Here is a 268,404-nt window from a genome sequence, read left to right on the forward strand (position 1 = left end):
CTGTCTCACAAATCCTGATTCTCAACCTGTGCTGGGTATCGGCTGTTGTCAAAGTATTAACACAAGATACATCTCGGAATATAAACATTTGTTTATTTCATTCCTTAGGCATGAGGTGTCTTTGAGAAAGATATATCATGACTTTCTCCTCTTTTCAGTATGATATGAGGAGGGGGAAAAAAAGTGTATCCAGCTCCCTGACAAATTGTTTTTATCACTGGGGTGCCTCGCTACAGTGTGACGGAATGTAAACAACTATCACACTGTTAACAGGCCTTTTTTAGACCTTACTTTTCAGCCTTTGCGTGTGGCTGACATGATTGCACATTTACGACCACTCTTGAGTTACATTGCTACTTTTTTCCCCACTCTATGACTTCTTTTCTCCCCTTTCTCTAGCACAGTTAATGCCATTTTGCCTCATTTGTGAGTCACAAACCATAACAGCAGTAAGCATGTCCCAGTGGTGACCATAAATATTTTTTGCTGTCCTATTGATCTAGCCTGTAGTAACCCTTTTGCTTGTCAAAGTAGCTTTTTTTTTTTTTTTTTTTTTTTTTAACTTTTCAGCTGTAATGACCATAGACTGTATATAGAGTGGACAGCGTGGCTCCGTCATTTATCATTGTCAATGAGGAATTCTGGGAGAATCTGAGTGGAGCTTGGTGACAAAAATAATAAATCTATTTTTTTTCGAGAGTCTAATCACTTCCTGACTCTACCTCCTGGCATATTTTACAATCCCCCCAAAAAATACACGAGAACGGCAGCTGTCAATCATCGTAGAACGTAACCTAAAGTCTTGTTTTTAACCTCTTATAACTAATGAAAATGAAAATTTTCAGAAAAAAGAGGACTTGAATACAAGGCAGCCAAATGAAATCTTCAAATCACCACAACAATCAGACGTGAGAAACATTTCTACGAGGTGTAATAATTTTTTCAAGTTTGACCACAGCCCATTTGGAATGGCTGGAAAGCTGTATTTTTTAACCTATACTGCAGCCAGCCACCAGGGGGAGCAGATTTTGGGGAGACCTCACTTCGAGCTGAGCAAGCAGACGTCCATTTTTTTTACAGTCTATGGTAATGACTGTTACATGAAAGCAAATGTATCCAGGTCTAAAAATGTGTATAACACATGTTAATGATTTGCCAGCATATTAAACCATGTGAACCTTTTAGCTAAAGATTGGCGTAAATTGCAAGGCTAGGTAATTTTATTCCAAAATGTTGGCTATGAGGCAAAGTGAGCCAAATGCCTTGGGGCAAATTAAACCAGTGGTTCAACTGGTGTGGACTGGAGTAAACCCAGTCAGATGGTATCGAGCACAAGTTACTGAGACCTTCATATTTAAACTGAGTTTCTCTAAAGTAGGGCTTCGTGATTACAATATGATTCATAAGGTTATTGCTTTCCCATTCTTTCTTATCACAGAATAATTTTTTGGACCATGATAAAGAGACAGATGATCAGATTGGGGTAACAAAATTTAACTCCTGCCTTTAGCTAAATATGAAGGTGTTTCTCCTTGACTTTAATGTATATCTGTGTTCATTCACCCACCAGTGAAACAGAGAATCTTTGAGCTCTCTGTTCTCATCCTATAAAGTTCTGCTGTGGTTCTGCTGTGGTGTTGTTAAGAGCTTACTGAAATCCCAAATTGTTAAGTACTGACACTTAGTCATGTCCCTAGCATTCTATCAGAAAGTGGAGTGGTTTGTTGTTGAGGATGAAAGTTGGCCTAATTGAGAATCGAAACTTAAGCCTCATTCATTTTCCTCAAATTTAATCAAGTTACAGAATTATTTCTATTATTGTCATTTGCAATGCTATGTTAAATCTAAGCTATTTTTTCTTTAATATAGTTCAAAAAGATGCTCAGGTTTGAACTGGAAAAGGTGATTTGGTCAGATTACCCCCAGGTGGCTCAATTTTCCCCCAAAACTGGGGCAGGTTGAGCCACAAGACAACTTTTTTTGGGGAGGTAACATCTTTATTGTCTTTTGTCATGGGGGCATTCTTATCATTTCCACTGAAAGGAAGCATCCTGAAATAAAGGTAGACACTTTTATTTTACTTCTGAATTACACTTCCTTGTCTAGAGGACAGCATAAGTAAAAAAAAAATTATGTTTACCTCACTCTCCCCTATGTTTAATTTCACTGTAAAAATTACATTTATAAGCAGTGCTAGTTGGGATTTCTTAGACCCTACATGCACAAAAATCAGTATTTGCAGCATACACTTGAGATGAGTAGGAGGTAATTATGTGCCCTTATTACAAGTCTCTTCTCCTATCTTTTCTTCTCTTTCTCCTCTCTGTCTGTCTGGTCTGAACTTCTCTCTTTCCATTCATTGCTCACACTCCACCCATTCAAACAAACACTGCCTTGTTACAACATCGGACCAACTTCCCTCATGGAAAAAGTACGTCACACAGCACCCGAGGTGATTCAGTGTCAACCTGAGTGACATGAACAAACGTCTATGTCTGCAAGCGGATACTGTATATAACTGGATAAAACAAACCAAGGTGGGGGTGAAAGATATAAAGAGGGAGAGAAAAGCCAGACTTATTTTTTTCTCCCCCCTCTCTGTTTATCCTGGCACACAAAGCAAACCAATTGCCTTCCAGAGAAATGTCAGGAACCAATCTCCTTAAAGTAATTTGCAATCACAGTGGCTGAAAAAGCTTTTTGCATCAATGAGCCTTCATGAGACATTTCATTTCAAAGCATGGGGGGGAGAAAGCTTTGCTTCAAAGATTTTTGGTCAGATTTTAAGAAGGATGCAGCCTCCTGACACCAGTATTTGGTCTTTATAACTACACACCCAAACAATGTTTTCTTCTCACTTCCTCATTCAACCTTTGCAGAGAAAAAAAAATCTTGTAGTAATGCACTCTTTCTCCAATGGATAACGCTACCTTTATTTTCCGTTTTGAGTAATGTAAATGTTGTTTTCTGCCCAGACAGCCAGTGAGCCGGCACTGTCTGCAGATTATGCAGAGATACAGAATTGAGAAACTGTTATAATGAAACCAGACACACACAAACATCAGTCCCTGTGAGTATAGTTGCTCAATTCAGTGTGATGAAAGTGTTGTAATGTGGAAACTCTCCAGTTCTACTTAGAGAAAATCAGCTGAGTGGCAGCACTGATGGCGCAGTTTTTTCTTTTTTGTGAAGTGTCATTAAAGTTTTAGAAAAGATTCATTTATCAAAACTGGAAAAACAATCTGAGCAAACTCCATATGCTGCCGAACCCTGGGATGTTTCTCAAAGAAGCCAACAAGGATTTTGTCAAAATACTGGAACAGCTAAGCTTTTTTGACACACTTCAGCACTCCTGGTTTTGGATTGAGGTCATTCATATTTTTCTTGTTTACTATTATGTCCATTCAATACCTTCATCCACTATGGAAGCATCCCCCATGGATGAAACCAGTGAATTTAGTGACCCTCACTCTCCCTCAACACCATAATCAAGCTGACATTTTTGGTTCACAGTGGATGTAACAATGAATTATGAATGGAGAGCTATAAAATACGAGAGGGACTTAAGAGGATGGAGAGATATAATGTTTTTTTTTTTTTTAATCAAGTGCCACAAAAAGGTCAAAAGTTGTAGCCTACCTAACATATGAGCTGGATGTGGAAATGTTGGACATTTTCTGATAGTGACTTAAAAAATGAATCTCTAAGCTTGTATATAATACCCAGAGTTAAAGAAGTGAAAACTAATCTGCAAACACAGCAGTGAGACCGATATGAGGTTTTAACAGCTTTGTTGTTGCTACAGTTCATCTGCTAAACATGCTGTTCGGAAATCTAAAGGCAGTATCACGATGGGTGACTTGATAATTTAGTGTGAAAACCCAATTTAAAGGGGCTGTGAGGAGTCTCAACGTGATCTTGAAAAAGTCTCCCCTCTAGATATATGCTTCATCGTAATCCAAGCTTCAAATTGAGACGGCGCCAATATAAGTTATTTCAACATGCTACTTAGTAGCTTCCCGATCAGGTCGATCAGGACTGGATTGATTTACAGCACCTCTAAGTCCCTACGATAACACCACACCAGCTGACAAAGTTTAGTAGTGTGAAGACACATCTGTGTTTTTCTCTACTGAAAATGATTTATGTGATTAATGTTGTAGTGATGGTGGACACGTGAGCCTAACTGTCAGACAGAAAGAGGACAGAAGAGCAGTAGAAAGCTGAACTGGAGAGCGTTACAGCCTGAGCTAAAGGCTAACACAGGGGCTAAACTGTTTGTGCTAATGTTCATTCCAACTTGTGTGCAGCAGTTATTCTGCAGTGGTCTGTTTAAACTTGTGAGTCTATCAATGAAATGAAGAGTGAGGCAAGACATAACCATGATTCACTTACGTTACACATTAATGACATGTCTCACAGCACCGGGCTGCCAGTAGCGCTACTAAACTACTGTCGGAACTGACAGTTTACTTGTCACGTTAGCCTGCGGGTAAATTGTAGCACAAGGCTGCTAGTAATGCTAACTACAGCTGGCTACTGATATACAAACTTGTGTTTGCTTGTTGTCACGTTTTAAACCACAGTGCTATGTAACTGTACTGATAAATATCTTACCTCATCGTGTTGTATCCAGTAAAAAGTTGTCTTGAACGAAGAAAATTTGCTCCAAAAACCAAAAAACATCTGGTCAAAGTCACATCTTTACAACAGTGTGTGCGCGACTCCAGACGAGACCAGGTGAAGCAGTCTTTTTAAAACAGATCCTCCTTCTAGCATCTTTAAATTTAAACTGAGACCTATGGTAGGCCCCAACAGCCACCAGTTACACTAAGACTATAATATGAAGTACACAATGTAACATTATGATTCAAAATAGCTCTTAAATCTGTAATGTAAGCACATTAGCATGCTGGTGTTAGCATTAGGCTTAAAGCTCCATGTGCTGTTTTAAAGCATCACAAATACACTAGAATAATTGTGAACTCATTTGTTTTATCTCCAAACTGATGAGGTAACATTGAACTACAGCAGTGTATAAATAAAACTAAACTGCACATCTCTGTCTACATGTTTCTGTTTTCATTCATAGTATGAAAATAGGGGTTGAGGAGAAAGCTTCAGTGTGTCTTGCAGATTAAGGATATGTTTTTTAACAAAAGAAAATTCAGTAATGAAAATGTCCTCATTGCTGACCTTAACAATCTCAACAGAGATTAATTGAAATAAATAATAATTGAAATAAAACCTTTGGGCCATGAAGGCTCAAAAATAATTTTTAATGAATGAAAAATTTATGATCGGCAGTGACTACATCAGTTCTGGCAGATTAGCAGAAGGGTTGATTGATGCTCTCTGTCCTTGTCACATTAGCCAACAGAGTCCGTATTAAAAGTTACAAAAAAAATGTAATTATGTCACAAAGTGAAGGTCGAAGCTGTATTAATAACCTCTGACAGCCTGTCAACTCTCCAGACCGAAAATAAGAGTTTGGTCATTAAGGTTATGAAGATGGGGCAAACAAACTTCCCTCCTATTAATGTCGGACAGGCCTATGGACACATTAAACTGATGGATGTGAGCTGTCCTCAGTGTATGAATGCAAAGCAGGCGCCTTGAGATCATTCTACACGGCAATCTATTGTTATTCTGTAGCAAGCACTACATCAACAAATGTAATGTGACAGTTCAGAGCACAGAGGCAGGTGACGCAACTACATTACATTAAAGACATAAAACTGTATTATGCAAAATCATATTACTGAGGGTAAGAGCGTATTAGAATCACAAAAAAACAGGTTATAATTTCCAAAAGTAATGTCTGAAAAAAAAACTCATCTCAATTAAGTCACATTATCTTCAATGTGGTGACATAAATTATATTGACAATATATGGAAAGTTTTAAAGTGGGTTTCTGTCGAGCAGCTTTCTGGCGATGTGTGTTTTGAAAATGACCTGGCTTTAATGAGCAGATCTTGTGAGTGAATGATATGGACAGGCTCACGTTTGAGAACGTTAGTGTTTTTTTATGCATTACACTGTTCCTCTGGTGCCTTGTGGTAGCTTTACATAAATTACAGCTAAAACATAATCCCCATTATTTTCACTCTGGCTCTGAAAAAGTACTTACTTAAGCCTCTGCCTGAAACCCCCTCATCTAAGCATTGTCTCTTTAAAGCTCCCCCATCGACAAACTCCTCCCATCCGTCAGAGTGATGGGTAGACCTTGGCGTTCAAGGCCCCCCTCTGTTGAACTAATTAGGTGATCCTTATTGAATGACCTCATCTTTTTTTTTAACCTATTTTGAGCAGTTTTCAGACAAATTCAAGGTACAACATATGAAAACATAATGTTTTGAGAATCAGCACATGTTAAGTCTGAACATTGGACTTGATAAGCATGTTTCAATATTGGTGAAGACTAATTATGCCTCTTTCAATATATTTTTAGTCATTTTTTGCTTAGAGTTGGGAAAGACATGCATCAAATGGTCCTGCCCCTGTGACAAGTACAATCGTTTCTGAGTATTGGACCAATAGAAGCCTTGTTTTTTCCACCATATCTGCAGTTATTTCAATGCATGACAGAATGGTACAAATACTTTTCTACCAACCATGATTTACTCAGTGTTTTCATGAAATAAAATTTATTATTTGATTACATTTATGAAAAACAAAGCAGAACTACAAAGTGCTGTTCGGTAGATGAAAAGGCTGGCTCATAGAGCTGAGCCAAATGATGTGTGTCACATGGGCTCCTATCTTTAATTCATTCTGTCCAAGTCAATTAAAATGATTTGGTGTTGCAAAGAAATTTAAAATTAAGAATTAGACATTGCACGAATTGCAATGTACTGAAACAAGTTGGGTACACAGGATTTATTTTAAAAGAATGTCATTAGATTGTAAAAGATGAACAAAAATTTAAGTGTCATATTTTCTTCACCCTTTTCCTGCTCAGCCATTTAGTACTGAATTTTTTTAGTTGCCATATGTCATTAAAAATGTGTTGAGCAATTGCAGCCTGAGTCTGCACAGTAGAGACGATGAGGGATTCTGGGAGAATCTGAGAGGAGCTGGGTGACAAAAATAATATATGTATTTTTTCTTTCGAGAGTCTTATCACTTCTTGACTCTACCTGCCGACATATTTTACATTCCCGAGAAAAAAATACACAAGAACGGCAGCTGTCAATCATCGTTAAATGTTACGTAAAGCCTCGTTTTTTACCTCGTATAACTAATGAAAACAAAACTTTTCAGAAAAAAGAGAACTTGAATACAAGACAGCCAAATGATATCTCCAAAACACCACAACATTCAGACTTGAGAAACATTTCTAAGAGGAGTATTAATTTTTTAAAGTTTGACCACAGCCCATCTGGAATGGCTGGAAAGCCTGATTTTTTAGCCTATACTGCAGCCAGCCACCAGGGGGAGCAGTTTTTTTGGAGACCTCACTTCCGAGCCAAGCAAGCGGACGTCCATTTTTTTACTCTATGAGTGGAACATTAAAAGATTAAAAACTAGATTGACTTCATATCCCTTGAATTAAAAAAATGGAAAGTTAAATGGTTAAAAAAGGTAAGGTAGATAACAGGTATTTGAGAAAAAAAAACAGCTCAGATTAATGTATTTATCTGATTTTACACTGATGTGACACACTGAGCCTGCTTTAAGAGCCATAACTTCAGAGTTCTTTTATTAACGTCATTCTCACCTATTCTTGAATAAAATACTCGAGACACATATATCTCTTTTTAAAAACATTTATTTTGTTATGACAAAAGTACTATACACAATACAAATTACTACTCAGAGTCTGTAGGACAAAAAATAACAAATATAGTACAAATAACCTCGACTGCTGCACTGAGGCTTAAAAAGAAATCAAAATAAAAAGAAGATAAATTGTTTTCTGTTCACAACCTAACTTCAACCTATTGTTTCCTGATTTAAAACAAAAGTTACTACCATAACCAGTAAACAATAGTTTATTAAACTGCATTATAACGGACAGGCTTAACTCATAAATGTTCTACTTTTGTTCACTTCAAGACAACCTGCTTTGCTTCTTATCCCATTAAACCACTCTGATCATCCTGTATCTGTGAAGATAATAAGTTACTGTAACGTGAACTTTTTTTTCATCAAAGTGTACTTTTTGTCCAAGTGTTGGGACACACACATACGTAGATCAGCTGGAGTCATAATTGTGTATGATTACATCAAAATCTAGCAAATAGCAGGCTAATGGGACAGGTTACAGCCGTGTACTTCTGAACGGAGATGGTCTTCTAGATCTTATGGAGGTTTTTGGTTTTGCTTTTCTCTCTCGCCATCAGGGATCGTCTTTTTCTGCTGGATAAAGCTCCCACAGGTCGGATCTTCATCTCGGTGAAGTCGAGGGAGGTCAGGTGGCCCTTCCACGGCTCCCAGTTCACTCCCTGTGAGCAAGAAAGAGGAGGAAATTGCAAGACAAGAGAAAATTTGATGCAAAGAAAAAGGAAGGAGAAGAATGAGATGAGAAACAGAGGACGAGGCAAGCAGCATGACAGACAGGTGGAATGACAAACACAAATGAATATCAGCCTCTGGCTTCATTTCATGTTAATGCAAACTTGTTTTGACTGTTATTACATTTTGCAGACAAACATTGCAGGAGACATCTGCAGCAGCAATATTATGGATGAAATCTGGACTCGAGCAGAGGTCTCCCCTGGCATTTCCTTCAGCATCAGTCTCCCTTAGACATAATAACTGTTGTTGTTACCCTATCAGCCTGGTAAAAACACACTTATGGTTTATAGCTGGTGTGAGCAATGTGTTTTCTTATCACCACTGATGGATTCAGGCCATTTCTGCCTCACCTCTATAATCCAAAACAAAACAGCATGGAGAGGGCTGGTGTGAAGTTGTCTTTGATTTCTGACCAGGGAACAGCCCCCAGTTAGCCTTTTTTATTTACTGGATATCTGAAAGCATGTTAAAAGTAATCCAAAGAACCAGTGATGTTGGGCACTGTTTAAGCAGACAGGATAAGCTTATTGTGTTTTGTTTTTAATGTGTCTTTTTGTGTTTGTTTCACATTCTGTAAAGTGTCTTTGAGTACTCTGAAAAGTGCTATACAAAATAAATGTATGATTATTATTGAATGACAAAGAAAAACTGGCTAACTCAGTAACTACACTTGAGTGTTAAAACATTCAGTCAGGGCTGAATTGAACAAATGCACTGGATGAATATATAATGTGCCGTATTGACATCTGAAGAAGAACAGGATTTTATAGAAGCCACAGAGAATATAACAGCTTGGAGATCTACTTGCATTTTTATTCACTTCAAGTGTGAAGAATCAATATTGTTTGGACAAAAAGTCTCCAGTGAGGCTTAATTTGATGAAGCAGACTAAAGAACAGAACTTTAAATACAATTGTACTTTTTTTTTAAAAAGTGATAGAAGAGTAGAAAAAGTGACAGTGAGATATATTCTTGTTTTTCATAGACTTTTCCCCCCTCAAGAATCCAAAAACTTGGGCTGTTTTCCAAACCACCTACTTCACCAGCAGTTAATGATTTGGCTAAAATTTAGTATGTATGCGAAAACTTGCAAGATCTGCAGTATGTCTAAAATTCTCAGATGTCCTACTGGTGTGGAAATTTTTTTTGGCATGCAATGGTCCAATTTACCTTGCATACTGTTTCACACAATGCCTGGTGCTAATGCGGCTTGTCTACGCAGGTGGCAATCAGGTAATGGTGAATTACCGCCACCTTCTGAAACAAGTCAACATTACAACTATAATAAAAACAAGCGTTAGATGGTCCGTGAGCAAGAACTGAGGCGATGTGAAACAAACACTGTTAAATCTTGTCACTTCCAGTCTTATAAAAAGTTTTTAATTCTACAAATTCATTAAAGCCCATATAAACACTCATTAACTTTTTTTTTTTTCAAATAGAACTTGGATTATGCAAAAACAGATTTTCCTTCAGTAAAAATATAAAGTCAAACCAGGTTTATTTGCCATTAACAATATAACTTTTGGTGTAAGATTCAAAATCAAACATGAAGATTCTGCTGTAATCTAATTTGATGCCTTTCCACACAGGAACGCTGACACTCCTCCTGGATTTGTTGTTTTTCTAAATTAATTTGAAATATACTTAAACCATTGAAATTAATGAAAGGACCAAAACCCCTGCACACACCCATGTGCGCGCACACACACAAAATACTAATACTCTTAAAAGAACTTCTCACTGAAATAAATTAAGTATTTTCTTCCCTTGCACAATTCTAATCATTTATTTGTATGTATGTATGTATGTGTATATATATATATATATATATATATATATATATATATATATATATATATATATATATATTCCTTTTAATTTACTTATTATATTGTTCATGTTTAATCTTCACTGATTGATCTGATTGATTTATACAAAAGGATCATCTTGAAATTATTTTGCATGTTAATAACTGAAATGTCAACATCTTGTACTCACATACAAAGCCCCCCCCAAAAATCAATTTTCTGAAACTGAAAACCAGCAAAGTATACTGCACTACAGACCCAACATACTACATCCAGAAGTAGTTGACAGTATACAGTGCCTCCTACCTTCCATACTAACATGTAGTGGGTAGACGGCTTGGAAAACAGCCTCAGTCTGGCACAACTTTAAAGGGGCTGTGAGGAGTTTCTAAATGATCTTGAAAAAGTCTTCCTTCTAGCTATATGCCTGATCATAATCCTCACTTTAAAGTTAGATTATCTGCACAATTATTGGGACATTTCGATATTCTTCTTCTTAGCTACCCTATCGGGTCAAGCCGGACCGGATTGATTTGCTGCACCTTTAAGTCTCTACGACAACATCACATCGGCTAACAAAGTTTAGTAGTGTGAATATACATCTGTGTTTTTCTCTGCTGAACTGAAGCTTAACTGGAGAGTGATACGGCTCAAGGCTAAGACAGAGGTTAAGCTGTTAGTGATAATGTTTATTCCAACCCACAGTCAGCAGTTATTCTGCAGTGGTCTGTTCAAACTTGAGAGTCTATCAATAAAATGAAGAGTGAGGTTATGTTAGCTCTGCTTGGTAGATGACTGGCAGGACAAAGCTAACCAAGGTTCACTAACGTTACACATTACAAGCATGTCTTAGAGCACCGTAATACCAGCTGCGCTAAATACAGACGGCTGCTAAACTACAAACTGACAGTGTTTACATGTTGTCGTGTTAGCCTACAGATATGTTGGAGCACAGGGCTGCCGATAGTGCTACATATAGCCAGCTTGACATTTGGTCAATGTCACATTTTAAACTGTAGTGCTATGTAACTGTACTGATAAATACCTTACCTCGACATGTTTTATCCAGTAAAAAGTTGTCTTGAACAAAGAATTTTTTTTTGATCCAATCTACATTCAATTACAAAACAAACACACGCCTTGCCAAAAGGAATTTAGTAATAACAGTGTGCGTGAGACTCCTGGCCACAAGGTGGCGAGGCAGTCCAATTAAAACAGATCCCCCTCAGTGCATCTTTAAGTGACAAAATACTGCGAGTGCCCCCTATATGTGTGAGGGCACACTACACCAAAAGAGTTTGGTAGCACTGTCTGATGTACTTTGAAGACGCTCTGCACAGATTGAGAAGAGATGTTTCTCTGTTAAAGCAGAAACTGAACTTGCTCTCCAAAATGTCAGTGAAGAAAGCTACAAGCATGTACTCATGACTTTTCAGCTGCCACTGTTAAATGATAATTTTCTTGAATATTTTTAGTTTGTATTTGTGAATTATGTCTGTCCCTAACATATAAACCACAAACTAAATTTGAAAAATATATTAAAAAAACATTTTCAGACACAGAACAAGGCAGGTAACATCCTTGAAAACATATCTCTGTAAGCTGCTTCCCTCTCACTCACCATGCTGTGCCTGTTGTCTCCCCACTTTCCATTGAGGTTGGCCAGGTGACAGTTCTTGTACCACCAGGCTCCACGGTGGGTCAGGGCACAGTTACCCAGGGCGATGTCATTATCTGAGTCGATGGTGGTCCAAGGCCGGCCTTGGTGATAGGTCATAGCATCACCTGGGGATAATCAGCGCTGAATGTGAGTACAGTTTGGTAGATAAAAAAGCAAAACGAGCTGTATACTGTTCCTTTATCAGCAGTGTTTTCACAGGCTTTTGCTGCTCAGTGTGTTGTCTTCATGTGCCCCCTGATGGGAGAGCTGTAATGAAATGGCAGAAATAACTACATACAGTATATGTTGCTGCAGCACAGTGTGGTATGTGTAGACACAGCATCCCACTTGCTGTGCATCTGTATCTGTCTGCCTTTAAAGCTCACTTCAGCCCTACCTCCATCAGATGCCCCCTTCCTCATGGAGCTGCTGTCTTTAACTGCCTGAAACAAATATCCCACCTACTGTTGGTGTGTATTTGCTTTCTCAGCACCCCATAGACTTACAGGTAAGATGCCTACTGCACGAAGCCCCCGTACTCCCACTCCTGTCTGTCTCATTCCCACCCTTGCCCACTCTTCTTCTTTTCTATTTGAGTAAAGTGTCAGAGGAAAAAAAAACAGGGAGCCTGAAAAGTTGCTCATGTTGTCTCCTCGGTGTCAGTTCACTGTGTTTTTTGGCAGAATTGTTCCAGCAAAAAGGCTCACCTGCTGTTCCTCTGTACGTGCCAATAGTAAGTTTGAACTTCTGCTTGACCGGTGCAATCTTGAAGTTGTCATAAACAGCGTACGCTCTCTCTGATCCATAGCCCAGGTCAAATCTCAGCTCGTACTGAGTGGGAGTGTTGGTGAGCTCATATATCTTATCCATACCTGGGGGAGCAGCCAAAGAGAGAACAGGTGAACAAGATTAAACATTGAGATATTCCATTGGTGTGCATATGTGCATGCTTCAGTATCTGCAAAAAAAACAAAGAAGCCACAGATCAGTGGAGCCCTCACCGATGAAGAACTCATCTGTCATGTTGCCAAAGCCAGCTATGTACTGCCTCCAGCGTTTCATGAAGTCCAGCTTGCCAGTGGTACGTCGCTGGAGCATCTACAAGCAGCAAGCGCAAGAAGTTCACTGGTGTTTCAAACTACTAGCTTTGAACATGGTTTTTCACGATTTCTAACACCTAATCCCTGTACATGCATGCTTCCTCTCTACTGTCGACAAAGGGAACAAATTTTATTTTAAGTTTGGAGTCAGACAAAAAGGTCATTGGCAGAGATATTTAAAGTTATTTAGCTCCAAAGACTGAACCCTTAAATTTCAAAAGCTTTAGCTTCATGGTGTGTACACATTAAAAAAAGATGAGGACCAAACTTTGGAAAGGCTTCAAGGACATATATGATAAGACAAATAAGATAGTCAGAACGTTTGGAGTCGTCGAGTGTGTGTCATCACCATGAAATTTAAAGGCCCCATATTGTGCAAAAGTCACTTTATTAAGTCTTTCAGTGGAATTTGTGGGTCTTTCCTCCCAGCCCACAAAATGTGATATTTAATGACAAAACCTGTACTCAGTAGTGCTTGTGAATGTAAAATCCTGACCTAAAACTAGCTGTTTGGATTTTGGGGATTTGCCGACATCAGCGATTTCCTTTTTTGACCAATCAGGAGCAAGTCTAACCTGATTGGTCCACCGGAGCAGATACCCCTGCACCCCCTCCCCGCCCACTCCCGCCCGAGAGAATTCCAAAGTTGAAGAGCCATCACTGCTTTGTCTTTGGCTGTAAACAGCCACATAGTTGCATTCACAAGCTTTCCATCTCGAAAGAAGACAAGACTAAGTGGCTAGAGTTCATTTATCAAGGAAATGTGCCAGCTACACTCAGTAAAACTGTGCATGTGTGTGCTAGTAACTTCACAGCCGACTGCTTTTCCAGCTTTGGACAGTACAACAGAGGGCTAGAGAATAGGCTGGTCCTGAAGTTGGAGTTTTTCCTCAGTGTCCCCCCTGTCTCTATGTTAGCTTCAGGATGCTAACTTTAGCTGCGGTTAGCCAGTTGTTTTAGCCTGTAATGTTACTTTGGTAAATGAGCTTCGCTGTTTCTAAACATTGTGCACTCGGAGCTCGTGGCGCCGCTCTCAGTGACGGGGAAGAGCGGGGTGGTAGCAGCGGTGGCTCATTTACATATGAAGGTCACGCCCACTAAATCAGAGCGTTCTGAACAGAGGGGCTATGAGAGCCTGGAAACAATGCTGCTGTGCTTGATTTATTGGCTTTTGGACCAAAACATGTTACTACCATTTCATGAAGACATCAATGATCCATATTAAACAGCAGAGAAGGAGCATAATATGGGACCTTTAAAAGGAAAATGTCAAACTTAAGGGGTGTCAAAGGCTGATATTTGTATTAGTCTGAAGTGTATTAATATGTCTTACAAGCCAGCCGCCTCCATCAGTATCCATATCGCAGAAAACCTCGATAGGTTTGGAGCGATCACTGTTAATATAGACGGTGTAGATACCACTCTGCTTATTGCCGTTCTTCATAATCTGAACACAGTCCATCGGGAAGGGGTACGAGAGGCCAACTAGGGAAAAAGATGCAACAAAACTGTTAATAGTTTTTTAAAAGGATACTTTGGTGAGTTGTATGAAGCAGGAGCACCAGCAGGACAACTAGAAGAGAAACTGATTATCAACTGCTTATGTTGGTGCAAACATACATTCTACTTAAAATATTTACTTTACTGTCAAAAAGTCTAACTAATTTTTAGTGACAAATGTTAATCATTATGCCATCATTGATAGCCCCAGGCCTGTGCTGATTATCTTCTGTTTCTAAAAAAGGGCCTGAGCAATCGGGGATCCCTTCTTGGTTATCCACTTATCTTGACAAACACCTCCCATGACTCCACTTACAAAAACAACTATCCCTTAGATGAGACACATTTCAGAACAGGATAAAGTAAAACAAAACAAAAAAAAAGGAAAAGAGTGACAATCAATTTGTGGATCTGCAGAAGACAGAAGTGACTCTGTGGAGCAGAGAGCGCACTTCAGTGTACACACCTGTTTTAAAGACAGTCTCAACCACCCTGCTCCTCTTGTTCCCCCTGTAGGCTATGATGGTCACGATGTATCTCTTTCCCATCTCCAGACCAGATAGAGAGAATCTGCTCTCTCTGGCTCCAAGCCGCTTTTCAACAGTCTGTCATCAATAAACACCAACAGCAGTTAATCTTACTGAATATTTAAGGAGAAATTGTATTAAAGAAACAGGATATAAGATGTCTGGTTATAACAATACTGTTTTCTACTTAAGTTAAAGACTCAAATAATGCGGGTTCTCCATTCTTACAAAACTTAATAAAAGTTTGAAAAGATCAATCCCCTTTTTATGAGCTCAAAATTACTTTTTTGGGGGGGGGGGTTAAATTTATTTTTCACCACAAGAGGTCAGTGTTCCACAAAGCGTAGACATGACATATCTGCTGTGTACTCAGATTTAATAGCGGGCAGTGATGAATACTTTATTTGTCTCTTGATTTAGTTTGTGAGACAAAGGTTTCAAAAAAGGAAAAAGGCTGTGACTAAACTTACTTTTAGAAAATTTCAGTTGGAAAATGTCTTGTTTGACATGTGCACTACTCACTTTATATTCTTTTTTCACAGTGTTATAAAGTCCTAAATCAACTCTTTAGACTGTTTTTAATATCACGTCCAGTTTCAGTGTATCAAACCTCAAGGCTTAGTACCTCAGTGTCCATCGCCTCGTCTCTGTATGTGAGGATGTACCCCTCTATGTCAGCCAGTGGAGGAATCCAGGTCAGAACAGCAGAGTCCAGCTCCACATCTGTCGCCTTCAGGTCCCTGGGGGAATCAATCTCTGTGGTTGGAGGATAAATCAGAGCCGATTACTGGGTATGGATGTGGTGTCTACTGTACCCAAAGTTTATCTTTACTCAGGGGTCAACTCAAATCTGGATTGGAAAAGCATATGAGTTTGTTGTCGTTTTTTTTTTTTCTTTTTTTTTTTTCATTTAAACAAGCAAACAATAGATTTTTTTTTTCAATTCGTCCTCAAATTTTTTTCTTTCAAACCTGTTCCTCTTTGTTTTACATTTTGTCTGTGCTTCACGCAGCAGAAATATTTCTCTATGTGACTTAGTTTTGTGAAACCCAGATGAATCAACTTAAAGCATGAGAGCACAGTTTTCAACCCTTGTCCCCTTTATCTAACTGAAAAATTAATGTGTCTGACACTTGTGTTTCTGCAGCACACAACTGAGATGACTCCCACCCACATGCTGAGTTACAGTTTGCCTCAGCAGACAAACTGTCTCTTGGTCTCTGCTTTATCTAAATGCTATGTAGGTTTGATCTGCAACAGATGCTAAAATAATTTGTCTGAAATAATTTGTCCTGCTGTAACAGTTGGAGCCTTCACTTGCCATGGCTTACAAAATTAAAGGGAGAGCTTCTCAACAACTATTATACACTCAGGTCTTGAGACAAACTTTAAGGCGTATTGAGCCATTAATGCCATTGGTCATGTGAATAATTATTCTGACAGTTTAGCTATCTGTTTTCATGAGGATGTAATAGTGTGGGCAGTGATGCATGCAGAAGTTCCATCAGCAGACTGTGAACGCTGAGATGCTGGTTTCAGATAGATTTAAACGACATATTGATGGTGCTTGTTACGAGGTCCAGTAAAGTCACAATTGTAATAACATGTGCTTTTATGTATCCCAGATGATATCTTCTAACACAATGGCTTTCCTATCTGAGCTCAGCACCGTGCTGGTCTGCAGCCAGCGATGCTTTCTAATGAGTTACGACGTGACAAGTTTATAATCCAGACCTCGGCCATTTGCTGCCTAATTGAAAAAGATCCAGCTTTCACTTAGAGCTCCCAGGTGATTTTACACATCATCTGGCACACACAAAGATACCTCTGTTGTAACGCATTCACCATGTGCTGAAGCTGCTATTTTTACCCCACTTCAAGCTGCAAGACTTTCACTTTGACCCTGCCTGGTCTGGTCTGTGGGAAACATTTCCCGCCAGATTGGGGCTAACATTATTTCCTGGAAGTTTTTAAGATCAGAAAAAAAGAAAAACCTCGTCAGAGGTTTCGGTTCTGATTATACAAACTGCCGGTAACTGCTGTTCCAACTAGCCCTTCACTCCCATGAATGCCTGTGGATCCAGTATGATGCCAAATAATAATCAAAATAACCCCAAAACCAAAAGTTATTTCAATGCACTTAAAATGTGATATTTTTTCCAGTAGATAATTATTGAGTTTAAAACATTACTTTGAATGCACAAGATAATTAACTTTCACAAAGGATAAAATTGTATCCTCCATTTTTATAAAAATGTCATAAACCATTTGGATACATTATGCATCTCTCATGTTAAGAATATTGTCTTGTGCTTAAAAGTTAATAATAATACTTAAATAAATTACAGGAATTCATGTCTACATCCTCTGAAAAATGTCAGTTTTCCTGCATCCACACATACTGCACCAAGTCACTGTTTCTGAAGAACAAATACTCTCCCAAGCCTTCACCATATGCAGCACATCTAGGCTGAGTGGAAACCCTACGAAACTACAGTCTTTGTTTTAAAGGAGCAGTAACCTGTTTTAATTTGTGTCTGCACAGATACCTGGGACTTGTTATTGGAAAACAGCTCTGTGCAGCACAATGATCTGTTTAAGACAGAGCCACAGCTGTGATGCTCATGGGCCCTACATGGCTTTTTGATGCCTGGTAGGAAACACATTTAAAACGCAATCCTGAGCCTGTCTGCATGACTTTTGGTTTATTTTATTTATATCGCCCATACAAGGGTTCCTTGTCTGATTTCAAGATCTGTTCTAGACTGTGCTATGTGCTTTGATACCTAATTCACATTCCTCTGTGTGTGTACAACAAAGTCTAACAAAAGAAAACTCTGCCTCTTTGCACCTGTCTCTGCATTTGTGGAAATCTTCCTGGTTGATTTGCTTCCTTTGTAAGCCCAGACGTAGACTGCATAGAGGACCCCAGGCCTTAAGCCGGTCAGTGTGTAAGAGGTGCTGTCAGACCCAACTTGGATCTCTTCACTATCTCCCTCAGAAGAGCTGTAGCTTAGCATGTAGCCATCAATGTCAGCCCGGACTGGATCCCAAGACACGATGAAGCTGGACTCTGTTTCATCTCGGGCTAAGAGGTTAGCGGGAGCATCCAGTTCTAGAGGAAGATGTTAGTGAGAGTGGTTAGTGTACCACAAGTGCACATTACAAGATGTGTAGTTTCATTTCACACCCAGAGGCAGCAATGAAAACTTTTCCTCATGCACTAGCTGAATATGACAGTATTATTGTATTATAAAGGTTAATATTGATGATATTATCACATATTGCATGATGAAAGAGGGTCAGTGTTTGAGTATAACGTTTGACCTCTAGGTGACAGCTAGGATAGGCTACAGCCCCTATGCCCTGGAACACGAAATGTGGTATAAATAATACAAAGATGGATTTAATGATAATTCAATCAATTGATCCTTCAACTTCATGTTATCTGACTGTAAAACTGTAGTTAATGTAACAGACAGAAGGCCCCAGTCAGCGAGCTTGTAAGAGACAACATGGGGTCCCAGAGGTGTCTTTGTAGCTGAGCTCTCATCAGAGCAAAGCTGTTTGACTGCACTTTGTCTCACAACACCCCGATGATTGGCCAAGAGATTAGTTCCTATTTTGCAGATGGAGTCACACTTATAGCACAAGCTAGGTGAGTTATGTGATTTCTTTTTTTACTTTCAGAGTTTCAACTTTCAAATTCAAGCTAAAGTGAACGGACATCTGCAAAGAGCAGAGGTCAGAAGGTAGAGAGTGGTTTCATTCTGACATCTCAAGGACCTGCTGGACAGCAGAGATGTCCGACTGAGAAGGGAGGATGTCTTTTGTCCTCTCACAGACAAATACACAGCTGATCTTAAAATCAGGATGGATCGGAAGATTGAGTACATCCAACTAAAGGATTTCAGACATCCCTCTGAAAAAGAGTCAAAGCTCTAAATTTCCTGAGTCTGCAATTTTTTTTATATCCAGTTCACACATGTTAAGTAGGTCTTAACATGTCTCTGAAATAAATTTATTCTTGGATACCAGAAGTTGAAAGGATCAGTCAAGATTTTTTGATCTTAAAAGAATTTTGAAGGCAGCAGCCCTAATCGTCTCTTCTGGTCTTGGGAAAGAATCTCCCTGCAACTTGTTATGCTGCAGGCGTGACTGAGGAGAGACTGCAGGTTAGACTCAGAACATGTTAGAGGTATGACACCTCTGAGCTGGCATGGGGCTGCTTAGAAAAACATGGGGTAGGTTATTTGGAGAAGACGTCTGGGCTGCTTTGCTCACTGGGAACCACATAGGAAGTTGGCGAGTCAGTGGATGAGCTGATGGATGAAAAGGCTGGAAAACTGCTTTAAACAAACAAACTGATTCTGAGTGTTTTACCGTGTGAGAAACACGTGTCTTTTTGGGTTTACTGAAGAGATGTCTGGTCAAAAAGTCTGTCAGGGTTTGAAGCCAAAGGCTCTATTTAAGAATGACTGAGGTGAGCATGACTTTAATTGGACAGAAAGTGGATGATTTAAGACCTGTCTCGGCTTGTGTGGAGATCTTCTGGCTTGCTTTAGGTCCCTTGATGGCCCAGATGTAGATGGTGTAAAGGACTCCGGGCCTCAAACTTGTTAGCATGTGGGACGTGCTGTCAGACCCCAGTGTGATCTCCTCACTAGAACCCTCTGAGGAGTCGTAGGTTAGCATGTAACCGTCTATTGCAGCCTTGACCGGATCCCATGACACCATAAAGCTGGACTCAGTCTCATCTCGAGCTGAGAGGTTAGCAGGAGCATCAAGTTCTAGAGGAGGGTGTTAGTAAAGGATGTTAATGCACTAAAAACTGCACATAAGCTGTCATCAAACTTAGGTCTATGGTTGCAGACCTGCAAGTTGAGACTTGATTTATCATTGCCTGGAAGTAGTTAAGTTATGATCTCACATACATATGTTGATAAGATCAAATCTTGCAGAAAAAAGAAACTAATTTGACAAAAAAAAAAAAAAAAGCAACACTTAGCGTGGCTGAGCATGTCTGCGCTTGTATGTGAGCTCTTAACCCTCACTTTGGCATTAGCTGGTCAGGTAATTATGTGTCCTGGATAGGAGCAGAAAGTCAAAGATGTAAAACCTGTCTCGGCCTGTGTCGAAACCTTCGCACTGGCTTTGCTCCCCTTGATGGCCCAGATGTAGAGCGTATAGAGGACCCCGGGCCTCAGGCCGGTCAGCACATACGAAGAAGTGTCTGACCCAAGCGGGATTTCCTCACTTGAGCCCTCAGAGGAGCGGTAGGTTAACATGTAGCCATCAATTTCAGCCTGGGGTCGATCCCATGACACCCTGAAGCTGGACTCAGTTTCATCTTGGGCCAAGACGTTTGTTGGTGCGTCCAGCTCTGTGTGAGGAGTTATGGTTAGTAAAGACTACTCAAACAAATCACTTCATCCAGTGCAAACATCCCAATAATTACACACAGTGGAATAAGGATCAGAAATGTCAAACCTGGATCACAAATTGGAATAAGTCTTAATCACTATTTGGTCATTTAATGCTGATTAAATATTTTCTCAAGCAACACATTTGAAATGATTTAATCTTCATGAGAAGAATCTAAGAATAGGCCTATGTCTCTGTTTCTTATCTGCTGAAGTTTTGAATCCAAGTTTGACACTCTGTCATATCAGAATGATTAGATATTATGAGCTATGTTATTAAAGGAACATGCACATTAATAATGCAAAGACTAGAACTTGTAAGAACTCTGACCCAGTACGGAAAAAAAATAACCAAAGATGTTTCTGGATTTAGAATCACTAGTTTTGCTTCTGTGTAAATCTTTTTTTTTTTTTTGTATTTGCTACTTCCCCTTTCCAATACGGTATCACCTGTTTCTGTTCCTGGACTGTTCACCTCAAAGGTAATTGAGCTGAAAGCTGCTAGAATACCAGGTATGACAGTAGGCTCACTTCAGATGTGACCTAGTTCACTCCTGCTGGTTGATGTATGAGTAAAGTTCATGGAGCTAGCATGTCTGCTTGCCTTGTCTAAAGGCACCGGAGAAAAATGTGAAAACTGAAGCTACATGGGGAAAAAGAGTGCATAGGTGTAAATAAGAAAAGCAAATGGAAAAAAGACATTCAGTATAAATAAGCAAAAACAGCAACTCAAAGCATTTTGGCAGACTTATAATAAGGGAGAAGTTACTCGTACTGAACACACCAACACACATATAAACAAACCTTGAGCAGCTTTTAAACAAAAAGAGAAATTAAATAGAGTAATGTTGAAAAATGAGTGACAGTCTTTTGCCTTCAGTTTTCTTACTCTGAATGACCAAAAATAAACACCCAAACTGTTTGTTTTCAATAGTTTCAATAACACACTGACAGCTGTCGCTGTTTTAGAACGTCCCAAAAGATTTGAGTCCTTGCTTTTGACTGAATATCTGATGCAGTTTGAAAACCTGCTGATCAACGCTCACCAAAGCTTTCTTCTGCTGCCTTTCTTCAAAGACACAAAAGCAAACAGACAGAAACAGCTGCTAAACCTCACAACAGCAGGGATTAAGAGAAATGACAACACAAGCTCAAGAAAATAACTGGCTCTGTCGAATAAGCAAAATTGGCTCTTCTCAAACATCTTTGAGACATTCAGCCCTGAGCAACACTAAACCTTTAAACGAGGTGTCCAGCCTAATTATGTTTAATAGGCTTTTTCAGTGAGAGTTCAAGTTTCCCTCCTGGCAGTTCTGCAAAAAGTGGTTTAGCCTGCTAAGTGTCTGATGTCCTAATGTGTGATGCTTTTCACTTCTTGTTACGACAAAAAAACACAAGGGAATTTTGCAGGGGCACCAACCCTCGAAAGATCAAAAGGAAACGACTGGTGCATTGTGCAAAATGACTTTTAAAGGAAGGAGCTTGTACAAAGGAGCTTTAGAAAATGAGAGACTTAGAACATTTATCTTTCTGTTCAGTTGGTGGAGGAAAAAAGGAATGAAAGAAAAGAAATCAACTGCAGGGGAACACTTGATGCTTGAGAATTACAGGTCCTGGAACACGCATTTCATGATCTTTAAAAGACTGAAGGAAATGCTTTATTAAATTTGGCATTGCTTCTAAAATACCACTTCTCTAAAACTCTGTTTATTCCAGACCAGGCACCTTTTGAAGTTCATGAGAAAGACAATTAACCTGTGAATCTCTTCAGTCGTAAACCAAAAGAGAAAAAAAAGAAACATCTGGAGCATACCTTTATCATCCCAGGGTACCTCACATTTTTACCTGTTTCAGCCTCTGTTGAACTCTTCCTGCTCACTCTGTCTCCCTTGTAGGCCCAGATGTAGACCGTGTAGAGAACTCCAGGCCTCAAGCCAACCAGCCTGTATGAGGTGAGGTCTCGTCCGACAGGAATGTCTGCACTGGAGCCCTCAGCAGAGGTGTAGCTCAACATGTAGCCATCAATTTCTGCCTGGACCCGATCCCAGGAAACTGTTGCAGTGTCCTCTGTTGCTTCAGTAGTGACCAGGTTGGTAGGGGAATCAATGTCTGCAGAGGAAAAAATGTAAGGTGAAAAAAAAACAGAAAAAAAACAGCAGGGGGCACTGATTTTCCTTTTTTTAATCCAAATCTGAAAGAAATCCATTGACGCATATTCCCACCATTAAAAAACAAACAACAAAAAAAAAAACCAAACACAAAAAACCAACTACCTAATTATTTTTTTAAAGTAAAGACATGATAAAATGATAAAAGTCAAACCTGAATAAAAATGGTCAAATCAAGTAACTATAATTTAATATGCTTAAAACAATATTAAGACTTAGTTTCATAACCATGTCTCACTTATTCAGCACATCAAATCTCGCTCTTGTTAATATGGTATTTTAAAACTTGAATTATAACTCTTTAAAAAGATAAACAAAAAAAAATGGTATCATTTCTTTTGCATTCTTCTTTTCTAAATTTCTCTTGATCATCATAGATTTGACTCACTTTTATTTCTCTCATAAATATGACTAACATCCTGCGATGATGACTTTTTAAACTGCTGTTTTGGGGGGAAAGTTCTCACTTAATGGGCTTCTTTAAAAATCACAACTGAAAAACAACATGAAATATCTTTTTTAACATGACTCTGAAAAAAAAAACACAATTCTGCTAGACTTGTTTAGTGAAATGCTGGTGTTTTGTTTTAAGTGTTTATGCCGTTCTTCTTTGTGGGTAAAATAATAAACACATGAAGATTTAGGGACAATGTGCTCCTGCTTTCAAACAATCAACCAAAACCAGATTACAGCTTTGGCTGTCAGTTGAAAACAGGAAACAAATAGTTGGTTACTCGTTTCAGTCCATTATTTTTCATAAATTTGCCTTACTCTACCAGAATTTCCTCTAAAACAATATCACCTGACTTCTTTTCTTGTCTGAGGACCAGAGACTTTTTAACTTATTTGTTTATGCATGTGGCTTTATTAGAACTTCTTTAACCAGACGGTTTTCACTCAGCAGGGATAACTTTTACTATAATTACATAGGGTATGCTTGATTTATTAAGAAAAATCAAAATGCACAGATTTAGATTTGGTGTGCAACAGCCCCAAATATGCCTAAGATGTGAACACACTGAAGGAAAAGTTGTGATCTGGCTCTGCTCTATAAGAGCATTAGCAGCCCACAGACCAACCTGCAGTCTTTCTCTCATTGAGCTCCACAGGATGAGCTGCAGTAGGAAGAGGACACAGGAGCACAGAGCCAACGTTTTTAGAATCAGTGAGGGCTCATGGGAGATGTAAAGCATTGCAGTTGGTATCGTGCATGTGTGTGAATGAGTCTTAGCCTCTATCAAGGGAATTTCCACGAAAGTAGAGCTAAAGAAGCAACGAAAACAAGGAAGAGAGTCAGAAAATAAAAGAGCCACAGAGGCATAGAGGGAGAGACAGAGGAAGTAAAGGGAATGCAAAAGCAATCATCATTAAGGGTTATTCCTTTGTGGCAGCAGCTCAGTCGAGGTCAGTCGTGTGTCAGTGTACAGTCTGCATCATGAAACCTGATTTATGAAGCGTACATGAGAAGAAAGCAGCTATGCAACTGTCTAACTCCATTCCCCCTGTTTGCCTCTTCTCCTGTTGTCACTTCCTCGTCCTTGTGGCTGGAGAGCTTGACAGTCTGATGCGAGCCAAAGCACGGACAGAATTTATAATAGCTCCATTTTTTATTAGCATTGAGTGCTCCCACCAAGGCCTGAATACGAGGGTCCATTCAGCTGTCTGAGTACCTAAAGCAAGCACAGCCGGAGGAGGATGGAAATTACTGTCTATTACTGAAGCATTCAGACACAAGTTCATTTTTACATGACTGTTCATTGAAAATTTAGTAAAATCTGAAGCTTATAGCATCCAAAAAACATAAATTTCATTTAAAGGTAGGGCTGATCTATTTGATTTTTTACATCTTTATCTGATACATGATAACTGAAGACTGTCAGCAGGATCAAGATCTGACCTACAACTGATTTCTCAACCTTTTTCCCTCTGCAGTGACTGATCCCAATAGCCACATCAGTCACATAATAGCCTGACGCATAGCAGTGCAAGCACAGGGTATCCTGCTAATAAACCCAATGAAGAAGAAAACGTGACCCAGTAAACAAAGAGCAATGATGAAGTTGTCGTCTTTGTGATTTCCATGATTTTCCTTGCTCTTTGTTACAAAGTGCAATTAAGCTTTGTTTCAAAGAAGGCTGTGTGCCACGAGGAGAAATACAGCAGCTGCTGTCGCACAGTAAGTGACGATTCTTTAGACCAATCAACGGTCTACAGTAGCCACTGTTACATGAGGAGTTTTTCGTCTTTCCAAATGGAATCTTTCCGAATGACTTCTCCGAAAACAACAGTATACATGGAAAGGAATATTCAAATCTCTGGTCTACATGCACCGCTATAATCAAACAGAATAGTCAATGGGGCATGCACAGAAAAACGTAAACATCTCGAGATTTATCAAAGCTGGAGGATGACAGTTTGTTTATCACGGTGTTGCAATACTCCGTATTACGAGTTTGTCGTCAGTCCATTCTTGAAATTATGTTAATTTCTCTCAAAGTTTGGATCAAAAACAAACTTTCCCCCAGTGCTGACAGCTCGCCGCCATTTTTAAAACTGAGGAACATGTCTGGTTGCATCTTACAGCATATCTGAGCATGCACTGAAAGAACGCACCCTGACAACTTTCCATTTGAGTGGATATATAGCCGCGTTTCCACCAAGCAGTCCGGGTCAGTTCGTCTCGGTACGGTGCGCTTTTAGCGGCGTTTCCACAGACTCATCCCGGGACGGATCCCTAAAAACCGAGACGAGCCGTCCCACTTTTTTGGGACCCTTTCACATGGGTGCCAGACTGAACCGATCCGCTCTCGGGAGGTGGAGCAACACACTGCAGACCGTTGATTGGTCAAAAGAATCGTCATTTACCCCGACAGCGGCTGCATTTCTCCTGGCGGCTCACAGACTTCTCTGAAACGAAGCTTGATTGCACTTTGTAACAGAGAGTTACATGAAAATCACAGAGAGGACGAAATGCTGCATGTCTTCCATCTGTGCTCTTTGTTTACTGTGTCGCGTTTTCTTCTTTGTTGGATTTAATCGCGGGGTAAGCTGCTACGGCGTCACGCTATTGTTTACCAGCTGTGGCTTCCGGCATGCGGCTTACACGCCGCCCACCACGAGAGAGCACAGTTTGCTGTGGAAACGCAAATGAGATGAGACTTTACTGTCCCAAACCGTCCCAAACCGTACTGAACCGACCCGTACTGCTTGGTGGAAACGCAGCTTAAGATACTTCAATCAGTTCGGGGAAAGGAATATTCCACCTCTGTGAAACCGATTAAATGTCCATTCGAAATGGCATTTTTCTTTCAGAATGAGGTGTATACAAAGGTTAATTTCTTTCCGTTTGAGCGAATAAACCGAATGCAAGCGGAATATTTAGGTCCATGTAAACATGGCTAGTTGTAGCTCCACCTTCTGGGATTGGATCGGTTTAGTCTGGCACCCCAACAGAAGGGTCAAAAAAAGTGGGACAGTTCGTCTCAGTTATTCGGGGATCTTTCCCGAGATTAGTCAGTGGAAACGCCACTAAATGCGTGTTGCCTGAGACAAACTGAACTGAAACGCTTGATGGAAACAGGGCTTTGGAGTATAAGCAGATTGTGTTTCCCTGTTTCTGAAAAGTGGTTTTCACACAAAATTTTGGTGACTTACTTAAAGTGGCACTCACAGATGGTCACGTGTGATAGTCTAAAGGCCAGTATGAGTTTAGGATTGAAATGCACTGTGTTCTGTCCAGATAGCTTAAGAATAAAAAGCTGCAGCGACTCACCACATTTGTAACCTTTAACCTGTTGTACTTCAAGTACAGGGCTCAGACTCCTGATTTCAGGACTTGGTCCTAGACTCAAGCCTTGGCCACATTTAAACCCAAAATATGAAGGACTTCAACTTCTTGACAGAGATACTTTTTGTTTTCACTTTCTTTATCATGGTACAAAAAAACAGAGTGAGTTTAGGGCAAGGACTGTTTGGCAGACACTTGACTCCCTGTTCAGCTACAGATCAGGATGCAAAAAGTTCCTACAGTAAACAGAGTAAGATGGAGATCATGCATTTGAGTAATAGATGTGAGAGTCTGGCTCTAATGGAGCCACAAGTGCTCTTTGTCGTGTGTACCTGGTTAGGAAACACTTGTTCAAAACAGGCTAGCACTTAACTGAAACAATATGAACCTTTTTAACACAATGTGCTCTACTCTGTTTTCAGTCAAAGTGACGTTACTTACAGCTGTTGTCTCAGTGGAAATGCATTAAATAAAAGGTTTACGGTTTTGATTTGTGAGCATCAGAAAGCATTTGACAGTTTACTTTGAGGGTCAGTTATTGCTTTTTATCCCATGCCACATTAACCCAAACTACTATTTGGTTTGTAACTGACAATCAAAGCTTGTACTTAACAACGCTCTGGTCTCCATCATTTTTTTCTTTTTTCTTTTTGCCTGCTGTGAGTTGTTTTCCCTGCAGTTCCTTTTCTTGAGGGCAGTATCGTCACTTTCTGATTGCCTGATATGTTAAATGTGTCATAAGGTCTTTTTCCAAGCACTGCTCCTTTCTTAAAGAGCCCTGCTTTGCTCTATAGCTACACAGTTTGATGGATCAAGTTAGTCCAGGCGTTCTGCTCCACTAGCCGAGCAGCAACAGTGGATACCAGGCTCCAGAACATGAGCTGTGGCCCTAGCCATTTGGAAAACAGCTTATCCATTATGAGCGGCATGTTCAGCTGAAGCATGAACCACAAGGAGCACAGCAACAGGTCGTCTTTCATCATTTACAGCCTCACAGCTTAACAGCCTTACCATACAGGAGAGAGCATACAGAAACAGCACGGCCAGATACAACCTTTTACAAATGTCTGATAGATCATGGTAAACGATACAAATTAAAGATCAAGACGTATGAAAGTTACATCCAACAAAGTCCCAGTCATTCACCATCTACCGCACTTGTTATCAATGCTTTATTGGAACAGCCACACAAATAAAAGCATAGTCAATTCAGCTTCAACCAAATTTCCAAAATGTAATTTGTGCAATTTTTAAGGGCTCCAGATTAGCTAAGCAGAGGAACTATAGTCTATTGGTACTCTGTCATGTCTTTTCCACTCTTTCTACCCAGTTTCTCGCTCTATCAACTGTCTTATTTTCGAAAAAATGTATGAAAAGCCCCCCAAAAGAGCAACACCTTATGATACATACAGAACAACCTGACTCTGATACACCCTGTCCATTATCATATCCTGAAACTAACTTTCAAGGATATGATGCTGCATTATAATATGTATCTAAAAAGTGGTCCTTCTCATATTCTGCTTGACATTTTTCTGGCATGCTGGTTCAGCGCCCACAGTGCTTATGGACTGTATCAGAACCCCCAGTGGACCACATGAGGTGATATAGTGTGTCCAAAAAACCTTAAGACCAAACATTCGACTCCTCTGCCAAAGTCAAACCCATCTGCTTCAGGTTATACTGGTCTTTATTGAATTTGAGTCATCGTCAGTAGCAGCAGTCATGGTATGTTGTGTTTATTCACTTTTATAATCTGTCGGCAGGTTGGCGGCTGTGAAACCTCAACTCAAAGAAGAGAGCTGGTATTTTCCTCAATGTTACTGGATCCTTATACTTGTGAACCATTGACAGTTGAAGGATGTCATGCAGCCACCCATGAACTCATACACACATCCAGACACAGCCCATAAAGCAGATTAAACATATAAACTAAATAAACATACCACAAGCCAAAGGAATGATAGAGCCATGCTTAATGCCCACGCAGAGGTCAGTGATGTGTCATGCTCCAAAGATGCATCTCTAAGAGCTGAAGCTTTTTAGTGAATCAGAAGAGCCAACTCCCATTGAATGACAGATGGCTATCCAACTTTTATCCTTTCGTTGTTCAGCTCTGCTCAAGGCAGAAATTTGAGTGACAGCATAGCGGCCATGCAGCCAATTACATATAAAGATATACGATTATACCATTACGTGACAGCAGAGAGGGGGACACTCACTCAGGTGCAGTGCAAAGGGCAACATCCAGTTAGTAATAATGATGCCTATGCGGAAGTGCTTAAAGTTGTTGTTCATAGAGAATCCACTTAAGGCTGGCAACAGAAAGACCAGAAGCCTCACATCCAGCCATGAAAATGGACTTCTACGGCATTAAAAAGCATATTTACAACCTGGTTTTAAAAAAAAAAAAAAAAACTGCTTGGGTCTAAAACGCTAATTTCATAATCGGTACACCCTGTACGGTGAGTGATTTTTTTTTTTTTTTTGTAAATCAGCAGTTTAGAAGTTATTAGGATTGTCTAATTGTCCAGAGTGTCCAGAGACACAGCTCAGGTCACATGACTGCCAGGCGCCCTGTAGCTGTTAGAAGACAAACTCACAGCCAGCGTCAAAGCAAATGTGGTTGTGCCCACAGATTGGCTTCATTTCACGGTTTCAGGAACAGACTTGTGACGTCACGGAGGCTCCGTCCATGTTTTATACAGTCTATGGTATAGTGGCTTGTCCCTCCTCAATTACGGAGACAGCAGACAGCAATGAGGAGAAGAGTGCGTCTTGTTGCAAAAACACATTAATATGAATGGCATCTGCAAGCACATCTATATATGTAACTTCTGTTCTTCTTTTTTTTTTTTCAACAAAAAGTTTGATTGAAATACCAAACAAACGTAGAGTGTCTGCCTTTGCATCAGAACAAATGCAATAAATGAGGCCATTATGAGGCCTCTAGTGAAAACACAGACTGCAAAAGGGTTTATCAATACACACTTGGGCTAAAACACAAGGCTTTAAATCAGACCAAATTAGGAGCTCTTTGATAGCCAAAATCCTGGCTTTTCTTTAAAAGCTGTGCCACAACAACTGGCTCTCTGGAAAGAGCTGAACTTTGCATTACCAGGACTAACTGGTAAATATCAAATTGTTATTCCATAACTTTATAGTTCCCTTTGGTCTTTGTAAGAGCTGCATTTCACTTTCATAACTTGGAAAATACATTTATGGTTTGCAGTTTGGTTTTGATTTTTTTTTTAGCAGACCAGAGAAAGGATGGAAAAAAGATTTGAGTGTCAAAATACTCAAAAATGAACAGAAATAATTTTTTAGAGGAGGGTGACACTGGTTGTGGAAAAAATGGGCTTTCAAGAACGGAGTCATAAAATAAAAAAATAAATAAAGCAGACATGCTTTATTAATGAGGTCTTATTTTTATGAGAACAAACTTGTAAATTAAAAAGTCATACATTTATGACAATAAAGTCGTAAATTAATGATAATAAACCTTGCAAATTAATGAGATTAAAGTTTTAAATTTATGACTCATTTAATTAAGAGCAGTCAAGCCATTATGAGAATAAAGCTGAAAATTAAAATATAAATCAGATTACAGGATGATGTAATTTCATAAAAATTAAACACTTTTTACGGGAGGAAGATGTGATTTCATGATATGATCATTCTGTAAAACAGCATAAAAAAGGATATCAAAGGAGCTGTGAGCAGCAAAGGTGGACTCAACATCTGAGGACTTACAGAAACAGAATCATGCTGACTTATTCAGGTTAATACACAGGCCAACCAGTAATAACCTTAATTCAGAACTTGTTTGCCTGAAAATCAAAACTTTATTTTCACAAATGCCTGACATGGTACACTGTTGTACAAGGCAGATGGTGAAACTGTGGAAAATATGTAATAACTCCTGTGATGGAAGGAGTCAGCCTCAGCCAATTAAACAGATGCTCTGTTTACAGCCTAACAGTAGCACAGTGCTGCTAAAACAGCCTCTGTGAGACCCATCCTATTTATTTCCAACCTCATTCTTGCACTTTAATTCTCTGTACATATATACCATTTAATTCCTCTTGGGGTTTTAGCACATTATTTCTATCATACCGTCTTTCCCTGATATAACCAAAGCATATCCTTTTTTCTTCCCCTGTTCTTTTTATCTGTCCCTTACTTTGCTCTTTTTATCTGTTACTGCATCCATGCTGCCGGGTGAGATAACGGGTGAGTGTGCTTCACCATGAAACCAACAACTTCTTAGTGGTACACAGAGCCGAGGCCTATCCTCCTCAATCACTGCTAAGCCTTTTCCTGAAACACCTCAAATGAAGGATTGTAGCTACCGAGGTGGAGACAAGCCCCGGGCTGTACAGTGAAGATTAGCACATCTGCACATACACACACATGCAATTACTGCTCAAGCAGGTAGGAATAAAAAAAGTCCAGCAATGACAGGGGCCCTTGAGTATCTGACAGGCTGCAGAAGAAGAGAGGTGAGCCTTGAAAGCACCTAGCTAACACTGATGACTAAAAACCATTAAATTGGCTGCTGCAGGGATTAAATCACAGAAGCTATCAACCAGGAGACTGTTTTAGGCTTTGAAAGCAGGTGAGAGTGAAGGTATACAGAAACGATATGATAGGAGACATAGAGGTAGGATCAAACAAAGCAGAAATCAGCAGAATACAAGGAGTAGTAAACCGGCTGTGTCTTAATAGATCATGTGTTCGTCACTTTAATATCAACTTTAAAGCAATTGAATGTGAAGACCAGCTGTAGAATGAATTCCCCCTCATGTCCTAAAATACCACATAATAAAAACCAACGAACACTGTTGGACTCAGTGCCATGTTGCCACAATCCAACATTACCAGATGGACTGTAAATCACGGACCTTCTCACCTCAGTAGTCAGGGAGCATCTTGCAGTCGTTACACCATTCATATAAAATTTCCCCTTGGTGAACAGGCTCACCACAGCCATTAGGACCTGTCCAGACTATTAGGCTGTAAGTTCCTGCCCTCTATTATTAACCCATAATCATGCTCCTTGCTTGCTGTATTCATTACGCTATTATCGTTGGCTGCGTGTTGAAGGTAATACCAGGTTTTTCATGCAGACTGTGTTTGACGTATGATGTGTTTTTTCTATTAGAGGCTAACCGCCTGTAAAATGTAGGTGGCTTGACAAGAGTTGAAAGCAGTTTTTAATGCTGCACACAAATCAGAACTAAGTAGAATATGAATATCCTTGCTGCCTCTTAATGTTTTTCTCCTCCACAAGTGGCTTATCTATTATTTTCAGTGTTACCGACAGTCTTTGGCAACACAAGGAGGGACTGGAATGGAGTCTCTGAAATGTACATCCAGCTGTAACCCAGTTGAATGAAAATGAGCCCATGTTGTGTCTATTGATAACGCTTTCTGAGGCACTTTTCACAAAATGTTCTTCATCTTTTAAGAAGTAGCTGATTTGGGCCAGCTTGTAAACAGGGTAGGAATAAAAACATCAACATACAAATATTCAACTAGTTCTACAACAGAGCTAACTTCACAAAATTAAGTCCAACAGGTGTGCAGACATTAAGCACACTGACAAATAAATGCAAAAGCAAAAGTAGGGTCAGTTTATATGAGGTGCTTTTAATAATTTAGGTATCATGTTGGTCACAGAGGGGCAGATTAGTTCAAATGGTTCATTAACACTAATGTGTGAACACTGACCTGTGGCTCCAGTGACTGTGGAAACTTTCCCCTCACTGCCTCCTTTGACGGCCTGGACTGAGATCTGGTACTCTGTTCCTGGAAACAGACCTGCAGAAAAAGATCATTTTTAACAATGAAATAAATAAATAAATAAAAACAAATATAATAATAATAATAATAATAATAATAATAATAATAATAATAATAATAATAATAATAATAATAATAATAATAATAATAATAATAATACATTAATTTATAGAGCAATTTTCAAAAACTAAAAAGAAGCCAAAGAAATAAAAATAAAACTGTGAAAACATTCCACATTTCAAAACCTCTTCTTTCTAAAATACAAGCTACTGTCATCCTCACAGGTAGAATTAATCTTTGGTTATCCTAGTGATGAACTGTGTACAGCTTAAGCCACTACTTAAAGTGAAATGAAGCATCTCTAGAACACATTTCTTTGATTGAAGAGCTTATGAGACTAATTTTCCTTCCTCTGCATGTAACTAACACCCAGAGGGTAAAATACAGGGTGTCTTAAGACAACATATTTGAACTAGATATTCAGCCTATATATACATATTTTTTTTACCTATGGCTTCTTTAATCATTTCCTGGCTGTGTTATATATTTGACTTGTAGCCCATTACTCAGAGTTATGGCCTTACAGTTTAAAAGTAGGCCTGGTGGTTTCAAAATGCATTATGTCTGCCTGTTACATCACTTACCCACAATAGTGTGTTTTGTGCGTGCCTCTTGGCTCATCCGTACGCTCTGCTCCTCCTCCTGTCCCATTGGGTCAACATGTGTTAGCCTGAAGTGATCCACCTCCACTGGTGGGTTCCTCCAGTCCACTTGGATCGAATCTTCTGTCTGGCCAAGAACTTGGATATCATCAATGACTGTAATATCTGGAAAGGATACAAGGCAACGACATGAAACCGGTAGAACAGACATGACCCTTGAACTGGAAGCCTTGTGTGAAAAGCTCTGTTGCCCTGCTCTGCTCGCATCATGGCTTTGAGCTGGATGATGAATTACTTCCAGATTGAAGTGTGACCTTCAAGAGGGGGTGTTAGAGTATTTGTGATTACATGGAAGAAAAATTGCAGAACTGAAATTGAAAATGAGTCTATGTAAGGTCTGAAAGAAAAAACTTCTTCTCTGAAACATTGGCAACAACACCCACCTTTTTTTCAAGGTAATTCAGTGATGACATAATCATAATTGCTCTGACATGACAAATACCTGTATCTATGATAAACTAGGTGGGTTGTTGTAGCGAAGTATCATTACTGGTGCATTCTTTCCTGTTTATTTTTCATCATTTTGTATGCTGTTTGTGATTTCATTGAAAAAATCAATGAAAAGACTTGTGAGAGAAAAATACATGATCCTGCACTGCATAACGTAGTAATTTCTTAGACCTGTGCTCCTTTCATACTCGATTGCCTATTTCACGTAAAAGTATCCACTGTTCATCTCAAGCCACATGGTGCCACTTTAAAATTGAAAATGCAAACCAGCACTCAACCTCTTTATTACATGTTAACAAATATTAGAAAAACATCAGTTTCTGCAGCAAATGATGGTTTTATACCATTTAAAAGTATCCTGGAATTTATATCCACCATAGACTGTAAAAAAAATGGATGTCCGCTTGCTCGGCTCGCAGTGAGGTCTCCACAAAAACTGCTCCCCCTGGTGGCTGGCTGAAGTATAGGTTAAAAAATCCGTCTTTCCAGCCATTCCAGATGGGCTGTGGTCAAACTTTAAAAAATTAATACTCCTCATAGAAATGTTTTTCACGACCGATTGTTGTGGTGATTTGAAGATATCATTTGGCTGTCTTGTATTCAAGTCCTCTTTTATGTCACCCAGCTCCACTCAGATTCTCCCAGAATCCCTCATCATCTCTACTGTGCAGACTGTAGCTGCAATTGCTACTATTGGCTGCGCCTGTGACAGGGGTATTTTGGCTTCAAAACGGTACAATGGTAAATGGCGAAGCCACACTGTCCACTCTATGTACAGTCTATGGTATCCACAAGTGCTTGTTATACAACATCTCATGGTGAAAAACCCACTTGCAATGCATAAACTAAACAAATAGTGCATCCATATCTCTGGTTTGCTCCTGCGTTGGGCTCCAGGGTATTTAATAGACAGTTAACGATTTAAAGATGAAAATTTCTAAAACTCATGGATTAGTCAAAAATCTTGTCAAATCATGGTTTTAAGGTATTAAAGAACTTCACATATCTCTGAATATTAAACACATGTAAATGTAAGATAAGGCAGTACTATTTCAAACATTAGCACAGCCATGGAGGGTGACAAAGTTTGTAGCAGATGGTAACACCCTGCAGAACAAAACTATAAAACAAAACAAACGGCACCAAAATAAATGATACAGCAGTTTTTAAATGCGAGCTATTGTGTCCCTCTGTGGGAAAAAAAGAGGAACATTAACATGAGCTTTCTTTTGAAGTAGATCATTGTTTGAAGTTGAAAACTATGCTAAATGTCTGCCTCATGCTGAGTTCTCCTCACAAACCAACAAGCCAGATGATGGCGTGTTTTCCCAGGCCCATATGGGAATACCATGCTGTGTGAGCTTTTCAATCGCTAACCAAGCTAACCACACATTAGAGTCGAGCTCAGTCTTTCCTTGTGTCTGTTGGTCCGTCTCACTTACACCCACCAATCCTGTCTGTTAATATCTTTCTCCTCACATCTGCCTCTACCACATCTGTGAGCGTCTCCATTTCCATTTAACACATCCGTAGAACCATTTCCTTGTAATTACCTTAAAATTTTATAGCTAACTAACCAGATCCAAATGAAACACTTGCTAATGATAGGATTCATCTTTTTCTTAGAAAGCATTTGATTAAAGAAAGATAAATTGATTAAATTTTGGGGAGAAGACTACTTAATGTGCAGAAGGTAGAGCAAACTTGAGTACAGTAGACTGCAAAGACTACTTATGATGAAGATTTCTCATCTCAGATTCATCTCTTCTTCCTCAGATTAAGCATTTAAGCTCTTTACACATTAGTGTTGTGCCTTATCACAGGTGAGGCATGAACTCATCAAACTGACCTTCAACCTCAAATGTGACCGCTTAATCTGCAGAAAATCTGACTAAATCTACCCATACCTGCAGGCCTTACCTGGCCTTCCTGCCACAAGAGTGGTTAATAAGCCACATCTGCTTTTAACCACCAAACCACCGAAGTATTTAAAGGCAACATGCTGCTTCCAGCCACATTCCACTTCACCAGTAATCTGTGTCATTGGCATTCAGTCAAAGGAAGCAAGCATTTAGCCTCTGTTTGGTTTCTAATGCAGGCTGAGCTCACCTGTGGTAGCTTCTATCATGTCTGCTTCACTCTGGATTTCCTTGATGACAGCGAGCACCTCAACGATGTAGGTAACCGCAGGAGAAAGGCCTGTGATGAGGTAAGAGTTCTCTGTGTTGGGAATCCGGACCTGCGATATGGTGGGTTGAAAAAGTCGTTACATCATTAATACAAAACACACTTTTTCATGTCACAGTCGAGTGCTGAGAGAGTGGAACAGCATGTGCGAACATCAGCCAACCACAGTTGTTCTAATCTCATTCATTAATGTTAAAGCCATTTATCTTCACCTGGGTCACACAGGCCATCGAAGCAACTTCCATGAGACTTATACATCAATGCTGAGCATGATGAATGAATGAAAACAGATAAACGTATATAATATTAAACAGCTACGTGTGGACAAACATGAGTAGCTTGCCAATGCATTTAGGAGGGGATCATTTCTAGAAAGAATTTATTGATCGGAGGAAAAACTTAGTCCAAAATCCAAAGCCAGCATAATTCATGGAGATGTCCAAATTGTACATCAAAGCACATATTATGGAAAAGTGAAAACGTGGGCAACAAAAAAAACCTATAGTGTCTCTAAAGATATTTTATACCATGTTTATCATTATTTTAAGCCTTTTAACAGGTTCTTGTATTTGCTGGTGAAGTAGTTTGTGAATGACAAACACAGTTAAAAGCTAAAAGACTGGAGTACCCTTACGCAAAAATGAGAGGTTGAGAAAGTCAAAAGAATTATGAATCATTCAGAACACATCCTCTCTTTTCAGCTCTCTTTAATGCTGTCAGGACAGCAGGACACATTTTCAACTCTTTTGTTCCTCACTTCATCAGGATACTAAACCACGATAACATGAATTGACATATTGACCTGTTCCTGCTAGCTTGAATTTGATAAGGTGTTTCTTTATTCATTTTGGAGCTTTGTGGATAAATCATTTTAAACCCATACAACAGATCTGTTGTCACTGACATGTCTATATGTTACTGTTTGTTGCGTTGACTGTTCTTGAAGCCAATTGTAAAACCCTTTTTGTTGAGAGAATTAGATATTTAAAAAGACAACCTGGCCTCATCATATTCATGCTTATATCCAGTGCAAAAGCACTCCATCACATTTGATAGTGTATACATGCAACAACAATTATAGGACATACCTGAAAATAAGGATTATTATGAAAAGAAAGAAAGAAAGAAAGAAACCTACTTGCTTCATTGTGCCTTTGTCATCCTTATCATAATATGTTAGAATGTAATACTCTGCTCTAGGGACAGACTCCCACTCCACCAAGAGGGACACATCAGTCGCCTGGACCAGGCGCAGACCCTGAGGGCCAAGCACTAAGGGAGACAGACAGAGGGACACAGACAGAGGCAGACAGAGAGAAGGACAAATGTTAGTGGAGCTTAAAGCATATTGTACAAAAACTTTAATTACCTCTTTAACCAAATTTTAGCAAATACAAATGCACTGATCTGTTAATGTTAAAATACTCTAATGCCATGGAGAGCTCCTAAAAACAAGATTTAAGTTAATGTTTTTGCATCTACATTTTATGACTTTGGTAATTTTTGCTTTTGAAGTTTAAAATTAATAATAGTTGAAAAAAAAATTGAGTGTTTTTTCTTTCGATGTCCTCCATTTTTCCATATCCTCTACCTGTACCATTCATCCAATAAAGGGGATATTTAAAGAGGGGAGCCAACATTTTAAGACACAGTAGGTGTTGGCTTGCAAGCTGCTATTACAAACACAGATGAAAAAGAGACTATAAGGGAAACAGAAGATACTGTACATTACTCTGGATAAGAACAATAACAAAACAGTAGCCTGCATGAATGAAGAAGACAGTAAGTCAGCAGTGTTGCAGAGGAAGGCTTACCACCAACAATAAGTACTTTCTCTGGGGATAAATGGTAGATGTTGTTGGTAGATTTACTGAGTACAGCACAGTGCACACAAACTAAGCATATTTCAAGTGGAAAAAATGAAATGAGTGGTGGAGGAGTCCACCATAACTCTGGCAGGCGAGGAATTCACATCAGGCTCAGCTGCTCTTCCACAGAGCAAAGTCAGGAAGTGTAATGTTGTTTTTTCTCAAGTGTAGCAGTTCTTTCCCATCCAGTAGCACTTAATATCCCCCTGTTGCTGCTCTAGGCACGACCATCAACAGTCCTTACCCTAGAATAATACTTCAGAGCAGCTCGGGTGAATAAATTAACATATTAAGTTCGGAAAAAGTGGAAACCAATAATCTCTGTCTCTTGTCTTGTTAAAGATGAGTGAAGTACAATTTACAGGAGGAAAGAACTACTGTAATAACATTACTGGATTTTTTAAAACAAACTAAGTTTTCTTTGAGTCAGGAACCATCTGTGCTAATATTATTAATTGAAACAGAAACTCAGTTTGTTTTGTGTTGCTTCGATTTCCTTTGTTTATGAACATTTATTCTTGGTCTTTAGTGAAGGACAACATTCCTGAGTACAATTATACCCACAATAAACATTTTTTCTCTCTTAAAATCAGACCCATGTGGATAAACAGGGGTTCAGGCAACAAAAATAACTGGATTATTAAATTGAGCTATTACTGATCTCATTAAGTAGATACTAACTTATTTTGATGGTGGAATCACTTGTTCTGTTTTGACATCAGGAGCTGGTGTAGAAAGGACATTACACTGAGTGTGAAGTTATCTTGAGATATACTCCAAGACTCGTGTTGCTGTCATCACCCACAAAGCTGACTGACATCCAGTCAGCTTTGACTGTTTTACCTCTGTGCACGTCTTCTCCTGCTGCTTATTACCCCTGTTATTCCTCACACCTAAAACCAACACCATGTATTTTATTTCCTTACCTCCTACTTTCCCTCCCACCCTGACTCTTCCTCTGACACACTTCCACTGTTGATGTTGGACTTGGCTCAGCAGCACCTCCACACGAAGCTGCAGCCCCGTCTCTAGATATTCTCTGCCCTGGCAGGGCAAAATACTTTGAAGAAACTAAATCACCTGCAAGGGATTGACATAGCTGACCTGCAACTGTGAAGATTCCACTGTTGCAGTTTTAAAGCTGTGCTGCAGGACCTGAGACTGGTTGTGGAGCCTCTTTTAGAGTTTAAGGAGACGAATCAAAAGCAAATGTACAACAAACAAAAAAAATCCCCTGCTGTCAAGTATGTGCCTCTATTCTGGATTGAATGTATGGGCAGACATACCATACACTAGTAAAGACCAACTCTGCCGTCTATATAGTGTTATTTCAAAGCTTCTTCTGGCTTCAAAGTGACTTTTTGAAAACGCTGAGTTTTTGCCTTGGATCTAAATCTTCAAAATCTGCTCAAAATCTGTTCAAAATAACTCTCACAGTATGAACTTAGTGAATCAAACTGTCCATGCCTGACTACTGCTGCAAACCTTTCTGCCTGTCTGCCCTTATATTGCCATAAAATGCAATTTTCTACTCTGCTCCTGAGGCAGTTCAGAAAGAGATTTGGTGAGCAGTGCATTTAGCGGGAGAGGTGACGATTTTGCTTAAGGGTCATGACTGGTGTCCTAAAGGACTGATGGGTTTTCTTGTATCTCTTGTGACAGTCTGTGACTTGAAGTCAGGAGCTGTCTTCAGACCATGGCTGTCAGGAGTCATGGGGTCAGCTCACTGAGAGGGCCCTGTCAGCTGCTCTATCTGAAATAACTGTGCAGGAGGTGCTTTGAATTCCACAGAAGTGGGTCACTCAGGCCTTCATAAGCACTGCTGTAATTTTAGGTCTTGTCAGAAGCACTCATGTCAATGCCATGACCATTTTTTGTGAAATAAGACAGCAATTTGAATGAGATTTTAGTTAACCACTGTGCAAAGAACAGCTAATACCAATTTAAGCTGCAACCAACATCGGAAGAGCCAGAGATGTTTTAGCATGAATCAAGGATGTAATAGCATTGGCTGGCTCAAAAAAGAGGATTGCTGTGAGATCTGAGAACAAATTCTGGTATATATTAGAACGTGTTACTTAATGATACAGCTAGGAAATTCATATGAAGATAAACTGGGCTTTGGGGGACAAGTGTTAAATTTTTAATGGCTCCAAAGCTCCTTGTAACATCTGTGTTTTCCATGAGATAGTAGTTAATATTCACAGCTTAATGTCAGCAGCGCAAAAGAGGTGACTAAATAAAGAGGTGAAATGTGAACGGTAATTCTCTAGAGGAACACTGATCAAATTTAATGTGAGCCAGGGTCGTAAAAAGTTATTATGCCGCACCCCAGATTTATAAATTACCCATAAAAAGAGCATGGCAGGATGTGCTTACTCAGACACCATTCATCTCTAGAGGACACAGTGGAAGTGCTGCTGGTTACTTGAATGCATAATTAGACTGAATGCAGACTCGGTCCACTCAAAGACTTGGCCACACCAAGGCAGAACACAGCAAGATGATTATTTAAATGAAAAATGCAGCAAAAGTCATATTGAAACACATAAACACTAGGTCAGTGTGAATCTCTATGCTAACATATCTGAGAACACTGACACAAACATTTAGACAGATACTTCAAAGAATCAGCAGTCCCCTTGAGTGGTCTTTAAATCGTTAGGCTAGTTTGTTATAGCAAGTTGGGTTTTTAGCAGAGTTCATGTTCAAAACTGTTAGCTGTGTTGCTCTTTTTCTTTGACAAAACACAAGGTCCACTGACACTTTTAACACAGGCCTGAATGTTTGAAAAAAGGCAGCATATAATGTTTATACAGGCAATGTGAAGTATTGTTTTGTCAACTTTTAAGCTAACAAGCTAACTGAGCATAACTAGCTACCAGCAACCTCCCATTTATTTTTTTCTAGTTTTAATTCATCCATAAGTAGTTTAAATTAAACTGTCGAAGAAAAAAGTAAAGGTAAGATTCTTTGTTACTGTGACCAACATCAGTTTTGTCATGTTTCTCTCAGCATCATCAACGTTAGCTTTTAGCCTATTTGTTTCACTACACCACCTAGCTAGCCAAGCCTTCCCCATTTCAAGAGTTTTATACCATAAAAGAACATCCACAGAATTGGGGTCGTTAAACACTGAGGTACCTTACCTAATGAACAGTCTTCTCCATAAAAGCCTTCATCACAGACGCACTGGCCGTCCACACACCGGCCATTACCAATGCAGTCATTGGGACACTTCTGGATGCTGCAGTCCTCGCCAGTGAAGTGTGGGAAACACACACACTTCCCATCCACACATTGGCCTTTGTCATTGCAGTCATCTGGACACATCTGCTGACTGCAATCTTCTCCCGTGAAACCCTGATGGCACACACATCTCCCATCCACACATCGGCCGTTGTCATTGCACTCGTCGGGGCAGGAGGACACTGAGCAGTCTGGGCCTTCCCATCCCGGGTTACAGAGGCAGCTGCAAGTGTCGTGTTGATAGGTACCTTGGCCATTACAGCTTGTGTCCACTCCTTAAGAGGTGCAAATGTGTGATTATTTAAGCAGGTAAAAAAAAAAAAAACAACCTTCTTCTTCAAACTGACAACTGCAACAGAATGACTCATGCTTACCTGCAGCACCACCTTTCCCACAACATCCTTGACTACACTGAGTCTTTAGGTAGTTTACTTCTTCCTCCAGCCCGTTGACTCTGTACAAGAGAGACCTGAAGCTTTCTGACTCTTCACAGTTACATGTTGGTGTCTGAAGCCTGATGTTGTGTCGGAAGATGATGTCATTTTCTCCATTCTTAGTGGTCTCTGTCTGTAGATCTACAAAGCACAAGAATTATTATAATTATCTAATATTTTGAGAGCTATCAGCAGTGGGAGTCACGCACAAAGATGCAAATGTTAAAAAAAGTAGGGAGTCTAACTGGGTACAGAATTAGGTACTTTTTTAGGTACCATCAAAGGTATCATGTTTAGGTACCTAAACGCATCCTTGTAACTGTGAAGGGGTGGAACAATGGGTGAGTTTCCATGCTGGACATGAACACAGCACTGCAAGATTATATGTTGAAGAATGAATATGGTAAATCGAAAAAATATATATTTCATGAGTAAACAATTTGGTATATTTTACAACATAAACACAATAAAGTACCAAAAATTGGTACCGTTGAGTACCGGTACCGATTGCCAGGTACCAGGCATTGGTATAATATCGTTTCAAATGTGAAAGGTACCCATCAATAACTCTAACTGTGCTGTCATTTGTTGAGGCTAATTGTGCAACATGGTAAGCATTCCCGTAATTATTTTCATTTAAGACACACATATAGTCAAAAAAAACTTCAGTGTTAAAATCAAGAAATCTTGCAATGCTTAAAACATTTTCACAGTTTTCAGTGCAGCTAGTGCTTCACAATGTAATCACTGGTTGTGGTCCCCATGTTTGTCTTTCACCTGTATTGCCCTGGGTTGGTGTGCTGTCAATTTTACAACTTGAGCCTCCTGGGACGTCAATTTTATAGACATGGCTGAAGGTGACTCCCTGCTCTGCATCTGGAGGTTGTGGCGGGCTCTCAGAGTAGCAAAGGGGTGACAAGGTGCATAGTACAGCCACCAGGCACAGGGCCCTCCATGGGAGTTGTGTGGTCATGGCTAGAAGGCAAAATGAGATTGTATAGTTAATAAATTTTGTAAATCCTATGACCATCTTTTTATTAAAAAACAAAAAAGTTCAGAACCAAGAAAAATATACAGTTCACACAAGACAACAAAATCTTCACTTTATGTGAAGCCAGGCTTACAGTCCCATAAATCACCCTCCTGTGTACTCTGTAAGTCTTCTACTGTTTGCAGGATCTCCTAACCGGTGCACAACTAAATTTGTGGTTTAAGGTAAAAATTAAATATGGTGAAATTATTAATAAGGCTCAGTTTTTCTGACATTATCAACATTAATGAAAGCCAAAATCTGTCTCACACTCCAATATGTTGATGTAAAAAAAGTTATCTTCCGAGATTCCTAGCATGAGGATGAGAAAATGTTTCCAATGAGAGAGTTATATATTCCATGTTTTTTAATATGTGCTTTTACAATTTATAAAGGTTACATCTGAAGCATGAACTATGCCTGACAGACAGAAGCTGTGTTTGTGGTCATGACTGACTGGACCTTAGTCTCCAGGTTGCATTAGGATCATATTTCTCAGTCATGGTTTTAAAGAGAACTGAGGACAGAGACACCGTCTTGATGATGCATAAGTTACATTACACTCAGTGGGGCACATTGCTGTATATTTTATCTCTGGAAGCCTAAACCATTATGTCACTGTGGTGTGTGTGTGTGTGTGTGTGTGTGTGTGTGTGTGTGTGTGTGTGTGTGTGTGTGTGTGTGTGTGTGTGTGTGTGTGTGTGTGTGTGTGCGTGTGTGTGTGTGTGTGTGTGTGTGTGTGTGTGTGTGTGTGTGTGTGTGGCAGCAGAAAGTGAGCAGTCATCACTTTGCTGGAGATCCGTTTGATCTTAACCATAAATTGTGCTCGGTCAGGCGTTTCGGAGCTTCTGAGAGGGCAGAAACCAGCCCTCAGCAATGATGTCATTGTTTTTAATGAGAGTGATGTCATGTGAACTTTTAGAGGCTTCCCTGGAAAGCCAAATTACATGCTTTCAATAAAAAGCACCCGTTTTAACCTTCAGTGGGTCTTTCTTTGAGACATTGGTCTGAATAAACATATCGGTGCATAGGTTAAACTGTGGCTGCAGGAACTTCTGCTGTGTGCTGAGTGTGTGTGGTCTATGGAAACATAACACTTCTGGAAGAGTGCATAGAAGGTCAGTTATTAAGTACCCGAGAGCAGTAGAAAAGTGCATGGCAATGTGCTCATCCATGGTTCAAATGAAGTTTCACAAGTTATGAAAGAGGACGATTCCTTTCTTCTTGTTAAGACAGAAGACAGGAGGAGTTGTAACTCAGAATTCATTGGCGTGTCACTGTAATTAAAGAACTACCTTCCTTGTTGTTTTTGTAAAATACTTTTTGTGTGTTTGAATTCTGATTTATTCTAATTGCATTTACCTTTAAAGAGGAGAAACTTCACAATTGGAAACCAAAACATTTACTCTGTGACCATCAAAGACTTAAACAGATGGAAAAGTTGGAAAGAATGGGAAACGGATACTTAAAATCCCACTGGACGCCATGTTTGCATTGGCTTGAACATTAAAATGTCAACAAGTGGACCGAGAACCTGCCAATCCTCAAGCCAATTATATCATTATCCGATTAACAGTGATTTAGAAAAGTGAGCCTAAGTAAGTGAGAATACCTGACCTTTGAGTGGTATTTACATTTTTTTTAATTCTAAGAGGGGAAAGCTTCTTCTCTTATGCATTTGATTCATAAAATAAACTTTGGCTGAAAAATCTCTCCTGTAATGGTTTACACAGGATGTAACTCAAGTAGTTCTGTAATTCAAAATCTTCCAGTCCCTTTTTATGGAGACAAATAGCCGTGTAATTACCATGACTACTCTCTAACTTGTCCAAACCCAATACGGCTGACCTTATTTGGTTGTTTCAGCTGGCTATTTGATTGCTGCCAGTCAAAAGCTTGAGGTTACAGACTGATGCCTATGCAAGAAACCCAAGCTATGACATCATTTGGAAATTGCTTATTGGACCCTGTGCGGAGGCCAAAAACTTGAGTAGATGTTTTGTCCATGGTGGAGAATTTAGAGGGAAACCCTGAAGAGGTAATAGAGATACTAATGCTGGGAGATGGAAATAGATTTAGAAGTGAAGGAAATTCAAAGGGGAACTAAAAAACAAAAGTAAGTGAAAGACAGAATGAATAGGTGATAGAGAATGATGGAGGGACTGTGTTTGCATCAATGACAGCCAAGCAGTTAGCCACACTATAAGCAGTAGACCATAACCTTGTGGAACAGAAGTTGGCATTGGCGCACAGATATGCTTAACAAGCATGTTTATAGCTGCCTGTCAAGGTTTTATTTGATGATCAACCCTTTTTTAGGCCCTGTTCTTATTTCTCTTGGAGAAGATGGCACTGTGACCTTCCAAGCAAAGCAGAGAGCTCACCCTGACTGCTAAGAAAGAAAAACTTAGGAGAGGAAAAGAGAGACGAAAAGACGGATTAATAGAGAGACAGAATGGGGAACAGCGAGTGAAGTGAGGTGATTACATTTGAAAACAATCGGTGAAGAGATGGATGGATGAAAAAAGGAAGATGGGGTGCACACTCTGTTGAATGGGTATGGCTGAATGGATAGATTTATAAATGGTAGATTCAATGGGTGGAATTTGGTCCTGCTGAATGGATACTTGAATGTAGGGATAGAAAAATAGATATACAGGTGAATTGGATTAGTGGATGTATATTTTGCTGTTTGAGTGAATGGATTAACTGTGTTGGACGCGTCAAACAATGTAGCACGGCACACACACCCAAAAAAACGTTTGAATGAAAGGATGGGGTGACTCTGAGATGGAAGGTTAAAGGTGTCATGAATGAATGAATGGATAGATAAATACACAAATACATTAACTGTTAGATTTCATATTGATTGACATATCTTAGATGGATGATTGATAAATTGGTTGCAGGTGAACTTAATGGGTTTTAAATTTGGAGAAACACATATGAAACAGGGGTTGACACTTGGTCTTTTGGTAATGATCCACGTCTTAACTCTTTCGCTCAATAATTCAGTTAAAATTAGAGTTTGCAGAATTTTTCTTAAAAATAAAATGTCAACTTCTACAGGAATAGTCCTGCTCAGTTGTCGCTTCTGGGCCTCTTTATACATATGTGTCAGTGTCTCTGTCTGCCTCGAACCCTCTCCTCAGCCTGAATGTTGATGTTTTGGTTATATCGGGACAAAGAGTAAGTGTGGTTACATCACACAATCACAGCCCATCTAGTGGGCAAGTGACTTTGCGTGTCAATTTGCCAGTGGGAAAAGCTAGCAGCTATGATAATGGATGTAGCACAGAGAAAGAAAAATACAATCAAAGTAAAATGAAACGCCGAGCAGATAAAGTTTTTTCCTAAACTGAGAGCAACGCAAGTTGGCTTGCTGCTTACTAGGTTTGCGCCGAACACCAGTGATTAGCTTGTGCGAACATGCCAAGTCAGATGTATGAGTCTGTCTCATGTAGAAATGTAGAAACACAGTTGCTGGGCTGGTGAGAATGTTCACTTAGTCGCGGTGGGAGGCTGTGTATGTACGCTGCCACTGGCACTGATCCAAGGAGGAGGAGACCTGTTTAAATTTATGTTAACTAACAAGTAACAAAAAATCCTGCAGACCCTTGCTTTAAATATTTACCAAAAAAATCATTAAAGAACGTCATGATCATGCTGAAGAGTGAGGGAAAGCAGAATCTTCTTTGTCCAGTGCATGTCCTTACTAAGCGCAAGGTCCATACAGATAGCATTTCAACCTGCTTTTGGAAGCCTCAAGTAAAATTCAACATGTCTGCAAACACAGTTAAAAAAATTCCTTCCTGACGGTAACTTTTCTGTGTCAAAGCAGAGCTATGTCAATGGGCCTGTAAAATGTTTGTGGACTACCTGTGATGTGTGTTCACTCTTTTATAAGGCAGAAAGAAGTGCACATGTGTACAGTATGTGCTTACAGAGCTGCTGTTGTTACCTCAGGAGGCATTCTCCAGCTGGTAACAATGGTAGTTTAATCACCTACAGATAATACTGTCTGGATCCTCAGACACCTTTTACTAGGGGCTTGCAGGGATGTGTGCTTGTGTGTCTTTTTTGAAAGATCTCCCTATTTACCTTAAATGCTCTTTAAAAGCAAATGCAGTAAACATCAGGGTTGACGTAAATCAAGAGGAAGACCACAGCAAACAGCTCCAGCTTTTATACAGGGAACACAGAGAGAGATAGGAAGAAGGAGGAAACTTGGTCAGTCCTCCTCATCCTCTCTAGAGAGACATTTAGCCTCAGACAAAGGCTGACTGTTTCACCAGGTTTCAGCACAAGACACATCTCATTGGGCCAAACCTCCACAGTCTACGGCTGAGGTGATGTGAGGCTCTAAGAAAAAGCAAAACAGGGGGAGCAGAGAGGTCATATCTTTATGTGTGGTTGCAAACTTGTGGACATTCCATTTCCCCTTCCTCTTTTACCCTCATCAGCAGCAGCTCGCACACACCAAAATGAATAAAACAAGCCTGAAAGCAATTATCGTCTGAGAGCACGGCTCATATCTTTATGATTCTGTCTGCCTCCTGCTGCTATGCAGACCACAAGCAGACGTCGATAAGGACTGTAGAGGTTCTATTCCACTTCAGTTTGGCCGTCAAATGAAAAGCTTGCCAAGTGAACAGAAAGGAAAATAACACAACCCCAGCATTAATAACACAGCCTAAGTTCTAGTCTGAGATAAGTTTTTGAAATAACAAAAAAGTGTTTTGAGTGGCTTTTATGTACCCAGGGGTATTTTTAATCAGTAACAGTATATGAAAGAGCAGAGTTGTGAGAAGTGCATGAAAGGAGTCACACTAAGCAATCTGAACACTTATAAGCCACCCACTCAGGGTTATATGGGTGTACATCTCTCCCTCCCTATCGTTTTGCACGGCTGAGGGCCCACATCTGTAGCTCATTTCGGAGGGCTTCTGTGTATTGCTCCCAGCCAGCACAGTAGCATTAAAGGTAAATCAAGTGGATCAACAGCCCGGTGAGAATATCTGTCACCCCAGCACATAGTTATAATAAATATTTATCATCGTGGAAATTAGTGCTGGTAGCTTTGCTGATGGATTGTGGGGCGATGCTTGTGGATATCATCTGGAAACAAGCAGTAAATAACACCTTGAATATGTTTTTTGCAGAAATTAAAGGCTGTCACAGCCCCTCCAGGGAGGTCATAACTTTGCTGAGTTATGCAACAATGTCCAAACATTTATAAATCTGCCAACCAGCTTGTTCAATGTCAGATCATTTTATCATATTTTCCGATGGTTTAGCTGTGATGTATTAATAAGCACTGATCCCCCACTGTTTATGTTTATGAGTTGGGTCTGATTTACGCTGGGAAATACTTTTTTTTGTATCTATTGGACAAATTTTACAATGTACCAAAGAATATTTTGCATAATTTCTGTGAATTAAACTGGTCTTTTGAGCAGTAGGGTAAAAACACAATATTTAATCAGTAAAGACGAGTCCATAATTAGACACATTGATGTCAGAATGCCTTAAATGTATACTCCAGTGCAGAACTTAACTAAGTCTATTTAGTTTTTCATCAAGCACAAGATCCTTCCAAAGCTTTCTATGAATGCAGAAAAGCACGTCAGTCTTAATAAACTGTGCTCCAACACATAATTGGATTCAGTGGGTAAATCTCCTTCACTTGACAATATTATCACAGACCAACAGTTCCACAACTTTTCCACAGACTGCCAAGTGCTGCCATGCAAACCCAAACTAACATAAGCTTCAGTGTCGGGACACTTTATAAATACCAGGTGTCAAGTTAAACTAGGGGACTTCAGATGAATGGAAAGAAAGGAAAGTTGAAGCCAGTACAGCTGAGACCAACTTTTCAGTATGACAAATATTGAATGGCAGAGAAAACAGAGACAAAAAAAGAAAGAAATCAATTTCCATATAACCCCTGAGGCTTAAGAAAATAAAACAAGACAGACAAGACTGCTCTTTTACTTCAAACTGATATCTTTCAAAGAAATATTTTTCATCATAACCTGCAAATGCAGCTTCTGTCAGTCTACATGTGTTTGATTAAGAAAATAAAAAATAGAGTTAAGCTCAATAAACGAGTCAAATAGCAGTGAAATAAAAAAAACTAATAATTTGTAAATCCAGTTCTGTTTCTAAATGACAAAAATAAAGTCATCTTACCCTTGATGGATTTCTCGATCTCTCTCTTCCTCTCTTCTCTTTCTGTCTTTTTTCTCAGAAGGACCTAGCGACACCAAACCTCTCCCTCTGCCACCTGTTGACAGGCCCGGACCAGTGATTCAAAGACCTCTTCAATGCCGCTGACTTTTGCTCTCCCCCTCCCTCTTCAATTGTTAAAATCTCTCCCAAACGTCTATAGGCCAATGGGCAGTTAGTTTGGGAGTGTCTCCTCTCCTCCTCTCCTTAAATGATTGAGTGCAAAGGAAACAGAGGAAGAGGAGGGGGAAGATAATGAGCTGTATTTACCACACTTTTCCCCCTGAGTGAATCACTGTCCACCTATGAACATGCCCCTTACCTTTCTCCTTCATCGCCTTGAAACTTTTGACGCTCTATGATGATTTTTTTTTTTTTCCAACCTGCATGTTAAAGCAGAGAAAACTGGAACTAATCTTTCTAGCAGAAGGAGAAGGTCCTAAAACACCAAAGTAACTGGATAAAGGTTAGATTCAGCAGGGAAATATCAAAGCCAAAACAAATATATGGTCAGCCTAGGAAAGAAGTACCACTGGAAAGATTTTTTTATTCTACTATTACATTTTTTAGAAACCTAAACAGTACCCGATTACAGGGCATATTTAGATTTTAATGACAGGACAACAACAGCAACATACAGATTGCATTAAACTGGAGACAGATAAACACCACATTTTCTGGGGAACAAAAACCTTCTGGGTGTTTTCTGGTTCGTGAAAATGGTGATAATAATCAAAAGAATTCTTTGAAACAATTAAAGTGGGTTGGATGATTGGCAGTCAGACACCAAAATCTTGACTTGATTTTACATTCATGTACAATTCTTTCCACAAGGTCCTGTGAAAACAGGCCACAGGAAGCACACTGTGGAGGCGAATACCAGGCTAACTTCTTCAAGGCGACAGAACAACCACAAGTGTCCCGGTGAAAAGCTTTCACCCTTTGATCGCTTAAAAGCATAAACTAAAAACAATGCCCCGTTTCAGTTTTGTATGTATATATATGTTAGAATTTAAAATAATGCAGGCACCTGAAGGCATGCATACAAACGGGAACAGAACATGCACACCAGCATCGACCACCATGACCAAAGATCCCCAGTGTCAAGGTCGACAATACTTAAAGCTGACAGAGGCTGTTTGTCTCTAAATATATGAGAAGGGTTTCACATTTCTGCAGGGAACACAGAGGAGTCTGGATTGTTAGAGTGAAACTGGAGCTGAAGCCGAGAGACCAAGTGTGATTGTTTGTACAGACACAAACACTGCTTGTAAACTTTACGGTTGAAGAGATTCAACATCTTTAACAACCATCAGTCTTTATTTGTTCCAGTAAAAGTGTGGTTAAGTGATTGATCATTATTACACTGGGTTAATATGTCACCAACATCAGTGGCGCTGGTGGAGTTTTATCCAGGGGGGGCTATGACTACAAAACAAATATATACTAATAAGCAGGCAAATGTATTAGGGTATCACACCTGTGTATTTACATCAATGAAAACAAAATAAAGCAACATTATACTGTTAAGGTCCGCGTTGTTTCACATTCACCTTCTCCTGATACGTTCCCCTCACAAAAGGTAACGCTATGAGCGACTTCACTGTGTTATTTATGTTTTCTCTCTCCATTTTACGCCTCTGTCTGATCGTCTCTTCCTCCTGCGGCTCGACCTGTCAATCAACCGCACTTTATAACAGACGGCTGTGACGTAGGCTCCATAGCGGGAGGGTGGTGGTATGCAAATCCAGCTGCATTCAGCTCTGGGCGCAAGAAAGGTGCACCCCCACATAGTCCTATCTCTTGTATTGAGGAGGAGCCGCTGCGCATGTACAATTTATAACGAGGGTCTATGGCCAAAGATTTTTGCGCCCTGGGGCGGAAACACGTCACCAAACAGATAACGCAGATGAATTTAAAAACTTTTATTTATCGTGAAATATAAAATATTCATCGTGCAAATTTAAATATATCAATATATACATGTAATTCAGGACATTATATTTTATTATTTCTTTTTCTTTTTTTTATGTCCCATTCTTCAAGGTAATGTTGATGGTAATGATGGTGGGGTGGCGCCTTAGCGCCCTCTATTGACCAGTCGCCACTGACCAACATAGACATGTGGACGATAACCTGCATTAAAGGGATAGTTCAGTTTTTTTGAAGTGGGGTCGTATGAGCTCTATGTGACCACTAAAGACATTAGATACAGTAGAAAGTTGTCTCCTCTCCCTCAGTAAGACACAAACTGTAATCGATGGTGACGAGGAAATAGGCGCTAACAGGGAGAGACCGTACCAAATTCAAAGGCTTTTTTCTCTGCCTACAAGAACTAAAATCAAAAAGTAATACCACAGTTTAAGAGTACGCTACATAAAATATTTTTTAAGTGCATTAAGTCTTCAGAAATATAAACATTTATCTGGACCTAACTAACTGGTCATGTGTCCTTCCGCGCAGCGCTAGTGCGCTCCAAGTATCGTAATTCTTTTGTTTGTACTCTAAGGATTGTGAGGCAGTGTAGGAAATTCAAAATGAGTGACTATGACAGCGACAATGAAGTTACATTCACTTTGGAACCAAAAGGATACCTGTATGAACCAGATCACACAGAAGAGGAGCTGCTATAGATGGCGACTGAAAGGAATACAGAGGAAACATCCACTGACGGTACGGTCTGTGGATGTACGGTCTCTCCCTGTTAGCGCCTATTTCCTCGTCACCATCGATTACAGTTTGTGTCTTACTGAGGGAGAGGAGACAACTTTCTACTGTATCTAATGTCCTTAGTGGTCACATAGAGCTCATACAACCCCACTTCAAAAAAACTGAACTATCCCTTTAAGAACCAAAGGCTGGTGGTGCTAGCTCTGCTAACTTTAGCCGCACTCTCTGAAATCAAATTGGCATTGTTTAACAACAGGCTGTTATCACTGTTGGCTGTGTTGACTGAGTTATGCTGAATCTGGACTTTTTTGTGGTTTTTATATTATTTTATTTTATTTTATTTTTTATCTTTAGAATAAATAGTTAATAAGGAAACTAGTGGCTGCAAAACATCCCTGAAACAATCTGACAACACTTTCGAAGCAGACAGATAACAAGAGTGGTTTCACATGACAAAGTTATATACTTAGTACCATATCATGACAAACAAGAAAATACAGAGGAATTATTTGCCACAAAAGAAACAATAAAATCTAACTTTTTCACTACTTTAACTAGCTGACCGCCAACTTTACGGAAGGAAAACAAACTATTGAATGAAAAACAAAATCTCTGGACAACTGCACTGTTGAGTAAAGCCAGAAGATAAATAAAGGTCATACCACTGGGAGGTCACTCACTGGTGTGACAGGGATCACCCTGTGTGGCCAGGGGGTGAAAAATGAGAGGAGCTCTGGGTTGGCTTATATCAGGCTATGGCTGAACAGTGAATGATTCTGTGGCAAATCATTCCCATACAATGAGATTCTGTAGTGTTTTTTTTTGTCACAGCTGATTGGAGATTGTAATTTATGAGACAAGAAAAGCTCTTTTCTCCTCTAGGTACACAGAGCCGTTATGTGACATAAAGGGTGACTTTGCACATGCTTGCCTTTCATCACCATGGCAAACCATAGCCTCTGTTGGGAATATCCGACAACAATCTCCACTCCCATAAACTTTCTGCAACAAAACTGTCAGTGAATGACAAACACCTAGCAAACAGGCAGGCCTGAGAAACGACACTGCTGATACAATAAACAGCAAACAACACTATTCGTCAGTTGTTTGCATGAAGAATCGTAAAAAAAAAAATGCACCAGCAAGACAAGTAGGTGACTGAATTAGCTTAATGAGGTGAAAGTTAGTAGAATTACACTGTACAAATAGCTTCTGCTCATTCATTAATTAGCAACCTAAAGGTAATGTGATAGACTTCTTAAGCTTCAAAAATTCTCATGGCCTCATGGCCCATTCTTAAATGATTATCGATACCATTGCTAATTGTGAGTGCAGTGTCCTGCATATTTCATCATAGATGCCATAGTTATGATGGACATGGCATGTTTCTTTTTGCATAATGTTCAGCTTTTAGGAGGAAGCATCACAAACAAAGATGATATTATTGGCTCTGGGAAGCAACATAACTCCTGACAGATGATATCTGTCATCCTGCAGAGACGGCTCCTGTGTTTTTAGAGGCCAGCTGCTCCTAGGGCCATACAGAAACAACGCTGAATGAATCACCAGATACTTCATGAGGACAAGGTTATTGCAGAGAATTTACACTTCCTATGGAAGTAAACACATCACCTTGGAAAATCATAGCATGGGATCTAAAGCTTTAAACTTGGTCCTTCAGTTGAGCTTTATACACATCTTATTCATTTCTGTTTTCAGAGAGATATGAAAGTAGGACACTTTTAACTTGACTCTGAAGAGGGAACAAAGGCAAAAAAAGATTAAGTTGCCTTGAATTTATTTTATCATGTTGAGAGTCTTATTATGAAGCACAAAGTTCTTAGGGCTTTGTCGTCAGAAGAAGCAATAAGGAGATCTACATCTGGTGTTGTATTAATTAACTCTGACAGAAAGAGATAAGAAGCCTCAAGAATCAGATTTTTTTAAAGGAAAAAAAGAGCGTGAGAAAGGATGATAACAAACACTGATTTAATTTCCTTTCAAATGGGTGAACTCAGTGACATAAAGTATCTTCCCCCACCATATTGGATAGACTTGATAAATGACTGGAGAAGTCTTTTGAAGTGTATTTCATTTTAAAATATTGTTTGCAAATTTTTTTTTCCTTGTTACTTTCTAAATCTAACTTTTTTTTTTCGCCACAGAGAACCAAGTTATAGGAGGAATTGTATGGTTAATGAAATCAGAAGGCTTAATAGTACAGCACTCTTTTTTAAGTTCTTTTTTATTATTATCATTTTACAAGAAGGAAGTAAAAACTTGCAAGACGTTAACAATTTGTGGTAATGAATTTAGCATTTGCTAGGTCACTAAGAGTGGGTTAAGTCGTCAAAAGCAGGGGTCTTTCTGAAGGGTCATTTACCACGTTTCCACCAAGCAGTCTGGTTCGGTTCAGTACGGTTTAGCACGGTTTGGTACAGTTAAGCCTGATCCTGTTTGCGTTTCGACAGCAAACTGTGCCCTCTCGTGGTAGCAGCGCGACACAGTTTACCCCGCTAATAAATCCAACAAAGAAGAAAAATGCGACACAGTGAACAAAGAGCACAGATGGTAGACATGCAGCATTTTGTCCTCACTGTTATTAGCATGTAGCTCTTTGATACAAAGTGCAATCAAGCTTTGTTTCAGAGAAGCCTGTGCCGCCAGGAGAAATGCAGCAGCTGTCAGAGTAAGGGACGATTCTTTTCACCAATCAACAGTCTACAGTGTTGTAACTCCACTTTCCGAGAGCAGATCAGTTCAGTCTGGCACCCATACAAAAGGGTCCCAAAAAGTGTGATGGCTCGTCTCATATCTGTCCCGGGATAAGTCAGCCGCAAAATGCGCGCCGTACCAAGACGAACTGAACCAGTCTGCTTGGGTGAAATACTGCTTCGCTCAGGGGTCTGTTCTGGGGAACCTGACAGAGCCAGTATGAAACATGCTGCCATGTGATTGGCAGAGCAGTGATAGAGGCGGGTCTTCCTCTGTCTTGAGGAGCTGGAAGTGAATGCTGAGTGAACCTGTGGGAAATTTGAAAGAGCTGCCGTGTTGATGAACGTGTTCATTTCTGACTGAAAGATCTTTGGCCTCTGTGTATCCACTGATGTGTTCATTGGCAGTATTGAGTAAAAAATGAAATATTTGGGAATAATGACTTCAAAATAGAAACAATTGCCCAATCAACCAGAAATGCCACAGACCCCTTGAAGTGCTTCCACTGACCCCCTAGAGGCTGCAGACCCCCTGTTGAAGACCTCTGGTCTAAAGGATGACATGCTGTTGTCCTTGGATGACAGCACCCAAATTCCTTGACCATTAAAACAAGTATTTAATTACACCTGAAATACCAGGCGAGTGCTCCAGTGAAAAGCCTCTGTGATAATTTTTTTTTTTTTTAATTGCGTTTCATATTCTTGCTGATTTTATGTTTTTTATGTTTGGTCCTCATGGTCTCTTTTTAGGCTGCATGGTTCTTGTATTGTCTGGGTTTCTATTAAGTACTATAAATTATGGAAAGGACCTTTTCACCCCATGTCCTTTTACACCGTCTTTCACTGTTAGTCTTATTTTAAACTGTGCTTTTTGTTTTTATTTTATTGTGCTCATTGTTTGTTTGTTTGTGTTTTATTTTGTGCTGAATGCTTGTAAAGCACTTTGTAAACTTTGTTTTTAAAAGTGCTATACAAATAATAAAATTATTATAATCATTATTATAATGCTCTATCACCACAATGTAAATACGTGCAGATCACTCTCATCATCTCATCTTCTTAACACTTGGCATTATTCACCTGTTTTTCCATCCCTTTCAACTTCCTTGTATGAACAATATTAGCATACAATAAAAATTTCTTTATTTCAATACTGTCCTTGAATCGTATCATAGGTCTTATTATACTGTATCAACTGTGTTAAAATTAAAGAGAGCGATGTACAACCAATCATGAAGTATCTTGATAACACCTCGCTCTTTGTTTTCTCTGTAATTCTTGTCAGATGAGATAGAATATATTTTATCAATACTTGTATCTCAGTATTAAAGTCAGCATGTCTTTAGCTAATACTTGGGTTTATCGCATTTTTCTTCCAGAGAGTCTTAACGCCTTTCCTAGATAAGACAGCTGAAGGGAGACGGGGAATGCTAGGAATAGAAAGTAGAGGGTTACGTTCACCAAAGGGCCACGGCAGGGAGTTGAACCAACAACGGCTGCAACGTGGGTTGAAGCCTCTGTACATGGGGTGCTTTTAAACCTCTCTGCCAACTGGTGCCCCCATGTCTGTCATGTTTGTTTGCGTGTGCCAACATGTGTGCTTGTTGCTTATCTGAGATCAGCTTTAACTGTTTGGAACCAATTAAAGAACATTTCAAAAACCATTCAACACAGGCCAAGAGGTCTGCAGTCTCTCTCGCACATGCACCCACACACACACACAACCGTAACCACACTTAAAGGAATCATTCAGAAAGATCAGTTGGCAACAATTTTGTCAGAAATGTTCGAGCATAACTTTCTATTACAACCAGCAACCATCAACTTCCTTGTACTGAATTTTGGGAACATTTGAAACATCAAAGGAAATCATCATTCGACATTAGCTTGCTGTGGTTTAAAAACTTTGACCAATCTTTGTGTTGGAAAAACATCCTGCATTCTTGAAACAAGTGTCACTTCTCAGTAATCTGTAAAAGAAAGATATAAATCCTCGCTCACTTAATTTAGAGTCATAAATCCCATCTCTTCATCCTTTATGGTGTCTACAAAAATATTTATCCACAGAAAGTGCTAACATTTGTCAAGAGGGGTTGATCATTCCAAACAATACATTACTTTTCAGGTTGATGCAGCCTCTGATAACCAATGAGAGGAGCAGATTGGGAAGTGTCACCAACAGGATGCTGTATTAGTTCATTTACAGCCCACTAGCATGGCAGCAAACGTAAGCAAAACTGTACCAAAGTCAAGTAGAATCTATAAAAAAGGAGCTTGTGGCATCACTATCCATATTTTTTCCTTGATTTTTGTCGTTTTTAACTGCAACACGCTCCCTGTTTCTTTATCTTCTCGAGTTTGATCAGATGAGCTTCTGTGAGATCTTATGTCAATTGAATCATTGCCACATATGTTAATAGTGTGATCTCAAAGCCTTTTGTGATGGTTCAGTGTGTGTGATCCAAGGACAGTTATGCATAAACTGGTCTAAACTGTCTTTATGTGAGTGGTCTCCCACAACTTTAAAACCTGTCAAAGACTAAAAGACGTCTAGCGTGTGCCTGGCCTAAGTGAAGACTAATCATAATATAGTGAGAATATGAGACTAGCTCATATGACTCCCTTCATTAAGTTATCTCTTGTTCAGACATGCTATAAAGAAGGTGGTGACATTTACACAGCTTCATGCGACAACGCCAATTCCTCCGTGCATGTCATGACATCTCCAGAGAAGTATAACTGTGCCATTGTTCAGGCCTGTAGCTCCCAGACCAGTGCTGGGAAACGTACCCACCAACAGCAGATGTAGCGGAACTCTTCACGGCAGCATGAATTTTATGTTACGTTTACTTGAAAGTGATGCATGTCTCTACTTTTTTTCCTCTTCTTTGGAAAAAAAAAAACTCAGAGCTCTTATTAGAAGTAACCACATACCTCTGAACTTCCCTCCAACCTTTTTCCACCAGAGCAGAAGCTGACTGTAAATCTGATGCTGCTGAGTGTAGGTGTTTCTGGCATCAAACTTCAAACTATGACTACTAAGAAGGGCAACATTTGTACATAATGATCTGTTCCTATTGATTTAGCCTGCGCGTGGTTTATTTTACTGTCTCTTGCTTCCTTGGAGTCCTCATTAAAACAAAGCCAGATGGGACATAATCCTGGATCTGGTTCCTGTAAATCTTCTTCCCTACTGTGGTGCTCTTTCTATTTTAAGCACTTTTTTTCTATAAATATGCAAAAGCATCTCTTCTTATGTTCCATGCCTGGAAAAATGCTTTCTTCCACACTTGCTGTCACATGCAAAATGTAAAATTATTTGAATAAACTTACATTTCCAAAGATTAAAGTGATAATTGATACTGACAGATTTAAAACTCACACATTAAAAGCCATGTCTGGAAATTACTGGTTGGCTGTGGAATAACAAAACCAGATGTGCATGTTCATGTTCGCTTTATTAAAGAGGGAAACACTGCTCCAGACACCACTTTTGCATCTACTTTTCAATTAGGTTTGGAAGATGATTTGGGTTACATTTTTTCTCATGCCCTTTGTCACTTTATTTCATAAGTACAGACCAGATGTAAGCCTCAAAAACAAAGACAAAGAACTTGCTGAAGAAAAAAAAATGTGTCATTTCGTTTTCTTTCATATGTCGTCTCATGGTAAAAGGACAACATCTATTTTTTGGTTTGTTTGTTTGTTTGTTTTTTTGTTTTTACCAGGTGATCAGTCACCTCAGTATAGCCAGTATTTTCACTTAGTGAGTATGAGCTGGACTTATCACCAGTGCTTTGTTTTCTGATCACTGACGAAAGTGCTGATAGTGGGTTTCTTTTTTTTTTTTTTTTTTTTTTGTGGGGGGGGATTGAATTAAAAAAAAGTTTTGTGTGTTTAAAAGGAATTCTTTTAATCCTTAACTCACCATATTCCTGTGAATGAAGCTACAAAACCAGACCACCATCAACAGCTATTGTGAAAGAAAAAACTTGGATATAATTTCACACAAACACTTTGGAACAGCTGAATTTTATCATGTGTGACTGTGAAACAGCACATTGTGTTTAAGTACATGTGTGTTTTGCACATGTATTTTTTTGAATCACTTGTTGTCTTGCACTGTGCAACACAACGATAGACTTTGTCAATGTATGGAAATTATGCAGAGTTTTTGACAGAACTGATGATGCATAAAGCATTTCTGAGATACCTTTGCTTTTATTTTGACAGCTTAATGAGAAAAAAAAACATTTATTATCCACTCCTTTACACCCACTGGAGCTTGTTACCATTACCATGTTATTTTTCTCAGCCAAGATAAACATCAGCTCTCCTGATGCTTATAAATTGGTGGTTCCAGCATACATGAGAACTCACAGTTAATTAATGTCTTGCCATTTCCAACATGTTTCCTAGAATATCAGCAGTTTTGACAAAGATGTGACTAACAATGAAAATGGCTGCAGTGTTTGAACTGAAGATCATTATAAAGTTTGGAAGATTTCATTTTCTCATTTGATTTTCTGTGTTTGTTTGGCAAAGGGATCATTTCTAGGACTTTCCTAAAAAATAAAACGTCAACTTTTACAGGAATAATTCTGCTCAATTGTCACTTCTAGGCCTCTAAACATGCGTGTCAGTGTGTGTTTCTGCCGCAAACCCTCTCCTCAGCCTGTGTGTTGATGTTTTGGTTATATTGGGACAAAGAGTAAGCATAGCTACATCACACAATCACAGCACAACCTGTGCACAAGTGACTTTGTGTGTTGATTAGCAAGTGGAAGAAGCTATTCTGAGCGGCTACGATAGTTGACGTAGCATGGAGCATGAAAAACACAACCAAAGTGAAACAGACAAACAAATAAAGCTTTTTACTCAACAAGGGTGAAGCTTGGCCTGACTTTCACTCGCCTTCAGGCACTTGGGGAGCAGCATGGAACAAAGAGCAACACAAGTTGGGATGTGTCAAATACCCGTGATTAGCTTTTACTAACATGCCAAGTCAGGTGCACAGCTCTTGAGTCTTTCCCACGTAGAAGTGCCATGCCACAGGTGGTTGCTGAGCTAGTGAGCATGTGTGGTAGTCATTGGTGGAGGCTGTAGGTGTGTGCTGCCACTGGCACTGAGCCAAGGAGGGTGTGCTTAGTTTGACTGTTGTGTTTACAAACAAGTAACGGAAATTCCAGCAGACTCTACCTTTAGCAACAGCTAATTCATGGGAACATGTGTGATTGTTTTCAAATACCCAAGATGGACCATGAGGGGGGGCTGAAATATCACGTTTTGGCACTTGTGGGTCCGGAAACAACTTTTTCAGCAATGAGCATCACTTTCTTACTCAGTCTCAGAGCCCACATACAGTGCTTCACAGTGCTTCAGCCTCTGTGCATTGGTTTATCTTAATCCATACAGACAAAAAATGTATACGTTTTCAAATTTTAAATTTGTATTGCATGTAAACACATTAATTTTTCTGACAAGTGGAGTGGCAGTCAACAAAAACAACCAAAAAAATACTTCACAAAAAAAGACCAGTGTTTCTGACCTTATGCTAAGCTAATTGTCTCACAGGTCAGACATTCATGTTTGAAATCCTACAAGAAAGCTAGGATAACTGTTTTATTGCTGTTGCTAGAGTCAAAATGCTGGATATTATCTGGCACCAATTCTGACCTGACACTGAAAAACATGGAACAAGAACAAATCTGAAAATGTATGTTAAAAGCTACAAGTTGCAGTCCTGTGTGTCAACCTGAAGTCATTTTGAAGTTGTTTAACGCTACCTCAACTTGATCTTAAGATTCCGAAGCCTAAGCAATGAGCATTTGAGCATTCGCCCACCAAACATCTTGTTTTCGAGTAACAGCTTGTTAGAATGAAAGAAGACAGACCTTACCTCTCTGTCCATGAAAGATGCTATGTCGTGACAAAGCGACCGCCTGGGATGACCTGGGAACACGTGGTAAATACATTTTGGAGTTACGAGAAATTCATTCTACAGCATGACTAATTGTCCTCTAACAACCGCTCTGGGTAACATAAAGGATAAGAAATTAAACAACACTAAACTGAAATAACCTGTTTCTAAACACTGTGCGCTCTGCCTCTAGCACGGCATGTCAGAACCTGTGTTTGATTGGACTTAAAGCAGTTTGTGGCGCTTGCATTGTTCCCTCACATCTTCACCCTTGCTTGCATTGTACTTATCCTCAGATGTATGCCACTTTGGACAACAGCGACTGCTAAATGGAAATGTAAGATTGTAATTGAAACCTGAACCCCTCAAAGGATCCTTTCAAGTCAATATACAGTACAAACACTAACGGCACTCTTTGAAGTGTATGGTATGTTTAATCACGCACTGGCAAACTGCGTGAAGGGGAGTAAACAGAGCTGATTGTGTGTCCTCATGTATATGGAAGCTGTTGATTAGATTCAAAAGGAAGTGACAGTATTAGGATTCAAGGGTGCAAAATGAGACTTAACAGACAGGTCCAAATAAAAATCAAAGACATCAGCACATAAAAAATGTAACGGACTGAATGTCTGGCTTGTCAGGGGGCTTATTAGGCAAGACAATTTTCCAACACTGTGGAAAGATGTCCTAACATTTAAACCAGGGGCACAATGTTTTGTCGTTTTGATAGAGGTGACATGATCAGGTTAGAAGAAGAAGTCCAAAGCTGGCACTGATGCTGCTTTTTGCATGTTTACACTTGTGAAATATCCTGGGGGCTGTTTTTTTATTTGAACTGGTGTAAACCCAACATGTGTGATTTAGATGGAAAGCAGATCCGATTTGAGCACGCAGTGTAGATAAATCCAAAGAACTCAGTTGGGGAAAACAAACCGTATGGAAGTTTGGTGTATACATCCCTTTTTAGCCCTTCTTGTGGGTTTGGCTTTTTTATGTTTACCATGTTGTGCACCAATTAACAAACTGTGGTTACAAATATACAGTAACATGCTTTTCATCATCCCTAATCTGTTTCCATATTACTGGTTAATGCACGCCACATTTGAGTTTTATGCTTTAGACAATCAAAGTTTTTTAAAGCCAACATATGTGCAGTAGTTTGTGTAGAGGTTGTTATTATCTACTAATGTTGTTTAACTAACGTCACCAGGCCTCAGATTGTTTTTGAAGATTATTTTTAATGTGACTTCTGATTTGTTTGACAGCATGTCAGAGGGTGACAGATAATATCCAATAAAGATATCCAAAGACGTCTGTGGTCTTTATTCAGACTTGTGACGTTTTGTACACATCTGCTTCAGATCACCACTCAAAGAACCCAGAGCTGTTAACCACAAAGCCTTAATACATTTGTTTTCTCTACTTTTTCCGCAAAAGACATAAAACTACAAAAAACAAGGCTCTAAATTAGGCTCCCATGTTTGTTACGATCGACAAATAAAGCCCAAATCTGTGGTCATTCTGGTAATGACTGAGTCTTTGTTTGTTTGCATGCAGACGGTAGAGCAGTTTGACTTATTGGATGAGACAGTTTGAATCGAGCAGCAGCCTGACTGATGAGCTGGTGTCAACAGCTGTTAGAGATGCTTCCTACATAAGCTGGATACCAGTCCTCAAGGTCCTGTCATCTTGTAACGGGACTCCGTGTGGAGATATGACCTCTGCTCCGCTGGCTGACATAACCCAGCGCTTTTGATCTCAAAGACTCACCAAGGTTTTTTTTTGTTTGTTTTCCCTTGCACAAGGGCTACAAGAAGAGATTTCAGCACACCTAGGCTAGATTTTGGACAGAACTGTAAATACGTAATCTCTAGAGGTTTTTTTCCATATAAAACAAGTGTCAGTATTCATTATACCACTTATCTTTTGTTGAGTGAGTGTATTCCTTATGCCTGAAGCTGTCACTCACTCACATGTACGATATCAGAAAGATAATGTGCAAGCAGTATATACCAGTTACCAGAGCCATCATCATCCATTAGACTACAAGTTATTTTTTATCTCACTATTTATTATAAAATTCAATGTCTTTGTCATTTTTGTTGATTACATATGATACATTTATTTTATAAACTCAAGACATGGTCTCAAAAAAACTTTCTCACAATCAAACTTGAAAAGGGAGGGTCCTCCTGCATTCAGGTCAGTACAGTAATGAAAAAACAAATCCAGTCCCAATCTTTGCATATCGACGACCTGTATGTGTATTATGAAATCAATTGTTTGACTTTTATTTAAAAAAGAAAATAATAACTTTAGAATAGCAGTTGAAACAGTCAGGAGAGTCTTTGACTGGCAGGCTGAGACTCACTGGATCCATATGGGTCAAGTAACAAAGAACACATTGTTTGTGTAGTCTTGTTCTCTTATGTGGAGTTAGTGATCATCAATTTCCTGCCTCTGTGAGTCAAACATAAAACAAAATAAAAGCTTATTATAACAGACTAAAATGATAACGTCTGCTTTGTAAAACTGCACCACCAGGAGCTCCACCTGATCCTCCTGGGTCAAGAAAGATTTGTCGTCAAAGCTCGTGGACTACACTTCCTGGTGCCCTGGTGGTCCCCGACTGAGTAAAATCACAGATGTGTTTGCATCTTTCCTTTCTCTGCTACTTTATTCTTCTCATGCCTCCAAAGCAATTGGGCTCATTTGTATTCAGATCCTGTCATCTGCATGCATTCCTGCTTTTCTACTTGACATTTAACTTAACACTTTAAAATAAAGTCAAGCACACATTGTCTTTGTTTAATACGCCTATATCCCCCCCTTATGACTGTCCCTTAAGTTCACACACTACTGTTCTTTCTGTGGAGATGAACATTTGATTTGAAAAGATAAGCGGTTTCTGAATCTGAGAGGAGGAGTTGTGCGCTTTATTTAGTTGAGGGCAAATGAAAAGGGTCGGTCATTCTTACAATATTTAATTTGATAATATTTAGGATTCTTCATATCTCACTCTGCGAGATGATAAAACTGGTCTTATAAATGGTCAGGCCAAAGAGTGACCCCAGCAATATCAGGCGGTTGAAATTATTATTCCCTTTTTTGATGGGCAGTTTTTCAAAGATGTTGAAAATTAAAGAAACTTGAAAAAAAAATATTACTATGAATAAAAGGTGACGAATACACCCAAATATATAAAGCCGCTTTGCCTTTAAGGAATCCACAAAGAGAGTTTTCAGAGATTTTTTTCTCCACATTTTTGGGATTGAATGTCCAAAAGTAACTTCTGATCATGACTTTTAGCTTTAGAAATGTGGTGGTAAAATCTCAACTGCCCACACAATTTCCTTGTATATGTTCAAAAGTGTGTCATTAGATATGTAGTTTAAGTGCAAGTAAAGCATTTCAATCAAATATTCACCTTATACTACAATAATCTCCTACAACCAAAAAAAAAGGAAAAACAGTATTTTGTGCCTAATGGTACATTTTTAAGTGAAATTTAAACTCTTTATGTATCGTTCTTTTGATCCTATTTCTGGAATGAGATGCTCTTTTGCACTCTCAAACCATTGTTGCTGAATGTACATAAGTACAGTAAAGTTTTAATAGGTATGCTTATTCAGGGCTTTTAAATATGTGTGTTCATTGACTAAAATGCACAAGAAAGATATGAGGAGTGGTTAAAAAAACAAAATCAAAAATTTGGACTGTTTCAAAAAAAATAATTAGAGGTAGCTTGTTAACTTTCAAACAGCACAATATTTCACCACTAAAGCCAACTACTATGTGAAATGGAATGAATTAGCATGTTATTTTGTTTATTAAGGACGTGATCACTTAAATCGTCCCCCGACCCCCCACCCCACCCCACCCCTCTCTCTGGGGACTCAAGACATTCCTGAGGTCTGGAAAGCAGAGACCTCTGAGCTCTGAGTCTGCCAGGCCCTGACCTCTCACTAAATGAGCTGTATCTGCTTCAAATGGACACTGATAACTAAACTGAGAAGGAGTTCCCATGCTGACGTGTCACGAAAAACTCGTAACAGGCAGACAGTCAAAGATGATCGTCAGGCTGCTGTTGCTACTCCTCAGCTGAGGCATGGATTGTGTCCTAAATCAAAAACTCAGAGGAGTATATAGGGAGCATTAAAAATATTCTGAACTTGACATGATGTTTAGAGGATGACAACACCAGTCCTATTGCATACATAAAACTTGCATCTAAATGTCAGACATATTATTTTTAAGAATAACAAGTATGATACTGAGTGGTAATATACACTTAAGATGATAGACAAATTTATGTCTAATTTAGTGCTGATATCCAATTATTTGTTCGTTTTGACACAACTTATTCATTTGTGCATATGTTGCCTGACATCATCATGGGGCCTAATTCTACTTTATTTGAAATCTTATGTGAATCAGCTTTATCTCTATGTTCCTTCTTTAGAAGAATTACAACACTGGACTGATCCCCAGTCATATAACTTAACATAGCAATGCATGATGGAATATATTGCTTAGCCAGTGACTGTATTGCACACAACATTTTACAGTGTATTGTAGGAAACAATGAATTCACAATAAAGATTGTAATAATTCTTGTTCAGAATTCAATCAGCGCAACAAAGCACATTTATCAATTTTTTTGTTTGTTTGTTTAAATTTATTTTTTAAATCTTTTTCTGACTGGGCAAAAGCTTTTTGCAAAACAAAACTGGCCAAGAGGCAGCAGAATTTTTCAATACACAACAACTCAAACTACAGTAAATACAAATTAAAAAAGATAAAGACCATTGGCAAGATTAAATTCATTTTTTAGAAGAGCCATAGGCTGATTTGTATTAATAGCAGGGGATTAGATTACATTAGATTAATGAAAAAAAAAAAAAAAGAATTTGTTTCAGTGGCCTCCTTAGTTTAAGGTTTGTTTCACACTTCTTCTCAATACTTACCCACAGTGTTACAACTTTCAGGGCTTTATGAGTTTCCAAGATTAAAAATCCAATGTAAATTGTTCACTTTGTCATGAATTCATTAAAGCATTGGAAATTACTTCAGCATATGCTTAGTTCTTCTTTATTGGCTAAATCTGTTATATGAGACATCCATAATGAAATAAAACTCCAGTTGTAGGCCTAGAAGTTGTGGTTCTGCTTGTGAAATTTACACCATCTTGAGATGAGAGATTCATTCATTTTACCAAGGCAGAGAAATACAGGAAGTATGTCACTATTACTCTTTTCCTTTTTTCACAAACATCAGGTAGTGTGCTCCTATGATTGTGGTTTCAGTGTAGAGGATGAGAATTTCAAATGCACTGCAATCATATTTGTGAAGACCAGGCTTTCTAACACTTGCCTGACTTTACAGTAAGTGGCTGTACTGTGTTTGAAAAAGGTGAAAATAGAAAGAATAAAGTCACAAGAAGTCCATGTACTCTTATAAAAGACTACATGAGACTGACAGTTGTTGCTTGCAGACAGAGCACAAGAAGACTGAATTATGTGTTTCTTTCGCTGTGTATTAAAGTTCATGTATCTCTCTCCTCTCATTTTATTGTCTTGTTTATCATTTTCAACAAAGAGCAAAAATGATAAACAGGAATTGAACTTTAACTTTTTGTAGCTCTTAAAACTGAAGTAAGTAGTCCCAACCAGTAAACAAAAGTTTAGAAAATGTATAGAAATAATGTGCTAAAAAGAAAACACTGTTTCATGTTTATGAGAGAAAAAGACATGTGCTTGTATTTAAAACCATTAATGGCCTTTACAACTTTTGGAACAGCTAGATAATTTCCAGTCTGCCCAGACAGGACAGACTCTTTTCCAAAGAGGACTGACACCTCTATTTCTTCTTCCAAATTCCATCACATTATGGCCCCATATAATATAATATTATGTTATACAAAACTATGGTACATTATGTTTTGGCAGCTGGAAATGACTACTCTCCAAACTGGTTTCAAATATTTGAAACACCAGAGGAGTTCACACTGAGATGTGGTACCATGCTCTGATCCTGACCTCAGCTAAAATCACATTTTTTCCAAGACGCCAAAGTTAAGCTTAGTTAAGTTTTATAATAAAGACATACATCACTATTATTTGGCTCCTGTCTAGTGCTCTCTGACTAGGTGGACTGTGTTTGATTTATTCCAAAAGGATGATGAGTTTAGTCTAGCTGCTCTTGATGGTAGTGTATCTTGGCCTGCATTTTTCTCATATATTTGAAACAAAGGAGTTCAAGAAAAAAAAGCAAGGATATTGACACTTCCTCTCCCTCTGAAATCAGTGGTTCTTTCTGAATCCAGCACCCCCAAACAACCTCATTTTCATCTCCATGTGGCCTGCTGGAGAACAGCCAAATGTTTGTTTAGCCAGAAGTTCATTGTTTACTATAATCACCTTGTTTGGGGCATTATGAAAGCAAACCTGCTATAGCAGAATGTGGAGTTGATTAATACCAGAAAGGTCGGCTGGTCGCCGATGGCTGTCTGTCTGGGGTTTATTAAAGGAAACAGAGGGCTTTCTTTTAGTTTCACTGTCACATGAGGGAACCAAGCCTCGCTCCAGAGTTTCATAAAAGGCACTACATCTGTTTCACAGTGAAGCAATGGGTGGTTTTTATATACTTTGAATGGTTTATGTATGGATCTTTGCAAATGGAACAGACTATCCATGTTCATGGGTATTTTGATGACACCAAGATGACCACACATAAAAATGTGTGTGTTTGGATGGGTTTGGAATTGGTACTTCTATTTTCAAGTTACAGCCTTCAGGAGTCTCAGCCTCAGGTAACCCATTTGACCATTTTCACTGTGCTTGTGTCATTTTTATGGATGAGGCCACCTGTCTTCTGTGACAAAAAGTAATCTCACAGTATCTCAGTCACATCAGTTTTATATTGCCAAGCTTTGTTCTCAAATCTCCAAAGTCTGTGCTGTGATCCAGTCTGAGGTCTTGATCCCCTTTAAAGCACACAGCTACACTGCTGTAAGGGCACCTGTCTACATAACACTTTGATACTCAGTTTATCCGTTGATACCAGCTGACAAGAGACTGTAGAGTTGTTCTACTCTCACTGAAAACTCAAATTTAAGATCATTCTCACTTTTGGTCCCTTGGCTCAAAACACTCAGAGTCACACAAAGCAGCTACGATATATCTGATTGTGGTTGTCTGTACATTATGTATGAGCCACAGCCAATCTCATATTAGCCCTTTTATATGGCAACTGATCAAGCTGTCGCTCAAATAGCATGGTTTGAAATTATTTGATTTTACCTACTTACAGTTCTCACCTTTTTAAAATAATGTCCCGGTGGCTAATTATATATATCTGGGGTTTTTTTTGTTTTTGTTTTTTTCAAATTTCCAATGTAAAACTTTTTTAATGCAGAAACAGTTATAGTAAACCATCAAATGGGTCATAATGGCTGATCTACACAGAGCCATACCCTAACAAGATCAAATGAAACACTTTTTTCTCCCCAAGTGTGCAACTAAATGTGGCAGCCTGACTTTTATGATATGACACGTTAGATTATTTCTAGGTCCTCTCAAGCCCGTGACACCTCCACACTATGGAGATAAAAGAATTGGGAGGGCAGATGATTTTCCCTGCCAGGTTTAAAGAATGAATCAAAACAAACTTTGGGCCATAAAGTCAACTATGATAAACTGCTGCTGTTAAATGACAAAGTGGTATTTCTTTTCCTAGTGGATAACTGCAGGTTTTAAAACTACTGTGATTTGTCAAGATTTGTTGCTTGCTATTGCTAATCTAGAAAAAAGAAATAAAGAAAAAAAGGATGTGCAATGTTTTGACCTTGAGAAAGAAACTACATGTATCCCATTACCAGAAACACACCTCAACACTAAATTATAGTGTTGTGACTGCTTTGCCTTTGGCTGCCAATGCTTAAAATATCAGTTTTACTAATAGAACGTCCTGAAAACTAAATATATGCACTTAATCACTTATCATCTGGTTTAATGGTTAAAAAGTCATAACAACTAGATGTTTCACAATGTTGCTCTTTAAAAAGAACTCCCTGTAGTTTTATGTGTTGATATTTACCCAACACACAGTTCTTTAGTGCACAATAGAGGGTATTGTTAGAATTTGTGGTTGTTAATTTCATGCATAAATGTATAAAAAGTGCTTGTAGGACAGTGTCCTGCTGAACTACATAAGAGTGCAGACCACAGTGTGTTGTTTTTATATGTGTGGTTCCCTCCAAACACAAGCTCCATTGTTTCAGGATTTAGCATTGAGAAGATGTGTCTGGGCTTCAGGAGATTTGACAAGAGGACTTCAGTCAGACATCGGGTTTAGATTTAGTATGTGGAGGAACCCCTGTCGATGGGTGGTGAGACAAAAGGGTTATTATTCTCATAGCGTATCACCACCGCCACCTAATGGTCTTTTAGCTGCACTGCAAGTGTCCTAAAAACTAAGCCTCCAAGCCCGTGTAATCAATGGAAATACAGCACCAAAATATCACTGCTAATTTGTCGTTATCAAATTTTTAGTATCATTTTTACATGTCAGAGTGATGGCAAACAGGGATGAAAGTGATAAACACCTTTCGTTTTACATTCCCTGTCGACGGGGGGCGATATTCTCTGTTTTTCATTCTTACTCGGCGGTTTGAACAACGGTTATTCAACATGGCGGCCCACAGGCTCGCATGTTTAGGGTTAAATGCCCTTTATTCGTCTGTTTGCGCCCCAAAGCAGGTAACTGGCTTGACTAGTGTTTTATTTTGTGCTTTGAAAATCTCATCAAAACTGTTACCATGTTACGTGGGGGTAACGGGAAACAGTGCTATAAGAGTAAGCCTACCAGCTTCCTGACGTTAACTTCTCAGCTAATGCTAACTAGCCTGCCAAACGGGTACAAGAAGTCAGGCTACATGTTTATTCCCACACAATGAATTATTTGAGTAGAATAAGCATTAACTCACCGTTGGCAGGGATTACTTGTCTATGACAGCTCATGTCAGGTGTAATTTCTCTGAAGCTGACGGCTGTGTTTCACCACCGACTCTCCATCACGATCTGTCCTTGTCATATTCGTGTTTTGCGGGCCAGGAGAAGACACCACGAAGTTATAAAACTCGCATGTTTTTTCTTCATTCAGAGACTGGCATGTACGCAGGACATAGCCTAGTTCCTGGGGGTGTACAATCACTGACAAATGTTTGACCACTGTGTGCAGGCCATGAGAAACTGCTGGGGGATGGTGGAGCAGGTGAGGAGTTACTATGTGGACTGGAGGATGCTGAGAGACCTCAAGCGAAGGCAAATGGCCTTTGAGTATGCAGATGAAAGGTTACGAATCAACGCACTTAGGAAGAATGCCATCCTCCCCAAGGAACTTCAGGTACAATAACATATTTAACCGTATCTTTACAGTACCAATGATTTTATATCTTTTATACCATTTACCCTTAGGTGAAAGAAAACTTTATCTTAAAGATATTTCCTTGTAAATGTAAAGTAATGTGTCATGTAGTCCACCTACTTTGCTTGGCCTTGTTGTTAAAATTATATGAAAAACCAGTGATCAACTCAAGAATCTCTGCAGGAGGTAGCGGATAAAGAAATTGCTGCACTACCACGGGACAGCTGCCCTGTCAGAATACGCAACAGGTGTATGATGACTTCAAGACCTCGAGGAGTGAAGCGTAGGTGGCGACTGAGCAGGATCGTCTTCCGCCACTTGGCTGACCACAGCCAGATGTCTGGGATTCAAAGAGCAAGATGGTGATCCATTAAACTACAGCTGGACTGGATGATGAAAAAAATGTACTTGGAAGATATCTTCTTTCATACATATATATATAGGTCTTTTGATGTCTGGAGTCTTTCAAGGTTTTGATGATGAGGTGATACAACAGTTCCACTAAGACCTACAAGAGCAAGGAAGATTTCTTTGTTCTGATTACATCCTTTCATCATTTGATGTTTTTTTCTTTTCTTTTTTCTATTCTTGCTCTTCCTTTTGGTCGTGTAAAAACATCCCAATTCATATTTAAAGTGTAAATGATACCGCTACAGAAGCAAATGTTCATGAGTATTGTTGCATTCAGAAATGTGTGAATAAATACTATTATATATCAAAACTTTGTTTTGTTTATTGTAGAAGTCCACACAAAGACCAATAGGTGTCCTACTTTTATTATAAGTTTGGAAATACTATTTTTTTTATGTTGGCAGGATATAAGTCAGCCTTTTAAAGGTTTAAATGTCCTTTTTGAAGGAAAGTTTTTGAGTGTGCTGTTTGCAGCATTTATCCTGGCTTTGGTACGTGTCTTAAATTAAGTTTCAATCATTTGAATGTATTTTCTGGTTGTGTTTGATTTTTTAAATCACCTAATCATAACCCTCTGGATTCATAATGGGGCACAGTCTCTTTACTGAAATAAAACTGATGCTGAGTTTTTAAAAATACAATTGAATTTGTCACTTACTTAAATCCCAGACTTCAGAGTTTTAAAATACCTTCCTGTATTTTTCAGAATGTATGGGGAAAAAAAGTGTATTAAAGTTGAGGACTAGTTCACTAAAGCTTTGCATCTGTTCAGTGTATTGTTAATTCCAGTGTGTCAGCGAGACCAGAAAAGCCTCAAAACTTAAATACATTTAAGAGAAGAAATTTGTGTATTTCATCATATTCGCCAGTAGGTGGCAGTTGTGCGCATTGGGCCTCGTTAACCAACCAACAAAGAAGAAGAAATGAGACATTTTGACTGCGGCGTGAGATCGTTGAACTCAAGTCAGCGCAGTGCAGACAAGAGGACATACATCACCCAAAGTTAGAAAACTTAACTGTTTCAGGAAAGTAAAAATGGATCTAACAGAGCAGGTATATGGCATTTTATTCATTTGGTGTACGCCGATTGTAAACATGATAAAAGCTGAGTCACACTTAATGATTCTATTGATAAACAAAGCTATGCTAGCTACCATCAGTCAGCTTAGACAGTAAGAGAGCTGTTGATAAGTCGCACAGTGGTATTACATCAGGTTATCAAAGTCACTTAATATCTGCATTGAAACCAACCTAAACCACGGTTTAATACATAAAGTAATGCTGGTATCTTAAAGGTGTGATTGTATGTGGCTAGGTATGTAGCTAGCTTGCTGTGGGATAACTGTGGCTGGAGATGAATGGAACATTCTAGTAGTAATGATTCTCTAAGGTTTGGAGGTTGAAATGTAAGCGCAGAGGCTCAACCCGCCACTTGCCTGACATCTAAGACGTGAAAGCCATCATCTCGCTTTCGTTTAGTATGCATTAGGAACAATAGGCAATCTGTCAATGTGAGTGGACCTGACTTGACAGTCGATTACGGCCGATTGCTGAAGCCGCGCCAAGTCTTTCGCTTGTGTCTGTAGACTTTCCTCCCTCTGTGCTGTCTTCAGCCAAGGTATCAGAGGAAGGCGATAGAGCGGACTGTGACTGAGTATTGCCGCCCTCTGATTCAAAAGCCATTGCCTGACATCAGCTCTCAGTAGATTTTAAAAAAAGTCACATTTAGGGGTTGTTTTGCTGCCTTCGTTGGAGTCTTAGGGATCGAGAATGATATCCCAGACTGTGAGGAAGGCAGGGGGAATCAGCCCTTCAATCCCAGAGGAGATACTGAACCTAAAGACGCAGACGAAGGAATAACTGTTATTTTGGGATGACCATGTTCATGAATTTACTTAGTTCCTGGTGGACAAGCACCTGCACGTGGCTTGGTAAATGATATGTATTGTGAAACCTGGGCAGGGGAATGCCCTGACCTCAGAAGTCACCGAATAAGTCAAATTATCTCACAAATACACTTAAGTTTAAGTAAATGATTGAGTCATATTCACCTTTATGCCACTCCAAACAGTACAAAACATAGCAGCTAGATTAATTAGTAGACTCGTGTCTATGATAAATGTTAAATTATAATGTTTCCTATTTTCTATATTTTAATTTTTATTTCTGTTCATCTGTTTTTCCCCCAAAACAGATCAATCAGTTGGAGGCAGATTTACAGGAGTTGGGGTCACTCCTAGAGAAGGCTGAGAGGAAACGAGTGAAGGAAGTGTTGCAGCAGGAGCAGAAGAAGATAGAGAAAGAGCTTGCCGTCAAACGACAACAGAGGGAGCAGCAAGCCAGGAGAGAGGCAGACCCTTCTCGAGCAACATACACAGTCAAGATCACCAACTATGGTATGGTGACTTTCTTTATTCTGACTATCTGTACTTCAGAGCAACAACGGCCTTTTAAGAACTTAAGAGTGTTAAAAATTGCCTGCATTTCTGTGTCTTCTCTACAGCGTGGGACCAGTCAGAAAAGTTTGTCAAAATTTATCTCACTCTGAAGGATGTGCACAAAATTCCACAGGAAAATGTGGAGGTCAAGTTTACAGATAGGTAAGGTGAAAATCAACTTACAAGACAGTATGCAGACTTTAAGGTTTAAAAAGATGATATCCTTTTAGTAACCACAGAAATGTATTAATCTCTCTGTCATGTGCAGCTCCTTTTCCGTTCTGGTGAAAGAGCTTGATGGAAAAAATCATCAGATGACAATCCTTAACCTTTTATGTCCAATCGATGAAAAGGACAGCTATAAAAAGGTGAGTTATCAAGTGATGAATTCAGCAACAAACTTTATTCATGTACAGTGGTTTCTGGATGTGTGTTTGAGAACATGCAGTAATTTCTGAATCATGTTTTTTTTAATCCTGTGTTCACAAGATCACAGCTCATCAAGCATCAACTGTTGTTTTTTCTTCCTTTGTACAGCACCATTTCCTGCCTCTGTTAATGTGTGTACTTTGGATGATACTCAAAAAAATCATTCTGAAACTATTTCCTCAGCCAGTCTCTGATAAGTCTTCACCTATCTTTACTCTTGAGACTCTGCCATCTTGGAGTTCTCAACCTTTTACAAGTTAGTTAGCCCCTGTTCCAACTGTTTTAATGAAACATATAACAGGCATCAAATCTAAAATGAGCAGATGTTTTGTAGAAACAGTATTTTTTAGTTTCACAGTTTATGTTTTTGCACTATTTTTGCTTAAATATAAACTTTAGAGTATTTGCAACCAACAAATTCTGTTTGTGTATGAACATTTTACACAGTATCCCAACTCCTATGACTTTGGGCTTGTACATCATATTCTAATGGTTATCTTGAAATCATTACTGGACAGAAAGAAGACTACAAAAAAAAGCTCATAGCATCAGGGCTGGTTTGCTGCTGATGTCATCAATAGGCTTTTTGTATAGCAGTTCCTTGTTATTTCTTCCACTCTTACAGCAGTAGAATACATGGGTTTCCACAAGTCTCAACATTCCCCCTACTTTGCCTGTCGCTGAATTTAGACACAAAAGTCATTCTCATTCATGAACTGTACAATTGAGAACCATAAGATGACTGGAAATCATGTTTTCTTTTTTAAACGTCTTATAATGTCCATCTCAACTTTTTAACAGATAAAAACAGATATGGTCCTCATCATGTGCAAGAAGCAGGCAACAAAGAAGTGGGATTGCCTAACAAAGGTGGAGAAGCAGTCGAAAGACAAAGAGTAAGTAGTGAAATTTTCACTGGAAGTGGTTTGTAGGAAATTGAATGGCATACTTCTCTCTAATTCAATGAGCTAATTCAAACAAGGCATTGTGCAAAATCTGTCATAATAACATTTAATGACTACCACTTACTACGAAACAGTTGATGTCAGTGGTTTGTCATTAACCCATGACTTAAGGGTGTTAGCAGCTGTATGTGATACTAATGCATTAGTTTTAAAATCTTGCCAGTATTCTTAGACACACCTGGGAATTAAATTTAAACAGCAGATAAGTGAAAGGTCAGATAGGATTGTTTTGTTTCAGGTTATCAAGGCTTTATTACACCATTACTCGTAACGAACTGTAGTAATACGCAATTAACTACAATATTTCAGAATGAGATTTCCTTGAAAAAAAAAGTCCAAATTGACCACATGTTAAAGTTTCTCCAAAGTAGTTCATATTTCATGCCATTATGTGTGACCACTGTTGTCCAGATTGTTAAGATAACTGTTGTAGCCACACTGCTATGGAGCCAAAACGATGACTTTAATGCTTGGTATTGAAAAAAGGTAATGGCATTGATAACGTTGTGCTGAAGTTTAAAACACAGACATGTAATGTTATATATTTTGTTTTTTATAAATCTTCATTCTGATTTTTTTTTTATTTAAATCACATTTTATTTATTTGATATCACTGTTTTATCAATGGAAGTTTTATAATTTCAATGTTGTTTTTTCTTTTTTGATCACCCTTTTTTTTTTCTTGTCTTCTGTCTTTTTTCAATTTCAACTTATTGTCACTCTTCTGGGGTGGAGGGTTTGGGTTTGTGGGGGGTGGGGTGCTGAGAGGGCGCGATTTGCGTATTATTTTCATATTGACAGCTAATAACACAGCACCCAGCTGGACGCCAGGGACTTACAAGAGTATGACATCTACAGTTCACCTGGAGCTTCAAAGCCACAAGTTAGTCTTTTATTCTGCTCTTATGGTAGGGTGAGAATTACTATATCATTTTAGAACTATCTTTAATCTATTCCACTTCTTGATAAACAACAACAAAAAAACAGGCTTTTTTTGTTTTTTGTTTTGGAGCTTCAGGTAAACTTGTGGGTGTCTAAAGCTTTAGGGTCTCGTAAGTCCTGTGTAGAATACAGTCATCATTCAAATTTTAAACTGTTATTCATAAAACAGTGATATAAAAAAAAACTATGATTTGAATTCAAAAACATTAAAATGCAAAAGTTTATAAAAGTGAAATAGTATAAAGCTTTTCATGACAACTTCAGAAAACTTTTATCAATGCCATTACCTGTTTTGATGTCAATATATTTTTTTTCTTCAATGCAAATTTTTTGTATTTCAGTTTCAGGATAGGTTTTTCAATGCCAAATTTTATTTTCCGTACCAAACATCAAAGTCACTGTTCTGGCTCCGTACATTGCAGTCTGATCTCTGCAGTGCAGTACTGCATCTGTGTGCCAGGTGTCACTGTTTACGGAGCAGCTAAGGTGAATGCAAGTACAATGGGAATAAGAATCAACCACTATACTAACTGTTGTCCATTTACAGTAAACCCAGCACTGATGATGCTGCAGACCCCAGTGAAGGTTTAATGAACATGCTGAAGAAGATTTACTCGGAGGGTGACGATGAGATGAAGAGAACCATCAACAAAGCCTGGTCAGAGTCACAAGAGAAGAAAATACGTGGGGAAGCAGGAGACATGATGGACTTCTGAAAGGCATACGCTGTCATCCACTGAGCGTGGCCAGGGATCAACTGTCATGACTTGAATATAATATGTGTTCCAGCTTGAAGTCCTGTATTTAAAACTCAATCCCACAACAAAATAAGTTAACATGGTGTTTGGATTAAAAATAACCCCCCTGCTGGCTTTAAGTTGGTCCTGCTTGGAAAATCAAACAACCTGTGTTCTTATATTCATCATTTATGGTGGAAAAACCTGGGTGTTAAAGCTTTTACAGTTAAGGAGGCTGACCAGCAGGGGGCAACCTCCCCATAACAAAAATGCCCACATATCAAACCCTTATTTTCATATAATCCAATCTGATTTGCCAGTGGTTCACAATGCAGTTGTTTTTAATGAAGTAAAAGTCTCTCAATACTAGCAGTCTAAATTGAAAAAATAGAAAAGCAATATTTTAGACAGACCCTACATACATTGTACCTGTTCAGCTTTACTGAGCTGACATTCCTGGTGTTTTCCACTGTTCATGTGCCAAAGACATGATTTATTTAAATACATCAGAACGTTCAGTCTTGTTCCCTGACATTCCTCTTCTACAATGCACTAAAAACTTTCATTGTAATTCCATTTGTAAGTCTTTGTAAAAGGATGTATGTGGTTTCCATAGAACACTTGTGGATATGTAAAACTCTTGTTTTGAATGTTCCTTATTTGACCTTCATTCTGTCATATCCTACATATGTGTTGTTGTCCATTCTCAGGCTTCTTGTGAATTTATTTGAAATATAGGTCTGAAGTCCTATTTGCCCTTTGCTTGTCTCCTTATTTTGTGTTCTCAAAGATTTATTTTTCAACAGGAACTTTTGAGTTTCACCCAACAAATTCATTAGACATCTGCCTCTGAACAGGCCACAAGACATTAACTCAGGCTAAGCCTTCAAAAAAATCAAAATTAGTCCGACTCAGTTTTGAATGACACATTGCACTCACACTAAACAAAGTGGCTTTTTGGTGACTAGATCGCGGATTATGTACATTTTCGCCACCAGGTGGCGCTAGCTATTAGCAGTTCTTATCTCATCTCATGGGGATTTCGTCGGGGCATTACACAGGCATGCCGGGGAAGTCATCTGTACTTTCATCGTGTAAACTGAAGAGTGTCCAGACATTTTGGTGGTATAATAATTCCTCCACCTGCGATTATGCAAATTATTCTTGAGTTAATTATGCTGCATGATATGTAAGGTGATAGTCTATATAATTTATTGGCCAAATAACACTTTTTTTTGACAGAGCTAGACAACTGCAGTGTTTTTATATTTGTCTGCTGGGTGAATAGTATGTAGATTTTATAGATCCAGGTGCAGGATGTATGCTTACCCCCAAACGTTGCATGATGACTTGTAAATGTGTACCTTTATTTCTCAGCAGAAAAACACGATTAAAAGAAGCTGAGTCCTTGGATTAGAAATGACAAAGAGAAACCCCCTGCCAGGCCTTCAGCAGCTCCAAGACATGAGTTACATCAACGTGAGCAAGACTTTACCCCCTTTTCATGAGCTGTTTCATTCACGTTTTCACACACTCCAGCTGCATTTTTCGATTGAAAGTCAGTCTGAACAAATCGTCTGGACTTTCTCCGCCACTGCGCCTCCTCTTTACGCCCCCTGCTCCGTGACGTCGCTGCTGGTTTATAAAGGCGCAGCGAGCTGAGCGCAGACACGCCAGATGGATACAGTTGGACTAGCCGGATACACCCGTACGCATCAGACCAACTGCTGAGAAAACAAGCGACAGGGATATTTATTTGTATACTCAAAGATCGATTATTACACCGCTGTGTCCGATGGAGACCGGTTGTTTCACCGCAGCGCAGCGTGTTACGTGCCACAACATGAACGGGGATTTATTCAAGCCTGTTCCGGAGCGTGGACCCCAACAGTCCTCAGCCCCGGCGAAAACCAACAGGAATAAAACCGATCAAACCAAACCAGAGCTGGCCCAGGTGGTGACAGACTCAAAGACAGGAAGATCCTACAGCAAAGGGAAGCTGCTTGGGAAGGTAAGATTGAATTTTACTTGTTACGTCTGTTTCGACAGCCCAGCAGTAGATGTGTTGTAATCGTCACATTTGAGGAGAATGATGTAAAGTATCGAGTCTGAGTTTGGGTTAAGCTGTCGATGATTAGAATTCATCACCAGCCATGTTTCAGGTGTGTTACTAATGCGGGAATAGGGAACGACCTCGTGGTGATGTGACCAATCTCACCCCTGCCGTTTCCGTCAGCGTTGAATGAATCAGGCGTAAGGTGTGACCAGCCCCTTGGGCGCACACATGACGGCCAAAAACCTCACATGAACCAAAAAAATGATCATCAGCGAGAATCATCTATCTATCATTCTAAAGGCTCGGTCCTGACAGCTTCCCCGATACCCCACGACCTCTCTCCTCCAGTTTATCTGCTGTGATCTTTTTTGACACAGTATGTGCCATGTATGAATGGAGCGGCTGTATCAACATGTTGCTCGTCATCGATACGCTGCGTCGGGCAGCCAGCCAACTCTCCTTTTCCTCTCCTTTCTTGCTGCCTGCCGCAGAGCTGGAAATGTCTCCGTCAATTTCACGGTTAATGAATGCAGCAACTCGGTCTGCCTCATCCCTCACGTCCTCAAGCTCTCATAATCCTAACTGTATTCAGAAATGTACAGGAAGGAGCCGCTGCAAACACAATATGAGGGGTTTATCGTCGGTTTGGGAAGCACATGAGAGCATCTGAGGCTGCACAAGAGGCTGTGCAGCTGATTATAAAATAATGCAGCTAGTTAACCCTTCAGATGGCAAACTGGATTGATTCTTTTTTTCCTCTAATTCATATGCCCTCCAAACCAGTATGTCAGGATTAGCTAAATGACTGTCCAAACAATTCATCTGCACACTTATTGATCCTGTTTCAAAGAGCTGCCATTGAGGCAGATAATTTATGGCCATTGCAGGTTTTCAACCTGCTGCTTTTGTTAACTGATCATCCTGTTTGTCTCCCCCAAGGGCGGCTTTGCTCGATGCTACGAGATGACAGACCTCTCTAACAACAAAATGTATGCTGTGAAGGTGATTCCACAGAGCAGGGTGTCCAAACCGCACCAGAGGGACAAGGTACATGATTGTGCTTGTTTACATTCTGCAGCAAGAACCATGCAGTATGCTGAATCAAATATCTGGATTTTGTCATATGGAATTGACAGATTATTCTCTTTTAACAGATTACAAATGAGATTGAGCTGCACAAAACCCTGTCACACAAGCATGTGGTGAAATTCTCGCATCATTTTGAAGACCAAGAAAACATCTATATTTTCCTCGAGCTCTGCAGTCGGAAGGTGAGACTTGAGAAATTTCTAGAACAGGCTGCTCAGCTTGCTTGTGCTCTGCTTGCACGCGCACAGCTTATTCCACAGTGGCACAATAGAAACTCGACAGACACTAATGCCTGCAGGTTTTTGAATCTAGTCTGGAGTGTGAACCCAATGATTTAATCATAATTATTACGTCAACTGCAGCATCTAATATCTTTGCTAGTGTGGCAGTGTGTGTGATGTGTGTGCAGCAGTGTTGCACAATCAAAGTGACTGATGTGGGGTTGACGGTTCATTCGCTGCTCTGTCTCTGCAGTCTTTGGCACACATTTGGAAGGCAAGGCACACGCTCACAGAGCCAGAAGTGCGTTATTACCTCCGGCAAATCATATCCGGCCTCAAGTACCTCCACAGCAGAGGAATCCTGCACAGAGACCTCAAACTAGGTATGTGAGCTGAAACCCGGCACACACACACAGAAGCATCCCAGGAATCTGCTGTGACTCTGAGCAGGCACATGTTTCGTGTGGAATGCTGACTGGACAAATGTTTTTGTCTCTTTCAGGCAACTTCTTTGTCAACGAGAACATGGAGCTGCGGCTGGGAGACTTTGGCCTTGCTGCCAAACTAGAGACAGTTGAGAAGAGAAAAAAGTTAGTGTTTTTCTACCATTTAACCCCCTGAAGGTACCTTTTTAATAAGCAATCGGCCATAAACCTAGACAGTGCAGAGGTAGACTGTTAGTGTTGGTGAATGTAATTTCACGTTATCTCCCTAATTTGATTTTCGAACAACCTTGCACTGCCTCTGAGGGAGTGAATACTTCACACAAACACAACCTTCAAATACCTCAGAGTTCGCCCATAACAGTTTTCTAGGTCTTCACAGTACTCCTGAATCTAATACCATTACGTTGGTTGCTAAACACACACTTCCTCCCACTACTTTCCCCCAGTAAGTCCCTAACTAAACCAGTTTCCAAGTGTCGGTTAAATGTAATGCGCACAGAACAGTTTCACTACCTGTTTGACGCTTTCCTGGTGAATACCACAAGAGTGAGTGTAACAGGAAAAAATAATGCTTTGACAATTACTTCCTTGTGTGCATGATGCAACGACAAGCTAGCAAACGATTAGAATAGGAAAGGTATTCAAGTAATCCTGTTCTTTTTTTTTTCCCCCAGAACAATCTGTGGCACACCCAACTACTTGGCTCCTGAGGTGCTCAACAGGCAGGGCCACGGCACAGAGTCTGATGTTTGGTCGCTTGGATGTGTAATGTGAGTAGCTTTTGTCCAGTATTGTGTGCAGTGTGTAATGTAGTGGAGCAGGTTTTGGTTTGATCTTGCTCTTGTCTTGTTAAGAAAATGACCATTTTACCTTTTTAAAAAAATTAACAATGTAACAATTCCCTTGATGTATCCCCTTCAGGTATACCCTCATGTGTGGAAACCCTCCATTTGAGACTCTGGACCTAAAGGAGACCTACAAGTGTATAAAGGAAGTTCGGTACAACTTGCCATCCTCGCTGTCCCCCGCTGCGCAGAAACTCATCTCAGGCATCCTGCAGAAAAACCCCAGCGACAGACTTTCACTAGATCAAATCCTCAACCACGAATTCTTCACCAAAGTATGCAAAAATTATGCTAATTTGCTTGTTAAAATGTGCTGACAGCATTTATGCTTTTGAATCATCAGTTATAGAAGATGTACAGTTTTGAGAAGGGAAATTGTGCCTGAAACTAGAGCAGAAAAAAGGCTTGCCAGCACTTGATTTGCTTTTTTTTTTTTTTTTTTTTTTTGCCCGTAATGAGCTGTGTGCCATCTCCATCCCTCTTGCATCTTCCTCACCCTCTCGTCTGCTTGCTCTCTGCCTTTGTCTCCTCTCCTCTAGGGTTTCACTCCTGATAAGCTTCCTCCCAGCAGCTGTGTGATGGTGCCAGAGCTCCATCCCCCCAGCCCTGCCAAGAAATTCTTCACTAAAATGGCCAAGAGCCTCTTCGGGAAGAAGAAAGCAAAAGGTGAGTGGCAGCAGTTCAGCTGACAGGCGACTGGCACTGTGGAAGATGAGGTCATCCTTTAAATAAATCAGCTGTTACTTACATATTTGTCCTTCCCTGAGAGTAATGACGTAGCACCTCTTATCCTGTTAATCGGTTTAGTCTCACGAGGAATGGTATTTAATTATGATCTCACAGAAGAGCAGCCTAAGTTTTCTTTTAAGCATTTTAAAATGGTGTAAAAACTGCTGTGCTTAAACATATGCCTTAACAGCAATACATGAATCTTGTTTTAACAGTGGAGAAAATTCCATGTGAGGAGAAAGATGACAAAGATATTTCCAAGCTGGTGTCGGGCATCGTGAAGTGTTCCATCAACCGGCAGATCAGCTACAAGACAGTGGGACCCAATGAGGTACATCTTTCATCTCTTCTGTGTCCTATTTCTGCAGGACAAACTAAACGATGCCATGTTTACTGCAGATAAAAATCAAGCCCCTTCCGTTACTAATAAGTGGTGTTCAAATCATCAGTCCTTGTTTGCTACTTGGTTAGATTTTGTAAAGACGGCATCCCTGTGTCTGATAATTGCTTATGTAACGCACTCTTTGAATAATGCATTATGCTTTTAATTATACAAAGGAATCATCCTTCCCGAATAGAAATGTGTTTGTGTTTGTGCTGCTTCTTTGTTTCACTGAGACTGTAGTGAGAGCTTCTGTCTCATCCCAGATGTCCTTCATCTTGTCAGCAGAGGGGAGACATTTTTTTCTTGTTTGTGGACAGTTTTCTTCTTGCGTTTTAGAAAATCCCCAAAACTTGATCGAATCTGTCCATCCTTTCACTTGAACTATGATTTTAAGCTTCCCTTAGATTATGTAATTCTGGGTGGCTGGATGTGGAATGGGGTCTGAGACAACATGACACTTAAGCAAAAAGCTTTGTTGGCCAATCCCTGATCAGCATGATCTAGCTGCTATTTATAGAGCCCAAAAGGAGCCACATTGTTTGCTCCTCAGTTTGAATACTTCACTGTCAGCTTCATTATGAGCCTGTGCTTGAGAAACCAGGCCGTTGTCAAGAAGTAAAAACCACATTTTTTGTTCCAAAGCTAATTTTGACATCTACTGTCTTTTGACAGTTTCTTTTTTGTGGCCTTGCTAGCAGGGAAACAAAACAGGTCAACAAAAAGATTACTATCAGGTTCTATAAAAAGACTGCTGTTCAAACACACGTTAGAAACCACTGTGATATTTGCTGCGTGTGAAAACAGCAAGAAAGGAAACCAGGGTTTCTAAAAGTAGTTTTGCATTTGTACAGATGCCGTACCAGTGTATGATGCCAGTTTGAGCTGTAACCAAATATAGAAAAAAAAACTTTTGCAGGCGGGGTCTTTTTTTAGATCTACAAAGGTGAGGCAGCTGTGCAAACATTTATAGAACGCAAAGTGTCACGCAGCTCTCCTTAATCCTGTGGTTACTTTTTTCTTCAGTCTGCTTTTAATGTCTCTCTGCCTGATTTTCTCAATAATTGTTCCATTTTTCTTTCTCATTGTTGTTGCTCAGGCCCCCTCTCCCAATGGTCAGCTGGTCAGCTCTGTACCTCTGGAACAGACTCCTGCTGAGGAGGAATCCAGGAAGTCCATCTCTCGTTCCTTCAAGGGCACCATGGCCAGCAGCACTGAACGTAAGGCACATCACTTTTCCCTCTCGTATACGTATTTCAGTGCGTGTCTTTTGGCATCACTGGTTAACTTTTTTTTCTTTTTTTTGTCTCCAGCGTGTGAGGACGTCCTGACCCCTGCAGCTGTTGCTGAATCAGCCATGAAAGTTCTCAACAGCTGCCTGGCCACCATGCCTGCAGGTAGGAGAGCACAAATAATGCTGAGTTACAAAGGCTGCGAGAGCATTTATGGGCCACAGCGTAGTAAAGAAATAACACAGCTTGTTTATCGCCAGACAATAAGTGGGAATACTCAGTACAATCTGTTTTATTTTCTTTGGCATTTGGCTGAAAAACAAGTTAAATGCAGCTACCCCCATGAACATGAACCAACCTTTTTCATTAAGGTTATATAACAGATTATGCAGTATCATTCAATTTTAATCAAATGGCACTTCCCTTGTCCCAGCTATTTCTTTATATTCTCCAAAATTTGCTGACTCATATAACCCAGAGCACCTTTTTTTTAAAAAAGAAACTTAGGGCTTTCTTTACATTGATGGCAACTTTTCCAGTGTGAAATGAAAGCATACCAACTTTTTTCTTTAATTACTGATGTTGAATATTTTTACATGTTATAATTCTATTCTTATCTCATTCTCAGCTACAAGAAATCCACCCTGTTTGTCCAGGCCTCAGTCCTTCCTGTGGGTCACTAAATGGGTGGACTACTCAAATAAATATGGCTTTGGCTATCAGCTGTCCAACCAAAGCATTGGTGTGCTCTTCAATGAGGGGACACATCTCAGTCTGTGTAACCAGCGCAAGTAAGTACCTGGAGTGCTAGAGTATTTACTGAAGGTGTCATGTCAATATTTGCAGTGAGTTTAACGCTCATGCTGAACTTAAGTCACCTACTTGGCTGTCTTTCAAATTTACCAGCACCCATATCAGCCATCTCTACCATCCTTTAATATAAATATAAACAAACCTACTTTTTTTTTTCTTCTCACAAACAGGTCAGTCCACTACTGTTTGACCAACAACAAACACTTCACCTTCTCTACCAACTCTCTGCCGGAGCAGCTTCGCAGCCAGAAACAAATAGTTGAGCTCATGGCAAACTACATGGAGCAAAACCTTATGGAGGTATGAGCACAGTGGTTCATCAAATTCTCTCTGGCAGTGTGCATTGAGTTTCAAATCAATGCATTTTTGTGACTCTGGATGGACTTAACATTTTCTGTCTCTATCAGGGTGGTGACCTGCAATGTGAGGAGCAAGTCACAGGTCCTCCTCCTCTGCTGCTCCAGTGGGTGAAGACAGACCACGCTCTTGTTATGCTCTTCAACAATGGCACTCTACAGGTGAGAACAAACCTGAACTATTTTCCTAAAGTAAAGGAAATGGTGTGATGACGTAAAAAGAAAATAGATGTTTGTTTTTATTATTTTACAACTCTTCTGTTTACAACTCTTCCAGGTGAACTTCTACACAGACCACACCAAGATCATCCTGTGCAAGTCATCGGACGACACGTACCTTCTCACCTACATCAGCCGGGAGCGCGTCTCGTGCACTTACCTTCTCAGCATGCTGGCTGAGATGGGCTGCACCTCAGAGCTGAGACACCGACTGCGATATGTGGTTCAGCTGCTCCAACACCATGCCGATGCCTGAAAGCACCGCTCAGTGCCTCCCAGGCTGCCTGAGTGGCAGATGCCTTCGAGGCAACCTGACTGGTTAACACCTCCTCTTAGGCAGCCTGACTGTTTGATAATATTCCTCAAGGCGGTGCCGGGAGGAGCCGACAGATGGATGGATGCTCGGAGGAGTTGAGCAAATATTCATGTCTGGACTGGTGCTCGGGCAGCTGTTTATCACATGGCTTGACCTTGATTGACATCAAGCAGTCAGGAAGTTGCCCTCATGCAGCATCTGCCTCAAGGATTAGTGCCTGTCCAGCTTATGCCTCAAAGGTGTCCACCTGGAAGGTATTGATGCCTAAAATAAGAGACTCCTACTTGGCTTGAAATGATGGATCCCTCACAGGCAGATGCCTAAATGAACACAACTCCCATTCACCTTCCCTACACTCAAAACCACTGCTCCTCAACTGGACCTTTCAAAGCCACCGCCAAACCTTGCAACTCCCACCCCTTTGATACAGCCGATAACCCTGGCATGGTCCCCAAAAAGGTATCTAAACACTAAAGTTGTCCTTTTTTGCTTGCAACAGAACAAGGACAATCTTGTAGCTGAAATGCTTTTTGGCTCATTTTCCAAAAGTGTTTTAGAAGCAAGGTCACTTACGGCGTTGACTTGCACTGGAACTGTGGTCTTACAGCAGAGAAGCTTTGGGAAGAGCTGGGGTTTGGGTGAAGAAAGAAAAGGATCTCCTGCCCTCAGTTGGTTTCTGGCCTATTTGGACTATGGTGCACCATTTTCTGTCCTTTTTTCATTTTAAAGAATAAAAAGAAACATTGAGCCAGCTATAGGATCACACCAAGATCTTGACCTCACATGCACAAATAACATTCCTGGCCTTATTTGATGTTGGTGATACGAAGGTATGCTGCTTCTGCTCCAATATCACTTTTGTGTTTTGTTGGTTATCAGAAACAAATTTTCACAGATGTGGTACACAGCATGATACGGGGGCTAGGGGAGCAACACAAATTTGCACTCTTGTTTTTTTGTAAATTCATCAGGAAAGTGAAACTTTTAGGACCACTTCTTTTATTTTATTTGTTTTTAACTCCATACCGTGAGGCATTTTCTTTGTTGGTTTTTAAACTGATTCAGTTTTAAATTCACATGTAGTTGGGCGAGTGTGTGCCACATGTGGGCTGGTAAGCAAACTGTTGGTTGGAAAAGGAGGACGGGGAGGGGGGATAAAAGTGCCTTTTTGAGGGATGTCTGAATAGTGCAATAACAACCCTTTGTGAATGTCAAGCTGGATACAAACAGAAGTGGGTTTTTTGAAGGTATTTACTTTTTTACTTTGAGCCAAGTTGGAAAGTAAGTCCGATAGCACTACACTCTCACTACCTGGTATAAGCTTTTAGAATAACTGGTATCCTAAATATATAACCCAGTAATATCTATAAAAGATAAAAGAAAACATTGTACGCTGTTGTACTGTACTGTAATCCTTATCGGTTTACATTGCTTTCTCGACCCAGAGTTGTATCCTAAAAACTGTGACCTGGAATGCAAGTATTACGTACATGTGTTTTCAAAAAACCCAACATTGTGAAAGCCATCTGCCAATTAAGAAGAGTCTTTATTTTTTGGCACATAATGTCCTGTTTATTTATTTTTTATTTATACATGTTTTTTTATTTATTGTTGTGTAAATGTTATGGTCTTGACACGAGGGAATGTTCAATTCCGATCACCTTTTCTATGTAACATGTTTGGGGGAAGTGGGACAAAAATAAAGTTTATTGAAAATTACTTTAGTTTCCACTTAATGAGTATATTGACTTTATAAAACTGACAACTGTAGTTTAAATTTGGGATCCTCTTCTACTTCACCTTATGTGAGGTTTAAGCCTCTGACGGTGACTGCGGTGCTTCAGACACACTGAAAGTCTTAAAATAAGGCTTTATGCTGATGATGTACTCTTTGTAGAAGCTGACATGATTGGCTGCTGGTCTTCATTGCTGGAGAACAACTGGAAGAAAAACTTAACTTCTGTAGATATCTTGATAATAAGCTTAAAATATTATTGCATGTTTTGTATGACTGCATGATCTTCTAACATCCTCAGAAGTGAAGAGTTTTAACTGCGCAATGATTTCCATGTTAATTGTTGGTATGCCAAAAATGTTAAGGTTTACCATACCTTGAGTCCCATTACTCCTTTTGTGAAGATAAAGTTGTTGGGACCGACCTCCTAAATTAGTACAAGTGACCCAGGCTTTACCACCTTGTTTTGGAACAGTTTTGATCCCAACAAATGGGGATACACTGTGATTTTGGAACTTAACACTAGAATTACATTAGTGATCTAGCTTCTTTTGAAGCCACAGTCAAATACCAGTCATGATATCCCAGCTACTGTGTCTCAACGACTGCCCCATGCCTTAACCTTATCTGTGCTCTTGTAAACTATTGTAAGCCACTTCAATCATGTCTCATCATGTTTTATGCGACACAGTTGAGTCCAAAACTGGATCTACTGGTTGACTTTACACAAACACGCTTGTTCTTGTTTGCTGTTCAACTCTTAACAAGTTCCTAACCAAATCATCTTCCCCTCAGCACAAAAAACTAAAACTTCTTTCACTGAACAGTTGATGGAGTCTAATGAATATGGTCTTATAACCATAGCTTAGCTTTGGTACAGACATGAGAAATATATGGCTGTAAATACATTTCCTTGGATAACAGCACAGTTACAAACTGAAGTGTCAGTACACTCCAGTGTCACTGGATCACATCATAGCTCTTTAAGTGATGCATATAAAGTGTCAGGAAACGGAACACACCACAATTTAAACCTTTTGCTCTCCTCCTCTTTTATTCTCAGATTTACACATTTGGCACCCCTTCCTCCCAAACCACCAGCAGTGAGAAGTTAAACATTAAATTCAGTATCTGTACCAGTGAATTCCCTGCAGTCACACACTGCAGTACAGTGCATTTTTATTATGAAAATTAGTAAACATTTATGCATCAAATTAGGCAGGAGTCTGCCTTACAAGGTCACAGCATCATCATGATTTTTGTCTAACACAAGCTCATAAAACGTTGCACTAAACCAAATATAACAGAAAAAAACTCTGATAGTAAAAATTAAACTATGAAGTATTTAATTCAGCTTTAATGGTGAAAATCTGATCTAATTCTTACTAAAAAGAAAGAAAAAAGAAAAAAATAAATTATACACCTTAGTAAAACAGTTGTACACTTGAATACAGATGGGAGAGCCCATCACCAGATAAGGTAAAAACAGCTCAGAGGTATGATATGAGTTAAAGACTTCAAACATTTCTTCAACTCGTCAGACCACATACCCATGGTATTTGAGCATGTACATGGAAGGGGTTCATTTTTCTGTGATGATCTCAACAATAGCTTGCATAGCTGTAATACCTCGCAATTACAAGTGCTGATAAAGACGAGGTGAACGTTGTGTGGAGGCACTTGCACAGCACCTTCTTGTTGAATCCCTGGCTCTGGGTTTGTTACCCTGCAGTTCTCATCCACTACAGGACTTTTTTTTTGTACATTTTTGTCATCTCTAATGAGCCAGACAACTGACATGTGAATCTAACATTTTGAAAATTTTGCATATCAGCTTTACTGTGATGGGGGAGGCAAAAGAAAAAGAAAAAAAAAACTGAACATGTGCGTAAAACAGAGGTTGATTGGAGTGCTTTATCATTGTTTTCATAGCCACAGGCAGATTTCTTAGGAAGCAAGAAGGCTGAAATACGAGGAAGTAAAGGCACAACACTTTGCAGAAATGAGGGTATACACACATTTGGCATTTGGACACAAGAATACCCACACATAATACACACGTGATCAGCAGACATTACTGTTTTTCAGGCAAATGTTCACTCATACAGCCTGGCTCTCTGCCACCCTCTCAGCTGTTATGATGCAGCAGTGCTTTTCTCCAGCCCTGAACACACTCAGAGAGGCAATGAGAGCCAAAGCAGCCCTGTTAGAGTGTGCCTGTGTTTATACAGAAGCAAACGTCCGACAGATAGACAGGGCTTTCTTGGCAGCAACTCTATAAAACCCCATAGAGACTGAGAGAAAGACAGAGAGCGAAAGACAGAGTGAAATGTCATCAAACTAACCTCCTGATTGCATGCTGGAAACTGGGGCAGCAGCGTGAGATCAAAAGGCTGCTTCGCTCTAAAGGCCAAAATGTGCTGATTGCACATCTTTAATTGCAGCGCGAGACATTCACTTCAGCCGGTAAGTAACCTCAGAGGTGTAAGTAATAAGCTCTGTCTGAGGTCTTTTCTATTTTGCTGCATAAGGTCTACAAATATATAACGTTAAAAAAAGGGCTTCTGAATTAAAGAACACTTGTGTCATGTTTTATGCAAATACTCCTGCTGTGACTGTTGGATCTGGAAAGAGTTGTCTTCCTTGATTTAATGATGCAATTTAGACCAACACCATGACAAACATAATAAAAAAACAAGGTCAGGAAATTTATCAACTGTATAACAAATTCACAAAACAAGGAAACCTATACACCAGGTTTTCTATAAGTAACAAAAAAAAAACATGAAAATACAGCAGAAATTGGATAAAGAAAGGGCCATATGTTTGTTCCCGTGTTAAAACTGAGATGTGAAGTAGAGAATAGAGAAGTGAGGCTAGCTGTGTTCTTAATTATTCACAGGTCTGCGTCATTATCCTCTTTTGAACTTTCAGGCCTAACCATGTGGCTCTTGGATGCCAAAGCAAAGCAAAATCTTTCTGATTTCTGATGATTAATTACCAAACACAGGTCTTAATAATAACTCAGTAATAACTAAACCTTCAAAGTTATTGAGATCTGAATTTTTTGTTGCATTAAAAGATGGAGAAAACAACAAACATTGAGGTCATCACCCTGATTGTAAACAAACAATCGAAGCAGGTTTATGCCTCAAGTCACTTTGAAGTCAAAACTGAAGGTAAATGCACTCAGATTATTTTAAATTATAACCTCACTCTTATCTTCCAGGAAAACCAAGCCGCACATTTATGGTCAGAGGAGTGTGTCAGAGTTAGCTGAGGACATGTGGTCTGTAAACTCCCGGGCATGTTTACAACAGACAGTATGAGTCACAATTTTATTGTTCATTTTTGTTTTGTATCCAATAAGTTCTGCTCACCCGAGGGGTTGTAAAACCTAGGACTGCTTGTGCTTCATCCATTTATAATATAAATTGCTCTTGGACTGGTCACCAGTCTGTCACAGTGCCTGTCTGTAGAGACAAACACCCATAAACACTCACATCTATAGACATTTTAAAGCGACAGATTAACCAAACAAGCAATTATTATTATTGTCTTTTCTCTTTTGGACTGTGGGAGGAAAGCAGAACACCACGGGAAAACCAAAGCATGCTCAGGGAGAACATGTAAACTCTACACAGAAACACCCTGCTAGGAGTTTGAAGTAAGTTAGCTATTAAAATAAAAAGAAGTGCAATAAAATCAAATTAGATCCTGTTTGCAATATCTTATATATCCTTTAACAAGATAGAGGTTGTAAGTGTGCAATGTCAGAATTTCTGCACAATTGACAGTATTAGCTTTCCTATTTTTTTCATGTTTTGTTTGATTTTTTTATGCTTTTATTTTGAAGGTGGGATTTTAATCATTCCTGCTGCAAAACAGGATATAAAAAATGACAATATGCTGGAATTGGATCATCATGCAGGTGCCAAAAGGTATGAGCCTTATGAAGAAAAGTAACATAGGGATTATTGGTGCTTTGTCTAATGTAAAAGGTGCTCTTGTGTGTTAAAATGCCATGTTGCTAATTACATGGCTAATGGTAGCGGCTAGGCTTGTGTTGTAGAGGTGTCTTTAATATATTCTGGTCATTTTTGTTTACTTATTTCACAATACCTTTTGCCTCCAAGGTCTGCAATGCTACCAGCTTTAATATCATAAATGGCAGAGAGCAAGATATTTGAAATAGTCAGTGATGTGTAACGACGTAATTCTTGAATTATTATTATATTTTTAGTATTGTTATAATTAAAATGTCACAATACTGACATATTGTTGCCCATTGTATAAAATTAACCATTTTTGAATAATTGTAAATGTATTGATGATGGTATTTTGTGTGTAACGCATGTTAGTCCAGGAGAATGCACAATCCCTTAAACGTATAGTCTACAAGACTGTATTTTGAAAAATAAGAAATAGTTTTCTAGGAATAATCCGGCTCAATCTTCACTTCTGGGCCTCTTTACATGTGTGTGCCTTCAATCTTCCCCTCTGCCTATATGTTGATGTTTTTGCTGTAACGGGGCGTTTCTGGGCAGAGAGGGTGGTTACATCAGCCAATCACAGTGCGCCCAGCGCGCGCGTGACTTTGCGGGTTGATAACAAGCTAGTGGAAGAAGCTATCCCGAGCGTCATCAGTAGTGGACGTATCACGTAGAAAGGAGGACACAACTAAAGTAAAAAGAAACGTCAAACAGATAAAGCTCAACAAATCGAGGGTGATGCTTGGTTCAACATTCACTCGCTTTCAAGAACTTGGTGAGCAGCTTGGGACAAAGAGCAACGTGAGTTGGCTTTCTGCTAACTAGATGTGTGTCAGATACCCATGATTAGCTTGTGCTAACATGCCAAGTCAGTTGCACAGCTATCTCCCACGTAGAAATATAAATCATATTTTAATTTAGTTACTTTTGTAATGAAATATTACTATCTATGATTGTGTGCATGCCAAAGAAGGACATTATTATTATTTTTTTAAGAAAAGCACATCAATCATCAGTTTGATATACATGAACACTTCTTCAGATGCGGATGCAACACATTCATTACCAATACAATGAGTATTGAATCTGTGAAAGGTCATATTTGTGGTCAGTCATGAAAATCTGGTGATTTTCAGGAAGTGAGGCCTTTCTGGCAACAAAACAGTTGTTTGGTGTAAACAAAAGATCTCAGTTTGATGGAGTGTCCAAAACAACAAAAAAAGCAAAATAAATAAATAAAAACCAAAATGATAATACTCAACATGAATTCAAAGATACTATAGCTTGGTGTGTCTGCAGTTGATTTCCAGGGAACAGTTATCACTGCTGTTAATATTAGAAATCCCAAGAGCATCATACAGTGTCCATAAAGTGAATTTGCTTTATGTGCCATTTCTTCCCTCACAATTTCCATTATCTATTAAAACACAAGACAATAAAAATGTAAAATGAATAGTTCTTCAGTTTTTATGTTAAATTGTGGCTTAGATAATAATTAAGGATGTAAGAAGGAGATTTACTGCATCACCTCCACAGCACACACAGCATTAGTAAGCTCTATAGAAACTGCACAGCTATTTCAGCACTCTATCATTCCCCTGGCAGCACGCTTACTGAACCTAAATGGCAATGTGCCAGTTCACTTTCTGTAGCCAAGTCTTCTCCTTTCTGTCTCTATTATTTTGTTGAAAATGGTTATCTCGGCTGTTAATTCTTTATGACAATACATGAACGTGCCATTGGTTTTTAAAAATTCAAGATAAGAACTCAGTATCTTAAATTTATTCATGTAAGATCTATGACCTTGCTCATGAGGTCACCATGTCTTTAAATAAACTATATTGCAGTTTGACTGGAGTAAGACATCCCAACTGCACTGAATTCTTTCATATTTAGGGGCTTCTATTCCTGGTCATTCTTTTTTATTCCAATTTTATTCTTGTCAGCATAGTGAGCTATGTTACCAATCTCTGTATGATTTTAGAACAGGGATTCATATAAATCCCTTTACATGAGGGTAATGACTGTACTTAAGTTAAATGCTGAACTGATGACTTTAATAGCTTTTAGCTCTGTTAGCATGCTACCAATTCCTTGTGTCCTTTTGCTACAGCTAAAGCAGCTGTTAAAAGTCAAGTTACATTCCCCGTAAAGATTGCTTACTTTGTGGCATTATTTTTTCCTCACATTTATGAGGGAATAAAAGTAACCACTACTGCTGGGATCCATTAAATCTTTGGAGAAGGGACTTTTTTGCAAGGCCAAGTGGGTGGTAAGGAAAAGAAGTCAGAGGAGGGGACATCCCTCCCTTCCTCTGCGACTGTTTCCCTGACCCTCGGCCACATCTTTTCCCGGCTCTGATGTGTGTGAGTGAGTGTTTGTGTTGGCTGTGGCTTATCCCTCATGCAGGATCCTGCTGCTGATGTCACATTCCTGTTTCTGTTAAGGCTACAACAGACAGGGTGTACGTCACACACCAGTCCTACAGGAAATGTGTGTTTCCTTCGACAATTCACCCACTGTTTTCCATTAAAAGCACAAAGGGGAAAGTCATCCACTCTTTTATGACGGGACTGAAATTTTCTCCCCACATTTTACTGAATCATTCAGCACCACAGCACAAAATTTAGATTTTATCTTCTCATTTTTAATATTTTATCAAGAAGGCAGTTATTTTCAGAGCTTTATACACAAGCTCAAAGCCCCCGTCAACTCATTTTTCTCTTTTAGTTGACTGAACATATTTTGCTCATAGACTATATAAAACATGAGTGTAGTCTGTGGCTTCAGTTCCTGAGACCAGAGGTTACCTCTTGCTGAACATAAAGACCAAAGAAAACATTTTTAACATTTTTAAGAGACTGCTGAAATTTTATGGGGTGAAACAACTTCTGATCAAGTTTGGCTGTACTTAGACTTTAGCTAGCATTGGCTAATGCAATATCAAGCATGTCACTTGATTTTGTGTGTTGTGTTTTGTGTCACATGATGCAGTGATTTGGTTTAGAAATGCAATAAGATTTGAGAATCTTCTCTCTGACTTTGAAACAGACTCAGAGACACAAGGAAGTAAGGATAATATAGAACTCTTTGCTTTACATTTATGGCTCACTTAGCCGCAGTGCTTTTAGCAGACAAACAGAAGTTCTAGGTCTAGCTGTTGAGTGCTTCTTTCAGCAGCACCGGTTTGTTTCTAATATTGTGAACTACCAAAGAAGATAATGTTGCAAGTTAGAAATGTCCCAGGTAACATATGCTACATGCTAACATTGTTGGTTTTGTGCTAGTTTACCACACTTCATAACATTTGCTGCTTAAAATCATGGCAGGTAGAATTTTAGATTTTTCTACAGGTATGTTTCTAATCTTGTTTTGACCTCTTATAATAATATCGTATGTGATTTTGTTTTTTTAACAGTTGTAAGTTTAGTACTGCGGATGGTAAGCCAGACAAGCTAGCTTTTATGGCTCAGTAGACAAATTTGCAATAAAAAAAGTCTTCTTAATCTTTTTTGGTTTATTTTGGTTTATTACATTTAACAGTTCTTTATTGCAAGGAATAGCCTCTTGAGATAAGTTATCTCGTTTTCGAGGGGATCCTCAGATTCATAACAACATAAAGAGCAGAGTAGCGTAATACAAGATAGCAAAATTATATATACACATGAAAAAGTATATATAAACATAAACAGCAATACAAAAAATCTAAACAAAACAAAATAACAACATACAAACAAATCCAAATAAACTCAACAAGCAAGAACATAACATCACACACACACATACACACAAACCAGCTCTGCATGTTCACCTCTCCCACCCAACACCGTCGTCACCGTCGCACTACACCAAATGAAAAACATTACAGTAATAATGTCATTACAATCATTTATAGTCTCTCAAAGACAAAAACAAAACAAAACAAAACAAAAAAAATCACATGGCCAAGCTCGTCTATGGTCCCACAAAGAAAAGCAACCACAACATAAGTGAAAAGTCACATGACCAAGTCCGTTTAAGGTTGTACAAAGCAAACTAACTGCAGCAAAAAATAAAAATAAAAAAAAATCACATGGCCAAGTTCATTTGTGGTCGCACAAAGCAAAGTAATTACAACAAACAAATTCAAGCAAACTAGAAACAATGGCAGGTATTTTGAAGATATGTTAATAGAGCCATATGGAATGAAGTTAATGAAGTTACAGAGCGAATAAATACAGGATGATTGTTCCAGTCATCAGGGGCCCTAACACGAAATGCATGTTTACCAACTTCTCGCTTAACTCTTGGAACCGTAAAAATCATTTGTTCATCATGTCGTAGGTTATGCTGCAAGCTATAGAGCACTAGATGTTGCTTTAAATAATAGGGAAAATTAAGATAAATACTTTTGAAAATAAATTAAATATGAAATAACAAGAACTATACAGTCTTCCAAAGAAGTAAGGGTCACTTATTTTACTGCATTTTTTTGTTGGACAACACTAAGCAGCTCCACTTATCACAGTTGCTTATCACTGATGTGATATACCTTTGTTCATTTGAAAAGTAAAGTGCTTGGTCAGCTGTATCTATTCTATTTTTCTTTCTTTTTTTTTTTTGAAAACACACTGATGAATTAAATGTACGTTTTATACTCAACATGTTCTCCAGCTGACTTCCTTTTCCAAGATATACTATATCCAGACAGGGCCTTTAGAATCTATTAACATGTATCCTGTGTCTCATGCTTCCTGTTAATTTCTTCCTGTTTTCCCCGGTGTCTTTCTTCTTACTCCTCTGTTTCAGCTGGCCTCATTATTCAGCTTCACTAATGATCAGCCACAATTTCTCCTGCTGTGAGAAGAGAACATGAAACAGCACTAAAACCAAAGTCACTGCACCAGGAAGTCAAACATCTGGAGGGAGACTGATGAGAGGAGAGAGGAAGAATTCAGCCAGACATCTTACTGCGGTGGGACAATTTTACCTAATTAGTAACTTCTGTTTTCACAAGAGCTTTCTCTTCCCCCAGCCCCCTTCTGTGTGTGTGTGTGTGTGTGTGTGTGTGTGTGTGTGTGTGTGTGTGTGTGTGTGTGTGTGTGTGTGTGTGTGTGTGTGTGTGTGTGTGTGTGTGTGTGTGTGTGTGTGTGTTTAAGTGCATGTGTGAGAGCCTATTGTAATACTCTTTCCTCTTATGAATTCCAGCCAAGGCCACAAGCAGAGGCCTGTGTGAGTGTGTGGGTGAGGGTTTTTACTTCAGTGAGGTTTAGCCAACACACGTTTCCTTCAGGAAAGAACATTTCTGAGGCTTTTGCACCAGTTTCATCAGACTCTTTCCCTTCCCACGGCTTCACATTCAGACCTGCTGCATCCTAATGCATTGTTCAAGCTGCACATTCATTTCCTTAATAGATTTATTTTGGTTATGGCTTTCCCATACATTACCTCTGCACAAAAAATGATATCTCCCTTGGGAGGAATCATCTGTTCACACAAATAATCCGAGCTCTTTCACAGCAGCTCAGGTGTCACACAACAGAGCCCTTTCCTGGTTTCTGTCAGTTTCAGCCCCTGAAGATCAAGTTTTACTATTGTTATGAAAAAAACTTTTTAAAATGTTTTTTGAAAACATTAACTTTTTGTTAATGTTTTAACAAAAAGTTTTGACTTGATTAGTGGCCTTCAAAAATGTTACTGTCATTTGTGCAGGTTTAGATACCAAAATTCACACACCTTTTAAAGTATGGATCAAAACTCAGCTGTCAGTGGCAGGGATCAAAAACACGCCAATTTTTTTTTTTTAATTATTATAAAACCACTAGATGACTGAGGCCATGTCCTTATGTATCCAGGTATCTGTGGGGGGTTATTCCTTTTAGAAAATTCCCAGCTACATGTGTACAAGGCCTGAGACACCAAACCAAATGAGTTCAGACACACGACCACACTTCTAAAACCAATTTAATTATCTGCAGCTCATCTCTTTAGCCTGTGCAATCACTACACTTGCGTATACAGGCCTGCTTCACTTTTGTCTTGTTTGTCTTAGTGCTTCAGACATGGGGGTGGGGGCAGAAACATGTCAAGACATGCCCCCACCTTCAGCAACTATAGACTGTATAACACATAGATATTGTCTACGTGATGTCACCCATCTGTTTTTGAAGCAGAGTTTTGAAGCCTATCGGCATTCCAGGCTACACTAGAAATGTCAAACTCGGTAGCCACAGCGTGCCTGCCTATCAGACAAGACAACTGTGTAGACTTGTAGATATGCAGAACTCATATTCTTGAAATCTTTAAAACTCATGAGTTATGAAACAACTTATTCATTGGAGATTGTGTGCCATTGAGTAATTTGCTGTTCAGACTGAAATAGATGTATTTTGAGGGTACTACTGTAGGTTTAAACATGTGAACAATTGCTGTAAAACTTGTGAATGTGAGGGCATGTGGTTGCCAGTATTTATGGAGCCAGCCTCAAGTGGACACTCTAGAAACTCCACTTAGTCCTAACCCCACTTTTCCTGACTGTTTTGCTACCATGATCCTCTCTCATCCCTTGCTACCTCAACCCATTAACTTGGTTTTAATTAGGGTTGCAGGATATTATCGGCACAATATCAGTATCGGCTGATAAAAGCTTAAAAACACGTTTATTGGTATCGGCAGATATGAAAATTTCTGCTGATAGGCACAGCCGATAAGGTGCTATTCAGTTAGGATTATTATTATTTTCCATCTGAAAAATAAGCTCCTTAAATAAAATGTAGCACTTCATTTATTTGCACTGCAGAGCTCTGTGTCTGTCACCAGGTTGTTACAGTAGCTCTAAAATAATCAAATGCAACTTGGTTATGTTTAAAAATGCATTGTACATTTAAAGTTCATGTGATCTAAAGAAATTGTTTTTCTGTATTTCAATACTGCATGTCTTGAGTTTGAAAAAATAATACATTTCTTATTTATGGTAAAATCAAATGTTTTTTGTCTTGTTTTATGTGTGTTTCTTAAACAAAAAAGACCGTCACAATAAGAGTAACATATAAATTCCAGTACAGGATAGACTTAGCTTTCTTTACAGTGAAAAAAACAACAAACTTGTGATTATCGGTATTGGTATCGGCCAAAAGGGGTTTCGATATATCGGCATATCGGATATCGGCAAAAATCCAATATCGTGCATTTTAACTAATGTGCTGTGACTTTGTGAAATGTAGTTTTAATGTCCAAAGGCCTGGCCACTTCAGCGTACTAAAAGGTATTTATCAAGAATACAACTAGCTTTTGTTTATGTTTTATTTGATAATGTGCACTCATTATGAATGCCTCAGGGATGCACATTTTTTTTTCATTTGACAAGGTTTGTCGTTGCAACTGAAACTTATGTGCATCAGTTATTCTATTCTTGCACCTGTGCCACAGTGTATTATTTGCAGAAACATGTGCTTGCTGCTCCCACTGCCTCCCACACGACTCACAGTCAATCATAACTCATACATGTTGGCTAAAACTATGTCAGCCTAAGTGATTTACCATTCCTGCTTTTAGAATAGACTCTGTTTGGTTAGAAATGTGTTAAAAAGTATTTGAGGTCAGTTCAGAGACTTTTGATCAATCATTGGAAAAAATGAATATATAGAAACTTAACTCCCTCTTAGACGAAACACCCATTTTAATAAAGTTCAAATACAGAAAAAAAGGACTAACTGTGAAAGAAAATGATTAAGTTTTTAAAAACATTCACATGTACCTCTCCTGTATGTCGTTTTTTAATCCAACAGTCCGGTAGTAACAGATTGTAAACAGTTAGCTTACACCAGTGTTAAGCTGCAGTTCTTTGATATCTGATACAAACGTGCCACTTGTGACAACATTACTGTCCAGATGGCTTCGGCCTGCCTAGCATAGAGCCAAGTCTAAACTGCGACCGTCCTTCACTTGTCTGTAAGTGTGTTTGTGCGTAGGCGTGCATCTGCCAAATACATACACACAGAAACCACAATTAGCCCATATGTACACGAGGAAACAGAAAGAAAAACTATTTATAGAGCTTAAAAGTCAAAGGGGGTTAGAGTTGCTGTGTGTGTGTTGCACTTCGTGGAAAGATCAACAATGATTGCCTTGCATATTGTGGTAAACATACACACACAAACACACGCGCACACACAGAGTGACATAAATACTCCTTCCTGTTTGTCAGGTGCAGAAGATGCTAGACACAGTGCCCACGCAACAACAAACCAGAGAGACGAAGTCAAACACAAACAGTTCCATGCTGCTCACTGACTTTTTCCATCTCCTATGAACATTACAGATCTGATCAGTTATATGTGGAATTTTCAGTTGACTTCGGTTGGTTTATCAGCATCGCACAGGTGGGACTCTCACACTTGTTGAAATCCTTCCAGACACATCTTTCTGTATCGACTGCATATTCAGATTGGGGAGCTGCTCTTTTACCCACATTTCAAAGTATCCTGACTTTTCCTGTGCGCAGTGAACTCTGGAGAGCATCTGACTTTCATGTGAGACACTGCTTTGTTATGCCCTTCGTGGGAAGTGGCTGTGGAAGTATTACTAACGCTGCAAGGCGGGAAAAACCTTTCTAAACACAAACTGCACCCGGTTACTCATCCCTGTTGTGTTTGAACTAACATTATGTTCAACTAACTTATTATTCAGGTCATACCCTCGTTTAAAGCTTATATTACTTATTATTCAGCTGTTTATTTCACTTTGCCAGCTCTCTGTGACCAAGGTTAAAATAGTTTTGGATTTGTCATTATAGTTTAATTTTAGTTAGTTTTGACATTTTTTTTCCCATTACAGTTTAGTTTTAATTAGTTTTAGAGCGGGCATTCTAGTTTTTATTTAGTTTTGATTTTTGCAACAAGGCTTAGCTTTAGTTTAGTTTTAGTTTAGTTTTAGTTTTTTCATACCTTATTAACCAGGTGCAGGATTCAAAAAGGTCAGAGTAAATATTTTTTAATACTGTTTATTTTCCAGTTCAACATAGTGCTCACTGCTCAGTCAATGTTGATACTGACCTGTTGTCTGCTGCCTTAAGCACATGAAAATAATATAAACTTAATATAAACAATATAAACATAAATTATATAAAATAATGTTAACATGAATTAAATAAAAATAATAAAAACATAAATTATATAAAACAATATAAAATGAGCTTTAATATTTAGAAACTTGGACTCGGTAACAATAAAGTCAGACTCACATGAAATTAAACTATCACAGATGCTCTGATTCATTGCTCCACTATGTTCTCATCGCAGCACAGAGCACAGCCAGTCACTGCAGTAAACAAGCTCGTCCCTATACGTCACTGCGATGGTGCCGTACGGCGCTGACAACTGCCGAAAACTGTCGTAAAATTGGTTGGGAAAATGTGTCTGATTGATTTAAATCCTAAAGGCTGTTAATATTGTCAAAAACTATAACTAAGGACATTTTGTCTTTAATTTTGGTTAGTTTCAGTTAGTTTTGTGAACACAAGATACAGTTTTAGTTTACTTATTGTTTTTGTTTTCTTTTCTAGTTTTCATTAGTTTGAGTTAACTGCAATGTATTTTAAATTTTAGTTTTCCTTTTTAGTTTCGTTTTAGTTAACTATTATAACCTTGTCTGTGACACAGCATTTTACTATCTATTTGAAAAACCAAAGTGTCCACACCTTGAATAATGTTGAGACACCTTGTGTGTGACGCTGTTAATCCACTAATGTGTTTGCTAGGAACAGACACTGCTGACGAGACAGAAACACTGAGAGCCTGGAAACAGATGGTGAGGAGACAGTGATGCAGAGGATGGAGTGAAGAGCCAGATATGATTTTCTGAAGGGATTTCACAGGGCTTGCACTATAAACTGATGATTAATTACCCCTGTACCAGTAATGTAGATCAATTAAAGAGCACAAGCTTCAGTGTGAATAGGGTTATGATTTTTAAAAGCAGCAGAGAAACATAGTTTGTAAGTAAGTGGGTTACATTCAGTGTGTTTACTAAGCTGAAATAGCTAAAACCCTGTGTATCCAAGTCCAGAAAGTGAAGTTTTGCACACAAGGAGCACAAGACCACATCACAGTCAGCAGCACTCATGTGATAGGAAGCAGGCCGTGCCGAACGAATCATTTGTGGTCTAAATGAGATCATTCATAAAGGACAGATCAGCAGCTTCCCCAGCTGATCGAGGTCAGACACCAGTCAGGTCACCCACTCACATGACACCAAAAAAGAGACAGGAATTAGAGGGGCACAGCCACCCGAGGACAAGCTTTGGAGTGATTCTAACAGCACTGACCTGATTTCCCACAGATATAGAATAATAATGACAGAAAGAGTCATGTCATTTTAAAGCCATAATCAGGTCCTTGATCAAAAATAGAGAGTGTCAGAGTTAAACCCACAAGGACAATACAAATGTGATTTAAATCCAGAGTTTGCCCTTTGACCTTAAAGTGACATTGTAACAAGAGCTGCTTTTAAAATTGCACATTTTGTCCTCCACATGACAGCTTTCATTAGTAAAGTAAAGTACATCTTTTTATATCCGTTCAAATATCTAATCTGTAGCTCAGAAAACTGATTTAGTGTGTTGAATGAATTTTATCTAGATGAGTTTTGCTTTCCTCTGAGCTTTGTTTGTCGTCTGGGGTAAGTACATTGAGATAAAAGCTGATGACTCAATGTCTTTAGTGGCTTTTAAGCTTTTCAGGTTCTTTCCTGGATCTCGGTAAAAGAATTTTAACAGACCAATCCAAAGTCCACTAACTGTTTATATGACAAGGGGAAAAAAAAGTTCTGTTAAGTGATCAAATGAGAACTTTAAGACTCAGCTCAGTTTGGAAAGCCCCTTGTGATCACAGAGTGAAAAGTCTACATGTGAGGATCATGTGGTACAGTCACATGGGAAATAAATGGGACAAGTTGAAAAATCTGGCTCTGGAACATCAAGTATTAAACAAACAGGCCAACCCTGTACATCGTGTAATCACGTGTGAATTTTGTGCCTAGAATTACCAGGAAAGAAATCTAAAATGTAATCTCTGTATGGGCATAGTTACTCCTTTGATCCAGCTGCTCAGAAGCTCACAAAGTCAGATTTCTATCCAGACTCTTTCAGATAAATGTTTCCCCCTTTCACCAAGAATTATTTTTATAAGCCTCAAAACAAGCCCCTTTTCTTCCAATATACAATCTCTGAATGCTTCTAACAATCAAGACACTGAAAGGCCTCCTACTGCAAGTATGTTCGAGCTCCAGTCCGTCTGTGGTTGAATAAGAGGTTGTTGTCAGACAAGGCATGGACCCTCTCACACATGTCAATGGGACACTTTGTGCTATGTGGGGGTTGTTTGAAACCCCCAACAAGACACTTTATTAGCCTCTTACCATAAGTCAAGACTGAATAAAAATTACAAGAAGAAAAGATCTTAAGTGTATACAGTCAGTCAAAATGACGTGGATGCAGTGATTAAAAGAAGTTATAAATAAAGGAGATACGATGCATTGCTGACAAATGTGATATATTCACTTTCTGTCCTTATTTCTCTTCCCCTTCACTTCTTCTTTCCCCACAAACCCAAACAAACATTACAGCTAAAGACAGATTCCAGACCCGTCTGACTGATCTGAGGGGAATTCCCATGCAGAGGATCATTTGACACACATATGCTCACAGACAAAAAAGCACACACACACACACACACACACACACACAGAGCCAAGTTTCCCCATGACACAAGGTTCAACTCAGATGAGAAGCTCATGTGAAGACTCAAAAGTTCAGTAAAGATGTATTTCTTCTTTTAGTGTCAGCTGGAAACATGAAGGGGAAAGTATCTGATTTACAACATGGGAAGTACCTGTGGTGTGATTTCCCTTCATACACAGGTAGTTAGAGAAAAGAAAGAAGGCTTGTTTATGAGGGACACCCCATAAAACTCAAATATTCTGTGAATTTACATAAAAACATTGCTGTGGCTTTCCTTTCTTGTAAAGATAACGTGACTTATGTATATTAATAAAACTGTGACGCACAGTGCTTACAGCTAGCATTTAAAAAGCTGTGACAAAATTAAATGACTCCAAAAATCCCATTTGGCATTACTTTACTGTCTTTGAATGAAATCCAAGCCAAGCAGACAGTGCTACACAAAAAGAGATAAGAAGAATTTAATATAATCCACGAGGAATGAGGGGAAAACCCAAAACCTGACTGATTGACTGACTGGAAGCAAACTCAGCGAGCCGTGATAATGGGATTATTGTGCTATATTTCAAGCTGTCCTGAGCCGACAACTAGAATAACTGTCTGACTTTGTGTACAACAGGAGAGGTCTGGACCTTGTCAGCCCCTAAAGCTAAAATCATGATGAATGTTTTTCTGTCCTCTGCTCATTTTGGATCCTATCCCAAGCTGGACTGAGAAACAGGAAACTAAAAGTGACAGCAAGAAACTCCAAGAAAACATGTGTAACTGAGTAGTTTACCTTTTTGGGATGGTGCAAGCAGGTTATCATAATGTTTAAACTTGAAACATGTAATTAACGCAGTTAATTTAAATACAGTCATCCAGTGTTGTATGTCAGGTGACCTCAAACTAATACAACCCCACATCTCTCCCTTACAAGTTATTGTAAAATATTTATAGCTCATATTCCTGCATTGTGATTGGACTGGTTAGAAAGGATTGTTGCAACTATGGCTGGCTCTTCAGGACAAAATACAATGTGTTAGCCTCTCAGAAGTTTCCAGTCTAGTAACCTGTTCTTATTTACCTGATTTTTGAAAATCATTTTAGATAAGAACCAAGGGAGAGTAGGAAATGTCAGTTTTACCATCGCTGACTGCTAGTACCCAGATGGATGCTAATTGATGACTAGTAGATGTTAATTGCTACTAAATGGCAGCACTTGAATACATTGTCCATAAAACATGAGCTGAAACAGTTTGAATATATTATCCTCCACAACATTGCCCTGCACCGTATCGTATTGTATTGTATCGTGACGTATCGTGACGTATCGTGACGTATCGTGACATATCGTGTTGTATCATATAGAATAGAGAAATAGAAATAGAAAATACTTTTTTTACCCCCAAGGGGAAATTCAGGAGTCACAGCAGCATTTAAGAAAACAAAAGTAAGAAAGTGTATAGAAAGTGCAAAAAGGTCCACAAGAAAATAGATGACGACATCCCGTCCACCACTCTCCATCCCAGCCAGCCTCCACCTCCACAGGGTCCAGGACTGAGCCTCCCCAGCAGTCTGTTCAGTCTCTGTCTCCTGTATCCTGTCTGCCCACAGCAGGTGAAGCTCCTCCAATGTGGGGCCGGAGTCCGATGTCAGCTCCGTCAGCCACGTCCGTGAACAGCATGATGCTACTCTGCCCTCTGGCAGCCCCTCTGCTGCTGGGCTAGCACGGCTAGCTCGTCCAGCCCACCGGAGATAGATCCCGCGTTCCCAACGATGGATGGAAGGACAGGTCCACGTCGTCACCTCCCAGCTCACACCCGAGAACCAGCACGTCGTCCTCACCTCCTCCTCCTCACCTCTAGGGAAATCATCCGGCCCTACACTAGTTAGCATTGACATGCTACAGGCTGCTAACAGCTAATTTCACATGTAAACAATGCAGCCATGGTTACATGTAGGATCTTCAGACAAACACAGGAGAAAAGTAGTAAATATCGTATCACATCATGTCGTGACGTATTGAGAGTCGTATCCTACCGTATCGTATCGCATCGCATCGCATCGCATCGCATCGCATCATATCGCATCGTATCGCATTGTGTCACATCGTATTGTGTGTATGGTATCGTATCTTATCTGATCGTACCGTACCTTGTCTTATCATGATGCATCCTGTTGTATCTCGTGATAAATCATATCACGCATAATTTATTGCTTTCTTTCTACATTGCATCTATTTGAGTAAAATTTAATCTATAAGTTCTTACTCTGTAGTCATTAAAAGTCATCAGCTAAAATAGCTGTCAGCAAGTCAAAAATAATAACTGTATTCTGTTTGATAAACTTTATTGACTGGTTTGAAGCTATCAGGATTTTTTCAGAGGCACATTTAACCAAACTGTGCTTTGAAATTTACTGCAACAAAAACTATTTTGCTTATCAAATATTTAGTAAATGAGAAGGAATAACAGGTTTTTATGTGTCTCATGCCAAAAAAATCTTTAAAGAATCACAGAACCAGCTGAGTACTTCAGTAGTTAAAGTTGTTTTAGCATTAGCATTCTTCATTCATCAAATATTTACCTCCGTTAGCTCAGAAAATTATCACGGTAAGATCTTGCCCAACTATGTGACATCACCCTGCCATTTCTAAGCAGTCAATCTTGTACTCAGACTGAAAAATTGTAATGGTTGGAGTTCAGATTTTACATACTAGCATCTAGCAAAACCCTGCAGTTAAGGAGGTAAGAAGGTGTTACAAAACTTTAGATACGCACAAAGAGAGGCCAGAGGAATCTAAGTGAGCTCCAAAAGGCACTGCTGTAAGTGGTTAGTTGACATTGTTTGAATGAAGATGCAGTTGTTTGGTGAAAGAAATACCAATGTGGTTAGTGTTTTGTTTTGGGAAAAGGATGGAAAATGTTCCCAACATTGTGGAACGAGGCTGGTTCATTTTAATACATAGACTTAAATAAAACATACACACCAATCTTATCTGAATTTTTTTATTCTATTACATCAGCTAATTAAAATACAAGTTGTCCAGCTGCCAGAGGCATTGTGCTTTTACTTCCTGTAATTTATTTAGCTTTCAGCAGTATTTCACTGAGGGGAAATTCTACAAGCAGAAACAGTGAAGTCACTCCGTCATTTAATCATATGCCAACAAGTTGTCACAGACAAAAAGGCAAGTGTGGAGGAGGGACACAATAGTTCTTTGACTCAGCAAAACCTACGACTACCCCCCTCTGGATTTCCCAAATACAGCCTACTGAGCGTTTCATAACCTCTTTTGATGTATTTCAATAAAATGTGGTGCTGTCCCGTTGATGCCATCTTCCTCAGAACAACCCAATGTGTGTTTATTTATTACAAATCTATCAAGTAGGGGATCCTAGGAAATGTCACATCTGTACTGTGTGGGTTGTTGTGAAGGTGTGCGTGGGTGTATGGGGGAAACCAAAGTGAGAAGTAGTGTGAGTTACTTCAAAGACCTAATGGTTTTTCTGCTTGACATTGAAGAATTTACCTTTTTCTCTTAGATCTCTACAGGGTTAAAATGATTTCATTTTTCATTCCAAACAAAACATAGAGGCTAGACGGATGATAACTCTTAAATCATGGCAGGAAATAATCTCAGGCATGTCAAGGCAGTCGAAACAGCTCATAAAAACTACTTATCTGAACGTCAGATAAAAATACAGCCCACTGTAAACCGCTGGGGTTGGCTGTGCTGTAATTTATGGATGCCGACGGATAAAAGAGGTATTTATGAGTATGAATGTCTGCTGATGTTGTTGTTGTTTGCTCATGTAGCTTTATTGATCTGTTTTACTACACTCAAACTGTCATGTATGGATTCAAACAACATTTAATAAAAAATAATTATCAAAAAAATTCATATCCTGTTTTTTAAACCATCTACCTGAAACTTTTGACACAGCCTGTGGTTTATGAACGCCTTGAAACACTGTTTACTGAATTTGTTAACCTTTTACAGAGATTCCATTGAATTGGAAGGAGGAAGTGAAAAGACATTGTGGGTAAAATAAAACCGACCTTATTACACAGTAAAACCATAAAAAATATTTAAGGAAAGTCTGAAGGTCAGCAGCAAACTTATCTCGTGCACAAACCTCAAACACTATCACCAAATTATCTCCAGTAAATACCACAACAAGGAGCCCTATACAGTTATTGTTTGTTTGTCTGTGGATTGCAATAACATCATATAAACTCCCTGAGATGAACAGATCCCATGATCCGACTTATATGTTTGGTGAATTTCAGATTGGATTTGAATTTTTTAATGTCTGTTGGGGCGAGGAGAAGGGCATTATTTGGCTCAAGGAAATCATTAAAAAAATGTACTCGTCACAGAATTTGGAAAGAGTTGACCAGATATGAAATTGTTAAAAAAGAGGGAGGAAGTTCAAATCTGAGTTGCCACTGGCTGTCTTTGATTCTGAGTTCAAAGAAGTCTGAAATGAGAAGGTTTTAAATGATACATAAGAAACTTAAAAACCATATATATATATATATATATATATATATATATATATATATATATATATATATATATATATATATATATATATATATATATATATATATATATACTTTTTTTTTGACGTCCCAATGTCCACCTCCACTCGCCCACAAATACCCCACAGTAAACTATTTCTCTGTATTTAACTATAATATAACTATAATCTGTAGTGTTACAGGATAAATACTGCATTATCCATTAGCACCATCACCCACCATTGTAATCATGTGTAAATCTGTGTAAATCTGTTTATAGTTGTCCCTGACAAACGAATCGTCCAGGTCATAAGTCTGTGAGCATGTGCTCTTCTACTGAACAAATGTTAATTTTTTCAACTCCTCAAATGACTTTTCTAATGTTATCAGTCAACCCCAGTTCCAGTTTAGGGAGTCTGTATCGGTCTGTGTCAAGCTCTAAAATGTTCCCCAGTACTTTTCTCCTGTAAATAGTCAGCTTCCCACTCTCAGAGGCTGAACAAACACCAATCGAATGTGTAGGGACCAGTTTCAGAGCTCCTTAAAACACTGTGTTCTGATCTGTTAGGATTTTTTATTTTGCCATAAATATGAGTATCAGTCTTGAATATTCATGTCTGGCTTCTATGTGTGAGTGGGTGTATGAGTGTGTGTCTGGCTTCGAGCGAGCATTGTCACTAATTAATCTTTTCTCTGCCTGGAATTTATTACTCCATGAGGAGTCAACTCAGCCTATCTTAATCACATGTCACACGTGTGTAAATCACACATGTCTTTTACTTGAACCGTCTAAGCACACTAACACACTCATGCACACAAAGGTCTACATTTACAGCTGCTGTGTTGTTTTGTTTGTGAGTGTGACAGCATAAAAGAGATCGCAGACAAGATAGCGACACTGACGGATAACAAAAGTCCAGACACAATAACTTAGACTGTTACTAAGATTCAACAAGTGTTGCTCTGCAAATGAAGTGAGTTTTAATCCAATCCATCAATCACTTGTTATTAAAAAAATGCACAAAAATATTATCTCAAGATAAAAAGATCAGGTCTAGGCCTGCTAATGTTACATCATTAAGGAGAGAGACAGAGATGGACAGAGTTCTAAAATTAACATCCGTGCTGAAGCAGTGATGATGATGGTGAGACTGCAATAAACGTGGGAGCTGGAGTCTGGCAGATGATCAGCAGTGATCCAGAGAAACCTACAAAAAGGAGCCCAGGGACAGCCAGAAAAATCTATGGTGTGTAACTTGAATGGGACATTGAGATTCAGTCTTAGCCTATAGCTTCAAGTTTTATCAAAAAGTGATACAGTCGTACAGTTCAGTAGGGCTGGGACGATTTGCTATTCTCGCGATTCAATTCTGTCATAATTTTTGGGGTGCGGATTTGATTTAAATTGCATTTCTTTGATATATACGCTTTTTGAAAATTTTAGTCTACTTTTTTTTTTACACCCGACTATGCGAAAAAGTTAAATGATGATGATAATGTCTACAGATTGTATCAGTAGACATATTTTCCCATTAAATTCCAAACATGTGAGTCAGAGAGAAACATTCACACTATGCTGGAGAAAAGTGGTAACTTTTTTCAATCCAGTTTAAAAGCAAAGACCAAAATTAAGAATTTGAATTTGACAAAGAATCCTGATTGTGATATTTAAAAAAAAACAACAACTTGTATATTGATTTTCGATTTTTTCTCCCACCCCTACAGTTCAGTGAGCTTTCTGCGGTTCAGTAGAAGGATTTAAAAAAATAGATTAATAATATTAATGATTTGTTCAGAAAACCAACAGATTGGGTAATAGTTTGAAAGTATGTTGCTTTTGAATGGAAGTTATTCTTGGATCTAGACTCATGAGTCACGTCACACAATCACCGCAAAAATCAGTGCTGGGTCACATGTTCCATCTCCTGAGAATAAATTGAACAATCAAAATGTATTATTCTTAAGAACTTTCACATAAAGTCTGAAAGAAAAATCTAAACATTTTCAAAGTCAGCATCAACTTCAACATCTCAAATGTTCTGTGATTTTAGCAGTTAGACTCTCTAATAATAATCATTTCACCACGCCACCGCCGTGTCACATCAGAATATCTGTGCCATTAGGGGCAAGTGTGACATTCTTACCACCTCCCACTCACTAACACACACACACTCACAAACATGAGGCATAAGCACATTACAGGATGTGTTGCCATGGTAATGCAACAGCCCATAATCACAGTGAGTGTGTTTCTTGGTGAGTCACCCAGTATTAATCCATTTTCATATCCTCTGAGTGCTGATTTGTCTCTCATTTGTCTTCAAACGTTTATTGTCCTGTGGATTTGTGTGTGGTGACAATCACACAGATTGTTAGCACTTGATGTGCTTTATCAAAGAGGTTTATTGGTCAGTTTATAAATCAGAAATTTTGTTTCATTTCTCTATTCAGCTCAGGACTTCAGTAATGTGCACTAGTGTAATGTGCATGTGTGTACAAACACATGGAAAAGTAAATAATTCCCCTAATGATTTCTGCAGAGACTACCAGCTAATCTCTTACCCTGACTCCTTGTTGTTGCTCTGTCTCTCTGATGTGTTTCACAGAAACTAGGTCCCTTCCCAGCCTGACGATCCTCCCCCTTGCTGAGTCTGGTGTTGTCCCAGGTGCAATGCTTAAAACATGAGCTTGTAAAAATCCTGTTTTTGGCAACACAGTGCAGACGAGAGGCCCTATTTTACAAATCACCCCGTGTGTGTTGTCAGTGTTAGCAATTTTACATGTTTGTCAAAGTAACAAAATGTGACTGCTGGACATTTCTTTAAAACTTAAGACATAGCTGAAGCCTGGGTGGAGTGTTGTTTAATTAATGTGCAGGCTAAAAAAGCACAAAGTTGTATAACCAAATATGATTAATGCAAGCCATGTTCCACTTCCTAAGCACACAAGAAGGCTCTTCACAATTCAAGATGCTTATGCAACATGATAGTAGAAATATTGTGGGCCCATGTTAAAGAAGCCCTAATTAAGACTACAGTGAGCACATATAAAATCAAGCAACTAATTACACAGAATGTTGTGTTAGCTAGTCAGAGCTAAATAATTTTAACAGGATCAAAGTCCTTTTATTTAAAAAAATGCCAGACCAAATTTATTTCCAAACAGTAGATGCCATGTTAGAGAGATACAGCTGTTAGCTACTATGATAATTTAACAAGCTACAGAAAGTGATACAAAAATGCATCTTAATACATCCTGGACTATAACTCGTGAGTCAGACAGGTTAAAATCATTCACATACGCTAACTTAGATATGGAAAATAACATTAGTATACAAAGATAACTGTTAGCATACATGCTTCTTCTATCTCCTGGCTGTTTGCAATCTTAATTTGCCAGAAGCTGCAGTTTAGCTCAGCAGATGTATTAGCTCTCACTCGCACCCACACTGGGGTATGCACGCCAGCTTATCACCAAAACACCTATGAGCCAGACTGTTAGCACAAAAAGCTTAAACATGCTAAAAGCATCAGCTATCTTACCCTTAAAAGGTAACTGGGGCTAAAAGCTATTTCTGCTCTCCAGACTAATAGAAGATATCCCTATAAGGTAACCTTCTCTTCTATCATTTGGGTTAAATTCAAGTGAAAAGCATCTTTTCGAAGTTGATGCTTGGATCCATCTGCCTGTTCATTGGTGACCAGTTGGGTGTAATAAAACAAGCATTTGTCCACTGAAAACAAACTAATATCAAATTATGAAACAATATGGTTTTCATTCAGTTTCTTCCTAACTTGGTTCCAGGATAACATTTTCCACTCACTGGGTGCCAAGGATAACTCAAGCCTCATAGCTTCTCTGCTTTGTCATGCTTGAATAAAGTTATTTTTATTTGAACACCAATGACTTTGGCTTATTGTCACCATAAAGTTTATCATCTGACCTGTCACCTCAATCTTCTCTCATTTTTTCAACAACAACTTTGAAAAAATATTTTTAAAAGAACAGATGCTATAATAATCAGGTGTTTTCTCTTGAGATCAGACCCCCTGAGGGGGTGCCATCTCACAGCACTGAACCCCACACTGTTTTATTGCTAGAAGAAGGAGGTTTGTGGGTGTATACTGCTTTGGTTTGCGCTATCTGTGTGTTTGTGTTTAACACTTCCTGGGTGACTCATGTGTCTGGCTTCATGCAGGGCTGATGATCTATGGCAGACTGGTGTGAACTCTTCACTGCTTCTGTCTTAAGCAGCTCCTCGTAAGAGATGATTGGGGTCTGAGGCTGAAATCACATTTTAAAGTCACAGCTCTGTTCCTCAGATAGAGTTGCAAGCAGCACAGAGGATTGAACAGCAGGAGATAAAAACTAACAGCAGAAAGATATTCCTCAGTCAAGATTTGGACACAGATATTTAAGACTCCAGCAGTGATAGCTTTATGAGTTGTCTTGTGAGTAAATGTCTCTGTGAAATTCTTCTCCAATAGTGTTTAGTTTTGACACTAAAGCAACAACAAGGTGCATTAGTGTATCTATTGAGGTGATACAGCAGTGGAGATTGCTCAAAGACTGCAAGGGAAGCTCAGCTTCCACTAAAATGTCCCCAAAAATGTGGTGATATGTACTGCTGTGTGTACATTTCATTGACAAAATATGGGCTAGAATTCCTTCATCTTTTGTTCAGAATCAGCTACCTATCACAGATAACTGGCTCGACCTCCTTCTCATTCACCCCGCAGCGTCTCAGTGCTGTAACACAGTCGGACGCTGAGCGTCTTCTGACTTCAGCGGGGAAGCGTAGAGTGGGTTGTTCCACTGTGGAAACTGGACAGTCATTGGATAAACGCTGGGCTTTGTCCCGCCCATCGGATGCTCAGCGTCTCTGGGGATCTATGAGGCTGTGGGCTGGCCTGGACGCTGAGCTTCTGCAGGATGATTGGATGATCTGTCTGAGGCCGAATCCCTTTTTGTCTGACAGTAAATTGAGCCAGTCAGTGATCTTAAAGTATAACCCTTCACTGGAGAGAGGATCTTCTCCTGTTTAAAGCGACTCAAGTCTTACACTCGCAACACAATTGGCCAAGGCCGTTTAAGCAGTCCAGCTCTGCTGGCCATTGAGAGAACACTGGTAAAATTCCTGGAAAAAACACCTGGTTGGTATGACAGGGTCACAGATCATTTTCTTGAAACGGAATGGAGGGTAGAATTTAGGTTTAAAAGTGAAAGTGTGAAGAATCTCATTTATTGCAACTCATTTTAAGAGAAAAATGCAGATTACAATCATTTTATTATGAGAAATTGCTCAACATGGCTATGACTATAAAAAAAAAAATCGCCATCGGATACAGAAAAATCCTAAAAGTTGCTATGAGGAGCATCTGTTTTAACTGGACTGCCTCGCCACCCTCTGGCCTGGAGTCTCACGCACTCTGTCGCGAAGACATGACTTTAAACAAGACGTGTATTTGTTTTGGAACAAATTTTCTTTTTTCAAGACTACTTTTTTCTGGATTCACCGCAACAAGGTGAGGTATTTATCAGTACAGTTACGTAGCGCTGTTTTTTTTTTTAACTGACAATGAGCAAATATTGTAAGTTTGTACTGTAGGTTAGTAGCTGGCTATGTGTAACGCTACTAGCAGCCTGATGCTCTGACCTTTCCGCAGGCAAACGTGACGACAAGCAAACTGTCAGTTTTTACAGTAGCCATCCACAGGTAGCGCTACTAATAGCCTAGTGCTATGAGGCATGTTGTTAATGTGTAATCTTAGTGAATCCTGGTAATGGCCTGCCAGCGCTTATCTACCAAGCAGAGCTAATGTAACCTCACTCTTCATTTTATTGATAGACTCTCAAAATTTAAAAGGCTAGCTTAACCCTTGTTTTAGCCTTCAGCCCATGCTCTACCACTCTCCTGTTTAGCTTTCTTCTGCTCTTCAGTCCTTTTTCTGTCCGACAGTTAGGCTCCAGTGCTTGTCACTACAAAAAAGAAAAAAAAAATAGAGAAATTACGAAGGAATGCAATGAAGTAGCATTTTGAAATAACCTATATTGGTGCCAATAATCTAATTTTGAAGTGTGGATTACAATCAGGAGTATATCTAGAAGGAAGACTGTTTCAAGATCACCTTTTAACTCCTTACAGCCCCTCTCAAGTATTTTTATAGGTTGCATTCACCATGAACTCACTTATCTTGTGCCAGGTCACAAGTTGCAGAACAATATCTGAGCTTAGGCAAGAGGTAGTAAAAACCCAGGACAGGTTGCATCCTCGACACGTGAGGAGCATGAAAAACTGTCAAACGAAGTCTAATCTCCGAGTTTATTTTTGCCTGTGATATGTTTATGTCTCCTTTTTGCACAATCATAAAATATAGTTTTGTAGTCATTATACTTTAATTGCATGCAGATGCTTCTGGGTCGTAAGTAAGGATTTTCATAGTACAATTATAACAATGTCAATAACTACAAAGGTGTGTGTTTCTTCCCCTGAGAATATAAACCTCTCTTTTTCATGTTTTTATGACCCAGTACACCCATCAGCTCTAGGAAGACATCTGAGGAAGAGTATTTAAAAGTTACGTAAGAGGAGGGACAACACTAAAGAAGCTGATGACTCACAAAAACTGCCTACTGTGAATAAGACATTCCACTTGACAGGGATGAACACCCACACTGTGGAGAAGTCGTCAAGTGCTGATGCAACTGTGCTCTGACACTTGAAGTGGTTGTGTTGGAGACAGAGAGAGAGGGGGAGGGTGGAACAGCATGTACAGAGACAAAAAGAGGGATATATGTGTCATGTTTGTGTGCAGAAAGAGTATTTATGGAAAGAATCAGGGTGGCCCTTTCAGTTTGTACCACCAGAGTGAAATAAAGTTAAAGGGACCCCGACATTTGTAAGAGAGGAGTTGTTACCCTTGAAGCTAGTTTGCCTATTTTCTAAAGGAATTTGAACAAAATGTCTTTAAAAAGTGGAGTCGACAAGATCCTAACTTTGTGCAAAAAGATTGTTGTGCAAAATTACACAATTTTTGAAATATCCCTGAAATTTAAAAGGCTGTAAATATAAACAAATGTGAACCAAGGAAAGGTGATCTTGAATGCTTTGGAAGTTGAGAGAATGCACCCACAGCTCACAGAGGAAGACAAAAGAGGAAGGAGGATTGTGATCCAGTTGCCATGGCAGCTGTATGTTGGTCAGTAGAATCTAAGTATGTGTGCAGTATGACTCCACATAAAACACCTGACCTTCGTGACGTCAGCTTTTTACGTAAATGTTGCCATGTACTGGTACTTAATCATCACATACTGTATTTAGCTTCAGCAGCTTAGCAGTGTTCTGGCTTCATGCTGAAAGGTAGATGTACATAGATATACTCTGAGAGACATGACTCACATCGATCAATACTTCTGTTATTTTAGCACCTTACAAAAGGACAGGTCAAACCCATGTAAGCTACATTTAGTATTTGTTGTTTACTGCAGAAGAAGTATGGAAAGCAAGTCCTAACATTTAGAACATCATCTGTTATTCTGTTAGTGCTGTTTTCTTTCATTTAAGGTTCATAGAAGTAAAGTTGTAAACACTTGCCTGTTGAGGTTGGGGATTAGCCTCAAAATATTAAAAAATAAAGTGACAGGAAATACATATTTCTAGAGTCAGCAGGCACACTCTTAAGATTATGAGAACAAAGGGGTAAAGCACCGTGCATTAAAGTTCAGCCGACTTTTATTGCATTTGAGGAATGTACAATTTATTCCAAACCTGGTGTTGCATTAGTAAAAGTCAATTGGTACAAATCACAATTGTGTTATAATCTATAACTTTGTTAGCTATGCTTGAGTGATCAAACCTTTCAACACTTTGTGAGGCTAATTAAGCTCCGGGCTACACATTAAATCCTCAACCTTACTACACACATAATGACTGGGTTGAGGAATTTACTGACATAAAATTCTTCTCAGCTTTAAGTCACTGCTAAACACCAAAAAAGAAAGGCAAATGTAATGTTTTTTTACTATTTCAAGTATAAACAACAGCTTTGAGGGATTTTTTTTTTTTTTTTTTTACTTTAACCATTCTCTGTATCCTGAGAACATACTGCACCTTGATTTTTCCCACTTTTCTGTTGATGCAATAACTGTTTCTGGCAATGCTAGAGGAGTGGCGAAAATTCATCCACACAGTACAGAAACATCAATACGTGAAAAAGCTTGTTGGCTTACTTTGAGTTTGCCAAGCAATATAAACATTTATAAAAATCTGTTGTTGTTTTTTTTCAACTAAATCAACTAAATGCTAATAAGATATAAGTTTATTCTGAGCTCTGTTTTTGGTCCTTTGAACTGTCCTCTATATGACAGATCAGCAGAAGAGACAGAAAATTTGTGAAGATTGGGAAGAGAATGAAAAGTGTAAGTATCAAGTCAAACTGTATCCGGAATTGTGAAAACCATTGCTGCTGTACATGGGACACCCACCCAACCATCAGAGCCAGACTACCCCTCCGTCAGCTTCTAATGACTCCAAAACATTTTAACAAGCTTTTTTTTATAGTGTGCACCTGCTTTTTGTAGGACAAGGCAATGCCAAGGGCACAAAAAAACATTTTTTTTACTGAACTTAGTGACCTTGGATGCAGTTAAAACCATGTTTTTTTAGAGTAACATCACGAGATTGATTTTAAGGTTAAAAAAACAACCAGACACTGGATTAAGAAAAAACAAAATAAAAAAAATATATATTTTGAGTAACATTAGCCTTCTGATGTAGCTTAAAAATTTCCTGACTTCAAAATCCTGTGTTGCACTGATGTCAAGATAGCTTCATGTAAAAATTTATTTGATAAATCAATGTAGTTTCACACAATGGAAAAATATTATTTATAAAGTTGCTATGAGGAGGATCTGTTTTAATTGGACTACATTGCCACCTTCTGGCCCGCAGTGTCATACACACTGTCGTGAAGACGTGACTTTTCACAAGGCTTGTGTTTGTTTTGGAACAAATTTTCTATGTAATAACTTTTTATAGGATACGCAATGCAACGCAACAAGGTAAGGTATTTCTCAGTTGAAATATGTAGCACCATGGTTTGATACGCAACCCAAGCGAACATTGTAAGTTTGTGTCAACAGCTGGCTATATGTAGTGATACTAGCAGCCAGTTCCTCCGACGTGTCTGTAGGCTAATGTGACATCAAGCAAACTGTCAGTTCATACAGTAATTTAGTAGCGGTTCAATGTAGTGGTACTAGCAGCATGGAGATGCGTCAGTAATGTCAAATGTTAGTGAAACTTGGTCATGTCCTGCCAGTACTCATCTACCAAGCAGAGCTAACGTAACCTCCCTCTTTGTCTGTTCTCGTTTGAACAGACCACTGCAGTATAACTGCTGCATGTGGGTTGGAATGATCATTATCACAAACAGTTTAGCCCTTTTAGCCTTTAGCTCAGGCTGTATCACTCTCCAGTTAAGCTTTCTTCTGCTCTTCTGTCCTTTTTCTGTCTGACAGTTAGGCTCCTGTGTCCACCATTACAAAATTGATTGAAGAACCCATTTTCATTGTATCTTCTCATTTCTCGCTTCTAATCTTTGTCAGATGGCATGGTGTTGTCTAAGATACTCAGACGTGCCGTAAATCAGTCCACTTCTGCTTGACCCAATCGGAAACCTAAGAAGTAGAATTTCAAAGTAACCTTTATTGGCGCTGATAATCTCATTTTATAAGCGTATTATGATCAGGCAAACATCTGTAAGGAAGATTTTTTCAAGATCACTTACATCACAAACTACTAACAGTCCCTTTAAGAGACATATTCTGAGAGACATATTCATGCAAACTTTGGATGATGTACACCCTGTGGGATGGCTCAACTATGACAATGCAACAGTGTAATTTTCCAGGCCCAGATGCTTTTTTGAGTTAACATGTTTATTGCTTAATGAATTTTTATCATAACATATAACCCTTGCCTTGAACTGAGGTGAGATCAGCATCTCTGAACACTGACGTCAATGATTTCTAATTAGATCAGTGTGGAAGTCCTTTTGTGAGGTCTCCACGCTAAAGGCAGTTGTTATGCAAGCAAAGACAGACGAGGCCAAAGGGAGAGAGCGCAGAAGAATGCTTGAATGATGGAGTGGGACAGGTTTACAGTGTGCATCATGCTTCAGAGCACAAAGGATCTATGTGCCAACCAGTGATAACTAGGGAGAGGACGACAGCAGACAGTGCAGAGACATATGATAGCTTCCTCAAGGCAAGCCAGCTAACTGTTCATGCATTCAGGCTTAGACAGCCAGCTCCCATAGGTGCTGTTTTGCAGAATTAGATGCTTTGGTGCACTATTCTCCCTTACTCTTCCATCTCTGTCATTGTCTTTTCTTCCTTTTCTCTCCCTGCTTTGCTTTCTGTCCCCTGTCTTATTTTCCCTTCTACATCCGCCTGTTAGATGCTATCACCAGCATCATCAATTTTCCATTTTTGTGTCCTTGCTTAGACCTTTACTCCACCCCGATTTTTCTCTCCTCAAAGTGCTCCTCTTCTTTCTCTTTCTCTCCCTGCTTCTTCATCAAACCCGACTGGGAAAACAGAGGTGTCTCTTGGAATGGATGCCGCAGCAGAATACCAAACAGAGGACAAGACATGAAGACAGAAAAGTAGTAGAGGAGGGAGGGAGAGGGAGAGAGGCGCAATGATGTCACAACCCAGACGTGATCTGCCTACATAACGGGGCAACCACCACACCTGTCATCCTCACTTTCATCTCCCTCTGGCTAATGGATCAGTGTGTTCCATTAATGGGCTTCATTCATTTATTCCTGCATGCTTGATTTATCAGATTGTGAAAGTAATACCTAGCAGAAAATAAAAATGAATGAGGACATGATTCATTCAGAGAAGTTATACAGCTCTGGAAAAGAAATTAGAGTTCAGCTGCTTTGTTAAATCAGCATTAAATCTACATGCTTGGAGGAAATTCTATTCCAGTATATGCTGAATTTCAGGCACATCTCATTCTGCTTAATGAGGCACTGAAGTAATGCCCACCTGGCCGGCCATTGAACAAAGCTGAGGTGCTTGAATTTCATACTACGTACATTAGAAGTGTGAAAGAGGGCTGGAGAACATGCCAAGACACAAAAGCTGTATTTAAGAATCAGGCTTATACCACGAAAACTGATTTCTAAACTCTTCTTAGCTTATAATAATTGATAACCTGATGTCTAAAAATGAGCATAATGTGTTTTTTTTACTTTGCATTAGAAGGGGTCCAGGATGTACTGCTTTTGCTTGACCTGTCATTTTTAACAAACAACAAAAACAAGATGAGGATATAATATTTGAAGACTGGGAAGTTAAGAGGAATTCTGTATCTAATCCAACAAAAATGTTCATTTCACAGAAGAAAAAAAAACACATTTTTTTGTGGTCTGACCCAATCCTGAGTAAGTTAACTCAAACAATCTTAGAAGACTGTAAATCCAAACAGCTCCTGTAACTAAGGGCTTGACTAGAGTCTGTTAATGGCTCATAGAGTTAAAACCAGTGACTGATTATCAAAGTTTTCAGCCTGTTAAACAGATATTTTGTACATCCTAATCACAAACAAGGGATCTTCCTGTCTTCTCTAAATGAATCAGAAAACATTGTCTTGGTGAACCTCTATGAGTAAGCAGTCAAACTTTGGCCAAATCACGGGAACAGAGAGTCTAAATATTTCATGTCTTTAATAAAACAAACCCTGCCAAGTGAGACCTCTGCAGCGGGTGTATTTCAATGCTTTTAGTCATAGTTCCTGCAAGAACACTGACTCATCCATGTCTATGTGAGATGTTGCAAGTTCCTGAGCTCATATCTTATTTTGGGAGGTTCAGAGAGCCCGACCAAAGCATAACTGGTCATGAGATGGTCTTTTGAATGTGTGAACTCAGCTGTGATGAATGACGCAATTACCGCTTTCCTTTCTCTTAGATTTCACATTCAGATTTGCCCTTTAATTGCGTAAGTTATGTCATTGAGGCCCTGTCCACAGACAGGAAAAACTGCTTCATGTTGAAAGGGCCAGATGATTGAACCACTGCCGGTCCATTCAGTCCACACGTCCCTGAAATATTTTCATGCAGATTGGTTATTGTGACATCAATTATTCCCCAAAGGATAGATTTTCCAACTCTTGCTTATAAGTGAGTCCAGAAATAAAGCCATTGCAAATTTGCACTGTTGTTAATGTCCACATTAACAATCTAAACTCAAATCTGTTAAAAGTTGCATGTGGGATGCCACAAGGTTCAGTACTTGGACCATTGTTGTTTATATTGTATATTAATGATTAGTGTTTGGTTTCCAGTTCACCCTATTTTGTGATGGTTTATTTGTTTTGTCAGAGGGATAAGTCTCAAATAAGCTTGAGCTTCAAACTACATCCTTTTGGTTTTCTTGGAAATTCTGAAGTTTCACTTTGAGCTTGTAAATTGTTGCAAGTCAACTAAAATAAATTAAATTCATTCATTCATTTGCGCATAAAATTTGCACAATTGCCACCATCCAACAGTAATGTATGCTCTGTATCCTGATGAATGAAATCTTTTAAAAATAAAATAAGGCACCTTCTTGGTGGTTAATGTAAGAACTGATGACTGAACATTAGTTAAAAACCTGAAAGATCAGCAAAATCTTTGTATGCGAGGCATCAATTTGTTGCTCAAGTTGTCATGCACTGCTAGCAATCCTTGAATTACTCATTTACTGTATGACAACAATTTAGCAATACCCACTTTTAAAAGATACTTTTTCTGCAGCTGGGTGTTAGCAAAGGTTATCTGACGACACTGTGTCTCACCTTGATCTTTATATCATTATCTAAGTCAGAGAGGCTGAAAGTCTGAGTCAGTGCATGTAGAGAGAGCTCTTGTTGACTGTTGTAGGCTTTATTGGAGGCCCTGAGCTATTTCCTTTAGAAACTAGATGGTCAGACATTAGCCTTTGGGTTTCAGTGATATGAAGAGGACAAAGCACAGAAAGAAAATCAGTGTAAAAGAAGAGAAGAGTGAAGTGGTCAAATGCAGGTTGTTGGATAAAAACATAATTTAGGGTGTATTCACAGCTGGATCGTTTAAGGCAGTTGTTCAGAAACAGTGAGCAGCCCCCCCAAAACCCCATCGTTTGGGCATACGTGTCTTGGCTCGCTTCCATTCGAGCCCTGTAGCAGTACCAGTGAGAACACAACTGGTCAGTAGAAGAAGAAGGAGTAAAGAATCAACCATGGCAGCAGAAGAAGAGAAGACTGAAGAACTGAGGAAAATTAGTTGTACTGACGTGGAGCAGTAAAGAAATAAAGTGCCGTAACGCAGTGGGACTCTTGAAAAAACTACAAAATATTAATCACATAGCACACACTGGTACATGAGCCAGATAATGCAACGCAAACAAGCCACACACGTCGTTGATGCTCCATGGCTGTTCTTCCCTGTGGAAAGAAGGTAAGTACATGAGTGAGTGAATGAATGAAGACAATGAAACTCCCCGCCTTCCAAGTATGATATCTAACCAGTGAGGAAAAAAAAGATGGATCACATGTGGCATTTGTTTACAACTTTGGACCACAAGAGACTTTTGCCGTGTAAACCCAAAGGTTGTGAACCAATTGTATGATTTTTGCCCCTGAATCGAAACAAAGCAAACGAGCCACAGGTGTGAATACACCCTTGGATTAAGGCCCCATTTACATGACGCCAAAAACGGTCAATTCCGCAAACATTGAGGTGAAATGAGGTGAGTTGTATGACATACATCTAAGTGTCACTCCTACTCTGCTTTCCCATACTGCCTTGCAGGGTACCTCTAACTGGGTGCTCAGTATCTTCCCACGCTGCTATCCTGACAGAGCTACTTTTCCTACGCTGCCTTACAGGGTACCTTTAACCGTGCACTAAGTCATGTTCCCACACTGTTATCCTGACAGGGTACATTTTCACACTGCCTTACAGGGTACTTTTTACTGTTCACCTCAGTTAGTTTCCCATACTGCGATCCTGACAGGGTACCTCACAGATAGTTTGTCACTCTCAAATGATGTCTTTGTTCTTAATTCCTCAAATACTTAAACTACTTCTTATTGGAAATGTGATGCTATCAATCTGACCAAAATACACTAAAATTATTAATCTGACTCCATTCTCCTCTCACCTCTTTCCGCGCAGTTCGTTGATGGGGAAGGATCAGGAGACGTCCTGGTTCTCAGTTGAACACAAATTTATTAACAATATGTCAAGAATATGCATTTACAGAGATCTCTGGTGCAGCCTCATTTCCCTGTTCCCTACATGTTGCAGAGACAGTTCATGAGACTGACCCCGACTCTCTCTCTCAGCACCAATATATAGTCACTAACAGAGTTTTTCTAAAGAATGTAGGTTGAGTCATCTTCTTATTGGCTCTTCAGGTGTTGTCCCCCTCTGATTGGCTGCTGGCCGTCTTCTGGCTCTGTCTGTGACTGGCATTCATCAAGTGGGTGATCAGCCCCCCTTCACTTATCTGTGGAGAAACTGTTAGACACACAAATCTCGCTTCCTTCCTTCCTTTAATTGTTTACCTTCCTCACTTCGACTGAAACACCTCAACTCTAATAAAGTAATTGCTGACTTGCGTTATTCGTGTTACACAGTTACTTCTTTTTATTATTGGGTATAAACATTAACTTCACTTGTGGTCACTCTCTTCTCTGGGTGCTCCATAAAATCCCAGGAGTCCCCAGCCCCCCTCAAGTGTCCTGCAATTCATACCAACAACAATGAGCACATGTGTACAACCAAGTTAGTAAAAGCACATCTGTATAGTATTGTTAATAAAAACATGTCTACATGGGCTAAATATTCTTTCACCATCCAGCCTCGTGTAAACACAGAGCAGAGCGTTTCAGGGTGAAACGCTGACGTCACCGCATGCGCACTCGCAGTTTCAGGTGAAGGCTGCGCGCTCAGCCACATTTCCAGTTGAGCCATTCCGGTCCAGTAGGGGGTTGTAATGCAGGTCATGGTTGGATTGCCGACCGTCTCACACAACAAAACGGCAGAAAAAGAAAGAACAGAAGAAGAGACTTGTCCTCCTGGAGTCGTATGAACGCGGATCGTTTTCACGTCGTCCTCATGTAAACTCGGGTGGCTTTTGGAAACGCAAAGGAAGAATCGTTGCAGGAGTCTCCGTGTAAACGGGGCCTAATTAAGAAAACTGGCATGCATAGTTTAATTTATGCTAACAACTTTTCAAAGATTAGCAATACATGCTAGGAATATCTCTGGAAGCTGGCATTGTGTGCAAGCTCTGCAACATTAGTTGATTAAACCTTGGCTAGAGAGTAGAGGCAGCTTCCATAGAATGACCCTATAACTAGACAGTGCTGCTCTAAAAGTGGTTAAGGATTAGCAAGACCAGACAAAGTGGTGTAGAGGGGTTTGCACTGGAGTAGCTTTTGTTTGTGCCATGTTTTAATATTCATTTGACCCCTGCCAGACTGTGTTTGGAGATCCTTTTAGAGGGGTGCGTATTGTGGTTGTAACAGATATGCCAACAAAAAGAGGAAAGATCTTTGAAAGGAGCAGACTCAGAGGCAGCAGAAGGAGCAGCAGCAGCTTTGGGGCATTGTGGCAAGCCAGCACTGCAAAGCTCTGAATGGGCCCCAGCAGGTGGGATCAACTAATGTGCCTCCCTACTCGGCCCTGAACACACAAACACACAAAAAGACACAAACACATCAAGCATTGTCATCCCTGCCAACAAACAAAGCTATTTAAGAAGGCTTCAAGTGTGAACTGGAGAGCTGTAAAATTAGAGCCACAAACGTTAAGTGCATTTTCAGAAAAAAAAGGCGAAAAAAAAAACAGACAAGCACCAAAAATTTCTATGACCAAAGCAGTGAGTGCTGACTTGACACATGACCTTAAGCTTTAAAAGCTGCCACTATTTCAAGCCAACAAAACACCAACCGCCTCTGCCCCTCCTCCGCTTTCTACTCCTCCTGTCTTTTCTAAGTGACTACAGACTCTGGTGATCGCCACAACTAAAACCCCCATAAACCCACCAACTGTCTCCTCCTCCGCCTCCTCCTCACCACCATGCGAGCCGAGGCCCCTCGGTTCAGCACAAAGACACGGCTGCTCGTCTGTCAACCAGAGGCGCAGGACAGAGCGGGGCCCCCACTGACTCCTATTCAGCTCCATTGAATGACATTATTGAAATCCTGATCCCGCTGTGTGCATGTGTGGAGGCAATAGGCTCACACCTGTCCTTTTAGCATGCCTGCCCCAGAAGATGAGATAGAAACGGGGGGGTGAAGGGGTGGAGGAATGTGTTGATGCACCACCAAACCAGCTGTTTTCACTGAGTGGTTTGCAAAGTAGTTATGTGCTTTTGTTCCAATTGTAGTGGATTGCTTACGTTTTTAATTTCTAGATAAAAGACATAAAAGAAGATTTAAAAAAGAAATCATCATGCAAAGTTCCCAAACAGCTGCGGCGCAGTTTGATTTCTAGTTTTTCAGTCTGGCAATTTAAAAGTCAAGCTACCTTGATTACTCTAGCTACAAACAGAGCAAACAGTCATTTACATAAGTGGCAAACTACCATGAAGTAGCTTGAAACCCCAGCCAACCTCTAATATTTGTTAAATTGGAATTGTTCATCAGACTATAAAAGGCTGAACCAAGACATTTAAAACAAAAGCTAAACGTTTAATCCAATTTAAAGCTTTGTCCACATAAAGACTCCTTTAAAATCCACCTGCTTCTTTGCTTAACACCACTTATGGTTGAAGAATGCAGAAAACCCATCCCACTAGTTCAAGATGCTGTTTGGCAGGTTTTCTGTGCATGTGAGGTGTGATAATGTGTGCATCCATAGGTTGCACGGATGCAACTCGTGCAAACATCCATCACTCAATGGTTATTCTTCTCTGATGTCAAAGACAGGAGAGGAAGCACTGCTGTTACAATACACTTCTGAGTTTGAGCTTGAAAACTATGTTAAAACTCTATAAGTAACTGAACCGGTCTGTCACCAAAAAGCCAATCAGGTTTGAAAACCTGGAGAGGAAATGATCTAATGCTTTTTAATCCTAAATTGTCAGTATGTTATTTTTTAGTTCATGTTACACCTTGCCCTAACAGCTTTGTTTCCATCTTAAGTGTCCTCACTGTCAGCGAGGGACGCAAAACTGAGCCATGCAGTACAACGCAGTGTCATATAACCTAATATGGTTTTGACCTTGATGTCAACAAAGAGCGTTTAATTTGTTGAGTTCACATGTCAGTGCCTGCATGATGCATCTTTGTTACACCTCCAAATTCTATATCATGGCTTGAAGGAGGCCGGAAAGAATCTGGGTGTTCTCACAGAAAATGTTTCTTGACTATCTCTAGTCTTCCTGCAAAACAAAGCTTGTTAGCTTGTTTTATGAAACAGAGGTAATGATGTGCTAATAGTTTAAGCATTAATATCAAGAAGTTGTGCAGTGATCTTTGGAGACAGTGTCCAGTTATTCTACTCAAAAATGGCAAATGTGGGAGGATTTTAGATACTGATGTCTCCTGATGGTAACCTTTCCGTTGCTAGGCGCTGCCCAAGTAGCTGCCTGTTGCAGCAGCTCTCTCGTCTTTGTCCGTTTCTTGTCATTTTTTTTTGTCTCTTCTTCGTAATCTTTGTATTTGGAGTGGATCATCACTTTGTCGGTCACGGACACCAAACTTTTTGTGGCTTCGGTGATATTTTTTACTACTTTTCTCCTGTGTTTGTCTGGAGATCCTACATGTAACCATGGCTGCATTGTTTACATGTGAAATTAGCTGTTAGCAGCCTGTATCATGTCAATGCTAACTTGTGTAGGGCTTGATGATTTCCCTCGAGCTAAGGAGGAGGAGGTGAGGACGACGTGCTGGTTCTCGGATGTGAGTTGGGAGGTGACGACGTGGCCCTGTCCTTCCATCCATCGTTGTTGGGAACGTGGGATCTAGCTCCGGGGGATGGACTTATTGCACTTTCTATACTCTGTCTTACTTTTGTTTTCTTAAATGCTGCGGTGACTCCTGAATTGCCCCTCAGGGATAAATAAAATATTTTCGATTCTATTCTATTCTATTCTATTTCCACAACTAAGTGGAGTGCAGTTTGTTTACATGAAGCAACCCAACACCTTACGCTCACATGCTGTTAGGACACAGTGTTAGACAACAGCTAACATTAGCACATAGTCATTTTCAAGGCAACATTTGTATTTGTAAACAAGTACAGGATGGTTGGCGCTCACAGGAAAGTTAGCTAGCACAGTTCTGTTAGCTAGCTGGTAGTAATGTCAAGAAGTGGGAGAGTGCCACTGTTAGCTTATATGGTGACTTAGCTGAAAGTAGCTAATGAGTAATTACAATTGCTGTCAACCTTGATTTGTATAATATTCACTTTCCGTTTTCTCTCCAGCTGCTTTGCAAGATGTTCAAGCCTTGAAATAACCAAAAGACGCGGTTAAAGCCTCCTACCCTAAACAGAAAACGGCTGCTATGAGAATACACTGAAGGATGTGCCTACTTTAGCGGAGTAACTGATGTGGGTATTTCAGTGTGTGTGCACGTGCTAGTGTGTGGGATACATCAATTATCACTTTCATCTGAGCTATTAAAGAGCAGGTCTTTGATTTACCCATCTGTTTCCCTGCTTTTCTTCACCCATGACTTTACGTGGGATTACTGATGGTCTATGCTGCGTGTGTAAGTGAAGTTCCTCCCCACATCTCAGACTATAAAGCCTGTACTCAATACTCCAGCCACAAAACCACCTGTTTAAATAAAAAGGGGGGATTTTTTTTCCTTTTACTGAAGTTTCCCATGGGGTGTCTTCAAAGGACAAACCAACCATGACACACACCCCATTTATCTCAGTGTTCACTGCTGTTAGTAGACAGGGACTTATTGATCTCAAGGTTGGGACAAGTCTGGGCCAGTTCACACGGGTTCAAATCCAATCAATACTTAGTGTTTGTCTGAGAGATTACAGAAAACTACACATTAATAAAGGGAGTTATAATAACAACCTATACTTAAGGTTTTTATTCTGCTATGAAAGCTGTTTTTTTTCTGTCCATGAAGTTGGTTTTAGCCTTTAAAAAGTGGACTCAAACTGTGAAAATGAAATAAGCAATATCAAACAGATTTTAGATTGTATTAAATTGTCATTGCACATTTAAAGTAAAATAAAACAAGAATAAAAAGATTAATATCTTATCTGAAATGCATCCAAATTGAGCAGCTGATTTATTTTGTGGTTGGGGTGATATATGACATTTCTCACCTTTTCAGAGCCAAAACCCTGCCGATTTAGAGACAATGTCAAGATGTGCCTTATCCATTGCTCCAAGCTGTTAAAACAAAATCTGAAAAAAATTAGATGCATCTTGAACCCAAACTTGTCTCGATACCTTTATCTGTTATGAAACATTTGCAGAAAATCCACATCTGGAAGCTCCAGTTTCATTTAAGGAGTGTTGATAGATTGTTTTTATTGTCACTTCTCTTCTCTCAGAGGCTTTAACTTCAACCTTGCAGCGATCCAGTAATAACCTTGTGTTAAAAGAATTCAGCTCCAAACTTGTTTGACCTTCTCTGACAGTTATGTCTCTGGCTTTCTTTATTTAATTATTATGTAACCTTGCAGTTTTATAACGTGCCCTGAATTAAAATCCACTTATGTGGGCAAATACAAACACTATCCTTCACACCCACAAAACACATACACATGGCTACATTAGCCATCAGTACACTTTACAGAGAAACACACAGCAACATGCATGCAACATGTACAGTACTGTGCCCTATACGAATAAGAACAGAGTCGTTGCCACAGTAAGGCTGTTTTGGCTTGTCAGTAAAAAGAAAACAAGTGTCACAAGCAAAACTGTAGGTTGATTGGCATGTTACTACAGGTGTAAATGACAGGGTGAAATATGACCCAGGAGCTCAGGTTTGACGAGCAAACTCGTTAGTTTGACAGCTTGTCATGCCAAACCACTCCACAGTGGTTAACTTTACTCTTCTTTAAAGCTCAGGTATCTTCTTCATGTCATTGAAGTAATCAGACTGACTCTCAGTTATCTTGTCTTTTGTTACCCAACTTAGGATGATCTTGCATTTTTGTGTTTATAAAGCCTCCGCTGTGTGTTTACCATAGACAGTGTAATACATGCATGTAGTCTCAGCAGCATCACCTTTCTGATTCTGATGCACATTAATGAAGCCTTTCACAGGCAGGGGCCATACTAGACTCAAGAGACGGGCTTTGACAGCTACAGTGTGTGAGACCTGTCAATCACATATGCTGTACCTCTGATTGGGCAAACTTATAATCTTAGTATCTTCTTGACCACTGAGTTAGAAAAAAATCCCCCCCTGTACAGTGTGTCCAGAGAGAAATATAGAGATAAAGAGAATTTATCTATTCAGACCCGAGCTGTTTTTATGAGCCAGACTGTAAATATGTTTATTAATGTTGTATGTCAAAATCTTCAGCCTGACAGTAATGTGGTTTCTGGTCCTTCTCCCTCCATCCTTGTTAGAGCTTGGATTGTAACAACCCATATTGTAAAAACTGACACAAAATGTAGAAAAAAAAAAAAAAGGTAATAACTGGATGATAATGTAACAAAAGTGATGAGGCTGAAATGTAGTAACAAAAAATATAATAAAACCCAAAATGTGAAATTTTGGTTTCATAACATTTTTTAAACAACATTTTGGGTCGTTGTTACTTTTCAAGCTCTAACAAGCCTCAAGCAGACACTCTCTAAATGCTCTCTGCCCAAACAAATAGAAAAACACACAAACTAGGATTGCCCAATAATAATTTGGCAATTCCATGAAAACCCCACAACTTTGGCGTTCATATGTTACTTCTTTGTTATTCAACTAAATAAAATATTGCATTTAATTTCCATTAACATCACATGGTTGATTTTTGGAATGAGAGTATTGATTGAGTAATCTCTAAAAAAGAAATATCTCTTAATACTTTTTAAAAAAGAAAATGAAATGCAGGAGTTGTTTAAGTTGGGGAGTTTCTTCTTTGAGTATAAAAGAAACAATAGAAAACTGACACTTTCTGTTGTTTTGATGATCCAAGAAAATGAAAGGGGCTGTATTGAGATTTGTAACTGAAAATGAAAACTGGGGTACGGAAAAGTATTTGGTTTCACTGGGTTTTATGTCATTTCCTAAAATTAGAAAATAAAAATCCCACTCTTGTGCTTAAAACATCTGCATCACGAGAACCACCTAGCTGGTCTCTGCAGAAAAAGAAATTTTAGGGGTTTTCTGTTAGCAAAATCTATGATCCAATAAATTCACTTTTAAAAAAACTTTGGTTTGGAAGTCCCTTAAACTCCTGTCAGTGTTGCTGTGCCTCAAAGGGGTTAGAGGACTGAGATTTATGACTTTCTTCTTAAAAGGCATTAAACTTCAGCATACTTAAAATGCATTTTCTAAACTACATCTTTTCTTTTTGTTTCTCCTATAAAGTTTTGAGCAAAATTTTATTTTTGAAGTTTTCCTTTCAACTTTAATCATTGAAGCCTATCTGTGGTATTACTCTGGCAGTATTTGTGTCTAGATTGTATTGCTTACAGCTAACCAGAATAACCCCCGACAAGTTGAAACTCAGTCTCAGCCAGGGCTGACAGTTGCAAGTCTTACATGATGGGGTGGACAGCCTACAGTTGGCAACTAAACTCACCTTGCACCCACTTCCCGTGGTCGTTTTGTAGAAACACGTCACTCAAACTCTACACACCAATCTGTGTGCTACAGAAAAAAAGTTTTCGGTGATTTCTCAGTATTGAGATTAGTATACGGCTGTTTCCACTGACTGTGATGGAGCTGCAGGGTCATTGTGTATCTGTGTCAGATTACTAATGCTAGGACGGTAAATGAAAAACAGAGTTACTTGTTTAAGAGATATCACCCTCTCAAAAGCATGCTAATGCATACTTACTTTAGGACCAGTTGGTGTTAGAACTGTTTTGTTTGTTTTAGTTAAGATTGTGTTTCTTAAACATGAATCTTGTAGAATATCAGTAATCATAAAGAGAGGTGACCCACTGTATATTTTACTGTGTTGTTACATAGAGGTTTTTCTTGAGGCTTGATGAATTCTTGATGAACTCTTTTGCTTCAGAAGTTAGAAGAGCAGGGAAATCTGTGTGATGAGTTATACAGACGGCTTGAGAGCCAGCAGTGTCCTCAGACAAATCCTGAAGAGTGTCTGTAACCAAGTTCCACTCGTGACAGCACTAACACTCAGCATCCGTGGGCATTGAGTCACAACTCAGACATTTACACCACTGAGTATTTCCAACTCTATCTTGATTTCCAGTGTCCGTTGATGTTTCCTCTGTATTCCTTTCAGTCACCATCTGTAGCAGCTCCTCTTCTGTGTGCTCCGGTTCATACAGGTATCCTTTTGGTTCCAAAGTGAATGGAACTTCATCGTCACTGTCATAGTCACTCATTTTGAATTTCCTACGCTGCCTCACAATCCTTAGAGTACAAACAAAAGAATTAAGATACTTGATCAAACTTACACGAGGCAACAACCGGCGCTCGAAGCATAGCTTGTTTACATTCCCTACAGCTGAAAGGAGGAGGGGAGACGGAGCGCACTAGCGCTGCGCAGAAGGACACATGACCAGTTAGTTAGTTATGGATAAATGTTTATATTTCCGAAGACTCAATGCACTTAAAAAATATTTTATGTAGCGTACTCTTAAACTGTGGTATTACTTTTTGATTTTAGTTCTTGTAGGCAGAGAAAATAGCCTTTGAATTTGGTACGGTCTCTCCCTGTTAGCGTCTATTTCCTCGTCACCATCGATTACAGTTTGTGTCTCACTGAGGGAGAGGAGACAACTTTCTACTGTATCTAATGTCCTTAGTGGTCACATAGAGCTCATACAACCCCACTTCAAAAAAACTGAACTATCCCTTTAAGGTAGATTAGCCATGGGGCCAAATGTTTCATCACTACTCTTAAGAAACACCTTTTAAAGTATTCTTTATGCATTGGAATAAAGTCAAGAAATTTTGTCTAGTTAACTTACTTCAGAATAAAGGGTTGAAAATCTTTTTTAATGCTCAAAATGTCATGGGAAAGGACTCCCAGGCCACCCCCACAGATACACATCATCCCTTGTGTCCCAGCAATCAAGGAGAGGAAATGCACACTCTTCCCTCTAAACAACAAAGTTCTTTGTTGTATGAAAGAAAAACTTTTTAACTCCTCTTAAAATCAAAGATTAGAAACTTTTCATGGTTAAACAAGGTTTGGGACACAGCCAGGGACTTTTACAACTAGAGTTCAGATGCACTCTGATGTCCAAAGAGCTTAAATGCCTTTCCTTAATCCCTCTCTTCCCACTCTCTTGCTTTTGTACATGTACAGACATGTCCAGGCTGGTGGATGGGAAACCCCTGCACATGGTGAGAGACGAATTGGGGTTCCTGTGTCACAGGGCTGACCTGTGTTTAAAAGAAGTGCTCTGCATGTTGGATTTAGGGTACTGGAGTAATATGGTTTGGATTTGATAATCGGCACTGCTGGAGTTGTCTGGGTTATGTCCTGCTTTTTCTGAGCTGATTTTGCAGGGTAGGGGGATGGGTGGGGGATTCTAGACTAATCAGGCCAAAACAATAGCCTGATTAGAGAGAGGGAGAAGTGATGACGAGTCAAGGAGGCAGGCAGATGGACAAACAGAGCGCAGCAGACAAAACATTTATGAATATGTATGTCTACATGAATGCAAGCTCGGCGCAAGCCCCACGCCAGCCTGCACGTGTGTGCATTGAACACTGCCGTATAAATTTGCGTGCGCTTCAATTCTTTCTTCCAGGGAAGGTTTGACCTTTGACCGTCTCTGTGCACCCCTTAGTCACCCAGCCACCACACACACTATACCCCACCTCACCTCCCTTTATCCTGGACAGCTGTCAGCAGGGACCTGGCCAAAGAAAAAGACCCATCTGTTGCCTTCCTTCAAAGGTCAGAGCCATGTGTGTGTGTGTGTGTGTGTGTATGTGTGTGTGTGTGTGTGTGTGTGTGTGTGTGTGTGTGTGTGTGTGTGGAAGCTTCTTTTCACTCTGTTAATCTCTGTCGTTGTTCTCTGTCTCTCTTCTGGCACACTTCTTGAAACTATAGAGCTGTTTAAAATGCAGACACCCCTCACGTCCATGTCTGGCATGTTTACTGTGTGTATATATGGCCTCATTTGTCTGAAGGTGAGACTGCATGTGTGCCATGTGTCTGATATACAGCTCTTTTTATGAAGAACAACAGCACTGGTGCATATTCAGCACTCTTCCTGTTTGTTATTCTCGCAGCCTCTTGTTTCTCTCACTCAAGGCTGCTTTAATATCACAGATTTATTCACACTGTTGTTTTTGCCTGAGCACAAAGTGTTTGTTGTGCATCTTTGTCTTTGATCAGAGCGGGATGCATCAAATCTGAATGCAAATCTTTCAGTGAATTTTATAGATAATCACTCATGTTGGTAGTAATTAAAAATGTCTGCAGAAGGAGGGATGTGTTAGGATCTATACAGATTTTATATAGTACAATTTAAATTCACCAGAATTTCTGCCTAGGGCTGAGAAATGTATTCCTGTTTTTGATTTTAATTGATTTCCAATTCATGTACACTGAATTCAGTCAGTTTTAAAAAAATGCAACTATGAAATTACAGCATCTTTTCAAAGAAAAAAGAAGCTTTTTTAGCATATACAAAGAGCTTATAGCTCCTCACATGACACCTTGAAAGTTCCAGCTTTTCTATTTGACACCGCTCCCCCTGTTGGTTCACATGAAAACAACATTCAGAGTCAACCCATGTGGCAACCTGAGATCTTCAAAAGCACAAATTTAACTGAACAAAACACAACACACCAAAAAATAAATAGCCTCTTCACATCACTGTTAAAATATGACTCAATCTTTGAGACTGTCCAAAGATGAATGGTTTTACTGTGAGCCAAGGATTTAGTTATGATTGATGGTAGATTTTGGTTTAATGAGGGTTGGCTTGTCTCACATGAGATCTTTAGAACCAAATGTTTGCTGTTTTACTGCTCTTTGACTCTATTTAACACAGTTAAAACTAGTGCTGGGCAAGTTAACGCGTTATTTTTGCGTTAACCCGTCAATCTATTAACGCCGTTGAATATTTTATCGCACATTAGTGCATGTTGCTCACATGCTTTTATTTTGTAAATGTCTGTTGCTGACCGCGGTGGAACCGGAAGTGAAATTGGCGAAAAAACATGATGAGTAACCAAAACAAGCATGGAGAAGAGGGGCAACGCCACGGAACTTAAAGGCGCTCGCCGCTTGGTGTATCAGTCCGTGCGCGGCGTGCCAGATATAAACAAACGCAGGTAGTCTGCCAGGACGAAGAGACACGATGAAAACTAGAGCCTTATTTAGCGGTGTTTTTGTGTGAAAGTAACGCGCTGAAAATTTTCTAAATAAAGCGTGAATGCAGACCAATATCAGAGTTTTTCAGTGGGAGTCCGTTTATTTGTGTTTTTGGTCAAGTAAAATATGGCCCCGTCTGAGTGCAGAGGAAACCGGCAGAGGAGCAGGGAGGGGTTGTTTGGTGCGAGTGCTCTGGGCTTCTGCTGCACAAAAACACTGCTGTAGGGGTAATTTCTGCCCTAAACCTTGTGATAGGACCCAACTTGTTCCATCCAGGAGTATCACTTTAATGCCCTGACAGTGGCAATAAGCTTTAATTTTGTATTTAAATTTTGTAAATTTGATTTGCACTAAATATGTGATTTAACTATTACTGTATAACAAGTACTGATTTAGTCTTTGCATGACAGATGTTATGACACTTTCGTTCATAGGGCAGAACATTCCAATAAAAGTGCACTATACACTGCTTTTGAATTCATTATTAGATTTTGAATTTACAATGCAATTAATTATGATTAATCAGGGAAATCATGCGATTAATTACAATTAAAAGTTTTAATCGTTGCCCAGCCCTAGTTTAAACACATAGTCTAGAACGGTCATTCCCAAAGTCTGGGTCCTGACCCAAAGGTGGGTCGCCAGAGATTTTTTATGGGTCACCAAATTAGTTTTCAAAATACTTACACGAAATTCATGCTTTCCTTAACCAGAGTTTCCCCTTGCCAATTTGTTTACTGATGATTGACTCCTCACACTGTCATAGCTGGTTATGTTTTCATTGTGAAGGGTCATAGCTACAATGTTTACTGTAACTGAAAACATGTAACTGTTTTTTAAAAGTCTGAAGCCATGAGCTGGCGCTGTCAAAAAACCAAAGCCAAACCACCGTATGTTTTCTTGCTGTTCTCCAGCACTCGGAGGAAAACGCTGTCACTGTGTCACCATCACACATATGAAAGAGCTGACCTATTGATAACTCTGATCACTAGTTTCCAAAAGAAAGATCTGAAGTCAGATTCAAAACCCCTTTGAGTTTGAAAGTCCAAATTCATTTCTGGATCTTGGTTAGGCACCAGCTGCAGAAACAGGGCTGTTACAGCTTGTTACGGCTGTGGAGTTGCGTCACACTGAAAAAGAGGCATGGACGGATGCTGTTACCTTTGCTCTGGATGAACATTGCATCTTAATATCTTGTCCTCAATATCACATGACTGGGATACAATTCTGAAAAAGGCAAGCAGGCAAACTCGTATACTAAAAATGCAAGAATTTGAGTGTAAGCCAAATAAAGTTGTAATGCATTTGTTGAATATGTTAAGCCTGTTAGCTGGTACAAAAGATGTAAGATGATGCAGAAACATGATTAGAGAATTCTTTTTATCCTGTCAATTGATTTACAGATGACATATTTTGGATTGGGTCGCCATGGCTTGTCCCCCCAAAAAATTGGGTCACCGGAAAAAAAGTTTGGGAAACACTGGTCTAGAAGTTATGTTGACACAAATTCATTAGATATACTAATAATTCAGAAAATTTGTGGCTGTTTTATTGTCTTGTATTGGATGTGTACGCCTTAAGTCATAAATCCCTGTTCATACCTTTACTTTCAGATTCTTTATGAGATGACAGTAACGTTTAGAAATCCCCTCCTGGTCCTTGCTGTTTTACAACATAGATATCCAGATATTCCCTTGAGATCACAGTAAATACAGCAACACGTCATCCGTGCAGCTGATTTGTTCAGATTTCATCAAGGAAGCAGAAAACGTTTTAAAGATATTCCAACTCTTAAAGTAGCAAGCAGCCAGCCCGCCATAAAACAACAGACAGATAAAAACTATTTTATAAAGGGAGAGTGAGGCAGAGAATAAGAGAGCAGGATTTTATCTAATGAATAAGTGTTATATAAAAGGATTTGGGGTAAAACAAAGGCGTTCTCTGTGCGATTACTGAGGATCATACGCAAACACATAATCTGCTGTGTCTAGCCCTGTTAGAAAAGATTGTTCAGAATAAAGAGATTAGAGACACAGGGGTAACAGGTAAGTAGCAGCACAGTGGGTCAGTATCCACAGAGCAATCATTATCTGAATTTAAGTGCAATGAGTTGTTGGCCTGAGTATAAATTGTCTTTTCCTTTCCCATAACCTCTTAATGTTTCCATGGCTGTGTTGTGGATTTAAATGATACCATATAACTTGAACACTTAGTGTATCGAAGCTATGTTTGCTGAGGCAGATCATTCACTCATAGTTGAATAATCTAACCACACTTAACTTCAGAGAAGGATTGGCTGTTGCTATTTATTTAGAATCTTTTCAAAATCCTCTTACCTCTGTGCTGTTTGTTTCCTCATGTTCAGGATTATTCCAAACCTCTGTACAAATATAGCTTTAATGAAAAGTTTTAAGTAACAAAAACTGAGACTGCTGACCTGGTTTTGAACTGTGCTTTATTTGCTCTTGTCTAGTTATGTGAGAGTTTACCCAAGGTCACTGTGTTGAGAACTTCACATTTGTATTAAACACTGAATGAGCAGCTTGATAGTTTATAAAGTGGAACCATAAGGTGTAATTTTGGCATCCGCTCCTCCTCTATTTAACTGAAAACAGTGAATGTTATGAGCAAGATTATGAGGCATGCCACAAAAACCATTCATCACCGACACACCCAGTGAGAGGACACGTTTTGTGGTTGCACAGTACATGTTGCAACATTACAGACACGCTGATAAAAACGTCTCGGAATCTTTGCCGTTACATCGTGGGTGACAAAAAAAAAGACAACAAAAAAAACCACAGCCAGCATGACCTGTCTGCCACCACCTGCTCTCAGATTGTTTCACTGACAAAGAAGTTTTTCCATTTGTCTGCCAAACACAATCAGAGCCATCACACTCACACAAAACCCCCGGAAGAGACAGCAAATGTCAGCAGAGTCATAGCAGCTAGGATTGTGTTTGTGATAGTTTACACAAAAGGAAGAAAAATCAGTCAACTAAAGCTTCATCCTCATTCAGCAAGTAACTGTAACTTCCTGTAGATTCTACCTGTAGATCTTTAAACAGCACACAATGTTAAATCTGAAGGAACTGCATTTCTGGCAAATATCACTGACTCAAATACCCAGACGACTTGTCATACAGGTGTCTCAGATAGGCTGTGGGGCTGTTCTTTCCATCAGCTAGTTAAGAAAGTGATTCACGGCAAACAAACCCATCAAAGCACTGAGTGTATTAATGAGCTTACTTTTCAGAAGTTGGATGTAATTCAGATCCCCTATTTTTGTATCAACCTTATGAAAGTCTAATAATTTTAAGAATCTGAATTCCTGATTAACCCACTATCCGTTATCCATCATTCATTATCCAAATCCATCATCAAAATTTAATTAAAAAAGAAAGGCTGAAGGTTTCTTTTTTTTTTTTTTTTTACAAAATGTATTAAAATATTAAAGTTTACCTTTACCAAAACTTTCTCAACTTATTTTATAGATTTCATGATTCAACTGTAAAAAAAAATTGTGCTCTTTTCCTGAGTTCCGAGGGACCATACATCCTCTTTTGCTCTGGACATGTCCTTTCTGGTCGTAAAATTATGTCCAGGCAGATTTTATCAAATTCCCTATTATGTTGGGGTTTTGCTCAGCCTGTTGCTCAAACCAATAAGATTTCTGATAAAGCACTGCACTGGGCCACTGGCAGTGTTCCCATGTACTTATCTGTCAAGATGCTGAGCTTGCATGATGTTGCATGAAGCTTTACGTAAGTAGCTTTTTACATGAGAAGCACTGTAACATTCAACATGATATAAATCTTATGTACCTCATGTACCAAAAACAATAGAGAAAACTTAGCACTAGCTTAATGCTAATGTATATGAGAAATTGCATTAATATGCTATTAGTTAGCATACATTAATAAAACTTTGGTTTTAAAGCAGAACTTCAGCTTTCATTACAGAAACATATCAGATACATGTTTTCGAGGATGGGAGAAAAGTTACTGCAGGCGGCTGACTTAACAACTACAACTTAAAACAGACATTAGATGGCTTACTTAGGTCAACAACACATGACAAAAGAATATATTGATATCATAAGATGTGCGATTTGTACTTTTTAAAAAAGTCTAAACTATTGAAGTCCAGAGATATCTACATGAAAAGGCCAATGTCATATTTATTTCATCAATACCCATCCCTATGAATGGTTTTTTGAATATTCTTTTTTTGTTTTCTTAAAGTTCTTCAGTGCATAAAAATTTTGTGAAAAAGTCTTGCCAGAGAATTGTGATCTCAATTCTGAGCAATAGCCTCAATCCCCTCAACCCCCACCCCTCCAAAAAAGAAAGAAAATTTCAGAAAAGGATAAACCCTGAACTTGACCTTGTTAATCAAAGTGCATGGTAGCTTTTAGGCTAAGCTAATGCTTGTAACTTACATAACCAGATGTTTACTGCACTCTCTGAATAGATGAGAATAGAAAGCAGGCTCTGTCGTAGACTTGAGGTTTTTCTAAGCTTTAGACAGAAAAAAAAGCACTCGTTAGTAACTTCAGTAACTATAATAAGCCCAAGCTTTTCTTCCAAGACTGGTGACAAGGTATGAACGACAGTCTATCAGTAAAGAGTGCCACAAAGAAACAACTGGGGATTTTACTTCAACTCAGAATAGTGTACTTGTAGGGATAAAGTAGGCACACAAACACAAACTTGCACACACACACACACACACAAACTCTCTCCCTCTACATTTACCAGGAGTGGTTTGTAAAAGGCTGAGCTGATAAAAGATAAATGAATGCAAAGATGAAGAGAAGGAGAGGGGAAGAAACAAAAGAGGTTCAATAGGACACTGAGAGGGGAAGGAGGTAAAATGATAAACAAAATAAAGAGGGAGACGCAGAGAGGGGCAGTTGTGAGATGATTTGATCAGAAGGGAGGTGAAAGCAGAGGAGAGAGTGATGCAGATGAGCAGCTGTGGGCGGATTGCAAAATGCTGGGTGATAGTTTGAGGCACTTACACTGCGCTGTGTGTGTTAGTGGCTTTGGTGTGCAAGTGGGTTTGTATGAATGTGTGTGTAGTATCGTCTCCTGTGCCTGCGTCATTGCCTTGATTACACTGCGGAGGGGAGAGGCAAGGAAACCCCAGGCCTGTCTTTCCCCTCCCCCTCCTTCTCTCCCTCCTCCACTTGCTCTTTTTGTCTGTCTCATTTTCTTTCTCTTAGTCTGAGTCTCTCAGTTTCAGAAACTTGCATTACACATCATAGTATGTTATTCTTGTAAATAGACGTGTTGTTATGAATTGTCTTGTTCACTTTCTTTTATGCCATTTTTTCCCTCTTCTGTTAAATATAAATGCACTGATGTACCACAGAGTGTTGCTTTTCTACTGTCGGAAATTTGTCTGCGCATGCTGTGGTTGCATTTAACAAATGTGTGAGGTTGCATTTGTGTCTGTGTTTTTGTGTGTGTGTGGGTTGGTTGTCTGGAGCCTGTCACTTCAAAACATGTCATTTCAGGTTTGCCTTGTAAACACCCCCCCTGCAACTGACCTTTGAAAGCATTTCTAGTAATTATTACCAGTTCAAATACCCGGACCATTTGTCATACAGGTAGATTAGAAAGGCTGATTTATGACCTCCTGTAATCTGCTGTTTCCTGAAAACTTTAACAGCTTACTAGTGTTTCAAAAAGGGTATGTTTGTGAGAGATTTAGCTGCTTTTGATTAAAAAGAACTTTAAACATGTTTAAAATTTTGTGCAGTTAACTTTCTAAATATTGTTTTTTTTCCTTGTCAAAAAAATTCCTTGGAAATGCTCCAACATTTGACGAACAAATGCCAAAGAATTCATGTAGAGATTCTGATAAATGTCTTGGCAATTTGGAAGATTGAAATACTTTGAACCTAAGTCTAGCATTTTATAATCTCTTAAAGTTTCTGATGCCAACACATTACCATACTCTTAAAAACATTAATAATTTCAGGCATAAAGCCATATTTCTTTTGTAATTGTGCTGCTTTCAAATGGGAACTCATGTAGTCGTGTGGTGACGTCATGTGAATGAATGGCTTAGTGTTCAAGTGGTAATCCAATGGAAGGCAATGGCAACATGGACACTGAAAGTTCATTTTTGCTCCTCCTGACCTTTTGTTCAGAAATGTAAAAACTACAATGAAAGGAACAAGAGAAAACACTCTCTCTCTCGCTCTCAGTAGCGATGGCTTAACTTATGTTGTCGAACTACAATCCCTGTTTGTTACATTTTAACATTGTGTATTAATGTAATACTGGGTTCTATGGGTTCCACTATCTCCAAAAATGTCATCGACTCTTTTTTGTGTGGAAGTGTGAAGGGGCGACGGAAAACAGGTGAAGCGGTTTGTTGAAAGTGCGACTGTTCGCTTTTCCGCACTGAAAACCCCGGCTGATGAATGTGTGACTTGAAAGCCTTCGAAGAAACAACGTTGGACCGTTGGACCTGATGCTTTTGTTGTCCAATTTCGCTCAAAGGGACATTGGCAGTTGATGACCGCTTCCTCAAAACCAACGGAACCGACGGTTCAATGAAACGTCATGAACTTGTAGAATCTGAAGAAAATATCTGCAAGCTAGAAGCAAAATTGCCCTCCAAATGAGCAAAACTTGGGTCCCATTTACACTACGTTTCACCCCAAAACGCAAAAAATGCGGTAAAAAAAAATCTGTGTTTACACAGAAATGCTGAGGGACTGAAAACGCTGTAGTAAGCATGCCAGGCCTGTAGTTGGTGCTATCTGTCTTGTCCAGGAGTGGCTTTTGGTAGTTATCCCCCAATGTAGAGTTGGGCCGATCATCTTGCGTATTGGTCAATGCTAATTGGAAAAGTGGTGCATCAGATTCACAGTTGAAAGTCAGTCAGCAGATTCAGCAGCATAAGCACAACATGGTAGTCCGCCATGATCATAACTGTACTGAACTCATATGCAAAGCAGAGTGTGATGTCAGCGTTTCCACTGAAAACTCTGGCTTGCTTTTTACACGCCAACGGTGGCTGTGGAGTTATAGAAAAATTCTAGTTTGGAGGCTGTTTTAAAAAGTTTCCATTTCAGGTCGGCTAAAATGCTGTTTGTGTGTAACCAGAGGCTGAAATGCAACAATACTTTTGGGTTTCATCCTAAAACTGTGTCATGTAAATGCCCCCTTGGTTGGTGTGTTCATAGGAGCGGTCCAACCCCGTACTTCCCTCAAAATGACATTGGCCACTCCAGGTAGCCCTCGAGTGGGTTTGTATGAGGTTTGTGGCCATTTCCCACTTGTATCTCCCCACTCTTACCCTGTTTTCTCCTCCATCAACTGCTTTGGTGTGTGTTTACATGAGTTAGGACAGGCTACTGGCATCTTTTTTGCACATCAGAAGTCTTCTGTTGTTTCATTTGTTGTTGCGCTCCCCATACCAGCTTCTGTGTATGCACGTGGTGTGAATGGGTGAATTTGACATGTAAAACAAAAATGCTTTTAGTAAACAGAATTCTAGAGAAGACAGCCCATTTACAAACAAATTGTAGAAAAACGCTCTGAAAGTCCTTTTTATGACAGGTGCATTATAAGTCCATCAAAACTTCCAGGCACACTCCCACACAAAGTCTGTCAGTGGCGTTTTTCAGTACACCAACACATTGCCCATAAAGTTGTTTCTGACAGCTAGACAGTGTGTTTGGCAATTAAAAATTTTACTTTAGACACATGTATGTTTTCTTTTAAATCCCTAAGCAGACAATATGTATGCATTCTGCTATTTTAATTAAGATGGGAGAATACTGCAGGGGTCAAATTCTGTGAAAGGCTGTAAAAGGAGAGGAAGTAATTTTACCATGAGTAATATATATATATATATATTTATATATATATATATATATATATATATATATATATATATATATATATATATATATATATATATATATATATATATATATATATATATATATATATACTCTTCTGACCACTTTTTTTACCTCTTGAAATCAAAAAGTTGTGCGAAAGATATTCTCTGAAACAATTAAAAAAGATAAGATGAGTAAGGAAACTTAGGAAACTGAAGCACTTAAAGGGGAGGGTTGTGAAAGTGGTGGAGCCATTGCATGACCTTCTAACATCCTGTCAACTCCACCACACTGTTGCATTTCATCTCAAACAAACCAGCAGGAAACAAATATCATCTTGCTCTGTGGAAAATGTCTGACGCTTTAGCAGCTTTTCATTGCTCATCGCTGCTTTTTTGTGGTGTTCATTTGTGTAGTGGTAACCAACCCTTTGTATGTGTTGCTCCACGCTGCCTCACAACCCCACCCACTGACTCTCACTTTCAGATTAATTTCTGTTTGACACAACCCTGATGTCTGTGTTCTGGGACACAGCTCATGTTCTTTAAACAAATCTCTTGTGTGACGCATCATTTTTTCCCTCTGGTTGATTGTATTTTGCTTTCTGATGCTGTCAGAGCCTCCATGGTTTATTGATGAAACAGAGACCCTGGGCTTCCCTGTTGTTTTCAGACTTTAATAAAACATTGTTCATACACTTAAGATTCTCATACACTAGTTCTGCCATCTCTAATTTTCCCTACCTCTTATTTTAAAATCACTTGGTAGATTTGTGGTCAGATTATGGTTGTGAATTGAATTACACCTCTCGTTCCCCAGAAAGACAAAGTGAAGCTGATGTGCCCTGCCGAAATAAAAAGAGAAGTAACCAATCAGATAGGCTTATGGTTATACCACTGCCATGCTGTGGTCAAGACTAGGGATGCACCAATAGCTCTATGCTTTTTTTTTTTACTGGTGCACTTAGCTACTTGATTTAAAATATCACCTGGTGCGCTTTCTTTTTTTGCTGCATTATCAGTCAACTGGGTATAAAAGTTGACAATTGAATAGAATTTCTGTACATTCTGAAGCTTTTTTTTGTTTTTACCAAAATGCTGCTAAACATTTAAATATTTAAAAGCTTAAATAAATATTCACTTCAGTAATTCCATCTACACGTTTTTTGCCTTTTACCCAAAACATTACCGTTGTGCCACAGCAGGGCATGTGGGTTGTTATTTAAGACTGGTATCAGATCGGTATCGGTATTGGTCGATACTCAAAGCCCAGGCATCGGTATCTGTAGTGGTATCGGAACCAGGAAAGTTGGATCAGTGCATCCCTGGTCAAGACTTGGCCAAGGTTGTCGAGCGCACTTTGGTGTAAAATTATTCCTAATTTATCTACTGTATGCCAGCTCTGTATCCAAAGTACAGCTATGTGTAAGCAGGGACTAAAATTATGAGACAATGCTCAAGTGCTAAAATCTGCCATTTCTTTCCACTTCATGCTGGCTCCTGAAGTCTCATACACACCAATTAAAAAAAATGTTTTCAATGCAGAAATAAACCTATTTACAGCCTGGTTAAATACCGTCTCACATCTGAACCATGAATTTCACTGTTGTCACACACTTTACGAGGGGTGAACTTTTTTTCCAACTGCAGTTTAAAAAATATTAGGATCACAAGCTCGCCCAATCAGGGGCACGGCTCAGCTCACATGTCTGATGGGTGCCCTACAGCTGTTAGTGTGGAGACTCAAAGCCTGCATCACTTCCAACATGGCCGCGCTTTGCCTCATAAAGATTTCAGAAACAGACTGGTAACGTCAGGGATACTGTGTCCTTTTATCATACATTCTTTGATAAAATAGGGCATCCATTTTTGTTATCTATGTATATATGCAATGGAAAAAATATATGTGTCCCAGCGCTGAATATTTATCAAATAGCAGTCCATTCCAAATATTTGTAGGTCTCATATGTTGTTGAATATATGTTGTTTCAAGTTTGTGAAACAAGCAAAATTTGAGTTAAAAAAACATATTTAGATAGATAGATAGATAGATAGATAGATAGATAGATAGATAGATAGATAGATAGATAGATAGATAGATAGACAGATAGATTTTTCAACTCTAACTTCACTTGTTTCACAAACTTGCTGTAAAACTACCCCCAAAAAACAAACATAGTGTGACTGCAAACATTCTTATACTTAACAAACCGTTGGAAACTGTTTGGGCTGGCTTATAAATTCAGGCCTTGTGCAAGGTGAGATGGAAGTTGCAACTGCTCACATACAGTGCACCCCAAGACTGCACTGCATTGTCGAAAGGCAGGTACACACAACAGGATTATTGGGCTGATTTTCGTCCCGATCTCACCCTTACGGCCAAAGCCAGCAAAGGCGATTGTCTGATGTCTGCAAATGACATCGTGTGTGATTTTCCTGTGGTGTGGGGTGTGTTAAGAGTGATTTTGCCCATTCGGAGCCACTGATTGAGAGATTGTTGATAATGAACATGTTTAATATTTGCACCTACAAATCCTGTAGCGTGTAGGGCGCTCTTAGGGGAGCCGAGCACGCACAGTGTGTAATGTCACATGTACCGAAGCAAAGCCAATCAAGATATGAGCTGACTCAGCTGACTGACCGAAGAGGGAGTGGGTAATCTATTTGTAAAACTTGTGACAACTTCACTCACCTCAAACTCACAATGTAATGCATACAGTCCCTTTACCGTTGTCTTTACAATCTTTTTTTTTCATCTTTTATCTGTTTCTGTGTCTGTGTTTGTGTTTGTGTGTTCTTTGGAATTTAAGAGGCCGAAAACAGCCGTCGTTGCTTCTTCCAGTTGGTTCGTCGTGTTTGTTGACACCGATGTCACGTTTTACTACACATTTAGAATGTTGAGCGTGAAAAAGCTGATACTCTGCTGAAGAATCCGTTTGTATGTGGTGTCCACTGGAGTGCACACCACACACTGAAAGTTCAGAAGAGAGCTTTTGTGCGATCCGGTATTATCAAGTGTGTGAAGGTTTGAAGAATCCTATAATGCGTGCCAGCTTTAAGAGCAGAAAACGTCCCTCCTTGTCTGTAAAAACTAGCTGGGAAATGTTTTGCTTTGACTCAACGTGTTATTACTGACACTGAATTTGTATTTACAACACACAAAAGGTTGAGAGTGGATATAAACTGAAGTTTTCTTTCTTTCTTTCTTTCTTTCTTTCTTTCTTTCTTTCTTTCTTTCTTTCTTTCTGACCATCTGACCGAGGAGACGCTCAGAGAAATAAAAGCTGAGGCTAGCAGCAGTCTGTTTAGTTTAGTGCAGCTGGGATCCTGCCAGGCAAATGAGAGGCCAGCAGATGGCTGGAATGTAGAAAATGCCAAAGATCAGAGGCCAGCAGAGACACAATGAGATTAGAAGGGAAACAGAGAGCACCCGCCCAAAAACTAAGCCGTAAACATCCCTGTGAGCTTTGACGTATGTTTGTGTGTAAGTAAGACATGGAGATTCTAAGATTGTTGCGTGCAAAGATGTTTAATGTTGTTGATGTGATGCTGTGATTGTCCTCATGTGTTCTTTAGGTTGAGGAGACATTTAATCTCCATTCACAGGAAATACGTAAGGATACTAAGACTAAAGATGCAAAGACAGATTTTTGGTTCAAGACGTGTCACTTATTTGTGTTTCTGCAGGCTTTAACCACAGGCAGGAAAACGCTTCATGTGGACAGCAAAGATGGTGAAATGCATTAAAAGTCAGGGATTCTTTGTTGGTTATCTTGTGTCATTTTGGGTCTACTTAATGCCTTAAGAGAAACATCAGGTGTAAGGGGGGCTTACAGTGTTTTTTTTAAAATATTTTTTCCCAACACCAACTCTCTTTTTGACAGTAAACAAAGCAAGACACTTAGAAATGACTACGGATTATGCCGTTTGTGTGTTTGCATGTGCCAGAAATACAGGATAATGTTTGCATGTGCAAATGTTGTATTGCATGACTTGGATGCTCTTTGTTAAAGGGGACATATCATGCTTGTTTCTCCTTTTCATTATGCCAGACTAAGATGGCTGTAAAGCATTTATGCCCTCAGTACAAGTCATTTAGTTCCTTCATTGCCCCACAATAGCGTTCTCAATATCCTCATTTTAGGCCATTCTGAAGATCTGGTTGAAACGCTCAGTTTCCAGAATGACCTCCAGTAACCTCGCTACGTCACAGCCCTTTGTGCTCTGATTGGCCAGTTCTATCAGAGGGGGGGAGGGGGTAGAGCCAGGGGGCGGTTTTTGCAGCATGGCAGTATTTACAAAATCGCCACATTGAATGGAGCAGACCGAGTGAGTTTGCTGTTTGCCAAAACTTCACCGTAAGGCATTGATAGCACTAATAAAATGGCAGAGTGTAGGATATGTCCTTTCGTATTGGACCCCGAGTCAGACCCGGACGGTTCTGCAGCTCAGGAGGAAGAAAATCCACCTCGACACAGATCATCTCAGGACGCTTCAGTGTGGTGAGTCAAACCGGTACTGTAACATGTATAGTTTATACGTTTATACTCGGCTCTTGGTGGGTGTATCCCTTGGTGGCGGTTGTGTGACTAACTGACATCACAGAGGAGGAGCTGCTTTATCAGATTACTCCAATAAAAAGAGAGGATCCTCGTGTCGTCATGAAGGTCGAAATCTCGAAGCCAAATGTCAGTGACCTATTTTCAGAGGCATCAAATCTCGTTCTAGGATATCAGAAAAAATACAATATCTCATTTTTTGAAAATTCAGGGAGTGTAAGGTCTTGTTTTCAAATTTATTATTTTATATGTAAGTATTAAATCACGGATCCGCATGATATGTCCCCTTTAATATTACAAAAACAAACTATCACTTTCTATGATAAACAGACCCAACCTATGAGATGTGCGTGAGCATAGCGGGCTCGCTTTGCTTGCATGTGAACGGCCTATCTGTGTACCTGTGGACACATTGTCACCACATTTGTGTTTGTACACGTGGTTGTGTTTTGAGATAGGTGGACAGCGTCAGGTGAAGAGCTGCTGTGAGTGTGCACTTGAGTGACAACACTCTACTTTCATTACTGAGCTGATGGAGAGGCTTTTTACTGTTCCCATTATTTCACCTTGTGTTGCTTCAGCGAGATTACTTGTTAACAGAGCACAACAGACACATTTATGTATTACATAACATTCAGCAGCAAGGGTTCAATCATCATTAACAGTGTTTCTGCAAAATAATCATGCTGCTTTTTAATTATAGCTCCTCTTATTTTGCTGTGCTGGATTTAATAATCTGTCCACTCTGCTCACCCAGTAAAAGCAAGGTGTGAGATGTTTTACTGTTACTTTCCCAGAAGAATTTCAGCACAGCCTCCAGTAGTGAACACCTGAAAGTAATTAAATAGTCAAAAGAAATATAACAAAAAAGATGGAAAGTTAATGCTGCTTGTCAAGTTTAGTTTTGGAGATAGACTGATATGGAGTATTCAGGGCTAATAATGTTTATTAGAAGTCAAGGAGGCCGATGTCCAAATTTTAGAACCGATATTTATTCACATCAAAATTTTGAATTACAAACTCCAACACCTAGCTTTGTTTAAATGCCCTAAAACATACATTTATTAAACAGCTCCCAGGCCAAGTAGCATGTCTTAAAAAGTTAAAGTAACACTTTAAAAAATCAAATAGCTCCCTAAAGTTTTCTAGAGTAAAAGTTTTCCAATAAATGTCTCTGTATGTAACCAATCAGATGTTAGGTAACTGTAGGTGGGACAATGCTAGAGATAGTATAGTGACTGTAGACAGAGAAGTGTGGCTCCATCAGAGCCAAAAAATAACACCATTTTAAACTGGTTTCTTATCAGCTGCCGAATTAACAAAAAAGGCCAATGCCTATACGCCAGTGCCGATAATCTTCCGGGCCAATTATTGGTCTATCCCTATTTTAGTTTTATCTCATAGGCTCTATAGAACATGAACATAGTTTCCCCAACGTCACCTGTCTGTTTCTGAAACTGAAAATGAAGCAAATCGGGAATCACAGCCATATTGGAAGTGGCAAGGGTTTCGCGTACAGCTATAGGGAGCCCGTCAGTCACGTGACCTGAGCTGTGCCTCTGATTGAGCTTGCGATCTTAATATCCTCTGAACTGCTGGTTAGAACTAGAGCCCGACCGATATGGGATTTTGGGGGGTGATGTCGATACCGATACTGGGGGCAAAAAGAAGCCGATATCCGATATATTGACTGATATCCAATATATGGGCTAATATATGTAATAAATCATTGATATACACAGGATAAATACTGTATATGAACACAAATTATGACTAGCTATTAAAAAGTTCCATCTTCCATTTAATGCATGGGACTAAACTAGATTTTAAGTAACAATGTTGCTGCTTTCAAAACACACAATAAATACAATTACAACAAAATACATTGAAACATTTTCAAAAATTATTTCAACCAAGACAATGACTTGTGAATTTATAAGCCCAGGTTAATCCTGCATTGCATTATAAAGTGAGACGCTGTGTTGTAGCCTTATATTGATTAACGCACGGGAGCAGGAGTGACAGAATCTCCGCGGAGCAATAATTTTTATAATCGGCTACATTTTGGCCGATGTTGATTAATCGGTGACGGGCTATAAACGGCCCGATTAATCCCCCCCACCCCTTCCGTTCTCTGCTGCCATGAACAGGCAGCAGAGAACGTTGTTTATTCATAATTTGCAGAAAGCATGTTTTTAAAGTTATGTGAATGTATACACATTGTACTGCCTACTATGTGAATTGAACTCAACGTTTATGCTAATTATGAGTAAATTAGTCCCATAAACAAGTGCTGTGTATTTGGTTGGACTAAAAAATCTCCTAAAAGGCTTTAAGTAGACTGCATTGTAGCATCTGGCAGATTAAGTGCATACAGTATTATATAATCACAGTTTAAAGGGGAACTATGTCCGTATTAAGTAAATGTAGGCTGAGATAATAACCAAAGTGCTGTAGTCTCATTACTCCCGCTGCTAACAGCCCTGTTGTCACAGTTTCCCAGAAATCGACTAATGTTATACAACAAAGGGTTTGGCAGCAATATATTCCAAAGACAGATTGTAGATGTCGCAACCTAACAGTGAGTAACTAATAAGCAAAAACCCTGAGGTTATTGAACATAATCTGCAACTTTTGTGAGTCACTCAGTGTAATGGTGCTTTGCAATGCCAGTGGACAAGGACATGACAACATAATGTAGGTCTGCTTTGACGGTCTGCATCCATGTCCCAGTGCTGCAGAAAAGAGAGCATACTGGAGACCAGCCAGCAGGGAGATCAATCCAACACAACTGCTGCTCTATTGTGGTGCATGAGAGAAAGAGAGTGTGTATGTTTGTGTGTGCGACAAGAAATGTATGTGTTTAAAGGCATCCTTTATATGGGGAACAGAGGTGATTGCATAAGGTGAGAGATGCATCATTTGATGTTGCAAAACTACAATGGGAAAGTTGGGGAACAAAACAAAAGAAATCATTGTTTAGGGAATTATTAAATAAGAAACACAGGATGTGTTTGACTTTACTGACGGATGAGAAAGACTATCGCTGACAGGTGAAAACCATAAAGCAGTGAATTTCTCTGAAATTTCCAGACAGTACAGCTGACTTCCTGTTTGTTCTGTAACTTCTGCTGCTGCAGCTTCACCTGCATCCTGTTGATGCAGACTAAACTCAGACTTATGTTGCTTTGGTCTAAGTTTTACAACAGCAATCAACAATTTGATCAATAAACATTGCTTGCTGAGTTGAGTTTATTTTTACAGCTTTATTTGAGACATACAATGGTATACAAAACTTTATGTGAACATTTCCAACAGGGCCTAGCTTTGTTCCAACAGGCTCAACCTTGACAAGGCCATTCAGGACGTGTTACCTAATATAAGCTCTCTCTTGAATGCAGAGTAATTGCTCAGTAGCTAAAGGAACAAAATACTGTTTTCATGGCCTCAATTTAGCTTATTCAGCTAAGTTCTCAGTGCAATTTGAAATTACTAAGCAGCAGCTACTTAAGGTGCAAAATCAATCTAATGTGGACGTGCTAAAAAATGCAGTTCTTTGAGTATCCACTTGGCACTGCTACAGAAGCCCAGAAAGTCAAAGAAACATGTTAAAATTTCAATATGTTATAGCCAGATATAAAACACACTTTCCATTCAATTCCACTTTTCCTCATGGGTATAAAATGTACAGTTTTTTTTCACTCATTCATTTTGATGATATCAAGGTTCAGGTTTTGCATGATAAGGGAAATTTGGGGGTAGGCATCAAAGCTGCCGGGCTAGTTACGTTTGGCTCAGTCAACATTTCTAGTATGGCGATTGCTGTTGTCGGGCTTAAAACTCTGCTTCAGTAACCAATGCGTGATGTCACTGAGACTATGTCCATGTTTTGAAGTCCATAAAAAATGGATATCACAACATCACCAACATCAATTCAATGAAGCTAGCTTGCTAGATTAAGCTAACTTAAACTTTTGTATTTGGCCATCTTTTGATATCATTTCCCCACTCACCCTTACTTAACACCTACTAAACCAAAATCTTTCCTTTATTCTCCCTTGCCTTTCTTACTTCTACCATTCTAACATCAGTAATCATCGACCATTACTTTGTATGGCTCATTTGTTGGTCATGGACACCAAACTTTTTGTGTCTTCAGTGATATTTTTACTACTTTTTCTCCTGTGTTTGCCTGGAGATCCTACATGTAACCATGGCTGCATTGTTTACATGTGAACTCAGCTGTTAGCAGCCTGTAGCATGTCAATGCTAACTGGTGTAAGGCCTGATGTCTTCCCACAAGGTGAGGAGAAGGAGGTTAGGATGACGTGCTGGTTCTCAGGTGTGAGTTAAGAAGTGACGACATGGACCTGTCCGTCCATCCATTGTTATTGGGAACATAAGATCTATCTCCAACAAGATGGACGAGCTAGCTGTGCTAACCCAGCAACAGAGGGAATACCAGAGGGCAGAGTAGCATCATGCTATTCACAGACATGGCTAACAGAGCTAACATCAGACACCAACGTCACATTGGAAGAGCTTGACCTGCTGTGAGCAGACAGGATCTAGGAGACAGAGATGGAGCATGACTGAAGAAGCTCAGTCCTGGACCCTGTGGAGGTGGAGGCTGGCTGAACTGCACAATGATGGACAAGCTGTCATCATCTGTTTTCTTATGGACCTTTTTGCACTTCTTTATACACTTTCTTACTTTTGTTTTCTTGAATGCTGCTGTGACTTCAGTTTCGTTGTACTTGTTACAATGACAATAAAGTTCTTTTCTTTTCTTAAGTCCTGCAAGCCTAGATACAGTTACGTTTTTTTAACTGTACACAAAATGTATGTAACTGTGAGCATATAATAAGAAAGTCATTTATCTAATCATTTTATTTTATATTCATTTTACTTTATTATTTTTTTTTGCTTTAAGCATCTTCTTCATTTGGTCCCTCGAAACATGATAACAGCCTCTTTGAGTGTGTTTTATGACCCGCCTGTGTGTGAATCCCTCGCCTGCTGTGTATGTTACCAGAATAGAACAATGCATAACTAAAAGCAGGGTGATGACGCAGGATGTGAATAGATTAAAGAGGAACAAGTAAAGGTCCACATTAAAAGGTTCAGACAAACAGTAAGTCATCACTGATTACATCACCACATGGCACATCCAGACTGAAGATGAGTCTGTGGGCGTAAATGGATCTGGATTTACCAAAGCTGCTAATTTACCATAAAAAGAACCACTGCCATTTCTAACTCAGACACTTTCAATCTTCCAGCACAACGCAATCCTGTTTGTGATATAACATTAAGTCTGTCCTGTAGCACTGTAATATTTGTACCAACGTGAATGAACATGTGCTCTTGTCCTGCAGAGCAACAGCCAGATAATCTCCTGAGTGTGCGGACTGAACGCTGCTATTTTGGCTTTGTGCTGTCTGCATCTATGAATCACTCCACAGGGTCCAAGCTGAAGGAAAGAGAGAGGTTATTACAGTAATGGCACTGTGGGAAAAAAAAAATCAACTCGCTGCACTGCTTTTAAATTAAATATACACTACAGTGTTACCCATAAGCTGAGCAGGGAGAGATTTTGTAAAACAAAACTTGCTGAACAACTCTTTAAACAAACAAAAGCATTCTCCACATACACGCATTAAGGTACACATGCACATAAAAAGAAAGATTTTGAATTAAAAACAGAAAGAAGAGGTGTATTCAATACAGGCTGAAGTGTTACACAACCTTTTTGGATGTCAATGCAAGAATGTCCCACACATCGAGTGCTATTGTATCTTTGATGTTGGTGCACATTATTCAATAAGTTATTATCTACGTGTACCAAATTATAGTAAAACACAACATGGGGCGCCATGTATCTATCTATCTATCTATCTATCTATCTATCTATCTATCTATCTATCTATCTATCTATCTATCTATCTATCTATCTATCTATCTATCTATCTATCTATCTATCTATCTATCTATCTATCTATCAGGATTGATAGATAGATAGATAGATAGATAGATAGATAGATAGATAGATAGATAGATAGATAGATAGATAGATAGATAGATAGATAGATAGATAGATAGATAGATAGATAGATAGATAGACTCATTGGCAATATTGTTCATAGATCAACAGGTTTCTGTTAGTGTTATCAAATAAAACTATGATAAAGTTACAGAACTAGAAGATGGGGTCAATTAGCTTTCAGATTTACATAATAACTATTGTATATAGTTACCGCTTGAAATTAATAATTAATGTTGCAGTAGTTTGGGTCAAAATGGTTTTCTTTATTGCTCAGGCAACAGCAGGCCCACTGCTGATCCACAGGTCCCGAGGAGATAAAGACGAACTAGAAAGACATTGTGTAAGGAACATTACTGGTTAGTGGCATTTAAGAATCATCACAGGCTGTGCACGACCTCTGATGTGAAGCAGATTGATTGGATAAAACAGTATTTTGCAGAGTAATTAATCAAAATCCTAGAAATGTAACTGTAACCTAGAAGATACGTTGTGACTTCTTTTTCAAAGAGTGATTAAGCATGCAAACATGCAGGCTGTGTATGTAGGCCAGTTGCAGCAGAAATAATCATTATAACCTCATTAAAAGACCTCACATGAATATGAAAAGCAAAAACATGTAATGAGATAGTAACTGATGATGAGCTGGCTCTTCTTTAGCTTGATGAAGCCAATCAGTGGCATCTTACAGTTGATAGATTCATCTGGTCATATCTGCCGCTGTTGGTTCAGGACATCTTGGGTGAGTGAATAAAACATTTCTGGAGCCAGAGGATGTCAACAAGCCAACAGCATCAGATCTGATCTCATAAAAGTATCATTTGACACAAATGCAACATTGCATAGCATTGCCTTGACTTCAGATCCCTTCCTTGTCATGTTAGTGTCAGCATCAGGGAAGACGATAAAATAGTCTGTTTTACAGTTCAACAGCTAAAGGAAAGAGACAGTTAGGAGAGGGATGGCTGCTGTCAAGCTGCACTTCCAAAGGAAATACAGGCAGATGGAGAAGTAACTTGCACAATGCTTCCCTCTAAAGGATAGAAACAATTTATTTTGAAGACCAGGGGGAGACAACATGCTCATGGTAGAGAAAGAAAGCCTCAGGCATTCCCTTTGAAAACAAAGCAGACACACTGTGCGTGTTAGTTTCCTTTGTGCTTTCCTGCTGTGCAGCATTTTGAAACTGGGGACTTACATCAGACTCTGCATAAGAAATGTAAAGTCATGGCTGGAATACAAAAACTGTAGCTCAGGTTTTGATGACATCTACCATCAGTCATCATTAAATTCATATTAGGAAAAGAACAGCTTAATGCGTTTCCTGATTATATACTACCACTTATTTATTTATTTATTAGTTAATTGGATTTCGTTGTCTATAAATGAATTTTATTCTGTGATTCTTATGTACAAATCAATCAATGAAAATCTACCTGGATATGGGCACTTAGGAACTCAGGAACTCAAGAATCATTGTTCTTTCTTTCTTTTTCTTTCTTTCTTTCTTTCTTTCTTTCTTTCTTTCTTTCTTTCTTTCTTTCTTTCTTTCTTTCTTTCTAGCAATTTCACATCAATTTCTTTTCAAAATAATGTTATATAACAACACTTTGAACTCAGTGGCAAGTTAGCATAAATCATTTACATTTTTGGTGACTTGGGTAACACATTGAGGTTCGTCATGCTTAGCTTTGTCTGTGAGATGTTTATCTGTTGAGGCTTTGCTGACACCTGGAGGACAAAATTGGAATTTTTTTAATCCTACTATTTTATTTTTCAAATTTGATTTTTTTTTATTTTTTATTTTTTTGAAATTACACATTCTTTTCACATTCCCCTGTTATAATTGTTATCCTGGGCCCACTGATCAATCATTTTTAGATCTTACAGAGGCCTAAATCTCAAGTTGTCAAGCAAAGTGTTCATGGGTCCATAGTGTAATGGATGTGAGGTAGTAAGTGGGCTGGAGTGGTGTGGCCCAATGTAGCAACTTTTCCCAGAAGTCTGTGTAACACCCCAGTGAATAACCACCCCTTCTCCTACACACCCTCAGACAGATTTAGTCCGGGAAGTGACAGCTCATCAGATTATCTCACATGAGTATTTGCATAATGAGACATATCACAGAATGACACAACACTGTCAACAAACAGTGTCCTAGCAACAGGAAGCCAATTTTAGGGCAACAGAGATGTTGGAGGTGATGCTCCAGAGATATTTTTAGTCTATGACCAGAACCCTCTACATCACCCTAATACTGAAAATCAGCTTTTCCCTGAAGAGTTTCCTGTAACTGGTTTGATCTATTATAACCTTTCCAGCACTCCTTCTGACAACTGTGCTTTATACAGAAGCCAGAAAAAAAACGACTAAATCGGTATCAAGACTCTAAATTCTGTGTTTGAAACTGCTGGCTCATGTCCTGCCCCTGAATCACCCCTAAGTGAGGTATCTCACTCCCTACGTCAGAGCGTGGGGTGGGGGGGGGTGGATACTAAACATAGATCTGAACCTGACACTTGAGGATTTCCCTGACAGCTGGGGAACTTCCTGTTGGTCAGCTGATGTGTGTTATGACAACCAAGCTCACTTCATGGCACCGTAAACAGAGTGCTGGGAGTTTTTGATTCATATGTTATGTGTTTATTTATCATGTCTTTTAAATAGGCTAGATACCTAAAGTCAACAAGGACACCTGAATTCTGAAATATTGATCAGAAATTTTTGAACACGACGCCTTCTTTCTGCAGGATTACACTGATAAGATATAAGATGTCAACAGCAATGGGACACTTTTAATGTCTGAAAGCACTTTGTGTGAAACTCTGGCGCCCCCTTTGGGACATTCAATAGTAGGATACCAGACTGATGCACTGAGACTAGTGGTAATGAAAAAAAGACACCACAAGTTTAAAAAAAAAACACACAAAAGACATTTATTCAGTGAGCACCAATCAGTCAGTACAAACTTTTCTTTCCCCAGAACCTCAAGTTTCATTTGAACAATAACATAATGATTTAACACCAGAAAATCTTACACTGAAAACAGAATACTTCAAACATTGTGTGCCATCAGTCTGGCCTGTTTCATCTTTGCAGGCAAAGAAATGAATCTACAACTCAATTGAAGCAGTTAGAGGAGAAATACATGAGTCATTTAGTGTGTGACAATCAAAAGCTACCTCTACAGAGTAAAAAACAACATCGAGACAAAAACAACGCACACATATATAAATTTATACACAATTCAACTTCATCAAAATCTGCGTGTGCTAATCTCAAACTATGTCCTGCTACTGTATAAATTAGTGATCATCACACATTGATTCAACGCTAACACTAATGCTAAAGCTCTGCGTGAATGTTGTGATTAGTTCTGCACGCAATGGGGATAAACTTAGCAGAAGAAAGGGAATACTATCCTGCATATCATCCTAAATAACTCCTAATGTTGGATTTTGATTTGTCAAGAAAATCATTCATAACACTGGATTTGGAATGTCATTCAACAGATGTAATTCAATAGAATAAAAAAATCAAAGTGTGTTAGTCAAGTTTTCAGCAGAGGGCGCCGTCAGTTTTATTACATTCTCTTTCATGTTGCATGTTTAATCTCTATTAACGGATTCAGAGGGAATAGCTGGGATTGAATAGTTCTTGGAATAATTTTTTTTTTTTTTTTTAGGCTTATGAGTGGCTGGTGAAAAAAGGTGATGCTGTGGTTGGCAGACTCTGCTAGCAACCATACGACAGAAAGAAAAGGATACTTTGTCTAGAGTCTGAGGCTCTTTTTTTAATAACATGAGCACTCAATGGCCTGATTTTGTTGGTTCATGTTGTGATGATGTTTTGTTTGAGTATTCAAGTCAGGTGATGTCCTTTTAAACTTGATTTTTATAAATGGACACTTTAATTCTATCCTGTTTTTATTAACCAACTGTTGATCTTGTTTCTTTCCTACCTTTTGTTTTTTGCTTTGGATTGCTTTTTTTTTTTTTTTCCTTTTCTTTATGAGGCTTGCCTTTTTAGTGCTGAGAACTTTGTCATTCTTCGTCACATAGCGATTGTTAATAATCGATAAATGTGTGCTGATTACTTATGGGTAGAAATGAATCTCTCATGGACCAAAAGTACTACTTGAGAAACCCTACACACGGCTCTCATGTTCAGTAAAAGTCTGGCGTGTTTTCCTCCTCTCTACCAAAGAGTTCTAGTGTTGTTCCAAAAATTAAAAAGTCACATGACGGAGTTGCTTTGATGCTCTGGAAAATGTATGCTATATAACCAAGAACAAACACAGCTTTGTTTGACGCAGTTACACACACATACGTATGGCGCCTCTGCTGTATAGAAACCAACTGGAGCACAAAATGTGTATTGATCCCAAGTAACACATCCTTGATTAAGGATTTGTCCTGGATCTAATCCATAATTACTAACACTGAAAAAGCTGCTGAAATGATTATCATCCCAGTCTGCCACCGTATAAGACTCTAAAATTATAATCCAGCTAAGTCCCTTGGCAGAGCACATTCAGCATCACATGAAATTACAATTCTGTCACGTTAATGCGTCACAGGGCTTAGATTTTTAAATGGACTCTACTTATTCAAACCTCTGTTCCATTAAAAAAATATACATAAAAATCACAGGGATACATTATGGTATTATTATGGACGATATCTACTTCTACTGTTCAACTGAAAGGAAAATGAAAAACTAGAACAGATGTTTTTAGCTGAACTGCTACAAATGCTAACTTTTATTTGACATTCACTCAAACTGCCCTGTCTGATGATACTCTGCGCTGCAACACTGTGGAAATAAATAATCGAGACTGGGACAGATGCTCATGTTTGATCAGAGTATGTACTTAAGATGAACTTGAGTGTGCTAGGTGCCTGCTTCTGCATGAAAACGTGTGTCTGTGTGTATCTGTTCTGCATGTCTGAACACAAGTGCCTCTTGTCTGTGAACTTTAATGTGACTTCTCTGCAGTGATGTGATCAGAGTTTGTATGTGCCTGCATGTTCCTCTCACTTCATTTTGAATGTACTGTATGTGCACTGTGTTAGCATTTTCTCACCTGCACTCCCAGCACATGCATTTGTGTGTGTAAGCATGTGTGTGTGTGTGTGTGTGTGTTTGTGTTTCCTGCACCTCCTCAGGTCCTCTTTTGATGTGTGTTTCCCACATATGTGTTCTCTATGCACAGCACGATGTAGTGGTTGGAGCAGGAGCGGGTGTGTTGTCCCAGCAGTCGTCCCGTCTGCAGCAGCGCAGCTTGTCCCGTCACAGCCATGTCACCCGTCCTCCACGCCTCGCAGTAGTTGGTGGTCAGACGGATTCCCACAGTACTGGAGCCGTGCCAGACCAACTTCTCTGGCCTGAGGGGGGAGTGAGTCAAAAGACAATCAGGTCAGTAGGGCTGGGACAATATGATATTCTCACAATTTGATTCTATTATTATTTTTGGGGTACCAATTCAATTGAAATTGCTATTCTTTGATATTTATGATATTGCGATTTTTGGTTTGCTTTTTTAACACAAGAGCATGTGAAAAAGTTAAATGATGATAATAATGTCTACGGACTATATCAGGAACTATATTTTCCCATAAAATGCACATCATGTGAGTTAGAGAGAAACATTTCGCCCTCTGCTGGAGAAAAGTGTTTTTTTTCCAATCCAGTTTATAAACACAGACTGAAATGTAGAATTTGAATTTGGAAAAAAAAAAATTTTTGGTAAAGAACCCAGATTTTGGCATTGTCAAACAAAAAATCCCATTATCTCGATTTTGTTTTTTTTCTCCCACCCCTACAGGTCAGTAAAATGAATCTGTACACTGCAAACTGCAGGTGTTGAGAGCTCGACACAGGTCTGAAGCTAAAAGCAGTACCAAGCTTTTGTTTGTACTACACTGAAATTTCTCTTCCTTGTTACTTTAAAAAGTCAAATTTATCTAGCACTCATGTCCTGAACATGGATGCTTTCACTTTTTCTGATCACAAACACTCACCATGTGGAGTCAGTCATCACGTTACGTCCGTCAAAGGAGTAGATGGGTATGGACGGATTGAAGGTTCCTCCATTCCCAGAGAAGATGGATGTCCAGCTACTGAACAAAACTTCACCCTGAGGAGAGGAGAGGAGAGGAGAGGAGAGGAGAGGAGAGGAGAGGAGAGGAGAAGAGAGGAGAGGAGATAACATCAGTACCCTTCTTGGATATTTTAATCAAAGAAATATTTCTCATTTTAGATAAAACTGTAAATGCTAATCCAAGCCTCCTCCTCACCCTCATGTTAACCACTGGCATGTCAGTGCGGTCGACCTTCCTCACGATGGTTGCTAGGTCCTGGAGGTGTGAGGACAGGAAGGCCCTGTACGTGGCGGTTAGCCCCATGGAGCGAGCCTGCTGGTAGCACTGGAAGTCTGCGCCCCGGATACCACGCATGTCTCCTTTCAGCGGGGCGTTCAGGGCCACCAGATGGAGCTAGGAAAGAGAGTATGAGATGATCACAGAGGTTACGAGTGGGGATAAAATATTACAACCAGCTTAATTTCCTCATTTATGTGAGTCTCTCTGGCCCCATAAACATGAGTCTGTTACACTCACCCCAGGCACAGCGTTGAAGGTCTGTGGTAGCACATTGTAGCTGGGCTGATATCCTCGACTGCTATCTTGAAGCTCCTATCCAACAACAACAACACAAAAAAAGAATTAGATAAGAGTGTTGCAGTTGACGCATGTACAGTGTGTGTACGTGTGTGTTCATGCACACACCTGACTGTGAGCCCTCTGTTGTCTGCTCCATTCTCCAGGCCTGCTGAGGGCCTGAGAGGCTGCTGAAGACTGAGCCCCAGAATGGATCAGCTCTCCCAGCTGAAAGAGAATATGACAATCTGGTTTAAGGCCGTGTTATATTTTAAGAGAACTTCTCTCCTCTTTTAAGAGAAGGAGAGGATGGTGAATATCTGTCACTGACTGAAACTTACCTGGACCTTTCTCCAGCCGTTACGTGTTCTGATGTACAGCTCTCCTCCTCGCTCAGGAACAAAAGCCAGTGTCCCCTCTGCAGCTCGGTGGGTCTCTCTGGTCAGAGCGTGGAAGGTCTTGTATGTAGTCACCTGAATAAAAAACAGATCAACATCAGTGTGTTGCCTTTAGGACACTTTTAAAGACTATTTTACTCTCTGTAGGTTTATTTACGCTTGACATTTTATTTCACCAACCGACCTTAGCTCCACAGTAAATCAATATAAAGAGTTTTTATTCAGGGAGGAGTCTGACTGGAGTACAAGTGCCTTGCTCAGTGGTAGGTTTCTCACCGGGTTGGCGTATCCTGGAGATCCTGGTGGTCCAGGAGGACCAGGAGGGCCAGGAACACTGACAGCTGAGGATGACACATCAGAGATTCAAACACATCATGCAGTGACACACACACGCCTGCGACTTGTGTTTAACTTTTATGGGCTCCTTTCCCTGACCCTTAACCACATACCTGATCCATGTGCAGAGACAGGTCCTGGCGGACCTGCAGGGCCAGGGGGTCCTCGGGGGCCAGGTCGTCCAAACCCAGGGGCTCCAGGTTGACCTGCAGCACCAGCAGGGCCAGGAGGACCCACAATGGACTCGCCTTTTGGACCCTACAGGATGATAAAATCAGACTAAGGTAAATCCTCTATGTGTTTCAACAGCAGTTCAGATAGGAACCAACTGTAACGACGAGCAACGCATCATCCTGATACCTGAATAATAACTGATGCTGATATTTTTAGTAGCACACCATCATGAACACTTACCACAAGTCCTGACCTCCCTGGCAGTCCTGGAGGACCAGGGAGACCACCATCACCCTTTTCACCTTTCTGACCCTGGTATCCCTGATCACCTCTTGCCCCCTGAGACATCACAGATAAAAAAGACAAACTTAAAGGAGACTGACCACAGACTGTACGAGAATACATTTGGATTAGATGTAGATCTTCTCAACAGATAAATAAATGATATTTCTCTTTTTTTTTCTATCACCAGCTGCACCAACAAGAAGGAAAACAATGCAAGACCGAAAGTGATGACCTCTCAAGTAAAAATGTCTTGATAGAGATACTTAAAACTACCGTTGAAAACAATAACAACTTTTATTTCCTCCATATGAGCTTTTCGTTTATTTTTACTGTGTGTGTTGCTGCAAGAAACTGGTGGTCACGAATTGTGAAGTTAAAGACAATGTAGCAAGCAATCTTGAAATCAGAGGTACTAAAATAAACCTCAAACAACTGCTGAGTCTGAAATGTTCTGTACACTGTGTTTCTAATTAATAATGTATGTAGACATTTTTCACATTTGTTGGCTTTTCTCTAATGCGCTGCACTGATATGTTCTCTTATGAAAGAGAATACGTTAGAATTACGTGCCTACATTTCAAAAACAACAAAAAGACAGACACCGTGTTTGTCCAATCAGCAATGTCTCTGGTCACCTGTGGGGCTGCGCAGATCAGTTTATCTTTCCCACAACATGTTAAGTCTATGTGTGTCTGTGTTTGATGAAACAGGACTCACCACAATTCCATCAGGAAACCCAGAAGCTGAGGGAAGGAGTAAACAACATAAATTATAAAAGATCATTGAGGCATGCATCTCTTATCAAAACAAAGAATTTAAGTCCCTGTGAGTAATTTCAACTTGTTTTGATAGTGGCCCCTTCTGTGGACAAAGTGTATATCTGATCCCTCTGCTAATATGATTCTGTAAATGACTAGGTGATGATTACTGACAAATCATTTTACTCCTTTGTCTTTTAACCTTCAAATGTATTCTCAGTGAGAAAATTAGCTGCGAAAACATAAAATGATAATGATAAAAACTAGTGCTGTCAGGCGATTAAAAAAAAAATCTAATTAATTACAGGATTTGTAATTAATTAACCTAATTAATCGCATTTTAATCTCATATCTGATTAAGGTCCCAAAATAAAGAATTTGAATTCCAGGACATTAAAATTACATTAAAAAACATTAAAAAACATTAAAAAATAAGGTGGGAATATATACAACACCTTGTTTGGTACCCTGAGGCATAGGGAACAAATGAAATAAGTTTTATGGTTCTATCTTTACAAAATCTACACAGTCCTGCACCTAAAATAAGCTGATTTGATTTTTAGGACGGTTTTTGCTTCTGTCACATTTTTAATCGATGTGGACTCAATTTTCACTGCAATATGAGCTTCTATACTTCTACGAGGTCAGGAGAACCAGGGCTAAAGGCTAAAAACTGTGAGGAGCTACGTACAAAACACTTTATTCAAGTCTTGGATCAAAGAAAAATGAAGTATTTTCAGTTTAACATGCTCTGAACACACAAAATGTTGCTCATTGGTGCAGAGCAGCCCCAAGCTGAAACATGACACCAGGAAGATGGCAGGAAATTTTCAATGAATTCTTTAGATTTAAATACAAGACATTTATCAATCATTCAGGGCTTGTTTGATGCAGTAAAGAGTGTAGAATTATCTGTTTTTTACAGAATTGAGCCAGAGCAAACGGTTGATTTTCTGCAGATTTTCAAAAAGGACGTGTGAATAAACAAGATGTGGACGGCAGTCCCCCTTAACAGCGCTCTCTCTTCCCCCGGTTCAAAGCATGTTGCTGACGTCAGGTGTGATACATTCAGGGACCGTCGGAAATTTGAAAATCTGACGAGAACACCACTTTTTCCATGTAGGACAAACGGTTTGTAAATGCTAGACATTTGAAAATAAGTGCGTCTTTGAACGCCCCGCGGGTTTGGGATCCAGATTCATCTGCGTTAATTTTTATAACGCGTTAATTTGCGGTGTAATTAATTAATCTAATTAACGCGTTAAAATGATAGCCCTAATAAAAGCTTGTTTTGTCCCTGATGGTTCAGTTAACTTCTGTAGCTCACAGAAAAAAAACTCCTCACAGGAGCTAAAAAGGACGATAAGTCAAGTTCTTACCAGGTGTACCAGGCTCTCCAGGTAACCCCACGTCTCCTTTGTCTCCTTTAAGTCCAAGTGAATCTCCTCTTGTTGCTGACTCCTACACACACAGGCACAACTGTCAACGGTCATGAATAGATGTGCACAAGCTGATCACATATTGAATTCACTCAAACGACAACAAAAACAACACAAAACAGGAGTGAAGTTCAGTTATGGCAGAAAAAGACCAGACATACAGTATGTCGATAGTTAAAACAATGCTGCCAGCGCTGCACAAACACCAGTTAAATACAACAGATCCATGCTTCACACAGCAGCACATACAGCCCTCTTCTGGCTGTGGTTGTTAAGATATGACAGGTTATTAAACAGGGTTAAAACAGGAGGTGCACGCTCTTAATTTAAAAACAAACCCCAGTTGAAGGTCTTTTAAGAGTGGCCTACATGACAGGAAATCAGTTTTCTTCACTTCCATATATTAGCAGAGGAGCCCGTCACCACACCAAAAACCCAAACTGTACGAAAGCTGCCAAATTCCAATCAGAATTCCTGTCCCATGAAATACAATAAACCAACCTTGAGTTTTTGGAGTTTCATGTAAAATTATTTCACAGGTTTACTTGATTGGAATCCAGCAAAGCAGAAACTGCAGTGTCACCAGAAAACACATTCCCATAAACATTTCTTCCCACATAACAAAACCCACCAGAAATTTCAGTTTGATTGATCCCACTTTAAAAACAATCAATCAAAAAGCAACCACCCTTTCAAATAAATCAGTAGGAGGTCAAAGAGGGCAAGGATTCCCTTTTGAACTGACTGATAGTAAAGGAGATGTGGAGCTGACTGTGTTTTTCCTCACGTCTGTCAGAGATTCACACAGGTTCCTCTTCCTTGATGAGGATGTTTGTGAGTAACGACATGAAGCAGGATTCAGATTCAGATTCCCTTTCACACCAGGCATTACATTCATCCTGAGCATTCTAAGTGAACTGATTGGTGTAAATAGTGGACTTCCAAAATGGTCTCAGCCATGTCAGATTTAGGTAAAGGATGGTTTAAAGAAGGTATGTAGTGATGTCACTTTTGCAACCAGGACACAACCTTCATTTTTAAACATGAGGAATGTTGATGCCTGATGAAAAGAGTCCAGACCCACAGACATGTAGCCATCTGAAGAATGATGAGGAAAGGATGGGGGTGAGGAGAATTGAGGGGAAGGTAAAAGAAGAGGTGGTAAAAGTGGGAGGAGTATTTGTAGCACAGACCAAAGAGCTGCCATGCTGCTAGACCCACACAGCGACAGAACCACCAGATGATCTGAATTCACACCAAAACAGACCAATCAGATGGTCCCACTCAAGACTTACTGATCCCTTTTTGCAGTGCGGTCTGGGTCGCACCGGAAACACTGTCTTTAAAATTCAGAGAAGAGCAGCGTGGTCAGACTGAATGAGGAAGGTACATCAGGTATTTGTTGGAATGAAGCAGAGTAAACACAAGAAGAGAAGCTAGATAACCTAAAAATGATATGCAACCCCAAGTGTTGGCCATTTCTCAGCATCAGCATTATCTTCATTGTCACAAACGTGGTCCATTAACTGAAAGTGTTAAATCTGAGAAATGAAAAGTAGAAAGCGGAAACTTACTCCGTTCAGCCCAATGATTCGTCCTGGGAGTCCAGGTGGGCCTGGAGGACCCGGGGGTCCCTGATGGAGAGTGAATAAAAAATGGAGGTATTAAATAGGTGAAGGTGGCTCATTTTAAATATCTAAAACTATTTTCACAGTCTTACTGGAAGGCCAATAGAGTCTCCTCTGTCTCCTTTCCTGCCAGGCATACCAGGTCGACCCTGCATTAAGAAAGAAACTTAGGTTATAAACACTGTGTGCTATTTAAAACAAAACACTGATTCTCCTGGCATTTGGAGCATTTCTTCATGAGTTTGTACAATATTTCATGTAGCATTTTACTTTTTGGGTTATAAGCATCCCACCCACAAAGGGTCCCCGACATTCAGATAATTAACACAACAGGTACTCACTGGGCGGCCAGGGAAGCCATACTCTCCTTTTTGTCCAGTTGGTCCCATAGGGCCCTGAAATAAATAGAGACAGTGATGTGGACATCATTCAGACCTGTTTTCAATTTGTCATTTAACAAAAAAGAAAAAAAAAAGACTTTATCCAAAAACATTGATATTTTTACTCATTTCATAAACTCACAATAAGTCCAGCAGGTCCAGGAAACCCACGGTCACCCTGTAAAGTGACAGAGCATTACAGTGAGAATAAAGTCTGATGTGATGGGGAACTAATACAAATAACTGTAATAAAAAATATTCTTTCTGGTTTAGCTAAGTTTTGTTTTTGTTTTTTTTCTTTTTTTAATAAAAAAGGAGGAATGTGTTGTGACTTCTTCATGGTACTATCAACATCTGAGGGGGCAAGTGATTTCAGAATTAACAACAGTTCATGGCAGGAGGGATAACATTTTAAAAGTTTACTGTATTTCACAGTAGCTGCCAAATTTATCACATTTTAACAACCTGGGGAAAAAAAAAGTATTGTAGTTTTGATGCTAAAACTGTTACTGCCAGAGAGTCCAGCTGGCATCTAGTTCTTTAATTTTCTCCTTCTTGTGTCTGCCATCTCATGGTTGTCCTCAGACTGACATTCATATAGCACACGTCAGTGTCTAAAACTGAGAGTGTGCAGTGCACGAGTAAGACCAGAGCCGTATCAATGACCCACAAATAAAAAGAGACAGTAATTCTCCATGAAATGCATCACTGGTTAAAATGTGATGTATAGGGGATCAGTTCTGGAGTACCTTGATGCCTTTGAGCCCCTGAGGGCCCCGTGGTGCTGATAAGAGGGATCCATCAGCAGCGATGGTCACCCCGGGCTCTCCCTTCTCTCCCTGTGGGCGTGAAAAAAACAGAAGTTTCTTATACCTGAATGCACAGAGTTTCCTTCTCATCTCAAAGAGTGGGTATTGCGCTGTTTAGAGGCCATTCTGGTACTCCCATAGAAGCTTTACGGCTCAAAAACATGCTGGCATTCTAGAAAACCCTGATTTCAGCCTCTGTCTCAAACCCTTTGTTGTAGCGACTGTCTCTTTAAGGCTCACTGCTCCACAAACCCTGTTCCCTCTGATTGGCCAGACCTCTGGAGGCTGTTCGGGACAAGAACTATGGGCAGACCTTAGTGTTTGAGGCTGCTCCTCCAACATCTCATGAGCCAGTTAGGAGATCCTTATGTGATGACTTCATAATTTCAACAAGTCCCATTAAAATTTCGTGCTTTGGTACCAACATCCAGTGTTGTCACTTTATACCCACATCAAAAATATGGGAGAGAAGAATACCCCCTCTTTACATTTCTTTTCTATGTCAAATGATGATGTGTCTTTACTTAGTTAGATTCCTGTATGCGGCCTTTCATGGTGTTCTCACCTTGGTTCCTGATGGTCCCTGAGCACCTGTAGGGCCTACATCTCCCTTTGGTCCCCTGGGGCCCTGACAAGAGATAAATGAATAATGAGATGAAGTTTGAATGTTTTACAAAGTTGAAACCAAAAAAGTGATATCTCTTTGATTACCTACCCATTCTAGCCCAAAGTTAGCAAAAGCAAAATTAGAAACAGAGTGTTATATGGCTTTTTAGTACATTGCACATGGCAACTTTGCTGAGAAACCTCAACATACTGTATAAAATAAAACTTCTCTGAATACAGCACAAAGGTGCTACGGCATGAGATAATGATGCAAAATGCTCTTACAGGAAATCCAGCTCTGCCAGGCAAGCCTTCAGGGCCCTGCAACATGCAGACACAGCAAATACACGAAAATACAGTTTCACTCACACTTGCATATGCATGGACACAGGTGCAGGTAAAAGCAGAAGCTCTGGATTAATTATCTGAGATGAAATTATCAGACAAGTTATCATCACACACAGCTGCAGCCAGAGAGCTTCAGAAAGCACAGACAGCAGAAAGCATGGCGGTAAAAAATAACACACATTTAAAGCCTGCTGTTTTAGCTCAGATCAGCGCTCTGATGTCAAAAAAAGGACTGAAAATTGGTGACATCTTAAAAGACACATTCACATCATCTGAACAGGTTTTTGCTACGCACCATGGGCCCTGGTGGTCCCCTGATCTCTGTGAAGTTAAAGGTACCATCTGTGACATTGAGGAGGAGCTGCAGACAGAGTGTGGAAAGGTTAAGTGAGTGCACAGTTATCAGCTTTTCAGAGATTTTCAGTGACATCAAAAATAAATCTTTTTATCTGAAGCTGTGGCTGTGTTACTGTGTTTCGTACATCCTGTAGATTGATGATAGTTCCAGGAGGTCCAGGAGGCCCTGGTGGTCCCTGGATACTGAGTCCATCAACACCTCGATCACCCTTCAGATGACAAAACAGAGAGTTATCAGTCTTTTGTCTGCAGGAAATTATAAAGAGAAGCAGAATTTAGAAACAGAGTTATGAAAAGAAATTTTTCACTTGTTAAGACAACTTACTCTCAGACTGTGTTTGATACTGAGCTACATTATTGTTCAACTAAGCAATGTGTCGGCCACCTGTTTAATGTAATGCTGACCACCTTCTGGTCTTTTACTAATGAAACAACATGTGTTTCTGTGTGCTAGAGGGATAAACCAAAACTGTTTCATCCATGGAGCTGAACATGAGGTGAAACTCTCTCTTACGTCTTTAAAGCTGAGCAGATAGGTAGATTCATCACTGCACCATTACATTAAATGTAAAGAAGTTTTAAATTGAATCTGTAATCTGCTCTACATGTTGTTTTTTTTCATCAGACGTTTGAGTATTCAGACATTTCTTTATGTTCAGTACCCTACCTTTGATCCTTGGCTGCCTTTTTCTCCTTTGGCCCCCTGTTGTAAGAGAAAAGACAAATGTCATGAGAGAAGTGCAAACAGAGATGGTACAATTTAAGTATTATCTGCCATGAGTAAGCATTATATACCTGTCAGAACACACTATAAAAAAGGCTGTCAGTACCAACACTTTCTTGCAAAAACACTAACAAATTAATGCACACTACAGTTTGCATTGAAGTATTTCACATTTTAAAAATGTTTAGCTTGGCTGGTGTAAGTTGTTTTACTCCCCTCTCTGCAGATGCTGGCTAAACGGCAAAAAACTGAAATCTTATCAAGTGTTTTTGTCTTTTTTTAAGTAAAAATTGTCTTATTATACTCGATATGAGCCACTTTCAACTTATCAATCCAGAAAAATGTCTTGTTTCAAGTTATCAGAGTACAAAAATGAGGTTTGAATCGCTTGTAACTAGTAAAAAAATCTGCCAATGGAACAAGAAAAAATTGCTTGAAAATTTCCTTGAGACTAGAATAATGTCTTAATACAAGTAACTTTTCTCTTGTTCCATTGGCAGATTTTTTTACTGGTTACGAGCAATTCAGACCTCATTTTTGTCCTTAAATAACTTTAAACAAGACATTTTTCTGGATTGTTCATGTGAATTTGGCTCATATTGAGTCTAAAAAGGAATTTTCTACTGAAAATAAGACAAAAACACTTGATAAGAATTCAGTTTTTGCAGTGTAACTTTTGATAACCTCATGCTTGAAACTTGTATTTAGATAGTTTGGTCTGTCAATTCACTTTTAATGGTTTCAATGTTTATTGTAGCAGCAGAACACTATTTGTGTGAAACAATCCATGACTGATGGGATAAATCTTAAACATATTAATTGAAACCAGCAGGTAGATGCAGATAAGCTGACAGAATAAATGTTTGAGCACAGCAGAGCAAAGGCAGAGATCAAAGCGTAAAAGCAGAGGGATTTCTTTGTTGCTTTCCTGCCTAAATTAACTTGCAGATGAAGCTCCAACAATAAAATGTATGTTTGTAAAGTCCTGTCTGACAGCTGACAAACTTGAAATCTTCAAAAATACTAAGAAAAGAAATATCCGACACTGATTTCTTAAAATATTAGCATTGGCATGCCAAGATATTATATGTCATCAATGAGGCAAGTGTGCTTGAATTACAAATATCCTTGGTATTACCAAACAAGAACTAATTACTCAGTCAATAAAATAGAAATTCACATTTCAAATAACCAACAAGTCTTTAGGCAAGAAAACAGAAAATCATCAAACCTGACAGTTTATGCTCAGTCAGCAGATAAACCACTCTAAAACCACTCACACTGCAGCTCTGACCAGTTTTAGAGGTTTATAGGCTGAGAACACAATATGTGACTTAAATTTCAATAAAATAATAATGTATTTTAATTAAAAATGTGTAATAAGATTAGCAGACAAGTAATGCCCACGATTGCAAAGATGACCTTGTCTGATCCTTTAGCTGATTGACCATGACCAGGTATGTAAACATCCATGAACAGACATTTTTACTCTCTGAGGGGAAAAACTATCTTACAACCAAAAACCTCAAATGCACCAAGAAACATCCACACATTCGTTTTGTGGGTATCACCCTTAACTTACTCTGGCTCCTGGTAGTCCAGCAGGACCCTGACGGCCTGGTGGTCCCTGGTCTCCAGGTTCACCCTATGATCACAGACGGCAGTTAATGAGTGGTTTGTTGTAAAATGTTTCTTTGAAGTAGTAAACTTAATGTGTAGTCCATTTTTTATTAAGTTTTCAGTCTCTATATCATATCTCCTTGCTCAATACCATTTTTTCTAGGACCACCCTCACAGTTTTTATCAGTGAACACAAATCAAAAAGCGCATCTATTTGACATTTATTCCTAACTAGGTCACAAAGAGAGGATTGAACATTTACTTGTAAATCTAAGTTCCCTTAAAGTGCAGCATACCTTGACGGAGACCCCAGGAGCGCCCATGGCTCCATCCTCACCCTGAAAAAAAATAGAAAGTTAAGCAAAGTAAAATAATTCAAAGCTTGGTCCAAAATGGCAACTGATGTTTTACCCCTCATCCCCCAAAAGTCTTCCAGAGGACTTCTACTGAGTATACTTTTACAGGTATAAAAAACAATTCAATATACTAGCTGAACTAGCAACAGCATGCTAACAGTGTTCTGTAAGCATAACCTGTGTGTTTTGTGAACTCTCATAAGGAGATTACCTTAGGTCCCTGTGGTCCAGGTAAGCCAGGCAGGCCCTGAAAAATAAACAAATCAAAATAAACACACAAAAAAGCAGAAGACACTTTCTCAGGGTTCCTACAGCTCAAGGCAAGTTAAATTTAAGACTTTTTAAGACTTTTTAATGACGTTGGACATCAAATTTAAAAACAAGTCAACAACGAACCACAATTGAAACAAACAAAACTAACAAAAACACCACATGAATTACCTGGGTTAGAGGCAATTTTAACCCTTTGTTTATTTTACATAAAACATCACTTTTTACCTTTTTTAACCCCATTTTTTACAACTTTATGCCTATTTTGCCCCCATTCATCTCTTTTGGCCACTGTCACAAACATTTTTGTAATTTTTTCATGGTTTTTGAAATTTAATTTCAAATTTATTTATCAATTTTGCTGCCATAATCAATTTTCCTAAGCCACTTTTGGATTTTTTTTGCCAACTTTTCCTCATTTTTATCTCTCTCCAGGCACCCTAGGTAGAACCAAGACATGTGTCTGCTTTAAAAGTTCCTGGTGCAACCACATCACCGTTTTGTTAGTTCCGCTATTGTGACTTTGCGATGTTGCCACGAGAGTAAATCAGGAAATTATTTAGAAAAATAGATAAATGTTACTTAATATTTTTTTTACTTCAAACTAACATAAATCATACCAATGTGTTCAAATTTTTAAGACTTTTGAAATTTGTTATTTAAGACTTTTTAATGCCAATTCCGGCCTTATTTTTAGAATAAAGAATTCAATGCCTTTTAAGACTTTTCAAGGATCTGCAGGAACCCTGCTTTCTATATACAACAGAACACATGTAACCTACATTGAACCCTTCCTTTCACACACTCCTGCACTGACCTGTGAGCCTCTGCCTCCAGCTCCAATGAGCATCTCACTCTTCCCAGATCCCTCCATATCCTGAAAACAAAGGAGAGTCTGATGTTACTGAACTGAACCTAACACACTGGTATGTGTTAACATGAAGTTTTAAATAAAATGATCTCACCTCTACAAAGTACTTGGTTCCTGAAGGTCCAGGTGGGCCAGGTGGGCCCGGGGGACCTGAGGGGCCTCTTGGTCCCTGTGGCCCAGCTGGCCCTGAGTTTCCACCGTTACCCACAGACCCACATTCACCCTGCAGAGAAACAGAGGAGGAATAATTCCCAAGGAGCGTGGTTAGCACTGAATGTGACTGGTAAGGAAGTGAAAAACAATCAGAAATGTCTTTATTTTGGGAAAAACCCCCCCATTTATTTGGGCTTAAAGGTTATATCACCTTTGGTCCTGGTGGGCCAGGTAAGCCTTGGTCACCCTAAGGATTAAGAGAAGGAAAAAAAAGAAAAAAATATTTCTTATACAGTGATCAATCTTTTAGTGGATGATAAAACACCAGCATTAAGAGATAAAATGAGACGATAAGGTGTGTATAAAAACAACCTGTTGTTAGCTCTTTATTGTTTACTTCTTCCCAGATCATAAACCTCCTCAAACACCCTGCTCACTCTGTCCACACACTTTCCCCATCGAAAAAACCCATACTAGGAGTTCATCATCTCTGCACTGTTCCTGTCTGTGCTTGTATGTGTCTGGGCTCTGGACTTTAAACTGTGACAAATACAAAAACTGGTCAGCAAGAATACCTTTAATTTTTCCCTCTTTGAACTGGATTTAAAGGTACAGTTTATAGGAATAATACACAGCAATATCTTGCAGATGTTGGACTAAAACACTCTTCTTGGTCTGTAGAATAAGTTGAGTAAAACCCAGACATTTTAGGTAATTTCATCAAATCCCCCAGACCTAATTTTATGACCAAAAAGAAAGACATGTCTGGGCAAAAGAGGACGTATGGTCGTCCTGTAGCTGTGTATGATGGCAGCCTCCAAAGAAAGGGACCTGCTCTGAGTTCTTCAATAAAAAAAAATCCTGCATGCATCTCTGTGATCATACCTTCTCTCCCACAGCTCCTGGTCGACCTGGAACCCCATCTTGTCCTGCCTGACCCTGAACAAATACAGAGAGACACACGTAGATGTAGACAAATAAAAGTGTGTTGAAGTTAGACCAAAGAAAAAAAGTTAGTGAGCAAAGCTGAGCAGTGTTATGATTGACTGTTTGCTGTCACATTAACTATTCATACAGGGCCAATACAAAAGTGACAGTCAGTCACTCTGAAGGCACAACAAGGGTTTTTTTTAATTTTTTTTTTTATACAACCCAGGTAAGGCTCAGTTTCCTTTTGTGATTTGATCATTTTTTAAGACAACACTAGGTGCTACTGACAGCATGTCATGCTAACACTTATCTTTTTAATGACTGTTTTTTTGAAATAGCATTAATCAGTGGAGACAGGATTCAGGGTTACAACTTTTATGAGGCCAGACTGTGTCTGTAAAATTCTGTTTGAAATGTCGCGTTACAGAGACAACACAGTCTTGAAGTCAAATCTGAAGGCACACTGAATTAATGGCTTTTGACTAATGACTCATTAGATTACTTAAGTACATCTATCTTAACAGATGGATGTACTGAATTGATCAGAGACTTTGGATACTATCTATAAACTACTTACAAGGCCTGAAAGTCTGCTGAGAATAAAAACATAACAGAAACTTTTGCTGAAATTATCAGCAAAACATAGACATTAGGATCCTTTTTGGTCTTGGATTAAACACAGCTCACGTGTTTTCAATACTTTCTTCTATCAGCCTTAGAAAAAAAGAGATGCTAATATGTCTGAATGTCTTTCTTCTCCTTGTTATGATTAAATGTTTGAATTTAGATGACAGTTTTAACTACTGTATTCTGATTTTAACGTATTACTTTCGGCTCTTGTGACAAAAAAATGATTGTTGATTGATTGATTGATTGATTGATTGATTGATTGATTGATTGATTGATTGAAAAAAAAGAGAGAAAACATGCTCCTGATCCCATTTTTTTTGCGTTTAACATTAATGTGTCAACTATTTTTGTATCCTGCCATGTAGGAAAACCTTTACCAAAAGGAGAGTGTTAATGTTGTGTCCAGTGGACATAGTTATGCCAGGTTTGACAAGGATTTAGTAAGGCTGTTTTTTTTTTGTCTTATTTTTTGTGTTGTTTCATTCAGTTCCTCTGTACAGTGAGTAAAACCTATGCTAAAGCTTTCATAATAGATGACACGCAGCGTGCTGAAGGGTAAAATAGATGGTAAAGTGATGAATATACTTCTGCATACCTTGGTAATTTGCAATTGTAATCTGAGAACGAGCAAGAGGCAGCAATAGGTTTGGAAAGTCATCAGGTTGATTAAAAGGCAGATTTGTTCCTTTTACCATGTTGTGAGGGGGAAAAAGGCCAAAATGATTCATAGCCTTAGATAAAAAGAAAGTTTGAGCTTGTTAAATTTATTTCAGCAAAATAGAAACTCAGAATATCAGAAAGTAAATATTAAGAGTTGTTGAGAAGATTCAAAGCAGGTCATAGGAAGAGGCTGCCAAAGACATTCTCAAAGAAAATTAAAAATAAAGAAAAAAAGCTGAGAAATCTGTCCTTTATATACGGAGCAATGCAGCCAGGTCAAAGCAGTTAAGCCAGCTGTCAGCTAGACGCAGAAACAACATGGTCGGAGCAAATATACAGTCATTAGCCTGGGTAATGGGTGGAGTAAAAAGGTAAATAAAAGTTTAACTGGTTTAAGTTTTCATTATGACTCAAATGATCGTTTGAGTAGATTCTGTGCAAATTGTTGGTTTCTCAATACTCAGGCTCTTTCCTGTAGCTCTGCCTTTTACCGTTTGCTTGTTCATCAAGCAAACCAGAATATTATACCTCTCCTGAACCCCAAGCTGACTCAAAGTCAAGGCCAGAACCAGACGCAAAACCGGGCTCAGGACTGAACCCAGAACTGAAACCTGAGCCAAGGTCTGATGACAACCCTGAGCTCAAGCCTGAACCATCTGGTCCAGAACCACTAAACCAATCCTCAAACATCTGAAACACAGTGAAGAGGAGTGGAGCAGGTGGAAGAGGAAAGAGGTGTAGGTTTAGGAAATATCGGTGAGGAGAGAAGTGAAGGAGGATGAACAATGACAGAAAAGATAACAGGAACAGAGGACAAGGGAGGATAAAGACAGACTAGTTATTTTCAGACACACACAAAATGATCACAAAAAGTCTACCTACAGGAAATGCAGAAAATGAATGACTACGAATTAGACACATGTGTAACAAATATAACAGACTAAAGTATGGAGATGTAGAAAGACAATGACAACAAAGAGGAATCCAGAAACAAAAAACATTAAAGGTTTTCATGCTTACAAATGGAAGTGAGCAGGTAGAGATTTTGACAAAAGATGCTTCAGCATATTTTACAGTTATAAAGTGTCAGCTGTGTCATAAAATCAAACAAGACAAGTTTTTTTTAATCATTCTTTTTACCTTTGAGATGTTTTGACTGCAAACTTGGTGCAGTCTTTCTCAGAAGAGTTTGTTCACTAGGATTATGACTGGTCTGTCAGCTGATTTATAGATATGTCCTACCTATAGACTGTTAAAAAAAAAAAAAAAAAAAAGTACGCCTTCTTGCTCACTTTGACGTGAAGGTGCCACTAAAACTGCTGTGTCAGAATGCAGGCGCCCTAACCTTACCTTGAACTTAAATTTATGCAGTCTTAACACTGTGGGACAACAGAGGGTGTGGTTTTCCTGCCACTCCAGGTAAGATGATCAAACCTCTTTGAATCAGCTGACAGACATCATCGTCTAAGGGAGACTGCAGGAAGTTTGTAGTTAAAAATGTCAAGGTAAAAAAAGAAATCATTTAGTCACAAGAACTGTCTTAACATAATACATGGTGTCACACCAGGTGGACTTGTTTGGAGTATTATCTTATATTTCAGCTGAAGTGACAACTTCCTGCCACTTTTGACAACGGTTTATGTAGGAAGTGTAACTTGACCATTTTTGGAAGTGCTGTTGTTCAGCTGCAGGTCAGTCAGTGCTGATGTTAAGGACAACAGCACAAACCTGAACCTGATATTTAGTCTGATGATCACACTCACAACAGGTTGTACTGAGTTTGTTCTTTCAGCGTTACTTACTGGCATTCCTGGGTGGCCTGGAAGTCCATCCCTACCAGGATGTCCAGATGGTCCAGAATGCCCTGAAAATGGGCCTCCAGCAGACCCAGAGGCTGGCAGGTTAGGTCCAGGGGGACCAGGAGGTCCTGGGGGCCCAGGTAGACCAGGAGGACCCTGATGGAAAGAGTTTTCATTTTACTTTTCCTGAAACAAGTGAAGCAGACAGACTTTGAAATCCCCCTCTGCAGGCTGTTCTCACCCTGATGAGTTCTGTGTCACTCTCAAGGTCTTCAAACCCAGAACCAAGAGCATCTGCTCCATACTGTAAGACAGAGACATAGTCCAATACAGTCCAACACAGTCCTGAGGTGTTAGAGACCTTGTCCTAATTGTGCACTGGCCTAGACACTCTTATTTTCAGAAAGAGAAAAATAATATACTAAGTAAAACTCGCCACATAAAACTACAAAGTGGGGCTCACAGGAACACTGCGTGATCTTGGGGGTCCAGGGGGCCCTGGGGGTCCAGGAGGACCTGGCATACCAGATCCTGGGTCTCCCTGTAGAGATGAAAGAGGAAGAGGATAGTAGAAATCATCTCTCGTCATCTCATGTTCAGTGACGCACAATGAGACTAAAGCCTTTTAAACAAAGATTATTCTGTAGTCATACCTTCTCTCCTTTAGCTCCAGCTTTTCCATCCAGTCCTGGAAATCCCTGAGATCCTTTCTGACCCTGAAGGAAAAAAAACATATGTATTTGAGCTAAAGAATAAAGATGAATGAAAAACATCCAAGAAAAGATCCAAAAAATATTCTTACTGGATCTCCTTTGTCTCCTGCTCTTCCCTGTAAAGTGAGACAGAGTCAGGATTGGTACTAAATCGTATGAACTCAGGATTATATAACGCTGGCTACATAAACACACATGTGTTTCTGTCTCTTTGGCACACACACCTTCTGTCCATCTCTCCCAGGCAGTCCAGGAGACCCAGGGAGTCCTGGTGGTCCTTGTGTCCCTCTTGGACCAGGATGAGATTGTCCAGGTAAAGGAGTGGGTCCTGGAGGACCAGGAGGGCCAGGTGGGCCTCTAGGTCCAGCGTCTCCACGTGTTCCTTTGGACCCATGCCGGGCACGACCCTGGAATTTTTAGGTTAAAATCCCATGGAGTTTGTATTTACAAAAAAGATGCTTACATGTGAAGACAAAAAACATACTTCTCCTGATCTCTCCCCTGGCTCCTCCGTCCTGTGAGGACCTGTACATGTAGGACGAGACATCGTCAGTTAGTTGGATCAGTGACTGGTTCAACCCGTTATGACAGAAGTGAAATTTAAAAATTCAAAACATGTATTAAATTCTTTTTTTCATTTTTTTTGGTCATATTTATTAGTTGGTAGCAAGCTACTTTTTGTGCAACTTCTGATGTTTTTGGAGAGGTTCAGGTTTAAACATTTAATTTAAAATAGACAACAGGGCTAAGGTTCTGATGTTTAATGTGGGCTCCTGTACCACTCTTTACCACAGTAGTTGAGGCGAGTGGGAAAAGCAATAGAAAATACCTTAATGACATTAATGACAAAAGAAGAAATGAAGAAATGAGTCCCAGGAGAGTCATTTAACTTCACATTAGAATTTGTGTTCACTGATTAATAAGTCACTTTTTTTGTTTTGTTTTTTCAGAAACAGAGAGAAGCATAGCCTCCAATCTCACACTGAACACAAAGAAGGCACATAGTATATTCAGTATGTTTTCAAAGATTTTTTTTTATGTTTTTAAGGTAAGATATGTTCCACCAAGCTGTGCTTTTTTCGTGTCAATAGGACCTACGTTAACATGTTCCAGTTTCTATATTTTGAATTGTCAGTTTGGTAAAGTGCCTGATGACAGAAAAAAAATTATAATATGAAAGATTAAGATGCTTCCTTTGATTTCAGGAAAACACCAAACAAATTTCACAAGCCAGAAAAAAAAACATAAGTGTAATCTTAACCTCAAAGACCAATCTGATTGACCTGAAGAAACACAAATCTTAAAATCCAGTGAGTAGCTAAAAGTGACACTCTGTCACTGAATGTGGCTAATGAAGAAAAAAAAGTAAAAAGCCTTGTAATTCTTTCTGATTAAAAAAAAAAATGTGACTTCCACTGGGTGATAACTGGACTTAGGACAAGATGTATCATGAAAGGTCTCAATGTTTAAATTTGACTTATACATTTATCATTTATCCTGTAATGCAATTCCAGCAGAAGCACAGACGGAGAGGTAGTGCAACAAATGCTTTGAATTCCAGCCAAACACAGAAAAAGTGAATCCTCAGTGGTTTACATTAATCCTAAATCAATCCTCTTGTTGAAATGTTAAATGTTTTATGGGTGTGCATTGTTTTGTAATAGTTCTATTCTGACCTCTCATCAGCATCTCCTCAGTGGACTCTGTTGGGGTCTGGTGACCCGAGTACTCTTCCAGCTCCACCTCTGGAGCCTCAGTGGGTGGAGCACTGACTGGAACACTGTCCTGAAATAAGATTAACGCAAACTGTTTTCTTAGAAGCATAATTCAATCAATGAAGTACTCACTTCCTTAAGTAGTAAACTTCTACTAAATAAGTATTCTTTATAAAAAAAAGTAGCAGATTAACATCTGATATCGCAATTATTCTGCAGTGAAAATAGATGATGTATCAGTATAAAATAACCGGAAATACCCCGGTCAATATGAGTTACTCCAGGCTGTTGCAGCTAATAGGGTGGTTCGAACTTACTTGATTCACAATAATTTTTTTTTTTTTTTTTTTGGACATATTTTGTGTCAACAGTCAGAATATACAAAGTCAGTAAGCTTCCTGTGAGTTGAGAACAAGCATAGCTCTTGCTCATAAAAGTAACAGAAAACGCTGAGTCACTGTTCCAGGATCTGAGAGAAATTATGTTTATGTTTATCGCCGTCTGCGAAATTTGGACTCCACATCTGTTAAGGGTCCGTAATGAGTTTAATATCTGGCAACAATTCCTCGGCATCAGAGAGACAGCTTCCTTTGAAGCTTCAAAGTAAGCGCTGATTATGGGATGTGTGGGGTCACACTGACTTCCTGGTAGTGGGAGAATGAAAGATAGCAGTGGACACACGCATTCACACACGCAGATGTTTAGGCAAACACAAATGTGCACACACACACACCTGCTCACACACCCAAACATGGTGACAGTTTAAGTTTTCTCCATAATGCGCCTCTTATGTTTGCCTTTGAATGCCGCTCATCAAACTGTAAGTCTGAACAGAACTGAACAGAAGTAAGTTAATTTCTTTCTGGTGCAGTAACTCAGCTGAATTTAACATTCAGTCAGCCTACCTCTGCGTTAGGTTTCCTCTCCCTTGTGTTTTTCATCATCTCCTCCTCTGACTCTCGGTCATCCAGACCATCATCTCCGCTAGTGTAGCCTGAGGCCTTCAGAAAACATTAGGAAATGTTTTGTTGACACACACTTTTTTTCCCATTTTTCACACACATCGTTCATGACAGTCACAGAGAAGCAAATGTTCAGTTTTAAAAAATTGACATTGAATCCTTGAGGAGTTAGATAATGTAATAGTATATAGTGACTAAGACACTTGGTGAAAACAAAAAAAAGACTTAGACAGTGATCATTTGAATTTAATTTAACTTGTCAGGCAGGCCCGAGGATTTTTTCTGAAGTCCCTTTTACCACTAGAGGGAGCTGTAGATCCATGTATATGAACTAACAGAGGCAGGACTATTAATGTTATTACAGCCTGTAAGTTTTTGATTGTACTGTGTTACTTACATAGGGGTCATCATCTTCACACTGCTCCTCAGCAGCTCTGGGATCATCCTTAATGACCAACTGCTGAATGGATCCCTGCAGACAGAGAGAGAACACTGTCTTTTATCCTGGCGTTTCTAATGAACGATGAATGTGTATCTATGTAAACCAAACTGTTGTACAATGATGAACTCTAATCCATTGTTACCAGTCAGTGAGGAAGTTTATACTGTATGAAAGCCTTGAGCATATCTGGCAAGAAGAATTTTATGAGGAAACTGAAGACAGGTTTAGATGTGCTTGCTGTCATAAGCATGTCAGACACTGATATGTCAGTCCTTGAGACCATCGATAGATGTGTGTTTGTAAGCAGACATTAAGGCTGACATAGAGTAGTCCTGTGTGACACTGTTTGGTTTGAATTTATATGTTTTTGTTTTTTTGGTTCATGTGCATACTAGAGTGAACAGAGGGTCCGCCATTTTCCATTGTATGGTTTTGAAGCCAAAATACCGCCGTCTCAGGCGCAGCCATTGGTAGCAATTGCAGCCAGAGTCTGTGCAGTAGAGACGACGAGGGATTCTGGGAGAATCTGAGAGGAGCTGGGTGTTTTTTTCTTTTGAGAGTCTAATCACTTCCTGACTCTACCTCCCGACATATTTTACGATCCCCGAAAAAAATAAACGAGAACGGCAGCTGTCTATCATCGTTAAACGTTACGTAAAACCTTGTTTTTAACCTTGTATAACCAATGAAAACGAAACTTTACAGAAAAAAGAGAACTTGAATACAAGAAGCCAAATAATATCTTTAAATCACCACAACAATCGTACATGAGAAACATTTCTATGAGGAGTATTAATTTTTAAAGTTTAACCACAGCCCATCTGGAATGGCTGGAAAGCCAGATTTTTTAACCTATACTTCAGCCAGCCACCAGGGGGAGCAGTTTTTGTGCAGACCTCACTTCAAGCCGAGCAAGCAGACATCCATTTTTTTTTTACAGTCTTTGACTTTGAAAAAAGTTTCTGGATGTCAATTTCAAGAACAATTATGCATTCACTGTTAATGGGGGGAGTCCACAAAATGCTTTCAAATAAAAAAAAATCACACTTCCATATTTCACCCATTATTGTAGAAGTTTAAAAACCATGCAAAACTAAAATTTTGATAGTTTTCCCACATTTCTTAGTAGCCACAAAACCCTCAAGATGACTGAATCAACAAGGAATGTACCAGTGGTTCCAAATTAATTCAGAATATCTTATTTAATTTCATTTTTTTATTCATTTTGCTTTGGTTTTGTCAGTTTTGGATTGGCTGTTGGTGTATTCCTACGGCAGGCAGTCTCCAATATCCAGCACCTCTGTGGACCATTATGCCAGCAACGCAGTGAAACAGGAGAACATTTTCAGAGGAATCTGAAATGATGTAGTGGTGATACAAACTGTGGCTTGCAGGCAAAGCTATCTTGCAAAGAATAAAACTTGGTGAGTTTTATTGGCACTTTTTTTTTGTAAATTAGATCCGTTTTGCCTTGAACTGCTGCTTTAAAGTGTGACTGACTGACTGTGTTGTATCCTCATGGTCTCCCTCTTTAAACAGAGGGGCACCGCAAACAATGAAGTACAGTCCACTCTCTGATATCTCCATGGAGACAGGATTTCCCGAAGAAGCTCACACACTTACACCACACTCAGACTGATGGCTGAGTACTGATACTGGTTTATATATTTTAGATTTATCAGGAACAGGATCAAGAAGTCAAATCCTCTGGTAAACTTTCATTTCATTTACTACTGAAACATCAAACTCATGCTGACTGAAAGGGCCCCATGCCCTGACTGCTCTCCTTTGAAGCCTAAGTCAACAAACCAACAACACACATGTCCATACATACATGCACACACAATCATACAGAGTGACCCAGATCCTGCACACTGGACAAGGCTGCTGCTGAGTTTGCACATATTCTGTTGTTATGCTTCATATAACCCGTTCACGAAGTCAGGCTACGCTGCACAAAGCCGAATAAAGTGGGAATAGCTGCGTCCAGTAACCACAGCAACAACAAGACACCAGCAGCAAGTATTTATCCCTGTATCTTTGTCAGTTCTGTTCAAGTAAAAATGTCAGTGAGTTTTATGATGCCAGTGAGAGAAGGGAAAAATCTTCTAGGCATGTCATACAGTCTTTCGTCAATCAAACAGAGCGAATATAACATGTCTCCAGCAGAGGGGCCTCCACATTTCTGTATTTCTGACTTTGAATATTTCCTTAAGACCTTTAATATTAGCCTTGTTTATGTCTCTGACTTCCTCATATGCCATAAACTTACTCCCTTATCCTCTCCTCCTCTCTGCATACCCTGTCCCTTCCTGCATCTCAACCTTCTCTCCTCTTCACTCCCTTCCTCCATCCTCTGTCTCTGATCTTTGACTTTCACAAGAAGGTCCATCAAAGAGCCAGCTTATGAAGCTCTGCAGGGGGGAGGGTCAGGACATTTTGACCTTGGATTTGGATGCAGACTGTGTTTGAGACTGAGAAGAATTTGTAAACCCAGTCTTCAGATATTACTCAGTAAGACTGGGCTTAGATTTTTGGTATCATGAGTGGAAGACAGCAGATTACAAAGGAAACAAGGATTTTAAAAAATTGGGTTAAGTAAAGGAATATACTTTCACCTGATGGATGATGGATCACTGGATTGCAGACTGATTCACATTCAAGGGTCCACACTAAATACACACTCTTTCATGTTAACCCTATACAACCAACCAAACCAAGTCTGCCAGAATACATCTTTACATTTTTATGCCGTGGTGTCATTTTTGTATCATACTTTTGCTGTACACCCAAACAATCCTTTATTCCAGACTTTGATGAAATGGATAAACTTCTGTCCAGACTAATTAAACTGCTTAAAAGTGCAATAAATCATTGAAAAATGAACACATTTCACATAATTTTCTGAACACAGAAATGTCATGTCTTTATCCCTCAAAAATGCAAACGTAAAAAAAGTGATGACATGTTTTCAACATAAGGAGGAAGCGATGTGAACAACCAGGGTCTGGATCTTAATGCTTTTGTCGTATATGCTTTATACTGGATTTCTGCAAACACATTAGGGAAAGGAAATAGCGCTCTGGGTTCATGTTGAAAATGCAATAGGAAAGTGTAACTCCCCAGATTTTATGTGCAAAAATAACATTTAATTTGTCTAAGCTGCTACCAATCAAAACTGAACCTGCAAATTGTATGGCCAGTGCTACACTAGGCTCTGATAGGTTAAATTACAACATGTTATTTTCCCTTTATGCTCTCTTTCTCAGTCATGTACTCTCAGGTACACTTTGATGCATCAGAGAAAGTAGAATCTGACTCTAACTTGACCGTTTTTTTACTTGTCTGTGTTTTGGGCGGCACTGTAATGGCTCATTTCCACTAGCACACCCTATTCTACTCGGCTCTAATCGATTTGCAGCGTGTTTCCACCAGCCTAGTACCTCCTAAAACAAGCCAATTTTAGTACCTACTCCACTCTGGTTCCAAGCGAGCTGAGTCGATACTAAAAAAGATGACGTCAACAACTGCCAGCTACTGATTGGTCAGACAATGTCGTCATCGATGAGTCATGAGCGCCACGCCCAAAACAAGACGGGACATAAGAGGACAAGAGCCAGACAGCATTTTTAAACAATAGCTTCCAGAATGGTGTCCCATCAAGTTATTCCATGGTCCAACGAAGAGGACCATGGAATTTTTGGGTTTGGTGGCCGAGGACAGGATCCAACAGGAGCTGGATGGAGCCACGAGGAATGAAAAGGTGAACCAAGAAGTTTCGAGGCTGATGGAGGAGCATGACTACCACTGGACTCCCCAACAGTGCCGGGAGAAACTGAAGAAACTAGAGAGTGATTATAGGGCCATTAAGGACCACAACAGTTGGAGCTTGCTGTTTAAGGACCTAGCACAAATATGTTACGACATGGGAGTCAGTCATTTGGATGGCCGTCTGAGCTTTAAAAAGCATAAAAACACTCAGCCCAAAACTGCTAAAGCATATTATTTTCACTCTGATTAAAAGGAGGAATTTATATTTGTTTGCATAAATTTAATTTCCATGCATCTTAACTTAAATGCAAGTGTGGCCTTGTTGAAGTTGAAGGCATCTAAAGATTTTACACAAACATTATGAGCCTAATTTCCATCCTAAAAAGCTCTACAAACTCAAGAAGTGTGCAAGTTGCAGAACATGTCAATAGTTATGCAATCACTAGGGTTCAACAACAGACACATCACTTATCACTTATCACATTCTGACTGAACAAAAGGAGTTAAAGTTGGACAAGTGGATTTGTGAAGAGCCAGTGTTCTGGTGCTTGAGGTCCCACCAAGGAAGAAAACACACTTACTGTCACTCTTATGAATGAATTTGGTCTACTTCACAACCAGAACAAATCCATGCTAGGTCGAAACAAATCTCAGAATTTTATTCCCTTTGACTTTAAGGACCTAAAAGAACCAACACAATCAGAGATTGTTAGTTTTTGAAACATTCAGATGCAGCCTCTCTGAGGGCATCATTTTGACATTTTCTGGCTGAAAGGCTAGAAAACAAATTTCTGGGAAACTGTGTTGAGTTGTTGATTTTTCTGCTTGTTCCATTCACAAAAAAGTCCTCCGGCGTTTGTGTTAATTTCTCTTTTTTTAAAAAACATTCTCACAGTAAACTGAATGGTGGGAAGTTTCCAGAGGACACGGACTGAGAGCAGATTTCATTTCAGCCTTTTTACATGCTAATAAGAGGCCAGACCACACAGCCTTCACCTACGCAGTTCACACATAGACATATACTTACATGAACAAAAGTCAAGTTGATAACTGCAGATTGATATTTACTCAGGCTGAAGGGCTCATGTTGTTTTATTTGTCAAACTTAAAGAAAAAGATTTCCAATGTTAGACTTTAATTTTTAGAATTTATTACTCACCACAAACTTGTCCAGTCCAGTGATTCCTGCATTGGCAACAAAGAAGGCTGAATTCTGTGAGAAGGTCAGTCTATCTGGCCTCCGATGGAAGGTTGTCCTCTCTGCCTCGCCACAGTCCATGTAGAGACGCACCTCGTCCTGTTCCACTGCCACCTGCCAGACAAACCAAATGCATTAATGTGATGTAGTTCTTTACCATGAAACATTTTGCTGTCATTTAACTATCAAGGCGTCTGAGAAAAGCAGACAAAAAAACAAATCGTTCACTCTCTCTTATGTCAGAGGTCAGAATCAGTATTTTTGACCAACAAACCATCTACACAGACTTTATTTCAGAGGTTGAGTGATCTCTCTTTTAGTCTCTTATTTCACGTGTGCACCACAAAAGACTCACTGTAAACCGTGTCCACTGGTTTGTCATATCAGGGACACTGAAGGCAGCAGCTTTGTGGCTGTGGGAAGCTTCTTCTCTGTCGGTGTAGTACAGTAAGATGCTCTGCAGGCCGCCACGCACTGGAGTAAGGGTCAAACCGAGCTGCACCACTTTCTGTTGGAAATCTGTGATGGCAAAGAGCACGCCTCCTCTCTGAGAGTCTGGACGTATCTGGAGTGAAGGAAATGCAGGATGGTGTAAATACAGCTCATAGTTGCAGATTGATTAAAGATTATAGATCATAATAAATTTTACAGTCACTTATATACACATGTACTGTTACATACGGCCATTTTTAAAACGTGTCTGCAAGTTTCATTACCAATGAAGTGTGTTTGCAGAACACAGAATTAATCGTATGGCAACAAGTGAGTCTTGCTTTACCATGGAATTCCACAAGGTGGCGACATGGAGTGACCTCATTTGACTATGAAGACTTTTCAGGTTATACAGTGATTTTGAACCTGATAGTGACTTTTAACCACTCTACCAATCCTACTGTTATCTGCAAGTAAAGACAAAAAATCAAATAATAGGTGTAAGGAAAGACGGCTGGTATCTTCACCGTGACGATAATGGCAAAATCCCTGAAGAATGGCCCCGGCACGAAGGACTTGGTGGGTCGGCCGATGTTTGCTTCAGGCCCAAAGTTGAAGGCTGGGAAGCCCTCATAGCCATGTGTGTAGGAGACCGAAGGAGGGAGGGGGACACCAATTAACTCCATCAGGTCCAGATGATTTCCTGAGCCATGATCTGACAGAGAGATGAAATAAAGATGTTAAAGGTGGAGATAGATGAGGTAGGATGGCCTTTACGTTTCTCTTTAAAGTGTAAGCCTGTGTTCCATTTGTGTTTTTTTTTTTTTAGGTTGTTTTTGTCATCTTTAATCTGCAAATTGTCAGTTTGACTGTATTTTGACAACAGCTTGGATTCACATCACAGCATCTCTTTACTGGTGGAGTGGCTGAAGTAGTGGCTTGTTAACCCCATGTATCCATACCCAACAGAATACTTTGCATAATCAGTCATTTATCTCCAAACAGGGCTATTAGTTACCAAAGAACATAAAGATGTAAAAAAAATAAAAAACAAGATGAAAGTTAAACAAACAAAAAACCATGAACTCAAGGGAAAAGTTTTGCTTGATTTCACATCAACCAGAAAATGGGCTCATTTTACCACCTGGTCCCATCTCTCCATACCCCTGTTTATGTTCTGGGTTACAGGAGACTGTCACTGATTGACAGGCTGGACACAGGGTACAGGCTGGCCCGTTGCTAACTCATACACTAAAAGCTGAAGTACCCAGAGATAAGGGGTGATACCTGGGGTGAGAAAATTGGCGGTGTTAAAAGTTGCCCATATTTAAACACAGATAGCAAGGGACAATGCTGGATATCCATACTAAGCGTGTGCAAATTCTCAAAGTGTTACATATCCATGTGTTTTAGGTACCCCATAATCCATCTGTAAACTGTTCAAACAGTCTGTTTTCAACTAGCACTAGATCTTCACAAGATCTTCACAAAGTTTTTAAGGGAGTTGCTGAAATGATGAGATCATCAAACGAGAATCCTCCAGTTAGTGACATGACACCTTAGAAGGACGGGCCTCAAACACCAAGGTCTCTCCCAGACAGACCTCCAGGGGGTGGACCAATCAGAGAGAAGGGATTTTGTGGGGTGCACAATTGCCCCCTTGTAGTGCCATTCTCTCAGTGGCCAATGCCCACAGTTATGATAGTCCAACATGAACCAGACTTTAGGCATATTCATGGCCTGTCTAAGTCATCATGGAGTGTCTGTTTACAAGAAGCATGGTCTCATCAGAGACCGCACACTGGAGAACACAGAGAACATGGCAACAACTTTAGATACTTCTTGGCTTATGTTCAGTGGTTTTGGTCCAACACAGGACTCTAACGCCATTGTTCAAACGATTGTTGTGACAAGCGGTCACAGGTATTATGTATCATGGATTATACATCATACTCTTGTTGTGTGTGCATGCTTTCACCGAAGCACATCTCTTCGAAGTGTGCCAAAGCAGAGAAGTAAACCGTGCCTGAGCATGGTACACTTGAGATCACACTGGTCAAACAAACTGGACTCTAGGGTTGAGGCGTGCTTGGTCAGATTGTGAGTGTGACTACGCCTTTAAAGAGACAGCAGCTAAAAGAAAGCATTTCAGACAGTGCCTGAAATAAATTTTCTCTAAAACACCAGTGAGAGGAAAAGTTTGGGTTTTTTTTGAGCTGTAAATCATGTGAGGCTATGATGATGATACTAAAGGAAGAACATAACCTTAAAAATAACCCTCTTTAACGAAGCTATATAGAATCTGTAACCTTAAGCATGCTGCAGTGAATCAAAGATCACTTTTAATCAGTGAAATCATCTGAAATTGGTAGCTCCTCTTGTTTGGGTCTTAAGTAGGTAGCTGGGTAATAAACAGGAAATGTAAAGTGAATGGGTGGAAGTGCAAGTCAGAGAGGACCACACACCCCATTCACTTTATATTATACCTCAATAAGATAACTTAGAAATAAAATAAGACTTTTTTTTTCTCAGCCAAGGTTTAATGGACCCCAAGCTTGACCTAAAGTTTTCTGATGCCAACATTAGATATATTCCTCTGAGAGTAGAACCTCGTCTTAGACACACAGAAGCTGCTCCAGCAGGTGTCAGAGGATGTGTGCCTCCAGTTCAAAGAACACATTAGAGGGAGGGAGAGATGTACCAGAATCATCTTGACATGGCTTTAATTTGACCTGATGAGATCCATGCTTGACTGCTCCTCCTCGCATGGACATAATCCTTTGAAATGCACACACAATGGCTGGTAATTAGTATTTGGTGTGTACGTGAGGAGATGGCTTCACATTCCCTCCTACGGCCTCCCTCATGGAGCCCGTCTCCCGTAGCGACAAGCTCTCACCTCAGCATTCCAGCAAGGCTCACCCCTGCTACCTACATCTATGTTAAACACACGCATGCACATACACATACACATACAAGACTGATATGTTTTAGCATGCACAGCACACACACACACATTTCACCCACGTGAACGCACATAAAACCCCAGACCAGAGCAGACAGTCCAACATTTGGGGGTCTCTAATTCATCAGTGTGACCAACTGGAAACATACCTGATTAGAGGGTTTAGGTTGAGATCGGTGTGTGTGTGTCTGTCTGTGAGTGTGTGTGTGAGGGCGTGCTTCTGTGCAGCACTCCCACCACTCCTCACATTTACACTTTTATTGTTGCAAACACAGGTGGTGAGGTGGGCAATCAAGATGTGCAAACAAAATAGACTCACACACACTCAAACAAACACACTGCAGCACTCACACCTCCAGTCCAGATGTGAAGTCATCTGGACTCTGTAATGACCAAACTGAGCAGACGAACTCTGTGAGAGAAGTGATGCTACATCTGGCTGCTTGCTGCAGGAGTTAATCTCCTCTTTAATCTCGTGAGACATATTTGGAAATTGCTGCTGACACTAGGCTTCTGTTGGAAACTGCTGAATGAGCTGGCAGCAGAGACCTTGCGGTGATTGCATGTCATAACTTGGACAGAGGCCATTCTCACAGTCAGAGGACTGTGGTCACAGAATATAGAGTCATAGTCCCACAGTATGAGGACCGTGATATACACGGATTAAAAGGAATAACCATTAAACTAGAAATCTCTCACCACAGTTTTGGTGAGTCAGGGTCCTTCACTTTTTGAAACTAATGAAGAAATACCAAAATCTTGTTTAATATTTTTGTAGACTGAGATGATTTATATATTTAAAGACTCAGTGGGATTTTCTTGCTGGTTATGAAAAAAAACGACAACGCCTTTTTTAATATTCAAAAGCACAAACAAAATCATCAGCATCAACACTTGACCCTACTATATTGTACATTTGTGATGCCTGCAACTGAACATCATACTAGTCATGACTCAAATAGTCATTAACATCTAAAAGACCTGTCTTTTGCAGGTCTCAGTTTTTGCCAGATGCCAGAGCTGTGATGCATAAATTCACCAAAAAAGCAGTCAAGACAGCAAGTTGTGCATGGAAACCACCTAAAAACGGCCAGTGACTTTCAAAATAAAGCAAACTGGGTCTAAACCAGATCACATTTAACTTGACTAGAATAGAATAGAATAGAATAGAATAGAATAGAATAGAATAGAATAGAATATTCTTTTATTGATCCCCCTTGGGGGAAATTTTTTTGTCACAGCAGCTCAGGAAAAAAACAAAGTGCATTAATGCTATAACAACTAAAAATAGAATAAGATAATAGAATATAGAATTAGAAATTTGAAGAAATATAAAGAAATATAGAAATATAGAAAAGTAGAAAAATATTACTATTTACATATTTATATTGTAGCGAGACCCAATATAAACTACAAGAACAAACAGACATAATGAGTGGAGCCAGGCCAGGAGGCAACAAGTTAGAGGTCCCACAGCCCAAAGAAAGATTAAAGAATTGGGAAATGGGGAGCTCCTTTGGGAAAAAATGAAAATGAGGTGAAGTGTAAACTCTGCAAAGGTAGGTTATCATATCACAAATTGACAGCGAGGCATGCAGCAGAAAACTGGGTGCTGTCTGCAGGGCAACTGTCAATGGCATGCTTCATCACTCAAAGAATTAAGTTTGGTTATTAACGTGCAGAGCATTTTCTTTAAAATACCTATCCCTAGACCAGACAAGTATCACATTCAAAACATGGCTGCGTCTCATCGGTTATTACAAAATGGACAGTAATTTCTTGATAGCACACTGTTTCTATAAGGAACCATAGACTGTAAAAAAAATGGACGTCCTCTTGCTCGGCTCGAACTGAGGTCTCCACAAATACTGCTCCCCCTGGTGGCTGGCTGCGGTATAGGTAAAAAAATCCGGCTTTCCAGTCATTCCAGATGGCTGTGGTCAAACTTTACAAAATCAATACACCTGGTAGAAATGTTTCTCATGTCCGACTGTTGTGGTGATTTCAAGATATAATTTGGCTGTCTTGTATTCAAGTCCTCTTTTTTCTGAATAGTTTTGTTTTCATTAGTTATACGCGGTTAAAAACGAGGTTTTACGTAATGTTTAATGATGATTGACAGCTGCCATTCTTGTGTATTATTTTGGGGATTGTTAAATGTGTCGGGAGGTAGAGTCAAGAAGTGATTAGACTCTTGAAAGAAAAAAAAAATATTATTTTTGTCACCCAGCTCCACTCAGATTCTCCCAGAATCCCTCATCATCTCTACTGCACAGACTCTGGCTGCTAACTGCTGCTAATGGCAGCGCCTGTGACGGTGGTATTTTGGCTTCAAAACCGTACAATGATAAATCGAGGAGCCACGCTGTCCACTCTACAGTCTATGTGAGGAACTCACTTGTGCTAGAGATTGGCAGATAATACATATAACCTGCTAGCTTAGCTGAGTTGAATTACCAGTGTATACCTCACAGTTTGGTTTGGACTTAAGCGGTGCCATATTTCAGATATGCTCTTAAGACAACAAATGTATAGCTGCCAGAGCAAAGGGTTATCAAGCGGATGTGCAAGCCCAGTACCAAATTGTATAGAACACTAAAAATATAGCTTTTGAGTTAGGCTTTCATTACTACACCTGCTAAATATGGATATTATTTATGAGGCATCCAGACTTATAGCTCTAATTCAATGCTTCTTTTGCTCTGTGTCCAACAGCTGTGTGGCTGGTGAAGCTAGTAAGGCACAAGTTAGTTACACGAGCTCTTAAGACCTGCTGTCCCAATGTGGCAAATATTTGACACGTACAATCTATATAAGATGCCAAAATAGAAAAAAAAATCCATTGCTACTTTTTTCAGTTCAGATCCAGAAAATGAAGTCTTCAGGGGTCAAAAAGCACAACACATGCATACGTTGATCATAAATGTTTAAATTCTGAAGTTCTGAATTATGTCGAAAAGAATCCCCACAGACAAGACCTATGTTTTCTCCAAGTCCATACTATATTTAGTCGATACATCTCAGCTCAACAGAGCCTCAAGTTTTTAAACATCCCAACTTATGTCTGCACTCTCTTCCAACTCTTTGTCTTCTCCTCTCTGCTGCTGACTAATCACTTGTTTACGTCACGACAGGAAGGCTGAAATCATAGATAGTACACTGGGTGTGAAACAACTTCTTTGCCTGGACTGGTTTGATATGTGTCACATGTGTGATCAGGTTGTCTCTTGCGTCACCTTTGCTATTCAGAATTGACGACGTTTGTCAAAGGGTTCTGACCAATCAGCATCAAGAATGTTATACTGATAACATCAAAAAAGTCAGGTACCCACTGATACTGATTGTATTTCTCTATCAAAATGCTCAATATTACAGGAGACACTACAACGTATTTACACAAAGTTTGACACACACATTCTCACACATATGCAAACGTAAACCTTTTCATGACGTCATGTGACCTTACTTTTATTGTTATGGTGGATTACCTTATACAAATGTCTTGAAGAAACTTTGAATGATTATATTCATTCTGTCCTGGTACAAAAAAAAATCATAATCGAAAAAATTCTTCACTGTTTATCAGACAGACTTAAACGTGATCAGTCAAACCTCAAATCACTCAGTCAGTCATACAATATATCATTCAGTAAGTGCTTTTATGTCTTCAGTTAATCACCCAATCAAACAGTGTGCCATTCATTCATTCATTCACTCCCCCTTTTGCATGACATTTTTCCACTCTAACTCCCTCCCCCTCAACATAATCCTCCTCATGTTGGCCACATGGACGCTTGATCAGCTTATAAAGACCAAAATTAACAACCCCCTTAGAGCTGCCACGAATAAACTTTTAAACCTCGACCCGGCCAGGCCACACAAAAGCCTCCAGCTGCTCGGCTCGCTTGCTTAGATTTAATGCTGAGCACATCAGGTTACAACTGTTTTACATGTTAGCCTGCTACAGAAATAAAAAAGTGTTTTTGTATTTTCTTTATTGAAAATAAGACAATAACACTTCTGCCACATGTTGTTTTACATTTTGGAAAGTGTAAGAAAGATGGAATCTGAGGAACACATCTTCATGAACTGTTACTCAGTTGGTTTGTTGTATCATTGTACTAAAGAAACATTGATGCTGAAAAGATGTATATTAAATAAACTTCTAAGATTAAGCAAATCGCTTTAAGATTCCCTGATCAATATCTTAACAGAGACTAAATGAATAAATAAATTAATAAAAAAATCCCTGTGTATGCATTTTAGAAGTTCCTCTATGAAAATCAACAAAAAAACACAACCTTGAATCTGTACTTTACCTCTATTTTAGCATCTTTACATCTCTTGCTTTCATTTAACAGTGCTCAAACCTCATGTTGTGGTTAAGACTCAGTGTTCCCATTAATCTTGCTTTTTCTCTAAGATAAAATGTTTGATGAACCTTGTGAAAACATCCTGACCCAAACAAAACAGTACACCTGGAGTTAGCATCGGGCAGGTCAGCCTCCTGTAGCATCTGAAGAGTTACATTTTGTTCATTCATCAGTGAGAAAAAGATCCCAAACAAAAACAAGACTATAGGCACTGCATTCGTTAACTACTAATCTGTGGTGATAATGTAGTTAGTCTAATGTATACTGAAAAGATTGCTAACTTTTTCTTTTGCTTAATCAGCTTCTGTGTGTTTTCGACTTTGTTCCTGCTGCCCCCAAGTGGTCAATTAATTAATTAATACAGGTATAACCATATCTAACTACTGTCTTTCCATGAATCAGCTTTCTCTTTGAACCCTTCAACAGTCTTTGCTTTTGTAATGCAAAATACAGCAAATCATATGCAATGATTTGTCCCAAAAAGCCAAATCTAACATCACTTATCAGTGATACTACAATAGAAGCCACTGGAACCTTCTAACCAGAAACCTGCCAACATAGGAGCGTGGGAAAAAATCTGAAGTCATACATTTTGTCAGCCTCCCGCCTTCTTTTTTTCTTTTTTTTTTGCAACACTCACCACTCTTCCAGTGTTTGAGAGGTTTATTTCGGGTCCTGGTTTTGCTGCCTCCACCTATGCTCTCCTCTGGAGGAAAAGTCTCAGGTTCTGCAGTGCTGTGTCCAAGCACTGACACCACAGGGTAGGCTGTAGGAGTCAGCTCGGACCCCTCTGTCCGAGTGAAACCCTCCACAGCTCCCTCTGTTACCTCCTCTGTTGTCCCTGTGGTGTCAAAAGGACCCAGCAAGGTGATGGATGTAGGGGTGATGGCAGGAGGAGAGGAGGAGGGAGAAGAGATGGTGGTTGTTTTGGGGTTTGCGAAAATGAAACTCCACCACTGGGCTTGAGCAGGAGAGGAGAGGAGAAAGAGGACAGCAAGAGAGAGGCAAAGGACTCCCATCCTCTTACATGGATTGAACTACACACGTGCAAAAAGGCATAAAGGCAGGATGCAGTGCTGAGTCATGCAGAGTCCTGGAGTAAAAGTAATCCTGGAAATCCAGCGACACAAAAAATCAAGAATGACCTTTCAGCTTTACTTTGTCTCCTCTCTCGTTACGTCCTCTCTTCCTCAGTCCGTCTCTGTCTTTGTGCGTACCTCTCTGACATCTCTCTCTTTTTCCCTCTCTTCCCTCCTCTCTCTGTGTAATTACTGACTCCCCCTCCTCTGGCTTTCCACAACACAGCAGACTTGGTTTTCTCTCCTCTTTTCTCCCAGACAAGCAGATTAGAGAGTTAGTTAGTTCACTACCCCTCCTCTTCTACCTTCTCCTCCTCCTTTCCTTCTTTCCTCTCCAGTCTTAAATGTGTGTGTGTGTGTGTGTGTGTGTGTATGTGCGTGCGCGTGTGTGCCTGTTGAGTTGACCAAGCTGCCCCCTACACTACATTTAAAATGTGTAACTCTAACACACATGGATGCTGATTTAGTATCAGGTGCACAGTGACTTGAGTGCCAAGGCTTTTGTTCACATCATCTTCTGAGTCAGTACTGACCTGCTATTAACACAATACACCTAGCTTAAAATATAATATATTTCAAGAGGAGCATTCATGTCTCCAATGGTCTTAAGACATGAGCGAGGTATACTTTTAAAAGAATAATAGGTTGGTCCAGAAACAGGGCACAGACATGGTTATGTTTCTTTATAAGGACGTGGGGGCAATGAATTCCACCCTCAACTCCTGTGGGACACAACTTTTTCAGCTAACATGGAATAATCAACAGAGTGTGGAAAAAATGATACGACAAACTAAATATAAACCTGTCAGGAATGAGGAACAAACACAGAAGACTCTGGGTCAGACATAAAGTGCAGTTTTCCTTCTAACAAAACATTTTACTTTTAACTCCAGGAGTCAGAGACTGGTCAAGTGCAACTCAAGGCAACATGATGCATTGCAACAAAACAGGTATCAAGCACAGGAAAACTTCAAGATGAGGACAACGACAGCCAGGAATTAAATCCCTTTCCGCTGGCTACTACTAAGTCCCCCTTAGTGCTCTGCGCTAACCTGACTAAAATTCTTTAAATTAAAGTTACCTTTTATAATTACTGAACTTCTCGCTCCATTTTGGCACTCCAAATCTCATGAACACTGTCCATTTGTACATAACTCTTTCCAGTGTGTGCGTTTGTTTAAAAGCAAATGTACAGAGAGCAGATTAGATTATGTCCTTTTTCTTTTCATAGTTAAGCTCCAGTGACTGCCATTACAAAAAAAAATAAAAATAAAAATAAAAAATCTTTTACTTCAAGAAAAATGGGAAAATCTGGCTTCTCAGCGCAAAACTTTGCCAAGGCAGTGTAGCACCAGTGTAGAGGCATCAAAGGGATGTTTGGTCTACATGCTTCAAATGGATTTTTGTTTCCCCAGGATGTTCTGACCTTGGGCTTTAAAAACACAGGTTTTCTGGTTGTTCAGTACTTTACCACAACAGTGACACCAGAAGTAACCTGGTTTTACAAACAATTCACTCAAAGGAGTTCCAGCACCCCTCACCTCTGCCTGCTGATATAGTGCAGGGGTGGACAACCTGCGGCTCAGGAGCCACATGTGGCTCTTTGCCTTTCAGTGTGCGGCTCTTAGATCAATTCATTAAAAAATATTATTAAGAGTAGTATGGTGCCGATCAATCTGAAATATTGATATATTGATACCTACATTGGGATCAGTATAGATCAGTACTTGGGTGATGAGATTGATACTTAACTTTCAATTTCTTTTCTCTACATGCGCTCCTCTCAATTCCTCATGTGCTCATCGCTAGATAGCTAGATAGATAGATAGATAGATAGATAGCTAGATAGCTAGATAGCTAGATAGATAGATAGATAGATAGATAGATAGATAGATAGATAGATAGATAGATAGACAGACAGACAGACAGTGAAACAGACAGATAGATAGATAGATAGATAGATAGATAGATAGATAGATAGATAGATAGATAGATAGACAGACAGACAGACAGACAGACAGACAGACAGACAGACAGACAGATAGATAGATAGATAGATAGATAGATAGATAGATAGATAGATAGATAGATAGATAGATAGATAGATAGATAGATAGATAGATAGATAGATAGATAGATAGATAGATAGATGGAACTTGTATTTGACATGGCTCGAAGAACAAATTTGAACACTCTTGCAAACATAATAAATCTCACTTTGAAAGTTGGAAATGTATTGATTTTCATTTTATGTCATTTAGTTTATGTGTTACAGGAAGTGTGTTTGTAAGACCACGTTTGCGATGTGGCTCATTGTAGTACCACAGTAATTTTTGTGGCTCTTGGTCTCTGACTGGTTGGCCAACCATGATTTAGTGGCAAAAACAATAGCACAACAGCTTCGGGAGCCCTTTGGCCTCAAAGTCTTTAAAGGGAAACATTTAGCAACATTCTGTCCTGCAATCCAGGCAACAACAGCAGAGCTTGAAAAGAGGCAGCTTTTTTCTGTTTGAGGCCATCCAGTCATTAAGAAGCCAATCAATACTCAGTATGCCTCTAATTAACAATGGTTATTCCCTTCCCTTCATATCCATTTACCAATCTGAGCCTCTCAAAATAAAACCAGTAAAACTGTATCTGACTGATCTCAAGTGACTTCTCTTTAAGCCTTCAATTTATTTGAGAGGTTGATAATGCATCAGAAAACACTGCATTATCTATGGATGACAAACAGTACCTTTCTAAAATTGGCATCATCAAAAAATATCACAAAACATTGAAAGAAGGCATTTAAAAAGTGTGAACTTTCTCTCTGCTGCAGCTCACTGATCAGGGAAAGAGGGAGAGAGGCCCCCGAGCTGCTGATGACAAAGAGATGTCTGTTCTGTTGTGCCGTGTTTCTCTAAATGTTTGCTGAGGTCCAAGATGAGGCTGCTGAGTTTGCTCAACGGCTGTACGGGTTGTTAAAGAGGGGGTATATTTCTGTCCAATATTCTAAACATGAATCTAAACTAGTCATGTTGGTTGTTCAAGTTAAACATGCAGATTTTCAAATATTATACTGATGTTGTCGAAATCTCTGACTCTGTTTGTAAACTGATAAAAACAGTTCAGCACAAGATCTTCAGGAAATCTTCACAAGATTTGGTGAAATTATGAGTTCATCACATACGGATCTACTAACTGGTTGATGACATGTTGGAAGGGGTGGACCACAAACACCAAGGTCTGCTCATAGCTCTGCTCCTGATGGGCCGATGGAGGGCTGGCCAATCAGAGGGCTGGCCAATCAGAGGGAAGGGGGTGGAGCAGGGAGCCTTAAAGAGACAGCAGCTGAAACGCAGTGTTTCAGACAGAGGCTGAAATAACAGTTTCCTAAAACACCAGAGTGAAAAAAGAAGATTTTTCCACCGTAAATCATGTCAAACAGCTACCGGCTAGCAGAGGGACTGTTTAGGCCTAAAAAAGCACCAGACCCCGTCTATAACAATATCCTTTCATTAAGACCTCTACAAGTGCAACATCTTAATACCAGCTAAAAACGCTGATTAGACGTCCATCTCCATAAACAGTCCACAGAATCCTGTCATGCAAAAACAGGTACTGGGTTAAAATACATATTCATTCAAAGTGTTTCACCCTAACCCTAACCTAACCTTAACCCCTAACCCTAACCCTAACCCTTACCCTAACCCTAACCCTAACCTAACCCTAACCCTAACCCTAACCTAACCCAAACTAATCCTAACCCTAACCCAAACTCTAACCCTAACCCTAACCCTAACCCTAACCCTAACCCTAACTAACCCTAACCCTAACCCTAACCCTAACCTTAACCCTAACAGGTATTTCAACTAGGCCACTGCTGTGGCATTTCAGATTCATGCTAGATCAAACCTTCAGGGTCAGCAACTTACAAAAATGTTTTGGTTTGCGCCAGTTTGAGTTTTCACACTACGTTTAGTGTTTTAGGCATTACATATGTGGAGTTTTCTGAGAAGGGAAGCATAGACGTTATTTGCAAACTATGGTGATGCCTTGGTTTTCTGTTTCCCTGAAACAGAGGCAGCTCAGTGGCATTAAGACAATCATTCTTACCCTGTGAAGACACAGAAGGATAAGAGCTGATCAAAATTAAAATAAATCAAATGAAATGTCTTTAGATTAATATATTTACGTGGATTTATGATAAGTTAATTTCACATTAAACTGGTCTGTAATCTACCCTGTAAATTGAGTACCTGCTCTTGGACTTTGGGGGGCAGTATTACACTTTTTAGCCTACCAGAACTCCAGAGGAAGAAAAAAAAAGGTGAAATGCCCCCCAAAAAACTTGCATTGTCCTGGTACCTGCCTCAATTAGCAAATAGTTCTCAGTTTGCTGTTAAAAACACTTTTCCTTAAACCTCAAAGTATGGTTATCACAAAGACTGGTTGGTGTCAAGTCATCCTCAAATGGTTTTTGTCTCTTGTTACAACCAAAGTGTCTCACTCAAAATAATTGATGTCTATTGATTTTGTATCGTAGAATTAAAGTGATGCAACTAACTTGAATGAAGTAGTGTTGCAGTCACACTTCTTAAGAGAAAATCTGCTCATTATCTGGGAACCACACAGCTCAGACCTCTCTAACACAAACAGTTGTGGGAGAAAAGAGGAAGGATGGTCTCTCTAATGGAGCAGATGATAGGTTTAGGATTTAAAGAGGAGTTAAGGGAGGAAGCCCCCCAGGGAGAGGAGCTTGATTAGTCATGGATTAGCCCAGAATGAGGGGGTGTGGAATGGGGACAAGGTGAAGATGGGTTAGAGAGGGTGAACACACACACACACACACACACACACACACACACACACACACACACACACACACCTGAATACATCTGATTGTATTTTTAGGTTTGAAGTACTTCCTGCTGCAGCTAGAATTTTTTTTCTATGTAAATATGTGATGGAAATAACACAGTGCCATTAACAGCATAATGACAAAAGCCAAAAGCAAAAGTGACATAAGACAAATCCTGATCACAGACATTGTACCCTGCTCGGCATGTCATGATTCTAATGCACAGCCACTCATTCACTATACATTATTCACGTCAGAGTACAGCTCAGGAGGTAAAGTTGGAAACAAATGGGAAGTTTCTGGAATGTGTTTTTGTCTGATTTACTCAATGAATAAAGCGTTATAACTGCAAAGGAAGTCACTTTATTGCTTATCAATTTTATCGGCATCATGGGTGTCAAGCCAAATTATTCCAAACACTTTTAAATACTGGTCTGCAGTCAGGAGAATACCAGAATGTCAAGGTCAGAGACTTGTCCTCAGCCTACAAAAACCCGACTGAATCCCAGCATATGAAAATAGGATAAAAGAAAGGTGATAACGAGTGATAAGTGATAATGAAGTGTGTCTACTTTCATGTGCAGCAGTTGGGGGAAGCTGCCACATTCTTACCAGTATTTTCAGTGCCCTCTGTTTGGTATACATGGTGACCCCGTTTAGGGCCTCTGGATTCCAGGAAAGAGTCACCCCTTCACCCCTCACCTCTCCAACGTCCCTGCTCTACCTAGCAACCGCCCAAACAATAAAGTCTTAATTGGTTTACTGTCACAGCAAATCACATGGGGATCCTCTTGAGTTTATTTAAAACATTTTCAGGGGGAGTGAAAAGACGGGAAATGGCAGAACAGCCGACGACGAGTCATTTAGCCTCAGAAGATATGAATTTTCAATTGGTTTGAAAAATGTAGTCCGAACTGGTTCTACAACCAGGCTTCAACACATCTAAATGAGTGTCAGCTGTTTATTTTTCATACAGTAGACCAAGTAGTCAGCGTATTTATGCAGACATATAACTGCATATCAGACAAATCTGCACATGAGAAGAGACAAAGGGAAGACACATGACCACAGAAAGGATATGAGAAGAAGACCTCTCCAATTAGCCACGGGCTGTACACAGAAGAGCTCTGGCACTACCTTGTGGTGAAAAAGGAAAGTTCAGATAAAATTGCCTCTGGGAATAACTGTGACTCAAAGTAAACAAACCACCAAACTTAAGTTTGATACAAAGAGGATATCATCAAATCCTCTATAGGTCAATGAAGAGAAAGCATTCAATTTTACCGTCATAGGTATTTGTGTTGATTAACATTCAAGGTTGGCAATAACTAGAAAGATTTACTCAGATTCAAGTTGCTCTGTGTACTCGCATTAGTTATTATCCTCATTAATTTTTAGTTATTACAATCAATCATTTTAAGAAATATTGCACAGTGCTACATTTGGTGGAGCATCTGGTATTGAGTTTAAAAAAAAGAGGGAATGCAAAAAATAGAATAAATTAAAATAAAAACTACAGGCTTTCTATCTGACAGCCAGGTGAGCAAATATGCAATTCAGTACAGCATGTATGCTCATTCTCACATCACATCAAGAGAAACACTTTGAATGTCAGAGAAACATTCACAGCTAAGGATAGAAACATCACTATAAAGGAAGTGTCACTTCAACAATCCAGCACAATGTACAGTGGGAGACTTGAGGAAGGGGGACTGACTCAAAGGTTCAGGGCTTAAAAGAAGATAAAATAAATAAGAAAATATCGAATAAATATATGAATATTCAACATCCTCAAACTGGCTAGGCTAAATCCCTTCACACATTTATTGTCTCTTGATGATATTTTTTTTAGTAGGACTGAGTATTGAAAAGGTTTTACAGATACCAATGCCCTTATCGATTCTACGTGACCCCATTCTTTATTGATTCCCTTATAAATTCCACCTGTAAATTTTTTTCTGTAAAAAAAAGTAGCTTTATAGATTTTCTGTGTCAACAACATTTGAGTTTTTAAGTTAAAAAAAGTGAAATTGGTCACTGAATCTGGCAATCTCTAGACGCTATCTCTAAAAACTGCATATCACATGACGTCAATATGCTGTTTTGTTAAATGTTATTGACTGAAGAAGGCCATCTAGTGTCTCGAAGTGGGTATAGTAATGCTTTGAGACGTTTGGAACCTTGTAGTTCTGAAGCCAGCCATAAGCCTGCACGTACCTTTCTTTTATCTTGCTTGTGTATTTTAACATTTGGAGTTCTCAGTATTGTTTACAACGAGTAGTTGTGATATGTTTCTTTGATGAAAGTTGAAAATCTGTTGTAAAACCAAAGTTATACTGATGTATGCTTGTCGCTAGCATATCAATGTAATTTCCCATGTATGTTCGCATCAAGCTACTGCTATGTGTCTGTATGGTTTCTGGTACATTAAGAGATGAAAAACATGTTGAATGTATTAAATAGGAATATCATGTGAGATAGTAATGCACATTTCTTTGTGTTCAGTGCATCTATAAAACTTTAAGCGGAAAATCTTGAATCAGAGTTTTCTTGGGAAATTGCTCCTAAGGATTAATTTACATGCACACATAAAATGATATGTAGGGTTGATGATGAGGTGCTTGAGCTTGTTTCAAATGGACTTTAAACTCTGGCCTGTAAATAACTAAGTAGAGACCTCCATGACTTCTTGAAATGAGGAAACTGAGCCAAAAAAAAGCAGTTCAGTAAATTACAAGTAAAAAAACATCACTAACTAACTACAGACTGCTTTAATCCTTGCTGTTATGTGTTTAAAGGTCCTACGTGTGTGTTTGAGTGTACACACTTGGCCCACTTTGCCAAATAGAGCGAAAGAGCTTTGGCACTCTGGCTGACACTCCTGTGCCAAATCAACACAAAAACCCGTTTATGAGGCACTACAGATGCTTAAAATGTGTCTAAAAATATCCACAAATCCTCTTTCCTCTCCAATTTGCAAACAAAGGCTTAAAATCTTGTTGATTTGTTTAAGCCCATTAAAATCGACTACAGCAATCAGACAGGTATGAGATCATCTTTGGTGCTCAAATGAACTCATTTCCACGTTGTTTCTTTTGTTTGTGTAAACAGACAGGCTGCTTTACTGTTCCCCTGTAGGTTTGATTGGCACATCCTCTGACCAACCCTGGAGTAAAAACCTGGGAGGGCGGGAACAAGGGTCAACAGAGACGACCTGTTCTCAGGTAATGGTGCCTCACACAGGCACATTTTCAGACACTCACACTCTTACACTGTGGCTACCAGGCGACTCATCAATGAAGCCTGTGTTGCAAAGCTGTTTTTCTCATGCACCTCCCTCTTCCCCTACTTCTCCTCTTCACCCCTCTTCCGCACCTCCTCCTACGACATGTTTTCATTTCATATTTGTAGGCCAAGTTCAGTCAGGAAAGGATGGGGGACATTTACAAGCTCTTTTTAGAAAGAAGCTGCCCTGACATAACCACAGAGCAGTGAGTCATTATTCACTTTCAGTCTAACTTAGGCAAAAAAAGGCCACTTATGGGCATGAACAACATAACACAACAGGCCACTGAACCAAAACAGAACACAGTCCACTTACCACTGTGATGAGAGGTGCTTATATTTTGGCCCTATGAAACTACTATGTGTGAAAAGCATCAAAAACCAGTTAGTGATTTCATATTTTACTAGTGCTTAATGATAAATGATGTATTGAAGTAAAAACAGTGGTGTATTTGGGCACATATACCATCATGGATATGCCTAATTGCATATGTCTGGTTGTTTTATATTGTGACTGAAGTTTCAAACCCTAAAAAGTCTTTTTTAGCTTAAGAGTGAACTCAGGCAAGACAACTTTTTACTGGATACAACGTGCCGAGGTAAGGTATCCATCAGTACAGTTACGTAGTTGAAATGTGACATCAAGAAAACATTGTAGTAGCCAGCTATATGTAGCGCTATCGGCAGCCTTGTGCTCCAACGTATCTGTAGGCTAAGGGGACAATAAGTTAACACTGTCAGTTTGTGTGTAGCTTAGCTGTCTACGTTTAGCACAGCTGGCAGCCTGGTGCTCTAAGACATGTCTGTAATGTGTAACGTTAGTGAGTCCAGGTTATGTCCTACCAGTCATCTACCAAGCAGAGCTAACGTAACCTCACTCTTCATTTTATTGATAGATTCTTGAGTTTGAACAGACGACTGCAGAATAACTGCTGCATGTGGGTTGTAATGAACATTATCACAAATAGTTAAGCTCTTATATCCTTTAGCTAAAGCCTTTAGCCTTTATCACTGTCATGTTTAGCTTTCTTTTGCTCTTCTATCCTTTTCCTGTCTGACAGTTTGGCTCCTGTGTCCACCATCACTGCAAAATTAATCAAAAAAAAAAATTTTCAGCAGAGAAAAACACAGATCTCTTTCTCACTTCAAAACTTTGTCGGCCACAGTGGTGCTGTCGTAGAGACTTACACGTAGCGCATATCAATCCAGCCTTGCCTTAACCGATCAGGAAGCTAAGAAGTAGCATTTTTGAAATTACCTGTAACCCCTAATATTGGTGCTGATAATCTCATTTTAAAGTGTGGATTTCAATCAGGCATATATCTAGAGGGGAGACTTTTTCAAGATCACTTACAAACTCTCATAGTCCCTTTAAGGCTGCAGAAAATGGGAAAGCTTCCTAAAAGGAGGTAGATCTTCCCAACAACTTAATATTTTCAATGCAGTTTTACACAAATTGAAACCACTGTGAGGTAAACAATGAAGGATACTCATTTGGAAATCTTATCACTAAGCCATTTTTTTACTTCAAAGAATTGTGGACTGTTTTTAATGCTAATGCAATCTATTATCACTGGAACAATTAAAACATTAAAAAAAACCTGCAGGATGACCATGAGGCAACTAAAAGAAACCACAGAAAGACGCATCAGATTTTGAAGAAAAATATAATTCAATCAAGATATGACCACATAAGTAAACATTAAGTTAAAGTGAAAGTGAAAATGCAAGTTACTTTTTGTTCACTTGTAATATAGAGCTACATCACTGAGGGGCAGCAGCAGCTCCTCACTCTCAGCGCTGATTGAATTAGAGGGACAGGACCTTCCTGTCTGACTGATTCAATCCTCTTTGTGTCCTGGGCGGCAGGTGGGAGACGTAAAAATGCCTGGAATGTCATGGATGATGTTTGATGTGCGTGTGTGCAGACCAGACACAGAGACACACGCAAACACACATACATGCACACGCACACATCAAATTCTCACACTCTTTGAACTCAACCTCCAACCTCTGAGAGGACAAAGAAGCTACCTGCAGGGCAAAGAGGCGGTGAGACCTGAGAGTGAGGCACAATCTTTCAGACTCCATCATCTTTCCTCTGAGTAAGCACAAACACCAGATTCATCAGCAGGTCAAGGTATGGAAGTCTCTGTGAGCCCAGAACAGTCAACTCTAAGCTAAGGTTAAAGAGATTCTGGTTATTTCGCTGGTAGAAGAAATGTCAGCAGGAGCAGTGTTTAACATCACCATTATTATTATCCCTTTTATTTCAGTTTTAATCCAGAGATAAGACCCTTGAAATACTACAAAAAATGTTTTCTGACGACCAAATTTGAAGCTTGGGAAAGGAAGGGGAGGATAAGAAAGAAAGAAAGACAAGGAAGGACAGGGGCACAAAAGAAGCAGGGACAGACTTCTTTTAGTACAAAGAGAAGGAAAAAAAAACAACAATTAGAGAAGAAAAGAAAACAGAAGGAAGCCAGGGAGCCAGAGAGGTTATCAGAGGGAGAGTCTGACCTAAGGGCAGGATTAACCCACACGACTGACCTGCACAGACACACCCAAACATATCAAGACATACAGACAAGAAAGACTGTGAAAAAAAAAATGTGTGCACTGATTCATCCATTCTAGTGTGTTTGTTTACTCCTGTCGGTCATGAAGCCTGTTTAAAGCCAGTGGAGCAAAAAATAACCAGTTTAGATTTAACTGAGCTACATAACGGATCATGTTCTGCTGGCTTGCTACCTGAAATAATCCAGACATGGACCCACTGATGATGAACAGCTACATTACACACTTAGCTCACACTTTTAACAAACATTAGCCCAGACTACAGAAGCCATACAGACACTTGATCTGCCTGATGTAAACGTCACAGCTTGGAAGCCATCACACTTCAGGAAGAAATTCAACTACATCAAACTATTTCAAAATAAAATATTGATAACAAGAGATGTCAATTTACTGGCTGCAAGAAGTTTGCTTGGCAAGACCAATAAATTAAGCAGCAATACATCCTCACTCCTAATGAGTAAGAACAGAAAGTCATTGAATTTATTCAGTGTTCATCAATAAGAAACCTGCATTTCATCGAAGCATCAAATTTAAAAAAAAAAAAAAAAAAAAAAAAAAAAGATCTCAACCATACAATTTGTTATTCTGTTGACAAAGAACCAAGATCGATCCAATGTGTGCAAAGCATTTCATTTCACTCAGCAGAATGGCACCTCATTGGACACATGGTTAATCATAGTTTATATTGAAACAACATCTTCAAAAATAAGGAATAATACTTTTACTTAGATGTTACTGTATGCCATTTTATTGTTCTTTCTTTTTATTTTTTATTTTTATTTCATTTCATTTTATTACCTCTAGGATTCTTTGGGAATAGTAGGATTGACAGAATATACAAGCAAGGGTTCACAAGTGTGGCTGTCCACATAGACTGTATAAAACATGGACGTAGTCTCCCTGACGTCACCCATCTGCTTCTGAAACGGAAAATGAAGCACATTGGCTATAGCGGCCATATTAGTAGTGGCAAGGGCTTCGCCTACAGCCATAGGGCACCTGTCGGTCACGTCACGTGACCCTCAGCTGTGCCTCTTATTGGGGGAGGTCGTGATCTTAATATCCTCTGAACGGCCGAGTTAGAAAAAAATTCACCCCCTGTACAGTGGGTGCCAGTAGTAAAATTAGCAACTCAGACAGGGGACGTTTTTTGAACCAGGCTGTAAATAGGTTAAACTCTACTTTGAAAACGGCTTTTTTGGCTTGGTGTGGATGTGACTTCCGCTACTTCCAGAGCCAGCCTCAAGTGAACACTCCAGAAACAGCAGATTTTAGCACTTCCGCATTGTCTCATATTCTGAGACCAGAGGTTACCGCTTGGCTGTCCAGTGGTCATCTTGGAGTCAGAGAAAATTGACTTGCAGTTACAACAACTGACCACTAAATGATACCCTAAAGGCTCTCACTTCTACCATAGAGACCAACACATTTAGGAGAAAATGACTCTAAAGAGCTGTTCACTGCAGTCACCACTATGCACCAGAGGGTCAAGTGAATTGACCCCTCTGCCCGCTATCGATTCATGGTCTGCTCATTCTGACTCTTTGACTGAGGTGAACAAGTCACCATCAAGATCAGTTATAAAATCAAGCTTAATGTTTCTTATTCTAAATGTCATGTGATCACATCATTTGCTCTGCAACATGATTATCAATTGATTCAATGGTTTACCAGCTGCTTATTTCAGCCTTGAACTATGCGACTTAAACAAAACTACTGATGAACTTTTGAACTTTCCCAAATACAAAACACTCACACACAAACACACACAGACACACACCCAAACTAGCTTGTACCATGCCACACTGTAAGGCCTACTACATATCTGAGAGAAAGAACGCATTGTTTGGAGTTGTCATGAGGTTGGAGGTGGACATCTGCACAGAGACAGTTTCCATTACATCAAGAGTCACTGCGTTTCACCCCATCCTGCCCCACAGAGCTGGAGAGAAGGAGGTCATCCAGTGTGACCGACAGCACTGTGGATTTTTCTTAGAGAGAGTGCATGCTGGGACAAGTGTTACAGCTGGACCAGTGGGACCAGATAAAGGCAGGCAGGTAGACTAAACACGCTTGGAACTCAAAAATAGAAACGTCTGGTTACTTCAGAGATCCACTTTGAACCTAATTTCTGATTTCATGGTTTACTGGAATGGTTAAATAAACTTCTAGGTTTTAACAACACTGCATGCCTATTACATGTGGGTGGTATATTTTTAGCTATTAATGATTAATGGATTGTGATATGTTGCAGTAAAGGCAAAAAGAGACCGTTTGAGGTGAAAGAATTTGTACCACAACCCGTTTATTCAGATGTGTTGCATCTTAGAAACAAGTTTCAAAAGTATTTACATCCGCCAAATGTCCTGATTATTCTGAACACTGAACGGGGCATTGAATGTGAGACTGTGTGTGTGTGTGTATGTGTGTGTACATGCCGGGTGTTGGCGTGTGTTTGCTCAGCTGCAAGTGTCGTTCTCAGAGCAAACAACCCCTCAAAGCTTCTCGCATCAGCTCATCTCCTCCTCTCCAATACGAATGTTAATGAAGAACGAGGGAGGCGCAGTGATGGGGGATTGTTTCACACACGTGAGAAGCAGGAGAAAGTGTCGCTGCCATTGTGTGAGGTGTGATTCCCATACAGCACCGTTGACATGACAAACTGAAGCATGCATGCATGGCTTTGGGGTTGGGGGGAAGTTTTTGGATGACTTATGTCTGAGCAGTGAGGTCCTACAGGTCGATGATGTCACTCCTGTTTGTAATTGGAGGATCATGACATTTGATGCAGAATGAAAGACAACCTTCAGAGAAATGTGACAGGAAAATATTATCTCATGCTTGCTCCACAGTCCCACTGACTGAGTCCCATCTATCGACATCCGCCCACTGGAGCGGCACAACAAAATTCCCCATTGTTCAGAACGGCTGAAGTAAAATGCTGAACAGTGTGATCTTTTTCGTGTTTATGTTGTGTATCTGTTGAGACTGTTGCTGCATTTTTAAAATGGATATAAATCTTCAGGTTTACATGCAGAAAAAGGAGCAGCAGAGGAACATTGATAGAGTCCCTGCTCACATGTTGACATACATGCAGACACTGACGAATGATGACATAGTTTATTAAACTCAGGAGTCTTTAGGATGTCTGGGAGGTGGCTGAATGTCTGAGCAGACAAGGCAGAAGTGGCCCCAGCAAAGCAGAGACAGACACTGGAAATGTTGCAGATTAAACAGACCACCTGACTAGGAGTACTTATGGCATAATTAAGAAATCAGCGCAGTTTGAGCCACCTGCCTGAATTAGTTCAGACGTTGAACTGTTTCTAAGTAGCTTCACGATAGGGTCACTATCGTAAACTGATTTTTGCTTCCCTTTGTGAAGAATACTTTGGTGTAGTAGACAAAAGTACCGGAAGTACTTCCTTATAAAAATCACCACTCCCACCACAGCAACCTGCAGCTAATGCCTGTGAGGCCTTTTAAGTATTAGGAGCCGTTTACACGGTTTTAGGGTGCAAAAGTTTTGTTGAGTTTCAGCTTTGCGTTTACACAGAAACAGCGTTTCAGCCTCGCATTTACTCGGAAACTGCGTTTCAGCTGACCTAAAACACAAACTTTTGAAAACAGCCTCCAGAGTGGGATTTTTCTGAAACGCTGCTGACACAGTTGCTGTGTAAACAGTAAGCCGGCCTTTCAGTGGAAACAATGACATTACACTCCGCTACGTGCTTCATGCATACAACAGGACAACAGTACCGTTGTTACAATTGTCGCAAACTACCTTGTTGTACTTGTGCTGCTCAATCTGCTGTATCTGCGGACTGTCTTTCAAAAAAATGTGCATCTGTTGCTCCACTTTTTAACTTAGTGTTCCCCAATACACCAGATGACCGGCTCAACTCTACTTCGGTGGAGGTCTCCCAAAAGCAGCTTCTGTACAAGATAGTTATGGCACCACCTACAGGCCTGGCATGCTTACTACAGCGTTTTTATTCCGTCAGCATTTCCGTGCGAACGCAGATTTTTTTCACTGCGTTTCAGTGTTTTCAGATAAAACGTTGTCGTGTAAACGGAGCCATAATCAGACAAAGGAACCCCCCCGACACACACACACACAAACAGCCCCAACAAAGTTAGCTGTTGCCACCTCACCTTTTAAACAACAGCTCACTACTTATCAAAGACTAACTTAAAAACAAATAAGATGTTGAAGTCGTGTGATACACTATTTTTAGGCGGATAAGTTGAAACTGTTTCTGATCCAAGCAGCAATCTCTGGTCTAAAAGTATGAAGCAGATGCAGAAGTGAAAAAATTGAATAAATGAAAAACAGCACAGGTGAATGGGAAACATGGGTCAGTGGGTGCTTGGTGTGTTTTGGTGCTCAAGAGTTTGATATCAGGCGCCACTATAAGACTCAGCAAAAAATACAACCGCTTGCAAGGACAACTGATTGCTAACGTTAGCATCAAAGCTTTACTATAAAGGGGAGTTTGTGAAAACACCATGCACGTTTTCATAACCCCCCCCCCCATAGTAAAGATGTGTAAGAAGTAGCAAGAATCTCTGTATCAAAAACAAAGAGTAATGCGAAGAGTTCATTCGCAAAAACAGAAAAAGGCTATTTTGGAAAAAAATGAGCTGATGCTTGTGATTTACTCTTTGTATTGCACTGTTTACAAAGCTGAAATCCATTTTGGTGCAATGCCGATATCTCCTGTTGGAAACCGGATCAAAGCTCGTGTTTTGTTGCAGAAACCGCTATATGCCACAGCTGTTTCTTTTAAAAACTTTTCTTTTTTAAAACAGAGTTATCTGCTTTTGCAAATCCGTAGTCAGTCAGATTACATCCATTTATTTTATCCTGTTCTGTTCACATTTTTGGTCATTACAGCAAACTTCAGGTATGAACCGAAGTTCAAAAAAAGTTTGTAGATACAGAATTAAGCCAGTTTGTCTCAAAAGTCAAGAGCTCTAATATGCCAAATACTTTTGCTGTGCTCTTAAAGCTTGGCTTGTTGACCTTGTCTTAGAGAGGGCCGTAGTGTGATGCCATCTCTATGCTTTGAATATGAAGTTATCAAAACCAAATGCTTCTTTTTTTCTCTACAATAAGTAGTCATATAAGTGTCACTTTGACCATCATCTTACTGGTTGACCTATTTTATCAGGTGGGTTGTCAGCTGACTCAGCAGTGACATATTGTCATGCTTAGATGTGCCAATAACCAAAACAGAGACTAATTGGTCGTATCAAGGAAATGTGTCTAATACAGTAAACTGTTGTTGGGTTTTGGCCATTGTTTTTCTCTTTTACCCTTTTACTTTTGTTGAACGCTTTAAAAACAAATAAATAAAGAAAGAAAGAAAGAAAGAAAGAAAGAAAGAAAGAAAGAAAGAAAGAAAGAAAGAAAGAAAGAAAGAAAGAAAGAAAGAAACCACAGTTGAATTGACTAAAAAAAAAAAGGGGGGGAAACCAATTTAAAGTATGTAGTTATTTCTTAAACCACTACCCCTTCACCCCAACTTTACTGGGGAATTTGTTCACTTTCTGCATGTCTAAAAATGACCTAGAAAACTGCTAAGCAACATCTTACAGACCCACATAAGAGAAGATGACTTTGGGCTGTGACCCATTAGCGGAAAATAGCCAAAGCCAACATTGGCAAAGAATGCCAAACACAGATCCTTCAGGGGAGCTGATGGTTGGTGTGTTTGTACCAAGATATCAGTTATTAAACCAGGACATTTCCTCTTATACAACATTTGAAGACAAAACAAAGAGGTGAAGACAAAACACAGGTACTTTTAAGCTTGTGGTCAAACAAGGACTCTGTGAATTAAAAAAAAAATTAAGTTATTTCTGTCAGGAACTTATAAGAAAGTTGCAGAGTTCAGGGTTGAGCTGAATGAAGGTATACTTTTGCTTAAGCATCTCTATCACTCAGGAAATGAGAAGACGTGTGGAGCTTAGCAGTCACCAGTGGACACATCAAAGGTCACAATACTTGTAATGAAAGGTCGTTAGTGATGAAGTGTTCATTACGTAAAGGGAGAGTGTGTCAGTGTGGCGAGTGTTTGTGTTTAAAAGCACTCTTGGTGTACTAACAGCTAAATGGTCATAATTTCAGCAGCCACAGACTCAGACTCAAACTTTCAAAGCATACCTGAACGTAAACACTCACACAGAGAGACAGTGTCCTTTCATCCTTACCCTTCAAGCTCAGGCTGTGGCTTTGGGTCACCTCAGTATGTAGGGGTGAGAATGATGTTCGACATAATGTGCTGCATGTCAACTATTAGGCTTGAAAACAAGAACTTGAGACATTTTCTTTGTTATTTTAGAATAAACAGGCTCTAAAATGATCAGCTGCCTTTCACACATGTACCTGTCCTCCTACTAGCATATACTAGTTGTATGAGACAGGATGGTATCAAACCAAACAGCTCACTGTCTGTGAATCTCACAGGTTATATCCTGCTGCTTTTCCACATCAGCTCACTCTGACTCCTTGGATAAATTTTACTCAGGTGTTGGTACGACCCTGAACAATCCCAGGTGTAAATTTGGCTGTTTACATTCACACTTGCCACCCACGCTGCAAACTTTGTGATTTTTTTTTTTAAAGATTTCACCTCACTTTATTCATCAGACAACAATTAATGCCCACCTATAGGTAATCTAGCAACACTGATTTTTGGACAATCAGAAAAAGCCAAAGACAGGCTCCTGCCCAGTCAGGGATTCAAACCAGCACTCTTGATGCCATAAGGCAAAAGCGCAAACCACTGCACCACCATGCAGCCTTGCAACTTTTCCAGGTTATTATCAACAGTCAATCTTTCCATCTTCTACCACTTATCCTGTTCAGGGTTGTGAGTGGCCTATCCCGGCTGTCCAAAGGCTGTGCTATGGTTTTCTGTGTGAGATCCGCATGTCACATTTGCTGTGTTCGGATCAAAAGTCACTGTGGCTCGAGTTCACGTCCAAGAGAACACAGGAGGCTTTAACACCCTGCATCCACTGGTGTCCATTCCCAGACTGCAGGGGGGCGGCGTATTACAAACGTACATCTACCAGAGTACTGAAGGAGAATCGAAGAAGTTTGCCTTTGTTTACAACATAACATATCTGCTCCAGAGATTTTTCCAGGTTTTTTTAACCGATTTCTGCTCCTCTGCCGAAATTGGCGACATGAATTATTTATCACGGTAATCCCTGTGTGAGTTATACAGATGCCTGTATTTCTGCACTCCGAATACTAGGAGATCCCGTTCTTCCTCCATCTTGTCCGTGCGTCTGTCTGGCAGGTTAGAAATTTTCAAGTGTGCGGGGTGCAGAAATTTTCCTTGAAAGCTGCGAGGGGGCATGGGTGTGAAAATGATGTCATTCGTCCACACGAAGCCACACAGACCCCGTGGATGTGTAAAGCTTAATTTATTAGGATGAGAGGCTAGGTACACACTGTACCAGCCCATCACAGGTCAAACACACAGAGACAGAGACCTTTCAAACCCACACTCACTCCTGCTCACACATACCTACAGGCAATTTATAATCACTAATTAACCTGATGAGCATGTTTCCAGGCTGTGGGAGGAAGCCGGAGTACATGGAAACAACCCACACATGCATGAACAAAACGTGCCAACTTCACACAGAAAGGCCCATCTTGCCCAAACCGGGATTCGAAGTGGAGACCTTCCTGCTGCAAGGTAAATTATCCATGTGTCTTACATAATCTCATCAGATTTTTAACTGTCACCTGAGTCATTCCAATACATCTACTGGATCATCAGAGGTCAAAATTCAGATGCTTTAAGTGTATACATGTGAATATTGGAAGAGAGACACAAACAGACATTAAATCGTGTATGTGACAGATGTACCAGTTTACTACAACAGCTTTTTTTTCCACTCCTTGTGTGTGAAACATCAACATCATGACAGAATAAAGTGAAGTAGCATCCATGCTGAAGAAATACTACCTTTCTTCAAAAAGTTCAGACTGGCTCTTTTTTCTGCGAAAAATACTACTTTTACAAGACTACACCTATATTTTCCACTTTATTCATTCATTTTTATCCATCAGCAGTAAATCATCTCAGGGCAGCACTTTGGGTGCTTTCCGGTCATTATGAGCCATTAAAATGTCAAATTAATGCAGCACAAACATTAACAGAAGATGTTATGAAATGATTATTGGTCCTGTTTTATTGAACCGTTAAATGTTCAATATCATATAAAGTGTCAGCATGCAGCTTTTTACAAGAAAAAGTTCCATAAAGTAGTATTTTTAATGTCCAAGGCCATACAGTGGGCACTTGGACACAAAAGTACACAAGGTTTTATACTGCTTTGCTTCACCAAAAGGCTTTCTTTGTACATTTCCTGCCTCAAAGCATAGGAAGCACAGAGAACTGGCACAGTGACGATGACTCATACTCATCTTTTCATACAGTTACTATGGGAATGATAAACCCACACAACAACAAATACAGAAAACCAGAAGCATTTCAGTGTTTCCCTCTAAAAGTCATTACAGTCTTAGCTTTAAAGCTGAGATTTCATCTAAAAATTCACAGCTCAGTTGCAGAAATACCTTAAACACAGCAGCTTCCCTCTCCTCAGTTTGATCCCAAACACACCCATTGGTCCCCTGCACTAACACCGAACCACAGTTTGAGCACTACATCATCACTTTGAGCATCACATCATGGAAAACACAAGACCATTTTCAACTGAAAGTCAATGGACCCTAAAAGAAACAGACATTCCTCTTTTCAACTTTCCACTTGCTGATTTTTTTTTTCCCCCATTCAGATCTAATGGAGCCGACCGTTACACACACAGCAATGACACCTTTTACAGTTGGCCCATTGTGCCCAGCTGTGTTCGAATCAAAGTCACTGTGGCTCAATAAGCACATTCCAGACAGGACGCCGCTGCAGCCAGGCCGCTCACTCCTCCAGGAAGACATTTAGGTAGAGGCTCTTTCATACGGCTCTATGACATGCTTGCCTGCCAGGTTCAAAACCCATAAAACACTGAATGGAAGTTTTAATTCTAGCAGCATCAGAGACCAAATAAGGTCAGGAGTGGGAGCAGTGGAAAGGCTTACAGGTATAGACTGAAAAAAGCGGGATTCTGGGGGCATGGGGACCGTAAATGAAAGGAGTATGGAAAACTAAAATGAGTTTCTAACGGCAAAGAGAGCTGATGTCATTGATTTAACCACAACTGTTACATTATGTGAGGTTTAGTGTACAATGGAACCCCTCTCATCCAAAACAGGCTCCCGCTGGGCTCACCTCACAATCATTTATATTGGCTAAACATGGGATCCTTTCAGAGCAACTCAACCAACAGTAAATGGAAAGTGATGGATCCTGGAGACAGGAGTAAGAACCATTTAAAGGGGACAGGGAAAAGTTTGGAATGTGGAAATAGAGAGATAGGCAGCAAATGTAGATGCTAATGGCAACACTATTGGAAAATTGCAATGCCAGTGTCATAACTTGACTCTCATTCATTTGTTTTGATGTCAAAGTTTTCACGACTTCTTAAGTCTGCAATGTCTTTCACATGTTGTGCATTTTTCTGCGTCTGAGCACAGGAGAAGTTGGAGTTTCCGGATATGCAAGTGAAATATGTTTTGAGTTTGGCATGGTTCAGACGGAAGATAGTGATTGAGATTATAACAGATTGACAAGGCCAGCTCTGGTCTCCTATATGGGTCATGATGTGGATGTTCACCCAATTCCCCCAAATTCCAAGCAAGTCAGGCTTTGTGATGCTTCAGGGACACTGCTGATCAGCTGATCAAAGCATGTCTAAAAAAAACAATCCCCCACACCAAATCAAGGCATCAGATAGGCTTCTATTTATGTCAACATGTCAATTAACACTGGCTCCTCTTTGTTGTGGTCCAGATGTGTCTGTGCTCGGACAGGACTGCATAAAATACAGACATAGTCTCCGCAATGCCACCCATCTGTTCCTGAAGCAGTGAAATAAAGACAATATATATAGCCACAGCCATATTGGATATGTCACAAGCATTAAGCTTCCTTTTTTAACAGATATAGAGCACCTGTCAGTCACGTGATCTGAGCTGTGTCTCTGATTGGACAATCAGATAATCCTAATATCTTCTAAACCACCAAGTTAGAAAAAAAAAATCACCTTAAAAAATTAAACGCTAATTCAAACACAGTCATGGCTCAGTTGATAGACAGGTTGGCGTGTTGGGGCTCTTTTTCAGGAGGATTAAGGTGCTCCTGAACTTCACCTCTTTGCTTAGTGCCATAAAATGTTGGGGTGAGATAGCATTTCTACCATGACTCACCATTTTTGGGTGATATCACAAAGGCTATGTCATTGTTTTAGTCAGTTCATGCCTTTGGTTTTAACTGTCTGTGGACAGTTTCTTCTTATAATTAAAACTTTAAAAAAGCTTTATTGTGAGTTTCTGCCGACTCATCAAAAGGTGAAGACTGTATTCAAATTTTATTTTTCAAGAAAAATTCCTACACTTTAACTTCCATCTTTCAAAGTTTGCGAGAAAAACTGTACTCTCTGTGATCACAAAGTCATACTTTCCCACTTACATACGTTGTGAGCACCCATGTTGTTTTGAGAATTGGACCTTACTATGGTTGGGGCGCTATGCTATTCTCGCGATTTGATTCTATTACAATTTTTGGGGTGCTGATTCGATTTAAATTGCAATTCTTTGATATTTACGTTAAAATATTTTTTAGTTTGCTTTTTTAACCCCAGACCATGTGGAAAAGTTAAATGATGGTGATAATGTCTACAGACGGTGTCAGGAGCCATATTTTCCCATAAAATGCACATCATGTGAGTCAATGAGAAACATTTTAACCCCCTCCTGGAGAAAAGTGCCAACTTGTTTCCAATCAAGTTAATAAACAAAGACTAAAATAAAGAATTTTAGCTTGGGAAAAAAACAGTTTTTTTGATATTGTCCAACTAAAAAGTCCAATAAATCGTATTTTGATTTTTTCTCTCACCCCTAGACCTTACAGCATTAGTACAAAATTCAAGGTCTGTGATTGTCTGTTGTGGTTGACTCACTTATCAGGCATTTGTTGCTTTTCCACATCATTTAAAAATTTACTCGGTGTACCACTCCTGTGCCAGGAGCAGCTCCAGGATTTGAAAATATGATTTTCTTGTCACAAGACGGTCTCTTTATTCACAGAGCCTGTGGCAGTCCACAATGTGATGAGATGTGTTGAAAGACTGTTTCACAGCATCTCAGTGTTTCATGTGAGAGCACATGAACACAGGGAGCATGCGGCAGAAAAACAGGAGCAGTTCTCTCCGATATTAAACAAGTGTTTCAACAGAAGACTAGATTTGACATTTATTGTTAAAAATCATCCACCCTCTAACCGACACACGCTGACATTAAACTGGCCCCGGGAACAAGTGTGTTTTCAAGAGCACAATTCTAAGCTCAGTGTGAACAGACCCACAGTGACACACACACAGCAAAAGCACTGCAGCGAAACTCCTCACTCAAAACAATGAAAACCAAGCACTTCACTTCTCACCCTGGTGCAGCGTTTGACCTGATTAACACTTTCAGATACCTCAATGTACACACACACACACACACACACACACACACACACACACACACACACACACACAAATATACATGCTGGATAAAGGGAAGAGAGGAAGTCAGTTTGTCACCAAACAAATAAACCATCTCTCTCCAACAGAGCTGTATAAGAAGAGCAGCACAGCAGGGTGCTCCAGAGGTGTGAGAATGGAAATCAAAGGGGACTGACCGCATTATGTGTTTCCTAATGGATGTGTGAAAGAGGCGTGGATGACTGACAGGAGTTAAATTCAGACATCACGTCCAAAACTGAACAGCACATTGACCACTGACCGATGAATATTTTCTAACATAAGAATATTTAAGGTCAATAAACAGGGACCTTATTTTTACTGCTCCATGTTATGGAAAAAAGTGAGAGGTGGATTAAAAAAAATGAATAAAAATGAAAAAGCTTTAAATACCACCCACGCTCACAGATATACACCATCCCAAGATAATGAGATGTCATAAGATGAAAGCTTTGAAATGACCACCGTGAAGCTATTTGGGGTAAAGTTTCTAATCCTGCAAATATTCTGATCTAAAATTTGAGATTTATCAGAGGTTAAAAACAGGTGAGTCCTTTCTCGCTTGTGAAAAATGGTCAGTCAGATCGTATCTGCTTCTAGCAGGCTGGATCAGCTGTTGCTCATCAGGTAGACATGTTCGGACAATGATCTCAAAAGTATAGCTTGTAATGAAACCTTTGCTTGTGTACAGTAGATGAAAGCTAGTCACTCAGACATGCTGTGTAATGCAGCTGCAGTCCCTGATACATCTTTGATTCTTTACTCCTGAACCTTTTAAAGAACCTTTTGAAGGATTCTTCATTCTGATCTTCTACTTTGATTTGCATCTTTAATGTGTATGCACATACACAATGTATAAATTGGCCCTGAACAGCTTATCCTTCATACATAAGACCTTAGTGTTAAACTAATCACAGCTTCATCACACATCTTAAAATGCACAAAGACTTGATAGTACAGCCTTCAAACTTAAACATGATTTTTCTCTCATTAAAACATCGGAAATGTCACTTTAGACCCAGTGATGACAAAGAGTCTTGCAAAGAGGAGTTACAGCTTTATCATTAAGAAGAAGATGAAAATCAAACTCCTACACTAAAGCATCTGTTGGCCTGATGCCAGTTAGTTTAAAGCTTCATACTCCCCTCTGGAGCATCCAGTCCAGCTGTGTTTTCCTGTAAACCTGTGATGTAAGGACAGAGCTCCAGCAGTGTGAATCTCACCTTCTAAAACCTGCAGGGCAGAGGCCATCCAGCTCAGCAGGACGAGATGCAGGGCGAGAGACCACCTGGGGAGACGCAGCAATCGCATAATATTGCTTTCAGTAAAGTTTCTTTTACAGGCTTACGTTAGTCAAAATGATTATCAGATGCGGAGAATTATAAAAATGCAGTTTGCTACAAGTTTTTTTTTTTATGAGGCGCTCAGTACTCAAAAGTAAGCAGCGCAAAAAAAAAGATAAAAGTTTCTGCATCACAGGTCGATGATCTCTGAGGTATAAGCGACCTTAGGGTATGTTGACGTCCATTAAAACCCACTCTACTTTATTATCTGGAGAAAATGTAACATTGAATGACTTACCCTTGAAACATTTTAGCGCGTAAAGACATAAAAATCCAGGTTTGGCAGTGAACTCCAAGCGCATGTGTGTGATGAAATTCCGGCAGACTCCGGGGTCCCTGTGCCTCCGTGTGCAGACCTGAAGTCACACTGCGCGCTGTCTGTCTCTCCCCTTCTCTCGCTCCCTCTCTGGCAGTACAAAGCCTCTCTCAGTTCAGAGCTGAGTGACTCTCAGACACACGAAGTTGGGTAATTTGACTCTTGAGGATGAGGAAAAAACTCCCCCCAGACTTACTCAGTCGACCCCTCTCCTCACCTAGTGTTGAGGCCTGATACTTCACTAATGATGGCACAAGTCCCATGCTTGTTTCTACACAATGGTCTGACTGAGAAATCTGTTAAATGGGCTGTCACAGTAAGAGAGACTTCCAGAAAGATGTGATAGTAAATGAATCGCTGATACATGCTAAACAGCATTGCTAAAGATGATATGGATCTGTTATAACTGCTCTCCCTCGCCACCTTGTGGCGTGGAGTACCCGCACACTTTCGTAAATCACTTTAGTGAGGCGTGTGTTTGTTTTAAAAAATAATGGGGATTAGATGGAAACAAATTTTCTTTTTTCAAGACAACTTTTTTTTTACTGGATTCAACATGCTGAGGTAAGGGACTTATCAATAGGCTAAAGTTATGTATCCCTACGGTTTGAAACGCAACAACAAGCAAACGTAGCAGCTAGCTATATGTGAGCGACATCTTTAGCTTGGTGCTCCGACATATCTGTAGACTAATGTGACAACAAGTGAACACTGTCAGTTTTTAAGTAGTTTAGTAGCCGTTTATATTTAGTGCAGGTGGCAGTCTGGTGCTCTAAGAAAAGTCTGTAATGTGTAACGTTAGTAAATCCTGGTTAGCTATGTCCTGCCAGTCACCTACCATGACTGGCAGGTCAAGTGCAGAGCTAAATAACCCCACTCTTCATTTTTTCACTACAAAATTAATCACAGAAATCGTTTTCAGCTGAGAAAAACACAGATTTCTGTGTTATTTAGGATCACTTTCAAACTCCTCACAGCCCCTTTGAATTAAACTGCTGTTGTAACCTTACTGAAATGACTCAGGCGCATGTCCAGACAGTATGAGATGGCCCAACTGAGGGGATGACCAATGCGTGGGCATTAGGTTTTTTTTCTTTATGTGTGTGTGTGTGTGTGTGTGTGCATTCTTAACATCAGTGAGCGCAGGGGTTCCTAAACTTTTCAGTCCGTGTTCCCTGGGGCCATTTACACAACATTTTTGGAATAAAATGCAACGGTTTTGTTGAGTTGGCCCTTCTTACACAACAACAGCCTTTTAGGACGCGGTCACACTGGCCATCCAAACCGTGCCGTGCCTAAGCACGATTGCCCCGCCCGCAGCACCGTTCCCCAGCTGGAGAGTACGGCCAGCGGTCACACTACCTCAACATGAGCCATACTTTAGCGGGTACCAGACACGCACACGGCCCGACTACGTCATCGTGAAGCATCTGTTAACATGGAGCGCGATCTCAAAACGATTTATATTTTATATTAAGTCGTTTTCACCCGACACAGCCCTCTAACGCCCCTGCTTTGTTCAAAATGATTGTCGAGAGATGCGCTCGCGGCAATCATACGTCAAGGATCGCACGCGCTGTCCGCGTGCTTGTGCTCGTGCATGAAGTAAACCGTGTCGAAGCCCACCTCTCTGAAGCGTGCCAAAGCATGGAAGGGAATCGTGCTTGAGCACGGCACAGTTGCGGTCACACTGGCCTTCCAAAACGCGCTTTAGGGCTGAAGCGTGCTTAGGCACGGCACGGTTGGCCAGTGTGACTGCGTCCTTAGCCGATCCAAGACGGAAACTTTTGAAGATAGCCTCCAGAATTAGATTGCCATGTGCAAACCGGACAACACCAGTAACAATGGCGGACTACCATGTGGAGCTCGTGCTGCCAAATCTGCTGACTGCTTTTCATGCACCACTTCTGCCAACAGAGAAGACACATTCAATGTCAGATGATCAGCCCACCTCTATTTTGGTGAAGGGCTACCAAAAGACACTTCTGGACAGGAACAGTTTTATTGCCAACTACAGTTTCTGTGTAAACGCAGATTTTTATTTTTTTTATTTATTTATTTTTTTGCTGCATTTTTCGCATATTTGGGTGACACAATGTCATGTAAACAGCACAACAGAAATCATGGTGCTGGTGACTGGCAGCCCTTTGCTGTGGAAATAAACTGAAAGGCCAATCCCCCATTGATCTGAATCAGCAAGTGTGGCACATTTAGTAAAAAACAGTATTCAGGGGCCATGCCACCCCGGACCAGTCCCTGAAACCACCCCTGCTTTGCTTTTCATTAGGACTATTGTTCAACCCCTACAACCTGTATACAGACAGGACAGAAAACCACAAACAATCACCTCACTGTGTGCCTGAAGAACCAGGAATGATACAGTGCCCCGTAACGCCGTGAGATATCAGGTCTGTCAGGTATTTATTCTTTGTTAACCATTTCTTTATTTGGGAGCAAGTTAAATGTTTTCATGTACCTGGGATCAAAAAAAGCCTAAAGAGGATTTACGTCCCCTACCCTAAGCCATCAGTGCAGATAAGAAAATCCCTCCAAATTAAAACTCAAACAGGGTAAAGTGTCAGAAAGGAAGGTTGTGCAGAACAACTCATAAGAGCCCCTGCTGATAGAGCAAACTTTCATCAAACAATTTGGAGAAATGTGCTTCTTAGCAAAAAATAAACAGTTTTAGAAACTCTGCTTTGAAACTAATGAAAGTTAGTAAGCCAGTTAAGTAAAATGTACAATTTAGTTTAAAAGACATAGAAACAGTTAAAGTCTAATATTTAATGATTGTTGACATTTAAAGGGTTTTCAGAAAAGACTCATGACTGTCACCATAAACCCGATTAAATTTAATTCATATAACTATATGTCTCAATGAGTCAGTTAACTATAAGTAGATATCCAAAGAAAAAGAAAGAAGTTATGTTAAAAATTAAGAGTAACTCAGGCAGCACTTTGAGATGCTGTGGCCTCAGGCTTTATACAAGGTTAACATCATTTTCAGAATACAACAATAAGATCCAGTTCAAGTCTCATTATTCTTCTTGGAGTCAGAGCCACAGAAGTGGACTGGTTCAGAGGGTGCCTCAATGAAATTAACCATGTTGTGATGTTAACACCCCATTATTATCAGATGCTGGAATGATAATGGCTCTGAGAGAAAGAAAAGATACCCTCCCTTTCCTCCTCTTCCCCCTTCATCCTCTGTCCCTCTTGGTCTTCTCAGACCACATTCCCGTCCTTAAGCCACTCATGTTTTCCCTCCCCAGCTCTGCCCTCAGATCTCACTCTCAGATAAACGCTTTCTCCCCAAAAAAAGAAGAAGATGCTGTTTGACCCCGGCTTCAGACGCTGTGGAAAGGTCAGTCAAAGCTGTGGGAAGATGATGGTGGAGATTAACTCCACTGATAGTAGGCTGTTTGTCAGGAGAGTGCTCGGGGGGATGGATGGAATAAAACCTTAATAAGTTCAGGGATTTAAAATACAAGTATACCAAAAATAATGTTAAAAAAACAAGCCAACAGCAATACATGGACCTCTACTGGGCTGCACTGTTCAGTCATGCCCAGAGCTCATTGCTAAAGTCAGCTATTGTGCTCACAATTAGCTCAACATGTTAGCTTGCAAGCGGATTGTAAGAGGCTTTCTTCAGTAGTGCCAAGAGTTTTAGAATAGTGGTGCAAGAAGAATTGTCTTTGAAATACTGAGTTTAAAACAATGACAATTTGAAAGTGTAGTCTTGTTACCAAGAAGATGAATCACAGTATAATTGTGATTGTCAGATTTCACATTTTATCCGACAGTGCCCTAAGCTTACACTGACAGACAGTTAATAGAGTGATATAAGAGCAACAACCCTGAACATCAGGGTCCCAGGGGATACATTTTAGAAATATTTTTTAATCATTTATCTGTTGAATAATCTCATACACGACCTGTTCCTAAACTGAAATATCAAACTGAGTCAGTTTTACTATTTTCCAATGCACTAAAAGCACGACAGCATCATGATGTCAAAATTAGCTCCTGTATCAGTGCACCAATAGCATGGCTAAAGACCTGTTATGCCTGAGACCAACAATGATTAAATTACAAGACAGCTGTCATGTCTGAATAACAAGGATTTAATCCCTGAGATTCCCTGGGACATACAAAAAAAGCAAGAATTTGGACAGAAGGAAAAACCTGAGGAGTGTAACAAAGTGCTTCAAGTTATTTGGCTGCTGGTGCTGCCATCAAGTGCCAGTAGAAGTGTTTATTTTTTCCATGTAAAATAATGTAGACACAGCTAACTATATTAAAAATTAACACCAACAAAATTGATATGTAAAGATTGAAGTAATATTGCATCTTTCATGTTACGGTTGATCTTTCAAAAGTTTTCCCTCAATGAAAATAGCAAGGGTAGGAATGGTGCCTGATCCACTCTATGATGATTGACACGTGGGAGATGAGACTAATGAGCAGGGCCCATATGCACATCCAGTCATTACGCAAGAATAAGAACAAGAATGTTGGTCTTGATGTACCATTATGGAATGGTCCATTTGGCAGTAGCGTTAGCCGCATGTGCGACTGCAAATAATTGGCCAGTTAAATAATTACATCATGAAAGCAAGGCAGGTACTGAACATTATGTGTCAGAGGAACAAATACAAATTGCACATGCCTGCCACACAAACAGCGATAAACATAGTGACAGGAAATGGTGCCCTTTAGAAAAGATAGGTGTGCATGCGGGCCCTAGTTTCATTGGTTTGTGAACATTGAAACATTGCCTAAAAATAACACAGAGTTGTATTTTGTGTCTGACATAGACTGAGAAATCTGCTCACAACTTTGGGCTATAAAAAGTAACACCACAACATACCACTTACACATTTTCAAGTGTGTGAGTAGCTCCCTGTAAGTGGAGAAATGACTTTTGGTCTTTGTTTTATTGGTTGTGATGTCTGGTTTGGTTTTATCCTTGGGCATATGTTTACTCTGCAGACTTCACCCTCAGCTTGCAAAGCTGTGTGTGTTGTTTTTTTATACCATGCTGCATGCTCTTGTCACAACTCCTGTATTCTCCTCAGGGTCCTACAGTTCAGGAGTCACTGATAGAGTCCACACTTTATTGTTTGCTTAATTCATGGGCAATATCTCATGCAGGACTATTTCTGGAAGCTGCCTTTCTCTGCATCATATTTTGTTTTGCAGTAAGATGATAAAAAATGTCATCATAAAACTTTGTATGGTAAAACCTCCCACATTTGCAGAAAGGCATTCTCAGTGAACCCTCATTTTGTTTTCTTGTTGTCCACCAGCTGTGTGATTTGCAATTTTATAAAGTTACAATTAAAGTTACAAAAAAAGTTGCTTTTATTCAAGTCCATCCATGCACAAGGAAAACACTCCCACTGGGGAAACAATAAAGTGAGTTTCAGACATCATAAAACAGGCTGTACTCTGACAGAGGGATCACAGACGGTACAGAGTGCAGCAGAGTTGTAGTTCAGACAGCGATCAGAGTGACGGACTAGGATTTTTGTTGTTGTTCTGTGCGTGCTGACCCAGCTAACAACTGTGGGAGACAAACAGGAAGCCATTTATCCAAGGCCAAGTTCCACTGAAAGCTTCCCATCGCTGCTCCAAGATTCCCTTTGTTCTTTTGCAAATCAAGAGACAATAATGATTTAAGGATTAATTTGATTTTTGGAAACAGAACGTGGGGGCCTTATGTAAGAGGTGACGACAGCTCAGCACTCATGTGGGTCAGACAGAAAACTAATCCATCTGACAAGAATCTCTCACCGCCTGGATGATTTTTACATCAGGAATCAATGAGTTTCAACAAGAAGTGTTATTAGACGTATTACAAAGATCTGAGCATGCTTCTGATGCATTACAGTGGACAAGTTGGGTAAATGTTACACAAAAGGGACGAGATGAAAGGAGGGCAATCAGAGAAATCACAGCCTCATTTCCCCTCGGTTCTCACTTCCTGCTTAGTTTCCTAACTGCCCTGTGTCTGTGACTGTCTGCGTGTTGCATGTCATGCTATGGGAGTTTCCATTTAAGATTAATCAAACACTTCAACTTGTTAGGAAGCTCCTCATGTGGGGTGGGATTCAGTAACGAAAAATAGTCTCTTTTGCTGTAACACAAACAGACATGATATGCAAACTTCTTCTACAAGGAAAATAATGTTTTCAGAAACAAAGCTGGAAGTAGGTTAAGTACTTAAGTATCTATTATTTGCTGGAGATGCAGAGATTAAGTTTAAACTTTGGGAGTGTCGTCATGTGTAGATGTGCGAATGCAAGTGGACAGGACATTTTGAAAGAATTTGTGTTTCATTTTTCCATCCTAATCATAAGCAAACCCAATCCCTCTCTAATGAGGAAAATAACTCCTTAAACCTTGTATTTTTAAAGAGATAACCTCCAGTTAACAGCAACATTGGGTTTTAAGACCTTTGCAAGACGTTTTTTAATGTATGGTATAATAGATGTGAAATGTTCAGTGTAATCACATACATATTTTTTTTTTTCCAACAAAGTCTCCTCTGTCGTTAAAGTAATATATATTCTAAACCAGCTTTTATTACCATGGTTTGGAGCCAACAGAGCTCTTCAAAATACATATAAAGGGCCAGTGTCCAAGGTATTTTTTTTCACTGGCTGTAAACTTTTACTCAACATCTAAAGTCTGGCACCAGTTTTTTTTTTTTTTTTTTTCCAATACATATTTTGCGCACAGCACTCTCTGATGAAAATAGTTCAACTTCTGGATCACTGCCACACTCACCAATGTTAGTCCCCCACCACTCACCAATCAAAATTAAAGGTTGCATATTCTGCTCCTTTTCTGCACTTCAAATTGGATCATTGATGTCTTTATGAAATGGTAGTAACATGTTTTGGTCCAAAAAGCCAATAAATCAAGCACAGCAGCATTGTTTCCAGGCTCTCATAGCCCCTCTGTTCAGAACGCTCTGATTTAGTGGGCGTGGCCTTCATATGTAAATGAGCCACCGCTGATACCGCCCTGCTCTTCCACTTCACTGAGAGCAACGCCACGAGCTCTGAGTGCACAATGTTTAGAAAACAGCGGAGCTCCTTCACTGTAATATCACAGGCTAAAACAACAGGCTAACAGCAGCTACAGTCAGCATCCTGAAGCTAACACAGAGACAGAGGGGACACTGAGGAAAAGCTCTTACATCTGCTCCACAGCACACAGCATTTAAAATACTCACATTTCCAGGGTCTGAGGTTTGTTGGCGGATGGTTGGTAGTGCGCCTGGATTCAGGACCAGTCTATTCCCTAGCCGTCTGTTGTACTGTCCATAGTTGGAAAAGCAGTCAGCCATGAAGTGAGTAGCACAAACATGCACAGTTTTACTGAGTGTAGCTGGCACATTTCCTTGACTCTAGCCACATAGTTTTGTCTTCTTCCAAGATGGGAAGCTTGTGCATGGAACTATGTGGCTGTTAACAGCCAAAAACAAAGCAGTGATGGCTCTTCAACTTTAGCATTCTCCTCCCCGCTGCTGGAGGGGAGTGGGGGGGGGGGGGGGGGGGGGGGGGTTCGGGGGTATCTGCTCCGGTGGACCAATCAGGTCAGACTTGCTCCTGATTGATCAAAAAAGGGAATCGCTGACGTCGGCAAATCCCCAAAAATCCAAACAGCTCGTTTTAGGTCAGGATTTTACATTCACAAGCACTACTAAATACAGGTTTTGTCATTAAATATCACATTTTGTGGGCTGGGAGGAAAGCCAAAGACCCACAAATTTCACAAAAATACTTAATAAAGTGATTTTTGCATAATATGGGACCTTTAAGCTAGGGCGAGACTTCTGATATCAAGTTTGTCGGCAACATTGCGGTGTAGGTGTTTAATTTCAATTCTGAAGCAAATGCTAACGTCAGTTCACATCTGTGGCTTTATGTTTTCTTTGTGAAATATCCTTGAACAGCAGCAAACTTTAACCAACCACTGGGGAGTTTCCAGCTGGTTTAATGGTCAGGGAGGTGAAAGCCATGAATGAGTATGAGGATTTTTTTTTCATGGGGTCAAAGATATCATTGGTCAGATACAAGTGTACACAAAAGCATCTGAAACTTACCAAACATATCTATCTTAAATCACCCTCATCACCATCACCATCATCATCATCACTTCTGCAGAAATCAAAAGTGAGAAACAACTTTCCACTCAAGACTCAGGGTGTCAGTCTTCTTTGTGAATCTGTTTATTCTCCTTTATAAAACTAAGACACAACACAGTGAATTAATAAGTGTGTATGCTGAACTAAAAATATCAAAATAAAATACTACTATACAAGGTTTGATGTTGCTCAGCCTCAGTTTTCTTCGGACATGCACACAGGCAGGTTAAGAAATGAGCTCATACATACATATATACACTAAACTATTTACTCAAAAACACAAAAATCCAACTAAACACATCTGAGACGCAACTAAAACTTACTGAAATGCTAAAAAACATTTTAGTTCAATTTACATTTTCACTTACTCTTCCTTTGTGATCACACTAAAAACAACTGGATGCGTTTAAAATAAAAACAATAAAAGGTCTGAGACTTTACAACTTTGGTCTGTATGTCCTGACACTTATCAGCAGGACTTTGACTGGTGAAGTTATTATCAAAACAATTAAAATTGTACTCAGTCCGTCTCAGGACTTTAGAGTCAGTTAATATATGGCATCATATGGTGTATATGATGGCACTGTGAGCTTATAATGGGTTTTTAATGTGCTCCTTTTCTCCAGTAAGGAAATTACAGTGTGTAGACCTGTGATAACAAGTCCAGAAAACAGTGTGAAAGAAAAAGCATCTCTGATTTAGCGCTACAGTGTTTGGATGTATCTGAGGAAAGATGTCCCTGGAGGAGACCCTGTTCCCCAACAACACAAACCAGACTCAGGCTAAGCTGCAGGTAGACCTCTGTCCTGAGGAAAACATGATCCCCTGAAACGTCAGTGTCACTGCTACTTTTCCTCCCCTGAGGGTGAAAAAGGGATTTGCTTTGCTTGTTTTCTGTCAAGCTAAGTCCTCCTCTTTCTCCGAGGTCCTGCAATCTGACAATGTTCTCTTCCAGTCCACAGGATAAAAAGAACCCAGTCGGTGCTAGGAGTAGATGGTAATGACCTCCCGACCTCCTCCACGGACCAACAGGACACAATCTAGACCATCCATCAGGACTTCAAGAAACTCCATGTCTGATAAAAACATCCTGGTTAAGGTCACATTGACACATCACACTGGCTTTTTCAGGTTTAACCTGTTTTATCTGCCTGTATTTGCTGTTTTTATTCTTTGAAACATTACTTTTAAGAAAGTTTCCACTAAATATATCATTATTTTGCTATGCAGTATTGTGGTGGTATTTGAGATGATGCATCCGTGTGCACTCTGAGTAGTTCTGAGTTTCCTTTAACTTTTGTCAACAAAGCAAATAAACTTGTTACCTCAAATGATGGACTCTGCATTTAGAGACTAACTCATAAACAAAAACTGCTCATGAGCTGAAAGGATACAATTCTCATGGCCTTTCTTGTTCCTGGGTGGTCCCGGCATGTTGAGCAGGACGAGCTGTGAATTCTGGGATTTCTTGACCACCACTTCATTCAGCTTCACCGCTGTGTGCATCCTACGCACGTTGGTCTGGTTTCTACGTTACACCACAGAACACTGGTTATCTTCATTGTTTTTTTTTGTTTTGTTTTTAACACAATCAGAGATGTGAATCAGCAATGTACAGGAAGCACAGAGGATGTGATCGGTGCATCTGATTATCTTTGGGGAAAATGCAGCAGAGACACATGCAGCTTGAACACTCTCATGCAGACTGTGCTTGTCATCTAACAGAAGCATGCAACACAGGGAGCGTTCATGCAATGCAAACATAACAAAAAGTGAAAGTAACTTACAGATTCTCCCACTCGCTGGAATGAGGAAGAAAAACAACGCATCCAATATTAACAGAATGATTCGGAAAGCGATCCCTGCCTGAGCTTATCAGCTGGTTTGATGATTTTGACAATCTTTGGTCAGTTCTTCCTTTTCCTAAACTGGATAGTGCTCTTTAAGGTTAAACAATTTGAACAGTTGGTTTTACAAATGTGCAAGTCTCACAATTATTGTCAGTTTTATTTTTTTAATTTACTGAAGGATATGATGTGTAATGCTATAAGTCTGATGCTTTTAGCTGCTCTTAGCGTCTTGATGACTGCAACCATAAATCTGATTCCTGTTCTGTGTTTAATGAATAAATTTAACAGCAGAACAAGTAATAAATATTAAATCTGATACGTATTGACTTTAATAACAAAAAAGTGAAATCACACAAATATCAGAGGAAAATAACCAATTCCGCTTCACATAGCTGGCACACTGTCATGCCTTGTGTTTAAAATGAAGCGTCATGTTTGGATTGTTATACCCTGTAAATAAAATGAAGAAGTGTGTCTTTGCGATCAACTTACGGTTTCATATTGAACATGTCTTTCACTCCCATACTCTCTCTGTGTCTGTTCTTCTCGTTCATGAGTTTGTCTTTCGTCCAGGTCATGTGAACTCTGTCAGGTGGAGCACCTGCAGCTTTTTCGCTGGCAGAATGAGATGCTGTGTTTCTGTCATGGATCAGCTGGGCCTAAACAAGAACAGATCATGGGATAAAACATTACACACTTCTCTTGAGTACTTCTCTGTATTTCAGTTTGATTTATGAGACCATTCTGACCACAGAGAAAAATCACAAACATAGACATCATTGTAAATACACAACTTCTGAAGGACATGGTGATGTTAGAAGAAAGTATTGATGACAGTCAAGGGGTGATGTTGATGATGAACTTGGCGTGGAAAGAAAATGCAGATGCACAAGTTGCCTCTGTCAGTGAAAGAGTGAACACTCAAGGTTGTTTATGTGAGCCTAGTAAAAACGTGATGTATAAAAGAGAGCTGTTGGGGGACAAAAAAGAGAGATCTAAACTAGTCTGCACATTAACACACACACGCTAACATACACACTTTTTAACATGCCAGTCAAATGGAAAATACATATTCTGTTTTTCTAAAAATGACTGCAGCTCGTCTTTCTTTGACAATAACTTTATATATCTAATTAAATTGCTTTAGGAATTTACCCTTATATGACAAATGTATGATTATGAACTATCTGTAACGAGGAGATATAATGAGCATTTTTTGGGCCCCAAAGTAGCTTTATATGATTTACAGGTTCAACAGGTCTCTTTTAGAAAACCCTTATTCTACTCTTTGCTGTCTCTTTAAGGCTCCCTGCCCCACGAATGGCCTTCCCTCTGATTGGCCAGCCTCCTGGAGGCCCTGTCGGGGGACAGAAATGTGGACAGACCTTGGTGTTTGAGGCCGTACGTACAGATGTGTGATGTGTGAGGATGTCTGAAGTCTTGTTCTTATTGGGGTAGTGTGACCACAGGCTAGACTGACCAGCAGGAGAATGGCGCCGTGGGGCTAATCGTGCTTGAGTATAGCATGGTATGGATGGCCAGTGTGACTGTATCCTCAGTTTGTCATGACCTCAACTTTTCAGTAAGTCCTGAGAAGATTTTTAGAGCTTATATTTTAAACATAAAGTAACAATGCTGGATGTCCATATTTAAAGTGCTGATTTTCAAACCTCTGCATATTCACATGATGGGCAAATCCTGAAACTGTCTGTAAACTGGTTGAAACAGTCCATTCTAGCAGCACAAGATCTATACAAGACATGCTGAAATGATGAGATCATGATTATGAGGATCTCCTAATTGGATCCCGCACTTTATACACTGGATCTCAAACATGTAAATCAAGATATAAATCATCATATTTAAATTCTTATTTAATTTGTCTCTCAAAAAAAGGTCGCACCCTTGATGTTTTTAAGCACTGACGGATCTGAAGTTCAACTTAAGTTTCAAACAGCCAGTTTCAAGGCATCCCTAGATGTTGGTTTAATATGTGTCCAAGCTGCCCTGCTGGGGCATGGTTTGCAACAGTTTCTTTCCCACTCTGTTTAAGAAAAGTCTATGATAATATATTACCACAGAAGCAGACATATTTTACATGTCATATAACACTGCTGTATTTGAGAGTGCAAAATCTGAGTTGATGTTATTGTCAGTGACCCTCCACCAGCACCTCAGTGATGATTTGTCTTCCTGCAGTGGCAGCTTTTGGCCCCTGTGTCTCAGCCCAGGCAGCAGTGAATAAAGGGTGCTGTGTACAGTGCTGTCTGAGACCATGCAGAAGTTATGAATGGATGAAGATGCATGAATTATGGCATGAGAAGTGGGGGGACCAAATGACATCAGTGTTGGCTTCAAACAGCTGTTTGATTGCCATGGCTACCTCTTCCTCTGGTATGCATGGGGTGTTGAGGGAAGGAGGAGGCGACTTCTTCCTCTTTATGGAGTGACGCGACTCATCTGTGATGCTCTGAATCTGAACCCGTGGTCCAGTTACAAAGCGAGGACGGAGGAGGAAAAGTTCAAAGGTCAAGGTCACAGGTTGAAAAGGGGAATGACTCTTCTTTTGTTTTCTCTGGTTGGATGACTTTAAAGATGGGATGTGTTTCCACTTTTTGAGATTTATTCTATGTTTTAAAATGTTTTAAAATCTTTTTTTTACAAGTGTGTCATAGCTGTTTTAACACTGCTGCATGTTTGTAGTACAAGAGTTTGTTTCATTGTTTTTATTCAACTAATTCAACTATTCCATGATAAATCTTGTTATTATGACAACAAAATCAAATTGTGCCCATTGAAGCACACAGTTTATATTAAATAATGACCCACATGTACTGTCCTTGTTATGCGTGTCATGACATAAATATCTGCACCTTACCTGTTAATTTTTACACTGTTGTATTTACAGTGTAAATAGTGTGATGTGGGTGTAACATTACCTCTCTTTCTCTCTCTGTGCGGGACAGCTGCATCTGTTTTAACATCTTTGACCTCTGCTCCATGATCAGCGTTTTCTCGTACGTGAAGGCAGAGATGTCACTGTCATGCTAGAGGAAAACACACAACAAACTTTAAAATCTGCTGCAGTCTGTGTGGTGTCTGTGTGGTGTCATAATCTCCACTACCAACAGGAGAAACTAATTTATGGATGGCTGACTTGTGAAGTGCCTCACCATCTCCACCACTTCCACCTCTGCATCCAGGCGTAGATGGTAGAGAAACTTCTGGAGGTCTTTCTTCATCTGGATTGAATTATCGTCCATCTGGGCCACTGTGAAGATTCTCATTTTACATTTCCTCCACACCTGTAGAAGAACAAGACTGTGTCAGCATCAGCAGCTTGATAAACAGTTTTTACAGTACGGAGCACCTGGCAGAAAGAAAAGTGAACATTTTTCTAACTTTTCTAGGTCTAGAGGGTCAGAGCAGTGTTGGATTAAAAGCTGATAGCCTTTTCACCACAATACATATTGGTTCAGAAAGAATGCAATTTAGAGTATTTGATCAGAAATTATGGCAAATTAACTAGGGCTGAACAATAAATCAAATTTAAACTGACATTGCAATATAATAAAAGGCAATTTTCAAATCGCAAAGGCTGCAATTTAGAAAAAAGAAAAGTTTTAAAGTGCATTAAAAAAGTACAATCCACACATTTACATATTTCAGTGGCTGAGCCGTAATTTTGTCTTTATTAACAGTTCTGCACTTTACTTTGTGTTTTTTTTTTACTGATAAGAGATTAGTAAGATTTTTATACATTTGATATTTTTATTTATGTTCACATAGTGTTTCTTTTTCATTTAGTAAAGCAGTGCACTCCACATGTTGACATATTTCAGTGGTTGAGTCAGAGATTTGGTCTTTTACATTTCTGCACTTAATTTAGTGTGAGATTCACAGAAGAGAAGATTCCTATCAATTTTTCTGATTATTGTACATACCAGGCCTCTTGTTCTGCAGTGCTTTGTTCCTTTCTCTGATTTAATTTAAGGAAATTAATAATAATTTTATTACACATCTACAAGGCTTGAAGTTAAATCAATTGGTCACTTTTCTACTGTGTTTGTAATAGATAAAGATATGTTATTCATATCAGTTCATCTCATTTCATCATAAAATGTAGGACTGGCCACCAGGAAAGACTTGTGTATATATTGATAGTATCCTTTGTTGTGTTGGTCATATGATAAAACATTTTATTGCTTGTGTTTAGTAAACAATGTAGAAGACACACACATCCCCCCTAAAAATCGCATGCTAACTCACAATTGCAACATTGGTCCCAGAAAATCGCGATTACATTATTTTCCAAAATCATTTAGCTCTAAAATCAACACAACATGGAGCACACTCATCAATCCTGCCCAGCAGAGGGCACTAAATACCAGGGTAATGCAGTGTAATATATATATATATATATATATATATATATATATATATATATATATATATATATATATATATATATATATATATATATATATATATATATATATATATATAGTGTTTTATATGGAATCATAACCCATCACCATATTCCACAAGGTGAAAAACTTGTTCAAAGTGATGGGCAAAACTATGTAAAACTTGCTGCACTGGTTGTTTTATTGCTCTAAGGCAAGTTGCTATCTGGAACTGAAAAAGGGTTTTCTAAGTGCAAATCATGCCAAAGGTTAAGAGTTTAGAACTAAATGGCTTTTTGTTTTAATAATTTCAGAAGCAATTTAAACACGGCTGAGGAGGAAGTTAGAAAGTAGAAAAACTGTCACAGCGCTGTGAGGAAGTTTTAATCAGGTTATTTCAAAATAAAGTTTAATTTTCTTGTAAGTTTAAAAAATCATTCTGGTCTTAATTACAATAAGTTAAAATCTAATAATTAAGTTTTTTTTAAACGATATACATATATAAATATGTATATACAGAATTCTTCATGAAATTTGGTCCTTGGTAACAATCGTCTGTTTTCATCATTTGTTCATTTTAGAATGAGCTCCAAATAACATCAACCGGACTGCTTGGTGGAAACGGGGCTCTAGTCTGGCACCACTTTGGAAGGGTCCCAAAAAATGGGACAGCTCATCTCAGTTATTTGGGAATTTGTCCTCAGATTAGTCAGTGGAAATGCCATAAAATGTGTGCAGTGCTGAGACGAACCAAACTGAACCGCTTGGTGGAAACAGGGCGTAAGTTTCCTCATGTAAAACTGATGATTACATTTTTCCAAAAAATAAGTGAGTATTTTACTGAAAGACAATGTACAAAAACCTTGTGTTGACTCAGGAGAAATGGCAGCAGCATGAGCAGTCCACCATCATGTACAATCCACCACACGTCTATGTTTCCTTCCTTCAGACGCTCCTGGTTTCCTGGGAAATGGTCAATGTTCTTGGCAACCAGCAGGGCCTGATGAGCTGCTGTCGTCTCTCTCACTGTCTCTGTGAAGAGACAGAGGAAGAACAAGTTAAATGTATTTAAACTCAGCACATTTACAACATTGAAGGTTGACCCAACACTCAGTTTGTCAAAAAAATAAAATCTGTTCTGAGAATAATGTGTTCATCTGGTGAGCTAAGCAAAGTCAAACAATCATTGTAAAGTGTTTCCAGTTCTGTGTCTCCCTCTGCTGTCATCCTGACTTTCTTTCTGTCCTCTTTTCATGTGCAGAGAACAAAACTCTCTTTGATAATGTTATCAGATGAAATCCTGAGAAAAGTCTCCAGAGAAAAAACAACCATCTATTTACAGATCAGAGAAAATGCTTATTACACCTCTTTAAAAATGGATTAACTAAATTTTTGGAAGAAGTTATCATAACAGCATTACATGTGTGCTGAATCTGGTGATTAATGCTGTGGTGCTGTCTAGTTGTTGTGTTTGCAAATGTAAAGACACGCCTACCTATAAAGTTCCTCCTTGCTAAGGAGTCTCTAGCGTGTTTCCAGCCTGCAGGCCAGGCCATCAGGACAGCATTGTGTTTCATTCCTCCAAGTCCAGCAGACTGGATGAGCAGAGAGAAACCATCTCGGAGGTTGGATGACACTACCACGTGAGAGAAACCCTTCATCTTCTCTGCCACCATGGCTGCTTTTAGGTTCTGCAGGAGATAAGCAGAGCAGGGAGAGGGTGAAAAGACACTTAAATGTTTGTGAGAGGTGAAAATAAAAATACAATTGTCTCATTTCTATCTCAAGCTATGTATGACCGATTAGCATCTACTTGCTTTGCAGCCCTCTGGGGAACGAAAGAGCAGACGGCTGGACATGTTGACAAACCTGCTCTCCAGTCTTGGCATCCTTCCCTCGGGTCATGTAGGTTCCCTCTAGCACTGAACAGACGATGGTCAGCCCTTTTCCTGCTTTCAGCTGCGTGCTGAAGGAGAGGAGGCGAGGGTGTTTCACTGCTAGGTCTGAGTCCAGCTTACACAACACCAGCAGCTGAGGCCTGAGGGGACAAGACATGAAACAGTTGCATGCTCAGGAGGGGTGGAACACTGACTGTGGGGAAAAAAGTAGACGGTCTGAAGGAATCAGATGAATCTACCCTTGAGTTAATGTTGCATGCTTTTTGTTACTGTTTGTTTTACATTTGTTATCTTCTTATTATTTCCCTTTCTCAAATGCCTTCTCTACTTGTGCCCGTGTTATGCAGAATTTGCACAGTATTTCAGGGGAAATTTATCTCAAGGAGTTGTTTTTAACAAAAAATTTTTTCATCAACATTACATGAAATTACATAGCCGACAAATAAAATGAGCTGAATCACAAAATTGAATCACAACCAATCCAGGCTGGACTCAAGGTTTGGTGACAGGACTACAACAGTACTGCCAGTGGAGCCTGGCTACCTTAGACTTTTCATTTCAGACTGTGATGTTGTTTCATGTTACAATTTTTGCAGCTAATTTCATGAAGTCATATTTAAAAATTACTGTTCTCATGAATTCCTGTCTTAAAAAAAAAAAAAAAAAGTTTAAACATTGTGTTAATCTTTCAAACTTTTTTTCCCAAGAACTAAGGTTTTGCAGTCAGTTTCCTTTGACTTAATGTCTTAATCAAAGGAAAGTGTATCATGTCTCTGGCTTACCTCCAGTTTTTGGTGTGTAGCGGTGCCTCCTCCAGCCTGATGAGAGCATATCGCGCTGCATTCAAGGACAGACCTCTGATCCCGTCTCCCCATTCCTTCACAGCTCTGAAAACAAAACGTTACACACAGCAAAGATTTACTTTTTCCCCCCCCCCCGAGTGTTGATGGGTAGGAAGTCAATGCCAGCCTTGGAGGAGATAATATGCCAAACCTCTTTTATTGTCAGATAGAAACCTTTGGTATCACTTCACATAGCCAACCATGTTTTAAAGACACAGGAGTTTACTGACTGAATATGAGACAGCCGCTAGAAAATTAACGATCAGATATTCTTAATTCAACAACATGTAAGATGTATCTAGGTGTTTAAAATCAGTAAATATCATTCTTTTAACCACATATTATGTGTACTAAAAAAGAAGAAATGAACTTTCTTTTAACTTTAGAGGTAGAGTCTGCAGAAATAACCCTGCTCAATCGTCACTTCTGGGCCTTTGTACATGTGTGTCAGTGTCTCCATCTGCCTAGAACCCTCGCCTCTGCCTATATGCTGATGTTTTGGTTGTATCCAGACTTTTCTGGGTGAAGAGTAAGCGTGACTGCGCAAGTGACTTTGCATGTTGATTAGCAAATGGAAGAAACTATCCTGAGCGGCTACAATAGTGGACGTAGCACGGAGGATGAAAAACAACCAAAGTGAGACGAAACAGACAGATTAACCAGGATGAAGCTTGGATCAACTTTCACTCGCTTTTGGGCACTTGTAGAAAAGCTTGGGGACAAAGAGCGACGCGAGTTTGCTTGTGCTGACATGTGATGCTACTGGTGGTTGCCAGACCTAGTGAATGTCTTCATGTCATAGGCAACAGGTGTGTGCTACCGCTGGCACTGATCCAAGGAGGAGGAGACCAGTTTAAGGCCCCGTTTGCAAGACAACGTTTCATCTGAAAACGCTAAAACGCAGTGAAAAAAATCTGCGTTTACACGGAAACGCTGATGGACTGAAAACGCTGTAGTAAGCATGCCAGGCCAGTAGGTGGTGCTATAACTGTCTTGTCCAGGAGACGCTTTTGGGAGATCTCCGCCCAAGTAGAGTTGAGCTGATCATCTGGTGTATTGGGGAATACTAAGTTGAAAAGTGGAGCAACAGATGCACATTTTGTTGAAAGACAGTCAGCAGATACAGCAGATTGAGCAGCACAAGCACAACACGGTAGTTAACGAGGATCATAACTACGGTACTGTTGTCCTGTTGTATGCGTGCCCGAGGCGGAGTGTAACGTCAGCGTTTCCACTGAAAACACCGGCTACTGTTTACACGGCAATGGTGTCGGGAGCGTTTCAGAAAAATCCCACTCTGGAGGCCGTTTTCAAAAGTTTGCATTGTAGGTTGGTTGAAACTGCGTTTCCGTGTAAACGCGAGGCTGAAACTAGTGCTGCACGATTTGGGGAAAAGGTGCGATTTGCGATTAGGTGGACAATATTGCGATTCCGATTGTGCTTGTGATTTAATAAAAAAAGTTGTGTCTACAGACTTGCTTGGTTATCATGGAGAAAAATCTGAATCGCATGTGCTGACATTGCGATTGCGATTGCGATAATCGTGCAGCCCTAGCTGAAACGCAACAAAACTTTTGCGTTTCACCCTAAAACCGTTGTTGTGTAAACGTCCCCTAAATTTGTGTTTGCAAACAAGTACTAAAAATTCCTGCAGACCCTACCTTTAATTACAAAATGAACAATGAGTGGTTGAACATTTAATGAGCTTTAAAGCAGCCGTAGCTTGATCTTTAACCTGAAGACTCACCCTCTGTACTCAATGTACTTGTAAATACATCCGGCTATCAAAATGGCCACCAGAGCATAGTACCAGGAGGAGATGAACATGAGAGAGAGACACAGACTCATCCCCAAGAAAGATAGGGTCCTACAGAAAAGACAAGCAGTGCATAATATTATAAAAAGGTTAAGAAAAAAATAACCGTCTTCAGTCCATAGAAAGTTTGAATCTGGTGCAGTTTACTGGATGTATTCTGTCACAGAGTTGAATCTGTTCTCACCAGTGATAGAACTTAAAGCGAGGTCTCCAGTTGGGGGTTCTGAGCAAAGTCTGAACAGCACAGGCCAGATTCACAAACAGATAGCACATGAGGAAAAACCTGAGTATGGAAAGAGAGGGAACAAAGTGATTCAAAGCCTTGCATTCAGGAAACAATGCCTCAGAGATTATCAGCAGCTTCTACAGAGAGAGACGTTTAAATAGTGCTGGATGTCTCACATGGAGAGGATGGGAGCCACAGCATCCAGAGAAGCTATCAGGATTCCTATCTCACAGATCCCGACAGTGAGCAGCAGAGCCCAGGTCGGCTCACCGTTAGCTTTCCCGTGACCGAAGATCTGTGAATGAGATGTGTCAAGAAAGGTGGTCTGTCACAGTGCTCTTCATCAGTGGTTCCTAATGTCTGGTTTGGATCTCCTGGTCTATGATGTGGAGTGGCAAAATACTTCCCAAAAACTTTTAAAATGGGACATTTTACCCATCATGGTAAAGTTTTATACAAAACAGGGTTTTAATTTTATGTAAATACTTTCAAACAGGACATGTTTGATCTGTTTTCCACAATTCTTGGTTGTCACAAGACCCTGAGTCGACTAAAACATCCCACACCTAAAAACAAATTAGTTTTGTAAGTGGGTCTTACACTAAAAAAGCAATTTTATGTTTTTGATTTTCTGCTGGTGTTTCACATTAAAAGCTTTCAATTAAGAGAAAGAATCACATCTTTCATTGGACAGTAATCTCTGAGCAGCTTTGACCTCTTTTTCCTTTAGTAGTGGTAGTTGTAGTTTTGAAACACACATAGGATTCAAACCCCAAACACATCAAAACTCACCTGTAAGAATGGGATGATGCCGTCCCGAGCGATAGCCTGTAACAGCAGGGGAGCACCAGTAAGGCTTTGAAGTCCCGCCCCACAGCAGGAGAAAAATGAGCCAATCACGATCACCCACGGTGACGGCCAGGCCAGGACACCTATGACCGGAGTTTTCTTTACCGACAAACCAAACCTGAAACAAACCACAGGAATGGACACAGTGAGGAAGGATTGCTCCATGCAGTGTTTGATGACAAGGGGGGTTGGGTGTCAGTTATTCAGAAGGATACTGTATAACAGATTTTTACACACTGACACCTAAGTGGATTCAAAGTGCTCTTACTTGTCTCTGAGCACCACTCCTTCGATACAGGCTCCAAATAAAACCACGCAGGAGATGTCTAATCAAAAAGTTAAGGTGGAAATACCTTCAACATTTTGTTTACTATGTAGTGAAAATGTAATTTGCTTGAGATCAGTGTGAAAGATACAGATGAATGAGGTAGTCAGGATGGCCATGATGGTTCCAATGGGGATCGACCTCTGAGGGTCTCTGAGATCACCTGACCTGTTAGAACCAGCCATTATACCTGAAACACACACAGCCACAAAAAAGTCACAGTAAAGCCTGGTTGAAAGTAGAATGACACAGCAAACATTTTATTAAATGCAAAATATGACTATTACATTAAAAATGCAAATACTACAATGTTATCTAATTAAAGGCACAATTTAATAATTGAAGATGGCAATATGTTTGAAAACAGTTAGATCAAGGCCATGTTTACCATAGTGTAACGTGTTGCATTTATACTATAACACTTGTTTGCCTTTTTAGACTTGGGGAAGACTTGATGATGAGGTGCTTTTTAGTTCTTTTTTTCTCAATGTTATTCCCGTTTTTGCTTTTTAGAGACAGAAATTAAAACAGTTGTACATTTATAGATAAATGTTACCTGTTTACAGTATTTGAGGAATGTACCCTTTACTGTGGATTATATGACTTTTACATTTCTACAGTTTCTTCAGTTTCTTTTAGCAGACATTTTTGTCCAAAGCTACGTACAACACAAGCAAGAATTTAGTCAAACCGAAAAAGGGCTACAAATTATTTGGCTGCAGTTGCTGCCATGAAGTGCAAGATTTTATTTTATTTTTTTCAGATAATTTCCATCCATGTTTAGCAGATAAAGCTTTTACGGTAATGCTCCAAGTGTAATTTGGGGAGCCTAAAAATTATGTCTGGTGTTTTAATAGCTTGATTCTCTACCTGTGACAGAGGGGAAGTATATTCCAACCAGCAAAGTGAAGTAAGTAGCGATGTCATTAAAGACAAAGTTTTCCTTTATGTCCGCTGGCATTTTTGTTTCCATCTCTGGGTCGTCTACAGAAGGCAGGTTTTTCTTCTCTATGGGCACACCAGCTGGAGCATATTCACCCCACAGGTTATCTAACAGGAAAACAGACAGGGTAAACATTAGGATTCCCAATTTAAAAAAAAAAAAAAGTTATCTCAAACTGGAATAAGTTTAAGGAAAACTTTCTCAGCCTGATCACCTTTGATGACTCCGCTCAAGAGGCCAGGTATGGCCTTGATCTCTGTAAGGTTGTTATTGTTGAAAAATGGATCACAGGTTGCGTTTGGATATTCAGTTTCACAGAAGATGCTCCACAGATCGGTAGTCGAAGTAATGTTTTTCACCTCTTGTGTCTTTGCACAGGTTTCAAACTTATCATTCCTCAGGGTTTTGTTTCCCAGAAGACAGACTCTGAAAGAGGAGAGAGGACAGAGATATTCATTAGAACAGCTGATGCCAATGACTAGCTTGTGACAAACCACACACTTAGAGGTTAGCCTTTTTTTTTTTTGGGATGAGAAATGCATTCTCTTGAATTTGCTGTCAAAGTTGCAAAAGGAATTAGTTCCTCATTTGACTGAAAAGGCTGAATCGACACCACAAAAAAAGGGTAAAATAGAGTGGATGACATGCAGCTCATACTGTGGCAGGTATGCTCAAAGGTACTTCAACCACCATGTGAGCCAAATCTTCCTGGAGCAAAACATGTAGACTGTTCAGAATTATGTAGTTTAATTTTTTTAATGTGTGATTATTATAATCAGTATATTATACTGTATTTTCATATGCAATGACTGGCAGGGGGTAACACCCCTTGCTGCTAAAGAAAGTACGACTGTGTGAATCAAATACTAAAATTACGTGTCTTTGTCTTACTACGCCTGTGTACTTCCCCAACTGTTGAGGTTTCTCTTCAGTACAGTAAGATTTTACGGGCACCGGTTTCGGAGTCACCTCTTAGCTTCTCTCATTTTCTCTCCTCTCTTCTGATATTAAAACACTCTTAGCTCAGAAATATGTTGGCACACCATAAGAAATAGTTGTTGTGGACGCTGTCACACTTGCAAACCGTTGAGCACGCTTCAATTCTCTGCTTTGGCAGAGAGGTGGGCTTCGGCACGGTTTGCTTCATGCACGAGCACAAGCACGCGGGCGGCGCGTGTGATCCCTGACGTATGATCACCGCGAGCGCATCTCTCGACAATCATTCTAAATGAAGCAGGGATGTTAGAGGGCGTAGTCGGTGAAAAATGACTTACCATTAGTCCAAAAGTCTCTAAAGTTATAGCAGTGCTCTCTGTGTCTCATTGTGCTGACTCTGATAAGTGTTGAGATCGCGCTTCATGCAAACAGATGCTTCACGATGACGTAGGCGGGCCATGCGCGTGTGTGATACCCGCTAAAGTCTGGTTCATATTGGGGTAGTGTGACCTCTGACCGTACTCTCCAGCTGGGGAACAGCACTGCAGGGGGCGCAATCCTGCTTAGGCACTGCACTGTTTGGATGGTCAGTGTGACCGCGCCCTAATGTGGCACTGATTTGACCTGGTTTACAGGGGCTTGGCAGGAGGTCTTGGTTTCAACCTCCTGGCCCCTTTTCTGTACATCATTCACCTCTGTTTCCTGCTCTATCAACTTTCTTATTACCTGTAAATAAGGACATAAATATTCCCAAAAATGTTTTTAAAAAACGAGTTATCCAATCGTAGCTTACGTAAACTCTGGAGGTTCAATGGCAGTTTTGATGACCCCAGCGTAAGTCGCCATGATGGAGAGGAACACACAGGCGAGAAACACCAGAGCCAGTTTGTTCACATACCTGCAGGGAGAAGAGGAATTTATATGACTGTCTGTTGCTGAATTTATATGTTAGTTTGTGAATTTTTCAAGACTTACTTCACCCCAACAAACACCACCAGTGCCATGAGGAGGAGGCAGCATGTGCCATAAACACGCATGTTGTTGGGCCCTGCTGAGTCCTCGCCCTCTTTAACCACGGGTGCAGTTGGAACAATGTACAGCTGGAACAGAGAAGGCGCAAAGAGGAGAGTAAGTGTGGCTCTGATACATTACAGAAATTAATATCCCTGTAACAGAGCAGGAAAATACCAGCAGTATCTCAATGGTGCCCAGGATGTACAGGGATCCAGCAAAAGTGGTCCCCAGGTAGAAGCAGAGACCCACTGCCCCTCCAAACTCTGGACCCAGAGATCTGGAGATCATATAGTACGAACCACCAGCTGCAAGACATAAAGTTATGGTAAGACAAAAGCATGTTAAGAAGCTTCTTCTGCCTGACTTAGTTTGGAGGGCTTCAGGGCCAAAGTCCACTGAAGCCTCTTGTTGTTCCCCCAGCTCTGTGCTCACAGTTAAAAACAAGTTCAACTCATAAATCACTGCTACAACCATCAGTGTCACTTCTCCAGTGCTAACAAATCTAAATTGAGAAAGGGTGGGACTTTGGATATCAGCTTCAACAACAACTGCGCAAGTCCTCACAGAGGAGGATGACCACCTTTGTTTTAAAATCTGCAGGTCAGGAGCTGCTGCTAATGATACAACACATTTCCAATTAACTGCTACTACTTATAACAATCCCAATGGAAACAAGAAATCTGTGAGACAACTGTCCAACCCTACTATAGTAAGTGAAACACTCTAAGATTGAAATTGTGGGCGTTGACGGCCTGTATTTGTGCAGATAGTGGACATAGGCCCGCACGTTATGGGGTTATTTTCAAAATAGCTTTTGATGTGTGTCAATTATTTAATGCCTGAATCTTGGTTTATATGAAAATTAGTCTAACAATCCACTAAACCAAAGGCAATACAGTAAATATTATTTTGCCATAGACTGTACAATATGTAGACATAGTGTTTGTGGCATTACCGGTTTGTTTCTGAGACAGAGCTGTGAGGCCTGTCACTAACTAGAACTGACTTGGGCCATACTAATAATGACAAACTCCAGAAAACCTAAATTGGAGTTAGGATCAGGTAAAGAGACAGGTCTTTGGCATATTTCAAGACAGGTAGATAGAGATATGAGCTATTTGGTTTTTGAACCGTGCTGTCATTATGTTTATGCTTTGTTTTTTGGCTTGGTGTGTTTGTAGTTTCTGCAGCCTGCCTCACGCGGACCCTCAAAGAATTGTAGTTTTTTTCAAGGGTTTTAGAGCTGAAGTTGATGCTTTTTTTTTTTTTTATTTTATTTTATTTATTTTTTTTAAATCTAATCTAATCCTAGTCACTGGCTTAACACTCCTAAAACAAACAAGTCTTTGTTAAAATTATGTCTCAAGTTCTTTAATTATTGGGTGACTGTATTCTGATAACCCCAGAAGAGGACACCCTACTGTAAAAATATCCAAAGATACTTTGAGATGGCAAAGTAGCATGCTTTGCAACATGCTCAAATAAAAAGACAAAGAGAGGTAGCCTTTTCCTCAAAAACACATTTCTATTGAACAAAAATACTAATAATACCTTAAAATCTTTTTAGACTAAAAGAACTATAGGGGTTATCTTAAGTGGGTGTTTTTGTAAAATTAAAAAAAAGGGGGCAGGGGGGTATTTTTCATGGTTGCTGTTTTGATCTGAGAAAGGGAGTGGCCTGGGTCTCTCCCGTCATGATGCATGCTGTATGCACGCTCAACATGGTGACAAGTAGGTTCATTGGAATACTGACAGTGACCCAGTGCAGTGCAGTGCTATATTATGAATATCAATGATCTGTAGAACAAGTAGGGCAAAACCAGGACATTTTAAGGACATCCCACCAGACATAATTTTATGAACAAAAAAAGGAGGACATGTCCAGGCGAAAGAGGATGTATGGTGCCCCCCATTTAATTCTTCAAATGTGTACTCTGAATATGACTAAGGAACCCAGAGGGTAACAGGCGTCTAAGCAGTTGTGTTTGCATCAAGCATAGACCCTTTCAAGGTATTTCAAGAGTAATTGGAGTGATTGTGTTGCCACCTGTTTCTCTACAACATATCTTGTCATTTCAGGGGCTCACATTTAGTCCCAAACATTTATTTTCCTTTATCATACTCCTTTTAGTGTCATTATTTGAGTACCAGTATAGAAATTACAGTAAGACAGCTAAAGAACATAATGTAATATAAGCATGAATCACTTTGCTGAGTATGTCAGTGACTTGAAATATTCCTGGTGCAAAAAAAAGGAAAAATGGATGCAAGATTTTATAACCTACCTGGGACCACTCCGTTGGTTGCGATGGCACTCATTGATATGGCTGTGAGCAGGGTCTGCATAAAAAAAAAAAAAAAAAAAAAAAAACAGAGATGATGTGTAGGAGAGAAGAGGGGTGAGAAGAGTGCACAGGACTTGGTGTCGTATTTTTATTTTCAACAGTAGAAATATAGAAAAGTGGGTTTACACATGAACTGTGGGGTTTTAAAAAGCTCTCAATACATACTGTACCCAAAGAGTTCAGTTCACAAAATAAGAACAAATGTTATACGTGCCTGTGTGTGTGTAGGGGGTGAGTGATTATTCATATCCCATCACATGAGTGCTGGGCAATTTGGTTCAAACTTTTCAAACAGTCAACTCTCTGTTTGGCCATGTGGGGCTGCTGACGTAAAAGCTGCAGTTGTAAATAAATTTAATTTTCTGCCTGTTTGAAGGACTCTCTGCTGAGCTCAGAGCAAGAGTAAGGCTGTCATGAATCCAAACCATAAATCCAGTGCAGTGTCTAAGTGGCTGTAAATCTCACTTTCATCTCAGAAATGTTATTGTTTTATTCAGGCGTTTAGACAAAGACTTCAGACAAAGACTGACAGAGAGAGACTCGTCTTTTTCCTCAGTTCTTCACAGAATCATTGTGACCACTTGACACATCTTGTTTATTCAGTGATACAACACATCTGATTTTATTCACCCAACAAACTCTCCCTGCAAACTGCCTCCAGCGATGGTCTCCACATTGTATCATGGATACAAAACATGTTTTCAGATTTGCAGATTCATAAATGACTCACGCAGATGCAGCACATCGACACGATGGCGAAGGACCCGAGGATTCCTGCTGTACCCACGATCCAGGTGAGACGCAGGAAGAGAATCACACCCAGGATGTTCTGCATGCAGGGCAGATAAACACCAATGAAGGTGCCCATCTGAGAGACCTGTGGGAGGAAAAACAAGAACAAACCACAAACCAGTAAAAATCCACATGTATACAGATGAGATGAGAGGAAATGTGGAGTAACTTCACTCAATAGAAATGTTGTTAAGCATTTTATACCTTTACATTGTGTGTAGGACTCTTGTATACTAAACAGACAATCCGATGTATGAAGAAAAACTTTAATCTGACCTTCAAAGAGCAGTATTTATACTCCCTTTATTAGAAGTTTTTGTACCCTTTAAATCAGTGCTGCGGACACCTGATTTCAGTGATATCAGCAGTTCACAAGAGATTAAGCATGCTCTGCAAAATCTGAAATCTAAAAAAAGAGCTTGTAAACATTAGATGTTGAAAAAAATGGTCTTCTATCAGACCAAATATGGGCCCTGTTTACCTGACAAATCCAGAAAAAAAGGTTTTCAGGTATTAAAGGGGAAAAAAATGTACCTGAATTGTTTATAGAACTTTTTTTGGAAAGTGCCAGAGGAGACAGGAAATGTCTTTTTTATTTGTTGTAATAAAAAAGTCTTTTAACAACTTGAAAAGCAAATGAAGCTCATATAAAGTCTACACACTCTTTATCTTGTTTTGAGCAAATTTTAACAATTTAAACAGTAACATAACCAATATGTAAAAGAAAAAATGACAAGAGAACGCAATACCTTGATGCTCATGTAAAACACATTTCACACCCTGAACTTCTGTAAGATGGGTTTACACAGAAATCTAACTTAATGAGAAAATGTCAAAGACATTTCATGTAGTGCTTTGAGTGCGGTCGATACACTCCGGTAAACAAAGCGACAACTGGCAGTACTCTCCTCTGTCCTTTCCATTTCACAGTGTCTTTAAAACAGAAGTAGAAATTCATTCTCCATAGAGCAACATGTGATGGTTACATCCTTTTACAAGCATTGTGGTACACATTTGTCTGTTTCTGCCAGAAAGAGGAGCAACTTTAACCAAAGGTATCATGCATAGTTTCTACAGCCAGATGCAGCGTTGGACAGGAGCATAGTCATGCAGAGATGCAGAGGTTCTTTGTTTGATTGGCACACTTCAGTTTTTATTTTTCTTCGGTAAATGTATGTTGAAAATTAGTTTTTATCTTCTGGCATCTCGTAGTAACTTAAGGTTCAATGATACTGGCCATACAATACACACACACAACCACAAGTAAATAAGGACAGTGTGGGCACTTAGCTTTAGGAGCACTAAATCAAAGCATTTATAAAATGCTTCCCTGAATCAACTTCACATTAATTTAATCCCTCTTTTACCAAACTATTTTTTGCTCACTAAATAAAAAAATTAAATGTTTAATTTCTGACCTACAATAAAATGAAAAAGAGAAATAACTCTCATTTTTAAAACTCACCACTAATTCTGCATACCCATAAAAGCTGTAGTTGCTTTCATGTCACAGTGGCTTGTAACTGAATGGTAACATTAAGATAATGATGCTAAAACCAGCCTGAAAACATTTCACTCTTTATGGTGGGGCTAAAATATTGAAACAACGTTTTAAGAAATAGAAATAAAATGAAAACTGTTTTGACACTTGTGCACCACATAATGAGCCACTACTCATTTTGCTTGTTGATTCACTAGAAGTAAAGAAAAAACTGTTTAACAAAAAAAGGAAAGAAAAATAGAAACAATCCTTTCAAAATATTATCCAAGAATTCACCATCCTGGCTCCAAATTTTCATTGAACATGAAGAAATGATTTGTACTCCACTTACTTGCGCATCATGGCAATCTTTTAATATTCATCCAGGATCTATCGCACTGCAATAAACAGACTGTTTCCCTTGCACTGCTTTCCTCTAAATCTATACATACCATTTTCCGTTTCACCATCACTTTGTTCTCTCCCTTCTCCACTGCACCCAGTTTGTCTAAATGCTGTGAAGCTCCTGATGGTGGTTTCCAGATCTCCCACATGTCCTCTCTTGTGTGTCACAAAGTTTTTCTCTGTGGTCTGTCTTTTGCCTAGCTTTAAACTCTTTGGATTGCCTGTCTGATGCTCTCCAGTCTTAAGCTTCAGATCTCCTCCAGCTATCACTCAGGGGGCGGGCCTCACCACAGCATCATCAATGCCTCAACACAAGTCAGCAGCACAGGGCCCTGACTCTGTCTCAACCAAAGAGTCTGGATGTGAAGCGTCAGTGGGACTAACAAAGAGGCAAGTATGGCATATGATCATCTAGTTTTCTTTGCTTGAAAGTGTGTAAGCATGCTGGTTTTGCTGTTGTCACTTTGGTACAAACACCATGACTTATGACTTGTGGTTTTGTGATTTTTTTCCTGTTTAGACATGGTGGGTATTCAACAGGCTGTGTATGGTATTTTTAGGAACAAGTACTTCCCCATTGCAATTGTATTTACTGCAAAGTGGGGACTTGGCTCTCTGTTAATACAGCCAGCTACCTCTGAGGTATAAATGACAACCATTCATTGAGTCACAGCCCAATCTCCAGGTTTGTTTTTTAAAGGACACTATCAGGAATAAAAAAGCACTTCATACTCTACAAAATAATCCTTATTTTTACATCCCTGTTTAAATCTGCTTTCACACGACTGCAGTGAACAAAAAGTAGCAATGTTTCAGTCCAGATAGTTGCAGAGATTAAAAAGGTTCAAAGGTCAAGCGTGGAGTTATGTGACATTTTGAGCTGTGGCTTATGTACCTCAGTCTCCATGTTGGAAAATCAATGCTACACTTTTGTCAGGCATGCTGATTATGAACTTACAGCTGACAGTTAGCTGGTGAAGGATTGGAGTTAGCTGTGCTTCCAACATAGAAGCTAACACTGCTCTGACTTATATACTGCTCAGCTGGTATAACAGCGCTTTTACTGACCTGTGATGGACACAATATCTGCATTTTCATATACTACGTTCTTTAATATATGCTGCACAAAACATCGCTTTGGGGGATTTTAAAATGCTTCATGTCATCATATAGCTTCACAGAGTGTTCTAAAAATGCAGCAACAATATTTCTGTAACACCATTCAGCTTTATCAATCAATCCTGCAGGATTGAAACCAATAAAAATGATGCAAAGAACAACCTGATTCTACCCATCATAACAAATCAGTCTATGGAATTTCAGCATACTGGACACACAGTGGCAAAAACTAGGGATGCACGATATTATCGGCACAATATCGGTATCGGCTGATAAAAGCTTAAAAACACGTTTATCGGTACAGGATATGCACAGCCGATAAGGTGCTATTCAGTTAGGATAATTATTATTTTCCATCTGAAAAATAAGCTCCTTAAATAAAATGTAGCACTTCATTTATCTGCACTGCAGTATATCGGATATCGGCAAAAATCCAATATCGTGCATCCGTAGCAAAAACCTTCAAATTTTGTCTCAGGATGGTCGTAAAAGTCAATTAATAAAGACAGTTACTCAAACCTTTTCATCTCAAATTAGCTCTTGGGGTCATCCACCCGCATTTATCATCCTGCTTTTTTTCTAAAAGATCCTACCAAGATAAATTCAAATGTGCACTGCAGGATTTAGCAGAACAGAAAAAAATGACAAAAAAAAAGATGCACACTGTCCAAACAAAACAACAAATGTCTTTTCAGCACCTGTTAACACTGTGTCTAAAATGTTAATGCCTATCTCAGGTTGGTCTGAGAGCCACAAAATAAAGAATTTATGTTTACAAACAAGTAACAAAAATTTCTGCTGACTCTACTTTTAAATCAACAAATTGATTAGTCACTAGAAAAAACTTGTTTGAACAACAAGGTTTTTTTTGGATAGTGGAAACCAGAGCTTTATAACATGTTATAAAATAACTGTAATCCACTATATTTTAATGAATTGATCAATTAATAATTCTCTGAATTTTTTTTTCTTATTTGCCTGGCGGTATGTCTATGACCTTGTCTGAACTACACTCATTCCTGATGATACTGGGCCATTTGGTTATCAGTTTTACTGTTTTTTGTTTTGTTTTGTTTTTTACTACAGATTAGGAGAGTGTGAAAAAAAGAACACTAACATCAGCCCATGTTAAAGCTGGAAAGATTCAAAACAGCTTAAAATATGGCCTTTCTCTCTGGTTGAATACGGTCCATTCTTCAGACATCTGTACAGTGCATCTCCTCGTGACATCTTCCAGATGATCAAAGAAAACAATAAACTTCATTTAAAGTTTCATAGAATGCAAACTAAAGTCTGACCTTTGATCTAAAAAGAGTTATTCTGGTTATCCTCTCATATTCAACATCCTACTTTCTCTCTACAAAGATGAATTCAAAGGTGCAATGTGTCAACGTTTCAGCAGAACATACTTAGAGATGTGGAATGATAATATCCATAAGCATGTTTGATTAACGTTTAATCACAATAATAAAAAGATTATGTTTATGGTGAAAGAGATTAAGAATTTTCGGGAAGACTCTCTTCCATGGAGGCCAACATCTTGCATTGTCACGCACAAACACAAAACCATAAATGGACAGTCTCAGTGATGTTTGCAGATTTTTGCACAACTGCATTGCCTTATATTTTTGGACCAGATGTTGCCACTTGCACACAAAAAACTGGGCTATAAATTAAGTGAGTGGCCACCTTGAAATGCACCAGCTGTTTTGCCATTAATTCTATGTTATGACTGACATCTTTGATGGTACACACCTGACAAATGGAGGGCATACTTCTCATTTCTACACACTTTACCATCAACATTTATGGTACTAAGTTTACTCTCCTGTAAGTTTATTGGTTTGATTAACAGTTAGGAACAAATATATCTAAAGATTGCATAAATGACTCTCATTATAAAGTAATTCTGCTGCTTAGAAAATTAGATCCATACCATGACAGGGACCCTGGGCACCCCCTCTTCGTTCTCAGCCTCCTCGTGCTCACGGACACCCTGCGGCAGGTTGGTGTAGTTCGCCAGCTTGTTGAGAAGAGATGCAACCATGGGGGTGCTGTCCATTTCCTCCTGCAGAGACATAGAAAAATTTTACATACAACTCTTAGATAAACTTTTCAGGGGTGTCAATTAAAGACATTTTATAATCTCATCAAATCCCCTTTCCATCAGGCTGAAAAAAATATCCACAGAAGCTTATTTTTGTGATGCTAAGTTATCAAACTTTCACTCAATGTGAATTAGTATGATGTGCCTCTGACCAAAAAAAAAATCAAAGGAGCATCATGTAACACCTGCATTGTGATTTGTATGAATCCTCATGATAAACTGTATGCAGTGAGGACATCAAAGGGATTTGGTATCAGACGAGAAGTCATTCTATACAGAGGGTCTGCAACCGTTACTTTCAAAATAGCCATTTTGCCTCAGATCACCTGGATGAAAGTCATTCGAGAGCCAAAAAATGTAGTTTATCTTCCAAAATAAAGACAAAAAAAGTGTATAAAATTCTAATCAAAGTAAATCCAGTAAATAATTATACATACAAGATTTGAAAAATTAAAAGTACAATAAAAAAAAAAAATGTGCAAAAAAAAATCAAAAAAATGTCTGACCTTGAACAATTCAATTTCAAAATTTTGATCAATTTTCAGAAAATATTTACAATTTTCTAAAATTGCAAAGAAAAAATAATCTGGATCTAAATAATAATTTCAAAAATTTGCAAAAATTGAAATAATGGCAAAACAATGAAATTGAATAAAAAAAAAAAAACAGAAAAAAAGCAAAAATAAAAAATAAAAGCTTTTTGCAAGAGATGATATATATTTAGTACAGTAAAATGTTAAACTGTGTATTTATTTATCATCTGTGTCATTCTCATTAATACCCTCTGTAAGAAAAAAAAATCTCTATATCAATAAATTGTTTTCAAAGCTACAAGGAGCCACTGCAAAGGAGTCAAAGAGCTGCATGAGACTCCAGAGTCGCAGGTTGCAGACCCCTGTTTTATACCAAAAAGAAGTCGCTGTTGTCATTTTTAAGCTCCGCTGCTTGTACATTCATTGATAATTTTAACTTGTAGCTGTTCAGTAATGATAAAAAACAACTGCGTTCTTACCTCAAACAAGGCCATGTTCTTGCCTTCATAATAGTGCTCTCTGTTACCATCTGCGGTGATGAATGGACTGGACTCTATCTGATCATCTCCTGGAGAATCAACAACAAAACAGAAGGTTAAGATGTGTGGATACTTCTATATGTAATGATCTGAGTTTCCTTTTGTGTAGCAGTAAACAGGTGTGATACAGTTTTCTGACAAAGGTTAGTTTGAGATTAAATCTGCAGCGTCCACTTTTAAAGATTCTTAGTCACTAATCGTTTTGCAGGAATAAAGCACAAGAAGCTAAAGCTTAAGGGTTGTATTGAGTTTAGACTGACAGCCTATCATCAGCTGAATCTGTGGCACCACTACGATGCAAAGCAGTAAGTAAAAGTAAAACTGAATGACTAATGCTGTGATCATTTAGAACTCCCGGTGAAATGGTTAAAACATCCAGCCACATAAAACCCAAAAATGGGTTTTTAGGACAAAGATAAAGCAGCTGTTACAGCAGCCGCGAAGAGCGTGATCATTCCAGTGGAAAAAACCTTCTGCTTCTAGCCCTGCCACCTTCTCTGCTGCGCCCCTTTCCATCAAATGATACACCCAATATTTCTTGACAGTCATGGTCTGTTGCATCAGACATCCTGAAAGGCATTAACAGCAACTGGCTGTGCTGCACAGCTGCTGCACCTTCAGGGGAGAAGCTAACCCTGACTGGTGGTTAAGTTCAAACCAGATCGTTAAAAAACTAAGGAGCCGGTTCCCACGGACACAGATCAGACACATAACCATGTAAAAGTAATTTTGTGAAATGACGTTGCATACTGAACCTAACCTGACCTGAAGCTGATGACAAGGCCATAAAGTGGTATCATCACTTATATTCTGATGCACAGTACTGCATTTTTTCGGTACATTAACCAATATGATCACAACTTTAAGTTTGGCTATGTATTTAAAAATAGTGGCCTAATGAAAACTGTCAAAGTAACTTCTGAGGACACAAAGAGAGTTTTTGTTTCATTCAGATGAAATAACAAGGGAACACATTGCTCAAAGAAGTACAACTTGCTTTAAGTCTTATAAATGGACATTATTAAAAGCTGACCTTTTACCCTACAAACTCCTTCCAGCAGGAAAAAAAAAAACCAATAAGTTAATCTTGTGCTAACTACTACATCCGTACAGCATGGTAATATGAGCAGAAACTATGTGTTTTTGCTGAGCTGATAAACTTCTCAGAGTTGTCTCTTTACTTAACTTACTAAATGATAATTACAAAAAATGTATAACATCTCCAGAGAAAAAAAAAGTTAAGATAATTTTACATAGTAATTTGTACATTAAGATTGTAAATATTGCAATGTTATATATTTAGAAAGAGCCACTGTGTTAAAGGCTCACAGTTTTGTTTGACTCCTTGCAAAGGCTCTTAAAGGGATAGGTCAGTTTTTTTGAAGTGGGGTTGTATGAGCTCTATGTGACCACTAAGGACATTAGATACAGTAGAAAGTTGTCTCCTCTCCCTCAGTAAGACACAAACTGTAATCGATGGTGACAAGGAGATAGACGCTAACAGGGAAAGACCGTACCAAATTCAAAGGCTATTTTCTCTGCCTGCAAGAACTAAAATCAAAAAGTAATACCACAGTTTAAGAGTATGCTACATAAGATATTTTTTAAGTGCATTAAGTCTTCGGAAATATAAACATTTATCCAGACCTAACTAACTGGTCATGTGTCCTTCCGCGCAGCGCTAGTGCGCTCCGTCCTCCCTCCTCCTTTCAGCTGTGGGGAATGTAATATTCTATATTCCTTTCAGTCGCCATCTGTAGCAGTTCTTCTTCTGTGTGCTGCGGTTCATACAGGTATCCTTTTGGTTCCAAAGTGAATGAAACTTCATCGTCGCTGTCATAGTCACTCATTTTGAATTTCCTACGCTGCCTCACAATCCTTAGAGTACAAACAAAAGAATTACAATACTAATCAAACTTACACGAGGCTACAACCGGCGCTCGAAGCATAGCTTGTTTACATTCCCTACAGCTGAAAGGAGGAGGGGGGACGGAGCGCACTAGCGCTGCGCGTAAGGACACATGAGTTAGTTAGGTCCAGATAAATGTTTATATTTCCGAAGACTTAATGCACTTAAAAAATATTTTATGTAGCGTACTCTTAAACTGTGGTATTACTTTTTGATTTTAGTTCTTGTAGGCAGAGAAAATAGCCTTTGAATTTGGTACGGTCTCTCCCTGTTAGCGTCTATTTCTTCGTCACCATCGATTACAGTTTGTGTCTTACTGAGGGAGAGGAGACAACTTTCTACTGTATCTAATGTCTTTAGTGGTCACATAGAGCTCATACAACCCCACTTCAAAAAAACTGAACTATCCCTTTAAGGTTAAAGATATATCGGTCTCAAAATCTATAAACGTGGGAAATGTGCAGTGATAAGTTGTGCATGGAAACTACCTAAAAACAGCCAGTGTCTCCAAAGAGAAAGCATATCATATTCAGCTTTACCACAACAACAAACAAACAAAATGAGCTCAGCTAGTGAAGAGGTAAACAGGTATGAGTTTTTACAGCCCAACATGAATGAGGAGAGATTTATCAGAGGAGTGGGAAGCACCTGGCCTCCTCAGTCTCTCGACTCCAGCTGCCTGTCAGATCTGCAACCTGAAGTCCTTCCAGACTACACATGCAGCAAGTGTGAGTTGACACCAATGGGTGCAATCCGGTTTAGAAAAATGAAGCCTATGGGGAAGTGCTAAAAGTTGCTGTTCATCAAGAATCCGCATGAGGCTGGCTGCGGAGAGACTGGAAGTCACGTACACACCCAACAAATCAAAACAAAAAAACTTAAGACATGAAATTAGAAATACATCTGAGCACTGATTTTGGCAGAAATATGACTTTGTAAGGTTTTTTAGATGGCACACATGTTTTTTAATTCACATTTTAATTCACTGATATTCAGCACTGGTGTGGTGCTAAAAGCTCACAGCTTAAATCCATTAAATATGGAGAAGGAGTGCACTCTGGTGGGCAAACAAAAAGATTGATTTGTTTCTCAATAAATCTGAATATTTTAATGCACTCATTAAAGGCCAAGATAATCCCAGAATTAGCTAACAGCTTTTATTCGTCTGACTTTTCCTTTTGGAAAGTTGAAAATAACCCTGAGCACAATGTTTTTTCAGAGTTTTTCCATAGAATTAAAGCTCAGGGAAGCAGTTTTTTGCTGACAGATTTAGTCTACAGTTTGGCTTTTTAACACATCGCCAACAAACTTTCCTTCTCATGCAGCTCCTCAGTTTTATACCTCAAGCCTCTGGTTGTCACGCAGTACTTTAATTTTATTAGGTTTGGAGTTTGTCATACTTGATAACACTGTCTTTAACGCCTGAAAGGACCCAAGGCTTGTCATTGGTTTAGATATCAGTGAAGAGCAGTTAATAAAAAGAACAGTGTGCTGCAGGTTCACATGACATGGTGAGGATTGTAAATAAACTTAAAGGGTCTTGTGGGGAAATCCAACACCCGAGTGTTTGTGCTTTTTGGTCAGGGTTAAATCAGATATCAGGGTTAGCTTTGTAGCATTATACGTCCTCTTTGTACCAGCTCTAAGCTACTGATGTGATTAATACGAATGGTGTGAATGGCGCATGGGGATACACAAGACCGGATAAAGATGTGGCTCAAGACTGGTACATGGTTTTTTTTTTTTTGCAGAGAGTACGATTAAAAGTTAATGTTGCAGATAATCTGTGAGACTTGAATATGCATGAACACTTGATCTAAAATTTGTTAATCTGTATGTTTGATCGCAGCATTAAGACACAACAGCATGGAAAAACAGGAAATGTACAAGACAATTATTTTTTTTTGACTCTGATTAATGATCCTTCAGACTGAATGTTGACATTTCCTTTGTCAAGATACTGGCGCCTAAGTTGCTCCTCACGCAGCCTTCAGCGAGTGCTATAAATATAATTTAGGCTTTAGAGTTACAAATAAGTCATGATATCGATTGCATGTCTTGAAAGCCAGGGTTTTTTAATGTTGCGCCTCAAATGTTCTAGATATGTCTGCAGTCTGACTCCGCTCTGTTGCTTGTTTACTGCATTTGTCAACTCACACTGGCTGTGAGTCCAGTCCGGTGAGCCAAATGATTGACAGACAGCTGGAGTCTCTAGAAGTTCCATTAATAAGCCTTTTTTCATTCATGTTCGGCTGTAAAACCTCAAACCTGTCACAACTTCCTGTCCCACTAGATCTTCCTTTCACGGTATTTATGTGTCACAGCTCTGCTTCAAGCAAAAATAGGACGGCTGCTTTCTGTGACATGATGGACCAGCCAAGCAAACAGACTGCAACAGAACAGACCCAGTGTAAGTTGACACATTGACTTGAAAGGAAACCTATCTGATTCATTGCCTCGACAGAGTGGAGACAGACTGCAGACGCATATTTCAGCCATTAGTGTGTGGGGAGCAGTATACTGAATTATTGGTAGACTAGAAATGTGCAATAATAACAATTTATTCACCATTTACATTGAATGTTATGTCTTTCGCATTCAGGGGCAAATAATGAACTTAAACTTATAAGAATGATCAAAAAATACAGGAACAGGGATTATGTTGCACTATTTTAAAATTCAATTCAAAAATAAAAAAAAGCAGTAAGTGTTGGCTTTATATGGTCTGTCTTATACATAATTGGCTAAAGGATAAAGACCCTGTTTCAACTAAAGAGGCCATTTTCATTATGAAGTAATCCTAACCCAGACCTCAGCAGATTGCAGATTTTTTGTTGCCTTACCCCTTTAATTTAGATTTACCCACCTGGGTTTGAAATTGGTTTGAAAAAAAAGTTAATGGGCTGTGATTATAAAGCACTTTTTAATACACTGATGTCAGAGGCTGCTATGTGAAGATCAATGATAACTTCTCCCAGTCATACACTGATGGCAGCAGTTGGCAGTTTGCAGCTATGTGTCATCCCAACGCACTGACTGGCATTACCCATTAACTGTGTGCTGTTAAAAACTAACAGTTGATCTTTTTCTCTCACTTCCCTTCTTTTTCTTTTCCAAACACTCTTACCTCAGATATATTAGCAACAAACACAGAAGTTCAAGCACAGCTGGGTTTGTCATCATCATAGAACAATGTGTCAGTATTGCTGAGCTGTCTGTTGGACTCTGGAGTCGCCAATGAAGCCTCACTACTAAGGCTTTTTCTCAACTCAGTTTGACTCTAAAGAACAACTCAGTCCTCACAAAATGAAAAAATAACTGTTTTTCAACAAAGTCCTGTATTTCATGAAACCTTAATACTAAGACTATTTTGCAACTCATGCTGCCAAGATTACTGACAATCCAAAAAATCAGCAAAAAGAGAATACCAGGCATAAAGCTGGCACATCAAGCAAAAATGCTCCCTCGTTTTTGGTTAAACAAGCCACATTAATCACGGATATCTTTCAAGCTTGTCAAACAAAAATTCCTAGGGCTTTTTCCTTCCAAAGAAAGAAGATGTGAGATATCCTCTTTTATACTTTTTAATGGGATTTTTTGTGTGTTTTAGTATCAATTTCAACAGGATATCTGACTGCTTAAGACACTTGCAAGCAATGAAAATGTGAGTCTAATACGTGTCTAATTTAAATTAATTTTACAGGTTAGAAACCCACAGAGCTTATCACTATTCTGTATGATAAAAGAGTGTCAAAAGCTGTAGTGGTCTGAGCTAAAAATACACCTTCAAGTATTTAAAGAAGTATCTGTTAGCCCAAACAACCAGGCTAACACTTAGCAAACAACAGGACACAGGATTAATTACCTTTTTTTTACAGTTGAGATATGTGCCAGGACATATCCAGGTACCATGAAAAATAAATTAACTCCTTTATAAACCCTATCAAGACGCTATATCTAAAGTGAGCCTCACCTTTAAGGGGTGTGTGCTAACAGAGATAGCTGTGCTGTCAATGTTTAGCCTTAACAGCTGCTAGCTTCATCGCTACGTTTCAGACTACATGTATCATAGCCTATAGACTGGACTGTTCAATAATTTGTGATGTAAAAGTGTTTCTCAGGAAGTCTCAGGAGTCAGTGGTATGACAAGAACATTAATAACAAACCAACCCAGGTAACTGACATTAGCTCTGCTTAGCTTAGCACACAGTCTACAAACAGAAGGTAACAGCTAGCAAAGCTCCATCAAAAGGAACAAAACAAACTCACAAGAAGGTCCAGCAGTCTTTACATTCATCTGTTAGTAAGTATTTTATCTCAAAAGCTCAAAATCAAACACTAGACATTATACTGAAGTAAGTATGACTCATATAATAATGAATCTGAGCTTTGCAGCCAGCAGTAATGGCACTAAGCAGAAAGTTACATGGTGTGAACCGTGACACTAAAAGCTGCTTTGGAAAATGACTGTACAAAGATGTTTTTATTTACAGATAGAATCTTGTCTTATCAGCACTCAGTGTGTATATGAGGGTTCCTGTCCTATCATAGAGGCACATTCTGTAACTTCTGTCTTTACAAGCCCGCGGAGTAAAAGCACCCACTGCATTATCACTAGTCAAAGGTTTCATCTAGATGTTTTTACAGTTAGTTCAGCACAGCGACTGCACGTCATTTTGATTAATTTAGTGAGACCTTCTCCCAAGTGGATAAAAGCAGTGCACTGAGGCTCTCTTATTCCTAAAAACAAGAGAGCCTTTAATTAAACTGTTACTAAAACTGCTGTACAGTAAAGGGGGAAATCAGTCCCATCCACAAGGACCCATTATTCTGAGTGTTGTTTTTGTTTTGTCCTTGCACAAGTCAATAAAAACAGTTTAAAGCTCCTGTGGGGTACTTCCTGCTTGTGGCAGTTTTTGGCGCACCCTGTGGGAAAAGTGACGCCTTTTAATTTTTGCATTTTTTTCCTGGTACATGATAAAATCTTGTCACAGAAATCAAATTTCAGGGAAACATCCTGTGAGTATGTCCAGTGATCCACATACTCACTAGAGGTTGACCGATATGGGTTTTTTGGGAGCCGATGCCGATGCCGATGCTTTCCAAATTTGGGCAGCCGATGCCGATATGCATAGCCGATTTTTCCAATTTGATATTCAGGCCGATTGTTAAATAAATATATATTTATCACATTTTTGTGAAACGCAGCAATTTCTGAGCAACTAAAAGAAATCTATTACAAGTTGTGTCCAGTCCTCTGAACATTTATTCAGCTTTCAAAACAATGAAATATTTTGTCTGAGTAAACACACAATGTAACAAGCAGTAGTAAACATTCACACTCTTCTTAAAATGTCAAAAAAGAAATTTAAACTTATTAATATAATTTGAACAAAAGTATGTGATGTATCCAAGTGGTTCCACAAATTTGAGGTGCTCATCTTTTTTGTGCCTGATCAAAAATTGCGTCATTTTATACAACGGATCAAAAATCGGCTTTTTAAAAGAAAATATGGCCGATGGCCGATAGAGACAAATGTCCAAATATCGGCCCGATATATCGACCGACCGATATATCGGTCTACCTCTAATACTCACCGATACAATTAACCAAAGAACTGATTAATAATTTTGAGAAAAAGCTTTTCCAGCCTATGTCAGACAGTTGTGTCCTGTAACAATTTGCCCTGTTTTACCCATGATGTCATAGTTATCATATCAAAAGTTCAGTGTCCATAATCTCTTTGGGAAGTCTGATAAAAAGACGTAACAGACAGGCACATGAACAGAAAGGCACAAAGAAAGACAACATAACTTCACAACGGTGATTTCTTTGTTTCACTTTTTTCTTTTCAAAGCTCGGTGAGGAATATGGCTGCATGTTTCCCATGAGCACCATCACTCACTCCTGTGAGGAAGCCACTCTTACCAAGGTGTGCATTTCTTTTTTTAAGCAATGAATGGAAAGTAGATCTTCTTTTTAAATTTACTTTTCTTTGTTCGGGACAAAAAGCTCCAGTGTCCACCATTACAACAAAACTAATCCAGGAAATCTTTTTCAATAGGGAAAAACCTCAGATACCTCTTTCTTTTCTTTTCTTTTCTTCTTCGCCTCTTGAGAAAGAGCTTGACACTCACACTTACATGTCTCTGTTGGGAGATTTTTTTTCTTTGACTTCCATCATAAAATGCAGCCCCCTTCTTCTGATTTTTTTTTATATATTCCAAACCAATGAGCCTTTTTTTCTGCAGCATTTTTGGGGAAAATTTGTATCTGTACTAATACACAAATATCTTTGCAGTGATAAAAAAATAAATCCATCCTTACGGGACCATGACTGATGGGCACAAAGATTGTATTTCTGCTTGATTTGCATTTCAAATGAACCATTTACCTGCATGAACAAAACAAATGTTGAGACTGCTCAGGGTTACAAAAAATACAAATGCGCCAGAAACAGGAACAGGAACTAGATGATTACTGAATACAGAAATTGTACAAAAACAAACAAAAATACACAGAAATGTAAGCTGAATGAGCTCCATCACTAGTTTGAGGTTCTGAAAACAAAACTGGAGAAACTGACCGCAACCAACCTAAGCTTACAAATATGTTTAAGGCGGTAAAGAAGTCAACAAAACCTTGCAGAGATAATCTTTCACCAATCAATACAACAAAAAACCTGTGGCAGAGCTGGGGGCTCTTCAGGATAAACTTCCAGAAAGGAAGAAGAAAGTTTGCTGAAAAAATAGCTTAAACTAGAATAATGTCTTCATACAAGTAACTTTTCTCTTATTCCATTGGCAGATGTTTTTTTACTTGTTATAAGCAATTCAAAACTCATTTTTGTTTTTAAAAAAACCTAAAAAAAAGACATTTTTCTGAACTGATTAGGTGAATGTAGCTCATTTTTCTGAACTGATTAGGTGAATGTAGCTCATTTTTCTGAACTGATTAGGTGAATGTAGCTCATTATAAGTCTTCAAAGACATTTTCTACTGAAAATAAGACAAAATCTCTTGACAAGATTTCAGTTTTTGCAGTGGGGGTTTTCTATTTTCCCATATTTCAAACATGGATATAAATTAATAAAGAAGGAAGTTAAACCTAAAAATGTGCAACTTCCTAATCGCCACACATTCATACGTTGTAGAACTGAATCTGTCTGTAAACGGATCACACACACAAAAAAAAGCACAGGATCTTCACAAGACTTTCATGAGACTCCAATATAAATCAGACTGCACATGCATGGCTCGCTTACATCATCTTGGGGCATCTGTTTAAACAAAGTGCAGTCTTATCAGAGTCTGCAAAATGATGGATGCAGATAATACGGCAAACAACCTTTGTGACTTTTTGGCTAATACTATGTCGTTTTGGTCAGACACAGCCCTCCAGCACTCCTGTTGTTTAAAACGATTGTCAAGAGAAGCAGCAGCCACGGTAATCATACATCATAGATTATACATCATGCCTGTGTGCTTGTGCTTGTGCATGAAGTGTACTGTGCTGAAGCACAACTCTACAAAGTGTGCCAAAGCAGAGAAGTGTACCGTGCCCGAGTACGGTACACTTCTAGTCACAGTGGCCAAACCAACTGGACTTTGAGTTGAGGACACAGTATGGAAGTGTGCAGTAAGCAAGTGTGACTGCACCCTTAAAGAGACAGCAGCTGAAATGAAGTGTTTCAGACAGAGGCTGAAAGGAGGGTTTTCTAAAACACCAGTGTGAAAAAAAAGGGCTTTTTTTTTTTTTAATCTTGCAATCATTCACAGCTAGCATAGGGGTACCAGAGGCAAAGAGTTAAGCCTAAAAAACACAATACCCCAAATCACAAGATCATTTTTGTAAGGTGGAATAAAATATTTGGTGAGTTTGTATTAGTCCATATGAATCATAAGTTTGATATAATAAAGATGTCTAGTCAAGTGTCGATGGCTTCATTTTGGCCGCTGTCATACTGGACGTGTGTCATGTGTGGCTGAGAGGTGAGTCTTTTACTCTGACAGCTCTTACCATGGCTCTGACACTTGAGGGTTAGTTCACTTAGTTAGAAACCTTCCTAACATGAAATGACCATGTGCAGAAACCCTCAAAAACATACAAAAGCTTTTATCTTACACTTTACTTTTAGATACCACAGAAGGACAAACATATGAATGAAGATTATAAAACTATGCTTGTAAAGAATAAAAGTTAGAGACAGGAAGTGAAATGTCAGTAGTTTTTTGAATACAGGAAAAACAACAAATGTTTTGACTTGTTTGGTAACAATGAAAGCTAACAAGGCAGCTTTATATACTACAGCTTGTGAAACAAAAAGCAGCTACTATCTATCAGGATCCACAGACAGTAACAACACAGCCCCACCTCCCACAACAGCAATCAAGCTGCCCTACAAGTTCCTGCTAGTTGAACCACGTCACATGTGAGAGCTGCTTGTGAGTTTGTGTGTGTGTGTGTGTGTGTGTGTGTGTACAGAACGTGCCTGCCAAAACATGAATCTAACTGTTTGTGTCAGCACGCTTCCATTCACATGTTCAATTACAGATTGACGCAAACAGTGTATTAGAAATATTTGTTTTTCAGCCAGGCTGGACATTCCTCAAGGCCCCAAACAAAAAAAAAAAAAATCACAAGCCTCTAAGAATGTACGGAAGACACAGAGGAGGGTTTGTCTCTGATATATCCCTACCTGTGTTGAGTCCTTGAAAGTTGTCCCCAGTCTCTTCCTCCTGAAAGATTTTATCCAGACTGATTGGTTTGTCTCCTCCTGAAGCCACACTGTTTCCACCTTCCCCTTCATCCTCCACCGGCACCACGGTGAAGTTTGTGGGCATCTTGATTCTTCACTTGAGCAGAAAAAGTGCTAAGAGTGTCCAGATATGACAACCAGGAAGTGACAGGCTGTTGAACTTTCACCCCAACGACAAAAATCCAAAGAAGTCAAGCAGTAGACATGAAGCCTCAGCGAGTCAGATTGACCACAACATGGCAGCTACTGCAAGTCTTTCTGTTTCTTTCCTCTTTGTTATGTGATCCAGAGTCCTATGCTCAGGGTGAAATTGCCTCCTCCTGCACATGGGCAGGCCAAAGTCCTGCTGTGTATCTCCTCACTCACTCTCCTTGTGTCTTTCCCTCCCTTTTCCCCCCACTGCTCCAAGACTACTGCCCCATGTGACCCTCTATTTACCATACGAACAGAGGTGGAGTCTTAACACAGAGGAGCCTGCAGCTCCTCCCACTACTCTGACTGTTCCAATTCTCACACCTTCCTGAAGCAGAAGGTGAGGAAATCAACTACAAAACATCTTCAAAAGTTTCTGAAGCAGTAGTAAAACTTAAAATCCTTGAAGACAAACAACTTTCTCAGGTCAGATAAGTAAAATCCAAACAGTGTGTTGTCTTCTCTCTTCTCTTGGCTCTGGTTTGGTTTCTCTGCTCCCTTCAGGCTCGTTGTGTCTGTCTTTGACTTCCTCCAGGTGAAAAATGGGTGTTACCTTTCGTGCAGTGCATGATGGGTAGCAGTGAAGTGCTATGTTCAGGACAGCTGCACCTCATATTCTCATTCCCACACATTGTGCCAGCAAAGGAAGCACCTTGACAGCCTTGTACATAATCTTTCCCCTGACTCTCACGCTCAGTAAAGAGACAATGGGCAGCTGAAGGAAAGGACAGAGCTTTAGAAAAACAATGAACAGAAGTAAACATGTTTGTTTATAAGCTGGTGGGAAAGTATTCTGCTAGCACTTTGACTGTTGGTACCCAGGGATCTGACGTTTTCCTTGACATACTGCAAGCTACTAGTGTATATTTGGTGCTTGCATATTTTTGCTCATTTTCTTCATGAGACACATTCTTCTGTTGCATTCTTGTTGAACACTTCAAATATTATGGTTAATATGTCCAAACTGCATCTGACTGTATTCAAATTAAATTTCCTTCAGTATAAAAACGAGAAGCTAATAGTTACAAACACATTTTTAAATTATTCATTTTTCAAATCTTGATTTCCAAGTGTATTGAAAGTGATTTACAGAGTTTTTAACACTTTTTCCAAACTTTTTTTTCCCAGGTTGGACATCTTTTACTGAAAGCTTTGTGAGATGTATCCTTTGATGACTTTATTCATTCAATCATTTTCTGGACTGCTTATCCTGTTCAGGGTTGCGGGTGGCTGGAGCCTATTCCAGGTGTTATTGGGCGAGAGGCAGGGTACACCCTGGACTGGTCGCCAGTCAATCACAGGGCTGACACATAGACAAACAAACATTCACACACACACTCACAGACAATTAAGAGTGTTCAATTAACCTGATGAGTATGTTTTTGGACTGTGGAAGGAAGCCAGAGAACCTGAAGCAAACCCATGCATGCACAGGGAGAACATGCAAGCTCCACACAGAAAGGCCCACCAGCCAAGCTGGGAATCAAACAAGTGACCTTCTTGCTGTGAGGCTACAGCGCTAACCGTTGCGCCACCGTGCAGCCCTCCAGTGATGACCTTTAGAAGTTAAAAACACAAGTTAAACAAAATATTTATTTCCTGATTGTCATGTTTTTGTTTTTTGTTTTTTTAAACTCTGGCTCTTTATGCCTTTGGCGAGGACAGGGAAGTGGAGAAGTGGATAGAGCAGGAAACAATATGAAAGTGGTGTGCAAGAAAGGTGCCACAGACTGGTTTTGAACCTGGGCCACCTGCTCAAGGGATTGCCTCATAACATTGCAAGCTCCCTAGAGCATGAGGTTAAACTGGGCCCCCCATTTCAAAATTTTAATTTAAACTGCTGCTGGGAGTCAATGACAAATCAAGTGAATAACTGCAAGACAATTAACCACCCCAACCCCTATTTTTCACAGATAAGATTCAGTCTGTCAGTTTTTACTGTTAAAGGATGGACTGAAACTTAAAAGGAAGAAAAAATCTAATTCATTCAAACTAGAAAGTATCCACAAGGTTGAAAACAATAAAAAGAATTGAGCAGGTAAATTAGAGGCAAATTAGAGTCCAGGGGTAAAGCACGACCCTGCTGGGTCACCCCTCAGTGCCTAAGGGGTGAAATGTACTGGACTCTTTAAACACATCGATGTAATATGACCAGGTCAGAATGTCTCTGGAAAGGTAGGTGTTCAGAAAATTATTCATTTTATGGTAACATCATTTTTTTTTAATAGCTGCTTTCTGTGCTCACTGACCTCAAGTCATTTTTGGTCATTTTTTTCTGTCGGTTTGGTACAGAAATGAAGACCAGGTTTAAAACTGTCAAATACAGTTTACTTTCCTGTCAGGGGAGGTGTTAAGGATAATTTGACCCTTGTACAGTTTATGTATTCAGTATGATCACTTAGCCTCCTAACCTTTTCATGTATTTGACTGTATGTAAACCCTGTTCTAATCCTGTCATGAAATCATGCTTGTAATTATTATCTACTAGCTCCTGCTTCTTCTGACACTTACACAGCACGCACCCACATGCCTTAGACATTTCTTGAGCACATACCATATATACTGATTCATCTGACCTCTGTATCTGACCTCGGTGTGGAGACTGTCTTTCGACTTCTTATCTGTTGAGGGACACCTTCCACGCCAGCTCAGACTGGCTCATTTCAAGACAGTGAGGTACGAGGGTTAACACACACACATACACTTCTTGACTCTCTCATAAATACCACTTCTTCAGGTTTCAGCATCCAGCATCTTGTTGACATGTTGTTAACTCCGGCGCTGTATTAAAGCTCAACTTTTTGCTTCAGTCATCTCATGACCATTTTTTTGACTTATGTCAGGGGTTTTTGTGGTAAAGAGCCATCAAAGTTATACTGAGCTTTTAGAATTGCAAAGGGACAAAATCCTGACAGGAGGTGAACTCAAAACTCATTAGTTAGAGACGGCTAACCATAAGGAAAATAAATCTCACAGATAATCTTCTAAATTTTTTAAATACAGGCTCAATTTTTGTTCTTATTTCATATTTTGATGACTCAGAGTTTACATCAAGATCTGTCTCAAAACCAAGGTTATAATAATTAACTAAAACGAAACTAAAAAAGAAAACTAAAATTTGAAATACATTGCAGTTAACTCAAACTAATAAAAACTAGAAAAGAAAACAAAAACGATAAGTAAACTAAAACTGTATCTTGTGTTCACAAAACTAACTGACACTAACTAAAATGATAGACAAAACTCCCTTAGTTATAGTTTTTGACAATATTAATAGCCTTTAGGATTTAAATTAATCCGACACATTTTCCCAACCAATTTTAGACAGTTTTAGGCAGTTGTCAGTGCTGCACAGTACCATCATAGCGATGTATAGGGACGAGCTTGTTTACTGCACTGACTGGCTGTGCGCTGTGCTGCGACAAAACGTAGGGGAGCAATGAATCAGAGCATCTGTAATAGTTTAATTGTTACAGAGTCCAAGTTTTTATTCATTGAAGCTCATATTATATTGTTTATTTTTTTTATAATTTATGTTAATTTTATTTTTATGTAATTCATGTTAACATTATTTTATATAATTGATGCTTATATTTTTATACTAAGTTTATATTATTTATGTGTTTAAGGCAGCAGCCAACATTTCAGTATCAGCATTAACTGAGCAGTGAGCACTATGTTGGACTTGAAAATAAACAGTATGACAAAATATTTACTCTTACCTTTTTTGAATCCTGCACCTGGTTAATCAGGTATGAAAAACTAAAACTAAACTAAAACTAAACTAAAACTAAGCCTTGTTGCAAAAATCAAAACTAAATAAAAACTAGAATGCCCGCTCTAAAACTAATTAAAACTAAACTGTAATGGAAAATAAAATGTCAAAACTAACTAAAACTAAACTATAATGACAAATCCAAAACTATTATAACCTTGCTCAAAACTGCTGAGCCATATCAAAGTTAGTTTGAAGGCAGGGTTAGTATGGCAAATTACAGTTTGCTCTGACATGTATACATCAACACATAAACCTGTTTTGGCAAAAAGCAAAACAAAGATGGCTCATGTTGGATCTGTAGACTCCCATGGCTGACCTGTTGTTTGATAATCTTACTGACACAGAGGACACACCGGATACCACAAAATATAACTGCTGTTTCCGCAGCTTTGTTTGAGGAGTGGAGCAGCACAGTGCATCCTTATCTTTATGAAACAGAAACATTGAGGGGAAAAAAAGAAAAAGAAAAAAAAAAGGCCAAAAGGAGTTATTCAAGTTGGTCTTCAGTTTTCCTCTCCTTTTTTTTTGTTCGATCAAAAAGTTGTACTAAAATGATTTTGTTGATGTCATATTTGATTTTTATCGTGTTCCTGAGTGTTTTGTGAAATAATAGGATTAAGGATAGGATTTTTGCGTGAAACATAAATCATGATGCTGTGTCTTTTACTCCAAAAACACTTCACCCAAAGGTTACAAAAAACAAAACAAAAACAAGAATTTAGAGAGGATCTAAGTTTTTTGTAATTAATTCCAAAAACAAAACAAAACAAAACAAAACAAAACTACAGTAAAATATATCCATGCTGTTCTCTAACACCTCTGTTACTTTGTCTCAGACATATCCACACTCCTGCTTCTTTATCCACTCGCTGAATCACGTGTGCAGATTAGTACAGCTCTGTATCAGCGATGACAGTCATTGTTGGAGCCTCTCATGAAACACTGCAATCAGCGTACACATTTATTGACATCAAGAAAAACCAGGCTGCCTTGAGATTGGTCTTTTTTTCACTTTCTTTTACAAAACGTAATACTAGCAAACATCACCAACTCCAAACCCTAACCAAATCCTTCACAGTGTAATGATTATGAAATTAAGTCCATATTTCTTCATTTGCTCCTGAGGAAAACTACAGGCTACCCAACATAATTTATATGGCTTTGTCACAGTGAGTGCCAAAAATGTAAGCTGTTGCTTCAATTTTTATGAAAAACTTGTTCGGGTAGCCCTACAATTATGTTTTTACTTTATTTACAGCTGAGTAATTTTGTCACTGTCCGTTTGGGTATCAAACCAAAATCCCTTTTCTTATAATCTCTAAGAATAAGATCCTTTCATTGTATTGGAATAAAACTGGTGAAGACAATTGGTTGATGTGTTTCTTTATAATCTTTTGTTTTTTTTTTATTTTAAGAAAAAGACAAAAGAAAAGACACATTACAAAAACTAGACACAGGACAAAAACGATGATGAATAACTCCAAAAGATAAAAGAGGCTGAGTGTGATAAAGTGCCAACATGACTGATTCCCAAATCATCCAGGTTCCATCTAAAAACATCCAGAAAGCACAGTTCGTAAAGCTGTACGTCTTTCTGTGGATTGCTCCAACTAGAGGGAGCAGAAATAAGCTGCAAAATACTCCAGAAGCTCAATTTTCACAACAGTCTACCATTATGTTGGGGTTTCCTCCACTTCTTTAGACTTGGCCATGGTAAGTATTGTCTTTTTTAATTAAAAAGGTTGAAATTATACTTATAGCTGAAGGTCAACATTGTGTTGAAGTAGCTGTAGTAACATCATCTTACCAAAGATCTGGCACAGGATTTCTTTTTTAAGTCCACTTATTTTCAGTCAAGATATTTTTTAAGGGTGTGATCTCTGAAGTAGTGATGACAGTACCTATTCCATGCCAGCAGAGGGTGCTATTGATGTATAAGAGCTCCTCATCTCCATGAACAATGCATAGTGGAAAGTGGGAGATGTTGAGGTCTGTGTCCAGCTCATGGGTTGTGATATTTATAGTTTGTAAGTAAGCAGCGGGGGAAGGAGTGTAAATATGTTTTAGCAATGGCTCATGGCGAGGGGGTAATAAGCCGAGATCCATATTTCAGAGTTTGCGGACAGGTAAGGGGGTTTCTGCACTTCAGCAAGTGACTCAATCAAAGTTTTGTTCTGGTCCTGACGTTTCTGTGAAATACATATGTGACTGCCTGTTTATATAGAAGTATGCATGTTGCTCAATGAGGTGTTTGGCAGAATCCAAGACCTAAATGTGTCTTTGCTGGAATCAGCTTATCATTTGTGTGCTATCACTTGGCTCATGAATAAACCACCTCAGCTTCTCCTCTGTGGACAAAACTGCCATTTTATACCTCTCAGATGGCTAAAGTGTGAATGTTGAAAAAAGAGCAAGCGAGAGAGTTCGGACTGAAATCAAATCCCTTTAGCAAACAGCAAAAAGGTCAGTGCTGACGCAGAGCCGGGAACAGGCTGCCCTCCCTCAAGACTATATTCTTAAGTGGCTAGATTCTATTTGTAGCATTTTTACCTGTTTACTGACCCCCCCACTCCCACCCCCCCACTCCAAACCAGGTAACTGTACAAACATACTGGAGGGTTTGGATGACCTCTTGTGTCATCACACGGGGGATAAATCTCAACTGCCTGCAGTGTGCTGTCTGACCGCAAAACGCAACATCAGGGCACATGGACTCGTGTTTATCAGGGACTGGATGCACTTCTTATTCACTCTGTCCACTGACTTCAGTTTATTTATGTGAAACTTGAACTCAGATTGGTAGATACTTGCTGCATATAGGGACAAGTTACCTCTTGATATTGAAAAAAATTACAGTTGTTTATTGAGACTGCATGTCTGCTGGCCCAAACTGGGGTTTCTATATGGTTATTTCTAAAGGCAGTTCTCACATAACAAGGCTCAGCCAGCCATAAAATGAGTTTAATGTCATTGAAAAACATGCTCAAGTTAATCCTAAAACAAGCTTTTGTATGATCCAAGCAATAAGTCGATGTAGGGAAATATCATGATGCACTGAGGATCTTTTTCTCTCTAAACACTGGGTGTAGCAGAGCAGCTGTATGATGTTTCTCTAAGATCAAGAGACAAGCCTCATTTCATACCTTATAACGTCTGTTAGTCATCCACTGGTTAGCGTTGTTGACTTTGTATTAATATAAGGAGCACACTTTAAAGAGGCTGCGAGGAATTTCAAAGTGATCTTCAAAAAGTGTCCCTTCTAGGCGTATACCTGATCGTAATCCACACTTTAAAATTGATGACAGAAGTTGTTTTCAGCAGAGAGAGTCTATCAATAAAGTGATAACCCCAGTTGTCAGTAGTGCGACATGTGGATGGCTACTAAACTACTGTACAAACTGACAACATTTGCTTGTTGTCACGTTAGCCTACGGATATGTCGTAGCACCAGGCTGCCAGTAGTGCTACGTACAGCTGGCTACTGACATACAAACAACAGCGCTTCATGACTGTACTGATAAATACCTCACCTCTACATGTTGTATCCAGTGAAAAGTTGTCATGAACAAAGAAAATTTGTTCCAAAACAAACACGCCTGGTTAAAAGTCACATGTTCACGACAGTGTATGTGAAACTAAGAGCCAAAAGCTGGCGAGGCAGTTCAATTAAAACATCCCCCTCATAGTATCTTTAATTTCCCTCGTAAGAAGTGATGTTGAATCACCTCGTAGAATACATATTGCCCAAGGGACACTTTTTAAAGCTGGTTGAGTCATATACTGTGTCCAAAATCATGTACTTCCATGAGTACTCTTACATGTTGTGTACTGTGTACACTCTGCACTTATTGGAACAGTGCACAAACTCTTGCAGGGGAGTGTTGTCCCAAAACTAATACCATGGCTTCACAATTACCAGAAATGACAAGCGCATTTCACAGCCCTTCACAGCCCTTCACAGTTCTGCTTTTCATGGATCACATCCATTAACCATTGCTTCATCTGCTCTGGCCCTTCCATCTATGTAGCCAATGTTGCAACTATTGAGTATGAGAGGTGTCCAGTGTTCAACATTAAAGTTTTCGATGGTTCTGAGTGTGAAAGTGCACTGTGTTTTTACATACTGTCAGTGTGAACATGCTCACACACTGAGTATTTAAGAGTAGGAACTGAAGTACACAATTTGGGACACAGGAATAGAATTGATGTCACACTTACCAAAACATTTCACAAGTGATGATGTATTGTTAGCAGGTGGTTATTTGAAACACAAATCCAACAAGGAGAGACAAGATACCTCTACTTTGACTTGTCCAACCACAATCATGCCCTATCCTGTGTATTACCCATCAACTCACTTAGGATACTAACATACTGATAAAATATAAAGATCAAAAGATGATTGTCATGATTTTACTATTTTTGTTTACAGCTTTTGAAAAATAGTCTCAGTGATTCCATAGCTCTCAGCGTCCCATGGGGATGGGTTCTTACTAGTGCTGTCAGGCGATTAAAAAATTAATCGAATTAATTACAGGATTTGTAATTAATTAATCCAATTAATCGTAGAGTAAGAGTAAGACCATTACAAAATTTGTGAAAATGAAACTCCTAACAGTGCAGTAAAAGGCTATGATCTTTCACATCACTTAATTTGGTGGAGACATGTATTCTCTAAAAATACAAATCATACATAAAAGATCTGAACGCAGGCAAAAAGAAAAACATCTCTACTACTAATATCCAGAGTAATCAAATAGCCAAGGTCTAATAAGGGTTACACAGGATGGAAATGTATGGCAAGGAACTTATTGTATGTTTTGGTTTTTGTTTTCTTTATTTTTCCTTGCCTTCTGAGTTACATAATATCTTAATTAACATCAGTTAACTGTCTTTGACCAGTGTCAAGTTTATTTGATTCATCCTCGAACCACTACCTCATGTAGACTTTATTAACTTTTGCACTGTCTCAGCTGGGTTAATAAAGGTAACTTACATTTACACCACAACAAAGGATCCTGATTGAGTTTCTATTACCATTATTTCACAGTTGCCAGCACAGAACTCTTACACATTACTTGCCACCAGCACATAAATGGGAATACACAGGTCTCACTTTCTGTAACCACAGCTTTTTCGAGTGCAGTATTTGTAAACAGGGCTTTAAGGACACCAGTGTGGGCATATAATCCTTTAACCATATTATTTCACAGTTTTAGCTTTCATTAAATATAAAAATGGGTACCTTGGGAGGTAGTATACTGTAGTAGCATTGAAGGTCATATACAGTGCCTACCTTGTCCCCATCCTTCTTCTTTTTTTGGGACATGCCCACTCTCCATACACCAATGCCCAGAACACCCAGCAGTATTTTCATTCATTTCAGCGTCAAACTCCAAAGCCTCTTCATGAACACTTATACAGTCTCACAAAAAACTGATTTCCTGTATTTGTGGTGAAGTAAAACAACAAATTGATGAGTTTCACACTGATCACAGTGAAAATACCTTGGTTGCTGTTGTGTGTGTACTCAGCCTGCTGTAAGCGACAGGAGGGCACCAGGCGAACATGGCCACTGCTCAGACAACTATTTTTGGTCCAAGCGGAAAATTTTGACAGGGATTCTTTGGTGGCAGGGACCAACAGCAGAGGATCAGGAGGTAAGAAGAAAGTCTGTGAATCTTGCAGAACTGTGGGAAACAGTGACCCTCTGCCACACTCTGCTGGCACTAGAGGACTCTGTGTGGCCTACCAACAAAACAGGAGGAGAGGGCGACATGCCAAGCCCAAAATTTGAGTTTGAGACCAGTGTGTGTGTGTGTGTGTGTGTGTGTGTGTGTGTGTGTGTGTGTGTGTGTGTGTGTGTGTGTGTGTGTGTGTGTGTTTGTAAGTCTGCCTCAGTGTATTTGGTGGGTAGAGTATGCAACTTAAAGGACGCCTAAAATCCCATAGCTTTCTAATGCTTCAAATGTTGACTTATTTCATTCAGGATTGAGAATCCTTTTTGGATCCAAAACTGAACGTATCAAAACTATGTTTTGTTTTGTTTTTTGCTCAAGGGAAACATTATGCAGCCGGACTATGGAGCTAAAACAGTGACTTTAATGTTTAATGTTTTGTATTGGAAATCAGAACCATAAAACTTTTTTGATGTGTTCCTTATGCCTCAGGGTACCTGAATATGTGTTGTATATATTCCCACCTTATTTTTAAATGTTTTTTTTTTAATGTCTTTTAATGTAATTTTAATGTCCTGGGATTCAAATTCTTTATTTTGGGACCTCAAGCAGATATGAGATTAAAATGTGATTAATTAGATTAATTAATTGCAAATCCTGTAATTAATTAGATTTTTTTTTAATCGCCTGACAGCACTAATAATAATAATAATAATAATAATAATAATAATAATAATAATAAAAATAATAATAATAATAATAATTATTATTATTATTATTATTATTATTATTATTATTATTATTATTATTATTATTATTATTATTATTATTGTTATTATCATTATTACTATTGTTGTTGTTGTTGTTGTTGTTGTTGTTGTTGTCAAAATAGTGTTAACAGGCCCCGGGAGTGCTAGCCAATCAGAGGCAAGGGGGTTTGTTGAGAAAGGAGCCTAAAAGAAGATACTAAAAGAGACAGCAGCTTAAATGTAGAGTTTTTTTTTTTTGGGGGGGGGGGGTTGAATAAAACACCAGTGTGAGAAAATTGGGATTTCTTTTTACAGTTCTAAATCATGTGAAGCTATTACGTGGGAGTACAGAGGGAGCACAAAGGACCAATGCACCAGAAGCAGCAATGGCAGAAGTCTGTAGAAAGGATTTCTTTCAGAAGGTTATGCCACAAAGAAGCACACTCTTCTCTTTGGACACAGTACCAGTTTATCTCAAACCAATATATTATGAGTCAGTGTCATGCCAAAATGATTGAAACCTGTTTGTACAAGGTTCTGATGTTTTTGATTTTACAGTGAATCTTGTAATTTCTCAGGTCATGTCTACATCAGAGCGAATTACCTGTTACAGTAAAAAATAAAATCTTGTTTTAGTTTTTATCATGACTGACATGAAGACTTCCCAAATGTGATTTTCAGTTTCTGAGAAGCTTCCAGATTAGTGCTGTATCATGAGAAAGTTCAGTGAAATAAGACAGTTATAAAAACACACTGACCGACAAAAAAAGCCAGAAATGAGGGGAAGGTTACTGCGTTTGACCACCAAAACACAGCTGCTAACTATGTTAGAATAACAATGTCTAAATGTATGAGTGGTAGAGAAGAGGAAATCCAACCGCACACACATCTCTCTCACATACACACTCTTCAGTTCTCATACAGTCCTAAGTGATTGTTAGCCCACATGCATAGTACAAGTACTCCCTGGAGTTAACCACCTCAGGAGCGGCTATAAAGCATGAGAGCGATCAGACAAGTCATATTTAGAAAAGTGTTTCACTTCTACACAAGAAGAACTACACATCAATCTAAAGAGGTATGTTCTCACTTTAAAACACACACACTCAAAGTATATATATAT

At 39.3% G+C, this 268,404-nt stretch overlaps 6 protein-coding genes and 2 long non-coding RNA genes across 13 annotated transcripts; 5 read left to right on the forward strand and 3 right to left on the reverse strand.

Annotated features, from left to right (window-relative positions):
• Positions 1–7,842: 7,842 nt before the first annotated feature.
• On the reverse strand, positions 7,843–69,036 carry tnn (tenascin N). Of its 3 annotated transcripts, none has more exons than XM_074688409.1 (20): positions 68,764–69,036; positions 59,757–59,809; positions 41,990–42,187; positions 41,153–41,353; positions 40,679–41,053; positions 36,800–36,933; positions 35,584–35,713; positions 32,947–33,129; positions 32,231–32,320; positions 22,388–22,651; positions 20,239–20,502; positions 19,646–19,909; positions 17,971–18,234; positions 15,745–15,875; positions 15,059–15,197; positions 14,426–14,577; positions 12,994–13,090; positions 12,700–12,864; positions 11,954–12,117; positions 7,843–8,448 (listed from the first exon to the last, which is right to left on the reverse strand). In XM_074688409.1, exons 3-20 carry the CDS (start codon positions 42,183–42,185, stop codon positions 8,299–8,301), a joined length of 3,363 nt encoding a protein of 1,120 aa, XP_074544510.1. In that variant the 5' UTR covers positions 42,186–42,187; positions 59,757–59,809; positions 68,764–69,036; the 3' UTR covers positions 7,843–8,298. The 3 variants fall into 3 exon arrangements, with proteins under 3 accessions (XP_074544510.1, XP_074544511.1, XP_074544512.1); XM_074688410.1 differs by having other exon boundaries at positions 59,752–59,809; XM_074688411.1 differs by lacking the exons at positions 17,971–18,234; positions 19,646–19,909; positions 20,239–20,502 and having other exon boundaries at positions 68,764–69,034.
• Positions 68,399–70,181, forward strand: mrps14 (mitochondrial ribosomal protein S14). The gene is made up of 3 exons (XM_074688414.1): positions 68,399–68,536; positions 69,018–69,182; positions 69,387–70,181. Exons 1-3 carry the CDS (start codon positions 68,468–68,470, stop codon positions 69,567–69,569), a joined length of 417 nt encoding a protein of 138 aa, XP_074544515.1. The 5' UTR covers positions 68,399–68,467; the 3' UTR covers positions 69,570–70,181.
• Positions 70,182–70,509: 328 nt separating this feature from the next.
• Positions 70,510–75,828, forward strand: cacybp (calcyclin binding protein). Its single transcript, XM_074688412.1, has 6 exons — positions 70,510–70,667; positions 71,809–72,010; positions 72,118–72,214; positions 72,321–72,420; positions 73,283–73,377; positions 74,936–75,828. Exons 1-6 carry the CDS (start codon positions 70,650–70,652, stop codon positions 75,102–75,104), a joined length of 681 nt encoding a protein of 226 aa, XP_074544513.1. The 5' UTR covers positions 70,510–70,649; the 3' UTR covers positions 75,105–75,828.
• A 934-nt stretch (positions 75,829–76,762) lies between these two features.
• Positions 76,763–85,450, forward strand: plk3 (polo-like kinase 3 (Drosophila)). Its single transcript, XM_074688854.1, has 15 exons — positions 76,763–77,136; positions 78,121–78,228; positions 78,336–78,452; positions 78,745–78,874; positions 78,994–79,081; positions 79,612–79,707; positions 79,859–80,057; positions 80,322–80,448; positions 80,727–80,842; positions 81,993–82,113; positions 82,207–82,290; positions 82,754–82,916; positions 83,109–83,238; positions 83,346–83,456; positions 83,572–85,450. Exons 1-15 carry the CDS (start codon positions 76,921–76,923, stop codon positions 83,767–83,769), a joined length of 2,004 nt encoding a protein of 667 aa, XP_074544955.1. The 5' UTR covers positions 76,763–76,920; the 3' UTR covers positions 83,770–85,450.
• A 4,761-nt stretch (positions 85,451–90,211) lies between these two features.
• LOC141803888 (uncharacterized) lies at positions 90,212–116,429 on the forward strand. Its single transcript, XR_012599616.1, has 3 exons — positions 90,212–90,357; positions 94,345–94,510; positions 116,383–116,429. It is a non-coding gene; the product is annotated as an uncharacterized LOC141803888 (long non-coding RNA).
• A 36,254-nt stretch (positions 116,430–152,683) lies between these two features.
• col15a1b (collagen, type XV, alpha 1b) lies at positions 152,684–189,778 on the reverse strand. Its single transcript, XM_074688794.1, has 44 exons — positions 189,155–189,778; positions 181,704–181,891; positions 181,100–181,309; positions 180,706–180,858; positions 175,731–175,805; positions 175,277–175,372; positions 174,333–174,441; positions 173,141–173,181; positions 172,881–173,063; positions 172,746–172,772; positions 172,597–172,659; positions 172,407–172,484; positions 172,185–172,247; positions 171,947–172,099; positions 170,673–170,834; positions 168,810–168,863; positions 168,136–168,171; positions 167,866–167,994; positions 167,718–167,777; positions 166,842–166,877; positions 166,571–166,612; positions 166,237–166,299; positions 164,598–164,633; positions 164,056–164,139; positions 163,869–163,934; positions 163,511–163,546; positions 163,185–163,247; positions 162,560–162,649; positions 161,953–161,988; positions 161,772–161,825; positions 161,523–161,579; positions 161,377–161,436; positions 161,098–161,142; positions 159,743–159,824; positions 158,323–158,348; positions 157,561–157,659; positions 157,260–157,404; positions 157,087–157,151; positions 156,754–156,885; positions 156,542–156,640; positions 156,374–156,448; positions 156,053–156,250; positions 155,777–155,892; positions 152,684–155,140 (listed from the first exon to the last, which is right to left on the reverse strand). Exons 1-44 carry the CDS (start codon positions 189,531–189,533, stop codon positions 154,918–154,920), a joined length of 4,287 nt encoding a protein of 1,428 aa, XP_074544895.1. The 5' UTR covers positions 189,534–189,778; the 3' UTR covers positions 152,684–154,917.
• A 24,289-nt stretch (positions 189,779–214,067) lies between these two features.
• LOC141804142 (uncharacterized) lies at positions 214,068–223,087 on the forward strand. Its single transcript, XR_012599631.1, has 3 exons — positions 214,068–214,194; positions 216,903–216,994; positions 222,747–223,087. It is a non-coding gene; the product is annotated as an uncharacterized LOC141804142 (long non-coding RNA).
• LOC141804141 (solute carrier family 12 member 7-like) lies at positions 221,858–257,600 on the reverse strand. Of its 4 annotated transcripts, XM_074688438.1 has the most exons (27): positions 256,825–257,600; positions 246,157–246,245; positions 244,974–245,105; positions 239,972–240,118; positions 239,182–239,236; positions 237,071–237,201; positions 236,858–236,982; positions 236,676–236,780; positions 235,161–235,372; positions 234,874–235,053; positions 234,095–234,193; positions 233,947–234,004; positions 233,622–233,796; positions 233,006–233,124; positions 232,788–232,886; positions 232,535–232,654; positions 230,728–230,832; positions 229,917–230,085; positions 229,543–229,738; positions 228,910–229,079; positions 226,815–226,946; positions 226,581–226,688; positions 226,025–226,117; positions 224,134–224,300; positions 223,579–223,593; positions 223,186–223,319; positions 221,858–222,867 (listed from the first exon to the last, which is right to left on the reverse strand). In XM_074688438.1, exons 1-27 carry the CDS (start codon positions 256,967–256,969, stop codon positions 222,776–222,778), a joined length of 3,372 nt encoding a protein of 1,123 aa, XP_074544539.1. In that variant the 5' UTR covers positions 256,970–257,600; the 3' UTR covers positions 221,858–222,775. The 4 variants fall into 4 exon arrangements, with proteins under 4 accessions (XP_074544539.1, XP_074544541.1, XP_074544540.1 ...); XM_074688440.1 differs by lacking the exon at positions 226,025–226,117; XM_074688439.1 differs by lacking the exon at positions 223,579–223,593.
• Between the last annotated feature and the right edge of the window lie 10,804 nt (positions 257,601–268,404).

The sequence above is a fragment of the Halichoeres trimaculatus genome, unplaced genomic scaffold (assembly GCF_033239565.1).
Source record: "Halichoeres trimaculatus isolate MK-OKI-2021-1 unplaced genomic scaffold, fHalTri1.1 fHalTri1_scaffold_15, whole genome shotgun sequence".
NCBI lineage: Eukaryota > Metazoa > Chordata > Actinopteri > Labriformes > Labridae > Halichoeres > Halichoeres trimaculatus.

Excerpts from the sequence above, each read along its gene's own strand:
- col15a1b (XM_074688794.1), bottom strand. The coding sequence starts at position 189,533 with ATGGGAGTCCTTTGCCTCTCTCTTGCTGTCCTCTTTCTCCTCTCCTCT. Across the intron at positions 163,547-163,868 it reads GGGGACCACCAGGGCCCATG|GGCCCTGAAGGCTTGCCTGG; the intron begins GTGCGTAGCAAA and ends TGCATGTTGCAG. Across the intron at positions 157,660-158,322 it reads GGTTTCCTGATGGAATTGTG|GGGGCAAGAGGTGATCAGGG; the intron begins GTGAGTCCTGTT and ends GTGATGTCTCAG.
- cacybp (XM_074688412.1), top strand. Across the intron at positions 72,215-72,320 it reads GAGGTCAAGTTTACAGATAG|CTCCTTTTCCGTTCTGGTGA; the intron begins GTAAGGTGAAAA and ends TGTCATGTGCAG. Across the intron at positions 73,378-74,935 it reads AAGCAGTCGAAAGACAAAGA|TAAACCCAGCACTGATGATG; the intron begins GTAAGTAGTGAA and ends GTCCATTTACAG.
- plk3 (XM_074688854.1), top strand. The coding sequence starts at position 76,921 with ATGGAGACCGGTTGTTTCACCGCAGCGCAGCGTGTTACGTGCCACAAC. Across the intron at positions 79,708-79,858 it reads TGGTCGCTTGGATGTGTAAT|GTATACCCTCATGTGTGGAA; the intron begins GTGAGTAGCTTT and ends TATCCCCTTCAG. Across the intron at positions 83,239-83,345 it reads TGGAGCAAAACCTTATGGAG|GGTGGTGACCTGCAATGTGA; the intron begins GTATGAGCACAG and ends TGTCTCTATCAG.
- LOC141804141 (XM_074688438.1), bottom strand. The coding sequence starts at position 256,969 with ATGCCCACAAACTTCACCGTGGTGCCGGTGGAGGATGAAGGGGAAGGT. Across the intron at positions 246,246-256,824 it reads CTTTCAAGGACTCAACACAG|GAGATGATCAGATAGAGTCC; the intron begins GTAGGGATATAT and ends TTGATTCTCCAG. Across the intron at positions 233,125-233,621 it reads GCATCATCCCATTCTTACAG|ATCTTCGGTCACGGGAAAGC; the intron begins GTGAGTTTTGAT and ends TCTCATTCACAG.
- mrps14 (XM_074688414.1), top strand. The coding sequence starts at position 68,468 with ATGGCGGCCCACAGGCTCGCATGTTTAGGGTTAAATGCCCTTTATTCG. Across the intron at positions 68,537-69,017 it reads CTGTTTGCGCCCCAAAGCAG|GCCATGAGAAACTGCTGGGG; the intron begins GTAACTGGCTTG and ends CACTGTGTGCAG. Across the intron at positions 69,183-69,386 it reads TCCTCCCCAAGGAACTTCAG|GAGGTAGCGGATAAAGAAAT; the intron begins GTACAATAACAT and ends GAATCTCTGCAG.
- tnn (XM_074688409.1), bottom strand. The coding sequence starts at position 42,185 with ATGACCACACAACTCCCATGGAGGGCCCTGTGCCTGGTGGCTGTACTA. Across the intron at positions 36,934-40,678 it reads TGGAGAAGACTGTTCATTAG|TGCTTGGCCCTCAGGGTCTG; the intron begins GTAAGGTACCTC and ends TGTCTCCCTTAG. Across the intron at positions 32,321-32,946 it reads CACAAAACACACTATTGTGG|GTCTGTTTCCAGGAACAGAG; the intron begins GTAAGTGATGTA and ends CTTTTTCTGCAG.